General features: G+C 42.9%; 5 protein-coding genes and 1 long non-coding RNA gene across 10 annotated transcripts in view; 4 read left to right on the top strand and 2 right to left on the bottom strand.

Annotated features, from left to right (window-relative positions):
* The window catches only part of LOC311060801 (protein NLRC3-like), a 31,356-nt gene extending 13,784 nt beyond the window's left edge, over positions 1 to 17,572 (top strand). For 2 of the 3 annotated variants that reach the window (XM_084079135.1, XM_084079134.1), the window contains exons 5-12: positions 2,481 to 2,594; positions 3,711 to 3,824; positions 5,261 to 5,374; positions 6,499 to 6,612; positions 7,737 to 7,850; positions 11,008 to 11,121; positions 13,968 to 14,017; positions 15,319 to 17,572. In XM_084079135.1, the coding sequence (XP_083935261.1) occupies positions 2,481 to 2,594; positions 3,711 to 3,824; positions 5,261 to 5,374; positions 6,499 to 6,612; positions 7,737 to 7,850; positions 11,008 to 11,121; positions 13,968 to 14,017; positions 15,319 to 16,913 (2,329 nt within the window). In that variant the 3' untranslated portion in view covers positions 16,914 to 17,572. The remainder of the gene's footprint in view (positions 1 to 2,480; positions 2,595 to 3,710; positions 3,825 to 5,260; positions 5,375 to 6,498; positions 6,613 to 7,736; positions 7,851 to 11,007; positions 11,122 to 13,967; positions 14,018 to 15,318) is intronic. The other variant, XM_084079136.1, reaches the window with a different exon arrangement.
* A 58,532-nt stretch (positions 17,573 to 76,104) lies between these two features.
* Positions 76,105 to 80,097, bottom strand: coa3a (cytochrome C oxidase assembly factor 3a). Its single transcript, XM_084079175.1, has 2 exons — positions 79,855 to 80,097; positions 76,105 to 77,871 (listed from the first exon to the last, which is right to left on the bottom strand). The coding sequence occupies exons 1-2, from the start codon at positions 80,093 to 80,095 to the stop codon at positions 77,768 to 77,770; spliced, it is 345 nt and encodes a 114-aa protein (XP_083935301.1). The 5' UTR covers positions 80,096 to 80,097; the 3' UTR covers positions 76,105 to 77,767.
* A 4,739-nt stretch (positions 80,098 to 84,836) lies between these two features.
* LOC311060831 lies at positions 84,837 to 86,797 on the top strand. The gene is made up of 3 exons (XR_014602327.1): positions 84,837 to 84,926; positions 86,351 to 86,410; positions 86,711 to 86,797. It is a non-coding gene; the product is annotated as an uncharacterized lncRNA (long non-coding RNA).
* Positions 86,798 to 118,651: 31,854 nt separating this feature from the next.
* LOC311060796 (uncharacterized protein) lies at positions 118,652 to 247,494 on the top strand. 2 transcript variants are annotated; one of them, XM_084079121.1, is made up of 20 exons: positions 118,652 to 118,726; positions 126,267 to 126,974; positions 129,063 to 129,746; positions 139,514 to 139,632; positions 141,791 to 142,321; positions 143,051 to 143,129; positions 144,181 to 144,222; positions 231,678 to 231,796; positions 232,425 to 232,955; positions 233,709 to 233,787; positions 235,034 to 235,075; positions 236,390 to 236,442; positions 237,484 to 237,530; positions 237,755 to 237,966; positions 238,129 to 238,388; positions 239,190 to 239,306; positions 240,741 to 240,894; positions 243,042 to 243,116; positions 245,293 to 245,616; positions 246,661 to 247,494. In XM_084079121.1, the coding sequence occupies exons 1-20, from the start codon at positions 118,675 to 118,677 to the stop codon at positions 246,705 to 246,707; spliced, it is 4,275 nt and encodes a 1,424-aa protein (XP_083935247.1). In that variant the 5' UTR covers positions 118,652 to 118,674; the 3' UTR covers positions 246,708 to 247,494. The 2 variants fall into 2 exon arrangements, with proteins under 2 accessions (XP_083935247.1, XP_083935248.1); XM_084079122.1 differs by lacking the exons at positions 118,652 to 118,726; positions 126,267 to 126,974; positions 129,063 to 129,746; ... (2 more) ...; positions 143,051 to 143,129; positions 144,181 to 144,222 and adding exons at positions 210,487 to 210,626; positions 215,398 to 215,542; positions 224,315 to 224,392; ... (1 more) ...; positions 226,808 to 227,512; positions 229,602 to 230,285 and having other exon boundaries at positions 235,007 to 235,075.
* Positions 247,495 to 249,643: 2,149 nt separating this feature from the next.
* Positions 249,644 to 270,739, bottom strand: LOC311060279 (uncharacterized protein; the record flags this gene model as incomplete). Its single annotated transcript, XM_084078415.1, has 4 exons — positions 270,411 to 270,739; positions 261,699 to 261,824; positions 257,924 to 258,060; positions 249,644 to 249,757 (listed from the first exon to the last, which is right to left on the bottom strand). Exons 1-4 carry the CDS (start codon positions 270,673 to 270,675, stop codon positions 249,644 to 249,646), a joined length of 642 nt encoding a protein of 213 aa, XP_083934541.1. The 5' UTR covers positions 270,676 to 270,739.
* A 3,983-nt stretch (positions 270,740 to 274,722) lies between these two features.
* The window catches only part of arhgap27 (Rho GTPase activating protein 27), a 77,092-nt gene continuing 63,456 nt past the window's right edge, over positions 274,723 to 288,358 (top strand). Inside the window, exons 1-3 of one of the 2 annotated variants that reach the window (XM_084079123.1) lie at positions 274,723 to 274,822; positions 275,454 to 275,590; positions 276,915 to 277,791. In XM_084079123.1, coding sequence (XP_083935249.1) covers positions 276,976 to 277,791 — 816 coding nt within the window. In that variant the 5' untranslated portion in view covers positions 274,723 to 274,822; positions 275,454 to 275,590; positions 276,915 to 276,975. The remainder of the gene's footprint in view (positions 274,823 to 275,453; positions 275,591 to 276,914; positions 277,792 to 288,358) is intronic. The other variant, XM_084079124.1, reaches the window with a different exon arrangement.

Genomic DNA, 288,358 nt, shown 5'->3' with positions numbered 1-288,358 from the left:
GTGTTTTGTGCGTCAGGTGCGCACGTTCTCAGGTCAGCCCCGAGGCTGGCGTACCAGGGCTGAAATGTGCATATGTCTTTAGAATGCTTTATTCTTCATGTCAAAATCAATTACAACAGTGGCAAACCTCAAATAAAATATGTATGTGCCCAACATTTGTCAACACATATATATATAAAAAAATAAAAAAAAAGTCAAACGATGTATTGCTTAGACATGATGTAGATTCCACCGCTTTTTATTTATTTTCTAGGCTATGAGTCGCATTTAGAGCTGAAAAGGTCCCTCAGTGTGTTTGCCAGCGGGCCATTCTCAGCCAAAGTGTCACGTAATAATGAAAATAGGCTATCATGCCTTAATGAGACTGCGGAGGGAATGACGCACCTCAGTGTCCGTGGCGCGGTATTAATTTGTAGGCTAATAGTCTACTGTAGGCTACTCTACTGTATATTGATCACATGAACGCCACACACAACAGCCTAATAAATATTACCATCTGATGAGGAAACTAATTGTGGATGAAAGCTGTGTCCAGAACATCTATTCCCCATTCCGACGTAGGACAGTGATATATTAATCAAAAAATAACTAATTTAATCAGTAAGTAATCAATAAGCTCTGGTCCATAATCGGATAGCAGCGTTCCACTTGGATGCTGGATTTCATAATCTTTTTACCTTGGTAAAGGTGCGCAATGTTCATTAGAAAAGGCTTATAAATATCCTTTCCACGTTTTATTAGCCTTTTATTTGGTAATGGGGTTAAACCTTGTAAACTTCTTTATTCTCATTACACATGAGAGTATTTATTACGTGATCCGCTTCCAGACAGAACAGTAAGTTAAGGCGATGCGACACCGCATCTGTTATCTTTATTCTTTAGACGGCGGAGTTGAACTTCAGCGTTGCCAGATGTTGTGAGAGAAATAAGCAACCAGGTCTATGAAAATAAGCCCAAAAGAAGCAACTGACAGCCCATTATAAGCACTTTAATTAAACCGTAGTGAGCTTGTAGATCTGCTATATATATTTTTTTAAATCTTGTAATAAAATGTGGAATATTTGTAAGATTTTTTAAACATTTTAACAACACAAATCTGCCTCCAGCGGGCACAAAACATGTTCAGATGGGGCTTATAGGGATAAATTAGCCTACATATTAACTTGGGGGTCCATGACATAAAAATATTTGACAACCACCGGTTAAAATAATTGAACAATTGTTAAGCAAGCCCAAATAATGAACTACACTTTAAAAACAAGCCCAAAAAAACGCACCCCACAGCTACCAATATTTACAAGCAACTTTACAGAAAAATAAGCTCAGATTCGCTTATAATAAGCGGACATGGCAACACTGTTCAGTAAAGTGACAGATTTGATCAGAGCGAAACTGCTGAGTCACGGTTCACGCCTTTTATGGTGCAAAATGGGGCGTGGAGCAATGTAAATGAACCTCTCGGGATCATCACGCCCAGCTGGCTGTCATTATAATATAGAACTGGTCATACGCACGTCTCTGTCATATACGACACCCCTTTTGAATCGCGCGTCCGTTAGTGAGTACCAAAAATACGACCTCCTTTACGAACTTCATTTACACCATATTTACGACCCTCATTATGAATCAGGGCCATTTTGTCACCATTTCAGTCAATTCTGAAGGTCTCTAAAGAAAACAAAAGAGTAACATCTGTGGTGTTATGGGGCAAATATGACCCAGCAGATAATATTGGCTGTGGCATCCATCATTTAAAAAGTGTGGGTTGCTCTGTGGATCAAAGGGAGAGGATTCACACGCACGCACGCACGCACACATACACACACGCGCACACAATAATGTGAACATGCACAATTTGAACCTGAGCTGAACCTGCTAGTAGGCCAAGGAACATCCTCAGTCCCAGATGTTTCAAATCAGCCTCATGGTTGGCGCTAATACATGCTGTTTCACATTTTGGCCTATAAGTAGGTCATACGATACAATGTTGTACCACGCCCACACCTAAATAGCTTATCCACCTAACTTTGTGCTACTACTCCTACATATTTTCCCCAAAACTCACAAACAAATGTTCTCTGGAATCATGTGATAAACATGTATCTGTCATATACCATTCCAAAGTGTGTGGAAGGGCCCTGTTGTACTAAAATGGCATAAACAGTTAATTTCCATATATTTTTTGTAAAGCTACAGGGAGCCACTAGGGAGGGGCTAAAAAGCCGCATGTGGCTCCAGAGCTGCGGGTTGCTGCGGGTAATGTTTCAGATTAATTTCACTTCATACTGCACATATAGTTTCCATTTTAAATAAGTTGTGTTGTCAGTATGAAGTAGAAGAGTTGCTGTTAATTGTCCTCTCCTGGATGAGAAATAGCTGTGGTCAATGTTTACAGCTGAATATGTTCTATGTTAACTTTATAAGCCTGATATGATTCACTAAACATAAAGTGAAAAATATTCATCCTCTCTTTCTACCAGGGTTCATCAGCAGAGAGCAGGGTCTCCTGTACCCAGCTGTGTCTCCATGAAGAGTGACACCTCTATGGGTACACCTATGAACTTCAAAGATGAAGACCACTCTACTGATCAGAGGTTTGAATTAACCAGACAGATGATTGAAACAGTAACATTTGCTGATATGCAGTTCTCTAGAATCATGTGATAAACATGTATCTGTCATACTTTTCATATACCATTCCAATTGGCTATGATAATTGGCATCCAAAGTTTGTGGAAGGGCCCTGTTGTACTAAAATGGCAACATTTTAATCACATATTGTGGGGCACAAGTTTGTTGCAGAACATAATACATTAATAAAAAAAGAGGAGAATGAATGGTTTTCTGCTGAGGAAAACAGCTATAAAACCGTCCATTTATATTAGGGCCAGCGATTAATTTCACTGACGTGTACATGACATTTCTGAAAACGTTTCTTTGAATTGTCGAAAATGTTAATTCATAATTTATTTATTAAAATGAACACCCATAAAATAGCCACAACTGAACTAATTTTGATATATAAGGCCAAATATAATTTGAAATAAATATTAAGAGTATATGAAAGCCATTTAAAATGTTTATACTATTGGAATCTTACACAGGTCCCAAATAATGAATTACATCATGCCAGTGCCCTGCGCAAAAGTAGGTCAAAGCAATTATGCTGTCACTCCAGGAGCTGGTCTGACTCTGAAGCACATTACTGACAGACCAGCTCCCCATAAAGTTTAAACCATAACGTGACATGTAGTGGATCTTCAGCCTAACAGTTATGATTAGGCCTACTCTGAATTCTCCATGTTCTCAAACACTGGATTAATTATTCAAATCGACCGGATCACACAGTCAGCGGGCAGTACGAGGCAACAAGTGATTCACATCAGGTTTTTATATTGGATGTGATTTCTCCATCGCGACACTTTCCCATCAAAGTACTCACACAAACCAACCAGTGTCTGTAGCAACTTAATGGCAGGCTTGATTCTCTCACTGCACTGGGAAGGGAACGATGCCAGGCAGAGGCAGCAGCTAGAAATCAAATATGCCGACACTTTGCTTGCAAATCTTGTATCTGAACGGGGCTTTAGTTTGGTATAGCCAGATAACATAGTTATTGCCAGGAGGCGGGAATAGCCGAAGGCAGTGGATTATATAATTCACAAAAAAATGAACTACTGTAAATAATATTCATCCTCTCTTTCTACCAGGGTTCATCAGCAGAGAGCAGAGTCTCCTGTACCCAGCTGTGTCTCCATGAAGAGTGACAGGTCTAGGGATCTCGGTATGAACTTCAAAGATGGACACCACTCTACTGATCAGAGGTTTGAATTAACCAGACAGACAGATGATTGAGTGAAACAGTAACATTTGCTGATTTGCAGTTCTCTAGAATCATGTGATAAACATGTATCTGTCATACTTTTTATATACCATTCCAATTGGCTATGATAATTGGCATCCAAAGTTTGTGGAAGGGCCCTGTTGTACTAAAATGGCAACATTTTAATCACATATTGTGGGGGCATAAGTTTGTTGCAGAACACAATACATTAATAAAAAAAGAGGAGAATGAATGGTTTTCTGCTGAGGGAAACAGCTATGAAACCGTCCATTTATATTAGGGCCAGCGATTAATTTCACTGACGTGTACATGACATTTCTGAAAACGTTTCTTTGAATTGTCGAAAATGTTAATTCATAATTTATTTATTAAAATGAACACCCATAAAATAGCCACAACTGAACTAATTTTGATATATAAGGCCAAATATCATTTGAAATAAATATTAAGAGTATATGAAAGCCATTTAAAATGTTTATACTATTGGAATCTTACACAGGTCCCAAATAATGAATTACATCATGCCAGTGCCCTGCGCAAAAGTAGGTCAAAGCAATTATGCTGTCACTCCAGGAGCTGGTCTGACTCTGAAGCACATTACTGACAGACCAGCTCCCCATAAAGTTTAAACCATAACATGACATGTAGTGGATCTTCAGCCTAACAGTTATGATTAGGCCTACTCTGAATTCTCCATGTTCTCAAACACTGGATTAATTATTCAAATCGACCGGATCACACAGTCAGCGGGCAGTACGAGGCAACAAGTGATTCACATCAGGTTTTTATATTGGATGTGATTTCTCCATCGCGACACTTTCCCATCAAAGTACTCACACAAACCAACCAGTGTCTGTAGCAACTTAAAGGAGGAGTTCACCCAAAAAATGACTTATTTTCTATCAATTGCACACCCCATGAAGCCTTGAATCCATGGATTTATTTTTGTTTTTGTGGCATTCCTGAGCCAATAATTTGATTCCCGTCTCCTACCGGCTAATGTATCCGGTAGGAGACACAAAGTAGATTATTTGTGTCTCCTACCGGATACACAACCGGTCATCAAATTATTGGCTTAGGAATGCCACAAAAACAAAAATAAATCCATGAATTCAAGGCTTCATGGGGTGTGCAATTGATAGAAAATATGTCATTTTTTGGGTGAACTCCTCCTTTAATGGCAGGCTTGATTCTCTCACTGCACTGGGAAGGGAACGATGCCAGGCAGAGGCAGCAGCTAGAAATCAAATATGCCGACACTTTGCTTGCAAATCTTGTATCTGAACGGGGCTTTAGTTTGGTATAGCCAGATAACATAGTTATTGCCAGGAGGCGGGAATAGCCGAAGGCAGTGGATTATATAATTCACAAAAAAATGAACTACTGTAAATAATATTCATCCTCTCTTTCTACCAGGGTTCATCAGCAGAGAGCAGAGTCTCCTGTACCCAGCTGTGTCTCCATGAAGAGTGACAGGTCTAGGGATCTCGGTATGAACTTCAAAGATGGACACCACTCTACTGATCAGAGGTTTGAATTAACCAGACAGACAGATGATTGAGTGAAACAGTAACATTTGCTGATTTGCAGTTCTCTAGAATCATGTGATAAAATTGTATCTGTCATACTTTTTATATACCATTCCAATTGGCTATGATAATTGGCATCCAAAGTTTGTGGAAGGGCCCTGTTGTACTAAAATGGCAACATTTTAATCACATATTGTGGGGGCACAAGTTTGTTGCAGAACATAATACATTAATAAAAAAGAGGAGAATGAATGGTTTTCTGCTGAGGGAAACAGCTATGAAACCGTCCATTTGTATTAGGGCCAGCGATTAATTTCACTGACGTGTACATGACATTTCTGAAAACGTTTCTTTGAATTGTCGAAAATGTTAATTCATAATTTATTTATTAAAATGAACACCCATAAAATAGCCACAACTGAACTAATTTTGATATATAAGGCCAAATATCATTTGAAATAAATATTAAGAGTATATGAAAGCCATTTAAAATGTTTATACTATTGGAATCTTACACAGGTCCCAAATAATGAATTACATCATGCCAGTGCCCTGCGCAAAAGTAGGTCAAAGCAATTATGCTGTCACTCCAGGAGCTGGTCTGACTCTGAAGCACATTACTGACAGACCAGCTCCCCATAAAGTTTAAACCATAACATGACATGTAGTGGATCTTCAGCCTAACAGTTATGATTAGGCCTACTCTGAATTCTCCATGTTCTCAAACACTGGATTAATTATTCAAATCGACCGGATCACACAGTCAGCGGGCAGTACGAGGCAACAAGTGATTCACATCAGGTTTTTATATTGGATGTGATTTCTCCATCGCGACACTTTCCCATCAAAGTACTCACACAAACCAACCAGTGTCTGTAGCAACTTAATGGCAGGCTTGATTCTCTCACTGCACTGGGAAGGGAACGATGCCAGGCAGAGGCAGCAGCTAGAAATCAAATATGCCGACACTTTGCTTGCAAATCTTGTATCTGAACGGGGCTTTAGTTTGGTATAGCCAGATAACATAGTTATTGCCAGGAGGCGGGAATGGCCGAAGGCAGTGGATTATATAATTCAGAAAAAAATGAACTACTGTAAATAATATTCATCCTCTCTTTCTACCAGGGTTCATCAGCAGAGAGCAGAGTCTCCTGTACCCAGCTGTGTGTCCATGAAGAGTGACAGGTCTAGGGATCTCGGTATGAACTTCAAAGATGGACACCACTCTACTGATCAGAGGTTTGAATTAACCAGACAGACAGATGATTGAGTGAAACAGTAACATTTGCTGATTTGCAGTTCTCTAGAATCATGTGATAAACATGTATCTGTCATACTTTTTATATACCATTCCAATTGGCTATGATAATTGGCATCCAAAGTTTGTGGAAGGGCCCTGTTGTACTAAAATGGCAACATTTTAATCACATATTGTGGGGGCATAAGTTTGTTGCAGAACATAATACATTAATAAAAAAGAGGAGAATGAATGGTTTTCTGCTGAGGGAAACAGCTATGAAACCGTCCATTTACAGTAGGACCAGCAATTAATTTCACTGACGTGTACATGACATTTCTGAAAACGTTTCTTTGAATTGTCGAAAATGTTAATTCATAATTTATTTATTAAAATGAACACCCATAAAATAGCCACAACTGAACTAATTTTGATATATAAGGCCAAATATCATTTGAAATAAATATTAAGAGTATATGAAAGCCATTTAAAATGTTTATACTATTGGAATCTTACACAGATCCCAAATAATGAATTACATCATGCCAGTGCCCTGCGCAAAAGTAGGTCAAAGCAATTATGCTGTCACTCCAGGAGCTGGTCTGACTCTGAAGCACATTACTGACAGACCAGCTCCCCATAAAGTTTAAACCATAACATGACATGTAGTGGATCTTCAGCCTAACAGTTATGATTAGGCCTACTCTGAATTCTCCATGTTCTCAAACACTGGATTAATTATTCAAATCGACCGGATCACACAGTCAGCGGGCAGTACGAGGCAACAAGTGATTCACATCAGGTTTTTATATTGGATGTGATTTCTCCATCGCGACACTTTCCCATCAAAGTACTCACACAAACCAACCAGTGTCTGTAGCAACTTAATGGCAGGCTTGATTCTCTCACTGCACTGGGAAGGGAACGATGCCAGGCAGAGGCAGCAGCTAGAAATCAAATATGCCGACACTTTGCTTGCAAATCTTGTATCTGAACGGGGCTTTAGTTTGGTATAGCCAGATAACATAGTTATTGCCAGGAGGCGGGAATGGCCGAAGGCAGTGGATTATATAATTCAGAAAAAAATGAACTACTGTAAATAATATTCATCCTCTCTTTCTACCAGGGTTCATCAGCAGAGAGCAGAGTCTCCTGTACCCAGCTGTGTGTCCATGAAGAGTGACAGGTCTAGGGATCTCGGTATGAACTTCAAAGATGGACACCACTCTACTGATCAGAGGTTTGAATTAACCAGACAGATGATTGAAACAGTAACATTTGCTGAACATCCATTGAAAATGACTTTAACCCTTCCATTGTGTTAGACTCAAATTTGACCCGTTTTCCTGTTTAGATATGTACAAAGTACCATTTACTTTATCTTGTTGGAACAAGACTTCATGATGTCCTCAGAAACAGTTATTTTAACACAACAAAGGATATTGTCACCATTTTAGTAAATTCTGAAGCAGACCCAGCAGATATTATTGGCTGTTGCATCCATTATTTAAAAATGTGGGTTGCTCTCATGCTCTGTGTATCAAAGGGGGAGGACATGGACACGGACACGGACGCACGCACGCACCGCTACCAGAAGCTTTCCATGCCTTTACTTTAATACATTTTGACCTACTTTCTAAAGCGGGGACAATTTGGTTTCAGCTCAACCCAGCTGATCGCTGCCCACAAGGGGCGCTGAGCAGTTAAGTTGGGTGTCTTGCTCAAGGACACTTCGACCAGTCATATTTGACACATTGCTGGCCAGGCCTGGGACAACTGGGGACTGCGGTCCCAGGCAGGCTCTCTCACCATTCAGCTATGCCGCCCCAAGCTCACAGCATAAAGCTACCTTAAAGGGCAATAGTACTTTGGTAGAGGTTTGGGTTGTGTAGTTACCTTGCCATGATGTAACTCCAAAGGTGGACAAGAAATAAAAAATAACTGCTCCATTGATTAGAAATTGATAATTCTAAATTTGCTCCTCATTGACTTACATTGTACGGTAAAACAGCTCTCAAAGTTACTCTTTAAGCACGTAAACAGTGCCGGTGCTAGGTAATTTGGCGCCCTAGGCAATATTTTTCCTGGCGCCCCCCCCCCCCGCCCGCCCCCCCGCACCGCCACCCCGCACCGCCACCGTTTTCTGCCACAGCGCCACCTAGATTCTGGAAAAAAAAAAGAAAAAAAAAAAGTTTTTTTTTTTTTTTTTTTTTTTGCGCCCCCCCCCCCTAGTGGCGCCCTAGGCAACTGCCTACTCTGCCTAATAGGGCGCGCCGGCTCTGCACGTAAACGAACACGAACAAAGCTGATTCAGACAATATAGAACATCACCAAACCCAGTACTGTTTTGTTTTTTTATAAAAATATTAATTTCCTGCTGATTTTACTATTTGAAGATCCGGATCCGGATCCGCGAATCCATTCCAGGGTTTCTTCTTAATAAAATAGCAAAATCAACAGGAAGTTAACATTTTTATTAAAAAAAAAAAACAGTACTGGGTTTGGTGATGTTCTATATTGTCTGAATCAACTTTGTTTGTGTTCATTTATGTGCTAAAAGAGTGACTTTGAGAGCTGTTTTACCGTACAATGTAAGTAAATGAGGAGCATATTTTGAATTATCAATTTCTAATCAATGGAGCAATTATTTTTTATTTCTTGTCCACCTTTGGAGTTACATCATGGCAAGGTAACTACACAGCCCAAACTTCTACCAAAGTGGTCTTGCCCTTTAAGCTCACAGCATAAAGCTACCTTAAGCACACATTATTCTATCAATTACTAGCGGGCCGGCCGCCGCTAGCCGCGCACGGGGTACCAAAATCTTGGGATGTAAATTTCCAAAAGAAAAGTAAAAAAAAGATATATATATATTTATTTATTTTTTGGGGGGGGGGACCCCCTGGGAGTGTTGGTACCTCCGCGGACCCCCGTGGAACATGGCGGACCCCTTCGCCTGTTTTTTTTTTCATGAAGGTGGTTGCTTGTTTCTGGCGCAAATGTGGCAACACTGATATTTTCTTGTGTTTTGTGCTTGTCTTCGGGCAACGTGGCAACGCAGATAGCCAGTGTGTGCTGATTGTGTAGTTGTTGTGGGGACATGAGAAAGTCGGCTGTGTGTTTTGTTTTGTGTTTGGGATGTACATGGCACATGAATGACGGACATATTGTGACACAGACATGACTGAAGTGAAAGCAACGGCCTCGGTCATCAAAAAGGTAAGTTAGAGAGGGGGGGGGGGGGGGGTTGAAGCGAAGGACGCGCTTGTGTTGTTGTGCTGGCGATGCAGAGATGCGGAGTTTCAATGGCGGCCGCTTCGTGTTGTTTCGGCTAAACCCGTCGGCGTTCGGTGTCGGTGGTGCGCACGGTAAACGGTACGAAACTGTTTCCCCTTCCGTTTTATCCGTAATGTGGTGAGTGGAATTAATTATGTTGCGACGTGGAAAATGTGTAGTGATCAATGTGACGTTGCCTAATGCACACGTAAATTCAGCGCGCACGTTGTCGCTACTGTGTTGGCGAGACGTGGTGTGTAGTTGTTGTGTTTAGTCGAAATCAGTGCTGTGGGTATGGCTTCAGCGGCGAGGCGGAAGTCAATCCTCGTTTAAGTAGATACAGTATAAATATAATGGCACACAGTCTACAGACAGGTATGGCAAAGAGGGTTCAGCACATAGGATGAAAGTTTAAACCATTACATGACATGTAGTATTGGATCTTCAGCCTAACAGTTACTGTATGATGATTAGGCCTACTCTGCATTCTCCATGTTCTAAAACGCTGGATTAATTCTTCAAATTGACCGGATCACAGAGGCAGCGGGCAGTATGAGGTAACGAGTGATTCACATCAGGTGTTTATTGTGTCCGTCCGGCGAAAGGCATGGCCGAGACTATGTTTAGCACCCTATCCGTCCGTCCGTCCGTCCGTGTGGGTTTCCATCTGTCTGTGAGCAGCTAATCTCCGGCGCTGTTGGCCCGGTCGCTGTGCACACTCCCTGGACCCCAAAGCCAAACCTTTGCCCCAAACTTTTCAGATTGGCCTGTTATAGCGCCCTAGAATTGGATGTGATTTCTCCATCGCGACGCTTTCCCATCAAAGTACTCACACAAACTTTGCTCTTTTGTTCAAACCAGTGTCTGTAGCAACTTAAGAGTAGGCTAGATTCTCTCATTGCACTGGGAAGGGAACGATACCAGGCAGAGGCAGCAGCTAGAAATCAAATATGCCGACACTTTGCCTGCAAGTCTTGTATATCTGAACGGGGCTTTAGTTTGGTATAGCCAGATGACTTAATTATCCTTGCCAGGAGGTGGGAACGGCCGAAGGCTGTGGATTATTTCATTAAAAAAAGAATACACTACTGTAAATAATATTCATTCTCTCTTTCTACCAGGGTTCATCAGCAGAGAGCAGAGTCTCCTGTACCCAGCTGTGTGTCCATGAAGAGTGACACCTCTATGGGTACACCTATGAACTTCAAAGATGGACACCACTCTACTGATCAGAGGTTTGAATTAACCAGACAGATGATTGAAACAGTAACATTTGCTGAACATCCATTGAAAAGGACTTTAACCCTTCCATTGTGTTAGACTCAAATTTGACCCGTTTTCCTGTTTAGATATGTACAAGTACCATATACTTTATCTTGTTGGAACAAGACTTCATGATGTCCTCAGAAACAGTTATTTTACGGACACGGACACACGCACGCACGCACCGCTACCAGAAGCTTCCCATGCCTTTACTTTAATACATTTTGACCTACTTTCTAAAGCGGGGACAATTTGGTTTCAGCTCAACCCAGCTGATCGCTGCCCACAAGGGGCGCTGAGCAGTTAAGTTGGGTGTCTTGCCTTTACTTTAATACATTTTGACCTACTTTCTAAAGCGGGGACAATTTGGTTTCAGCTCAACCCAGCTGATCGCTGCCCACAAGGGGCGCTGAGCAGTTAAGTTGGGTGTCTTGCTCAAGGACACTTCGACCAGTCATATTTGACACATTGCTGGCCAGGCCTGGGACAACTGGGGACTGCGGTCCCAGGCAGGCTCTCTCACCATTCAGCTATGCCGCCCCAAGCTCACAGCATAAAGCTACCTTAAAGGGCAATAGTAGTTTCCCAGGGGGACTCTCTTCCCATTCAGCTATGACCACCCTAGACAAAAGGAGGGTCAACTTTTACAAGCTTATGGAAAGCAGACTTTTTGCAAACACCAAAAATCTGAGAAGTTATCAATTGCACACCCCATGAAGCTTTGAATACATGGATATATTTTGTTTTTTGTCGCAATAATTTGATGCCAGGGTTTATTTCCGGTAGGAGACACAAAGATTCTACTTTGTGTCTCCTACCGGATACATTAGCCGGTAGGTAGTGATAACTGCCATTAAGCTACAAGATTGGAAGGGTTATCATACCAAAATATAAACTAGAGACATGTAGGAAGACAAAAATACAAAAACTTTACGGTCACTTTAGGTGGTACCAAAATATGGCTTGGCCCCTGGACTACGGTACCCTTCCTGCCACCTTCTGCCTCCATTGATGCTAGTGACTGCCCAAGATATATCTTGATCACTCGTTCTCATGTTTTTTGTGACTTAGGCTTTTGACTACAATGTTAAGAATGTAATTTCGATAGCTTGTTATTTAAACAGATGCTACAGGTTCATTCTTTTTTTATCTTTTTTTAAATTTAAATTTAGAGTAGCCAATTATTTTTTACCCCCTTTTTCTCCCCAATTGCTGTAGTATCCTACTGACTCACCTGCCATTATTTTGATAGTATATTGTTTAGACACACACACACGCACGCACGCACGCACGCACACACACACACACACACACACACACACACACACACACACACACACACACACACACACACACACACACACACACACACACACACACACACACACACACACACACACACACACGATCTACAATGTGAGTAAAAATTATTAAAAGTAAATAAAGTGAGTACCAATATTTAAAAGTAAATACCTTGAGTAAAAATACTTCAGAGTACTTAAATAGAGTAAAAATACTTAAAAGTACTCAAAATTAGTAAAAAATAATTACAAGTTGAAAAAAAGAGTAAAAATACTTAAAAGTTGTCAAAAATAGTAAGAAATACTTTAAAGTTAATAAAGTGATTAAAAATACCTTCAAGTAAATACATTGAGTAACAATACTTAAGAGTACTTAAATTGAGTAAAAATACTCAGTAGTACTTCAAATGAGTAAAAATACTTAAACATGGTTTAAATGAGTAAAAATTCTTAAAAGTTGATTTAAAAAAGTACAAATACTCTTTTAGTACCGCCTCAATACCAGTCTGAATGACAGCGCCCACACATCAAATAGATTTGTACCAACTGAATGACAGCACACACACTCATCAAACAGAGTAGGCACCGCTTACTCACACTGGGTGTGATTTTTCCTGTGATCCCAGTTTCCTCAGGCACTACACTATCATTTTGCATTCTATGTATGTGATTACTGTAAGTCACTCTGGATAAGAGCATCTGGTAAATTCCGAAATTGTAAATGGTAGTACCACTACAGTGCTGCTTCTGCTGCTGCTACTACTACTACAGTTACTGATCATAATAATGACACTACAATTACTACTCAAAAACAAACCCCAAAACCCTTTTTAAACAAAAACATTAGAGAACTACAAAAGTGCTTTGGAGAGCAGATCCCCGCCAGGTCAGGTTGCCTACCCAGGGCCCGAAAAATGTGAAAGGCAGTCATAGCCAACTGGAATGGAATCTACAAAATGTGACTGATACATCTTGATCAGATGACTACAGAGATAAAGTGTACTGATTTGGACAACATTTGTGGAAGTAGTAGCAAAAAGTTTGTTTTGAAAAATACATAAAATGGCAGAAACATTTGTCGCGGACATGAGTTGCGACCTGGCATGCAATGCTCATTTGGTATGTTCTTGCACTCTATTTCAATGACGTGATGCGCACGTCGCTTAACACCTACACTGCAAGTCACACGGACAATTGATATGCATCTAAAGCTTATTTCTATGTTAATTTGCTAGGTGTGAGTCGGGAGCCTTTGAAAACTTTGTTGAGGTGTGCGTGCTCCTGGTCAAATAGGTTTGTGCATTTAATGACAAAAATTCGATCTCTTCACCGGATCAAACTCGAGATAAAGGGAGATTTAGGAATGTCTTTCTATGACACCATAATTATATGCCAGCATCATGCAGTAGGAAAACAGCGTGTATTATGGAAATACATGCATTCATGAATATTAATAATAGTATATAAGTCATTTAAGCATATTGTATAGTCATAATAAATTGCTTTCATCCCCACAGAGAGAAGACACCGGGACTGAAGACACCCAGCCGAACTAGAAGTGGACAAAGTAAGACTGGACAAATTAACATATCATGTTATAACTGAAATGTCAGGCGCTTGGGTGGTGTAGGGGTAAAGTAGACCTACCTGTCTGCCACCATAGTCTAGGGGTTTGAATCCACCGCGGTGCGTCCAGTTTGCCGAGCGTCTGTACGAACACAAATGTTCGGGGGAGGGTAGCCAGTCAGGGAGAGTGATATCTGTCGCTGCTTGTACTCTTACCGGCTGGGGAAGAGCCTAACAGCGTCGAATGTTGAACGGGAGAAGTAGGACTGAGTCACTAAGTCCTCCCGGCCGGGGCCACTCACTGGCAGGTGAGCCAGTATGGGTACAACAGCAGTGACTAGCTGTGGGAGGAGTTAATTGGCAACTAAATTGGGGAGAAAAAGGGGTGTCTCCAAATTGTTTTAAAAGTATCCATGTCCAAATTGAAACTTATCTATCTGGACAAAAACAAATTACTGTAATTTCCAGACTATAAGCCGCTACTTCTTTCCCATGCTTTGAACCCTGCGGCCTATACAAAGGTGCGCCTAATCTATGGATTTTTACAGCTAACGGCCACTAGGACACCTTCTAAACCTATGGATTTTACACCTGTGGTTTATAGTCCAGTGCGGCTTGTATATGTACACATTTGTTTTTTTCCCTAAATTTGCCTGGCGTATATAGGTGCGCTTTATAGTCCGGAAATTATGGTACCCAATTGTATTTATTTTGGCTGTTTTTAGGCATTAATAATGTGCATATAAAGCTGAACGTTTAAAAACCCTGTAAAGCAGTAATAATATTTATTCTCAGTTTGTCACGCCACAGAATAATGTGTTATAAACCACACTGCCAAATTTGAATGGTTTGAAAAAGACAAAAATAATAATTACCAAGTACATACAATTTGGTTTAAAAAAAAGCAGTATTTTTTCCTCTACTCACTCTGCTCTGAATGCTGGGTCCGTGTCACTGAAACCACACCACTTTTTGTAGAATTCTACAAAGTCAGAATGTTTCAATTGCACAATACATACTGAAGGTTCTATGCTATACATTATCAGTCTTAAAAAAAATAAAAACATCTTTGAGTATCTGTCTGTCAACTGTGTGTACACAATTAGTCGTGATTAAGTCCCGGTTTAAATTGTATAACTTCACAATTCATTACTACATAGCTCACAGACATTTTACGTGCTTTTAGTCATTGTTCTTTTATAGTTATTTTGTTTGTTTTCTTTTTATTATATTATGTGTTTAAAATGAATCATTACATTTCCTTTACAGGTCTTTAAATATATATTCCTTCTCTCCTCACAGCATATGTGGATTTAAAAGATTATAAGAGCAGTTTGAACAGTCTTGATCGTGTGACAGGCGTCACTGAAGAGCCTGGAACCTCCCTCACCAGCATCTACACAGAGCTCAATATCACAGTGGGAAAGAGTGAAGGGGTTAATAACCAACATGAGATGTGCCAGCTAGAGACAGCTTCCAAGAAGAAGACCCCCAGTGACATACCAATCAACTGCAGTGACATCTTTAAACCCCCCCAACTGGGCAGAAAGACACCCATCAGAAGAGTTCTGACCAAAGGCATCGCTGGCATTGGAAAAACATTCTCTGTGCGGAAGTTCACTCTGGACTGGGCAAAGGGTTTGAAAAATAAAGATATAAATCTCCTGGTTCCCTTTTCATTCCGGGAGCTGAACTTGGTCAGACATGAGCAGTACAGTCTTCTCACACTGATCCATGTTTTCCACCCAACATTAAAGAAGGTCACAGCAGAGGAGCTCGCTGTCTTGAAAGTTGCGTTAATCTTTGATGGCCTAGATGAAAGCAGGTTTTCACTGAACTTCCACAACAAAGACATTGTTTCTGATGTCACAGTGAAATCATCAGTGGACGTGTTGTTGACAAGCCTGATCAAGGGGAATCTACTCCCCTCAGCTCTCCTCTGGATAACTACCAGACCTGGAGCAGCTAATCAGATCCCTCCTGCATGTGTTGACATGGTGACAGAAGTACAAGGGTTCACAGACCCCCAGAAGGAGGAGTATTTCAGGAAGAGATTCAGTGGTGAGAGTCAGACCAGCCTCTCACCACCACTGAATTTCTTCCCGAAGTCAAGCCTCTCACCACTAAAAATGTTTTCAAACATTCCAAAATTCATAAAGAAGACAGTCAGTGAAAACAGAATCACCTCACATGTGAAGAAATCAAGGAGCCTCCACATCATGTCTCACATCCCTCTCTTCTGTTTAATCACTGGTATTGTTCTGCATGACATGGTGAGGACACACAAGGGAGGACCTCTACCCGACACCCCGACTGAGATATACTGCCACTTCCTAGTTATTCAGACAAAGAGAAAGAAGCAGAAATATGGTGAGACACATGAGGTGAATCAACAGGAGCTCATGGAGACTGACTGGGAGTTTCTTCTGAAGCTGAGCAGGCTGGCGTTTGAACATTTGAAGAAAGGTAACACCATGTTCTACCAAAAAGACCTGGAAAAGTGTGGTCTTAATGTCAAAGAGGCCTCACTGTACTCAGGAGTGTGCACAGAGATCTTAAAAAGAGAGAGTGTAGTCTTCCAGAAAACGGTCTACTGTTTTGTTCATCTGAGCATCCAGGAGTTTTTGGCTGCAGTCTACCTGTTCCACTGTTTCACAAATAAGAACATGAAGGTACTGAAGACATTCCTGGGAGGTGGCAATTACAACAGCGACTGTTCCCTGTCTGACTTCCTGAAGGCTGCTGATAAAAAAGCTCGGAGGAGTAATAATGGCCACCTGGACCTCTTCGTTAGTTTCCTTCATGGTCTCTCAGTGGAGTCCAACCAGAGTATCTTAGGAGGCATGCTGGGTAGACAAATAAAAAGAACATCCAGAGAGCTGCTACCCTCGCCCTAGCAAGGAAAGCCCGTAGACATGACTGGCATATCCTGCACAACACCACCACAACGGGTTGCCACCCATACAACAATGCGGTACAAAAGCTGCTCATATGCAGGTCCATCCCTGAGGACCTGTCGACAGAGGCATGGCTGGCGGCAGCCTGGAAGCAGGAGTGGGAGTCGGCCAAAACAACAAAAATGATATGGTTGAATGACAGCGGGATTTGGCAGAGGGAGATTGAAGTTAAGAGTTAGGACATATCCATGTCATTCAACACAACACACCTGGCTTACGATAGTCACTCTTAATAACTCTCTCCCCCACACTGTCTGACCCATTAACACGCAACACTGCAACAAACTTTGCATGGAATGTTGCCTTTCAATAGGCTTTTCAGAGATAAAGGAAATGGCGGAGCAGTCCCGAAAATGTTACAGTTTTTGACCCACATGAAGTGAACAGAGCACATCATACTTTGAGTGCGCACAGACAGACTAGTTACTAGTCTGTATAACAGATGTAATATAAACCTTTCTTCTATTGAATCTTGTTTGATATTCATGATGAGCTAAATGTGTGGATAATATTTTATATAATATAATATCTTTGGAGACTATGCAAATATTACATTTCTGATAAAGTTATATAAAAAATTAAAAAAGAGGACCTCTGACTTTGCCTGATTGTCCACTCAGAGAGTGGGCAGGGTCTATGGTCTGGAGCCAGGCTACCTCTGACTAACAGTTAATCACCTGTCTTGTGTTTTTCTTTTCTTTTTTGTGTTTGTTGTCCTAAGTGTGTGTCTATGTAATGTGCACGCAATTTTGTCAAAAATCTATACAAATATTGAAAGTCTGTCATGCATGTCTTTTACATGCTTTATTTGGAACAACTTCTGTGACAGAACTAAAGCATTTAAGACCTGTCTAATGACATCTGATAGCATACCCTTAGACATTCTTCTTGTAACTGAAACAGCCCTTACTATTTTACTCACAATTATCATCAATATGATGGGACCATGATAATCAATGGTCAATAGGAATATATGTTTTATATTTAAGTTAAGTTTTGGTTCAGATATCATCTGATACTTTGATTCAATAGACTTTGTCTTACCAACATTAAGTACGTTATTACTCTTCACCCATTCTACTACTTAAATTCATTACCTAAAATATTATTAATTGTCTCCGTCAGGCTGAAAGGCATGGCCGAGACTATGTTTTGCACCCTGTCTGTCTGTCCGTCCGTCCGTCCGTGTGTGTGTGTCCGTCCGTCCGTGTATGTGTGTGTCCGTCCGTCCGTCCGTCCGTCCGTCCGTGTGTGTGTGTGTGTGTGTGTGTGTGTGTGTGTGTGTGTGTGTGTGTGTCCGTCCGTCCGTCCGTCCGTCCGTCCGTCCGCGCGTGTGTGTGTGAACAGCTAATCTCCGGCACCATTGGCTTGAGCGCAGTGAAACTGTGCACACACACTCCCTGGATGCCAGAGCAGAACCTCGGTCCCAAATTTTGGGCCTGTTATAGCGCCACCAGGAGGCCGATTTTAGCTAAACATTTTTTTTGACAATACTCCTACAGATTTTGTCCAAACATTACACAAATCGGTACAAAGTATGTCTACAGCCATTAGCTCATTGACTGCCAGAGTTAAACATCATCTATGGCTACCCTTGCCAGCGATACTCGTCAGTCAAGAGTTAAACCAAACTGTTCTTTCAGATTTTTCATATTCCATCCTGATTGGCCAAGATTGGCTTCCAAAGTTTGCAGGAGTACTCCGTTTTGAATAAAATGCCTAAAATCATGAACACAGCGTGCGATTTCCATGACATTTTGCACGCACATTCTTTTTTTTTTTTAAGATTTTTTTTTGGGGCTTTTTATAGCTTTATTTGGAGAGGGACAGTGAAAGTAGGCTGACAGGAAACGGGGAGAGAGATGGGGGAAGACACGCAGCAAAGGTCGTCGGGAACGGGACGCGAACCCGCGACACGCTGTCAGTTAAGGGATTTCAACCGAGGGTGCCTGGACCGCGACGCCACGGCCCAGGCCTTGCACGCACATTCTGACTCGGCCGAAGAAGAAATGCCACTTGAACATTTTCAAATCAGCCTCATGGTGGCGCTATAACAGGCCGATTTGTGTTTTTACCTATAACTGCACCGATCTGTGTAAAACTGTATGCATACTCCCCTAGAGGCCAAGGAAAAACTTTTGCCCTGCTTTTTTCACATCTGCCTTTTATAGCGGCCCTTATGTAAAACCATTTTTTAAATACAGGGTCCCCACGGTCATGAAATTCCTGGAAATATTTTGAAATAAAAAATAAAAAAATCCAGTACTGGAAAAGGTTTGAAATTGATCAAACATCATCAAAGGTCCTGGAATTTATCAAGGGTCCTGGAAAAATATTTGGCTATGCAATTGTTTTTGGCTATTGATTTTGTTAAAACAAAACATTTTCATAAACATGAATAATATTACACGAAAAATGTAACATAAGTAGTTTTTCGCCGAATGACGGCAGCCTAATGTATGTCTCAAACTTTATTTTTGCTACACTGCCTATCTTTGGGCATTCTACATAGGAGTAAGAGACACATTATTGCGCCGAATGATTGTTATATAGGCCTGGAAATTGGGCTAAATATTCTGGAAAAGTTTTGGAAAAGTTTTGGAAATTCATTGCTAAAAATGTGTGGGGACCCTGTAAATATTATTACTCCTAAAAGATTTGTCCAAACTTCACGCATATCAGTACACATTATCTATATAGTTAGGTGATCCAATTTTTCATATTCCATATTCTATTGCCAAATTCCGAACATTGCTGGCTCACAATAACCTACCTGACCTGGCGGAGACCTGTGCTCCGAGGAGCACTTTTTCTAGTTTCATCTGTAGTTGACCCTACTACATATCATCATCCGCATACAGTACATTGAAATTTGAGCTTTATCTAAAACTAAAGGAAGATCATTTTTTAAAATGTAAAACAATAGGGATCCTGAGCAACTTCTCTGAGGAACTCCACAATTAGCATGACTGACCTTTGACTTTAATCATTAAAAAGAACCGTCAGCTTTTTGTTACTGAATTAACTCCATCCAATTCAATTCAATGCAGTGACAGTGAAACCATATTGTTTCAGCTTATCTATTAAAAAAAAATCTATCAAATCAAACGCTGCACTAAAATCAAGCAAAACAGCCCCCACCAATCTTCCACTATCAATCTCACATTGACAATCTTCTGTCATCTGTGTCAATGCCGTGCATGTAGAATGACCAGGTCTAGGCATGCTGATATTCTGTATTTACATCAAAATAAAGTTGTATTTGTTGAAAAATAATTATCTCCATTACCTTTCCTAAAGCTGGTAACAAGCTTATAGGGCGACTGTTTGTACCAGAAAATGGTGCAGCTGTATTTTTTGTAAGTGGAATGATTTTAGCTATCTTCCAAGCCTGAGGACAAAAATATAGGAAATAAAAGCCTTGTACTGTATTGGCCAAATTATTTGGGCATTAACCTATATTTTAATAAAAGGTTGATTGGCCTTGCAGCACTGGGCACTGGCCCCATTGGCCTGGTCCATAATCTGCCCACGGACCCAAACCAAGAGTTCACCCAATCAGTCAAATGGGGAACTGCATGACGTCCTGCTTACCAAGAGCATGGTGGTAAAGTTATGCCTTGTGGCCTACTGTTGTCGCTGCGGAAGAAGCAGTGCTTTCTGCAGGGATGCTGTGGGCTGTAGTGATTTAACCTTTACAGGGTCTTAAGTGTGTTTCTGATAAGCTGCATTGTTGCCCTGTTAACTTTCTTTTCTCCGAAACAGGATTGTTTATTGTTGATTGCAGATGAGACCGATATCAACGACTGTAAATTCTATGTTCTCTACTTACTTATGCCTACGGCCGCAGTGGCTCAGGGGTTGAGTGGCCGGTAGAGCGGCTGGATGGCAACTACGAGGTTCCCAGTTCGATCCCGGGCTCCCCCAGAGTTAGTGTGGAAGTGTCCTTGAGCAACACACTGAACCCCTAATTGCTCCTGATGAGCAGGTTGGTGCCTTGCATGGTTTCCTCCGCCGTCGGTGTATGAATGTGTGTGTGTGAATGGGTGAATGTATTGCACAATCTACTGTATGTAAAGCGCTTTGGATAAAAGCGCTATATAAATGCACCATTTACCTACTAGCACTACTGGGGCTCTCCAGGCATCTGTGACTTGGGCTGTTCTCTCCAGCTGGCACCAGGTCATCCTCATGGTCTTGATGTCTACCTCCAGGTCTCTACACCTGGTGTTTCTTGGACAAACTCTTTTCCGCTTGCCCTGTGGATTCATCCTAGGGCTTGTCTGGTGATGTTGCTTCACTTGCTTGCGGGCTTTCGCAGAGTGGGTCGTATCCAACCCCATCGACGTTTAATTTCTTCTAATGCAGGCAGCTGGTTTGTCCTCTGCCAGAGTTCACTGTTGCTGATGCCGTCTGGCCATCGGATGCAAAGGATCTTGCGCAGGCAGCTATTGATGAAGACCTGCACTTTCTTGGTGGTGTTAAATGTAGTTTTCGATGTCTCTGCTCCGTATAGAAGTTGTGTATAGTGTTTAAAATGATCTCCATTCAAAGGGCCACAGGGAAACTGTTCTTTGTTGTGTTCCCGAGTGCATATTTTGTGATTTTATGTATGTGATTTAAATTTTATGTATGTGAAACAGAGTGAATGAAAGTTAAATATAAATGATCCAGAATGCTGCAGCATGCTTGGTCTTCAACCAGACAAAACATCTCCTTCTCAGCTCCCTCCATTGGCTCCCAGTTACTGCCCGCACAAAGTACAAAACACTGATGTTGGCCTACAAAGGTATGGCACCCCCGTATCTTCAAAGCCTGATCCAACCCTACAACTCGTCCTGCTCTCTCAGATCAGCTAACACAGGGAAGCTCTCAGAACCTTCCCTAAAACATCCGGGTCAACGCTCCACACGTGCCAGACTCCTCTACCTTCTGGCTCCCAAACTTTGGAATGAACTCCCCATTGCAATTAGAACTGCAGACTCACTACCAATCTTCTGCCGTAATCTTCAGACTCACCTCTTCAGACTCCATCTCAGCCCGTAGCACTTGCCCTAGCCTTGACGACTTTGCAGGATTATGCAATGGCTAAAATGTAACTTAGATAGCGTGTTATGTAGACATCCGTGTTTATAGTTTCAATGTACAGGCTGACGATAGGTTATTGGTTTACTTATGTATAACTTTATTTTCAGATTACTATTTCTATGCAGTTGATGTATTATCTTGTGTTGTCCTTGCTTACTGTAAATCTCTCTGGATTAAGAGCGTCTGCTAAATGCCTAAATTGTAAATAACTAACCCTCTAACTATATGCTAATTGAGTGTAAGATAAATGCTTACAGTATTTATCTCATCTTATCTTATTCAAGAGTGGGGATTGTTTTCTTTTGTATTCTGTATGCCCTTATGACCTTTCTGAAAGGAAGAAGCCGTACTTCTGATGGAGATCTCCGGAAAATGGACAGTAGGAGTAAGTGATATACACACAACATCCCACCAAACCAGCTGTGGATATATTAGAGGTATTAGCATATTGTTTATTTAGGATGCACGTTAGCTGCAGGCATTGATTGATTGTATCATTTATTCACATAATTGTTAACAGTACCGGTAGTAAAGAAAAAAAAGCGGGGGGTTGAGCACCCACCGGCAAAAATCGGCGCCCCTACCCCTTTCTGTTCTCACTCATCCTGTGTACCTTTACCTCCTTGATTTTCCTAGGGCACTGCACTGAGCCTGCATATTGCTCTCCTGAACAATGCATACACTTTGCTTGTTCTTTACCTTCACAGTCTTTTTTTGTAGTTATCTTTACCACACCTCCCACATCTTTTGTTTCCCCTACACACAGCCGATACGTGCCCGTACTCTTGAAAATAGCATCGTAGTGGTGCTCTCTTATAAGGCCTGTCACGATGACTCATATACTCTACATATACTCGTTCTGGTACCATATCCCCTTCATGTTAAACAAACTGACTTACTGTCCTCCCGTTTCCCCTCCCTAAACCGTGTCAGCCTCCTAGCTCCACAGACTCCTTCAGACTCCTTAGATATTCACTAAGCACATAATAATCAAGGCTTTATCCGCTTTTTCTCTTTTCTTACATTCTATAATCACTCCCGGTCATCCTTACTGACTTTATTCTGCCAATTATTTTCTCCACAAACTTTCCTACCACTTGAGGATCGCTAAAGATGCTGTCGGTGTGTGTCTCCACTCAACCCGATCACACAACTCTCAATTTCTTCATCACTTTGACCCATGTATTCTTTTCATTTCCATATGCTCCTCTCATATCTTCCTCAATATCATGTCTTTCCTGGTCAAATTCCTCACTTCGAACAACCCGCCCCCATTAGGTTAGTTAGGGTTAGGCCCCTGGCTTCCACTGTTTGGCTAACAAAGTGACAATACATGGGTAAGTTACCTCAGCTTATCTAACTCTAAACTAAAGAAACACATGAGCAAACTAAACAGAAAGGCCACCCACCCCTACACTACCATGGCTGTAACCCATGTTAACACTGGCGCAGCTAAAACACATTGTTAAAAACACAGAGGTCTGGTGTTGTCACCTACCTATACTATATGTGACTGCGTCACAGTGCAACTTAATAAAAGTGTCCACTCAACATGACTAAATAGAAATGTCCACTCAAAGTAATCCCATTCATTCCCAATTCGCAAATTGTCCGCTTTGTTATAGGCCTCGAATTCCTCTCTTAACACATTGTTCAGGTCCGCTCCACTGACATCCTCAACCTTCAGAAATCTCTTTGCAGCATCCTCATCTTTATTCTTTCCGATTTCCCTTTTATCTCCACTGCACAGTTAATAACCATAGCAATGAACATAACATTTTTTTTCCTGTCTATACAGATACCTCACTCAGCTGCATTTCTCGTTTCCTCCTGTTGTTCTGCCACACCTGCCTCGCTCCTTTCTTCACTCCCCTCCAGGGCCGGGCCTAGGATTTTCGTGGCCCTAAGCAAGATTTTTTTGGGTGGCCCCCCCCAAACACCCCCATTATTAAATCACTATGTCATGAGATCATATTTTTATTGAATATTCCTCACTACACCTCCCACACCTTCTTTTTCCCCTACACACTGCAGCGACGTGTCCATACTGTTTGTTGACAGCAGAAGCACCTGAGAGGTGCTCTTTCGAATAGTCTAACCCTGTAACTCATGTACCTAGAGTAAACCCGCTCTGGTAACATATCCCCCTCAAAAGTCAAACACACAGATTTGCTTTCTTCCTTAAGTTTCCTATGAAGAAGAGGGGGAAACAAAACATATGCCACATATGAGCCTCTTTATAAACCAGCCTTTGACCAATTTAATATTTTCTCTCTTGCGACCAGGCTGTGTAAAAAGCCAAAAGCCTGTCAATCTTTGTGCTTTCTTTTTTTTTTTTTTTTTTACAATCTTTCTATTACTTACTACAAAATTCAAAGACAGAGGTACTGTAACTGAGAAGTGCTACACTTTATACTGAGAAGACGTCAAATCAGGTAAACATAATTCAATATGAACAAAATACTGTCATAGTAGCAAATTACACCCCCTGCTGGGGAAATGTAAACATGGCACAAGTTAGTTTTGCCTGGCATCACATAGTAAACTATTACAATTGTTTGTATTGTAGTGTAACATAGCTTTTAGACACGTTTAATTTCAAGAACCCATGTTAACAGCCAGGTTATTTACAGAGTGAACAACCAGTAGCAAATGAATATGGGTAGCACTTTACAATAATGACCCGTTATAAAGCATTTATAAACGTTTATAAGCAGTTTGTAGACTATTAACAAATCATTAACAACCTGTTTGTTGACATTCGTAAATGATTACTAAAACCTTTATAACTACAGTTACAAATCATTTATAAAGTATTAGTAAGTAGTGAACTATTCATGAATAAGCCATATACATACATCTGTAAATGATTATTAAATCATTTGTAATGACCCATCCTAAAGCATTTATAAACGTTTATAAGCAGTTTGTAGACTATTAACAAATCGTTAACAACCTGTTTATTGACATTCATAAATGATTACTAAAACCTTCATAACTACAGTTACAAATCATCTATAAAGGTATTAGTAAGTATTAAAACTATTCATGAATAAGCCATGTATAATACATCTGTAAATGATTATTAAATCATTTGTAACTGATGTTACATAATATATACAAGCTATTGGTAGCTTGTTCATGTTTAACATATGCTTTGTTAAACATTCCTAAAGTATCTATAAATCCTTAGTACATGTTATTATGTGCCCTATAGTAAAGTGAAGACAGTTCATCATTTACAACTGTCTGTTAATGTGTTTGTTCATGTTTAGCATATGCTTTGTAAAGCATTCCTAAAGTATCTATAAATCCTTAGTACATGTTATTATGTGCCCTATAGTAAAGTGAAGACAGTTCATCATTTACAACTGTCTGTTAATGTTTAACATATGCTTTGTAAAACATTCCTAAAGTATCTATAAATCCTTAGTACATGTTATTATGTGCCCTATAGTAAAGTGAAGACAGTTCATCATTTACAACTGTCTGTTAATGTGTTTGTTCATGTTTAACATATGCTTTGTAAAACATTCCTAAAATATCTATAAATCCTTAGTACATGTTATTATGTGCCCTATAGTAAAGTGAAGACAGTTCATCATTTACAACTGTCTGTTAATGTGACTTTCTCCTTACCTGTTGCAAACTACCTGGCTTTCATGAATGCAGACACCAAACAATTACTAGAATTATCTTTCATGTTTAATATATGATTCGTAAGACATTCGTAAAGAGTATGTTGACCATTTGCAAACGTTATCATGGGCCTTGTTGTAAAGTGAAGACTATGCATTATTATTTCATGTTTAACAATGATTAGTAAAACATGTGACATCAAAAAGTGGCAGAAGCAACGTTATAGAGTATAAAAGTATAAAACAATGTATTAAGATATAAAATGTAGCAACTCTTGGCCACAGCACACACACTGACATTTAAACAAAGAAATTTATCACAACAGAATCACAGAGTAGCAGCTTGGAGCCCCTGCAGTCACCACCTCCCAGTGCAAGTTAGCTTTAGCTGCTAAGCTAAACTGCTAAGCATGGAGGACATTACTAGCCTTCACATCAAAACAAACATTGTGGATACAAACAGCCACCATCAAAATACCCCCTGGTCATAATGCTACTTCATGTGTGTAAGATTAGCCATTTTATGTTACCTCGATCACCTGCAACAAGACAGTTAAAACACATAAAACATGAATTAGACATATTTCTGTCCAGTCTGCAACTGCATCACTGTTCACTTCCTCCTCCTAGTAGGCTACTGCAGGTGTAATGCAGGCAATCAGTGTGTTGCCAGATTTTGCAAAAGAAACAAGCGGACATGTCTATGAAAACAAGCCCAAAAGAAGCAACTAGGCTCAGGCCCATGATAATGTCTGCAAATGCGGTTTACATACTCTTTACGAATGTCTTACGCATCATTTGCTTAACATGAAAGATAATTCTAGTAATTGTTTGGTGTCTGCATTCATGAAAGCCAGGTAGTTTGCAACAGGTAAGGAGAAAGTCCACATTAACAGACAGTCATAAATGATGAACTGTCTTCACTTTACTGTAGGGCACATAATAACATGTACTAAGGATTTATAGATACTTTAGGAATGTTTTACAAAGCATATGTTAAACATGAACAAACACATTAACAGACAGTTGTAAATGATGAACTGTCTTCACTTTACTATAGGGCACATAATAACATGTACTAAGGATGTATAGATACTTTAGGAATGATTAACAAAGCATATGTTAAACATGAACAAGCTACCAATAGCTTGTATATATTATGTAACATCAGTTACAAATGATTTAATAATCATTTACAGATGTATTATACATGCCTTATTCATGAATAGTTTTACTACTTACTAATACCTTTATAGATGATTTGTAACCGTAGTTATAAAGGTTTTAGTAATCATTTACGAATGTCAATAAACAGGTTGTTAATGATTTGTTAATAGTCTACAAACTGCTTATAAACGTTTATAAATGCTTTAGAATGGGTCGTTACAAATGATTTAATAATCATTTACAGATGTATATAAATGGCTTATTCATGAATAGTTCACTACTTCCTAATACTTTATAAATGATTTGTAACTGTAGTTATAAAGGTTTTAGTAATCATTTACGAATGTCAACAAACAGGTTGTTAATGATTTGTTAATAGTCTACAAACTGCTTATAAACGTTTATAAATGCTTTATAACGGGTCATTATTGTAAAGTGCTACCTGAATATGTTCAGAAACTGGAATAAAGCAGTTTCATGTTCATTTGAAATGGCACTGGCTGTCTTTACTATGGGGTTTAATAATGCTGCTAACATGACAGCCATCAATGCTGCCCACAACCCTGTAGAATACTGCATTTCCAGCGCATACATACAGTATACTTTAATGGCAATTTTAAAAGCAACAGTGTCAGCCTTCAAATGTGGCAATGTGGATTAAACCAGTGGTTCTCATTTTCATGTCAACCCCCATGTTATATCCATTTGTCCATCGACCCTCCATCTACAAACATTTTGTGCCAGGGACCCCCCACAAAGTGTTTGACTGTGCTTGTGCTGTTTTACATTTCTGTCTAATAACATATCTAATCAATCATCTATGGACTGAGCTGAAAGCTGCATAAAGCTATGCTACCTCACAGGTCCATTTCGTTCCATGTGTGCACTCTCAGAGTTAGGATTTTATAGTAGCCTATAGATTGCAGTCCAAGAGATAGAAAAGGTTATCAAATGGGGGTCTGTGGTCTAATGCATATCAAACTGGGGGTCCTTGAAACTAAAAGGGTTGAGAACCACTGTGATAGGGGATACTGTGTGTTCATATTTGAGACAGTTATTTATGCAAATATTCCAAAACTTTCACTTTATATATTTTCTTAAATAGACGATCTACAAGCTTGTATATTGGCTATTTTCAAATAGCTGATGTATAAGGTTTATAGTAGCTTGGCGGCGTAGCACGAAAATCGTTCAATTTTGTGATTAAAGCGCCAAATTTGGCAGAAGTGTTGATTGATATATTGGAAACAAAACTGGATATTGGGACATCAGAAATTCTCACCCTTGTGGGCGTGGCAGGCATTTTTCAAAATGGCCACCAAACCTTCCTAAATCACCCTCTAGCAGCTACAGATTTTGCCTTAGGAAGCTGAAATGTTGCATGAAGGTCAAGTATATGTTTGTGAAGCTGTGTGTGCGTGTTCGTGTCAATTGGTTAAAAGGGGGTGTGGCAATGGGAGTGGCCGATCAAACAAATTGCATAACTTTGATATAGATGTACAGATTTTCACAAAATGTTGTGGAAAGGTTGGTCATGAACAGCTGAGTAACTGTTCATACCATCTTCCCAAAAGGGGGTGTGGCAGTGGGAGTGGCCTATGGGGCACCAAAACAATCGTTCATTTTATGATGAATGCACCACATTTGGCGGCTCTGTTGATAGATATATGTTGAACAAAACTGGATATTGGGACATCACAAATTCTCACCCTGGTGGGCGTGGCAGCCATTTTTCAAAATGGCCACCAGCGGTTGATCAAATCCTCCTAATTTTTGTCCTAGTAAGCTAACATGTTGCGTGATGTATGTGAGTATGAAGGTGTGTGGGTGTGTTCATGCTAATTACCTAAAAGGGGGCGTTGCAATGGGAGTGGCCTAGTTAGCAGCAATATTTTGGGAGAATTGTTCAAATAGTGATACAAGTTGGAAATTTGGTACAAATCATCTTTGGAGATCACGCTTCGATTTAGAAAACCGGGCCACTCCTAAATCAAAGATGGCAGCCATTTTTTTTCAAGATGGCCGCCAACACTGTTTTTGCATTTCTGCATATCTTTTAATTATTTGAGGTCAATCACCAAATAGCACTCCCATAGTATGTTTTTGAACATTTTAAAACAGGAGTTACCATTTCTAACCATCTAAATTAAAACATTTCAAAAACACGCCATACAACTGTGCTCACAGTCAAACTCAACGACAAAATCTCATGACTTCTGAACATGTATAAATGTTTTCCCATCTAGTTCTGTGTCTTCCTCTGTGACTCCAGCCACCCGCATGTCGTCTCTCACCGCATCCTTAAACCACCGCTTTGGCATTTGGCCTTTCGTCAGTGCCACCGTTTCCAAGCCGTACAGCCTCATGGCTGGTCCCCCTACCGTCCTATACATCTTCCCTCTCACTGGTATCCTTCTGTTACAAATAACTCCTGCATACAGAAAAACATCACATGGATGCACCTGGGACATATCAGTGTTGTAGCCTGGGGTTGATCGGTGTTTCGGGTCTCAACATGGGTGGTGGGTACGCAACATACACCCTCGCCGAGGTGACCCGGGCTGGGGTTTGTCAAGCGCCCGACTTACATCCCAGTAGCTACCCACGGTCAGTCCTCTTAGGGCAAGACAGGGCCTCTCAGGCCGCTTATCCGGGGCTACTCTGCCAGGACTGGGGGGGAGCGGAGGATATGGCATGTGGAGGGACTAGGCTCTGTGGAAGGCCTCCTGGCCGGGCTCCTCCTTCGTCTCACCAGGTCCAGGACCTGAGCGTTGCACCAGGCTCCCCTGTTCTAAACATTTAATTCTGGCGTGATGGTTTCTTGGGCCGTGGTGGTACTACAGGCTCCACTTGCAGCTTGCTTGAATAGCCGTCCTTAAAGGCCTCACCGTGGATTTGTTGGGCTTCCTCCTCACGGAAGACACAGGCTAGGGCGCCCGGATGCTGTCTACATTCCGGCTGTCAACCGTCTCTCCAGTGGTCACCAAACTATTCCTGGTTGTCACATAGTCTATTCCTATGAGCCACTATGCATAGAATAACACCGACACTGTCCTCCATCCGTTCCCTCAAAGTACTCCTTCCATTTTCTCAACACACTGGCCCTCATTTATCAACGCGGTGCAGCCCAAATAATGGGCGTACGGCGTTTTCACCGCAATTTTCGGCATTTATCAATATATCCTGACGTGGGCTTTATCCTACGGTACGCTGAGATCTCACGTCTGGTCGAGACCAGTTGTTGACGTTGGCTGCACCCGTTTATTTCATCCTAGACCTGCGGAGCAGCATTGTCTGACGGTCTGACAGGCATCTGGACACATATATCCACTCCAAAATGTATATCTACACTAATAAATAATCCCTGTGAAAATATAACATTATAAATTAATTTAAACAAACTGCTTTAGCAGTCATTCAGATAAGATTGTAGATCTGGCTGCATTGAAAATAGCAAATCTACAAGCTCACAAGCCAGCATCGCATCGTGACGCGTTGTGAGCTTGTAGATCTGCTATTTTCAAAACAACGAGCGCTTTTGCGTCGGGAGTCGCGCGGTCGGGACAGTGAGGTCTACTAACTTAGGGCAGGTACACACTACAAGACATTAGGTCCGATATTGCTGTCGCCGACATTTTTTGGCGCTCGCCGACAAAACCTCCCGACCTGACGCAGATCGGCCTTTGATCGGCGAGACAATGCTCTGTGTGTGTGAAAGGCTCTGCGACCCGATGTGGCCGCGATTCTCCGCTCTGCGACGGCTTTTCAGATATCTAAATTGTTAGATATTCATCTCTGTCTGGGACAGGACAAGAGACAATATCATACAGTGTGAAAGGAGCCGAGACCATTCTGCGAGCAAATCCACGCTGCAGCCAATGAGAGCACATTACAGCAACCGTGGCTAGGGGAGCGTCGCTGGATCTGACCACAACAAACAGTCCCTACCACAATATTACCTTCCAGTCCTGTATTAAGTTAACATTATAAAACTAAATGAGAAAGTGAGCGAGCCTGGTGGGCTGTTTATTTTAGAGGAATTGTACAGAGAGACAGAGACAGAGCGAGAGCTCTCTCTCTCTCTCTGTGTGTGTGTGTGTGTGTGTGTGTGTGTGTGTGTGTGTGTGTGTGTGTGTGTGTGTGTGTGTGTGTGTGTGTGTGTGTGTCTGTGAGTGCAGCATGCTTGTGACACACGCTGTGTCTGAACAGCGTTGCCAGATGTTGCGAGAGAAATAAGCAACCAGGTCTATGAAAACAAGCCCAAGAAAAGGCCACTTGAGCACTTTAAACCTATTTACAAATACATTGGATATTTGAAAATAGCCAATCTACAAGCTCACGTTGTAGATAGGCTATTTTTAATAAGACATTTGGGGGGGGGGTTGTGGAGTATTTTCCAAATCCACACAGATCTTGTATGGGGGTCTATGGCACAACATATTTTCAGAAGTGGGAGGTCTGCGCATCTGCGGACAAATATTAATTTGGGGGTCCTTGCCATGAAAATGTTTGAGAACAACTGGTTCAAACAACATTAGGAAACAAGGCCAAAAAAGCAACTACACTTTCAAGCAACTTTACAGAAAAATAATCCCAAAGTCGCTTATAATAAGCGGACATGGCAACTGTCACAGCGGAATTAGCGCACTTGCCGTGCGAGAGAGAGAGAGAGAGAGAGAGAGAGAGAGAGAGAGAGAGAGAGAGAGAGAGAGAGAGAGAGAGAGAGAGAGAGAGAGAGAGAGAGAGAGAGAGAGAGAGAGAGAGAGAGAGAGAGAGAGAGAGAGAGAGAGAGAGAGAGAGAGGGAGGGGGGGGAGAGGCATATCACGGGATACCTCGATTAAAATGAATTGGAATAAACAAAAATGTATGTATTGGGTCTGACTCTGGAGATAGCATCCTAGTGAACTATCCTACAGTGTGTCAGCCCTTGTCGGGGATCAATCGTGTTGTGAAAACCACAACGATATTATGACAGCCGATTTCAAGGAATAAACTCCTGCAGTGTGTTATGCTTAACGATCAGATGACCCCCCGACAACTTTAAGGTCCTGCAGTGTGTACTTACAGTAGCTTGTCCTATGGTATGGAGTTATGTCATAGGGAGTTATAGGCTACAACCTGGCTGGGTTAAGGATATAAACCTGACGCTCCAATCTCTTATAACGTGGGCGGCGCGGGATCACTGCAGTCTGCAGACCGCCCGAGTCTCATGGGGAATATAGCCTACTACATGACTGCTTTAGTGTAACTTGGAACGCGCACTGCTCGGTATGGGGTAAATAAATAAATATACAAACGTATTCCATTCATGGCGATGTAATTGGTTTCATAATATGTCATTCATGTAGGCTACAAGCCTACGTGACAATTAGATTGTACCGCTACGGTACGGAGTGTGTGTGTGTGTGTGTGTGTGTGTGTGAGAGAGAGAGAGAGAGGGGCGTGTGCGTGTGCGGCGAGATGAAGCGAAGCGATCGGGGGAAAGTATTTCTTATTGGCTTTTCATGTCTTTGGTCGTATTCTGGTTCGTCTTCATGTCGTAAAATCGGGGCGTTTTGAGAATATTTAAGGGCGTGTTATTTAAATGACGCTCGGTATCAGCCGTGACATTTATCAACGCTGGGACCAAATGTACGCTCGGATCAGCTGTGTAGGATCCTTTGATAAATGTGACTTCGACGTTGGTGTACGGCCGAATATATGGAAAAAATATATGGCGGTTTATACGCTGCGTTGATAAATGAGGGCCACTGTCTTTGGTTAATAGAACATTTCCAGCCATCCTTCATCACCTTAACCTCTTGCTCATCCTTCCCATCTCAGTACCTGTCTAAACAATCGGTGCAGGTCCTTTTCTCCCTCCTTGGTGTCCAACCTTTCATACAACTTCTCATACTCTTTTCCTTAACCCTCACCACTGTTCTCTCCGCCTTACCCCTTATCTCTTTGTACTCCTCCCTACTTTCTTCATCTCTCTGGCTGCCTTTCTTATCTCCTCCCTGAGCTCCACAGAGCATTGTTCTTTCTTCATCTTCACACCTAACATCAGCTCCCAGTACCTACCACAGGACTCAAGCCATGCTACTCGATATGCTGAGTTGGCACCTTCACCGTAAATGGTAACTCCTATTTGAAAATGTTCAAAACATACTATGGGAGTGCTTTTTGGTGATTTGGTAATTTACCTCAAAGAATTATAGTCAGAATTATGCAGAAATGCAAAAACAGTCACATTTTGGCAGCCATCTTGAAAAAAATGGCTGCCATCTTTGATTTATGACTGGCCCGGTGTCCTAAATCGAAGTGTGATCTCCGAAGATGATTTGTACCAAATGTCTCGCTTGTATCACCATTTGAACAATTCTCCCAAAATATTGCTGTTAACTAGGCCACTCCCATTGAAACGCCCCCTTTTAGGCAATTAGCATGAGCACACCCACACACCTTCATATTCACATACTTGAGCAACATTTCAGCCTACTAGGACAAAAACTAGGAAGATTTGATCAACTGCTGGTGGCCATTTTGAAAAATGGCTGCCACGCCCACCAGGGTGAGAATTTGTGATGTCCCAATATCCAGTTTTGTTCCCAATATATCAATCAACACTTCTGCCAAATTTGGCGCTTTAATCGTAAAATTGAACGATTAGGCGGATTTCTTGTGCCACGCCGCCCCACTATAGTGGCTTGCTGATGTTCATGCAATATTAACAGATTTTTCTGGAGACCCCCTGGAACCCCCTTAAGGATCTGTGGGGGTACCCTGACCCCAATCTGAGAATCGCTGTGCTATTTTCTATTGTGATTACAGGTCAATCATATCAGTACATTTGAGGCATTTTGTTCAAAACGGAGCACTCCTGAAATTGTGCACACACATTGCCACTAGGCCAAGGAAGAAATGCCACTTTTAACTTTTCAAATCACCCATGGTGGCGCTATAACAGGCCGATTTGTGTTTTTACACCGGCTATTCAGCCCTTTTTTAATATTTTCTGTATTCACATGCAAGTAAGACGTGGTGGTGTCACAAAGCAAACAAGCACTGGTAGTTAGTACTTCTAGTGTCTGCTGGATCCAGGGTGCAACTCCCTGCAGTGCTGTATACCCTGTCTCACCTTTGTCCTACTGTATGTCAGAATCAGAATCAGGTTTATTGTCACACCACAGGTTTACAAGGTAAAAAAGTGGGTGAAATTAGTTTTCGTACATCGTTTCCATCACAACATTTCCATAGAAAGAAGAGGGAGGAGGAAGAAGAGGGTGGGGGGGAGCAAGTGGGAAGGAGATCAAACAAGAGAACAACAAAAGGCCAGACAAGTTATTTACATATTTAGTACCTGAGATAAAATAAATGACTAAGGTGCCTGAGCATATCAGCAATGTATGTATACTGTGCATGATATACTCATATTTGAACTGGGGACCCCCCAAAATAATCATATTTTAACTTGGGACCCCCCACCCTGACAAGCACTTGGAATTGTAGGAGCTGAGGCATTACATTTAGTTTGACTCGATTCCACGGATAAACATTGTGAAAATAGCAGATCTACAAACTCACAACGCCTCGCAGTACGAGCCGTTGGGATTCATGGAAAGATTTCATCAGGTGCATTGTTTAATGGACACAGACATCAAACTATCAATGTATGCTTTTCATCATGTCTTCTTCAAATTGTATACAAACCCACAACGATAGTGTCTCCTATATTGAACTAGAAAAAGTGCTCCTCGGAGCACAAGTCTCCGCCAGGTCAGGTAGGTTATTATGGCCTCCTGGTGGCGCTATAATAGGCCAATGTGAAAAGGGTGCCATTTCTTCTTAGGCCTTGCACGGCAATCGGACACTGCATTCATGATTTGAGGCATTTTGTTCCGAAACATTGGTTTGCTAAATTAGAACAGCTGGTGGCGCTATAACAGGCCAATGTGAAAAGGGTGGCATTTCTTCCTCGGCCTAGTGGGAACGTGTGTGCAAAATTTCACGGAAATCGCACACTGCGTTCATGATTTGAGGAATTTTGTTCAAAACGGTTCTATCCTGCAAACTTTAGAAGCCAATGTTAGCCAAGTAGGATAGAATAGAATATGAAATATCGGACACATCCATCTTGATCACATGACTATAGAGATACTGTGTACCGATTTGCGTGATTTTTGAACAGAATCTGAAGGAGTAAGAGCAAAAAAAATGTTTTACAATAAAAGGCATATGTGAAAAATGCAGGGCAAAGGTTTTTCCTTGGCCTCGAAGGAGTGTGCATGCAAAGTTGCACGCAGATCGGTGCAGTTATAGCTAAAAACGTGAATCGGCCTGTTATAGCGCCACCATGAGGCTGATTTGAAAGTTTTCAAGTGACATTTCTTCCTGGGCCAAGTGGGAATGTATGTGAAAAATTGCACGGAAAGTGCATGCTGCGTTCATGATTTGAGGCATTTTCTTCAAAATGAACCAATCCGGCAAACTTTCGAAGCCAATCTTAGCCAATCAGGATGGAATATGGAACATCGGACAGATCCGTGTTGATCACATGACTATAGAGATACTGTGTACCGATTTGCGTGTTTTTTGGAGAAAATCTGTAGGAGTAATAATAAAAATAAAAAAATGTGTTTTGCAAAAGTCGGCCTCATGGTGGCACTATGACAGGCTGATCTGAAAAATGTGGGGCAGAGGTTCTGCTGTGGCATCCAGGGAGTGTGTGTGCGCAGTTGCACAGCGACCGGGCCAACGGTGGCGGAGATTAGCTGGTAACAGACAGAAGGACGGACGGACGGACACACGGAAGGACGGACGGACGGACAGGGGGCAAAACATACTCTCTCGCCATGCCTTTCGGCCTGGCGGAGACAATAAATGATAACTGGAAAGCTGGCCTCTAAACACGCTTTTTTTCGCGGACCACTCGCTCCCAGTGGTTCTTGTATTCTTGTATTAGTTTTACTGAGGTGAAGGTTAGGAATAAGTTTAAATTTAGGCATAGTTTTATTGAGGTTAAGTTTAGGAATTAGGTTAGGTTTAGGCATAGTTTTACTGAGGTTAAGTTTAGGAATTAGGTTAGGTTTAGGCATAGTTTCAATGAGGTTAAGTTTAGGAATAAGGTTAAGTTTAGGCATAGTTTTACTGAGGTTAAGTTAGGTTTAGGCATAGTTTTACTGAGGTTAAGTTAGGTTTAGGCATAGTTACTGAGGTTATGTTTAGGAATAACTGGTGGCGACCGCTCTGAGGTCGCCGGATTTGACCCGGGGCGAGCCTGTTTTGGGGCGAGCGTTCTTGTATTCGAATGTACAGTCAGTGTAGATACAACATACGACTTTTACAAAAAAAAAGGAAACTTGACCCTCTCCTTCATCTTTTCCCAGACTTTGACGGTCAGGTTTTCCAGGTGTTTGGCCACGTCTATATCAGTGCTCCTGAGTCCGCTGTGGATCTAACAGTGTACATTGGACTCTGGTGCCTGTCTAAGTGCGTTTATAACTGCTGAGAAATTACACAGTGTCCTTCTGCAGGTCGTCTTCTACAGCAGAGATGCTCTTTGAGAGAGAGATCTGCTCCTGAATGATCTTCATCTCTCTGATGACAATCTTCCCCTTATCCTCCTTCCCTTCCTCCCTCAGAGCTGCCAGTATACTGTATATATATTCGAAGATTTGCATACATCTTCCACGATTTTTCCCAAAAAAATTGCAGATCTACAAGCTCATTGCAACAACCTAGGCTCAGGCTGAGAATGGATGCCCCCTAGTGGCCACCTAGTGTGTGTACTTGCTATACTTGTGAGGGCCTTAATGGCCCCACAAGTATAGTAGAATTAGAGAAACTAGACCATACCCGGTCGACACATCCGTGGGGGGATATGCGCACATGATCTGGCAACCCGGGAGGCAGTTCGTCCCATAGCTGGGCAGCCCCGTAACCATGGCGACAGTGTTTTACACATAAACGCTAATAAGAAGCTGAGATTTGATGAAATTGAAAAACGGGCTTCACAGTTAAGTTCAGATGGTAATGGTCAATGGCTGTGTGCAAAATCAGAGCAATTGGTCCAGCCACTGAGGAGAACCGGGTATAGAATTATAGTAGGATAGACATTGTTGTGAGGACCATTTTCCTTGTCCTCACAATAGAAAAAAAAACATATTTGGGAGAGTTTTTATATTTGTACTCAAGATTTGGTGGCTAGATCAGGCTCCATGAAATCATATTTTGAGAAAATGAAAAGCGATTTAAATTACAATTTCTGTTTTTGCAACAATACAATTAAATGAAATCCAGACTGATGCGTCAGGAATGAGTACGGAGGACCCAAAGTAGTAAAACGGATGAACTTAAAGTGTTTGTTAAACTAAAGTAAGGTACTTCCAAATAAGGGCAACAGACAGATAGGACATTCAGATACATACAGACTCGACATGGGATTGGTCAGTACTGAGCCCCCGACGCAGGATGGTCTAGGTGCCCCTACCCACCCCCCACCAAGCCGCTAGCAACTAATTTAACTATGTTTAAAACAACGGTTTTGTAACCGACCAAACACTACAAAATGAAGGAAAAACACAGTAACAGTCATGAAAGTCATTATATCGGTCATTAGAAATGCTTAATATAATATTAAAATAACAAAATCTTATTTTAAATGCTGTACAAAAACGTTCAAAAACGTCATTATGCTTGCATAGCCTAACACATGGTTGCAAATAAGTTTTTGTTATTTGAATATTGTATTTAGCAAGGTTTGGCATTATAGATCAGATTCTGGATCTTGTCTGTGTTTCTATGTAGCCAAATAAGAAAAGAAACAATAAGAAAACAGCCAAAAAAGATATATATACTATATCGGTGGCCACGGTGGGCAAAGAAAACTATGTTCAACCATTCCTCCCATACATTCAACAACTAAACACTGCGCTTCTCAAAGCGTGCTTTTTGACAACAAGAATGAGCAGTTTCGCACAGATATGATAAAGTCCTTCATGTCAAGTACAAAGTCCCAAATAACACAATAATGTCCATAACACAAGCTTCATTCCAACACCCGCCCTCTTCAGCACCCTGGACAGAGTCACTGGGTTGAGAGGAGAATAAAAGGAGAAGAAAAAGAAATGAAGATACAATAACAAAATCCGGTGACGGCGCACCACAACAACAGAATAAAGTTTTGATTATTGAAATAAATGAAAGAGGCTCTGCCTCTCCTTCATTTATAAGGTCCTTCAGATCCAGCTGGCGTGCACGGGTATTCTCCATGGACATAGTACTCCTCAGATAACTTGTTTTGATCAGCTTTAATTTAGAGAAGGAACGTTCGGCTGATGCCACTGTGACTGGTATGGTTAGGAAAAGCAGCAATACAATGCAGACTTTGCCGAAACTTGCACTAATGCTGTTGTTCTCCACAATTAGACGTTTTGTAAGCTCTTGGATGGTCTTAACCTATGCAATGCTGTCTCGTAATACAACTGGGGTATCTGGTTGTAACTCGCTCAGGCGGCATGTCCTCCTCCTCCATCATCTCCATCACCGTGCTGGTGCTAGCAGTCACGACAGTGGCAATCGGCTCCTCAGCTTCAGCCAACTCCACTGGGTCTGAGCTGCTAGTCGAGACAGGTGCCTCTGCTGTCTCTTCTTGTCCCCCCTCGACCAGACCAGCTCGTAACTACTGTCCTCTTTCTTTTTTGAGAAACCATGTTTTTTTGGAAGTTTAGCTATGTTTTTATCTACTTCTTCTTTTAATTTACGCTTCTGAAAACCGCTTTTGTGTTTCTGCTTCTCCACGTTGTTGTTGTGGTGTCTCTCGCGCCATTTACACCTGTAACCTGTGACCTGACTCTTCCAGTATCTTTGTCCCCGCTCTTTTTTAATGTATTTTTATATATTTTTTGCCTGGGTGGGGCGGGGGCCCTCAACATCATGGACCCCAACGCAACTGCGTTGTCTGCGTCACGGTAGTGACGCCCCTGGATTCATGAACCAACAAGGACATTATGCAAACACAGGGCTTAAATAGAGACAGGGATAACAAGACACAGGTGAACTCAAACAGACAATCAACACTGAGATAGGCTAACTGGCAAACGAGCAAACAGAGGCAGGCAGGAAGGCACAGAACATTACTACAAAATAAGACGTACAAAACCAGGGCAACAACAGAGTAACAGAAAACCAAAACCAACAGAACAGGAATACAAGACAAATACAGAACATACTGAACAGGCCTAAACAGGCCTAAAGAACAGGCCTAAAGAAGGAGCGGACCGTGGAGCGGACCGTGACACTGATGTAGCCTATATACTATTATTTTGTGGGCATGCCCATATATGGGCATATCAGTTGGATCATCAGTTCAGGTCTATAGTCCCATAATGTAATGACCTGAATGTAATAAAAGCTCATAAGTAATAATAAGCTCATAATAATAAAATCATGAGCACGTAGGTGTGAGGGCCGCGTAGCGGTCACACCTCTACATGTGATCCAACCTCTACATCAGATGTTCTCAAACTTTGTCATGGACCCCCAAAATGATATGTATTTGGCCGCGGACCCCCATCTAAAAATAATGTGTTCCAGGGACCCCCAGGAGCACATATATTGAGTTACCAATGTTCGCTTTATATCAAAGATTTGCACAAATGTTCACGATTTTTCAAAAACAGCAGATCTACAAGCTCATAGCGCGGCACCGAGTGCTGCGCTATGAGCTTGTAGATCTGCTATTTTTGAATGGCCAAAGTATAAAAGGTTAAAGTGGTTAAAATGACTGTGACACCATATTAACACATTTTGCTGGGGACCCCCTGGAACCCCCCCCAAGGACCCCTGGGGGTCCCCGGACCCCACCTTGAGAACCAATGCTCTAGTGTGTAGAAAATGTTGTTGCCGTCTGGCAGAAACCTTGTATCTCCATATTCCAACTTGTTAATTTTGATTAAATCAATTCCCTATACTTCATCGTAAAAGAGTGAAGACTGTCACACACAAGTACTGAAAATAGCCGATCTGTAGATCGGCTATTTTCACTGTTTTTAAAATAATGAAAGAAAGGAAGTGTTTTGGACATACAAGGTTTCCACCTGACAGCAACGACATGCAGTAATAATACCTGCTATCAGAGATACTTGGCGGCCAGTCTATGACCAGTGGTGGAAAAAGTAAAAGTATCAATACTGCAATGTAGAAGAAGTACTCTGTTAAAGTAAAAGTCTGGTGTACTCTGTTACAAGTAAAAGTCAGATATACAAGCTCATAGCGCAGGGAAACAGTGGTTTTCAACCCTTTTCTTATCCAGGTCCATTATTTATTCGGCATTTGAGCCACGGAACCACCGTTTGATGAGATTTAGACTCTCAGACCCAAAACTTGTCGTTGGATAAGATTTTGTCCACAATTCCATCCATGCTGTATTGATGTTGGTACCAATAGGAGAGATAACAGGCAAAAATAACTATTCTTTAATTAAGTAATGCAGATGTTTAACAATAATGTATCTCTTGAGAGCGTTAAATGAAAGCCAATGGACCCGTAAGGGTCCATTGGCTTTCATTTTACGCTCTCAAGAGTTAATGATCTATAAGGGTCCATTTGGTTACCAACTCTCCATCATTTAGCTGGGGACCACCTCGAAAAACCCTCAAGGACCACTAGTTGAAAACCACTGATATAAAACAAGGTTCCTACTTTGAGCCGTCTTCTATACTCGACTCCATCAGTTGTGTGAGTGATGTCCAGGGTCAAACTGTGGAACCCATGGAGGATTATAGAGAGATAGAGCCTCTCTCTCTCTCTCTCTCTAGTTCATCCTCAGATGAGTCATCCAGCGATGTCTCCACTCATCTGCATCCTCCATACATCATGGCTAGCTCGCCGGTACTTTCCTCCTCTGCTGGGAGCTCCCGGTGTCAATGGCAGTGACCGTCCAGCCTCATTCTCATTCAATCTGGGGTCACCTTATGGCTCTGCTACCTGTGTACATGGCTCCCATGGTCTGGACAGTGGTGTAAAGTAACTAAGTAAGTACATGTACTCAAGTACTGTACTTAAGTAAAATTTTGAGGTATTTGTACTTTACTTGAGCATTTCCAATTTCCAATACTTTTACTTCTACTCCACTACATCTCAGAGGCAAATGCTTTTACTCCACTGCTATTATTTGACCACTTTAGTTACTTGTTACTTTGGAGATTTAGCTTACAAAACATACACGCACACTTTAGCCCTTAAACTTTGGCTATTTGAAAATAGCCGATCTACAAGCTCTCAACGCGACACGACACGTTGTGAGCTTGTAGACCTGCTATTTTCAAACGATTTTTGTACATTTTATTATATACTCTTTTGTCTTTTGGTATTTTAAGTACATTTCGATGCCAATACTTTTACTTGTAACAGATTATTTCTATATTGCAGTATTGATACTTTTACTTAAGTAAAAAAAATATGAATACTTTTTCCACCACTGGGTCTGGAGTAGGTTGGGAGGGACACCAGAAGACTTGAGTATCTGAAAGAAAGAAAGAAAGAAAAATGTTGAAGTGACCAAGAGTCACATATCGTACACCAGTTGTTTCCAAACATTTCATTTCAAGGACCCCCATAATGCGAGAGTGTATTATGGAACCAAATGGACCCGTAAGGGTTACAGATCTGTAATGGTCCATTTGGTTCCTAAACTATCAATATCGTCATTTAGCTGGGGACCCCCTGGAACGCCCTCAAGGACCCAGGGGTCCCCGGACTCCACTTTGAGAACCACTGTTGCTACACAACGATACCATACCAAAAGCAGACACTAGATCGCACACGCACACGCGCACACACACACACACACACACACACACACACACACACACACACACACACACACACACACACACACACACACACACACACACACACACACACACACACACACACACACACACACACACACACACACACACACACACACACACACACACACTTAGCTTGGAGCAAGAGAGACGCAGTGTTAAAAGTAACTTTAGTGTTTATTAATGGTCAAAACACAAATCATACAAACTAGAAATAAACAGATGAGGTGTGGAAACAGCAGTCAGTAATGTAATGGGTTTATGGATGAGTGGATGGTGTAGTGTGGCGTGTGGGTGCGAGTGTTGTATGCATTGACATACATGTTGGAAGGAGTGCAGGTCAGGGAGGTGCAGAAAAAAGGGATCTGCCAATGGACCGGGGAGCAGGCTTTTTATAGGGGCGTGGGCACCGCACCCGGGCCCAGGTGCACGCCAATCAGCCTGATGACCTGCATCACTCTGCTCCCCAAGTCCTACTAGGAACCAAATAGAAACAACAATAGGCTCTATGCACAGCAGCCATTTTGGAGAAAAAATGGGCCTCTTCTTACTTCCTTCACAGGTGTTAACAATGATACTAATGAAGGCTCTGTTCCATTCTGGTCAAACAGAGTCAGGGTGCTGATATTGTGCATGTTGGCTCACTGGAAACACTAGTGGGTCTCAAAGTGTGGTTCAGGGACCCTCATGGTTCCTTGAGAGGGTGTAACTCTGAGAGTTATGGGGGTTCTTGAAATTAAAAAGTTTGAGAACCACTGTGCTACACTGGCCCAATTCCAAACCACCCCCTCACTGACTCATTGACTTGGGTGCGCGTTCATGTGAGCTCCGTAAGGGCTTGAGGGTTGTTCCAAATGAAATCGGAAAGTCAGCCTGAAGTTAGCGAGGGCTCGGGAACGCCCCTTTCTGCACCCTTTCCGTAAGTCAGTACCTTTGGAGACTTTGGCAAAGAAATTGCCCACAATACATTGCGTAGTGGGAGTTACCAGAGGACGCCGACGCCCACGGTGCCCGGATTTAAAAGGGAAAGAGGCCTTTCTTCTGCGACGTCGCTGGCCGAGAAATAAATGCAGAATTAATATGTCTTTTTACCACCGGTTTCAGTAGCGGGGGGGGGGGGGGGGGGTTAGGACGGAGGGGAATTCATGTCATGGCATCAGGCCAGGGTTCATTAGTGAGGAAAATGGAATAAAAAAATAAAAAGAAGTTCAATTGAACGTTTGAGAACCTTCAAAAAGCAGGTTTTTGAGGGATTATTTTTATTTATTATTTATTTCATTTGTAAAGGATAAAAATAGATTTTTTTTTATCAAATAAATTGATTAAACACTAATCAACCCTATTTTATACTTCGTTGTACAAAGTTGTTGTGCAAAATAACAACGTGTCCCAGAAATATAAAGTTACTCCTAAGGCTATCATATAATGATTTACTTATATTGACTGTATCGATAGCTGTTTCACTCATGATACAATGTCTCTTTTTTATAATATTTTATAATATAAAAGTTTATAATATTTAGAGAAATTCTAAGTTTGTAGCCTTCTTAGGCTGTCGTGAAAGTTTAATATTTAGAGAAATTCTAAGTTTCAAACGCAAAAGTAGTGGCAACTGGATATTTATTATAGTTAGACTGCATGTTTCCTTTAAAGTTTAATGCACGTCTCCCATAGAGTTGAAGGGGGGGGGGGGGGGGGGGGGGGGGGGGGGGCGGTCGCGGCCCAGGGAGGCAAGTGTCAGTCGCACCTTTGGTTGTCACGGCAACGTTGTCATCTGTCGTCAAGGTAACGTGGGACGTCACAAAGGGCTATTCCATTGCTTTTCTACCCTTTTGGAACCCTTAAACCCTCCCACACTCAGGCACTTTCCAGCTGACTTACCTTAAGCTAATGATGGTGCAGGGCTTGAGGGCTTAGGGCGGAGTTTGGAATTGGGCCACTAAATGGAACAGAGCCTTCATTAGTATCATTGGTAACACCTGTGAAGGAAGCAAGGAAGAGGCCCAATTTCTGTCCAATATGGCTGCTGTGCATAGAGCCTATTAGAAAGGGAAAGCAAACAGAACTCATAACCACATAACCTAAGTGAAACATATGAAGGTGAAATACGTATAGCAACTACTCAACATATTTACCTAATATAGGGAACCGTCACACCAGTAACTTGTGTTGTCTTTCAGAGATGGGACATTTTATATAATCAGTCAATAATAGTATATACCCAGGGGGCAAAACCCCCTTTTTTTTGGAAAGCTGCATTTGCTCTGCTATAAAAGGTTGGCCACCAGAAATAATATCTATGACCCCGTAGGATCACAACCTATATGGACAACCCGGTCAATTTTTTGCTGGAAATCCAATATGGCCGCCTCAATATTGGCCACTATCAGTACCCAGGGGCAAAGGGGGGTATGCTGCATTTGCCCTGCCATAAAAGGTTGGCCACCAGAAATAATATCTATGACCCAGTAGGATCACAACCTATATGGACAACCCGGTCAACTTGCTGCTGGAAATCCAATATGGCCGCCTCAATATTGGCCCCTATCAGAAAATAGCTTTGGCAATAACTTTTGAACCAGATGGGCTAGAAATAAAAACTTGGTGTCTATTTCATGGTTTCAGAGCATGAGAAACTCAATGGAATACTTATCTTTATGATTGGGTGTGTCTGGACCTTTAATTTGCATATTTCCAAGATGGACGCCACGCGAAAATGAGTTTTACTATGACTTTTACAGTGACAGCTGACTGTTATGGCAACAGAGATGGCAGTCCAGAGATGGCAGTCAATTTCAATTCAATTCAATTCAAAGGGCTTTATTGGCATGAGAAAACATACGTTTACATTGCCAAAGCAAAAAGACAGCAATACAATCAAAACAAAAAATGTACATTTGAAAGTCAGAATCTTCAATAGATCAATTTCTATGTACCAAGATCACTGGGTGCAGGTATAGTGTAGGAATATACACAATGATTAGTCTTTAGGGTGGTTGTGTTCCGTTCGATATCCTTCTCCTATCACAACAACTCACGAATCTTGCTGCTGTTTTTGCACATTGTTGTACTTCGCCCAGCAGATATGGGAGTTTTTTGTCGTTGGTCATGTTTTCAAAGTCTCTGTGTGTGGTTGTAATCTGTGGGAAGTATGTGTCTCTGATGTCTTGGTACAATGGACAGACGGTTAGGAAGTGTAGCTCGGTTTCCACTTCCTTTTGTGTGCAGTGGGTGCATAGTCTGTCTTCTCTCGGGATACAGGTCTGCCTGTGACGACCTTTCTCGATCGCAAGACTGTGCTCACTGAGTCTGTATCTAGTTAAGATTTTTCTTTGTTTTGGGTCGGTCACGGTGCTCAGGTATTCTGCCACTGTGTATTCTCTGTTTAGGGCCAGATAGCATTCTAGTTTACTCTGCTTTTGTGTTGCTTCTTTCCAATGTGTCAGGTAGTTTTCCTTTTGCTGTTTTATAATTTTGTTTGGTCCGATGGGTTTTCTATCTCGTGGCTCTGTTTGTGTTTGTGCCCGGAGTTCCATGGCCAGCTGGCTGAGGGGGCATCTCTCTAGAGTTTCGCTGTGTGTGAGTGCTTTGTTATGGAGTGCATTTAGGTCGCTTTCTTTTAGGTGGTTGTAGAACTTAAGTGCTCTCTTTTTTATTTTGATTATGAGTGGGTATCGTCCTAGTTCTGCCCTGCATGCATTATTTGGTGTTTTTCGCTGGGTACGGAGAATGGATTTGCAGAATTCTGTGTGTAGGGTCTCGGTTTGGTGTTTATCCCATTTTTCAAGGTCATGGTTTGCTAATGGTCCCCAGATCTCACAACCATAGAGGGAAATTGGTTCTATCACAGAGTCCAGTATTTTAAGCCAGGTTTTAATTGGGATGTCTATTTTGATGTTTCTTTTGATAGCATAGAATGCCCTTCTTGCCTTGTCTCTCAGGTCCTTTACAGCTTGGTTGTAGTTCCCTGTGCTGCTGATGTTTAGGCCAAGGTAGGTATAGTTTTTTGTTTGTTCTAGTGGGATCGTATTTAGGAAAAATTGATGGTTTTGGCGGCTGGATCTTTTTTGAAATATCATGATTTTAGTCTTAGTTAGGTTCACTGTCAGGGCCCATGTCTGCGAGAATTTGTGTAGGAGATCAAGTTGCTGCTGTAGTCCTTCCTTGGTTGGAGACAGCAGCAGCAGGTCATCTGCGAAAAGTAAGCATTTGATTTCTGTGTTTGCCAAGGGGATGCCTGGAGCTGTAGACTGTTCTAACGTTTTTGCTAACTCGTTGATATATATGTTGAAGAGTGTTGGACTCAGGCTGCATCCCTGTCTAACTCCTCGGCTTTGGGGGAAAAAGTCTGTGTGCTTTTCGCCTATTTTAACTGCGCATTTGTTGTTTGTGTACATTGATTTTATGATGTCATAGGTTTTCCCCCCTATGCCACTTTCCAATAGTTTGTACATCAGACCCTCATGCCAAATTGAATCGAATGCTTTTTTGAAGTCGACAAAGCAGGAGAATAATTTGCTTTTGTTTTTGTTTCTTTGGTTGTCAATTAGGGTGTTTAGAGTGTAAATGTGGTCTGTTGTGCGATATTTTGGTAGAAAGCCAATTTGTGATTTGCTCAGGACATTGCTTTCTGTGAGGAAGTTTAGGATTCTGTGGTTGAGGATCATGCAGAGGATCTTTCCGAGGTTGCTGTTTACACAGATCCCACGGTAGTTATTTGGGTCATATTTGTCTCCACTTTTGTGGAGTGGCGTTATCAGCCCTTGATTCCATGTGCTAGGGAAGATCCCAGAGCTGAGCACTATATTTAGGAGTTTTAGTATGGCCATTTGGAATTTGAGGTCGGTGAATTTTATCATTTCATTTAGAATACCGTCTGCCCCACAGGCCTTCTTGGTTTTAAGTGTTTTTATTTTGTCTTGTAGTTCTTTTAGGTTGATTTGGGAATCTAGTGGATTCTGGTAGTCTTTTACGGCTGACTCTAGGTTTTGTAGTTTATCTTTTATTTGTTTTTGTTCTTTGTTCTTCTCGATTGGGCCAAAGAGGCTAGAAAAATGATTCACCCATATATCTCCATTTTGGATGGGTAGTTCATCCTGTTTTAGCTTATTAAGTCTGTTCCAGTTTTCCCAGAAGCTGTTTGTCTGTATGGAATCTTCGATATCTTGCAGTTGGTTTCTAACATGTTGATTTCTTTTTTCTCTTACTGTATTTTTGTATTGTTTCAGTGTTTCCCCATATTGGAGACGTATGTTGTGGTTGTCTGGGTCTCTGTGTTTTTGGTTTGATAGTTTCCTTAATTTTTTCCTGAGATTATTGCAGTCATTATCGTACCATTTGTCATTCTCAACGTTTTTTCTGGCTTTCCTGTTTGATACTTTTAAGTTTGCTAGTGAGGCTGTTAGTTCAAATATATGATTGAGGCCTTCTACTGCCCTGTTTACACTTTCACTGTTTTCTTCAAAGGTTTTTTCTAGGAAATGATCCAGTTGTGATTGGACTTGTTTTTGCCTAATAGCATTTTGGAAAGCTTCTGCGCTATGTTCATTCCATTTGTAACGTTTTCTTATAGTATGTAGTTTGTTTGGCGTTTGTTCTTTGTGTCTGTGTGTTGATCTGTTTAGATAGGCTGTGATTCTGTTGTGGTCTGACAGGGGTGTTTGCGGGCTGACTGTGAAGGCTCTGAGCGATGCTAGGTTTATGTCCGTGATAAAGTAATCTACCGAGCTGTTTCCCTGGGATGAGCTGTATGTATATCTACCGAAGGAGTCCCCTCGGAGTCTACCGTTAACAATGTACAGACCCAGTGAGCGACAGAGCTGTAGCAGTTGTGACCCATGTTTGTTCGTTGTTTTGTCGTGATTGTATCTCGGGGGACATGTTGGGGAGCTGATGTTTCCCCCTCCTGGTAGGTGTTTGTTTCCCTGTGTGTTGAGGGTGTCAGGCCCTTGTCCTGTTCTGGCATTTAGGTCTCCACAAATTACAATGTGACCGTGTGCCTGGAAACGGCTGATATCCTCTTCTAGTGTGGGGAAAAAGTCCTCTGTATAGTAAGGGGATTCAATTGGGGGGATGTAGGTGGCACACAGGTAGACATTTTTTTCGGTTGTGGTAAGTTCCTTGTTTATTTCTAGCCAGATGGAAGATGTTCCAGTTTTGACTAGCTTAATGGCGTGGACTAGTTCTGATTTGTACCATATTAGCATACCTCCAGAGTCCCTTCCCTGGGTGACTCCTGCTAGCTTTGTAGATGGTACCACAAGTTCTCTGTAGCCAGTAGGACAGCCAGTGGGGCTGTCCCCTCTGTGCCATGTTTCTTGTAGAACAATGATGTCTATGTTTGCAATCTCTTTGGCAAAGTCTGGGGTTCTGCTTTTGATGCCAAGGGCAGTTGACCTCAAACCTTGTATATTCCAGGATGATATAGTGAGTGCTTTGTACTCCATTGTTCACATTGTTGTTACATTCCAGGGGTTCTGCCCTGGGCCCATGCTGTGTAGAAATCCCTGAACATCTGCTCTATGCTGTGTGTGCTGGGGATGGCTCTGGTCACCGCCTGTGCATATGTGTATGGTTGGAGAGGGAGGGGGAGAGTGGGCGGTGGTGAGGCTGATGTAGGAGTGTATGGAATGGACATCAGTGGTGTGGGTGCGCTGTGTGTGGGATGAGGTCTGGGTGGAGCAGTGAAGATAGGCATCAGGGGTGTGGGTGGGCCGCTTTGTTGTGTGGCATGGGGTCTGGATGGAGCGGAGGGGTGTCTAAGAGAGGGTCTGCTAGGTTGATAGGGGTGGTGACGCCTAGTAGAGTGTCCTCTGTGTGCAGTGCGGTGTCCTCTGGGTGTAGGATGTTGTCCACGCTGGTTGCGTTTGTAGGGTGTTGTGTCTGTAGGATGGTTGCGGTCGAGTGCAATGTCCTTCAGGCTCTTTGCAAAAGTTGGAATGTCAGCCTTGCGGATGTGTACCTGGTCGTGTAGGCTTCCCTTGTCCAGGGTTGGGTGTTCTGCAAAGTGGACCTTATTCTTCCTTGCACAGATTCTGGAAGTCTGTGTGTTGATTGCGTTGATGTAGTCGTATTCGACGTCGCCTCTGTGTAGCAGTGCCGAGATGACTACTTCTGCGTTGGGAAATGTTGAGGTGGCTTTTTCTATCATTCCCTTGGTGGACGTAACCATCTCGTGGTCTTCCTGAAACCATATGTCGTTTGTGCCGGTGTGGATTATTATGTGGCTGGGGGAGCCCAGCCGGTCCCTTGTCAATAGCTCCATTGCACGTGCTGTGTTTCGACATCTGATGTGTTCAACTCTGTGCTTTGGGAAGAGTTTTTTTGCATCAATGTACTTCCCATTTGAGTCAGTCAGGAGTACAATTTCTGGGTTTTGTGGCTGGCTGTTTCCTGGAGGTGTGGCAGTGGGGGAGGGTTGGGGTGAGTCCTCTTGAGTTGGGGTGAGAACGATCTCTTGGGAGAGTGCTTGGCTTTGACGTCCCGCTGATTGGTCAAGGTTATCTGCTATTTCTCCCTGCTGATAGCTGGTTGGAGTTGCTTCCCTTTCAAGCCTTTCTATCTCTCTCCTGAGTGCCCCTATTTCCTTTTCCTGTCTTTCTCTTAGCATTTCTAGCTCCTTTCCCATGTCTTCCTTTAGCTGTCTTATCTCCTTTCCCATATGTTCTTGTAGCTGTACCAACTCCTGTTTGAGTTCCAACTCACTGTCTTGGAACCTTTTCACCTTTGCTTTAAGCTCACTCTCTTCCTGTTCCTTTCTGTTACTGGCCCTGGGAGCTGTCTGTTCTTGCCTGTACTCTGATAACTGTTGTTCCATCTGTACCTGTCTATATTCTAAGCTGTGGAATTGTTCGGCCAACTTGTTAAGCAGGTTTGGCTCTATGGTGTGACCTTTTGTGGTACTGGTTTGTGGGGGTGGGGGTGGGCTCTCTACTGTGGCTGGATGTGTGGGTGTGGCTATGTGTGTACTGTTTGGAGTGCCATTTTTTTGTGCCATCTCTCTGATTTTGGTGAAGTCATTTTCTATGGGTGTTCTATTCCCCTGGATTGTTACTTTTCCAGAGTTGAAAAAGTTTACAGTGGTGGTTCCGTCCTCTGAGTGCATTTTAAGGCTACATCCCTCAGCCAAATGTGCCTTTTTTATCTCTGTGTAGTGCTCTTGTGTGGCTTCAATCCATGCCTGAGGTCTATGTGTGAAAAAGATTAGGTTTGCTATAACCTTCTTTGCGGTACAGTCTGCGTAAAGTGTCTCTCTGTTATTTTTCAGGAATTCAGTCTTGTAAATATCCTTTTCTTTAATGGATTTTGCTTGGGTTGGGTATTCAATTACAATTGGTGTTGTGTGTGTGTGTGCTGTAGCTAGTGTCTCAGTTACCATGGTTGCCATTGTTCAGGTTCACACCTTGCTCACCTAGCTTCACGCCTATCTACCTGGCCCCTGTCTAACACCCCTCCCCCGATACCTTCCTTTGTTATGCTACTACTGCACTGCGACTACTATTGCTACTGCTACTAGTATATGTGTTTAAATGTTTAAATGTTTAAACTGTTCCCATGCAGTTTACTATGATTTCTACAGTATTCTATTTTACTACAATCTTACTACAGTCTTTCTACACTTCAGTGTCTCTAGACTAGAGTTCTGCAATGTATCTCCAAACTGCAGGCGTACTTACTCAAGTTCTTTGTGTCTTTTCTGGTAAAGAGCGAGTTTTAACTCCAAATGTTTTGTTGAGTGGTAAAAACGTTGTTTTATTCCTTATTGTCTTGTCCTTGTTGTCCTTGGTAGATCCTTTTTGGTCTTTGTGAAAAGTGTTAAAAGTATTTCACAAAAGTCTTTGAGAGCAGCTGCTGCTTTTTCAGGAATCATTGAATGGGCAACCAACTGCAGTCCTCTGGGAAACCTTCCTGGAGATGTCAGATATTCTCCAAAGGTTTATCTAGTACGATCGGGAAGGTGACTGGACAGGACATCTCTGTGAATCAGCAAGAATGCTACCCTACCTCACTGCAGCAGGCCACTACAAGTACGGGCAGCAATCTTTACCTCTGTATTTGGCTGAGATGAAGAAACTACCAGAAACAGCTTCAGAGGTACATGAAGCACTGATGGCAGGTGTATTTGTTGGCAGACGAGCAGATGGCAGCCACAACAGTGTTTCTCTTGACATGCTACTGGAGCAGACCTATAATGCCGATGCCAAGGAAGCAAGCAGTCTGGATGGCATTACACTCAGCCCTGCTGCCAGGACAAAATGGGTCTACACAAAACCACTCACTGCAGCTGTCTCTGCAGAGCTCAAGTCTATGCTCCACCTCCACTCCTCCAACCCACACCATGAGTCTGGTCAGAGTCGTGTAATCCGGGATGCAGAGATGGTAGTCAAGGTCATGGCAGCAGTGGAGACTAACCCATTTACAGTGAGCACATCATCCACGATCAACATATCTACAGGACAGTGTGCTGATTCCACAGTCAAGGACCACTTGATGAGTGTGAAAGAACTGGGTCTGAAGGCACTGTGTGAGTCATTGTCCAGTGAACAGAAGAAGACAAGCATAATGAAGCTTAACACTTCCCACACTCAAAACACAAAATCTAAAAAGTCTAAGGGGAAAACCTCAGCACCTGGCAAGAGCAATGAAATTACTGCCCTCCTGCGCATGACCCAAATCATAGCCAGTGGTGGAGAACTCAACCTTGTTGACTTTATAGGCAACCACGAGTGCAGTGGCTTCCCCCCTTCCCTCTTCCAGGAAGATGGCAGGATGAGAACAGGTACCAAGGCAAGCCTTGTGAAGGTCCTGAAAGAGGAGACCAAAGTTGCATGCATCCCTGACCTGCCTACAGAAGACAGAAAAACAGCAGTAGTTATTGATGCCATGTATGCCATACGCCATTGGTCGTTCCTGAAAGGTGAAGCATTTGGAACAATCGCTGAACGATACCAACGTCTGCTGTTGAATGATGTGCCTGCTGGCACAGAGATCATTCACTTCTGTTGTGACCGGTACAGTGGACCTAGTCTTAAGACAGCTGAGCAAGAACACAGATATGCTCGACCAAAACCTACCAAAGAATATGAAGTCAGTATGCGTTACACAGCTCCAGATCCTCAGGAGTTTTTTGCTGTGTCAGCTAACAAGGCAAACCTATTGAGTTTCCTCTGTGACGAATGGTGTGAAAATGAGAAACTTAAGTCGGCCCTTGGTCCAACACATCTTTACCTGGGTGGGTGGTTTAAAGAAGAGACAAGGAGTGTGGTGATCAAGGAGGGGTCTATTGAAGATGTCCCTGCACTAGAATCCACACAACAGGAAGCTGATACAAGAATAATACTCCACACCCTGTACAGTGTCCAGAATGACAAAGTTGACAGAGTTGTCATCCATGCCAATGACACAGACATCATCATCATGTGCCTTTACTATGCAGCAACCCATGTCAGATGCCTTCCAGAGCTGTGGGTGAGAACACAATTCATACCTTCCTATCCATCAAATGGTATCAGCACTGGGGCTTGCACAGTGTCGTGCCCTGCCCTTTATCCATAGTTTAAGTGGCAGAGATACCACCAGCTATCCCTTTTTCACTGGGAAGAAGGGATGGTTCAAGGCCAGCATGCGTCTGGATCTCCCTGCACTTGAGGAGTTTGGTGAAAACTCTTCTGATTCCCTCTCATATGACGTCATCAATCAGGCACGAGACCTCACAATTGCTGTATATACATCCAAAGCGGACCACCCGGAGGATTTTGACCTGAGTAAGCTTAGAGTGTACAAGTTCCTCAGTAATAGATCAACCCTCTTAAAGCTGCTGCCCCCGACAGAGAATGCCTTTGACCTGCACCTGAGAAGAGCTGCTCTAGCAACCATAATAGATAAATGTGCACATATCGCCAAGCCGGATATTCCTTCTTTCACAGAGTATGGATGGTCTCTCAGTGCTAGCAATGCAGTCCCTCTTGCATCTACCGAGCCAGCCTTGCCTTTGTCAATGAACAAGGCAATATCATGCCTCTGTTCCTGTGCAAAGAAGGCAATTCCATGCTACTTAGGATGCCGTTGCCAGGTACTGGAGACACGATGCAGCAGGATCAGTGCAACACATGACAACAGTGACAGTGAATAGCATTGTACCATAGTATCATTGGCTTTAGAAGCAGGCAAGACAGCACCATAGAGGTCAAAATGAACCTTTTGTAGGCAACCTCAACTCCGCCTTTACTCTATTTGTCACTAAGTAGTCTATATTTTGTTATGTTACTTGAATGCATACCACTATGTTAATTTGTATAGCCCTAAAGTTGAAGTTTTTGGCAAGTCTTGGAGTGTGCATGTGTATGTTTATATTGTATTTAGTTTATTAAAATGATACATAAGATACATTGTGGGCTTTTTCTCCGATTTTTCTCTGCAATCATCCCCACAACTATAGATCTATAAATCAATAAATCTGGGGGAAAATGTAATACCATACATTATTTATGACTGCAGCCATATTGACAAAATAGAAATGAAAGCTCAAACTGACCAAATGTGTTCATATTGCTTAAAAAGCAGACTTTTTGCCATAACAGTAAGCTGTCACTGTAAAAGTCATAGTAAAACTCATTTTCGCGTGGCATCCATCTTGGAAATATGCAAATTAAAGGGCCAGACACACCCAATCATAAAGATAAGTATTCCATTGAGTTTCTCATGCTCTGAAACCATGAAATAGACACCAAGTTTTTATTTCTAGCCCATCTGGTTCAAAAGTTATTGCCAAAGCTATTTTTTGATAGGGGCCAATATTGAGGCGGCCATATTGGATTTCCAGCAGCAAGTTGACCGGGTTGTCCATATAGGTTGTGATCCTACTGGGTCATAGATATTATTTCTGGTGGCCAACCTTTTATGGCAGGGCAAATGCAGCATACCCCCCTTTGCCCCTGGGTACTGATAGGGGCCAATATTGAGGCGGCCATATTGGATTTCCAGCAAAAAATTGACCGGGTTGTCCATATAGGTTGTGATCCTACGGGGTCATAGATATTATTTCTGGTGGCCAACCTTTTATAGCAGAGCAAATGCAGCATACCCCCCTTTGCCCCCTGGGTAATACAGTCTATCTACTGTTTATACAGTATATAACTATCACAACGGTGAATGTAATGAGTAAATAATAATATACACAGTCTATTTACTGTTTATACAGTATATAGGTATCACAACTGTTAATATAATGAGTAAATAATGATAATATACAGTCTAGCTACTATACCAGTGTTGCTCCCTAACTATAGTATAAACTAACTAACTAACTATGAACTAACTAACTAACTATGAACTAACTAACTAACTAACTAACTAACTAACTAACTAACTAACTAACTAACTAACTAACTAACTATAAACTAACTAACTGACTGTAATCACTATGCAAACGTCTGACTCCGTTCATCTGTCTATATTAAAGGGTCTTTGTCGCCCTCATGTGGACAAAATGAGTAAATACAGGTCGTCAGTCACTCTGTTTATAAAACATTAAAAACGACATGAAAGCAGCACGACACCAGATTCTACACGAATAAATCTACAAGCTCACAATGAGACGCATTGTGAGCTTGTAGATCGGCTATTTTCGGTAGAGTATTTAAGAATTAAAACGGTTGTATTTTGAAAAAAGACCAGAAGTGCTCACGTGGCGTTCTGTGTGAAGCATGACACTTGGTCTCTGGGAAATGTAGTTCTTTACCATGTAGTTCTTCTAGCTACCCGTGGTGTAGTGTAGTACGGGAAATGTAGTTCTTTACAATGTAGTTCTTCTAGCTACCTGTGGTGTAGTGTAGTATGGGAAATGTAGTGGTAGTCGATTGTAGTTCTTCTAACCACCCATGGTGAATTGAAAATGTAGTTCCTCAAAATGTAGTCCTCATAGCTACACGCGTTACGTTACGTTCGACGTTTGACATGACAGCGTTGCTGACGTCACGTGTGACGTATGCCTGTTTATGTAGCTATAGCGGCTAGCTGGCAGCTAGCAGCTGCTTTATGAAGCAACAAACTAACAAACCAATGAGTGGAGGAGGAATTAGCAATACAAATCATCATCTGATGATGACGATGCTCTTTCTAAAATGATTAAATGGACTAAATAGCCATAAATAGTGTTTGTTGAGTCACTGCGTCATAGTTATAAATAATATAGTAGACGAGAGTAGAGTTTGTCCACTAGAGGGCGACACAGGTAGAATAAAATTAAAGGCATAAAAACCTGGTTTTTGTTCTATTCCATACATTGGCAACTGGCGGCTCGGGGGCCACATGCGGCCCCAGCCCCCCACCTTCACAATTGCGGCCCACAGGTTAATATCAGAATTCTGATATATTATTGATTTCAGCTACAATTCCAACATGACCCACTTTAATGACTTCAGTCTATATTAGTAGCTTAATGACTAGTAGCCTATTACAATTCTGTTGTCTTTTTTATGTCCAATGTATTTGTACAAGCTCAAAACTGCGACGCTTTTTGAGCTTGTAGATCTGCTATTTTTGTTACTTTAGTATGACATAGAATGGGCCAATAGCATATGCAATGTGTCCCTCTGGAGTGAGTGTGGAAATATAGTGGCCCTCTCTATCATCAAAGTTGCCCACTGCTGTTCTATTCTATGGTATTTTTTCTTTTCTTTTTTTATTCTATTCTATGGTCAAAATGGCCTCTTTTTTCAGGATGACGTTTTTCATGATGACAAAATATTGTTGCATAAAATGTAAACTATTCAATTGTAATATTGTTGCATAAAATAAATATTATCTGCCAAACCATGTATGTTTTTCTACCGACAGCATTGATGGACAAGTTAAAGCTGTCATAAGATAAATGCGAAAGAAATTGTTTATTTTATACCCAACTGTAAACAGTGTAGATTACATCAGTCATATTAAACAAGCATATTAGACAAACCATACCCAGTGAGCCATAGTCGAATATTAGACGTCCATTTTTTTTTAGACCTAAATTAGCTGGTCTAGAATCGGTCTATAATGTAGACCGAATTTAGCCGACTGAATTTAAAGCATTATTCCATAAATATCGATTAAAAAACAACTGTAAGTTGCATAACTGATCTCCAATTATTGGACAAAAACAATTTGAATAGCCATTGATCATTATACAGTATAGTTTAAATGTAGCCAAGATTTAGACGTTTAAATCAAAACCATATATAAACGTCTACATTTAGACCAGTTTTAAACCATGACATTTATTTTATTTTTAGACATGTTTTTGAAAAAGGGTTTTATTAGGACGCTAACAGTAACGTGACTGCACACTGCATACAATTAAACGTTATTTTAAAAACACTGATTTGTGTATCAATGGTGATTGTGCAGAATTAACAGTCAACCTGTGAATACTGTGTGAGACAGTCTGTGAATAATAGATGCATTCCATTTTATTTTATTTTAGGCAGCTATCTCCTCTGTGCACCCTTCTACCATAATGGTATTAATTTAATTATTATACCATATGAATCTGTCAATCATATTTATTAATGTAATTCACATTTTCACCCTTTATTCTCAGTAAAATATTTTATATGTCAAAAATATGTAGGTATTTTTTTTACTTTACTGGAGTATTTGCAATTTTCAGTACTTTTACTTCTACTCCATTACATCTCGGAGGCAAATATCATAATTTTACTCCACCACAATTATTTGAAAACTTTATTGTAGTTAGGCCTACTTTGTAGATTTTGATTATTATCACTAAAGATACATTAACCACTTCAGCCCTATAAAAAATTCTGCCATTTGAAAATAGCAGATCTACAAGCTCACAATGCGTTGCCACGCGACTCATTGTGAGCTTGTAGATCTGCTCAGTGTCCACTCTTCGTTACGTCACCGCCCACGCCCGTCGCAGGCGGCTTTGCGGGTGAGATCAAAGGGAGAGCGCGAGCAGAGTTCAGCCCCGCCTCCCCCCCCCCACACACACACAGAGCGGCAAATATGAACGAGCGTTTGTGACGCAGCTCTGTTTAAATGTTTGGGAAGTAAAAAAGAGTGTTAAAAAGTTAACTAAACCACTCATAATGTAACATTATTCCACATGGACGTCGAGTAGAGTTAACCAGGGAGGTGGAACAAGCTGTTAAAACGCTAAAACAAGACAATTATCTCCAAGCAGGTGAGGTTTTTTTTATGGAATTACGAGTCATTTCACAATTGCAACTAGTAGGATGTGTGAAGTGAATATATGATATATGTGTTTTATTGAGCTGTGTTTTATTAGGCAAAACAATGTAAAACGTCACAATTACATTTATAATACTTTGTCTAAAAGGCCTTGTTTCCATTGAGGTCCTTGGTATTCATTTCATGACAGGCCTAGGTCAGTGCTGGAAAGTAACAGAGTACATGTACTCAAGTACTGTAGGCTACTTTGAGTACAATTTTGAGATTTTTTTTTTTTTTTAACTTTACTCGAGTATTTCCAATTTGCAGTACGTTTACTTCTACTCCACTACATCTCAGAAAGACATATTGTACTTTTACTCCACTACAATTGTTTGAAAACTTTAGTTACTAGTTACTTTGTAGATTTTGATTATTATTACAAAACTTACAGTAACCACTTAAGCCCTATATATATATTTCGGCCATTTGAAAATAGCAGATCTACAAGCTCACAATGCGTCGCGGTGCGAGGCATTGTGAGCTTGTAGATCTGCTCATACAGTAGCAGCCCGCTTTGCGGTCAGATCAAAGGGATAGCAGGTGTTTGCCGCCTCGCGCGCTCTCTCTCTCTCTCTCTCTCTCTCTCTCTCTCTCTCACACAAACACGACGTTTAATTGTTTGGCAGTAAAAAATACAGTTTAAAAGTGAACTTTAACAACTCCTAAAGTAACATTAGTCCACATGGACATGGTTATGGGTAAAGATATCAGTGTTTATTATGCTGGTGAAGAGCAGCCTGTTTAAAACACAAGTGAATGAATTCTCCATCCAGACAAACAGGTGAGCAGTGATTCTCAACCATTTTAATTTCAAGGACCCCCAGTTTGACATGCATTAGGCTACGGACCCCCATTTAATGGCATTTCTATCTCTGGGACCCCACAACTGTAAAATCTATGTTAATGTAACTCTGAGAGTGTACAAGTGGAACCAAATGGACCCGTCATGGTTCCATTTGTACACTCTCAGAGTTACAGACCCATAAGGGTCCATTTGGTTACATTTGTACACTCAGTTACAGACCCATAAGGGTCCATTTGGTTACATTTGTACACTCTCAGAGTTACAGACCCATAAGGGTCCATTTGGTTACATTTGTACACTCAGTTACAGACCCATAAGGGTCCATTTGGTTCCATTTGTACACTCTCAGAGTTACAGACCCATAAGGGTCCATTTGGTTCCATTTGTACACTCTCAGAGTTACAGACCCATAAGGGTCCATTTGGTTCCATTTGTACACTCTCAGAGTTACAGACCCATAAAGGTCCATTTGTTCCTAATCTATCATTTAGCTGGGGACCCCCTGGAACTCCCTCAAGGACCCCTGGGGGTCCCCGGACCCCACTTTGAGAACCAATACACTAGGCTGTGTATGTTGTGACTGGCTCTCGCTCACTTGAATTCATTCTTTCTGTCTTTCTGTCTTTCTTTCTCTCTTTCTCTGTTTCTCAGAGTGGAGACACAGACTGTGCATAGATGGTTCTTGTGCCCTAAATTCCCAGAAGACTGAGGTTCTCACAGTATAACATCCTACCAGAACATCCAGCTCTAATGACTACGCAGAGGTTATCTGGTGAAGCTACCTGAGAAATCTCTGTGAGTTTTTCTTTTTTTCTTTACTTATACATATATATAATATTTCCAATTTGCAGTACTTTTACTTTACTCCACTACATCTAAGAGACAACTATTGTGCTTTTACTCCACTACTATTTGCAAACTTAAGTTACTAGTTACTTTGTAGATTTTGATTATTACTAAACATATATTAAACACTTCAGCCATTTCGGCCATTTGAAAATGGCAGATCTACAAGCTCACAATGCGTCGTGATGCGACACATTGTGAGCTTGTAGATCTGCTATTTTCAAAAGATTTGTATCCATTTGAAAACGTGTGAAACAGGACATTCTGCATAATGAGTACATTCTACTTTTGGGACCCATTAAGACCTGAAGCCGATTCTACATGTCTCCTAAATCCCTACTCTATAATATTCTGAAAAATGTATGTTTCTATATCAGTGGTGCTCAATCTGTTTCATGTCAAGGACACCCAAAATGATATGTATTTGGCCACGGACCCCCATCTCAAAATATTTTGTTCCAGGGGGTCCCAGAAGCAAAGATTTGAGTTAAAAATGTTCGCTTTAAAAAAATACATATTCAAAGATTTTCACACATTTTCACGATTTTTCAAAAATAGCAGATCTACAAGCTCATAGCGCGGCACTCAGTGCCGGGCTATGAGCTTGTATATCTGCTATTTTTGAATAGCCAAAGTATAAAATAAAGCTTTTTAGCTCAAATCTAAAATGGTACAGATGCGTTCCAGGTCTTAAAGGGTTTTAAAGTGCATTTTGATGCCAACACCTTGTGGTGTGTGACACACACACACACGGGAGGCATGCGTTAATCCGACAGACCTTTTCTCCGACTATGTGGCATCCGCGTGCGGTTAGGGTTAGGGTGCGGGTTTGGTTCGGGTTTAGTATTGGAAACGTCGGAGCGCTGCGCTGTCGGAGGAATGCGCTGTCGGACTAACATACTGCACCCACACACACACACACACACACACACACACACACACACACACACACACACACACACACACACACACAGACATACACAGCTGAGTCAAATGACTGATTGACATCACCAGCTGGTTTGGAAGTGACAGATCAATTGTGTTGCAATGTTTCCTCTGTGTGCATAATGACATTTTTGCCAGACCCAGGGGGTCCAGACCCAGGGGGTCCCAGGCCTACATGAGGCTTTGTCGGTCGGTCGGTCGGTCTGTCCCTCTTTTCCTCTGCACACACACGTCATTCGAAGCCATCCAGATCTCAACCACTAGGGGTCTGGTAGTACCAGGTCTCCTGGTTCCCTTGTTAAAGCAACACACAAGGACTAAAAGGGTTTTAAATGTGTTTATTGAGGCTGTTGACCCTGTGAGGAAGTTAAATGATGTGTGGGTCACGTGTCTCTCCTCTGCAGAGCTGGTAGGGTAATCCTGTTGATTGGGAAAGGGCTGTAGAGCGTTGGTTCTCAGAGTGGGGTCCGGGGACCCCCAGGGGTCCTTGGGGGGGTTCCAGGGGGTCCCCAGCAAAATGTGTTAATATAGAATCACAATAATTTTATTTGTAACCACTTTAACCTTTTATACTTTGGCTATTTTAGAAAAATCGTGAATATTTGTGCAAATCTTTGAATATAATATTTTTTAAAGAAAACATTTGTAACTCAAATCTTTGCTTCTGGGGGTCCCTGGAACAAAATATTTTGAGATGGGGGTCCGCGGCCAAATACATATCATTTTGGGGGTCCTTGACATGAAAAAGTTTGAGAACCACTGCTGTAGAGGAGGAGGAGGGATGTTCATATTTGTATCATGTTTTGTCTTTTTATAATGTGTGAATGAACTGGGCCTGTGTGTGACATATAGTGGGATCTGTTTGGAAATTCCTTTATGATTAAGAGTCATTGTGTAGATAACATAATAGTTGAGTTAACCCATTCAATCCGGGAACACATCTGTGCCATTTTGAGATTTCTTTGGCCATTCAAAAACAGCAGATCTACAAGCTCATAGCGCGGCACAGAGTGCCGCGGTTAAAATGATCAAAATTACAAGTTCTGTCTGGCCCTGAGGGTGGACTAGATCTTATAAAGTGGTATCAGGCAGCTGCACAATAGGCTCTATGCACAGCAGCCATATTGGGAATGAATTCGGCCCTTTCCTTACTTCATTCACAGGTGTTGCCAATAATACTAATTAAGGCTCTGTTCCATTTAGTGTGGCACAGTGGTTGTCTTATTTTCAAGGACCCCCATAACTCTGAGAGTGTACAAATGGAACCAAATGGACCCTTACGGGTCCATTTGGTTACATTTTTACACTCTCAGAGTTACACACAAGGGGCCATTTGGGAACCAAAATGGAACCAAAATGGAGTGTTTCTAGTGAGCCAACATGCACAATATCAGCACCCTGACCAGAATGGAACAGAGCCTTCATTAGTATCATTGGTAACACCTGTGAAGGAAGTACGGAAGGGGCCCAATTCATTCCCAATATGGCTGCTGTGCATAGAGCCTATTGCGGTTTGTAGCGGCCTGGTTAAAGGGTGACCAGCCTTCAATTTGGCTAGATATTGAAACTGCACAGTGTGATTGTCCTCTCCGGCATCTCTTGTTTCTTACAGACCCTAAAACAGTGAAGAAACTTTGTAAAACCCCAATTGTTTCCAACACGCTTAGGGCGTGGAGGGTGACGAGGCTCCTGGAGGGCCGAGCCAAAATAACATCACCTCTCACCTCAATTCAGGGGAACCCAGACTTCCCTCCTGGCCTTAATGACCCTGGGTTTAATTATTGTAAAGATGGTGGTATAACAACATTAGGAAATGTGTCTGAGGGTCCTATACTCATGTCGTTTGATCAAATACTAGAAAAATATGGTCAATTTTTTCATATTTTTTACAGGTGAGGGATTTCATTCTCAGGCGCACACAACACTATCAACTAACATAGGTACCTCTCCAATTGAAAGAGCACTGACAATGGATTTTACAAGGGGTTTTATTAGCATTCTCTATGGCCCGTTAAGATCCAATGTGACTGTTAACACCCTGGATACTAAGAGGAACTCAGAGTTACAGACCCATAAGGGTCCATTTGGTTCCATTTGTACACTTACAGAGTTACAGACCCATAAGGGTCCATTTGGTTACATTTGTACATGCACTGTCAGAGTTAGACCCATAAGGGTCTGTATTTGGCCGGTATATGTATTTGGCCACGGACCCCCATCTCAAAATATTTTGTTCTAGGGGGTCCCAGAAGCAAAGATTTGAGTTAAAAATGTTCGCTTTTAAAAAATATATATTCAAAGATTTGCACATGTTCACGATTTTTCAAAAATAGCAGATCTACAAGCTCATAGCGCGGCACTCAGTGCCGTGCTATGAGCTTGTAGATCTGCTATTTTTGAATAGCCAAAGTGTAAAATAAAGCTTTTTAGCTCAAATCTAAAAATGGTACAGATGCGTTCCAGGTCTTAAAGGGTTTTAAAGTACATTTTGATACCCACACACACACACACACACACACACACACACACACACACACACACACACACACACACACACACACACACACACACACACACACACACACACACACACACACACACACACACACACACACACACAGACATACACAGCTGAGTCAAATGACTAATTGACATCACCAGCTGGTTTGGAAGTGACAGATCAATTGTGTTGCAATGTTTCCTCTGTGTGCATAATGACATTTTTAGAGTAACACACAAGGACTAAAAGGGTTTTAAATATGTTTATTGAGGCTGTTGACCCTGTGAGGAAGTTAAATGATGTGTGGGTCACGTGTCTCTCCTCTGCAGAGCTGGTAGGGTAATCCTGTTGTTTGGGAAAGGGCTCTAGAGCGTTGGTTCTCAAAGTGCGGGGGGTTCCAGGGGGTCCCCAGCAAAATATGTTAATACAGAATCACAATCATTTTATTTGCAACCACTTTAACCTTTTATACTTTGGCTATTCAAAAATAGCAGATATACAAGCTCATAGCGTGGCACCGAGTGCCGCGCTATGAGCTTGTAGATCTGCTATTTTAGAAAAATCATGAATATTTGTGCAAATCTTTGAATATAATATTTTTTAAAGCAAACTTCTTTCTTTCTTTCTTTCTCTCTCTCTCAGAGTGGAGACACAGACTGTGCTGAGATTGTTCTTGTGCCCTAAATGCCCAGAAGACTGAGGTTCTCACAGAGATGGCGGAAGACGCCGCCGGAAGGCTCAACCCGAGGATGCCCTTAGAGATGGAGATCTCCCTATCCATGGATTCGTCTGCCTGGGGGGGGGATTCCTCCGTGCGGTTGACCCTGGTCTTTGGTGGACCTCCACTGTGGCTCGATTACTGAGCGATCAGATTTCTGTCGCCGTACGGTGGTCTCCACTGGTGGTCTCCGCCAAAGACATCGGCCCGGCGGGGGTTTCCTCTGAAGACACCTCATAGTAGGACCTAATTTTAGGAACTAATGTTTCCTTTTCCTTTGCTGGATGCTGCAGTTGCTTCATGCTGCAGTCTGTTGGATGGTGCTTGTGGCGTATGCATGTTGGATGCGTCGGATGAGTCGTATGTGTGCTGATGTGGTTAAAGCTCTGCTGCTAATTTTTTCCACGTTGTGGAATCGACAATTGTATATATGTATTTATTGTTTTCAGGTTGAATCTAGAAGGTAGTTTTTTTCAGGGTGTAGAACGACTATGTTGGTAGTGTAACCCTAACCCTAACACGTTTCTTTCAGGTTGTAGTACGACTATGTTGGTAGTGTTGTGGCTGTTATTTTGTGTGTGTGTGTGTGTGTGTGTGAGAGAGAGAATTTGCATTCAATATATTTTTAGACATAAGCCTCTGTAAATCCAGGCCTGGACCTGGTCATTTCGTTCCATTCACACTAATCACATGACGCTGCTACATTTTAATCAAGACAATCTACGTTTTTCATTTAAAAGTTTAATTTCTTGCCCGAAGAAGAACAAGATCAAGATCACCTTGTTGATGTATTTCATCAACATGGTGATCTTGATCAACAACGAGATGCACATTTTGAATGAAACATTTTTAACCAATGGAGCAACTATTTTTGATTGCTCGCCCACATTTGGAGTTACATCATGGCAAGGTAACTATACAATTCAAAATCAGAATGTGGTACTTATGATCATATTATTTTATGAACAATCTAATGAGCATTTTTCTTTCTTTCTTGACCCAGATTGGACCAGGTGCTGAAGACGATGAGAGATTATCGCCTCGACATACTAGGCCAGGGGCATTCAACTAGATTAGACAGGGGCCCAAAATTGTTAAATGAATTGAGGTCGGGGGCCACAGGCCTACGAAAACAAAAGAAAATAACCAAATGTTCATGGTTAACCGTTTAACCGGTAACTGTTAAGACATTTGTAACCAGATAATACCAACGGTTAAATGGTTCATATTTATTTTTCATTTAATTGTTAGTGCAAATTCGCCCCCCCCCCCTCCCCGACATAAAGTGGTGCCTGGAGGCAGATGCACAGCAACCACATAAGACTGCAATTCTGCCTTAAGTTAAACACAGGGAAATAAAGTACCATGCGCACTTCAAGAAGCTGACAAGCTGACATAGACCTGAAGGCTGTGGGATGTCCTTTTCAAAACATTTCACAGAATAACACCATGTTTTGCAGTAAAGCTATGATCTGAATTCAAATGTTTTCTTCAATCAAAAATCTTGCAGTTTGATAACTGAGGTAATTATGTACTATGCATGATAATGCAGCATGGCAGATCTACAGCAGTAGGAATACATTTCCTGACACAGAGTGGAGGGTCGTCCCCAAATATTCTGGAATACAACTGCTTCCAATAATGAATTAGTCAAATCAATTAAGCATGTGTCACTCCTCCAGCGCAGTCGGGACTGGGAAATTAATTAATAGTTGATAACAACACAATATACTATTGTAATTTCCCCCAAATTATCATCAACATTGACCATCATCTTCAGTTTAAAAGTATATAAACAAGTGGAGTAAGTTCTCACTATAAACCACATTGTTTCAGAGGACATAAGACACTAATAACAAATACAATATAAATACTGACCCATAAACATGAATGCCACTAATGCCATAGTCATAATCTTATCATCTGTACCAACCAAGTGTAGCCAGTGTTGGGAAAGTTCACTTTCTACATGAACTAGTTATAATTACACATTTTGAACTAAAGTTCATGGTTCCAAAAATGACCTATTTACTGTAGTTAATATATTGTTCTTTTTTTTTCAATACGTTGCTGCGAGCTATTTGTAACAAATATTGCCACAGCCATATTAAACCACAGACAGCAATTATTTTTCCTGTTTTAACACCTACTAGTACTAATAGTAATACTAGACACACACACCTCCCCTCTGCAGTGCTCTAAAGCGAATGCAGTCTGTCTCATTCCTCTCCAAAAGCCCTTGATGGAATATGAATAAGGATTACTGTGATTATGGTAAACTCACATTTCCTATCGCACACACCATACCTGTAACTTTAACTAACCCCCCCAAAAAAACATGTTTGAATTTTTTATGTTTTTTTGGAAAAAACATCCTGTCTATATAAGTGTCCTATCCGTCCTGTCTATGTAAGTGTGCTATCCATCCGTCTTGTCTGTAAGTGTCCTATCCGTCCTGTCTATATAAGTGTCCTATCCGTCCTGTCTATGTAAGTGTCCTATCCATCTGTCCTGTCTGTGTAAGTGTCCTATCCATCTGTCCTGTCTGTGTTAGTGTCCTATCCATCTGTCCTGTCTATGTAAGTGTCCTATCCGTCCTGTCTGTGTAAGTGTCCTATCCGTCCTGTCTGTGTAAGTGTCCTATCCGTCCTGTCTGTGTAAGTGTCCTATCCGTCCTGTCTGTATAAGTGTCCTATCCGTCCTGTCTGTATAAGTGTCCTATCCGTCCTGTCTGTATAAGTGTCCTATCCGTCCTGTCTGTATAAGTGTCCTATCCGTCCTGTCTGTGTAAGTGTCCTGTCCGTCCTGTCTGTGTAAGTGTCCTATCCGTCCTGTCTGTGTAAGTGTCCTGTCCGTCCTGTCTGTGTAAGTGTCCTGTCCGTCCTGTCTGTGTAAGTGTCCTGTCCGTCCTGTCTGTGTAAGTGTCCTGTCCGTCCTGTCTGTGTAAGTGTCCTGTCCGTCCTGTCTGTGTAAGTGTCCTGTCCGTCCTGTCTGTGTAAGTGTCCTGTCCGTCCTGTCTGTGTAAGTGTCCTGTCCGTCCTGTCTGTGTAAGCGTCCTGTCCGTCCTGTCTGTGTAAGCGTCCTGTCCGTCCTGTCTGTGTAAGCGTCCTGTCCGTCCTGTCTGTGTAAGTGTCCTGTCCGTCCTGTCTGTGTAAGTGTCCTGTCCGTCCTGTCTGTGTAAGTGTCCTGTCCGTCCTGTCTGTGTAAGTGTCCTGTCCGTCCTGTCTGTGTAAGTGTCCTGTCCGTCCTGTCTGTGTAAGTGTCCTGTCCGTCCTGTCTGTGTAAGTGTCCTGTCCGTCCTGTCTGTGTAAGTGTCCTGTCCGTCCTGTCTGTGTAAGCGTCCTGTCCGTCCTGTCTGTGTAAGCGTCCTGTCCGTCCTGTCTGTGTAAGCGTCCTGTCCGTCCTGTCTGTGTAAGCGTCCTGTCCGTCCTGTCTGTGTAAGCGTCCTGTCCGTCCTGTCTGTGTAAGCGTCCTGTCCGTCCTGTCTGTGTAAGCGTCCTGTCCGTCCTGTCTGTGTAAGCGTCCTGTCCGTCCTGTCTGTGTAAGCGTCCTGTCCGTCCTGTCTGTGTAAGCGTCCTGTCCGTCCTGTCTGTGTAAGCGTCCTGTCCGTCCTGTCTGTGTAAGCGTCCTGTCCGTCCTGTCTGTGTAAGCGTCCTGTCCGTCCTGTCTGTATAAGCGTCCTGTCCGTCCTGTCTGTGTAAGCGTCCTGTCCGTCCTGTCTGTATAAGTGTCCTGTCCGTCCTGTCTGGTAAACTCACATTTCCTATCGCACACACCATACCTGTAACTTTAACTAACCCCCCCAAAAAAACATGTTTGAATGTTTTGTTTTTTTGGAAAAAACATCCCGTCTATATAAGTGTCCTATCCGTCCTGTCTATGTAAGTGTCCTATCCATCCGTCTTGTCTGTAAGTGTCCTATCCGTCCTGTCTATATAAGTGTCCTATCCGTCCTGTCTATGTAAGTGTCCTATCCATCTGTCCTGTCTGTGTAAGTGTCCTATCCATCTGTCCTGTCTGTGTTAGTGTCCTATCCGTCCTGTCTGTGTAAGTGTCCTATCCGTCCTGTCTGTGTAAGTGTCCTATCCGTCCTGTCTGTGTAAGTGTCCTATCCGTCCTGTCTGTGTAAGTGTCCTATCCGTCCTGTCTATATAAGTGTCCTATCCGTCCTGTCTATGTAAGTGTCCTATCCATCCGTCTTGTCTGTAAGTGTCCTATTCGTCCTGTCTATATAAGTGTCCTATCCATCTGTCCTGTCTGTCTAAGTGTCCTATCCATCTGTCCTGTCTGTGTAAGTGTCCTATCCGTCCTGTCTGTGTAAGTGTCCTATCCGTCCTGTCTGTGTAAGTGTCCTATCCGTCCTGTCTGTGTAAGTGTCCTATCCGTCCTGTCTGTGTAAGTGTCCTATCCGTCCTGTCTGTGTAGGTTATCCAGAGCCTGGATGACTGATTGGTCTCTGCAACGTCCTCTGCATCCCAGTATCCAGAACCCTGTATCCATAACTTTGTATCCAGAGCCTGCAGCCCCGTATCCAGAACCCTGTATCCATAACTTTGTATCCAGAGCCTGCAGCCCCGTATCCAGAACCTTGTATCCATAACTTTGTATCCAGAGCCTGCAGCCCCGTATCCATAACTTTGTATCCAGAGCCTGCAGCCTTGTATCCAGAACCCTGTACCCATAACTTTGTATCCAGTGCCTGCAGCCTTGTATCCAGAACCCTGTACCCATAACTTTGTATCCAGTGCCTGCAGCCCTGTATCCAGAACCCTGTACCCATAACTTTGTATCCAGTGCCTGCAGCCCTGTATCCAGAACCCTGTACCCATAACTTTGTATCCAGTGCCTGCAGCCCTGTATCCAGAACCCTACCGATCTGCCGATCACATAATCACCTCTGTGTCCTGTACAGACCACCATCGTAGGCCGGCCGCTTTGATGTGGGACCCGAGATGAGGGCGTGGCTGCACGACATTGAGCTGGACATCTAATGATGATACACGAAAGTAGAAGAAGCCTGAGTCTCACTTATGTTTGTATTGTAATAAGTGTAATAAATATTTATTTTTGTTTGTTATATATTGTAATATATGTAATATCTGTTTACGTCTGTTTGTAATATATGTGACGTCCGTGTAAGTCTGAAATGTATCCAGAGCCTGCAGCCCTGTATCCAGAACCCTACCGATCTGCCGATCACATAATCACCTCTGTGTCCTGTACAGACCACCATCGTAGGCCGGCCGCTTTGATGTGGGACCCGAGATGAGGGCGTGGCTGCACGTTATTGAGCTGGACATCTAATGATGATAAACGAAAGAAGAAGAAGCCTGAGTCTCACTTATGTTTGTATTATATTGTAATATATGTAATATGTATTTACTTCTGTTTGTAATATATGTAATACGTCTGGGTGGGGTGTCCCCACTCTCGGCCTGCACCTTGTCGTGGTGAGTGGGCTTTAAACCAAGACAGGCCATTTAACCCATTAAAACCGGGAAAGCATCTGTGTCATTTTGATTTTAGATTTTGAAAAAAACATTTTCGGAGGGGGGGGGGGGGGGGGGGGTCAGTGGCCATATATATATATATATATATATTTGTATCAATTTGGGGATCCTTGGCACGAAAAAGTCCCAGAACCACTGATTTAAACTCTGCTTCCAAAAGCTGACTGCCGTACATCGGAAAAACGTTGTACAAATGACCTTTAGTATATTGTGATATCATTTATATGGACGTCGCGATGCGACGCATTGTGAGCTTGTAGATCTGTTATTTTCAAAAAGATTTTTATGCATTCGAAAACTTTGTGAAATGGGACATTCTGCAAAATGAGTACTTTCTACTTTTGGTACTTTAGTACATTTCTGTAAATGAGTCAAAGAGGTAAAAGACACTGGTATGGCACTCCTGGTTCACTAGGACGGGGTTCAAGTCCCTGCGGTGTCCTGATGGTTACATTTAGGTTAAAAGTGTATTTGTAAGTGTAGTCATTTACAGGTACCCCCCCAAAATAATCACATCTGAACTGGGGACCCCCCACCCTGACCAGCACTTGGACTTGGAGATGTAGGCATTACATTTAGTTTGACTCGGTTCCATGGATAAACATTGTGAAAATAGCCGATCTACAAGCTCACAACGCCTCTCAGTGTGAGGCGTTGTGAGCTTGTAGATCGACTATTTTCACAATGTTTGCCTCTTTCTTAAGTAATATTTGACAAGTTGGTTTTAAAAAGGTCTTAAAAGTCATTAAATTGTAACATTATAAATGTGCAGATACCCTGTATACGCTTATACTGTATGTTGATTTGTTTACTGAGTGAGTAAACAATGTTGCCCATTAAGCTAATCATCTGGGGACCCCCTGGGGGTCCCAAACCAGTAGTGTGTTCTACCGTTACACGCTGTATATGCCGTATACAGTCCAGTATACAGTTTTTTTGGGGGAAAAGCGCATGCAGTCTAATAACCATTTCATTGAAAACGTGCGAGTGTATACCCACGACCACGCGCATCGTATCGTATACCCTCCGAAAAAACTTAGAACACACCACTGTCCCAAACCCCAGTTTTGGAAACACTGCTTTAGAGCATTGGTTCTCAAAGTGGGGTCCGGGGACCCCCAGGGGTCCTTGGGGGGTACCAGGGGGTCCCCAGAAAAATGTGTTAATATAGCGTCACAATCATTTTAACCACTTTAACCAGATTTTATTCTTTGGCTATTCAAAAATAGCAGATATACAAGCTCATAGCACGGCACGTGCCGTGCTATTTTTGAAATGGGGGGGGGGGGGGGGTCCGCAACCAAATACATATCATTTTGGGGGTCCTTGACATGAAAAAGTTTGAGAAACACTGCTTTAGAGGTACTAATGTTGTTCCCAAAACTAACTAACTAACTAACTGACAAACTAACATATTGACTAACTAACTAATTTACTAACTAACAAACAGACTTACTAACTAACTAATAAACATACTGACTAACTCACTAACTAACTAACTAACTAACTCACTAACTAACAAACATACTGACTAACTCACTAATTCACTAACCAACTAACTTACTAACTAACTAACAGACTCACTCACTTAGCCTGGCGTGGACAGACTAATATCACTGCGTAGATCATTTATTTTTGCAATGGCAGATTCGTCTGAAACCAGGCAACGCTGACTGACTGACTGACTGACTGACTGACTGACTGACTGACTGACTGACTGACAGCATGGGTTAGAACAGTGGTTTTCAACCTTTTTTGCGTCAAGGACCCCCAAATTGACACATATTAGCCCAGGGACCCCCATTTGAAAAGATATGCCAGGGACTCAACCATTTTGATTACTTGGGGGTCCCAATCTACACAGTAGTATCATCATCAGTGTTCATTTAACTCTGAGAGTGTACAAATCGGGTCCATTTGGTTCCATTTGTACACTCTCAGAGTTACAGACATATAAGGGTCAATTTGGTTCCTAATTATTAATTTGGCTGGGGACCCCCTGGTACCCCCTCAAGGACCACTGGTGGTCCCCGGACCACTGGTTGAAAACCACTGGGTTAGAAACACAACATTGATCTAAATCCATTGAACTAATACAGTGTATTTTATCTTTGTCGCCCTCGTGTGGACAAAATGAATAGAGCAAGTGGAAGTGGTCAATAAATCCAGTGTTCACTCAGTTATCAACATATTAAAAAAGAGATGACGCAATAGGGCACTGGTTTATACAATGTAAGCTGTTAAGATCTACAAGCTCACAATGAGACGCTTTGTGGGCTTGTAGATCTGCTTTTTTTCAGCCCGCGACACCATCGTAGAACAGAGCATAAAGTAAGCATTAAACCGATTTTAAGAAAAAAAAAAAGAGTAAGTCAAATGTTGGAAATATTTTCATTTTGATATGGTGTAATGATTGAATGTAATGTTGGTATGGCACACTGACTGTCAAGAACATAGAAACAGGCCTATGTGTGTTTTAAAGCGAACATATTTAACCGATCCGTGCTTCTGGGGGTCCCTGGAACAACATATTTTGAGATGGCGGGTCCGCGGCCAAATGCATATCATTTTGGGGGTCCTTGACATGGAAAAGTTGGAGCACCAATGATATAGCAACACACTGTTAGGCTTTAGAAAACATTTTTAGATATGTATTTGGCCGTGGACCGTGGATCTCAAAATGTTTTGTTCTTGGCAACTTGGAAACACTTGGCAAGTTACTGTATCTAGTCTTCATTAGGGGGCCAAGCACTTAATGCTACCAGCTGCGGAACCAAGGTGAAGGCGACGCAAGAGATGTCGGTATCGTGATTGAGGGCATCACCGTCCTCAAAGATCTCGGGGATGTGAGCAGAGCCTGCTGCTATCTTCTGGGACTGACTTATGCTTTTGACCTGAGGTACCCCAAGAAACTCAAGTATAGTTTTGAGGTGTTTCAGAAGCTGTTCCTTCAGCTGGACTCTGGACGGCTTACAGCAAAGGTTCAGAGACTGAAAGAATGTCTGCGTATGTAGTTTCTGATTGTTGATCAGAAACATGCTCTGAACATGCTGTCTGAATGTGGGTATACCCACTGGAGGTTGATTTATTTTGATGTTGAAACAGTGGCAAGTCAACATACATTTTCTGTCATGGGAATAGCTCTCTCTCAACTCTTGTGATTGGTTAGGTCATTGTATTTTGATATTTGATTTATACCTGCCAAAAAGTACATTTATTGTCTTAATAAGGGAAGGGAGCTATTATTCTAATGTTTACATTAAATATTGCAGTGCAGTTAAAAGGGGTTAATGTTAACATAAAAGTTCAGATTTTAAAAGTGTTAATGTTTACACACAAGTTAAGAACACTTTTGGAAAAGTATTTCAAACAGCCTCTATTGATTGGTTCTATTAAATGTGTGTATGTGTGGTAATGTTTAAAGAGCTCATTATTATTCTTTATAAATGTTCAATTCAAGGTGTTGAGTGTATACGTCATACTGCAGTGGTTCTCAAACAGTGGACCGGGGACCACCAGTCCTTCAGGGGGTGGTCCCAAGCAAAATTATGAAGAGCTGGTAACCAAATGGATCCTTATGGATCTTTAACACTTTACATAAGAGTGCAGTTAAAAAGTGTTTATGTTTACATAAAAGTTTAGAATTTAAAATGTGTTATTGTCAACAGCCTTTATTGATTAGCACTATAAAATGTGTGTATGGTAATGATTTTCATTTTAAGAGCTCATAATTGTTCTTTGTAAATGTTTGTTAGACTGCTGCTTACCCATATGCAGAGTTCAATCGAAGGTGTCATAGTGCAGTGGTTTTCAACCAGTGGTACCGGGTGGTCCCAAGCAAAATGATGGAGAGCTGGTAACCAAATGGATCGACAGATCTTTAACACTTAACACTAAGAGTTAATTATTGTTGAAGTGGACCTTGATATGAAAGGGGTTGAAAACCACTGTTCAGTAACGGGGGTCTCCCTGTCTCTCCAGCTATTTAACAAACTCATTTCTTTTCACTCCAGACAGGGAGACCCCTGTTACTGAACATTGGCTTGAAGCTTTGTTTTTACAGACATTTTTAAATGTCATTTTGCACACTGTTATTGTTTAATGTGTTGCACTGTTCCATTTGGACAATAAAAACATATATTGTCTGTACAATCGTTGTTCTCATTTGACATACAAAGGTAGACATGTTTAAAATGTAAGTAAATAATTTAAATGTTTTAATTTATAGAAATTATAGACTAGAGTAAATGAATAGGGTAAATAGTACTATATGAATTAAATCGAGTAAATTAATAGAGTAAATGTAAGATATTTGTTTTGTTAAATCATACTCTAATATTCGATTATATTTACTTGTAGTTTTTAGTGGTATTGACTTAAGAATTTAATTATATCTACTCAATTTCTATAGGTCATTGTACTCAATAATATCTATTAAATCATACTCTAATATTCGATTATATTTACTTGTATTTTTTAGTGGTATTGACTTAAGAATTTAATTATATCTACTCAATTTCTATAGGTCATTGTACTCAATTGTAGTTGTTAATATCTACCTAACTATTTTGCTTACTTTTACTCAATTAATTAAGTAGCATTTACATGATTTCATACCAGTAGAATTTACTCAATATTTTTGAGTGTAAAAATGTTTCACCAATAAAATTGAGTAGAGCCTAGTTATAGTTTTGTGAGTGTATGGTACTGTATCTAGTCTTCATTAGGGGGCCAAGCACTTAATGCTATGGTACTGTATCTAGTCTTCATTAGGGGGCCAAGCACTTAGTGCTATGGTACTGTATCTAGTCTTCATTAGGGGGGCAAGCACTTAGTGCTATGGTACTGTATCTAGTCTTCATTAGGGGGCCAAGCACTTAGTGCTATGGTACTGTATCTAGTCTTCATTAGGGGGCCAAGCACTTAGTGCTATGGTACTGTATCTAGTCTTCATTAGGGGGCCAAGCACTTAGTGCTATGGTACTGTATCTAGTCTTCATTAGGGGGCCAAGGTCCCCTCTTGTTTCTCTGTCTACTCTTCCACCGTTTTTCCATATGCCAACAATGCAGTCAGTTTTTACAAAACTCTGCAATATGGTAGAGGATATATGTGAAATGGCGAAGACACGAAGCGCACAACCATTGCCCAAAGGGTGGTGCTATAGCAATCAATTGAAAAAATACAAATTTGACGTAACATTTATATTATTTAATACATTATGCATTTCATCCTCTGTATATTTATTGTCCAGCAAAAGAGGCAACGAAGGAGTATGGAAATGTTTACGTTTGTCTGTGGATGTGAAATTTAACCAAACCAAAGTACATACGCCAAAAACTGATGAAATCTCATTAGAATCTCATTTCAAACCACTTAGGAATGTGATCCAAATCTGATTCATATCAATTGGGGAAAAAATGCCAGAAAAAAACTAAAACTAAGCTAATCTACAAGCTCACAGCACGTCTAAATGCGGCATGTTGTGAGCTTGTAGATGAGCTATTGTCACTATATCTAGATCTACTATGTTCATTATATTTGAAATGGGGCTTAAGTGGAATTTGTAATGTATTGTTTTCCCCCTTCCTATAAATGTGTTTAAAACTTTGAAAAGTATTAAGAAATTGTAAGATTCTTCAAAATGTAGATCAGCTATTTGTAGGATTTGAACCCAGGACCTTTGGATCATGCAGTGTTTCTCTACACCAGGGGTCTTCAACAGGGCGTCCGGGGACCCCTAGGGGGTCCTCAGAGCTACTATAGGGGGTCCGCCAAATCTTTGTGTGATAGGATTTAGTTGTTTTTACATTAACCACTTGAACCCTAGAATTCCTTTTCTGAGGGCAACATTAGATAAATATTAGCCTATTTTTGGCAAAGAGGCTATAGGTGTCGAGGGAAAAAAGAGCAGACTTAAGTAAAAAATCTCAAACACAATTTTATACAATATAGAGTTAGGGGTCCCTGCTTCATCTCTATCTCAGCTAGGGGGTCCTTGGCCTGAAAACGTTGAAGACCCCTGCTCTACACAGTGAGCTGTTGAACTGACTGACTGACTGACTGGGTTTGAAACATAACATTGATCTAAATCCATTGAACTAATGCAGTGTATTTTATTCAACTGTCCTTGTCGCCCTCGTGTGGACAAAATGAATAGAGCAAGTGGAAGTGGTCAATGAGTCCAGTGTTAACTCAGTTATCCACATCATTAAAAAAGAGATGTTTGAGCTAAAAAGCATTACTTTACACTTTGGGCTATTCAAAAATAGCAGATATACAAGCTCATAGCGCGGCACCGAGTGCCGCGCTATGAGCTTGTAGATCTGCTACTTTTGAAAATCCGTGAAAATGTGTGCAAATCTTTGAATATATATATTTTTAAAGCGAACATTTTTAACTAAGATCTTTGCTTCTGGGGGGTCCCTGGAACAAAATATTTTGATGGGGGTCCGCGGCCAAATACATAACATTTTGGGGGTCCTTGACATGAAGAAGTTTGATTACCACTGGACAAAACAGTGACTATTCCCCATCCCTCCGTATACCATAAAGGTGGAAGAGCGTGCATCACTGCATGACCCCCGCTTACATCTCACAGCGGATGTCTGAGACGCACACAAGACTGAGCTTCTCTTCTTCCCTGTGAAGTCCTTCCCGCTGTCGGATCTTTACGCTGACATCCATGCATAGACAGATGCTAGGTTCAACCAATTAAAACCCAATACTTAAAGGTAGGGTAAGTGATTTTTTTGGGGTATTTTTTTGTTAAAAAGGTTAAAGTACTATATTCTGATAGTAGTCATTGCTACAGAGCGTTTGTTCAGTCACAGGGGTCTCTCCAGCTCTTTAGTAAACAGAATATAAATCAGGTGGGTGACAACATTTAAGCTTATCAGGAGAGAGCACTGAAAATGCATTTTCTGTTTAATAAAGAGCTGGAGAGACACATGGGAGACTCCTTTTACTGAACAAACACTATAGAGCAGCGAAGTCTGACGTCATTTACACATCCTAGGTTTGTCTACCTGGTTCGCGGGTTTCCACCCCCATTCTGAATCCCCATAGACATATTGTTTTTTTAAAGATATTTTTTGGGGCTTTTTGCCTTTTATTGGTAGATGACAGACTGACAGGAAATGGGGAGAGAGATAGGGGGGGTGACACGCAGCAAAGGTCGTCGGGATCGGGAGTCGAACCCACGACACGCTGTCAGGCTGGCATTGCAGCCTAGGGTGCCTGGACCGCCACGCTGCGGCCCAGGCCCCCATAGACATATTTAATATCGCGTCAAATAACAAATGACCCTGGCGGTTTTACTCTTATGGATATGAAGCATCATAATGAAAACCATAATGTTACTTCAACCGAATTAGTTACATTTTCACCAGAAACAGACTGTATCAAATATGAGTGACTGACTATCATAAACGATACAGAACCTCCTCCCTAACAATATCGCCGAGACAGTTTGTTTATTTTTTTGAACACAATTCTTATATGAGACGATTCTAAGATGACCCAATGTTATTCTCCATAGAGACATTACTTTACGAACCTGGGGACGAACGAGTGACGTCAGGACTTCAATACTCTAGTCTATAGCAATGAGTAATATCACAATATAGAGCTATTTAACACTTTTTTATACAAAAGCAAATCACTTACCCAACCTTTAACTGACCGGATTCCCAAGGGCTCTCTACACTAAATATCTTTAATGAAAATAGCCGAATCTACAAGCTCAAAACGGAGCTTGTAGATCGGCTATTTTCAGCTACTGTAATGATTGCCCTTCCTTGAATTGTATTCTATTTCTGATGACACTGGTGTGATTGTTGCAACCATACATTTGGGTATCATTTATTACTCTGTAACAAAACAAATACATTATACAGGTTTCCTTTTCTTTCTTTTTTTTTTTACAAATTAATATTTAATATCAACATAAATAGCTCTCATGAGGATGAGATATGAGTGATTTCAGCAGTACAGTAACCTGCATTCCCAAGTGTTTACAAGGCCACGACATAAGTGTAAATGACTGTTTCACATTATTGAGCTATATGCACACAGATGATCACAATGTACCGTTGTTATGATGATGATGATTAATTCTACGGTGCGGCCTTTGAACTATAATGTGACAATGACAAGGTGTCTCTCCAGGAGAGTAATGTTGAAAAGTTGGAAAAGAATAAAATCTGCACACCAAAAATATGCTGATGTATTTGTCTGGCAACCCTTCGAGTCACCAGGCTCTTCCTCAGAGGAAGAGTCCAAGTACGCTGGCAAACAAATAAATAAAAAATCAAAGTGTGAGCATCATTTTGGCGTGCAGAATGCAGATTGTATTATTTTTCCACATGTTGAACTTTTGATCCAGCACCCATAGCCTCATAGGTTATTTTGGGATGTAAAGCGTGTCTTTTTTGCCTTTTACTCGTCTTAATGTTGAAAGTGGAGCCATCCTTTTTTAATCCACTGACAGGCATGTTTTAACCAGTTAAAACCGGGAACGCATCTGTGCAACCACTTTAACCATTATTTTATACTTTGGGTATTCAAAAAATGGCAGATCTACAAGCTCATAGCACGGCACCAAGTGCCACTGTATGATCGTGTAGATCTGCAATTTTTTGAAAAATCTTGAATATTTGTGCAAATCTTTGACGACATATTTTAAAGCGAAAATGTTTTACTAAAATGTTTGCTTCTGGGGTCCCTGGAACAACATATTTTAAGATGGGGGTCCACGGCCAAATACATATCATTTTGGGGGTCCTTGACATGAAAAAGTTTGAGAACCATTCATATTATAACAACGTAAGTTTTTTCAAAAACCTGTTAGGATTTAAACATTTGTAGAATCTCCCAGAAGCAAAGATTTGAGTTACAAATGTTTGCTTTAAAAACATCAAAGATTTTTTATAGCCCAAAGTATAAGATAATGGTTTAAGTGGTTAAAATCTAAAATGACAGATGCTTTCCCGTCTTAATGGTTTAATACACAAGATAGACACATATAGTTTCAAATCAGCAAACACACAAAATCATACAAAACGCTGTACAATCCAGACCAGACGATGTCCATCAGCAACTCAATAAGTGACAGGCTTTGGACCAGGTTTGGAATTATGTCCTCATCAGTGCCTTCTCTGTTGTTTAAGTGCTGGAGATGTAAGGGCACTGTTTGTTTTTACAAACCGGTCCGGGGACCACTTACTTACTTACGAGTCCCGTAACTCCCAGAGTGTACCAACGGAACCAAATGGACCCTCACCTAAACACAGGTCCATTTGGTTCCATTTGTACACTCTCAGAGTTAAATAAAAGACTGATGATTTTAGAGTGTAAGATCCCAGAGATTTAAAAAACACTAAAGAAAAACAAAACTGGGGGTCCGTGGCTATAAGTGCATATCGAACTGAGGGGTCCTTCAAATGAGTTGAGAACGTCTGACCCACACAGCACACAGTCCATGAGGAGGCGGGGGGCATCGACCTCGGTTCAGTTGGCGCCCGTCTTCGGCACGCTCGTCCTCGCCAGCTTGGCCTCCTCGTCCATCTCGTCCATGATGCGTTCCTGGGAGACGGAGTAGAAGGTGTAGCCGTCTGGGGGAGGAACACGGTTAAGGACAATAGTGTAGGCCTGTGAAAAGCCAAGTATGACAGCATTGCTTCTAGCAGTGGAGGGGATAGAATTCCGATTTTAGTACTTGGGAGCAATGACAAGCAAGGCTTTTGCACACCTAGTGGTGTAAAGTAACTAACTCATGTAAAAGTATAATCTGGTCATAATCCCAATAAGCAGAATTTGGCAAAAACAGCAAGTTCACAGCAAGCCCTAGGAAGGCTGTGATATTACATACATTTCATGTATTCCAAATACACAGCCATAAGATCACTCCTATGCCCGCCCGGGTAACAGACTGACCATAGCGGCATTTAACGTTATGGCGCTGTGTGTGTACTCGCCCAATAATTAATTGATGCGAATTGGAGTCAGATATTGTTCTCTAGTTTATATCCATTTGAAAGTTCTGGCAGAAAACGTGTGTCTAGTACAATATCTCCCCTTTTCCACAAGCTTCACACGGACAACATTCTCTGTCGGCAACGGGGCCGAAATGCATGATTGCTGGACTGAACATAATGAATTATGAAAACTTATTTTGGGGTGCACATGTGTGGGACACACAATTGACAGATCTATGGCTGTGAATTTGTAATACATGAAATGTATGTAAGATCACAGACAGAGTATGGAAGCGCTCGTTTTCTATAACGCAACGTCCTCCCGCCTCCTGCATTATGTGCCATTTTGAAACAGGTGGTACGCAGGACCGTTGAGTTATTTCCCACGAGCGCTTCCAAACTCCCAAAACTTAGAAAAATAATCACCGGAATGTATTGACAGAAAGTATCTCATAACATGTCTACGGTGGATTCTTATGAAACAAACCCTTTACAGATAAAAAGAGAATAATTCAAGCAAGCTTTTCGTACAGCTGCAATGTTGGTGAGTTTAACGTTGTTTAATACAGTCAGATCTGACTTTTCTGTTTGGATGTATGGACTGTCAATTGGTTGGTGTTGCAACTCTAGATTCAATAAATTCAAAATAGAATTCAGAGATGCTTGCGGCTAACACAGGACCACAATGGAAACGAGCAAGCCCCTCAGGCTTTTTGTGTTATCCTTTTAGCATCATGGTATAATCGTACTATTTGTACTACTTTGCAAACTGTAAATTAATAAAGTATTCAATCAATCTACCACTAGGCAGGCCTGCCACAATTATTACATAACCGTCTAATCACAATTATTTTAGATAAAGGCAATTATTTTTGCATAATCGTCATCATCGTTTCCATGTTGAAACATTTTCACACATTTTCAAATATTAAAATAGCAGAAATAGCAGATCAGCTATTTCTGCTATTTCTACATGAATATTCATGTCAATAATGTCTTTGTATTATATTTGTGTAATCGTGACAGCCCTAGCTTTACCACTCAAATAATTAGTGAGTCAGACTAGAAAGGTACAATATTTGCCTCTGACATGTGGTTAAAGAGAGAGGAGTTATAATAGTACAATAAAGGTTCCTCCAAATTGTACTGAAGTACTATAGTACTGTACTTTACAGTTACTTTACACCGTTGTGTACGTTACAATTACTTCACACGACGTAACCTTACACAACCTTTTAAAGGTGTGTTAAAAACACGAGTAAAACTCCTTTATATCAAAGTGTCAGAAAGCCTCTAACAAAACTAACTTATCACTAAGGTCTAACCTCCAGTAGTTAAAGTTTAAAACACACCAGAACCCAAAAGTAACGCGTCTGTAACGTTTACTATGTTTTTACGCAACACAGCCCATAGACAACACACTGGTATGTAATTCAAACAGTTCACCTTGCGTGTCTTTGCGACGACGCGTGCCGTAAACCGCAAAGAGCAGATCTATAAGCTGACAACGCGTCGCCTCGCGACGCGTTGTTAGCTTGTGAGATCTGCTCTTTGCGGCACGCGCGACCGTCGTAAAACGTAGGCGGTGTACTTTTGTAGTTCTCTTCGCCTCAAGGATACATATGCCCATGACTATGGCTCCTATGGCCAGGCCGGTCAGGACGTTCCTCCCCCGCAGAGCCTGGCTCTTCTTCTTCCACTGAGCCAGCTCTATCTGGCGGATGAAGCGGACCTGCTCCAGGGTCAGGCCGTCCTGGTTGGAGGTCGACGTGTCCACGATCCTCCTGGCGAAGGGAGCTTCTGGAACTTCTACTGCAGGAGCAGGAGCAGGAGGAGGAGGCTGCTGCCTGTTGTCGGCCATTGCTGCTGTCAGTGTGTGGGGATAGTAGTGCGTAGGGTACTTATTTTTGCCTTGTGCTGTGTTGAGTGTAGGCACCATAGATATATATAAAGGCAGGCACGCTTTAAGGCACAGGGTACTCCTTGTACCTTATGTTATAGACACTTAAACTATTGGATACTAATTTTGCCTTATGCTGTAGTCTGTAGACACACTTTAAACTATAGGATACTCCTTTTGCCTTATGCTGTAGTCTGTAGACACACTTTAAGGCATAGGGTACTCATGTTGCCTTATGTTGTAGACATTTGTGATGATATTGAATGTTTTGGTGCTATTTTACATGTTGATGAAAGTAGGATTCATATGGAAACAAGACCGCAAGGACGTTTTTGTTGTTATCCATTTAGACAAAGTGTTTGACTGTACTCTGTCTTTACATTTCTGTCTAATAAAATATTCAATCAATCAAAAAACATACTTTAAGCCTTAGGGTACTTTTTGGCTTTATGTTTAGCCATATACTTCGGCTATTTCAAATTAGCCAATCTGCAAGCTCACGTGTCGCATCGCCATGCATTGTGAGCTTGTAGATCTGCTATTTTCGACTGAGAGTTTGACCAATTTTGAAAAATAAAATAAAAAAACAGTTAAATGGGACATTGTGTATAATGAATACTTTTACTTTTGCTGCTGTACTTGAAGTAGCATATATTTGAATGCTGATACTTGTGTACAAAAGAAACATTTTGAATACAGACCTTTTACTGAAATCTACATTGTAAAATTGCTACTTTTACTTAATAGGTCTATGGAAAATATGAGTTCTTCCACCACTGGATAGAGGTCGGCTAAACATGGGACTCGTCGGGGTAACAGGAAAGTTGGGCACTAGGGAAAACTGGGCACCTAGGAAGAGTGGGCACTTGGGAAATGGGGGCACCCGGAAGAGTGGGCACTTTGGGGGGAAAAGATTGGGCACTAGGGGACATCCGGGCACCAAAACGGGAATACTTTGAAGTCTCAGGGTTTGTGTCCACATAACGTGTTTTATAGTGCCCAGTCCTCCCAAAGAAATGGTGCCCAGATTGCCTTACACCTTTCCTGTATTCCTGATCGGAGATAGGCCCCAGCCAGGCACAGCTTCAGATATATATATTTTTTAGCATTTATAACCACATAACAGTGTCATCCCACTCCAGCTTCCATTTACGCTTCCATTTACAAATGTGTGACTAGAGAAACACATTTCCATAGCGTTTCAACTATGTTTTTAAAACACAAATTCAACAGGAATCACAGCGTTGTAAATGCATTTTCTAATAAATATTCATATTCAAGGCTACCAATCTATGCTTTATTCCAACTTTAAAATTGCAATATAAATTAAGTGTGGGGTCGCCAAACAATTTCCCCCATAAAATGTTGCCCTGGTATAAGAAAAGTTTGATAATACCTACTGTAGGATGTAGACTGTAAATCCTGTATGATTAAAAACAAATCTACAGGTGATCTCTTAACCCACACATACAACTCGAGTACTGTGTTTGCGTGCCAACCCGACTGCCTGTTCTGGGTACATACAGACGATATATTATAACTCTATGGGTACAGAAAATCCCGTACAACAGCACAAAGGTTTAATCATTCAGATGAAAGTAATATAATCTTATTGATGGATAACTTCCAATCTGCAAAACAAGTCAATAAAAGCATAATTGGGTAATGATTGACTCAGAACTCAACTATACATCTTATCAGGTCACTTCCCCAGCAGTGCAGTAGCAGTGTTGCAGGGGTCTGCAACCTCAAAAGAGCCATTTTGTACCAAAAAATAAAAATCTGTCTCGAGCCGCAAAACCTATTTTAGCCCACTAATGCCGGTGCCACGCCAATACATGTGTTGCAGGCTTTGACGCAAATTTGACAGAAATGTTGAAACTTATTATTTATTCTACACATCTTTACAGTGAGCACGTAAGAATCTATGTCTCATATTACAACAACAATATTATATATATATTTATTGTTGCTGTATATTACAGCAACAATAAATACAATTTTAATTTCCCCTCCTGGAACAGGGAGCCACAAGGGAAGGGCTAAAGAGCCACATGTAGACCTGCAGACCCCTGCAGTGGTGGAAAAAGTACTCACATTCTTTACTTATGTAAAAGTATCAATACCACAATATAAAAAATACTCTGCTACAAGTAAAAGGCCTGTGTTCAAAATGTTACTTGAGTAAAAGTACAAAAGTATTGGCATCAAAATGTACTTAAGTACCAACAAGTAAAAGTACTAAAATGTTTGCCTCTGAAATGTAGTGGAGTAGAAGTAGAAGTCTCGAAAATAAATGTACTTAGTTACTTTACACCACTTGGTGTAGACAACTCAAATTAGCGACACCTCAACATCAGCTGATAAAACACCTGTTTGGGGCGGACCATGGCTCTGGGCAGGACTATCTCTAAACCTCCCTGCCCTCATTACATGCTCTGATGCTCATTCCTTACTCTGCTATCTTGCTGCTGTACTACTACCGCTGCTGCTGCCTGCTGCTGTTGTGCCTGTGCTCGCCTTGTGACGTTTTGCCACCCCACCACCCTCCCCAGCATTCACCTGTGGTCATATCTGTTGATGGTACGTACTGTATAACATTATGGAAACCTAGCCAAACTACAAACATAGTTTCCTCTTCTGATAGTGAAATTAACACCAATGTTTGGAATTTAATTCGCTTATAAAAACCTGAACTGTAAAACAAGATCGTCATTGGATATCGGTAACACGTTATCAGCAAGGTCAGTTTATCCTCTGGCGTCTGGCATTTTGTTTTATAATGCAATGTTGGGTCATGGGTGGGATGGCCGACTTGGAAGTATTCTGAAGCAATACAATTTAAATGTACTATGTTCAAAGATTACTATGTAGATACGGGAATAATTGAAATTCATGTGTTTTTATGTTGGGAATGTATGGTGGTACGCTTGGATTTTGAATCAAAAGTTAGGGTTGGCTAAAGGGTATCGTCCTTTACATACATTTATATAATCAGGACATCATGGAATAATTTCAACAACTTAAAGATGAATTTAACATTCCAAATAAGGATTTCTTCAAGGATCTCCAAATTCAACATTTCTTAGAGAGTCAGAGAACAGTTGGAAAGCTGTTTATTATTTCTCATGATGCTAGGAGGGGTGAGATTTAATGCGGAGGAGTGGATCTCCATTTGTAATAAATATATCCTAAATAAATATTCAGGAGCTCAATTTCAAATTATTCCATAGAACATTATACCACATACTTTTGTTTCTGTCAATGTTCTTACTGTAGGCCTAGTTGCTGTTTTTCTCTTTCCCTTTTTTTTAAAAATAACTTTTTATTTAAATCTGATATTCTTTATTGTCCATCCTTTTAAGATGTCTTGTACTATATAAAATCAAAATTAAAACAAGTAAACATATAATTACAACAACAACAACAAGTTTGGATTGGGTTAAGGTCAGAGATCCAGAATTCTAATCAAGCTTAACGACTGACTAGATTCTTATTGTAATGAGATAAAGGAAACAAGATTAAACTGATCAGGCATCGGGTTATTGATTATATTTATTACAAATATTTATTATTTTGTGTCCGGGTAGCTCAGTCGGTAGAGCTCTCACCTTCAGACCAAAAAAGGTCATGGGTTCGAATCCCGGGCACCGCCAACTCAGCGCATGAGTAGCACGGCTTGGGTGCGGCAAGTCGTGCGGTAAGTACTGGGAGCTGAGGATAGGTGTGGCGCTCCACCTCAGCAATCCATCTCCCAGGGGTCTAGCGCATTGTAACAGGGACAGACTCCTGCGTGTTACTCGGCTGATACCGACAATAAGCCACCTCCCGACCTACCTACTTATTATTACAAAATACTTTTTTATTGCAGCTTTGATACTGACGAAATGTTTTCATCACACAAAGCATATTTCACCCCCAGAATAGGGATGCTAGGGTTCTAAAGGTTACCCTATTCATTTAAAGCTTCTGGGAAACGGTATTCTTTTATGGATCATATCTCATCTTTCTCTCTCATATAACGTATGTTTATGATCAGCCAGGTTTAAGGTTCAAGGTTTAGTTGTTTTATTGTCACATCACATGTACTTTGCTGTTGCAATATTTCAGGCTGTTCTTTACAGTCTCACAACAAAACATGTTCTCATAAAATCATAACTGACTCCCACATGTAGTCATATAATTGTGAAGCACATTAATAACGCTTAAATAGTTAAAAAAAAAGTTTGACAAATTGCGAAAATAGCAGATCTACAAGCTCAAGAAACACACCCGTGTTTCCATGTGTGCGTGCGTGCGTGCGTGCGTGCATGCGTGTGTGTGTGTGTGTGTGTGTGTGTGTGTGTGTGTGTGTGTGTGTGTGTGTGTGTGTGTGTGTGTGTGTGTGTGTGTGTGTGTGTGTGTGTGTGTGTGTGTGTGTGTGTGTGTGTGTGTTTGTGTGTGTGTGTGTGCATGCACATGGCTCACCTTTGTCATATGTAAGAAGGGGAATGTAAGAAGATAAGGAAACACTGTGCTACGTGTACGTGTTGCAAACTAAATGGCAAACATGCATGGCGGTGAATTGCAATATTGCTACTGGGTTTGTAATATGGAGGCATACATTTATATCATAAATCTCTTATGATCACATAGTGATGTTTACATTCTTACAGTTTATAGTTTGTATTGTTAAAAGTAAAATATTTTGTTTTGTCATCAAAAGCCAGGAAAGTTGTAACTCTGCTGAGGACATGGCTGATAGTGATCCGTCCAAGGATGCACCTCTGACTTTTAAAGAAGACCCTCTAAGGTAAGACATACTGTACATTTGGGTGATTTTGTTGAACATTATCATTATTCATACCCGATGCCTGCCACATGTCCCACATGTAGTCACATAATTGTCAGTGGTGTAAAGTAACTAAGTACATTTACTTGAGTACTGTACTTGAGTACAATTTTGAGGTATTTGTACTTTACCTGAGTATTTCCAATACTTTTACTCCACTACATCTCAGAGGCAAATATTGTATTTTTACTCCAGTACAATTATTTGAAAACTTTAGTTACTAGTTACTTTTCAGATATGAATTATTATATTATGAAACATGCATTAACCACTTTAGCCCTATTTTATACATAGGCTATTTGAAAATAGCCGATCTACAAGCTCACAACGCGTCGCATCGCGACGCGTTGTGAGCTTGTAGATCTACTATTTTCAAATATTTTAGTACTTTTACTTTTGGTACTTTAAGTACATTTTGATGCCAATACTTTTGTACTTTAACTCAAGTACATTTTGAATTATGGACTTTTACTTGTAACAGAGTACTTCCATATTGCAGTACTGCTACTTCTACTAAAGAATTTGAGTACTTTTTCCACCACTGATAATTGTGAAGCACATTAATAACACAGTTTGAAAAATAGCGTAAATAGCAGATCTACAAGCTCACTATTTTTGCTATTTTTGCTATTATTTGCATGTGTACGTGCGTGGGTGCACGTGTGTCCTTTGGTGTGTGTACATGCACAAGGACCACCTTTGTCATACAGTATGTAAGAAGGGGAATGTAAGAAGATATGGAAACACTGTGCTACGTGACGCAAACGTGACAATATGCACACTGTTTGGAAGCAGGAGAGATTTCTACTCACAGGGCATCCCATAATTATTAATCATCTCCCACAACTTCTAAAGTCTCATCTAGTGCCTCACACATCAGTAGTAATACCATGTTTGGATGCTAGTGTCACAAGACACTAATAACACAGCATTGCTTTGTGTTACTTATTATTTTACTGCTCTGGGATGCCCCGTCTCTGAGTCCCACAGAGGCATGCCTATCTAAAAGTAATAAAGGTTTTGATATGGTGATGTAGAAGAATGATGGTAGACAGTGCCTTATATTATTGTGTTGTTCACCTTTGGACCTTGGGAACAAGCTGTATCCAAAACAATAAATATAGGCCTATTCTCTGGCTTCTTATCCCTGTGATATCCGGACAGTCAGAACATATCAGAGAGTGAGGTGAAAGACATAACAATTTTAAGGTGCAATTCTGCCATCATTTTTCCACAGTGATTCAATTTTGTCTAACTTAAGCGATTATGGGTTACTCATCTTTATGCAGCCACAACAGCAAAACACGTTAACGGCCAACTTTGATCCAATGCTAACCTTGCCCCCCTCCCCTCTCAATGCATTCTGTCATATTGTCCAACTCCAGTGGTTTTTCAGCGGACAGCAACAAGGACTCTGCTTTCTCCTGCCACCAGTCAAGTCAGAGGTCTGTTCTGATGATCTTTTCACACTAACATTTTTCAAAAATATCATTACATGCTGAATGTTATGAAACTAAATGGCAAACATAGTATGGAGGCATACGTTTTTAACATAAAATGTAGGACAATGTCATCTCTTAAAATGTTATGGACAAAGTGATGACGGTAACTGTGACAACAAAGCCCATACCCCGTGGAAAAATGAATGCAAACTAGAAAAAGTGCATCTTGACTCTGTGATGTATCATCCATACAGTTTATAGTTTGTATTGTTCAAAGTATTGATTTTGTTTTGTCATCAAAAGCAAGGAGAGTTGTAACTCTGCTGAGGACATGGCTGAAAGTGATCGGTCCAAGGAGGCACCTCTGACTTTTAAAGGTATCCCTCTAAGGTAAGGTACAGACATTTGGGTGATTTTGTTGAACATTATCATTACTCATAACACTCAGTATTGTACATTTCACCATGTAACTGTATGCACTCAAAGATGTACAAAATTCTATTTCAACATATTTTCAAACAGACAGAACTTACAATTTTCATCTGACAGTGATATAGAGAGGTGCCAGTCCAGCACTCATTCTTATCAAAGGTGCAGTATGGTCTCATTACTACATTAAATAACTATGTTATAGTAACTATGTTCCCTCAGCCCTCTCTTTAGCCTATTCATAATTTTTGGGGTTGGGATTGGCATTGGAGTATGGGTTGGGGATGGGGTTTTGATTGATTGATTGAATACTTTATTTAGAAAGACATGGTAACAGTACATGGAAGTACAATTCACAATACAAGGTCCTCTAAACTGAATCGCTCATAAATAAGCTTGGCTTATTTAAAATGAGATCCCCACGCACTCAAATCATGATGACATTTAAGAAGACATACAAATATACACTATGCAGAACGTCATACAATCAGCTTACAGGTTACTGGTATGAAAAACAGGAAATATGTACAATAGACAGTTTTAGGAGGAGGGGAGGGGGGGGGCAATTTGGAATTGCAGCCTCCTGAACGTGATTCTTTTAGGGCAGTTTTGAAAGTGAGTACGGTTTTACACTCCTTTACTCCTTTGGGTAGGGCATTCAACATTTTGGTTGAATAGTATTCCCTTGTTTGTGCCAAATCTGTGTTGGACATGATCAGTGGAGCTGCTGGTGTTATGATTGTGGACTTCATTTACGTTTTGGAAGTATTTTGACATATACAGGGGGATCCCAATGTTGTGTTGAATCTTGTAGACCAGGCTCATAGCACCCTGAGCCATCCAACCCTAGCAAAGTGAGCAGGGGTTAGATGGGTTGTATGATTGAGGCCAAGAAGTAGCCTTACCAGTTTGTTTTGGGATGTCTGAAGCCTTTGGTGGGCACTCCTGCAATCCAAAGATTGCAGCAGTGCTCCATATTGAAGAAACTACCCCAAATAATGAATGCAGCATGCAAATTCCGTGAAGTTTTGCACACACATTCCCACTAGGCTGAGGAACAATTGCCACCCTTTTGACATTGCCCTGTTATAGCCCCACCAGGAGGCCGATTTTTGCACAAAAAAAAAGTTTTTGCAAAACAGATTTTGTCCAAACATCACACAAATCAGCACACATTATCTCTATAGTTCAGTCAGACAACTCTTGGATTACATTTTAGAATATAGTTTTATTGAGCATAATTGAGCATAGATATATGAAGCATAGGTTGGCGTCAGGGCTCTGTATCTATTCATTCCCTGTAAGTATGAACATTTTAATAAATGTTACATGCCAAATAGCATTTACAGGGAATGAATTAAGACCCCCATGGGAATCTAGAAACAGAGCCTACAGGTGGATGCCAGGGAGGCGTTGGGATTGAGAATCTTCATGGGCAGCAGCAGACAGCGAGGTAAGCGACAGACAGCAGATGATACGGCAGGAGGCAGCGATGATAGCAGAGGAGCAACAGCAGCAGCAGCACAACAGCACAGCCAGAGAGAGAATCCAGAATGAACAGGCAGAGAAGTTTAAATAACCACCCAGATCAGGGGAAGAGTGCATGTGACTGGTCAGGCAAAATTGAGCAAAAAGGTGTTAAAGGCGTTAAAACCATTGCTTCACAAAATAAGGTATCCCATATGCGACGACAACTGATGCGAAAGTGGATGAGACAGAGACACTACTGTTTGTTTTGGTAAAGTAAGTCATATACAGACATATTTGTCCAGAGGGGCACGGGTGGACATCTAGAAATAAGAAAGAGCCACCTTATTTATTGTATAGTGGCTATAGTCTTTACAACTATGTTTGCGTGTGTTCGTGTGCTAAAATGAGTACTTGAAGCTTACTTAAAAATAATTAACATGCCCACATGGTTAACTGCAGGGCTTACAAGCATTGATAGGATACTGTACATTCACTTCATGAATTAAAATAATTTGAGAAATCATAGCAAAACATACAGATGCACATCAGACAGCCAGACACACACAGCTGTATACATTGCTAATCACTAAAGCTATTTTGGCTTGCATATGTATTCGATATTTAATGTTAATGATTAGTTAAACCGATAACAGTGCATGCTTCAGCCTGCCTGCTGCTGCTACTATAGCTGCCTGCAGTACAGGCTCATGTCATGCAATCACAACACCACTGCAGTGTGCTTCTGCACGCACATAACAGTAACCATGACAGCCATGACCAATATCCTTCTTTATCAATATCTAAGCTATAATGATTATAACATTGGCACAGCAGCCTGTTAATTCTGTAAATGAAGAGTAGGCTGCTCACCATGTCAGTCGATGTTCCTCCAAACAACTCCATTATTATCACCATTTCCAGTTGATAACATGGTCAATCGACAGTATGCTGTTTATCCATTGTCCTGAGTTTTTAATTAGTTGTAATTTGGAAATTGAAAGATCTGTCTGGGCTTGCGTTGGTGATGGGAACTCATAGCTTGCTGTACTGCAAGCCTAAAGCCATGCAAACTTTACTAAATGACAAAATGTTTATTGGACAGTCTGTTTAAATATTCCCAATTCAACATGCTTTTTGTCTTTCCGTGTTTGAACTCCACTGTTGAGTTTATTATATCCCGTTCATGTTCGCTGAATTTAAACTGATGCAACAGCAGCAACACTGCCAACAAGTTGCTGATGATAAGCCATTAATTATGGCAACTGTTTTCCAAATAAGATCTTAAATATGAATCAGTCAGGGGAACAAATGTGCTCTCAACTTCTATGTGTTCTTCTACAGAAAAAAAGAAAGAAATAAGAAAAAAGATGAGAAAACAACAGAGGTATGGTTCCATAACTCTGCTTCCCTTTGTGGCTTCTTATTAAGCAGACTTGCAACGTCACCAAGTAGATTTTTAGAAATGGAGATTTTTTCTTCTTGGGCAGAAAAAAACTGTAACACTCAAGTGTCTTAATAAAGAAAGTAAATGAAATTGCCCCACCGATTATAGTACCTTGCAAAATATTCAGACTCCTTGAAAGTCGTATGGATGTTGGTCGGTCTGTCCAACACTTTGGTCCCAAACAACATCTCGAAAACGTCTGACTGAATTTTGACTGATATCTCCTTTGGGAGTAAAATGAAGTGAAAATGGTGGCCTAATGGTGGCCCTACATTAAAGACCACATCTGGGATTCATGAAGGCACACAGAAATTCAATGGATATCCAGCCAGTAGTTTCTGGGATTTTTAGTTTGGGTTCAAAATAGTGAACAGATAGTCTGACCTACAGTACCAACCGAAAACAATCCTTAGGAAGAAGGGTCAAGGGTATGAATAATTCAGCAAGGCACTGCTGTATATTTATACCACAATTGTCATAATATTTATCTATGGTACACACACTTATACAATAATTATGAATGGAGATTACAGGGGATCAAAGGTTATACATATGTCCTAATTCCAAATCAATACAATTCCCTAGTTAGTTGATGATAATTACTGGATGATGTATTTCATTAGCAGAGTATACACGTTGTTTGGGTCAATGTTCACTTTAACAGGTTTGGCCTGCTAATTACAGTATTTTAAAATTATGTTTGCTCCTCATTATTAACAAATACATTTTCATCATCTCAGACTTCATCTACAGCTGGAAAAGGGGTGACTGCTGTACTGAAGTATATCTTCATCAGTGCAGTAGTGGTTCTGGTGGTAATGACATCATGTCGTTATCTCTTTGTAAAAGGTAGGCTTTTTTATTGCATTTATTGTAATTATTGTAGGTGTTTATAGTTTGCTATTTAAAAAAACTCCTGCACACCGTCTTCAAATGTAATTAAAAAGTTTTAATGGGAATAACAACATTTCGGTCTGTTAGACCTTCATCAGGTTATCTTTAGGCAAAGAATATAACCTGCTGAAGGTCTAACAGACCAAAACGTTGTTATTCCCATTAACGCTTTTTAATTGCATTTGAAGACAGTGTGCAGGAGTTTTTTCTTTCAGTGCGTTGGGGCCCTCGTTTGGTCTTCTCCTACGCACCTGTTGCCTTTGTAGGTGTGCAAAAGACTTGCTTTTTATAGTTTGCCATTAAAAATATACTGTACAAATTTATGTTAATGAGAAGGGATTTTGTTTTCCAGAGCTGGTGGTAAATCACAATCTGCAAATTGTAATGCTGGGCAAAGTGGGAGCAGGAAAAAGTGCAACAGGAAACACTATTCTTGGGAGAGAGGCCTTCAAAGTGGATGCTTCTCCTGTATCTGTGACAACAAAATGTGAAACACAAAGTGGTGTTTATGGTCACACAAATATCACAGTGATTGACACACCAGGAGTCCTTGACGAAATGAAAGTGAAAGTGGCAGAATGTGTTGATTACCTAGAGCCACAGGCTCTGCTTTTGGTGATACGACTGGGGAGGTTCACAGAAGAAGAGAAAAATGCAGTCCAGTGGATCAGGAACAGCTTTGGTGAGCATGCTCCAAGGTTCACCATCGTACTGTTCACTCATGTAGATCAACTGAAGGGGAAACCGGTGGATGATTTTCTGAACAGCAGCCCAGATCTTAAGGCCCTCGTCTCCAGTTTTGGTGGTGGATATCATGCGATTGACAATGAGCTCAGAAACAATGAAGGAGTGGAAAACAACGAACAAGTGGAACAGCTGCTCAAGAAAATTCTAGCTTTGTGCTACAAGACCTGGGGCCACACTAACACAAGAAAGGTTCAAGAAAAGACGCAAGCTGTGGAAGAAAGGAAGAGAGAAGAAATCGAGAGACAGATGAAAATTGAACAGGAGAAAAGGAATCGTGCAGAAAAGCAAGCAAAGGATGAACAGGAGAAAAGGAATCGTGCAGAAAAGCAAGCAAAGGATGAACAGGAGAAAAGGAATCGTGCAGAAAAGCAGGCAAAGGATGAACAGGAGAAAAGGAATCGTGCAGAAAAGCAGGCAAAGGATGAACAGGAGAAAAGGAATCGTGCAGAAAAGCAAGCAAAGGATGAACAGGAGAAAAGGAATCGTGCAGAAAAGCAAGCAAAGGATGAACAGGAGAAAAGGAATCGTGCAGAAAAGCAAGCAAAGGATGAACAGGAGAAAAGGAATCGTGCAGAAAAGCAAGCAAAGGATGAACAGGAGAAAAGGAATCGTGCAGAAAAGCAAGCAAAGGATGAACAGGAGAAAAGGAATCGTGCAGAAAAGCAGGCAAAGGATGAACAGGAGAAAAGGAATCGTGCAGAAAAGCAAGCAAAGGATGAACAGGAGAAAAGGAATCGTGCAGAAAAGCAAGCAAAGGATGAACAGGAGAAAAGGAATCGTGCAGAAAAGCAAGCAGCGAATGATCGGTTCAGTATGAACTTTTGGGCTTTTATAACGTTTCTAATGGCCGTGGGCATCATTATGAAGTGGAAAGAAGTGTTTTAATTGAGAGATTAAAGTGACAACTAGTCACTTGGCTGACATTGTCAATTGAGTCAATCGTGGGATGGAATAGAATATGGAAAATCTGACATACATCGATACATCTTGATCACATAACTAAAAATCTGTAGGATTAATAGCAAAAGTGTGTTTTGAATGAAACGCAAAATGTAATCTCCAGTTTAGAGGAGATCATTATTTTTATTTGATGATAACAAATTACAGTTTTACATGACTAAATAATGTGCCACATAAGAAATGGTGGTGTAAATTAAGTAACATTATTTGTCTGTTTTCAATAGAATAGAATAATTATTTTGTCACGATATATATATGTATGCACATAATGTGAAATTCGTCTTCTGCTTTTTACCTATTCTATAACAACTAGGAGCAGCACAAGGGCTTAAACACCTTAAATATTTGAATCATCTTTCACTCAATAGGGGCAATGCCTGTCGCAAGTTGATGATGTCATTTATCCATGTGTGGTTCAGCCCTGTGGAATGTATGGAATGCATGTGCAAAAAAAACATAAACATAAAAATATTGGTTTGATGCTCATATTAATCTTAGGAAATATTACGTTTTTTCTTCTTCAAATATTTAAGGTGTTTTTAATTTTGCATTTTAGTTGTAGAGGACAATTATACTGTATTAAGTCATATTTGGCTTATTAGCCAGGGATCCTTTTAAGTGTATTTTTATCTGTGTATGTTTTCTCTGTTTTTAAATATTTTACTTTTATAATATGGTGTTACATTGGATGTTTGCTGGGCTCATTTAAAACCTTTCATTTGACCAAAAAAGGAGGTAGTACCATTTTCCCGTTAGACAGACGAACCCCCCCCCCCTTTTTTTTGCCTTGACTCTCACTCTCAACCTCAACTTTTATGTACAATATTTTGTTTTGCCATAACATAAAATATGTACACCAATTGGAATTCATTTATTTGTTCATAAATAATTAATTCCTTTATTTATCATTTATTAGGGCAGTCATTCAGGACTTATTAAGGATACAAAATCAGCTGAGTTTGGGTTTTGTTACAGCTAGTGTGAGGTTGACCCCCATTTTTGCATAAAATGCCTGCTGGATTATTCCTCCTGAAAGACAGTATTAACCTTTTCATCTGCAGAAGCTTTTCAGTCCATGTATGTTAATATACTGCAATGGAGGGTTCTATGTTCCCTGGGTTCTATGTTCCCCACTTACAACCTTAGACCTTGGTAAGCGAGGAACATTGAACCCAGGGAACATTGTACCAGGGGAACATGACCCCCTGCATTGGAGACCATATCGTTGCTGTCGGGCAGAAACCTTCATGTTTGACATTTTATGTTTTTTTTCCCTATCATTCTAGAGTGTCGCACAAAAGTAGTGAAAATAGCAGATCTACAAGCTCACAATGCATTGCGATGCAACGCGTTGTGAGCTTGAAGATTGGCTATTTTCACTATTTTAAAATGTTTTTAAATAATACTTAGAAAAGGAACAGTTTTGGACATCAGTAATGATATAATACCATGTAAACTGTGGTAGACTCTCAGCGTGACATATATTATTACTAAATGAGTGTAATTCATCGAAAGAAAATTTCTACCAATAAAACAAACAAACAAATAGGACAATATCTCCTATGAACAGTCCAGAGAACAGAAGGAACATCTGCAGTGAAGAGTTTCACTCAAGCATTGAGGTATGGATGATTATCCGTGCAGGAATGAATGCAGTCCACTAGGAGGCACTATCACACAGTGTGTAGAGCAGAGATGAGCTCTAACCCTGCGTTTTAACAGCGGGCAACTCTCGGGCGATGCCGGGCAACATCGCCCAAAATATAATGAAAGTCTATGAGAGCCGGCGATCGGGCGAAGTGGGCCGGGGGGGGACGATGAAAGATGGATTTTCTTTATCTTTTTGGACGATATCGCCCGGCATCGCCCAGTATCGCCCGCTGTTAAAACGCACCATGAACGATCAGCTGTGAGAATGTAATGAATGAATGAAGAGAAGAGACAAACGGAGAATAATTTTGTTTACAGGCAGATGTTGGTACCTGCAGGGCATCTCTGTCTGACGCACCTCCGACGGTGCCTATGCACCAGCTGTAGGGTCTTCAGCTGGGAGCCATCCTGGCCTGGTGTTTTTCCCCTTGCTCACCAGGGAGTGCCGCTGGACTCTGCATGGCAGGGGCGTCCTCCTCCCTGAGCCAGGCTTGCACCTGGCCGCATACCTGATGGTTGAATATTTTAGGTTGATGTTGGAACCTCTCGGGATCCTTTAGGACCTTCTTGACCTTTGCTGCCGTGAAACCAATGTCCCTCAGGAAGCGGTTGGTTGAGAGGCCAACATAGCCGCGGCATCCAACTTCCACTGGATAGGTTGTTGCTCTCCAGCCTTTCTCTTGGCATTCTGCCACTAGCTCGGCATACCGTGCCTTTTTCCTCTCGTACGCTTCCTGAATGTTCTGCTCCCATGGGACCGTCAACTCGACTAACAGGACTTGCTTCTCGGTTGTCGACCACAGGACCATGTCGGGTCTCAGTGTGGTGATGGTGATGTCAATGGGGAAGCGTAACTGTTTGTCAAGGTCTGCTCTCATTGACCAGTCTTTGCCTGGAGCCAGGACCGATGTTTTGTCCGCTCTTGGGCAGTTTTTCCTGGCTTTTCCTGCTGTTACGAACTGAACCAGCTGCCTCTGTTGGAATCCTGACTTCTCATTGGCCAGGACTCTCATGCTTTCTGTGTGTTCTGCTAGCTTCCTTAGTACCTGGTCATGCCGCCACCTATAACGACCCTGGGCCAAGGCCGTCCGGCAGCCACACAGGATGTGGCGGAGATTTCCCTTGGCTGTTTCGCAAAGGCCACAGATGTCCTCGGAGCCATACCATCGTGCCAGGTTTGTTGGACTTGGAAGGGTGTCATAAGTAGCTCTAATAAGAAAACTTAGCCTTGCCTGAGGCATCTTCCACAGGTCACTCCATTTTACTGACCTTGGTAGGAGGCCCTCCCACTTTGCCCACTGGCCTTGCTGGCATTGGCCAATAGACTTGGCAAAGAACCTGTCTTCCTCCATCCTTGTCACTTCTGTGACCACCAGATTCTTCCTTTCTTTCAAGGATGCTTTTGACCACAGCTTCTGTGGCTCTCCCCAGCCCAAGCCACGCCTTCCTTGCTGTGTTCTTCCGACAAGCTCTTGGTGCTTTAATCTGGAGATGGCGTCATCCACACAGTCCTCTGCCTTCCATGCTCTGCCTGTCCGGATCTTGGCACCTGCATTCCTGACCAAATGGTCACTTGACTGTCTGATTTCCAGCACCAGCCTGGACTTTTCCAGCCTGTACCCAGTTGAGATATTCTTCAGTGGTAGCTGCAGTGCGTTTCTTCCAAACAGGGCGGCATCAGAGAGGCATCTTGGAAGTCCAAGCCACTTACGGATGTAGTTGTTTGCCTTTGCATCCAGTTTTGTGACTGTTGTTAATGTTATTTCACACATCTTTAGTGGCCACATCACACGCTGGTACAGTGTGAATTGATAGCACCAGATTTTGTATTTGCCAGGAAGGTAGCTCTGGTCAATCCTCTTTAATCCCTCTTTCAGTTGGTCTGTGACTGCAGCTGCCATGTGCCTGTCTGTGAGATCAGCTGTATATTCTCTGCCCAGGCTTCTCAGTGGTTGTTCTGCAAGCACTGGAATTCGCTCTCCTGCCACTCGAAAAGAGACTGAGTCAATATGTCTATTGATTGATTGATTGAAATTTTTATTAGGCAAAAAGAATGTAAAACAACACAGTTACATTTATAATGCTTTTGTCTAAAATGTCCGGCCAAAAAAGTCCTTGCAGGCTTGTTTCCATTGGGGTCCTTGAATTAATTTCATAGACATATATAGTAGCAACCAAACAGTTCAAAAATCAACATAAGAATACAGAGGGAAAAATAAATAAATATATATACCATTATGTACAAAAAAGGTCATGGGAAAATAATGAAATATATACAAAACAAAACATGATCAAAATAAAAATAAAAAGTGTGTACAAAAAAGGGGGAGGGAGGGGGGGTCGTCTGTCTACAGGGAAACTGGTACTAGCTCCTCTTTAGGCCTCCAGAAAGATGAGTTTTTAGGGCTGTTTTGAATGAGCCCAGCGAACTGCATTTTTTGAGGGATGGGGTTAGACTATTCCATTCCTTGGTGGCAGTGCTATAGAAGGAGAATTTGCCCATGTTTGTTTTATGGGTGGGTGTTACCAGATTGTTGTTTACGCTCCCTCTAGTTTTGTGACTGTGGGTGTCACTAACTTTTTCGAGGTACTTATACAGATATGCAGGTATAGGGGGCATTTCGGGCAAATCTGCATTTACAATTTTGAAGACCAGTCCCATTTTTAATTGTATAACCCTGTCTTCCACCCTGAGCCAGCCTAGGCTGGCAAAGTGAGTGGGAGAGAGGTGGGTCATGGGCCCCAGTCCGAGAAGTAGTCGAATCAGTTTGTTTTGGGAGGTTTGAAGCTTAGTCTTCATTGACACTGAGGTGTTGGAGTACCAAGAGGAGCTAGCATAGTCAAAAAGGGGCTGAATCAGGGCCCCAGAGAGGGTCCTGAGTGCCTGAGGGTTGACAAAAGAGGAAACCCTGCCCATAAATCTGGTTCTCTGGTTTACTCCTTTGAACACCTTTGTTGCCATGCTTTCACCTGTCAGGTGTTTGTCAAGAATACATCCCAAGTAGGTAATCTCTTCTTTGCTAGTGATGATTGTGTCATCGACTTTGACCTTGAAGTCATTTACCTTCACTTTACTGAGGGAATGTTTGGTCCCAAATAGGATGGATTCGGTTTTCCCAAGGTGTAGTGACAGTTTGTTATCGGTAAGCCAGGTACGGATTTTTGAGAGTTCAGAGCTGAGAGCTTCCTCGACTTGCAACTTGTCCTCACCCGAAATCAGGAGTGCCGAGTCATCAGCGAACAGGAACAGTTTGCAGTTACAGGCAGCATTCATGTCGTTAATGTATAGAAGAAACAGTAACAGCCCTAGAATGCTGCCTTGAGGAACCCCGCAGCTCACCGGGAGGGATGAGGACATGGTTCCGTTGATGTCAACCACTTGTTCTCTACCCTCCAAGTAAGATCTCATCCAATTTAGTGATGTGCAATCAAAACCAATCGCCCTCAGCTTATCAAGTAGAATTTCGTGGTTTACAGTGTCAAATGCCTTTTGGAGGTCCAGCATGACCATGCCGCAGTATTTGCCCGAGTCTACCTCACGTTTGATGTGATCGGTCAAGTACAGTAGGCATGTGTCAGTGGAGTGGGATGTTCTGAAGCCCGATTGGAATTCAAACAACAGCTTACGCTCGCTGAGGTAGCTGTTGATTTGTTCTTGGATTGATCGCTCTATAACCTTTGAGATTGAACAAAGGATGGAAACAGGCCTATAGTTGCCAGGATCTAGTTTGCTTCCTTTTTTAAATAGAGGGATTACTCTTGCCAACTTGAATTCTTGTGGGACATGACACTGACTTATGGATTGATAGGCTGCGAGACTTGGCGGATGTTATCCTCATCCTGGCCCAGGACAGCAACTCTTCAAACCTCTTGAGGAGCCGTGCTGTACATGCAGCTGTCTGCAGTAGGCTTGTGACATCATCCATGAAGCAGCGAAGAGGTGGCAATCGTAGGCCTGCACTATTGCGCACTCCTCTGACCATTGTCCGCGCTCCAATCAGGATGACCTCAAAGGAGGCTGTGAAGAGGATGGGTGAGATGGCACATCCCATAGCTATTCCCCTGCCAAGTTGCTGCCAGTCAGTTGTATAATTCTGCAGGGAATGGCAAATCCTCACATCCGCATAGTAGCTCTGTATGATGTTCTTGACCCATACCGGCACATGGAAGAAGTCCAGGGCAAAGCTTATCAGCTGATGTGGGACAGACCCATATGCGTTCTCCAAGTCCAACCATACAACATGGAGGTCCTTCTTTTCTCTCTTGGCAAACTGGATTTGGTCCCAGATTATCGTTGCGTGTTCCGAACACCCCGAGAACCCTGGGACTCCAGCTTTCTGACAGCTTGTGTCAATGTAGTTGTTTTGTAGCAAGAACTTGGTCATTCTTTTGGCTATGACAGAGAAGAAAATCTTTCCTTCTACGTTAAGGAGAGCAATGCTTCAAAATTGTCCGATGGTAGATGACTCCTGTTCTTTTGGAATCAGTATGGCCACCGCTCTGCGCCACTCGACGGGAACACTCTGTTGTTTCCAGATCAACCTCATCAGTTTCCATAGCTCTTCCAGGACTTGAGGGCATCTTTTGTAGAGCTTGTATGGAATACCATTCGGCCCGGGGGCGGAGCTTGACCGTGCTCTTCTTACTACATCATTCACTTCGCTCAGCTTGGGTGGTACTAATTCAAACTCTGTGGTTGGAGCAGCTGGTTGGGGAACATGGCCAGGGGACCCAAGGGGGATATCCTTTCCTGCATCTGACATCTGCCTCCTTAGGTGCTCCTCGAGGTCTTCCTTTGCCATGACCAAGGTGCCACTCTTTTTCTCCTCCAGCAGGCTTCTGGCCATTTTGAAGGGGTCCTTTAGGAATCTTGAACGTTCACTCTTTTTCCTCTTCCTCCTCTTCCTAATACGTTCAGCCCTCCTGAGAGATGTTAGGCGGCTCTTCACTTCATCCCATAAAGCTTGCAGGGCTTTCCTCTCATGTGCCTCCGCCTTTTTCCAAGCCTTGCGAAGGGCTCTTCGTTCTTTCACGAGCTGAAGGATTTCCTTTTCTCTTCTACTCTTGGCTTTGGGCATGTGTTCCTTCATCTTCCCTTTTTGACCAAACCTGCAAAGGCATTCATCGTAGATTATCTCACTAAAGATGTTCACTTTGTTTTCCACTTTGCCTTTAAGGGAGTTCTTAAGAGTGAGTGCCAGGGCATTGTCCAACTTACTCCAGATCTCAGAGTCATTTGCCTTTGGCCACATGATGTTCTTTTTCCTGCCAGGCTCTTTCTCCTTTCTTCTGTTCTCGGTTATTGGGGTCCTTTCTTCCGCTTGAGGGTTTACCAGGGAGTTGGTGTCAGGGGGTTCTGGTGTATTTTGACCATCTGCAACAGTGGGCTCAATAGCGCTGTGGTGCTCAACCTGGCTTTGTTCCCTTCTTGTCTCATCTGCCTGGGCAGTGCAAGGTTGCATTTGGTCATCCCTGGGACACTTGTTGATCCCTTGGTGTATTCTCAAACCTCTGAAGGTTGTTTCCCTTGTCCATCCACAAGTGCATGTCCTGAGAATCTTTTCCTTTGTCTTGTCCGTTCCGTTTGTTTCCGTTGTGTCCGTCCTTATTGGTCCTTCTTGCATCCCACCTCTCGGAGGACCTTTGGGTTGTCTTTTCTTTCCTTTTCTTGTAGTTTGCTTGGGTTGGCCTTACTTGGCCTGTGGGGAAGGGTAACTAGCCCGCCCACCCAAGGTGCAGTTTAGGTTGATGTTGGAACCTCTCGGGGCACTTCTGTCAGACCCACTTCAGCCAATATCTAAATACCAGCTGCAGGGTCTTCAGCTGGGAGCCATCCTTCACTGATGTTTCGCCCCTTTATCGCCAGAACATCTCAGGATGGTGGGGCAGCGGTCAGGGACGTCTCCCTGCCGCTCCCTGCAGCTGGATTTCGATTATCAGGTTGTTTCACTAGGTGGCATCTCGTTTCCCCCAACCCCTGTCTTTTCTTCGCAGCCAGAGCCAGAAACTTCCTTTTTCCGCTTCTTCCGAGAGATCCTTTAGGACCTTCTTGACCTTTGCTGCCGTGAAACCAATGTCCCTCAGGAAGCGGTTGGTTGAGAGGCCAACATAGCCGCGGCATCCAACTTCCACTGGATAGGTTGTTGCTCTCCAGCCTTTCTCTTGGCATTCTGCCACTAGCTCTGCATACCGTGCCTTTTTCCTCTCGTACGCTTCCTGAATGTTCTGCTCCCATGGGACCGTCAACTCGACTAACAGGACTTGCTTCTCGGTTGTCGACCACAGGACCATGTCGGGTCTCAGTGTGGTGATGGTGATGTCAATGGGGAAGCGTAACTGTTTGTCAAGGTCTGCTCTCATTGACCAGTCTTTGCCTGGAGCCAGGACCGATGTTTTGTCCGCTCTTGGGCAGTTTTTCCTGGCTTTTCCTGCTGTTACGAACTGAACCAGCTGCCTCTGTTGGAATCCTGACTTCTCATTGGCCAGGACTCTCATGCTTTCTGTGTGTTCTGCTAGCTTCCTTAGTACCTGGTCATGCCGCCACCTATAACGAATAAAGGAGAGGAGATGAGTGGGTGGGGAAGCTGTTATAAAACTGTTTTAATGTTTGTGATGCAGCGTCATGGTTTGTTTACCTTCAATACTTTTAACAAACAAACACAGACAGGTAAAGTTCCCCACACTTCTGCGACTATAAGTTTGTTTTGATAGTCTGCTGACTCGCCTACAACACTAGCTGTAGAATAATAATAATAATAATAATAATGGATTTTATTTATAACGCACTTTACATTTACAGGAAATCTCAAAGTGCTTACAGAAGGCAGTAGCATAAGAACAGAAAACATCACACCAATTTAAAAGAAAACAACTAAAAACAATTAAAACATGGGGCATAAAGCCTAGAGGTAAAACCAGCTAAAAAAATGCTTTGCTAAAAAGGTATATACAACTCTCGTAGCTCCAATCGGAACCTCACCCTCAGCTACATAGCGGAGGGAGAGGTAAATGGGGCTACAACTCTCGTAGTTATGCTTCTGACGTTTTCAATCTACGAGAGTTGTAGGGTTCACCCCCCATGGACACAGGGACTTTCTGCACTATGGTCCCGTAGACACTCCAAACATGTACAAATTGAAAATAAAGGTGCTTACCCACACACGCCAAATGTTAACTCTCGCTACGGGGTAGTAGTTTAATGTAATAATCCATATCTTTCAATAAAGAAGTGTTTTAATGCCGTCTGTGGCCGAACGCCATTTTTTCCACACTCGTTTACCTCCTGTTTACATTGAGTGTAATTCCGGGTTTCACCAGATGGGCGCGTCACTACAGCCCATTGGGAACTTCCGACAGAATAGGCCACAGTCGGCATTAAAACACTTCTTTATTGAAAGATATGGATTATTACATTAAACTACTACCCCGTAGCGAGAGTTAACATTTCGGGCATGGGGGTAAGCACCGTTATTTTCCAATTTGTACATGTTTGGAGTGTCTCTACGGGGTATAGTGCAGAAAGTCCCTGTGTCCATGGGGGGGTGAACCCTACAACTCTCGTCTCTCGTAGATTGAAAACGTCAGAATCATAAATACGTCTACGAGAGTTGTATTCTACAGCTACGCCTACACATGTACACATGTAAACACAGTCAGACACGTGGTAGGCCTACAGTATCATATCCTACACATGTAAACACAGTCAGACACATGGTAGGTCTACAATATCATATCCTACACATGTAAACACAGTCAGACACATGGTAGGTCTACAGTATCATATCCTACACATGTATTGTTAACAAACAGGTAAAAGAGTTATACTATATTGTGTAGAATGTCGGACATTTTCATAATATAAAAGAAAGTGTCCAGAATATTATCTTCGTCTAATATCTGTGGTTATTTATAACAAAATAATTACTAATAGTCAAAAACAATATCAGTGTCCTGTTCTTCCAGAAATAAGGTAAATGTTTACTAGACCAATTAATTGTTTACTAACATTGAGACTGGATGCACAGGTGATTGTTTCACGCAATCAATTTCCAACCTGTTGTTTCGGGGTGCGCTAGTTTCAGCACATCCCAACCCCCTCTTGTGTGTTGGCTATGAGGCGCGTCCTGGCGAGACCTGATAGAATGGGTTTCATTTAGCGCATACTGGTTGCACGCATACTGGTTCTTATCAGTGTGACGTCGTCTGTTAAGGGGTCTATACTCCAATGCAATGCTGCTGGTGTTATATACCAGTACCTTCTTGGCTGAGGTGATGTTGTGTTTGTGTCTTGATGTGTTGTACGATAGATTGTAAATCAGAGGTTCCCCAACAGTGGGTCGTGGACCCATTTTTATTGAACATAATAAAAATCCCTTTTGTAGTTTCCTACATTATTATTAAGATTTTCAAAAACATCACAATGTTTCATAAATTAAAAACAAATTAAAACATTTTTCAAAAGAATTTCATAAATAAGTAAGTAATCTAAGAAATTCCATATATTTTAAATCAACTTTAAAGAAGTAGTGAAAATGGCAGATCTACAAGCTCACAGCTCATCATATTGCGACCGTCGTGAGCTTGTAGATCGGCTATTTATACTAGTTTGGGTCTCGGAGAGACATCACACTTCTCTTTTCATGTTTTTATAGTTTTATACACAATCGGGGCGAGAGGGTAAGTAACAACAACAACTTTATTAAGGGGAAAAAATAGATAGGCAAGTACGAAAGAGATAAAAGCAATAAAACACTAAAAACAAGAGTTGATACAAAGTGTCTGATGTGTTTGGGGAGTGCATTCCAGAGGGAGGGGGCAGCCCTGTCGTCCCAGGTTCGACCCCTGGTCTTGGGGACCTCCAGGAGCCTGGTCTTGGGGACCTCCAGTGGTCTTGGGGACCTCCCAGTAGGCTGGTCTTGGGGACCTCCAGGAGGCTGGCATCACTGGACCTGAGGGAGCGGAGCAGAACGGGACATGTGGCTCGAGGAGGTCAGAGAGGTAGGGGGAGCCAGTAGTGCCTTATATGTGGTGAGGAGCATTTTGAAGTGAATTCTTTGTTTGACAGGCAACCAGTGGAGGTCATGGGGGACTGGTGTGATGTGTTCTCAACTGCTCGTTGCAGGATTTTAGAGAGGAAGGGGAGATTGGAGATGGGCCGGTAGTTATCGGGGGTGTTGTTTTTATTATTACTTTTTTTTTGTACATATTATAATTATGTTATGTATCCGCCATTCCAAAACGGGTGTTATTATTTTAATAAGGAATAAAACGAAAATATTTCATAACAATGATTTTATAATAAGCCACATGCAGTTGAATGTAGTCCACCTGTGGCCCTTCCCCCTCCCTCCTTCAGCAACATCCCTCCATCCCAATCTCCTGTTTATTAGGCCTGTAGTTATATTAGCTTGTTAGCTAACCTGAGTAGGATTATGAGCATAATGTTTACCTTCTTAAAACTAGCTTTTTGTGTTAACCTACATACCAATGTTTTCTGACAACATTAAAGTCATGTTTTGATTTGATCACAAAGTGAATCTGAACCACAAAACTCTTTTTAACTGACAAGCTGGTTATATAGTAACGAATGTAATATTGATTGATTTATTTGTGTTATGATATTTGAATACATAACAATGTCCAAATTGGCCAAATACATTTAGGCTAACCCTTTGCTTTCTAGCTATGATAAATTGTATTTTGTAGATTCTAATATAATATTATTTTTGAAATATTTGTATACAATGGCATCTATTGTGTGGTTAATAATTAGGCCTGTAAGATACATTTGTTCAGGGTTATTACTGAAATATTTTGGAGCAACCTCTGCACCTGGATCATCCATGTTTGGTGGTGGTCTGAGGACTGCTATAGTATTCTATTACAGTATCCTATAGCTTGAGTTTGCTGTTAGATAGTTTTTTTGTTAATTCACGTGTGTGTGTGTGTGTGTGTGTGTGTGTGTGTGTGTGTGTGTGTGTGTGTGTGTGTGTGTGTGTGTGTGTGTGTGTGTGTGTGTGTGTGTGTGTGTGTGTGTGTGTGTGTTCAATTTAGTGGTTGCGCCGGGATTGTTTTTTTGGGGGGGGGGGGTGGGCACGTTGTTTTTGTGCTTAGGGCCACCAGAATCCTAGGGCCGGCCCTGGGGGGCAAGCGGATATGACTAGGGTGGATGTGATTGGATGGAGGATGCAGGTGGAGGCTTTCATGCCTGAAGTTATGGAGGATAGGTCAGATGTGGTGATTTCAGTGAAGACGGTGGTTGGAGAGTAGAGGGGGGCAGGGGGCATGGGGGGTGGTAGGAGAGGAGGTGGCCAATTCAGAGTGGATGGTGTACATTTTTGATTGATAAAATGATAAAAAATGATTTGCATCTGCTGGTGGTGAATGAGGTGGTGGTGGTGTCCATGCATGGGTTTCAGAAGTTTGCTGATGGTGGATCAGAGTGTCTTGGGATTGTTGCTGCCGGTTTGTATGATGGAGGAGTAGTGGGAGGAGTGTGCGTTGTTGAGGTCGTCTCTGTATTGCTGTTGGTATGATTTGTAGATATCTGAGTGAATAGTGAGACCGGTTTTCTTTGCAAGCCGAAGCCGTTCAAGCTGCGGGCCCTTGGCTTTGAATTGACGGAGGTGTCAAAGCGGTGAGACTGATGTACAGTTTCAGTACTCCATGGGAGCACCGGTTTATTTAGAACACTTGAACAGCATGGTAGTAGAATTAATGATCACAACAACACATGCGATGAGGGTCTACCAAGCTTGACTAGCTAGAATGCCGGCTCTTGTTAGTGACGTCGCATCTGGTTGAAGGAGCCTTCCTATTGGTTACCACGTCTGTCATTCAACCAGTATAATCCAATACCACGACAGGAGGTGTTCAGTGTATCACCAGGGGGTGGAGTGGGTGTAGGAGACGGATTTAGTTTTAATGGGGGCGAGCTGATTGAGACAGGAGGAGAGTGCACTGTTGTAACTGCAACACACACACACACACACACACACACACACACACACACACACACACACACACACACACACACACACACACACACACACACACACACACACACACACACACACACACACACACACACACGGGAAGTAGCTACTTTTGGTCCTTCTATGTCAAACAGGAAGTCATGAGTGGTTGTGGCGTAGCGCTTATGGTTCGTCTCGGTTGTGTTTTGACAACTGAACTCTAATGACATCATTGAAATGGGAGTCATTCAGCGATCCAATCATGTATGTTGTCAAGCCAAGGTTACATGAGTTCTTTCCCCCGATGCACACCAGCAGAGAGGGAGTCACAAAGTGCTAATCAACTTCTGCTCAACTTCTTTAAATTAAAGTCTAAGAATCTACGTACATTTATCCATCAAGAATCAGTTTGATCTCAATCCTAGGTGAGTTAATAATGAGATTTTTTTAGATAATGTTTCAAAAACAGCAAAATAACAGATCTAAAATCAAGCAATTTGTTGCAACATTATTTATATTTTAGCCGTTTGTCATACAAGGAAGTATATAGGGCGTAAGTGGTTAAACGTGTATATTTGCTGACGGGTGGAACAGCTGTATGTAAACGGGCTACTTTTCAGGAAGTTACAAAATTGTGTTTGTAAAATAATAACACTGCACAGTGTTACCAATATTTTACCTGAATGAAGTGCAAGTGGAGTTACAAGGTTTTTGACCAGAGAATGTCTATAGGCCTATACTTGGTTCTTCCAGTGAGGATGAGGTTGTATCCATGAGGATGAGGTTGTATGCATGAGGATGAGGTTGTATCCATGAGGATGAGGTTGTATCCATGAGGATTAGGTTGTATCCAGGGGACGTGCTGGGATCCTAATTCAGCCTGGGAATCTCAGATAGAGGCCCGTAAGTTGCGCGGCCAAGGACTGCACGCCGGATTTCTTTGCTATTTTATCTATAATAATTATAGCTATGTAATATGTAATATTTTTATTTATAATAAAATATACAATGAAAAATGTACAATAATGATAAAATACTGGAGGTAATGAGGGTCGGTGCTACTCAAGGATTGGCCATTTCAGATGAGAGACAAGCCAGTGGGTCAATTACATGCGTTATATTTACTTTTTGGGCTGCCCAGACCCAGAGAGTGGATGAAAAAAAATATATATATTTTTTTTTAACAGCCGGCCTGGTTCGGCCTGGAATGGAGCGGCCGTTCATGAATTGTCCCAAATTTCCCAGTGGCAAGCACGTCCCTGGTTTTATCCATGAGGATGAGTTGTATCCAGTAAGGATGAGTTGTATCCAGTAAGGATGAGTTGTATCCAGTAAGGATGAGATTGTATCCTGTAAGGATGAGTTGTATCCAGTAAGGATGAGATTGTATCCAGTAAGGATGAGTTGTATCCAGTAAGGATGAGATTGTATCCTGTAAAGATGAGTTGTATCCAGTAAAGATGAGTTGTATCCAGTAAAGATGAGTTGTATCCAGTAAGGATGAGTTGTATCCAGTAAGGATGAGATTGTATCCAGTAAAGATGAGTTGTATCCTGTAAGGATGAGTTGTATCCAGTAAGGATGAGATTGTATCCAGTAAAGATGAGTTGTATCCAGTAAAGATGAGTTGCATCCAGTAAAGATGAGTTGTATCCAGTAAAGATGAGTTGTATCCAGTAAGGATGAGATTGTATCCAGTAAGGATGAGTTGTATCCAGTAAGGATGAGTTGTATCCAGTAAGGATGAGATTGTATCCAGTAAGGATGAGTTGTATCCAGTAAGGATGAGATTGTATCCTGTAAAGATGAGTTGTATCCAGTAAGGATGAGATTGTATCCTGTAAGGATGAGTTGTATCCTGTAAGGATGAGTTGTATCCAGTAGGGGTGTGCCGATACACTAATTTCACCAAACGATACGATATTTGGCTCACAACTTCGATACGATACGCACTTTTTTTATTATGAAAATATATGGGGGAGGAAAAAAGTAAATGCAAACAAATAATTCTGTTTTTGCATTATTCAGACATGCAAACTTGTAGCTTTTCAGCTACAATAGCCGTTTTCAATCCAAATAGGGCAATAGTGTGACACCTGACCCGAAAAAAAACAAACATGTTGTCACCCTTTTCACCTCGGGGCTGTTTGCATGCCTGATTATAATGATTGTAAAAAAAAAAAAAAAAAAAAAAATCAAAACTAAACACACATCTGAATGAATAATGCAATAGTATTTACATTTCATCTTGCTTTATCATTTTCGGATTCGAAAATGATAACATGTAAATGCCATTGAATTATACATTCATTTGTGTCTCCAAAAATGCATTTATTAACTGAAGATTAAAAAGTATTAGCCTTATTTAATTTACATTTTCAAAATAGCCTTTATTTGATTATCCATTGTCCATTATTTAGCAGGGCATTTTTTGGTCAAATGACCTTTTATGTATTCATTTAATTCTGTCATAGAATGAGCACACCTGAAGATTAAATGTAAATTCTATTGCATTATATATAAATTTGTCTCAAAAAATGTGTTGATTATCTGAAGATTAAAAAGCATTTCTCTTATTTCATTTAAATTTTCAAAACTGCATTTTCATTTTAATTTGACCACTATTTAGCAGGGACATTTTTGAAAATTGAAAATCAAATGATCTTATATTTATCGTTTTCATTCCGTCATAGAATGAGCACGCCTGTAGATTAAATGTAAACGTTATTGCATTTTACATTTATTTTTGTCTAAAAAAAATGTGTTAATTTCCTGAAGATTAAAATGAATTTATCTTATTTCAGTAGAATTTTCGAATTTGCCATTTCATTTGAATTATGACATCTATGTGTTCTGTTCTGTCTCAAATACTTTTTCCTTTCTTTTCTAAAATTAAGGAAACACAGAGAACCGACAATTCTGTCTTTAAAAGGCCAAATCTCCCTAAATGTATGTAGGCTAATGTTCCAATAACTGCTTAATTTGTGACCATGTGTTATGCAAGCACAATGAATAGGTCTAGCTATCTGTATTTAATGATTATCTTAAGTGTTTCTTATGGATAGGTTTTGTCTATGGCGTTTCCATAATTGTTGATAGTCTGATCTTTGGAATTAATTAGTCACCATCAGCGGCGGCTGCACGCGTCAGGGCCTGTTGGCTCGTTACACCACTGTGTCTGACACTGCAATAATGATTGCGCAACTACAGGGGTGTTTGTGTGTGTGTGTGTGTGTGTGTGTGTGTGTGTGTGTGTGTGTGTGTGTGTGTGTGTGTGTGTGTGTGTGTGTGTGTGTGTGTGTGTGTGTGTGTGTGTGTAATGGATATACAGTACATAAAGAGATTAAGCACTATGTAGTTTGTTTACATTGAGCTTTTTCAAAACAACATGTTTGTCATATTTCATTGGGTCAGGGTCAGGGAGAGACAGAGGCAATCCCAGCAATATGGATGATTCTCACTATAACATGAAATAATGAAATAACATTTATGTAGACCAGCTTACTGTTCATTACATAAACATTCTCTACAGTTGAACCAACATGAGCAGAACATGACCTTATTCACTCATGCACCCAGTGGTGGAAAAAGTACTCACATGTCTTACTTAAGTAAAAGTATCATTACTGCAATGTGGAAATACTTACAAGTAAACGTCCGGAATCAAAAATGTACTTGAGTAAAAGTATAAAAGTATTGTTATCAAAATGTTCTTGCATGCATGCACCCTCTTTAAGTCAAACAGGAAGTGATGAGTGGTTGTGGTGTAGGCTAGAGCGTCCGGTTTGTCTCGGTTGTGTTTCTCTGCTGCTGAACTGACACTTTTTTATAGGAAACCATCTTGAGAAAATGACACCAAAACAATTTCCTCATTCTTTAAAAACATGTCCATTTTAAGTTGACATCTTTCTTATCTGCAGTGGTATAAAGTAACTATGTACATTACTAAAGTACATGCATTTTATTGTTATCCTTATCCTTACTGCAGGCCTACTTAAGTACAATTTTGAGGTATCTTTACTTTACTGGGGTATTGCCAATATTCAGTACTTTTACTCCACTACATCTCAGAGGTAAATATTGTAAGTTACTGTTAGTTACTTTGTAGATTTGGAATATTATTGTGGCACCGCTAAAAACACTCAGATACTTAAATAATGTACTTATCAATTAAACAATAAAATACAAGTGAAAAGTTTGTAAAAGTGCAGCGTGCTTAAAGCTAAAATTAACGACTACGCCACCTTTTGATAGGTCTGGTCCTCAGTTAAAACTTTAAAAAGGCAACACAGTCTGACAACTTTGAGATTTAAAAGGCAAAACTGAGGCAAAATTGCAAATGTGAACAATCGACTTTTATTGAAATTATACCCTAATTACAGTGGCATCTAAAACAGCCAATACAACAATAAAATGCCTATCTAAAAACAAACTAAAAAAGGGCCCACTAACTAAAATAGAATAAAACAAAAACAAACGGTGAAGAATAAAATGATGGGTAGAGCACGCCAGATAGGAGCCTTGACACAACTCCACGGCCCCTGTGGAGGACAGAAAGACTGGGGCAGATCACTGGTATAATGGCTGTTGAAGCTTGTTGTAGTGGCATAGCCACACTACGTAGGCCAGGTGCTGTGTAGTCAGAGACCAGGCAGAGTCATAGACCCTGCCGCTGCGGTCGTTGCGTGTACAGCACTGACGTCTCCCCGCGGCACGGTGTCTGTCTGTCTGTCTGTCTGTCTGTCTGTCTGCTTCCCACTCCACTGTACTCTGTCTCCTCTGCGTTCACTCCCTCTGCTTCTCTTCGCCGTCGCACCTGCGACCTAGCCATCCTCGGGCAGCCTCCCACGGACGAGGTTCTCCCGCAGGCAGGCAGGGCACACACCGCCGGCCGCATAGCAGTTTAGGGGGTCGTGGCTCCCACTGGCCCCCCACCGACTGGGGTGTCCCTGCCCACCTAGTCTCGCGTGGCCAGACTGTTGCCTCCCACAATTTACAAATGTTTCCGACATACAGTCTGGGACTCGGAAGCTCTGATCATGTGTAAGTGGAAAGCGGATGCCCCTCCCCTACCCACGTCCGTTTCAGCATTGTGCAGAGTCCGACTGGAATCAACGAATCTCATAAACATCGTTTATGTCTACTAGTGTCTTCTTTCACAGTTTTTTCGGCGTTAATTCCATGATACCTTTCTCAGTTTTCTGTGATAAACAATCCTCGCACAAATAACATGAATCTACCGCTCCTATGACTATGCTTCCGCCTCGGTTCTGTTTCCACTAGGACTACAGGTCCGCGGGCACCGCGTCGTGATTGGTCGAATGTCTTTCCGGTCTGAACAACTTCCGTTACACAGCTTTCGGGAAGTGGAGTCCCAGACTCTATTTTAGCATTCAGAGATTGTGGAATAGTTGTCTGGTGACGCGAGACTACTGCCCACCCGAACCCCAGTCCGTGGTAGCCGCCCTTGCTCAGGCCAGGCCGCAGCGCTTGGCCTTCTTCATATCTCACAGCAACCTCTCCCTCTCTCAGCTGCTCACTTCTGTCCCAAACTTTTCCTCTGTCTCTTATTCACCTGTTTCCCTCCTAGGCTGTGTGTTTTCCACTTTCTGTCGTATTTCATTGGATATCATTAGTCATCTGACCGGTTTCATTGGATTTCATTGGATCAAAAGACAGGAAGTGGAACACAGTGAAAAGCCTAGGAAACAGGTGGATATAGGGCTCTTAATCACACAGGTGCAGGTCATCACTCAGCCTAGGGTTGTGTAGGTCAGTGGAAAGAAATATAAAAACATGCAACTGAACACACTCATAAATAAATCACAGCAAAAGTAAATATAACAAAACTCACTTCAAAACATGCAAAATATTAACCATGAAAAATACAACACAAAAATATCTTAACCAAAAACACAAAAGCATAATCACATTTTCCACCGGCTCACATCATCACAAAACGTAAATTAACCACTTCAACCCTGTATACATTTTGGCCATTTAAAATTATCCGATTTACAAGATACAGCTTGTAGATCTGCTATTTTCAAAAGATTTATATACATTTTATACATTTGAAAACTTGTGAAATGGGACATTTTGCATAATGAGTACTTTCTACTTTTGGTAGCCTACTTTAAGTACATTCTGATACCAATACTTTTGTACTTTTACTCAAGTACATTTTTTATTCCGGACTTTTTACTTGTAACAGAGTAACAGAGCCTTCCCTCCGAGTGGTTCCTCCAGCTCTACCTCCCCTCCAGCTGGTGCCACCACCCGGGCCTCCCCTCCAGTTGGTGCCACCACCCGGGCCTCCCCTCCAGCTGGTACCACCACCCGGGCCTCCCCTCCAGCTGGTACCACCACCCGGGCCTCCCCTCCAGCTGGTGCCACCATCCGGGCCTCCCCTCCAGCTGGTATGTATATACATTTTATTATTTTATAATTATAGCTATGTAATATTTTTATTTATAAAAAAAAAACTCAAAATGTTATTATTTATAATAAAAATATACAATGAAAAGTTTACAATAATGATAAAATACTGGAGGTAATGTGGGCCAGTGGATGAGGTTCTATCCATGAGGATGAGATTGTATCCACAAGGATGGGGTTGTATCCAGTAAGGATGAGGTTGTATCCATGAGGATGAGATTGTATCCACAAGGGTGAGGTTGTATCCAGTAAGGATGAGTTGTATCCAGTAAGGATGAGTTGTATCCAGTAAGGATGAGTTGTATCCAGTAAGGATGAGGTTGTATCCAGTAAGGATGAGGTTGTATCCAGTAAGGATGAGTTGTATCCAGTAAGGATGAGGTTGTATCCAGTAAGGATGAGGTTGTATCCAGTAAGGATGAGGTTGTATCCAGTAAGGATGAGGTTGTATCCAGTGAGGATGAGGTTGTATCCAGTGAGGATGAGGTTGTATCCAGTGAGGATGAGGTTGTATCCAGTGAGGATGAGGTTTTATCCATGAGGATGAGGTTGTATCCAGTGAGGATGAGGTTGTATCCATGAGGATGAGGTTGTATCCAGTGAGGATGAGGTTGTATCCAGTGAGGATGAGGTTGTATCCATGAGGATGAGGTTGTATCCAGTGAGGATGAGTTATATCCAGTAAGGATGAGGTTGTATCCAGTGAGGATGAGTTGTATCCAGTAAGGATGAGGTTGTATCCAGTGAGGATGAGGTTGTATCCAGTGAGGATGAGAGCGTGCTGAAAACGAGTGCTCCTTTTTCAATCCGACTGGTTTTCCAATCGTACTGTAACATATAGATGAATCCACTGAGCGCTGCCCCGTTGGTGGCAAGATTCCTGTTGCAGTTTGGAAACTGCTTGCTTTACCTGCTATTTCACCAATTAAATGCTCTGCCAGATACAAAGTGTCACTGACGTGGATCAAGTTATATCACTTGATCACATTGGAAAGAGTCTATTATGTTTGGCTGCACCACAATTATTAATACATTTCAACCACATCATACAGACGATGGACGACTCTTATAAGAATTATGTAGACTAGTCTATTAAACACCAGCTGATCTACTATGAACACACACACACACACACACACACACACACACACACACACACACACACACACACACACACACACACACACACACACACACACACACACACACACACACACACACACACACTTACATGCTGGGGGGACTCCTTCATTCTTTTGATCTGCCTGTTGACCTGTTGCAATCTGTATTGTGTTCTTACAGTGACGACATGTAATTAATGTTAGTTGTACCCAGGTGACGTTAATAATGATCACAGTGTTGTATCATTTGATGGCAGCGTGTGTGTGTGTGTGTGTGTGTGTGTGTGTGTGTGTGTGTGTGTGTGTGTGTGTGTGTGTGTGTGTGTGTGTGTGTGTGTGTGTGTGTGGTCCCTTATCGTTTAAGTCTGCCGTCGTCGGTATGATGCGGTTGGAATTATTCAATAATAATTGCGGTGCAGCTGAATATCATTATTATCACTATTTGACACTTCCAATGAGAACAAGTGATATAACTTGATGCAAGTCAGTGACACTTTGTATCTGCCAGAGCATTTAATTAGTAAAATAGCAGACAAAGTGAGCAGAATGCACACAGCAGCATGGGTCTGACCTGGGGAGTAACTATCGTGATGCAGACGACACAGTTGCGTTGGGGCCCAGAGTCATTTGGGGCCCAGAGTCATTTGGGGCCCAGAGTCATTTGGGGCCCAGAGTCATTTGGGGCCCACCCGTGCCATCGGTAAAATAATAAATACATAGAGAGATGCAATGACAGTTGAGTTGACCAAAGTTTGGCGGAGCCCGTGGCTGCTGCTGCCACCTGCGGCCCCCCCCCCCCCCCCCCAACAGCTCTAGTGAGGGTAGGATAATAACATGGAGGAAGTCAGAAGAGGCGAGGATACCGTGGGCTCCCCCGACTGCACTGAGCTGCAGTGTTGCCATGTCCGCTTATTATAAGCCACTTTGGGCTTCTCTTTCTGTAAAGTTGTTGTAAATATTGATGGTTGCGGGTTGTGTTTTTTTGGGCTTGTTTCTAAAGTGTAGTTGATTATTTGGCCTTGTTTCCTAATGTTTAAATCAGTGGTTCCCAAACATTTTCATGGCATGGACCCCATGTATGTATTTGTCCACAGACCCCCATCTGAAAATAATTTATGCCAGGGACCCCCCCATATAAGATTGTCATGGGGGGGGGGGGGGGGGGGGGGGGGGGTTCTGGACAACATTTTAACAAGTGTTGTTAAAGTTCAAAAATTACCTCTTTTTTCCTTGATACTTCCTTTCTCTTTTTGAAAATAGCATATCTACAAGCTCACAATGCGATGTGAGCTTGTAGATTGGCTATTATCAAATAGCCATAGCCTAGTCGCTTCTTTTGGGCTTGTTTTCATAGACCTGGTTGCTCATTTCTCTCGCAGAATCTGGCAACACTGCTGAGCTGCTGAGCTGCTGCTGCTCTGTTCACAATCGTGGCAAATGCGTAGTTTGGGCTGTTTTCTATGGAAGCGAATAGATGACATAATTCAAATGAAATGGATTTTTTATTTTTATTTAAATAACTGTTTAATCTTCAGGAAATTAACACATTTTTTGAGACAAAAATAAATGCAAAATGCAATAACATTTACCTTCAGATGTGCTCATTCTGTGACAGAATGTAATGAATACATAATAGGTCATTTGATTTAACATTTTCCAAAAATGCCCATCAGCGGCGGCTGTGCGCTTCAGGGCCCACTGTTGGCTCGTTATGCCACTGTGTCTGACGCCAATAATGATTGCGCAACTACAGGGCAGCGCTCTGTGAATTTGTCTATACTAGACCATACCCGGTGAAGGGCGAAAGTAGTTGCAAAGTTGGGGTTAATGCACGTCCTGTCGCGCGGTTTCTCCCCCGCGCGCGCCCCGTCGTGGCGCCCCCCTATTTTGGGGTACCAAAAGCGTGGGACAAAAAATTCCAAAAGTGAAAAAGAAAAAAGAAAAAGATTCAACATTTCTATTTTATTTTCCTGGGTGTCCCCGGACCCCCTGGGGGCCCGCGCACCCCTGTGGAACATGGCGGACCCCTTCGGCTGTTTGTTTTAATATTATAGGAGGGTGTTGTGATGTATTTCATATAAATGTAATTTCAGTAATGCATTGAAGCTGGTATTGAGGCGGTACTAAAAGAGGCGGTACTAAAAGAGTATTTGTAGTAGTAGTTAAGTAAGTATTGTTACTCAATGTATTTACTTGAAAGTGTTTTTAATGACTTTATTAGCTTTAAAGTTTGTTTTTTTTTTACAGATTTTTAAGTATTTTTACTGTTTTTATCAACTTTTAGGTATTTGTAGTGTTTTTATCAACTTTTAGGTATTTGTAGTGTTTTCATCAATCTTTAAGTATTTTTACTCTTTTTTTCAACTTTTCAGTACTTTTAAGTATTTTTACTCATGTTGAGTACTCTGAAGTATTTTTGCTCAAGGTATTTGAGTATTCTCTCCGTCCCTCTCTCTCTCTCTCTCCCCATCTCCCTATTTTCACAACGCATCGCGACGCATTGAGAGCTTGTAGATGGGCTATTTTCAATTGATTGCAACCTTTATTGTGAAGGAACGACCGGAAGTGCTAAGCTATTCAATTGCGTGTGACATAACACTGTGAGTTCCTACATCGTGACATTGTGTCACAGAAACCCACCGAAGTCCCCAAAATAACACTGTTCAACGGGCTAATTAGTTAGCATTGATGACATTGACCACACTAACGTTCATACAGGTTGTTGATAAGATGTTTAACGTAGCCGTTTGAGTGACGACAGCTGCGTTGTGTAACATTAACGTTAGCCGCATGCTAACGCTACCCGTGGCTTAGCTCCACACTGACGGCCCATTATAGGCAGCTGTTGGCTTAAACCCAACTAACGGCAACACAGTATTGGACAACAGTATTAGCAACAACCGGTAGTTTGTTTACATGGCGCGGGACGTCGCGGGTGGCAGCGCGCCGACATCCGTCGGGCGGCGCGGCGATGTTGGGGTAAAGGCCCCCCCCCCCCCACACACACACACACACACACACACACACACACACACACACACACACCACGGTACATCCATGCGGCCCGTGGCCTGTCGCGAACACACACGGGCGATCATCTCCCCCCCCAGCCACACACACACACCACGGAGGCACGATGCTACTCCCCCCCCGTGCCCCCCGTCGTCGCAAACACACACACACACACACACACACACGAAACACAGCAGAGTTTTTGACGCACACACGCTCACTTTTGATCCAGTCCTATTTTAAAAGTCTGCGTATGGGGGATGCACGTATCCGCGCGCCTCGTGTAGCCGGTGTCTCCCGGTTTGGCTCCAATGGGAAACATGGCCACAGGCTGACTAAATAAGCGATTTAAACGGGTACTTTCGCTGGCGACCTAAAATATTATGCAGCCGACCAAACCTTAAACATCCGTGCGGTTTAGAATCTACCATTAGTTTTGGGATACGATGTATACAAAAGGGTAAACAGCGGAGCCTTGGCGGACGTTCGCCCGATCCTGGAAGAGAACGACATAGAACTGTTCTTTATGGAGCTAATGTGCATCGTGTGTGGGGAAACACATCTGGAGTGTTTACTTTCCACAGCAGAGAGTGGGCGGGGTCTATGGTGTAGCGTCGGCGTCGGTGTTGCCATGTCCGCCGATTGTAAGCGCTTTAGGGCCAATGTTGGTGTTATAGGGTTCGTTTGGTTTGGCCTCGTTTTCATAGACCTCGTTGCTTGTTTCTCTCGCGAAACCTGGCAAACGACGCATGCGCAGTTTGATCGGAGTCCCAAGACCCCATCCACCGTCAGGTTACTAGAATTATAGTAGGATGCAGTGCGTGCGTGCGTGTGTGTGTGTGTGTGTGTGTGTGTGTGTGTGTGTGTGTGTGTGTGTGTGTGTGTGTGTGTGTGTGTGTCATTTGGCACGCAAGCACGCATGTGCACACGCCCACACACGCATGCATGCACACTCTTTAAGTCAGACAGGAAGTCATGAGTGGTTGTGGCGTAGACTAGCGCGTCCGGTTCGTCTCGGTTGTGTGTCTCAACAACCTGCAGCTCTTTTGCTCAACTGACACTTTTTATAGGAAACCATGTTGACAAAATGACACCAAAACAACGTCCTCCATGTTGTGTAAAGTAACTAAGTACATTTACTCAGTCAAGTACTGTACTTACGTACAATTTTGAGGTATTTTTTACTTTACTGGAGTATTTCCAATATTCAGTACTTTTACTTCTACTCCACTACATCTCAGAGGAAAATATTGTACTTTTACTCCACTACGATTATATATATTTGTAGTACTTTTACTCAAGTACATTTTTAATTCGGGACTTTTTACTTGTAACGGAGTATAACTGATACTGACTCACACCAGAGCGGCCCCCTCTCCTCCCCTCTCCTCTCTCCTCTCTCCTCTCCTCTCTGTGTCTATGCTGGTTTCTGCTCTATTTTAGCCGGTGCCTTAGCCATTGTCCCTAAACTTCCTTGCCATGTTTTACTATAAGCCAATCTAAAGCTCACAACGTGTCGATGTAGATCGGCTGGTTGAATACAATTTTAAATGAAAATCTTTTTAAAAATATATATATTTTTAAAATGGCAAAGAAGTTTAGAAACCGGCTAAAATAGGGCCCATAGTGCACTTTACTTCTCAGTTTACACGTTTATTTCACAGCTTAGCTGGAGGCAAAAACAATGATTTATTAACCCTGTATGGGGACTTCAAAGTATTTCTATGGGGGGCTATGGCCAATCACAGCCACAGGGAGGGTTCTAGCAGCAGCATGAGGCTCTGTGATTGGTTGGGAGGCTGGTGTATGCTTGGGGACTTGTTGTGAAACTTAGAGAGGAAGTACATGTGTGTTTGTTTATGTTATGCTGCCTGGTAACTTGTAGTGAGATGTTTTTTATGGGCATGTTATGAAGTGTCAGTTGGAAAATAAAGCTCTGCCTCTGGTTCATGGAAACGTTTTAATATTGCATTTGAAGAGGCTATGCAGGTGATCATTAAAAATGATTGGGTTTGTGTCCCCACCTTGGAAGTCACAGGCCCAGTGGCGTAGCGGAGGGGTAGCAAGCGATGCGGTGCGGGGGGGGCCACCCGCAGGGGGGCCCGCTTGCGCTGATACAACTATTTAGAGCAAAAAAAGCGCAAGCGGGGCCACCAGCAGGGGTCCCGCTTGCGCTGATACAAATATTTACAGCAAAAAAAAGAAAAAAGTTGATTTATATTGGTCAAATAGAACCGAATTAGACCCGAATTAGACCCGAATTAGACCCGAATTAGACCAGATTTTTTCTCACGTGCGTGCGCGAGGTTGTGCACGCACGTGCGCGTGTGCATGTGCGTGGGCCTCACGTGAAACCCCCGCGGGGAGGCCCCGCGATTCTGCTCTACGCCACTGCACAGGCCCATGAAATTATTATGTCTGAAATAAAGACAGACCCACATGCTGTAACAATGTAAAACCATTATTGTGCGTCATGTTGTGCAGTTAAATTTACCAAATAATTTAAGGTAGCCAAAAGCCTATGTGGTTGTTGTTGTTGACAGTAGCCTAATCATCCTGCTGCTCTTAATTGTATTGTAGTCAGGCTGTGTGTGTGTGTGTGTGTGTGTGTGTGTGTGTGTGTGTTTGTGTGTGTGTGTGTGTGTGCGTGTGTTTGTATGTGTTGCTTCTTTGCCGTGCTCATCCCGTGCTGATACGGACGGACGGACGGACGGACGGACATACGGACAAAGTCAAGTGTAGAGCGGTTGGCACCGCTAAAAAAGAATGGATGGATTTCTATAAAACCTATTGAACACATTCCTGTTCTCTGGATGATGAATACTAACCCATCACCTTGTCTCTGGTGCCACCTTCAGGCCAAAGTGTCAACTTCATTCACAAGATATCTGATAATCTAATACATCTGCCTGGAATGAGTGTTTAAAGTATTTTCTTGTCATTATTGATTCATGCTTTCTTTACAATTATTGTTATTTATTGGTGACTATTTGTAGAGTGTTGTGTTTTTACTGTATTGTTACCTCGGCTGCCCATCGTTGTACTCTGAGTTTAAATATAGGTAATGATGATATTGTAGGTGGTTTACATTAATATCATGTTCATTTAGGGTGTTTCCAGTTGAGTACAATGAATTCCAAACAACAGCAGAGTGGGATTCAGACCAGCAGCTCATCAGCAGGTAAAACATTATGATAGAATTATGAAGCATGTGATTCATTTAATGTCAAGTAGGAGTGTGTGTGTGTGTGTGTGTGTGTGTGTGTGTGTGTGTGTGTGTGTGTGTGTGTGTGTGTGTGTGTGTGTGTGTGTGTGTGTGTGTGTGTGTGTGTGTGTGTGTGTGTGTGTGTGTGTTGCGCGCGCGCGCAGCTTAGAGTTCCCCTAGGGGTTACCAAAGATCCCAGGGGGGGGGTGGGGGGGGGGGGGCGTGAGGTCCAAAATGTTGCACATGAATGTTACTCTTCCAGTTGAGTGCCAATCCGTTTTAAGCCATTTAAAATATCCAATCAGAGCTCTAGTAGCACCAGGGTTTCCACATTGGACACAGGTCAGGTCCATAAAGGTCCTACACACTAAACGTTGTTATCCAGAGCAGAGCAGACTACTACAGACTATAAGAGGAATGGTGTCAGGAGATCAGTCTGTTAAAAGGTGTGTAAAAGTTGCTGTTACAACTCTCTCCACACACATCAACAGTAGGCTACTAGTATGATGTTAAACATATGGCTTGATGTTCACTTTTCAACAACAAACACATGAACATGTCACACAATACACACATGCTTCAATCATTAGAGAAATCAGTAGGGGGCTTACAGGAGGAGGGTCTTTGACAAAGTGAATGTGCGCAAAGCAGCAGGGCCAGATGGGATATCATCCCGAGCCATAAAAATGTGCTCTCGTGAGCTGGCTCCTGTTTTCTGTGAAGTGTTCAACCTGTCCCTTAAGTCCTCCATTGTCCCTCAGTGCTTTAAGAAATCAATCATTGTTCCTGTCCCAAAGAAACCTAAAATGGACTGTCTGAACGATTACCGCCCAGTGGCTTTAACGTCTGTTTTAATGAAATGCCTAGAGAGGCTGGTATTAAAGCACATTCAATCTGTGATTCCTCACTCTCTTGATCCTTATCAGTTTGCATATCGCTCGAATAGGTCTGTTGAAGATGCTATTTCCATTGCTCTGCACACTGTGTTAGAACATGTCGACTTACTCAATGTATACTGCAGAATGCTTTTTATTGATTTTAGCTCTGCATTCAATACAATTGTGCCAAGCAAACTTCTTGTCAAACTGAGAGAACTGGGCCTACCCTCCTCAATCTGTGATTGGATCCTGGACTTCTTGGTGGGGAGGGAACAGGTTGTGAGGATAGGAAGTTTTACCTCCTCCACAATCACAACAAATGTTGGTGCCCCCCAAGGCTGCGTTCTTAGTTCCTATCTTTATCTTCTGTACACCCATGACTTTGTAGCAAAGAGTGGAACCAACCTCTTTATCAAATTTGCGGATGACACCTGTGTGATTGGGAAAATTAAGAATAATGATGAATCTGCCTACCGTCAAGAAGTGGTAGACCTAACAGTATGGTGCAGAAACAACAATCTTGAGCTAAATGTGTCCAAGACTAAAGAAGTAATAGTTGACTTCAGACTAAACAGAGAAGCACCCACTCCTATCATCATAAATGGTGCTGAAGTAGAAATTGTTGACAGTTTCAAATACGTAGGAGTGCACATCTCCAAGGACCTTAAATGGCACCTGAACTGCCCATCTATTGTAAAAAAGGCACAACAACGTCTCTACTTTTTGAGATGCCTAAAAAAGGCTGGTGTATCCACCAAGACCCAGATCAACTTCTATAGATCTACTGTGGAGAGTCTCCTCACCGCAAATATAGCGACCTGGTACGGAAGCTGTTCTGATGTGGATCGCACACTAATTAACAGGGTAGTTCGAACTGCCAAGATGATCATCGGTGTTGACCTGCCCTCAGTGGCAGACATATACAGGCAAAGGTGTTGTGACAGGGCCCTGAAAGTAATCAGAGACCCCAGCCATCCTGGCAACGGTCTGATAACCCTGCTACCTTCTGGCAGACGCTACCGCTGGGAGCGTTGCCCTGATAAGAAATCAAAACACAGGGTTCGTACAAGTAGGTTAGTGAACAGCTTTTATCCAGAGGCAGTTCGTTTCCTAAATGAGAAGAAGTAACTTACTCATCCCTTGCCTAAAGCAGGCTACGCTGCTATTCTCGCACTTTATTTTGGTCTTTTTACTTTGTACTTCCTTTTATCCTGTTCCTTGACAACTGTTGCACTGAGCCGACATGCTGATGTCTAAACCTGTAATGTCTTATTTGTTTTTCTACTATTTATTACTACGTGCAGCTTGTGAACAAAACATTCCAATGTATTTTAATGTAAATTTTAATACAAATGGCGAAATAAACTTGAAACTTGAAACTTGAGGACATACTGTAGGCACAAGGTCAGTGGTGGAAAGTACTAAGTACATTTACTCAAGTACTGTACTTAGTAAAAGTTTGAGATATTTCTACTTTTCTGGAGTATTTGAATTATTATTATGAATTTCGGACGTTTACTTTTAGCAGAGTATTTCTACGTTGCAGCATTGATACTTTTACTTAAGTAAAACATTTTGAGTACTTTCCCCACCACTGCACAAGGTTATACCTGATCTAAACATTCAGACTATGTTGGTCAGATAATGTTAAAAGGATATCATTATCTGACCAGCCATCATGTGATTCTGCTTCCAATGAGCAATATATTCCCTATAGTGATAATGATCCAATAGGCTACTCACCACATTGTCCTTCTGTGAAGTAATACCACTTTATGATCATCATTTTCAACTGATATCATAGTCAATCTATCCTGGAGGTTGTCCCATGGTTTAGTTGGACTTCTCCTTAGACAAAAAATAATTTCAGATAAAATAGGACAGCTAACAGCTGGTGTTTGAATGAGACGAGACACACGTCTGTCTGTCTGTCTGTCCGTCTGTCCGTCCGTCCGTCCGTCAGTTGACCTTCTAGGCAATTTTAATATAGGATGCTCCATAATGTGTTATGGTTATTGTTATAAATCTTTATGAATATTTATGAGTACTTATATAACTACAATTATACATTGTTATAAGCAGATTATAATGCATTATAAATATGTTTATAAAGCATTATAGACATGGGATGCATAGCAAGTGTTACCGCAATTTTTACTCCACTACAACTATTTGAAAACTTATAGCTACTATTTATTTAACAGATTTCGACTTGCCACTATTACAGAAAACGGTTTCGTACTTAAAGTGATCCATCCGCATCCCCCTTATTTTAATTTATTTCTACCTATCTGTATTTTTACCATCCTTAAGACATCTAAAATACATATTTAGATCATGTAAAAATCCTGGTACATTTGGCCCCTGATGACCAAAAAATAAATTGCCCCCATGTATAACTCACCCCCAGAATTAGTTAGAGCCACAGAACTGGTACTGATAACTTAACACAAACTACTTTCAACACAACTATATAGAGTGGGATGGGGATGGCTATAGGTACACTTAGATGGCCAACAGGGACTAGCTGAAATGTATTAAGCCCCGCCCCTCTGTGTTCCTATTGGCTGGGCTTTAAACAGCCATAACTCCAATTCCCAGCATCGAAAACCTATGAAACTTCCTAGATGCACTTAGACGGCCAACAGGGAAAGGCTGAAATTTAAGCTATGTAGCCTAACTTTTCAGTTGATTGCCATACAGGCTTGTGTCCCCCCCCACCCCTGATGGGCCCTGCCTAGTACAGCCTAGTCCAGCCTATTACTGCCTAGTCCTAGGACTAGGCTAGACCTGGGTGTACTAGGCTTTACTGTACTAGACTCTGCTGGGCTCTAATAGTCTGTTTTCAGCTCTAGCAGGCTTTGCTAGGCTGTACTTAGCTTTATTAGGCTATAGAAGGCAGTACTTTACTTTGGCCTACAAATGTTCATGCAAAACTATTGGTGTTGCACACACAAACTATTGCCCGTGTACACAGTGGGTAATCCCAATGGTCTGAGTACCTACAGGGCTGACAAGGGACTAGCACAGCCTAGTACAACCTAATAGAGCCTAGTACAACCTAGTCTTAACTAGTCCAGTCTGTTCCATGCTAGTATAGCCTATATCGCCGTCCCCTAGTCTGTTCCATCAAAAGGCTGGACTAGGCTAGACCTGGGTGTACTAGGCTTTACTGTTGTAGACTCTACTGGTCTCTAATAGACTGTTTTAAATTCCAGTAGGCTGTGCTGGTCTGTACAAGGCTATATTAGGCTGTACAAGGCAGATCTGTACTATGGTCTACAAAGGTTCATGCAAAACTATTGCTTGTGTACACAGTGGTTAGTCCCAATGGTCTGAGTATCTACAGGGCTGACAAGAGCCTAGCACAGCCTAATAGAGCCTATTATAGTCTAGTACAGCCTAGTACAGCCTAATCTATCCTAGTCCAGCCTTATCAGTCCTAGCATAGCCTTGTACCCCCTCCCCTATTCTGTTCTCCCAAAAGGCTGGACTAGTCATGGGTGTACTAGGTTGTACTATACTAGACTCTACTGGTCTATAATAGGCTGTTTTAAGCTCTAGTAGGCTGTGCTAGGCTGTACTAGGCTCTATTAGGCTGTGCAAGGCAGATCTGTACTATGGTCTACAAAGGTTCATGCAAAACTATTGCTCGTGCACACACAAGCTATTGCCCGTGTACACAGTGGTTAGTCCCTATGGGTTGAGGATCTACAGGGCTGACAAGAGCATAGTACAGCCTAATATAGCCTATTAGAGTCTAGTACAGCCTAGTACAGCCTCATCTATCCTAGTCCAGCCTTATCAGTCCTAGCATAGCCTGGTACCCCCTCCCCTATTATGTTCTCCCACCAGGCTGGACTAGGCTAGATCTGGGTGTACTAGGTTTTACTGTACTAGTCTCTGCTGGGCTCTAATAGTCTGCTTTCAGCTCTAGCAGCCTTTGCTAGGCTTTACTGGGCTCTATTAGGCTATAGAAGGCAGTACTTTACTTTGGCCTACAAATGTTCATGCAAAACTATTTCTCGTGCACACACAAGCTATTGCCCGTGTACACAGTGGTTAGTCCCTATGGGTTGAGGATCTACAGGGCGGACAAGAGCCTAGTACAGCCTAATAGAGCCTATTAGAGTCTAGTACAGCCTAGTACAACCTAGTCTAGCCTAGTCCAGCCTGTTCCATGCTAGTATAGCCTATACCACCCTCCCCTAGTCTGTTCTCCCAAAAGGCTGGACTAGTCTTGGATGTACTAGGCTGTACTGTACTAGACTCTACTGGTCTCTAATAGGCTTTTTAGCGGCGCTAGCCGCTCTATACCTGACTTTGTCCGTGTGCGTCAACGTTCTGATTGGTCAGGTGCGTCAACAAAGTGATAGGTCAAGCTTCACGTGACACATGGCTATAAACACATTATAAACACATATCGATGACAAAATGTATCAAAGGCGCCGCTACCTTCACACAGGGTGTGATTTTTTAATCTCTAGTAGGCTTTGCTAGGCTGTACTAGGCTATATTAGGCTGTACAAGGCAGATCTGTACTATGGTCTACAAAGGTTCATGCAAAACTATTGCTCGTGCACACACAAGCTATGGCCTGTGTACACAGTGGTTAGTCCCCATGGTCTGAGTATCTACAGGGCTGACAAGGGACTAGTAAAGCCTAATAGAGAGTATTAGAGTCTGGTACAACCTAGTACAACCTACTATAGTCTAGTCCAACCTGTTCCATGCTAGTATAGCCTATAGAAATGATTTCATGTGCATGCCATAAGCAATGCACAACACGTCGTTGCAAATGCCGGAAATCTGGGTTACGATGCACAGCCATGTGTGCATGTCAGCAACGGAGTGATGATCAACCTCCTTGTATGAATGTGGTCTAGTGTCTAGACTTTTGTTCAACAATGGCCAATACAGTATCTTTAGAGTACTAAACCGTTATCTGTTATGGGGGCCGCTATTTTGCATATTTCGGAGTAGGCTGATTATTATATTATATTATATTATCATATTATATTACTTGTTACAAATTATTTACTCACATTGTAGAAACTGTATATAGACACTTCATTTGTCAATTTTGCTTGCCTGGCCACAGAGTTATTGAAGATAAAGGTGCGAATTTGCCAATTTGGCAGCCATTCAGATATGCAGATTAGAAGGTCAAAAACTAAACATTTAGCATGGGGAAAAAGTATGTATTTTAGATGTCCTAAGGATGGCAAAAATACAGATAATTAGAAACAAAATAAGGGGGATGCACCTTTTGCACCGTTTGAGTACTACGGTACATCATTTTATGTAATGGTGGCCTCTAATTTGCATATTTATTTACATTATTTACATTTATTTACATTTATTACATTACAAATATCTTCCACACATTGTATGACCCTCAGAACATAAATATATACACTTTATTTGTCAGATTTGCTTGCTTTGTTATAGAGTTGTTTAAGAAATACTTCAAAATCGGCAGCCATTTTGATATGCAAATTAGGAGGTTAAGCACTAAGAATTTTGCTTGGGAACAGTGTTTTTCTGATTCAGCTCCCTTGAATTATGTAAAATGGCCTTGTTCCCAACTTTTACCCCCAAATGCCTCTAACAATCACATATTTCAGAAATCCCACCGGTCTAAGTGGTCTTCAACTTTTTTCAAACCAAGGAGAGATGAAGCAGGCACCCTCACTACATATTATATAAAATGATGCATCTTAAACTTTTTCATTGACTTCATAGACTTGTTTGACAACACTATCATTGTACAGCGTTGTGTTGGATTCATGTTAATGTGTATTTTAAGACACTTAAACCCTCAATACTGTAAGGTAAGAAAACAAAAGGTCCTATCACAGGGGGAGGGGTCTTCAACAGGGGGTCCAGGACCCCTAGGGGGTCCTCAGGGTTACTACAGGGGGGCCTAATCTTTGTCTGATAGGAACTATTTGTTTTACATTAACCTCTTCTAGCAGATCTACAAGCTCGTTTTGAGCTTGTAGATCGGCTATTTTCTACACAGAGGTTTGGTGTAGAGGGAAGAAAGGAGCAGATCTAATACAAGTTTTCCAAGTATTGAGGGTTTAAGTAGTAAACTGTCTGAACATATATATTAACATGAATCCAACACAACGCTACACAATGATAGTGTTGTTAACTGTATATGAAGCTATCTATGAAATCTATGAGAGAGTTTAATCTGTATAACACAATGTTATATAATATGTAGTGGGGGGTCCCTGCTCTGTCTCTCTCTCTCAGCTAAGGGGAAAAACATTGAAGACCCCTGATCTAGATCAGGGGTCAACAAGATCTAAGGGTTCAACAGGGTCACCTTTCAGACCTTTACAAGAGCCCCTCCCTAAAAGAAAATGGTATAGTTTAGCATTTTTTAACACAAATCTTCTCTTCCGGGGGTCCGTTGCACAAAACATTCTCAGATGGGGGTCTGTGGCCAAACATACATTTGGAGATCCTTAGCACCAAAAAGTTTGAGAACCACTGCTTTACTCTGTGTGTGTGTGTGTGTGTGTGTGTGTGTGTGTGTGTGTGTGTGTGTGTGTGTGTGTGTGTGTGTGTGTGTGTGTGTGTGTGTGTGGCAATAATAATAGTATTGTTTGACTCTTTCCATCCAGGGAAGAACGGTGACCCCTCAGACCTGAGAATTGTTCTGATCGGGGGAACACATGGAGGTGAACCCAGTGGAAAGAGTTCAGTAGGAAACATCATCCTGGGCAGAGATGTTTTTAAAGCAAACAGAATAACACCTAAGAGTGTCATGAGCCAAGAGGAAGTGTCAGGCAGACAGGTCACTGTGGTAGACACTCCAGGATGGATGTCTGCTCATCCCCTAGATCTGACCCCAAAACTGACTCAGTTAGAAATCCAACAGAGTGTGAATCTGTGTCCTCCAGGACCCGATGCCTTTGTCCTAGTGATCAGATTGGACAGTCCATATGTAGGAACAGGGATGTCAGCAGAGGAGCATGTGAGATTTCTCCTCAGTGACAGAGTGTGGAAACACACTATTATAGTGTTCACTGTAGCTGATAGAAACAACATGGACACTGATCTCATTAGATCTAACCCTGAGATAAGATCTATTATTGAGAAATGTGGAGGTCGCTTCCATGTTCTTTACATTAGTGACAGAGGAGATGGAAGTCTGGTCAGAAAGCTGCTGGAGAAGATAGATCAGATGGTGACTAGTAATGGTTGTCACTATGAGACAGAAAAACACGTCTCAGAGGAACTGAAGGAGAAGGAGAGAACCATCAGAAGAAGAGCAGAACAAATGAGGACAGACGCTCAGAAACAAACAACTGGACTTCCAAAACACATTGGTATGTTTTGCTTTGTTTAGGTGACAATTAACACATTTTGTAACCTATATTTCATTTTTCTGATGTGAGGAGATTGTATTGACAAAGAAACAAATTGTATTCTGTTTTAATCTTATTGCTGGTGAAATGTTATTGTTTAAGCCAGTGGTTCTCAACCAGTGGTCCAGTGGGGGGGGGGGGGGGGGGGGGTTACCAGGGGGGTCCCCAGCAAAATTAGTTAACATAGCGTCACAATCATTTTAACCACTTAGCTTTGGCTATTCAAAAAAAGCAGATCTACATGCTTATTATGAGCATGGAGATCTGCTAAAACCTTGAAAATGTGTGCATGTCTTTGAATATGTAAATGTTTTTGAAGCGAACATTTTTAACTCAAATCTTTGCCTCTGGGGGTCCTTGGCACAAAACATTTTCAGATGCGGGTCCGCGGCCAAGTGTATATCAAAGGGTTTGTGCCGCACTGCAAGCTTTTACATCTGCTATTTTTCAACATTTTTTGAAAAATCTTGAACGTGTTTGACACATTCTTTAACACAAATCTTCTCTCCTGGGGGTCCATGGCACGAAAAAAAAATCAGATGGGGGTCAAATACATATCATTAGGGGTCCTTGACATGAAAAGGTTTGAGAACTGCTGGTTTAGAAGGCATTTGTAGAATCGGCCTCAGGTCTTAATGAGTTAAACATGCTAACCCGGGTGTCCCTATAAAAAAAGGATTATAATCCCCAAAATAGTGAAAATAGCTGATCTATAAGCTATAGATCTGCTATTTTCGCTATTTGTCTTATGATGATGAAGTATATAGGGCTTAACCACATGAAGCCTAGCATCCCTATTCTGGGGAAATAGCCGATCTGCAAGCTCACAACGTGTCACGTTGCACCGTGTTGTGAGGTTGTAGATCTGCTATTTTGTGCTAATATATTTAGTATAGAGTGAAAACAGGTGGAGGCCTAGTACAGTCCCCTGGGGGACTCCACTCAACTAAGTAGTGTTGAAGTGGTTTAGTGGTTGAGGAACAAAGATACAATGTTTGAAACATATCGTTGTTGTACGTCCAAAACTCTTCCTTTTTTATTATTATTTTTAAAACATTTAAATAGAGTGAAAATAGCAGATCTACAACCTCACAACACGGTGCAACGCGACACGTTGCGAGCTTGTAGATCAGCTATTTCCACAGGATAGGGATGCTAGGTTTCATGTGATTAAGCCCTATGCTTCATCTTATGCCAAATAGTGAAAATAGCAGATCTACAAGCTGACAACGCGTTGTGTTAAGACGCGTTGTGAGCTTGTAGATCTGCTATTTTCACTATAATGGGGAACTTTTTAAACTTTTTTTAACTCATTGTCTGCCATGGACGAATTAATTCATCAAATTCTGCTATGGCCCAGCCTGCCAAGGACGAGTTTGGACGAGTTTTGAGAAAGAAAAAAAAAACACACTGAACCACAGATAACTCCATCCAAAGATGTGCTGCTCCATTCACTCCCTGGTTAACTTATTGCTTCAAAATGCTCTATCTCGGCTCCTGTGTACTTTTTTTTTTACACTCTATATTTTTGGCAAAACATGATATTTTCAACTTACCACAACTATGGAACGGATTACCGTTATCTGATATCCCCCCCCCCCCCATTCTACGAGACCCCTGTGTGTGTAATGAGGGGATCACCGTGCGGATAGCATTCACAGAAAATATTCCATGATTTTTCAAAGGTTGATAAAAATTGCTTGTTTTCGCTGGCAGTAGCGTAACACTATTACACTATTACTCTGGCAGTTAAAGAGTAGGGACACTCGGGTTAGCATGTTTAAACAATAACATTTCACCTGCAAATAAAATTGTAGATCTGCTATTTTCACTGTTGTGTGACACTCTTGTATGGTGAAGTAGGGCGTTAATTTACAGTAACAATATATTGTGTTATATGACAAATAGGGAAAACAGCAGATCTACAAGCTCACAATGTGTCACGTTGGAAACCAATATGAGCTTGTGGATCGGCTATTTTCGCTATTTAAAACAAACCTTGACAATGTTGTTAAACAAAGTGAAAGTAAACATTGTTTTCTCTGACAGGACTGACTGACCTCAGGATTGTGTTGTTGGGAGAGCAGGACTCTGGGAAGAGTTCAGCAGGAAACACCATTCTGACAGGAAGTGGTTTTCAAACTAAACTGAGGACAGTGCAGTGTGAGGTGAGACAGGGTAAAGTAGCAGGGAGACAGGTGACAGTGGTGGACTCACCAGGCTGGTTCTACAACAGTCCACTACAGGACACCTCAGAGATGGACAAACTGGAGATCCAGAACAGTGTGTGTCTCTGTCGTCCTGGACCACATGCTGCTCTTCTGACGGTTGCTCTTAATAGGGCATTCACCAAAGCACAGAGAGTAGCAGTAGAGGAACACATGACACTTCTGGCACAGAGTTTCTGGAGTCACTCTATGGTACTGTTCACCTGTGGAGACTGTCTGGGAGACAGAAGCATTGAGCAGCACATTGAGGCTGAAGGAGAAGACCTCCGCTGGCTTGTTGACAAATGTGGGAACAGATACCATGTCTTCAACAACCAGAGGAGAGATGACACTCAGGTCACACAGCTGCTGCAGAAGATAGATGAGATGATGTCAGGAAACAGAGGTGGACACTGTGAAGCTGATGGAGATGTTTGTGAGAAGATGTCAGAGAGGAAGAGGAACATAGAGGAACATGTCCAGACACTGACCAGGAAACTGACCACTCTGAAAGCTAGCTCTAAAGGTGATCTGTCTGTCTGTCTGTCTGTCTGTCTGTCTGTCTGTCTGTCTGTCTGTCTGTCTGTCTCTTTCCAATCTGGCTGGTAAATTATTATTAACAATAATATGAATAATACATCACATGTGATGATGTTGATGATGATGATGAAGGACATGCTTTTTATAGCCCTGTAATATTGTTGTTGTCGGGCAGAAACCTTGTATCTCCATGTTTCACATTGTTATGTTTTTTTTTTTGTAAATTAATGCCCTATACTTCATCATACATCAGTTTTGCACAAAAGTATCTACAAGTTCACAACGCGTCACGATGCAACACATTGTGAGCTTTTAGATCGGCTATTTTCACTATATTAAAATGTTTTAACATTATCTTTTTAAAGTTAATTTAAAAAGTACAGTAAAGTTATTTTAGTTATTTTAAAAAGTACAGTAAAGCAAAAAGGGGCAATAAATAAAAAACTAAAATTCAAACTTAAAGGGTAAGACCACTTTGGTAGAGGTTTGGGTTGTGTAGTTACCTTGCCATGATGTAACTCCAAAGGTGGGCAAGAAATAAAAAAAAATTGCTCCATTGATTAGAAATTGATAATTCAAAATATGCTCCTCATTGACTTACATTGTACGGTAAAACAGCTCTCAAAGTCACTCTTTTAGCACATAAATCAGGGGTGGGCAACTTTGTAGATGGTGAGGGCCACAAAATTTCCTCAATCACTCTGGGGGGCCGCATTGTTTATCGGCAGGGACCCCCCTCCCCCCCCCATTGGCAAAACGGTCCGGGGGCGGTGCGCCGGTTCGGGCCAAAATGCAAAAAAAAAAAAAAGCTGTTTCTTTTTGGGCCAAAATACATTTTATTTCAAAGGGCCAAGTCTACACAGTTTGTTTTGTGTCTCCAGCAGAGTTTCTGTGTCTCTATCTCTCTCTGAAAGAGGTTGCACATGAACTCTGCAGCCGCACTGAGGCGCTCCAACACAAACAATACCAATACAAAGACGAGGAATAAGAAGAATAAAGTAGAAGTTACGTGTGGTTGCAGGTGTAGACTTGGCCAAAAAACAATTTAAAACATTTTTGGCCCTCACTCAATGCGGCCTGGGGCCGCATTGAGTGAGGGTGCGGGCCGCATGCGGCCCGCGGGCCGCCAGTTGCCCATCCCTGACATAAATGAACCCAAACATAGCTGATTCAGACAATATAGAGCAGGGGTGTCAAACTCATTTTGGTGTCCGGGCAAGATTGGTCAAATGGTGACTTGAGGTGGGCAGGAACCAGTTGCGGACGCACATGTGCGCTCACACGCATTCAGTTATACAGCATTGTTTTTCAATCTGTTGTCTTGTCTCAGAAAACAAACAATGCAATTTGTAACAATAATAATAATAATTATTAGTATTATTATAATTATTATTATAAACCATTTTAAGTAGAATAATTCAATTTGAAATTAAACAATACCTGGTAATGTGTGTGGGTGGTTAAATAATTACATTTATAGAACCGTGGTGTAAAGTAACTAATTACATTTACTCAAGTACTGTACCTAAGTAAAGATTTGACGTAGTTTTACTTTACTAGAGTATTTCCAATTTCCAGAACTTCTACTCCACTACATCTCAGTCACTGCTATAACTACAGTATATCACTTTAAAAAATGTTTTATGAAGATTAGCTACTTTAATTATTTACATTTACAAAAATAGCAGATCTACAAGCTCATAGTGCGGCCGCACTATGAGCTTGTATATCTACTATTTTTGAATAGCCAAATAAATCTTAAAATGACACAGATGCTTTCCCAGATTGAATGTTAAATACACTCTGAGTTCAATTCAATTACTACGTGTGTGTGTGTGTGTGTGTGTGTGTGTGTGTGTGTGTGTGTGTGTGTGTGTGTGTGTGTGTGTGTGTGTGTGTGTGTGTGTGTGTGTGTGTGTGTGTGTGTGTGTGTGTGTGTGTGTGTGTGCGACAGACAGACAGACAGACAGACAGACAGACAGACAGACAGACAGACAGACAGACAGACAGACAGGTCCGTGCTGGGCTGACTCGTGTGTGAGGATCAAAGAGTATAGCCATTACTACTCAACTAGTAGTTGCTAACGAACCAATCAGCCAGAACATTCCACAGCTGGGGAGACAATAGCGGGCCATCAGAGGTACTCAGCCAAGTAGCAGCGAGTGGGGGAGGGGCGAGCTGCAAGTCAATGCAAACTGCGTCTCTATGTCTGTTAGATGTAGTATCAATTTACTATTTTTAAAAGTATTTCGCGGGCCGCCATGGACCTTTCCGCGGGCCGCAAAACGCCCGCGGGCCGCGAGTTTGACAAGTCTGATATAGAGCATCACCAAACCCAGTACTGTTTGTTTTTTTAATAAAAATGTCAACTTCCTGTTGATTTTACTATTTGAAGATCTGGATCCGGATCCGCCGATCCAGTCCGGGTTTTCTACTTATTAAAAATGGCAAAATCAACAGGAAGTTGACATTTTTATTTAAAAAAAAAACAGTACTGGGTTCGGTGATGTTCTATATTGTCTGAATCAACTTTGTTTGCGTTCGTTTTTGTGCTATAAGAGTGACTTTGAGAGCAGTTTTACCGTACAATGTTAGTGAATGAGGAGCATATTTTGAATTAACAATTACTAATCAATGGAGCAATTATTTTTTATTTCTTGCCCACCTTTGGAGTTACATCATGGCAAGGTAACTACACAACCCAAACCTCTACCAAAGTGGTCTTGCCCTTTAATGTAGATTAGAGGAACTGAGAGAAGAAGCATCATAACTGAACACCAGTAAAGGTGTAAACTTGTGTAAACTTTTTGTCAATTATATAGACTAGAAGTTCGGGCCGCTGCGCGGCCCTCACATCTAGCGTCCACGCGACGTCGCACTGTGTAGGTGTGTACATGTAGTGTGCAAGGAAGTAGTAGTGTTGAGTAATGTGATTGAGGCAAGAGAAGTATTGGGTATGAATGTAGGCGGGTTGTTGTTGATTGAAATGAGATTGCATTGTTTGTTAGATAGCATGGTTTATTGGCATGGTGTGATGTCGGACAGTGTTGGTGGCAACATGTAAATGTGAGAAAGGCAAAATAGCAGTGAAATGAAATGACATCCAGAATAACATTAACAGTGAAGCATTAATCAGGAGCAGGTGTACAGTATGTTGCATTGGGGGGAGAATACAAACAAAGGCAATGGCAATTATGTTGAAGAATGAAGGTCATTTGTCACTATGCAATCAGGGAGTAGCAGCACATGCAAAGTGTTTGAATGAGCATGTTTGGATTAATAAAAGAGTTCGGGATAAACAACGTTGTCAGTAATTCCCTCATCATTGTTCACAATGAAAACTTTGACGGTGCTGGCTCTCTTTCCCCTGGAGAAGGCTGTGTAGAGTTGGCCATGAGCGAACACAGGTTGAGGCAAGTAGATGCCAACTCGTTCGTTCTCTTGCCCCTGCCCCTTATTGATGGTAACAGAGAAAGCTAAGCGGATAGGGAACTGTCGTCTGATGAAGGTGAAGGGAAGCTCCTCATCTCTGTCATAGTGAGGTATCCTTGGGAGGAAGATTTTTTCACCCCTGTTTGTGCCAGCTGCAATCTCACACTCAATGATTTTGTCCATCATCTGCAGTACCACCATTCTGGTGCCATTCTTGAGAGTGCGGTCGGGACCTGCTTGCAGGTTTCTCAGCAGCATGACTGGGGCTCCTACTTTCAACTTGAGGTTATGATCAGGCATTCCAGAGGGTGTCAGTGAATTGAGGAATTCCACAGGCATGGAGTCCTTGTGGTCGTCCTCCAGAATTGTGTCGGCTGAAAAGTAGACTCTCTGTTCTGTAGGGAAGTCTGCCAGGCATATGTTGTTGATTTCTCTAATGTCATTATTCAGAGGAGTGTATACAGTGCCATTGAGAAGGTTGTCTTTGTTGACACATCCAGTTTGCAAGTCAGGAAAGGTGAATGAAATGAGAGTTTGGAGATCGTGAACCAAGTGGTGGGGTTGAATGCGGACCTGCCATTCTGTGTCCTCCTCGTGTGGGAGTGTTCCTTCCCCTAATGCAAGGAGATAGTGGGAGAAGTCCTTCTCTGCTGCGTGTGTTCTCATGTTGAGGTTTAGCTTATGGTGTTTCATGTGAGGATAGAGTGTTGACATCTGGATGCATGCTGAAACTATCTGGGGCCTGCCTGCTCTTTTGATAACGGGGAGGGTTTGCCTTGGGTCTCCACCCAGGAGGACAGTTTTGCCACCCCAAGGCTGCTGTGAGTGCATGAGATCCCTCAGTGTTCTTTCCACACACTCGACGTTAAAGCGGTCAACACTGAAAATCTCGTCCCAGATGATTAAGTTGCTGTCTTTAATGAGCTTGGCCAGATTGGACTCTGCGTTGATGGCACAGACAGAGTCTTGGAAAATGGGGATTGGGATCTTAAATCGTGAATGAGCGGTCCTACCACCCTCCAGGTTCTGTGCTGCCAAGCCTGTGCTGCCCACACACAGCACAATGCCATGCTCTGCGCGTATCGTAGCAGCAATGACCTTAAAGGTAAAGGTTTTGCCATATCCTGCAGGGGAGTTGAGAATGAACTGGCGTGTGATGGTTTCTTCTTGTGGGGCATGCACTGCCTGATAGACGGATTCGCAGAGTGCCATTTGTTCCGCAGTGAGCTTAGGAGCAAGCGACTGTACAATTTGTTGTTGCTGTGTTATGTTGAATTTTTCAGATCTGAAGATTTGTGTCAGCCTTTCCTGCGCAGTTAGTGGTCTTGGCTGTGGCATGTCATTGTAGTTGGATAGACCGCTGCCCATTTGTGAGAGTTCATCATCAATTGCAAGCAGTAGCTGATTTTGTATGAATGTTGTGTCTACTGCGTCTGTGGGGCACCTTTGTGCAGTGGCCTCCGCATGGAGAAAGTCTTCACTGAGCTCTGCAAAGAATCTGTCATACAGATATTTGGGCTCTGATGGGTGACAGTAGTGGAGGATGATGGCAAAGGTTTCGCGGACTTTCCTTGGAGATGCGTAGCGTGACACCTCATGCATGGCGGTAATCCATTCTAGATCGTCCTGAAGCAAGCCCATGGCTAGAGCTGTGTCTTTGAAAGTGTCATAGTGGTTGCCATCATGTACCTTAAGGTCCTCATAGGTCTGTGGTCCTCTGATATGTGCTAGGAGCAGTTTCAAGTAGAATCTTTCTCCTTGGAGCACGGATACATTGGACATTCTTCCTATTGTACGTGGAATTTCCCTGTCCTTGGGTGCGTGGACTCTTTTATTCCACATGTGGGCCTTCCATGTGTAGTGTTCGGGAATCTGCATGTATAGATATTGCCTTGCTTCAGGGTCCTGGCTGTTTAGTTCGAAGAAGGCAAGCAATGTAGTGGGTTTGGCTGCTGCTATGGCCTCCTGTGCATGGCCTTCTCTGAAGACTATGCTCTGCTGGCCGTCTGTGTGGATGGCGAGATTGGTGACAGCAGGGAGTCTGTCCTGGATCTTGTACTCCATAGTCCTCCAGTGTGCATCATGAGCATCAATGGTTCTGGCATTGATGAATTTGGAGATCTCATCCCTGTCTTCAATGTCGAGGGTGCCAACATCAGCTCCCTTATGTACGTATTTGTAAAGGTACTTGATGGTCTGGAAGGAGCCTACAAATTCAACGTTGATGTGGCATTTGTATTTGAGAAGGACCCAGGGGTTGTAAGGAACGACCCACCTGCTGTCAAACAGAAAGCCTTTCTTGTTGAAGGTGTGACCGTCAATGGGCCGCCTGTACTCCGGGTAGCCATGACCATGATGAGGCAGTCGAGTGGTGGCACAGAAGTTTTTGGGGAATTTCTTAGAACAGAGGCCATTGACCATGCAGGGGCTGTTGGGGTAGCCTGGACCACAGGGTCCATGGAGCATGGATTGACACACCAGCTGATGCAACTCTGGCTCCTTGTCCAGGTCAGGTATGTCTGCTCTAATGATGTGATCAATGTCATCTACAGTCAAAATCTCGTGTAGGAGTAGCAGTATGTGGGCATGTTTCAGTCCTCTCATCTGTCCCTCAACAGTGTGTATTCTAGCCTTCATTTTGCCCAAAACTCCCAGCTTCATGTCGCGGAGGAGCTCATCCAGACTCCGTTTGAAGACTTTATTGACAATGTCTGGTCTGTCAGTGGGCTGCTGGTGTTCAAAAATGTTATTGAGGACACCTTCACTCCGTGAGTTTGCCGTAATGGTAATGAAGAGGTCAAACTTTTTGTATCTGGCTGCTATGGCAAGGGCATCTAGATAGTGCTTGTAGAGGTATCTGGGGCTACCAGTGTGTGAGCCTGGAAGAATTATCTGTTGACCAATGTTGGTGGCCTCAGTCTGTCCTGGCTGTGTTTGCTGAGTAGCCAGGGAATCAATCAGACCAGAATACTGGTGGGCCCTGTACTTGTCCTGTAGTTCCCTACTCCTGTAGTAGTTCATCCGGCAATTTTCTATTTTGGAGTATTGATCACAGAAGTATTCTTGAGCAAGTCGGGCCGACTTCAGAAGGGTGTTGAAGGAGTGGGTTCTCTGTTGTAGATGGAATCTGAAGAACTCCTGAAGAGTGACTTTGGCTGTGGGTGACTGTGCATGAACCTTTGTGATGGGGTTGTCGATGCTGAAGCCAGCATCCCCATGTGGCAAGATCAAGGGATAAGCGGCTGGGTCATACATAGGGTGTAGTGAATTGATGTGTGTAGTCTGGCTGTGATTAGGTACATCAACTGGAGTTCTGTACAGAACAATGTCTCTGGGCTCTGTCTGGCATCCTGGTGCAAAAACAACAACGTCAGGGACAGCAGGGTTGAGGTGACTTTTGTTTGCCCCCTGTGAGCTTTTTGACTTGAACACCATTTTCAGTGCCTGAGTTGGGTTGGCATTGAGTAATTCTGTGCCGGTTTTAAAGATTTTTACTAAAGGGTTAACTGTCTTTAACTCATTTTGAATGAGGGTTAAAGTGGGCTCCTTAATAAGGTCCTCTCCCTTAGCCTGATGAAGGCGGTTCTTAATTTCATTGTCCTGATCAAATACAAAGATTTGTGAGAATTTGGGTCGGTTATTGGTGTCAGGAAAGAATGCAGAGGGAGTGAGGTGGTACATTTGGCCACTCATCTTGAACGGTCGTGGCCCTAGTCCTTTGAATGCAATGATTTTACCGGTGACATTCTTAGAAGCCATAGACACTAAGCCATTGTACTGTCGGATGTTGGCCATGAATTGTTGGGATTCTGGAGAGGTCCTGTCAAACAGAGCTTGAAGTTCCGTTCTGTGTACTGCGTAGTAAAGTTTCCTGTTGTCTCTGTGTCGTTCTGTGTGCTCTGCGGGGGTAGGGGCTACGTGCAGTAGAGGGGGTAGGGGCTACGTGCAGTAGAGTTGCAAGGCAACAACACGTGGACGTGTGTGGCATTGGTAGCGTCGCTGAGGACACTGGCATTGGCCAGGGCATCCAGGTCCTTTATAGTGATGGCTGTGCCCCTGTCATTATGGTGATGTCAGATAGTGTCAGACATCTCCATATATGGAGCTGCCTATATCAGTTATGCCCAAATATGGGACTGTGATGGCTGTGCCCCTGTCATTATGGTGATGTCAGATAGTGTCAGACATCTCCATATATGGAGCTGCCTATATCAGTTATGCCCAAATATGTGGGTTCTCTGATGTCAGACCAAAATAAGCACCCGGAAGTGAATTTCGCGCTGGGGAAGAGATTTGCATAGTATTGGGGCATAATGCGTTTCATATTTATTGTACATCATGGAAGTAGAGTAACGGTATGGGAAGCAGCCGGTTCAGAGGCAGAATATTGAGGAATTTTGGGGTAAAATGTGGAGTTAGTTGGGCCATGTGTGTGCGTGGAGACCGCGCACACACACATGTGTAGCCCCATGAGTTTGGCCGTCAATTATAGGTGCAAGACTAGAAGCTCGGCCGCCCGGGTCTAGCCCTTCGGGTGGCCGAGGGCCTAGTCGGGGACCGGCCTACACAGGAACGATGTAAATAGGGAATGAATGCTCCACCCTTTAAATCAAACCCCATTATACCTGTTGTCATAGGACCCGTTTTGGCCATCTGTTTGCCTGTGTCCATTTATGCCCATCTGTGTGTGCATTTATGCCCATATATGGAGCTATCTGTGTCTGTGATATATGGACATCTCTGTATGTGTCTGGGTGTGTCCCTTTTATGCCCGTATATGGAGATCTCTGTGTCTGTCTGTGTCCATTTATGCCCATTATCCTAAAGGAGTTCGCTATAAACAATGTTGTCAGTAATGCCTTCACCGGGGTTTAGCTTTGGTAGCTTTTCTGGAGTACTCATTTTTTTGAGAGCTGCTTATAGACTATATGCAGAGGTCTGTCAAGAGTGCTGGACTTAGCTTAGAAGCCGGCTTATATACTTTCATCTGTCACCTCGGAGTGAGAGGAAGAAAGACTATAGTTTATGCCACACTCAGAGATTTTTTGTTGACTCATCTAGTGTATGTGATGCCTTTTATGAAGTGATGTCACAATGAGTCAGCGCTTGCTCCGGAACAGCCCGATGTCAGTCATCTCCGCATACGGAGATTCCAAACCTTTCGTGCCGGATCCGAAAAACTGTGTATCGGGTCGGGTCGAGGCCTAGCTAAGATCGTAGGCAAAGGTCTGAGATATCTGTGTGCGAAATTTGGAGTCTGTAGCACCAACCATGTGCTTTCAGGGCTCATCCATGCGATTCGGGCCAATTTGGATTCGGCGTCCATTGAAGGTTGGCTTCAATTAGTATTCAGGACTCCGCATATGGAGATTCCGAACCTTTCGCGTTGGTTCCGGAAAACCGCATATCGGGTCGGGTCGAGGCCTAGCTAAGATCGTAGGCAAAGGTCTGAGCTATCTGTGTGCGAAATTTGGAGTCTGTAGCACCAACCATGTGCTGTCAGGGCTCATCCATGCGATTTGGCCCAATTCGGCCTCGGCTTCAATTAGTAGTCACGATTACAGTTTGTATTCTCAATGTTAATTAATTAATGTTATTAATAATTCATATAACTCAATCTCTGAATCCAATCCTTAATATTTACATCAGTGTTAAGCAGAACAACGTGTCGCAACACAACGCATTGTGAGCTTGTAGATCATCTATTTTTGAACAAAGTAACTAGTAACTAAAGCTGTAAAATAATTGTAGTGGAGTAAAAGTACAGTATTTGCCTCTGAGATGTAGTGGAGTAGAAGTATGAAGTATCAAAAATGGAAATACTCAGGTAAAGTAAAAGTAACTCAAAAGTGTACTTACTGTAAGTACAGCACTTGAGTAAATGTACTTAGTTACTTTACACCAGTGGTTCTCAAAGTGGGGTCTGGGTCCTTGAGGGTTTCAGGGGGTCCCATTGCAAAATGTTCCAGATTTTATACGTTGGTTAGTCAAAGATAGCAGATATACGAGCTTGCAGTGCGTCACGTCCTGTTGCAAACTTGTACATCTGCTATTTTTTAACGTTTTTTAAAAGATTTGAATAATTTAGCATTTTTTTTAACACAAATATTCTCTTCTGGGGTCCCTGGCACAAAACATTCTCAGATGGGGGTCTGTGGCCAAATATATACATGTGGGGATCCTTGGCACCAAAGAGTTTGAGAACCACTGCTTTACACTGTGTGTGTGTGTGTGTGTGTGTGTGTGTGTGTGTGTGTGTGTGTGTGTGTGTGTGTGTGTGTGTGTGTGTGTGTGTGTGTGTGTGTGTGTGTGTGTGTCAGGAGAACATCAGAGTCTATCAGATGTTAGATTGATGCTGGTTGGTGGAGAGCAGGATGACAGGCACAGAGCTGGAAATCTCATTCTGCAGGACAATGTGTTTACAGTAACTCTATACAAGGTGAGTAATATGATATGAATGTTATAATGAAAGAAGTAAACAGTGAAGAGATCAAATATAAATGTTTTCTGATGTTAATGTGAAAGTATCTGCTGTCATGAATGTTTAACCACTTCCACCCTGGTGTCTTAAACCTTTAAGACTAGGAAAGCATCATCTATGTTACTTTAGATTTCTTTGGCCATTAAAAAATAGCAGATCTACAAGCTCGTAGCACGGCACCGAGTGCCGCGCTACGAGCTTGTAGATCTGCTATTTTTGAAAAATCGAACATTTTAGCAAATCTTTGAATATATATTGTTTTAAAGCAACATTTTTAACTCAAATCTTTGCTTCTGGGGGGTCCCTGGAACAACATATTTTGAGATGGGGGGTCCGCGGCCAAATACATATAATTTTGGGGGTCCTTGACATGAAAAGGTTTGAACACCACACTGATTATAACAACATACGTTTTTTCAAAAAACTGTTAGGATTTAGAAGACATAGAATCCCCCAGAAACAAAGATTGGAGTTACAAATGTTAGCTTTAAAAATATATAGCAGATCTACAAGCTCATAGCGTGGCACCGAGTGCCGCGCTATGAGCTTGTATATAAAAATGACACAGGTGCGTTCCCGGTCTTAATGGGTTAATCATTTTTCATACCCCCCCCCCCATTTATTCTTGCATTTTTTGAAAATAGCAGATCTACAAGCTCACAACCTGTCTCATAGCAACATGTTTTGAGCTTTAGCCAAAGTATAGAATAGGGCTTAAAGGGATAGTTCACCCCCAAAAGTACTTTCTTTCTGTAGATTAGTCACACCATGGAGACTTGAATTCATGGATATTGTTTTGTTTTTGTCTCATTCCTGAGACAATAATTTGATGACCGGCAGTGGTTCCGGTAGGAGACACAAAGAGTCTCATTTGTGTCTCCTACCGGTACCGCTGCCTACCGGTCCGCTGGTCATCAAATTATTGTTTTAGGAATGAGACAAAAACTACAAAATATCCATGAATTCAAGTCTCCATGGGGTGACTAATCTACAGAAAGAAAGTACTTTTTTTGGGTGAACTATCCCTTTAAGACCAAGAAAAGTATTGTCATAATAATATAGTCACTGTACCAAACTAAAATAAAAGTACTCATTATGCACAATGGTCCATTTACAATCATATTATTGGATTATCATTAGTAATATATTCATGTATTCATCACTTTAATGTTATAATTAGTCATATTAATGTATTCATCACTTTAATGTTATAATTAGTAATGTATTGATTTATTCATCACTTTAATGTAGTAATTGGTAATATATTAATATATTCATCACTTTAATGTTATAATTAGTCATATTAATGTATTCATCACTTTAATGTTATAATTAGTAATATAATAATGTATTCATCACTTTAATGGTATAATTAATAATGTATTCATAACTTTAATGTTATAATTAGTAATACATTCATCACTTTAATGTTATAATTAGTATATATTAATGTATTCATCACTTTAATGTTATAATTAGTAATGTATTCATCACTTTAATGTTATAATTAGTATATATTAATGTATTCATCATTTTAATGTTATCATTAGTAATACATTAATGTATTCATCACTTTAATGTTATAATCAGTATATATTAATGTATTCATCACTTTAATTTTATAATTAATAATGTATTAATGTATTCATCACTTTAATTTTATAATTAATAATGTATTAATATATTCATCACTTTAATTTTATAATTAATAATGTATTAATGTATTCATAAATGCAATGCTACAGCTGGTAGGTGGGGCTGATTTTAATTTCTTGCTGGATAGCAATCGTGCTGCTGGATAGATTAACCTATACAATTATATCATAATTGATAAGTTAATGTATTTTTGTTATTAATCACCTAAACTTACAGTAACTGGAGTAAGAAGTGCAATATTTGCCCTGAGATGTCATGGAGTAGAAATAAAAAAGTATTGAAAAACTATACATTTCTACAGTTTCTAGTGCTCCTGTGACACTGATAGACAAAGTGAAGGAGAATAATACATTCAGTGAATTAATCTCTGACAAAGATGAGAGGGAAGTCTTCATTGAGGACAGAATAGGATGAAGGTTTTGCATTGTATGACTAACATACAGTAAACCTCATATTCCAGGAGTTTAAAACCCAGACTAAACTGACACAATGTGTCAGACAACAGAAGAAGAAGAAAGGAAGAAATGTGAGTGTGGTGATGTGTCCAGACTGGTCGACTACACCTTCAACACAGAAGACCAAAGACGTCCTTCTACACGGTGTGACTCTGTGTTCTCCTGGACCCCACGCTGTCCTGGTGACTGTTGATGTCAGGTCCAGTTTCTCTGAAGCTGACAGGAGATCAGTGGAGGAACACATGGAGCTGCTGGGGGACAGAGTCTGGAGACACACTCTGGTTCTGTTCATGAGGGGATGGTGGCTGGAAGGGAGACGTGTTGAGGAGTACATAGAGTCTGAAGGAGAACCTCTGAGGTGGATCCTGGAAAAATGTGCCTACAAGTACCATGTTCTACATGGTTTCAAGTGGGACATTTCAGAAGTGACAAAGCTGATGGAGAAAACAGAAGACATGGTGACGAGGAACAGAGGACACTTTGAGCCTTCAGTCTCCAGAGAAGACAACCCTGTCAGAGACACAGGACACTTCAAGGTGGGACATGAGACAAGACACATGACACTGTTTGAAAGACTGAAAAGAAAGAAAACATTTACTGCTGAAGAATGATAATGATAATGTATTAATCCCTGCATGTGGGGGAATTCAGATGTTACGTGTAAAATACGATAAGATAAGATAGGTACAGATAAGAGTAGAGAAATCGGAAAAGATAAAATAACAAAATGATATAAATTGATTCAGAATGGAACAGACAATAAGAAGAATGAAAGAAGGGAGAGGAGATGAGAGAGGAAGTTGTAGTTTGTACTAGTGACACAGACACTCAATAATAATGACCTGTCTGAGGGTTTGTCTCACTCATCTATCTCTGATATACAGTAGGACTTTCTAAGGAAGTTATTATGCTCACATAATGACATTTATTCATTGGGTCAAGCTTCATAGGGAGCTGTTCATTAAGAATTTACAGTCCTTTGGGACAAAAGCTACACCTTTGATAGCCAAAGAGACTGACTTTACACACTTCTTCTTTACATTAACCTTTATAATAACGGACAACTCGTACAATCAATGTATATTTCCAACACATCTGTTTCAGGACAGCCTATTGATCATTCCCTCTAAATGTATTTATTGTTGATTTTATCATGAACAAAGCTTCCATAATCCAGACATAATGCTTATTGATTTTACAATGATAGTTAACAACATTTATAGTGTGATTGTAAAATGTTAATGTCTTCTTTGTTCTACATACAGAGTGATGTGTCCAGTGTAACAGCATCACTAGCAAGCCTCCCTGGTGGATTCAGTAATGAAGGTGTAATGCAGGTTGCAGGTTAGTTTCCTGTTTCTAATATCATTCACACTATCATTACAGCATTTATTTTAACATACTTACTGTACTGGAGGAATAGAGTTTAACATTTAAATGAAAACAGTGTTACTTAAAGGACGACTTCACCCATTTCATCCACCCTATATCTTCATATTAAGGTCCTCACTAATAGTTTTTATAATATGGTGCCATATCTGTCTGCTCACTCTGTGTCTCAGAGGAGGACTTTGGACAGTTCAGAAACCTGCCTACCAGTGACATCATCGATGGGGATTCCAAGCTAATAGAAACTGCAGGCTTGGCCCGGATCGCGGGCCTAGCGGTTTGGGCACCTAGGCTCAATGTAGCCTGACAGCGTGTAGCGGGTTCGAGTCCCGTTCCCGACGACCTTTGCTGCGTGTCTCTCTCCCTCTCCCCAAGGCAGAAAAAGACTAAAACAAATCTTTAAAAAAAAGAAACTGCAGCCCTTCTATTCCTGGAAAGTTAGCATGCTATAATGGAAGCTATTGTTGTCGTTAATAAAATTAAATAAAAAAAGCTTGTTTAAATGCCTGCCTAACGATGATGTCACTGGTAGGCAGGTTTCTGAACTGTCCACAGCCCTCCTCTGAGACACAGACTGAGTAGAAAAATCATATTATAATGAGCATTAGTGAGGACCAATTATATGAAGATATGTTGAAATGAGTGGTCCTTTAACCATTTAAACCCCAGCATTCGTATAGTGAGGAAACACTATAGTTGGTAGATTAGTTTACTGTTCATGGTTCTGAAAGCATTCCAGTTGACCTTTCTACTTTACAAATCAATACCTCTAGAGTGTGTGTGTGTGTGTGTGTGTGTGTGTGTGTGTGTGTGTGTGTGTGTGTGTGTGTGTGTGTGTGTGTGTGTGTGTGTGTGTGTGTGTGTGTGTGTGTGTGTGTGTGTGTGTGTGTGTGTGTGTGTTTTGTGTATGATGCATATGTGGCTTTAGAGAATGTTTGTTGTCTTCACACCATGAACATAAAAGTCATTTATGTAACAATATCAACTGATTGTTGTTTTCTCTCAGGTGCATCAGGTGTGAAAGAACCTCAGATTAGCCAGACAACAGGTAAGATCTTTACTTGTCTCTGACCTGTATATTCAAACCTTAAATCAAACCAAAATCAAATGGACAATGAGATAATGTTTGATGTATTTTTTCTCTCAACCATCAGTGCCTTTAATCTTTAGCAAGAGCTTTGAATTTCCGAGGATAGAAGACAAATATCATACAGTAATAGTCTGACTTATTTGTTGTTGACAGACATGAAAATTAACTTTGTGAAGAAGAACTGGAGTGCCCTGATTCAGCGTATCACAGAGGTTCTGTGTATAGCAGATGACCTGTTTGAAAAAGGCATTATTGGACATGAGACGTATAACAAAATCAGGGAAGCCAAACCCAGTCAAGAGCAAATGAGAATACTGCTTGACGTTATAAGTCGAAAAGGAAAAAAAGCAACGTCAGCATTCTATGATTCTCTGCAAAAGCAGGAGCAGTTTCTTCTTGATGATCTGGGTAAGAACCAACAACTTCAAATCCTTATTTTAGTCCCTTATTTGAGTTGTGTGTGACGTGCTTTTTCTTTTTTTTATTTTCAAATTCCACAAGAAGATCAGGGCAGATAATCATGCTGTATTATCTCACAATGGGACCTCTAACCTCCTGGACAGATCCATACAACCTGACCTCTAACCTCCTGGACGTACAACCTGATGGCTTCTCTCTGCAATGACTAGAACACTTGTCTGAAACAACCAGCAAGGTAACATGTGGGGGAGTGAGTTTCCTGATGAACTGAACTCATGATGCACTGATGTGGAAGTAAACTCATGTCCTGTTCACTGGTGGTGGAACACCTTCTATTAACTGTGTCCATAGCTGAATGGTTAGTGAGTCCGCCTAGGACTCCAGAGGTCCCAGGTTTGATCCCAGTTCTCAACAATGTGTCAAAGTGTCCCTGAGCAAGACCCTGCCTTAACCCCTAACTGCCCCCTCAGTGCCCAGCACTCAGCTGGGTGAAGCTGACAAACTGATGTTTCCCCTCGGGATGCGATAGGGTATAAAAAAGAAAAGAAAAAAAGAAAGACAACAACAGGATAAACTACAACATCGTCACAACAGCAGGGATTCCAGGTTCATGTGGCAGTGACTACAAGTGATAACTGACTACAAACCCAAAGCAGGTGGTTTTATGAACATCACCACAGCTTCACTGCCAGATGACTGAACAGGTTCTATCTCTGCTCTGAGTGTGATTCAGAACCAGCAGAACATGATGCACAGAACCTTGTAGAGCTGTCACTCAACAAGCCAACACATCAAGAGACACAGACTGATGTGTTTAAATGTGTCAAAGCCCACAGACGTGGGCTGTCAAATGTTTCTACACACATTTTAACCTGTCATTGTCTCTCTGTGTGGGTCCAAGTGCTTTAAGAAAACCTATTGTGGCTTTACAAAAGAAAATGTTTATCCTGTCTCAGACTACAGAGCTGTTGCTTTAACATTAGTATTAATTAAATACTTTGGAAAAAACTAGTTAAAACTCAACATAAATTGTAACATTCCAGTTTATCACATCCACAGTTTATGGATGTGTTAAGCATTCTGCATCAGTGGCTCTGCATACTGTGTTTGTTAACCACTTTCAACCTATTATTTTGGGCATGCCATTATATTAGACATCTTCTAAAGTTTATGGCATTATATTAGACAAGCTGACAAAGTGTCAGCTTGTAAATCTGCTATTTTATTACATTGTGGGATTGTATATATGTTTATATGTTAAGTTTTTATATAGAAGGACTGAAAAAGCCAGGGCACATACTGTACAGTACATTTTATTACATTTGAAGGTGCATACATGGTACTTTTACAGTAAGAGTGTGACTCTGTGTTACTTTTAGGCTACATGTTTGTGTTGATTAAAAATGATGATATTGTAGGTCTGTTTATGTGTTGTTTATTGTTCATATTACAGTTTACCTTGAATAATGATCAACACAGAGATAACTAGAAAAAGTGCTCCTCGGAGCACAGGTCTCCGCCAGTACTGTTCCTGATTAATCCTGTCTTACCTCACTTCAAAAGATATAAATTATCTTTTGAAGTGACACACCTATTTATAGGTCTCTATTTCATCATGCGTCTCGCTAGCCAATCAATTATGACATCCAGTAATAAGTTGTTAGCCCAAGCCTGTGCAGGGAGTTTCCCCATTTTAATGGAGCGGTGACATGTGTGACAGATCCAAGTGTTGTTTTGCTTGATTGCATTTGGGTCTTTGTCCACGAGACTTACAGTATCTATTGTTGCTGTGTACTTTGCAGGTTTGAACTTTCCCACTGTTTCTCTGTAGCAGAGCATGTGAGCGGAGCGGAGCGCGAGCGGAGCGACGCAATTTTGACGTGAGCGCGGAGCTGGTTATAAAAAGGTTGGAGCGCTACTCAGAGCGAGGACCGCCTCCCGCTCCAGGGCGCCCTCGCGGGGGCCGCGCACCGAATGTTTGAGCATGCCCGGTCGCACGGACTCAGAGACACACAGACATCCGCAGTGCACAGCGCACCGAGATGTCATTAGAATTTCTACTTTATTTTTCTTTTCTTTTTTTTTACTGTTGAGCGACCCGGTTTGAGCGGAGCGTGGAGCGAGATTTGCGCAAATCAACGTGAGCGAGGAGCGACGGGGAGTGGAGCGCGGGGGGAGTTGACGTGAGCGAATAGCGAGCGTGAAACCGGCCCCCTGGAGCGCCGAGCGGCATTTCCACCCGCTCCGCTCCGCTCACGTGCTCTGCTCTGTAGAGTATTCGTTCACAGGAGACACAGACGTAATTGGGTCCACTTTCTGACATCTTCTTTAAGAATGCGGCACCAGCTTCATCAACTTGAACGTCTTCTAGTTCTTTAGGTGATCTGTAGCATCTCTTCTTACTGGTGTAATCGGCTCGTTGATGTTGTCTTTCATCTATTGAATACTGTGACCAGTGCCTTCTTTTCCTTCCGATGTTCTTTATAGACTCTTGTACTCTTTCTTCCAGAGAATGTAGCAGTCTTTGTTTTCGTCTTTGTCTCTGTTTCTTAGCTTTGGCTTTCTGCCGTCGGCATTGCGTCTGGCAAGTTTCTTCATGAGATTTCAGACGATAATTTCCTTCTTCTTCAGTTTGCGTAATGAGAGTTATTTGCATTGTGTGATCTCAGCTGTGATCTCAGTTTGTACTAGAAAGTATTGTTCCTGATTGATCCTGTCTAAGCTATTTATATTACAACAGAATATGTAATATAGACCTGCCAGCCACTGGCAGGTCTTGACCAATCTTAGGTGTTCTCAGACAGACACACACGTACGGTCTGGTAATTTGTACTGGAAAGTACTGTTCTTGATTGATCCTCTCTTAACTATTTATATAACATATTGTGATGTCACATGCAGCTTGACCAATGTTGGATGTTCTCATCTGACGTAGTGTGTACGTCAGATGGCACATTGACGGCATTACCGTGGATTGCCTTTTGTCTGCCTCTTCGCAAGCCAACGAGTTTCATGAAGGCAATACGTTGACTTACCAACCTTTCCTCTAACGGGTGCAAATCCTGCAGTTCTCGGGGTATGGCATCAGTAATAAGTTGTTAGCCCAAGCCTGTCCCCATTTTAATGGAGCGGTGACATGTGTGACAGATCCAAGTGTTGTTTTGCTTGATTGCATTTGGGTCTTTGTCCACGAGACTTGCAGTATCTATTGTTGCTGTGTACTTTGCAGGTTTTAACTTTACCATTGTTTCTCTGTAGAGCATTCGTTCACAGGAGAAACAGACATAATTGGGTCCACTTTCTGACATCTTCTTTAAGAATGCGGCACCAGCTTCATCAACTTGAGCGTCTTCTACTTCTTTAAGTGATCTGTAGCATCTCTTCTTACTGGTGTAATCTGCTCGTTGATGTTGTCTTTCATTTATTGAATGCCGTGAGCACTGCCTTCTTTTCCTTTCTATGTTCTTTACAGACTCTTGTACTCTTTCTTCCAGAGAATGTAGCAATCTTTGCTGTGTCATGTTGTCAGCATTTGTGGCTCGTCTTTGTTTTTTGTCATTTGGGGATTCAAGTGGTCTTTGTCTCTGTTTCTTAGCTTTGGCCTTCTGCTGTCGGCATTGCGCCTTTGCTTCTTCATGAGGTAAGGAATTTATTCCAAGATTGTAACATTTTCTGCTAATATCTCCTGACTAAATGGGTAACCGCCTTCCATTCCGACATCTCGCCACTCTGACTAGTGGCTTCCGCGTGCGGTTAGGGTTAGGGTTAGGTATAGGGTTCGTTAACGTCAGAAAGGCGACATGTCGGAAAGACGACATGTAACCACTAAATGTTAGCTTGGCTGATGGCACTGATGTCACTTCGGAACGCGCACCGCAGCGCTCCGAAGTGATTCACCTATTTATAGGTATGTATTTCGTCATGCGTCTCGCTAGCCAATCAAAGCACATTTTTTCAACATATTGTCACGTGTCACGTGAAGCTTGACCAATGTTAGCTTGGCTAGGGGGGGGGACACATCGAAAACACGACGAAAACATACTTCGGCCCGGCGGAGACAATTATGTGTTCTTCTGTTGGAGTGAGACAGCAGGCAGGCAGGCAGGCAGGCAGGCAGGCAGACAGACAGAATCTACTGTAGATATGAAACAGCAGGCAGACAGACAGTATCTACTGTAGATGTGAAACAGCAGGCAGACAGACAGACAGACAGACAGACAGACAGACATACATGGTGACTGTCTGTCTACTGTAGCTTTGAGACAGCATTTTTTTTTTTTTTTTTTTTTATTGGAGGATAAACCCCTTGAGATGCACACAAACATTGATACAAAACAATCACATGACATTCAACAACAACAACAACAACAACAAAACATACACATAAGGGCTCTCACACCATCCCAGAGCAGTCTACATCTGTTATGCCATAATAAAAATAATAATAATAAAAAATGAAAATAAAATAAAAATAAAACAATCAATTATGAAAAATATAAATCAAAAGCAAGAACAGTTAAACTTTAGGGAATCAAGCAGAGATATTTTGAAAACAGAAAATGAAATAATTGATCTAAGTAAAGTGGATAAATTGTAAAGTGGACAGCATGCAGGCAGGCAGGCAGGCAGGCAGGCAGGCAGGCAGATTGGTAAAGACCATTGGGGTCATTTTAATGACCATTATAAGGGATGCTGATCACAGACGGGGGGGGGGGGGGGGGGGGGACAATATGATTCAGTGACAACATCATTATTTCTGTTTGTATTTATCGATTGGCACATGTCACATGACACTTTGTCACCGAAGCATGAATGAGGTTTAAGTCACTTTATATATAGACTGAAAGAACGAGCCCAATCGATGGTCTTGAAGGGCGGAGCCAAACCCAGGCGCTTGATTCCAGCGCCTGGGTTTGGAGCACTCTGATCGGTTAGGAGATAACAAGGTCCTAAGACCAGCGTTCCTGCAAGGTTCTCCCAGGCTTTTTTTTTTTTGAAACAAAAAAAAAGGCATGGGTTTCCGAGGCTACTTTATATACGACTGTGTTCTGAGTCACACATGACTGTGTTTACAGAGCAGTTGATAACAGAGTCTGTTTATTGGTCAATATGTTCACATTCTTCAATGTATTCAGATATAATTACAGATGTTCATGAATGGTTACAACTAGATTTCTTATGTCAATACCAAACCCTTAATGCCAAAGATAGTTTGTAAACACTATGATTAGTCTTTGTGTGAAATGTGTGGTAAAAATACATTTGCTTTGTGTTGTTTATTTTATTATTATTTACCCCTATTCACTTTGGCGTGCACATAAGGCATCGACTATTGGAAGTGTACACGGCCAAATTTCCAGGCCCCAATGTGCAGCCTGTGGGGGCGTGAAAATTCAGGGGGCGGGCTCGACATGTCCTCGGGGCCCCCCTTTGCCCGTGGACACCACTTGTTCGCCCATCAGTCTTACGGATTACCCACACAGATTTTTTTCACTTTTGTTTACGTTTTAGGGTCCTATCTTGCAGTTCAAGCATAATTCCACAGGGTGGCAGGGTGTCAGGGTGGCAGGCTATGAGCCAAAACTATTAGAAATGAACCGTGTACACCTCCCACACTATACTATGGGAAACAACGTTTCCGATAGTATAGTGTGGGAGGTGTACACGGCGTGTACACCTCCCACACTATACTATGAGAAACGGCGTTTCTGATGATGTGACCTCCCGGGACGCTGTTTCTGGGCGGGGTGTCGCCAGATTTGTGCCACACCCCCCCACCCCCCCCCCCGATGGACCTTCTCGAGGCTAGGCTAGCCTGGTCCAGCTTAGTCCAGCGTAGTCCAGCCTATTACAGAGCGAACTATTAGAAATGTGCTCTGTGTACACGGCGTGTATACCTCCCACACTATGCTATGGGCAAAGCCGTTTCTGATCTTGTGACCTCCCGGGACGTTGTTCCTGGGCGGGGTCTCGCCAAGTTCGTGCCAAGCCCCCCCCACCCCCCCCGATGGACCCTCTCGACGATAGGCTAGCCTCCATCAATCAATCAATCAATCAATCAAGGCCAACTATTAGAAATGTGCTCTGTGTACACGGCGTGTACACCTCCCACACTATGCTATGGGAAACGGCGTTTCTGATCATGTGACCTCCCGGGACGCTGTTTCTGGGCGGGGTCTCGCCTAAATTTGTGCCACACCCCCCCCCCCCCGATGGACCTTCTCGAGGCTAGGCTAGCCTTGTCCAGCCTAGTCCAGCCTATTACAGAGCGAACTATTAGAAATGTGCTCCGTGTACACGGCGTGTACACCTCCCACACTATGCTATGGGAAAAGCCGTTTCTGATCATGTGACCTCCCGGGACGCTGTTTCTGGGCGGGTTCTCACCAAATTTTCGCCAGACCCCCCCCGATAGACCTTCTCGAGGTTAGGCTAGCCTTGTCCAGCCTAGTCCAGCCTAGTCCAGCCTAGTCCAGCCTATTACAGAGCGAACTATTAGAAATGTTCTCCGTTTACACGCCGGGTACACCTCCCACACTATGCTATGGGAAACGTCATTTCTGATCATGTGTCCTCCCGGGACGTTATTCCTGGGCGGGGTCTCGCCAAGTTCGTGCCAAGCCCCTCCTCCCCCCCCCCCCCGATGGACCCTCTCCACGATAGGCTAGCCTCCATCAATCAATCAATCAATCAATCAATCAATCAATCAAGGCCAACTATTAGAAATGTGCTCTGTGTACACGGCGTGTACACCTCCCACACTATACTATGGGAAACGTCGTTTCTGATCATGTGACCTCCCGGGACGCTGTTTCTGGGCGGTTTCTCACCAAATTTGTGCCAGACCCCCCCCCGTTAGACCTTCTCGAGGCTAGGCTAGCCTTGTCCAGCCTAGTCCAGCCTAATCCAGCCTATTACAGAGCGAACTATTAGAAATGTGCTCCGTGTACACGGCGTGTACACCTCCCACACTATGCTATGGGAAAAGCCGTTTCTGATCATGTGACCTCCCGGGACGTTGTTCCTGGGCGGGGTCTCGCCAAGTTCGTGCCAAGCCCCCCCCCCCCCCCCCCCCCCCCCCGATGGACCGTCTCGACGATAGGCTAGCCTCCATCAATCAATCAATCAATCAATCAAGGCCAACTATTCGAAATGTGCTCTGTGTACACGGCGTGTACACCTCCCACACTATGCTATGGGAAAAGTAGTTTCTGATCATGTGACCTTCCGGGACGTTGTTCCTGGGCGGGGTCTCGCCAAATTCGTGCTAAGCCTAGCCCCCCCGATGGACCCTCTCGAGGATAGGCTAGCCTCAATCAATCAATCAATCAATCAATCAATCAAGGCCAAATATTAGAAATGTGCTCTGTGTACACGGCGTGTACACCTCCCACACTATACTATGGGAAATGGTGTTTCTGATCATGTGACCTCCTGGGACGTTGTTCCTGGGCGGGATCTCGCCAAATTCGTGCTAAGCCCCCCCCCCCCCCCCCCCCCGATGGACCCTCTCGAGGATAGGCTAGCTTCAATCAATCAATCAATCAATCAATCAAACAATCAAGGCCAACTATTAGAAATGGGCTCTGTGTACACGGCGTGTACACCTCCCAAACTATACTATGGGAAATTACGTTTCTGATCATGTGACCTCCCGGGACACTGTTTCTGGGCGGAGTCTCGCCAAATTCGTGCCGTCCCCCCCCCCCCCCCGATGGACCCTCTCGAGGCTAGGCTAGCCTGGTCCAGGTTAGTCCAGCCTAGTCCAGCCTATTACAAAGCGAACTATTAGAAATGTGCTCCGTGTACACGGCGTGTACACCTCCCACACTATGCTATGGGAAAAGCCGTTTCTGATCATGTGACCTCCCGGGACGTTGTTCCTGGGCGGGGTCTCGCCAAATTCGTGATGAGCCCCCCCCACCCCCCCCGATGGACCCTCTCGAGGATAAGCTAGCTTCAATCAATCAATCAATCAATCAATCAATCAAGGCCAACTATTAGAAATGGGCTCTGTGTACACGGCGTGTACACCTCCCAAACTATACTATGGGAAATTACGTTTCTGATCATGTGACCTCCCGGGACACTTTTTCTGGGCGGAGTCTCGCCAAATTCGTGCCGTCCCCCCCCCCCCCCCCGATGGACCCTCTCGAGGCTAGGCTAGCCTGGTCCAGGTTAGTCCAGCCTAGTCCAGCCTATTACAAAGCGAACTATTAGAAATGTGCTCCGTGTACACGGCGTGTACACCTCCCACACTATGCTATGGGAAAAGCCGTTTCTGATCATGTGACCTCCCGGGACGTTGTTCCTGGGCAGGGTCTCGCCAAATTCGTGCTAAGCCCCCCCCCCCCCCCCCCCCCGATGGACCTTCTCGAGGATAAGCTAGCTTCAATCAATCAATCAATCAATCAATCAATCAAGGCCAACTATTAGAAATGGGCTCTGTGTACACGGCGTGTACACCTCCCAAACTATACTATGGGAAATTACGTTTCTGATCATGTGACCTCCCGGGACGCTGTTTCTGGGCGGAGTCTCGCCAAATTCGTGCCGTCCCCCCCCCCCCGATGGACCCTCTCGAGGCTAGGCTAGCCTGGTCCAGGTTAGTCCAGCCTAGTCCAGCCTATTACAAAGCGAACTATTAGAAATGTGCTCCGTGTACACGGCGTGTACACCTCCCACACTATGCTATGGGAAAAGCCGTTTCTGATCATGTGACCTCCCGGGACGTTGTTCCTGGGCGGGGTCTCGCCAAATTCGTGCTGAGGCCCCCCCATCCCCCCCGATGGACCCTCTCGAGGATAGGCTAGCTTCAATTAATCAATCAATCAATCAATCAATCAAGGCCAACTATTAGAAATGGGCTCTGTGTACACGGCGTGTACACCTCCCACACTATACTATGGGAAATGGCGTTTCTGATCATGTGACCTCCCGGGACGCTGTTTCTGGGCGGAGTCTCGCCAAATTCGTGCCGTCCCCCCCCCGATGGACCCTCTCGAGGCTAGGCTAGCCTGGTCCAGGTTAGTCCAGCCTAGTCCAGCCTATTACAAAGCGAACTATTAGAAATGTGCTCCGTGTACACGGCGTGTACACCTCCCACACTATGCTATGGGAAAAGCCGTTTCTGATCATGTGACCTCCCGGGACGTTGTTCCTGGGCGGGGTCTCGCCAAATTCGTGATGAGCCCCCCCCACCCCCCCCGATGGACCCTCTCGAGGATAAGCTAGCTTCAATCAATCAATCAATCAATCAATCAATCAAGGCCAACTATTAGAAATGGGCTCTGTGTACACGGCATGTACACCTCCCAAACTATACTATGGGAAATTACGTTTCTGATCATGTGACCTCCCGGGACACTGTTTCTGGGCGGAGTCTCGCCAAATTCGTGCCGTCCCCCCCCCCCCCCCCCGATGGACCCTCTCGAGGCTAGGCTAGCCTGGTCCAGGTTAGTCCAGCCTAGTCCAGCCTATTACAAAGCGAACTATTAGAAATGTGCTCCGTGTACACGGCGTGTACACCTCCCACACTATGCTATGGGAAAAGCCGTTTCTGATCATGTGACCTCCCGGGACGTTGTTCCTGGGCGGGGTCTCGCCAAGTTCGTGCTAAGCCCCCCCCCCCCCCCCCCCCCCCGATGGCCCTCTCGAGGATAGGCTAGCCTTGCCCAGCCTAGTCCAGCCTAGTCCAGCCTAGTCCAGCCTCTTACAGAGCGAACTATTAGAAATGTGCTCCGTGTACACGGCGTGTACACCTCCCACACTATGCTATGGGAAAAGCCGTTTCTGATCATGTGACCTCCCGGGACGTTGTTCCTGGGCAGGGTCTCGCCAAATTCGTGCTACGCCCCCCCCCCCCCCCCCCCCCGATGGACCTTCTCGAGGATAAGCTAGCTTCAATCAATCAATCAATCAATCAATCAATCAAGGCCAACTATTAGAAATGGGCTCTGTGTACACGGCGTGTACACCTCCCAAACTATACTATGGGAAATTACGTTTCTGATCATGTGACCTCCCGGGACGCTGTTTCTGGGCGGAGTCTCGCCAAATTCGTGCCGTCCCCCCCCCCCGATGGACCCTCTCGAGGCTAGGCTAGCCTGGTCCAGGTTAGTCCAGCCTAGTCCAGCCTATTACAAAGCGAACTATTAGAAATGTGCTCCGTGTACACGGCGTGTACACCTCCCACACTATGCTATGGGAAAAGCCGTTTCTGATCATGTGACCTCCCGGGACGTTGTTCCTGGGCGGGGTCTCGCCAAATTCGTGCTGAGGCCCCCCCACCCCCCCCGATGGACCCTCTCGAGGATAGGCTAGCTTCAATTAATCAATCAATCAATCAATCAATCAAGGCCAACTATTAGAAATGGGCTCTGTGTACACGGCGTGTACACCTCCCACACTATTCTATGGGAAATGGCGTTTCTGATCATGTGACCTCCCGGGACGCTGTTTCTGGGCGGAGTCTCGCCAAATTCGTGCCGTCCCCCCCCCGATGGACCCTCTCGAGGCTAGGCTAGCCTGGTCCAGGTTAGTCCAGCCTAGTCCAGCCTATTACAAAGCGAACTATTAGAAATGTGCTCCGTGTACACGGCGTGTACACCTCCCACACTATGCTATGGGAAAAGCCGTTTCTGATCATGTGACCTCCCGGGACGTTGTTCCTGGGCGGGGTCTCGCCAAGTTCGTGCCAAGCCCCCCCCCCCCCCCCCGATGGACCCTCTCGAGGATAAGCTAGCTTCAATCAATCAATCAATCAATCAATCAATCAAGGCCAACTATTAGAAATGGGCTCTGTGTACACGGCATGTACACCTCCCAAACTATACTATGGGAAATTACGTTTCTGATCATGTGACCTCCCGGGACACTGTTTCTGGGCGGAGTCTCGCCAAATTCGTGCCGTCCCCCCCCCCCCCCCCCGATGGACCCTCTCGAGGCTAGGCTAGCCTGGTCCAGGTTAGTCCAGCCTAGTCCAGCCTATTACAAAGCGAACTATTAGAAATGTGCTCCGTGTACACGGCGTGTACACCTCCCACACTATGCTATGGGAAAAGCCGTTTCTGATCATGTGACCTCCCGGGACGTTGTTCCTGGGCGGGGTCTCGCCAAGTTCGTGCCAAGCCCCCCCCCCCCCCCCCCCCCCCCCCGATGGACCGTCTCGACGATAGGCTAGCCTCCATCAATCAATCAATCAATCAAGGCCAACTATTCGAAATGTGCTCTGTGTACACGGCGTGTACACCTCCCACACTATGCTATGGGAAAAGTAGTTTCTGATCATGTGACCTTCCGGGACGTTGTTCCTGGGCGGGGTCTCGCCAAATTCGTGCTAAGCCTAGCCCCCCCGATGGACCCTCTCGAGGATAGGCTAGCCTCAATCAATCAATCAATCAATCAATCAATCAAGGCCAAATATTAGAAATGTGCTCTGTGTACACGGCGTGTACACCTCCCACACTATACTATGGGAAATGGTGTTTCTGATCATGTGACCTCCTGGGACGTTGTTCCTGGGCGGGAGCTCGCCAAATTCGTGCTAAGCCCCCCCCCCCCCCCCCCCCGATGGACCCTCTCGAGGATAGGCTAGCTTCAATCAATCAATCAATCAATCAATCAATCAATCAATCAAGGCCAACTATTAGAAATGGGCTCTGTTTACACGGCGTGTACACCTCCCAAACTATACTATGGGAAATTACGTTTCTGATCATGTGACCTCCCGGGACGCTGTTTCTGGGCGGAGTCTCGCCAAATTCGTGCCGTTCCCCCCCCCCCGATGGACCCTCTCGAGGCTAGGCTAGCCTGGTCCAGGTTAGTCCAGCCTAGTCCAGCCTATTACAAAGCGAACTATTAGAAATGTGCTCCGTGTACACGGCGTGTACACCTCCCACACTATGCTATGGGAAAAGCCGTTTCTGATCATGTGACCTCCCGGGACGTTGTTCCTGGGCGGGGTCTCGCCAAATTCGTGCTGAGCCGCCCCCACCCCCCCCGATGGACCCTCTCGAGGATAGGCTAGCTTCAATCAATCAATCAATCAATCAATCAATCAAGGCCAACTATTAGAAATGGGCTCTGTGTACACGGCGTGTACACCTCCCACACTATACTATGGGAAATGGCGTTTCTGATCATGTGACCTCCCGGGACGCTGTTTCTGGGCGGAGTCTCGCCAAATTCGTGCCGTCCCCCCCCCGATGGACCCTCTCGAGGCTAGGCTAGCCTGGTCCAGGTTAATCCAGCTTAGTCCAGCCTATTACAAAGCGAACTATTAGAAATGTGCTCCGTGTACACGGCGTGTACACCTCCCACACTATGCTATGGGAAAAGCCGTTTCTGATCATGTGACCTCCCGGGACGTTTTTCCTGGGCGGGGTCTCGCCAAATTCGTGCTAAGCCCCCCCCCCCCCCACCCGATGGACCCTCTCGAGGATAAGCTAGCTTCAATCAATCAATCAATCAATCAATCAATCAAGGCCAACTATTAGAAATGGGCTCTGTGTACACGGCGTGTACACCTCCCAAACTATACTATGGGAAATTACGTTTCTGATCATGTGACCTCCCGGGACGCTGTTTCTGGGCGGAGTCTCGCCAAATTCGTGCCGTCCCCCCCCCCCGATGGACCCTCTCGAGGCTAGGCTAGCCTGGTCCAGGTTAGTCCAGCCTAGTCCAGCCTATTACAAAGCGAACTATTAGAAATGTGCTCCGTGTACACGGCGTGTACACCTCCCACACTATGCTATGGGAAAAGCCGTTTCTGATCATGTGACCTCCCGGGACGTTGTTCCTGGGCGGGGTCTCGCCAAATTCGTGCTGAGCCCCCCCCACCCCCCCCGATGGACCTTCTCGAGGATAGGCTAGCTTCAATTAATCAATCAATCAATCAATCAATCAAGGCCAACTATTAGAAATGGGCTCTGTGTACACGGCGTGTACACCTCCCACACTATACTATGGGAAATGGCGTTTCTGATCATGTGACCTCCCGGGACGCTGTTTCTGGGCGGAGTCTCGCCAAATTAGTGCCGTCCCCCCCCCGATGGACCCTCTCGAGGCTAGGCTAGCCTGGTCCAAGTTAGTCCAGCCTAGTCCAGCCTATTACAAAGCGAACTATTAGAAATGTGCTCCGTGTACACGGCGTGTACACCTCCCACACTATGCTATGGGAAAAGCCGTTTCTGATCATGTGACCTCCCGGGACGTTGTTCCTGGGCGGGGTCTCGCCAAATTCGTGCTAAGCCCCCCCCCCCCCGATGGCCTTCTTGAGGATAGGCTAGCCTTGTCCAGCCTAGTCCAGCCTAGTCCAGCCTACTACAGAGCGAACTATTAGAAATGTGCTCCGTGTACACGGCGTGTACACCTCCCACACTATGCTATGGGAAAAGCTGTTTCTGATCATGTGACCTCCCGGGACGTTGTTCATGGGCAGGGTCTCGCCAAATTAGTGCTAAACCCCCCCCCCCCCGATGGACCCTCTCGAGGATAGGCTAGCCTCAATCAACCAATCAACCAATCAATCAATCAATCAATCAATCAAGGCCAACTATTAGGAATGTGCTCTGTGTACACGGCGTGTACACCTCCCACACTATACTATGGGAAATGCCTTTTCTGATCATGTGACCTCCCGGGACGCTGTTTCTGGGCGGAGTCTCGCCAAATTCGTGCCGTCCCCCCCCCCGATGGACCCTCTCGAGGCTAGGCTAGCCTGGTCCAGGTTAGTCCAGCCTAGTCCAGCCTATTACAAAGCGAACTATTAGAAATGTGCTCCGTGTACACGGCGTGTACACCTCCCACACTATGCTATGGGAAAAGCCGTTTCTGATCATGGGACCTCCCGGGACGTTGTTCCTGGGCGGGGTCTCGCCAAATTCGTGCTAAGCCCCCCCCCCCCCCCCCGATGGCCTTCTTGAGGATAGGCTAGCCTTGTCCAGCCTAGTCCAGCCTAGTCCAGCCTATTACAGAGCGAACTATTAGAAATGTGCTCCGTGTACACGGCGTGTACACCTCCCACACTATGCTATGGGAAAAGCTGTTTCTGATCATGTGACCTCCCGGGACGTTGTTCATGGGCAGGGTCTCGCCAAATTAGTGCTAAACCCCCCCCCCCCGATGGACCCTCTCGAGGATAGGCTAGCCTCAATCAACCAATCAACCAATCAATCAATCAATCAATCAATCAAGGCCAACTATTAGGAATGTGCTCTGTGTACACGGCGTGTACACCTCCCACACTATACTATGGGAAATGCCTTTTCTGATCATGTGACCTCCCGGGACGCTGTTTCTGGGCGGAGTCTCGCCAAATTCGTGCCGTGCCCCACCCCCCACCCCCCCCCCCCCCCCCCCCCCCGATGGACCCTCTCGAGGATAGGCTAGCCTCAATCAATCAATCAATCAATCAATCAAGGCCAACTATTACAAATGTGCTCTGTGTACACGGCGTGTACACCTCCCACACTATACTATGGGAAATGGCGTTTCTGATCATGTGACCTCCCGGGACGCTGTTTCTGGAAGGAGTCTCGCCAAATTCGTGCCGTGCCCCCGCCAATGGATCCTCTCGAGGCTAGGCTAGCCTTATCCAGCCTAGTCAGGCTTAGTCCAGCCTATTACAAAGCGAACTATTAGAAATGTGCTCAGTGTACACGGCGTGTACACCTCCCACACTATGCTATGGGAAAAGCCGTTTCTGATCATGTGACCTCCCGGGACGCTGTTTCTGGGCGGGTTCTCACCAAATTTGTACCAGACCCCCCCCGTTAGACCTTCTCGAGGCTAGGCTAGCCTTGTCCAGCCTAGTCCAGCCTAGTCCAGCCTATTACAGAGCGAACTATTAGAAATGTGCTCCGTGTACACGGCGTGTATACCTCCCACACTATGCTATGGGAAAAGCAGTTTCTGATCATGTGACCTTCCGGGACGTTGTTCCTGGGCGTGGTCTCGCCAAATTCGTGATAAGCCCCCCCCCGATGGACCCTCTCGAGGATAGGCTAGCCTCAATCAATCAATCAATCAATCAATCAATCAAGGCAAACTATTAGAAATGTGCTCTGTGTACACCTCCCACACTATACTATGGGAAATGGCGTTTCTGATCATGTGACCTCCCGGGGCGCTGTTTCTGGAAGGAGTCTCGCCAAATTCGTGCCGTGCCCCCCCCGATGGACCCTCTCGAGGCTAGGCTATTCTTGTCACGGCGTGTGTACACCTCCCACAATATGCTATGGGAAAAGTCGTTTCTGATCATGTAACCTCCCGGGACGTTGTTCCTGGGCGGGGTCTCGCCAAGTTCGTGCCAAGCCCCCCCCCCCCCCGATGGACCCTCTCCACGATAGGCTAGCCTCCATCAATCAATCAATCAATCAAGGCCAATTACTAGAAATGTGCTCTGTTTACACGGCGTGTACACCTCCCACACTATTCTATGGGAAACGGCGTTTCTGATCATGTGACCTCCCGGGACGCTGTTTCTTGGCGGGGTCTCGCCAAATTTGTGCCACACCCCCCCCCCGATGGACCTTCTCGAGGCTAGGCTAGCCTTGTCCACCCTAGTCCAGCCTATTACAGAGCGAACTATTAGAAATGTGCTCTGTGTACACGGCGTGTACAACTCCAACACTATGCTATGGGAAAAGCCGTTTCTGATCATGTGACCTCCCGGGACACTGTTTCTGGGCGGGTTCTCACCAAATTTGTGCCAGACCCCTCCCCGTTAGACCTGTACACGGCATGTGCACCTCCCACACTATGCTATGGGAAAAGCCGTCTGTACTAAACTCTACTCGGCTCTAATAGAATGGAGTAGGCTCTAGTAGGCAATGCTAGGCTGTCCTAGGCTCTAGTAGGCTGTACGAGAGTATTGTACTATAAGCCTAGATACGTTAATGTAAAACTATTGGTCGTGCACACGGACTCATGTAAAAACTATTGCCCGTGTACACAGTGGTTATTTTCAAGTGTGTGAGGAGCCACAGGGCTGACAAGAGCCTAGTCCAGCCTAATAGAGCCTAGTAAAACCTAGCACAGTCTAGTACACATTGGTCTAGCCTATTCAAGCCCGATCCAGCTTAGTATAGCCTAGTACAGCCATCTAACTAGCCCCCCTCTCCTAGTCTATTCCCCCACTAGGCTGGACTAGGCTAGATTTGGCTGTACTAAACTCGACAGGGCTCTAATAGGCTGGGCTAGGCTCTATTAGGCTGGGCTAGGCTGTCCTAGGCTTTAGTAGGCTGTAAGAGACAGTATTGTACTATAAGCCTAGATACATTAATGTAAAACTATTGGTCGTGCACACAGACTCATGTAAAAACTATTGCCCGTGTACACAGTGGTTATTTTCAAGTTTGAGGATCCACAGGGCTGATAAGAGCCTAGTCCAGCATAATAGACCCTAGTACAGCCTAGCAAAGCCTTGTACACCCTGGTCTAGCCTATTCAAGGCCGATCCAGCTTAGTATAGCCTACTACAGCCCTCTAACTAGCCCCCTCTCCTAGTCTAATCCCCCACTAGAATGGACTAGGCTAGACTTGGCTGTGCTAAACTCTACTGGGCTCTAATAGGCTGGACTAGGCTACAGTAGGCTAGGCTAGGCTGTACTAGGCTCTATTAGGCTGTAAGAGACAGTATTGTACTATAAGCTCAGAAAGGCTAATGTAAAACTATTGGTCGTGCACACAGACTCATGTAAAAACTATTGCCCGTGTACACAGTGGTATGTTTCAAGTTTGAGGAGCCACTGGGCTGACAAGAGCCTAGTCCAGCCTAATGGAGCCTAGAACCGCCTAGCAAAGCCTAGTACACCCTGGTCTAGTCTATTCAAGCCCGATCCAGCTTAGTATAGCCTAGTACAGCCATCTAACTAGCCCCCCTCTCCTAGTCTATTCCCCCACTAGGCTGGACTAGGCTAGATTTGGCTGTACTAAACTCGACAGGGCTCTAATAGGCTGGACTAGGCTCTATTAGGCTGGGCTAGGCTGTCCTAGGCTTTAGTAGGCTCTACGAGACCGTATTGTACTATAAGCCTAGATACCTTTAATGTAAAACTATTGGTCGTGCACACAGACTCATGTAAAAACTATTGCCCGTGTACACAGTGATTAGTCTCAAGTGTGAGGAGCCACAGGGCTGACAATATTAGCTTAGTCCAGCCTAATAGAGCGTAGTACAGCCTAGTACACCCTGGTCTAGCCTATTCAAGCCCGATCCAGCTTAGTATAGCCTAGTACAGCCCTCTAACTAGCCCCCCTCTCCTAGTCTATTCCCCCACTAGGCTGGACTAGGCTAGACTTGGCTGTACTAAACTCTACTGGGCTCTAATAGGCTGGACTAGGCTCTAATAGGCTGGGCTAGGCTCTACTAGGCTCTAGTAAAATGCACGAGACAGTACTGTACTATAAGCCTAGAAACGTTAATGTAAAACTATTGGTCGTGCACACAGACTCATGTAAAAACTATTGCCCGTGTACACAGTGGTTAGTTTAAAGTGTGAGGAGCCACAAGGCTGACAAGAGCCTAGTCCAGCCTAATAGAACCTAGTACAGCCTAGCAAAGCCTAGTACACCCTCGTCTGGCCTATTCAAGCCCGATCCAGCTTAGTATAGCCTAGTACAGCCCTCTAACTAGCCCCCCTCTCCTAGTCTAATCCCCCACTAGGCTAGACTAGGCTAGACGTGGCTGTGCTAAACTCTACTGGGCTCTAATAGGCTGGACTAGGCTCTAGTAGGCTAGGCTAGGCTGTACTAGGCTCTATTAGGCTGTAAGAGACAGTATTGTACTATAAGCTCAGAAAGGCTAATGTAAAACTATTGGTTGTGCACACAGACTCATGTAAAAACTATTGCCCGTGTACACAGTGGTAAGTTTCAAGTTTGAGGAGCCACTGAGCTGACAAGAGCCTAGTCCAGCCTAATAGAGCCAAGTACAGCCTAGCACAGCCTAGTACACCCTGGTCTAGCCTATTCAAGCCCTATCCAGATAAGTATAGCCTACTACAGCTCTCTAACTAGCCCCCTCTCCTAGTTTATTCCCCCACTAGGCTAGACTAGGCTAGACTTGGCTGTACTAAACTCGACAGGGCTCTAATAGGCTGGGCTAGGCTCTATTAGACTGGGCTAGGCTGTCCTAGGCTTTAGTAGGCTATAAGAGACAGTATTGTACTATAAGCCTAGATACGTTAATGTAAAACTATTGGTCGTGCACACAGACTCATGTAAAAACTATTGCCCGTGTACACAGTGGTTAGTTTCAAGTGTGTGAGGAGCCACAGGGCTGACAAGAGCCTAGTCCAGCCTAATAGAGCCTAGTAAAGCCTAGCACAGTCTAGTATACATTGGTCTAGCCTATTCAAGCCCGATCCAGCTTAGTATAGCCTAGTACAGCCATCTAACTAGCCCCCCTCTCCTAGTCTAATCCCCCACTAGAATGGACTAGGCTAGACTTGGCTGTGCTAAACTCTACTGGGCTCTAATAGGCTGGACTACGCTCTAGTAGGCTAGGCTAGGCTGTACTAGGCTCTATTAGGCTGTAAGAGACAGTATTGTACTATAAGCTCAGAAAGGCTAATGTAAAACTATTGGTTGTGCACACAGACTCATGTAAAAACTATTGCCCGTGTACACAGTGGTAAGTTTCAAGTTTGAGGAGCCACTGGGCTGACAAGAGCCTAGTCCAGCCTAATAGAGCCAAGTACAGCCTAGCACAGCCTAGTACACCCTGGTCTAGCCTATTCAAGCCCGATCCAGATAAGTATAGCCTACTACAGCTCTCTAACTAGCCCCCTCTCCTAGTTTATTCCCCCACTAGGCTGGACTAGGCTAGACTTGGCTGTACTAAACTCGACAGGGCTCTAATAGGCTGGGCTAGGCTCTATTAGATTGGGCTAGGCTGTCCTAGGCTTTAGTAGGCTGTAAGAGACAGTATTGTACTATAAGCCTAGATACGTTAATGTAAAACTATTGGTCGTGCACACAGAAACATTGTAAAAACTATTGCCCGTGTACACAGTGGTTAGTTTCAAGTGTGTGAGGAGCCACAGGGCTGACAAGAGCCTAGTCCAGCCTAATAGAGCCTAGTAAAGCCTAGCACAGTCTAGTACACATTGGTCTAGCCTATTCAAGCCCGATCCAGCTTAGTATAGCCTAGTACAGCCATCTAACTAGCCCCCATCTCCTAGTCTATTCCCCCACTAGGCTGGACTAGGCTAGATTTGGCTGTACTAAACTCGACAGGGCTCTAATAGGCTGGGCTAGGCTCTATTAGGCTGGGCTAGGCTGTCCTAGGCTTTAGTAGGCTGTAAGAGACAGTATTGTACTATAAGCCTAGATACGTTAATGTAAAACTATTGGTCGTGCACACAGACTCATGTAAAAACTATTAACCGTGTACACAGTGGTTATTTTCAAGTGTGAGGATCCATAGAGCTGATAAGAGCCTAGTCCAGCATAATAGACCCTAGTACAGCCTAGCAAAGCCTTGTACACCCTGGTAAAGCCTATTCAAGCCCGATCCAGCTTAGTATAGCCTACTACAGCCCTCTAACTAGCCCCCCTCTCCTAGTCTAATCCCCCACTAGGCTAGACTAGGCTAGACGTGGCTGTGCTAAACTCTACTGGGCTCTAATAGGCTCCAGTAGGCTCTAGTAGGCTAGGCTAGGCTGTACTAGGCTCTATTAGGCTGTAAGAGACAGTATTGTACTATAAGCTCAGAAAGGCTAATGTAAAACTATTGGTCGTGCACACAGACTCATGTAAAAACTATTGCCCGTGTACACAGTGGTAAGTTTCAAGTTTGAGGAGCCACTGGGCTGACAAGAGCCTAGTCCAGCCTAATGGAGCCAAGTAAAGCCTAGCACAGCCTAGTACATCCTGGTCTAGCCTATTCAAGCCCGCTCCAGATAAGTATAGCCTACTACAGCTCTCTAACTAGCCCCCCTCTCCTAGTCTATTCCCCCACTAGGCTGGACTAGGCTAGATTTGTCTGTACTAAACTCGACAGGGCTCTATTAGGCTGGGCTAGGCTCTCCTAGGCTTTAGTAGGCTGTAAGAGACAGTATTGTACTATAAGCCTAGATACGTTAATGTAAAACTATTGGTCGTGCACACAGACTCATGTAAAAACTATTGCCCGTGTACACAGTGGTTATTTTCAAGTTTGAGGATCCATAGGGCTGATAAGAGCCTAGTCCAGCATAATAGACCCTAGTACAGCCTAGCAAAGCCTTGTACACCCTGGTCTAGCCTATTCAAGCCCGCTCCAGATAAGTATAGCCTACTACAGCTCTATAACTAGCCCCCCTCTCCTAGTTTATTCCCCCACTAGGCTGGACTAGGCTAGACTTGGCTGTACTAAACTCGACAGGGCTCTAATAGGCTGGCCTGGGCTCTATTAGGCTGGGCTAGGCTGTCCTAGGCTTTAGTAGGCTGTAAGAGACAGTATTGTACTATAAGCCTAGATAAGTTAATGTAAAACTATTGGTCGTGCACACAGACTCATGTAAAAACTATTGCCCGTGTACACAGTGGTTAGTTTCAAGTGTGTGAGGAGCCACAGGGCTGACAAGAGCCTAGTCCAGCCTAATAGAGCCTAGTAAAGCCTAGCACAGTCTAGTACACATTGGTCTAGCCTATTCAAGCCCGATCCAGCTTAGTATAGCCTAGTACAGCCATCTAACTAGCCCCCCTCTCCTAGTTTATTCCCCCACTAAGCTGGACTAGGCTAGACTTGGCTGTACTAAACTCGACAGGGCTCTAATAGGCTGGGCTAGGCTGTCCTAGGCTTTAGTAGGCTGTAAGAGACAGTATTGTACTATAAGCCTAGATACGTTAATGTAAAACTATTGGTCGTGCACACAGACTCATGTAAAAACTATTGCCCGTGTACACAGTGGTTATTTTCAAGTGTGAGGATCCATAGGGCTGATAAGAGCCTAGTCCAGCATAATAGACCCTAGTACAGCCTAGCAAAGCCTTGTGAACCCTGGTCTAGCCTATTCAAGCCCGATCCAGCTTAGTATAGCCTACTACAGCCCTCTAACTAGCCCCCCTCTCCTAGTCTAATCCCCCACTAGGCTAGACGTGGCTGTGCTAAACTCTACTGGGCTCTAATAGGCTGGACTAGGCTCTAGTAGGCTAGGCTAGGCTGTACTAGGCTCTATTAGGCTGTAAGAGACAGCATTGTACTATAAGCTCAGAAAGGCTAATGTAAAACTATTGGTCGTGCACACAGACTCATGTAAAAACTATTGCCCGTGTACACAGTGGTAAGTTTCAAGTTTGAGGAGCCACTGGGCTGACAAGAGCCTAGTCCAGCCTAATGGAGCCAAGTACAGCCTAGCACAGCCTAGTACACCCTGGTCTAGCCTATTCAAGCCCGCTCCAGATAAGTAAAGCCTACTACAGCTCTCTAACTAGCCCCCCTCTCCTAGTCTATTCCCCCACTAGGCTGGACTAGGCTAGATTTGTCTGTACTAAACTCGACAGGGCTCTATTAGGCTGGGCTAGGCTGTCCTAGGCTTTAGTAGGCTGTAAGAGACAGTATTGTACTATAAGCCTAGATACGTTAATGTAAAACTATTGGTCGTGCACACAGACTCATGTAAAAACTATTGCCCGTGTACACAGTGGTTATTTTCAAGTTTGAGGATCCATAGGGCTGATAAGAGCCTAGTCCAGCATAATAGACCCTAGTACAGCCTAGCAAAGCCTTGTACACCCTGGTCTAGCCTATTCAAGCCCGATCCAGCTTAGTATAGCCTACTACAGCCCTCTAACTAGCCCCCCTCTCCTAGTCTAATCCCCCACTAGGCTAGACTAGGCTAGACGTGGCTGTGCTAAACTCTACTGGGCTCTAATAGGCTGGACTAGGCTCTAGTAGGCTAGGATAGGCTGTACTAGGCTCTATTAGGCTGTAAGAGACAGTATTGTACTATAAGCTCAGAAAGGCTAATGTAAAACTATTGGTCGTGCACACAGACTCATGTAAAAACTATTGCCCGTGTACACAGTGGTAAGTTTCAAGTTTGAGGAGCCACTGGGCTGACAAGAGCCTAGTCCAGCCTAATGGCGCCAAGTACAGCCTAGCATAGCCTAGTACACCCTGGTCTAGCCTATTCAAGCCCGCTCCAGATAAGTATAGCCTACTACAGCTCTATAACTAGCCCCCCTCTCCTAGTTTATTCCCCCACTAGGCTGGACTAGGCTAGACTTGGCTGTACTAAACTCGACAGGGCTCTAATAGGCTGGGCTAGGCTCTATTAGGCTGGGCTAGGCTGTCCTAGGCTTTAGTAGGCTGTAAGAGACAGTATTGTACTATAAGCCTAGATACGTTAATGTAAAACTATTGGTCGTGCACACAGACTCATGTAAAAACTATTGCCCGTGTACACAGTGGTTATTTTCAAGTTTGAGGATCCACAGGGCTGATAAGATTCTAGTCCAGCATAATGGACCCTAGTACAGCCTAGCAAAGCCTTGTACACCCTGGTCTAGCCTATTCAAGCCCGATCCAGCTTAGTATAGCCTACTACAGCCCTCTAACTAGCCCCCTCTCCTAGTCTAATCCCCCACTAGAATGGACTAGGCTAGACTTGGCTGTGCTAAACTCTACTGGGCTCTAATAGGCTGGACTAGGCTCTAGTAGGCTAGGCTAGGCTGTACTAGGCTCTATTAGGCTGTAAGAGACAGTATTGTACTATAAGCTCAGAAAGGCTAATGTAAAACTATTGGTCGTGCACACAGACTCATGTAAAAACTATTGCCCGTGTACACAGTGGTTATTTTCAAGTGTGAGGATCCATAGGGCTGATAAGAGCCTAGTCCAGCATAATAGACCCTAGTACAGCCTAGCAAAGCCTTGTGAACCCTGGTCTAGCCTATTCAAGCCCGATCCAGCTTAGTATAGCCTACTACAGCCCTCTAACTAGCCCCCCTCTCCTAGTCTAATCCCCCACTAGGCTAGACTAGGCTAGACGTGGCTGTGCTAAACTCTACTGGGCTCTAATAGGCTGGACTAGGCTCTAGTAGGCTAGGCTAGGCTGTACTAGGCTCTATTAGGCTGTAAGAGACAGTATCGTACTATAAGCTCAGAAAGGCTAATGTAAAACTATTGGTCGTGCACACAGACTCATGTAAAAACTATTGCCCGTGTACACAGTGGTAAGTTTCAAGTTTGAGGAGCCACTGGGCTGACAAGAGCCTAGTCCAGCCTAATGGAGCCAAGTACAGCCTAGCACAGCCTAGTACACCCTGGTCTAGCCTATTCAAGCCCGCTCCAGATAAGTATAGCCTACTACAGCTCTCTAACTAGCCCCCCTCTCCTAGTCTATTCCCCCACTAGGCTGGACTAAGCTAAATTTGTCTGTACTAAACTCGACAGGGCTCTATTAGGCTGGGCTAGGCTGTCCTAGGCTTTAGTAGGCTGTAAGAGACAGTATTGTACTATAAGCCTAGATACGTTAATGTAAAACTATTGGTCGTGCACACAGACTCATGTAAAAACTATTGCCCGTGTACACAGTGGTTATTTTCAAGTGTGAGGATCCATAGGGCTGATAAGAGCCTAGTCCAGCATAATAGACCCTTGTACAGCCTAGCAAAGCCTTGTACACCCTGGTCTAGCCTATTCAAGCCCGATCCAGCTTAGTATAGCCTACTACAGCCCTCTAACTAGCCCCCCTCTCCTAGTCTAATCCCCCACTAGGCTAGACTAGGCTAGACGTGGCTGTGCTAAACTCTACTGGGCTCTAATAGGCTGGACTAGGCTCTAGTAGGCTAGGCTAGGCTGTACTAGGCTCTATTAGGCTGTAAGAGACAGTATTGTACTATAAGCTCAGAAAGGCTAATGTAAAACTATTGGTCGTGCACACAGACTCATGTAAAAACTATTGCCCGTGTACACAGTGGTAAGTTTCAAGTTTGAGGAGCCACTGGGCTGACAAGAGCCTAGTCCAGCCTAATGGCGCCAAGTACAGCCTAGCACAGTCTAGTACACATTGGTCTAGCCTATTCAAGCCCGATCCAGCTTAGTATAGCCTAGTACAGCCATCTAACTAGCCCCCCTCTCCTAGTCTATTCCCCCACTAGGCTGGACTAGGCTAGATTTGGCTCTACTAAACTCGACAGGGCTCTAATAGGCTGGGCTAGGCTCTATTAGGCTGGGCTAGGCTGTCCTAGGCTTTAGTAGGCTGTAAGAGACAGTATTGTACTATAAGCCTAGATACGTTAATGTAAAACTATTGGTCGTGCACACAGACTCATGTAAAAACTATTGCCCGTGTACACAGTGGTTATTTTCAAGTTTGAGGATCCAAAGGGCTGATAAGAGCCTAGTCCAGCATAATAGACCCTAGTACAGCAAAGCCTTGTACACCCTGGTCTAGCCTATTCAAGCCCGATCCAGCTTAGTATAGCCTACTACAGCCCTCTAACTAGCCCCCTCTCCTAGTCTAATCCCCCACTAGAATGGACTAGGCTAGACTTGGCTGTGCTAAACTCTACTGGGCTCTAATAGGCTGGACTAGGCTCTAGTAGGCTAGGCTAGGCTGTACTAGGCTCTATTAGGCTGTAAGAGACAGTATTGTACTATAAGCTCAGAAAGGCTAATGTAAAACTATTGGTCGTGCACACAGACTCATGTAAAAACTATTGCCCGTGTACACAGTGGTTATTTTCAAGTGTGAGGATCCATAGGGCTGATAAGAGCCTAGTCCAGCATAATAGACCCTAGTACAGCCTAGCAAAGCCTTGTGAACCCTGGTCTAGCCTATTCAAGCCCGATCCAGCTTAGTATAGCCTACTACAGCCCTCTAACTAGCCCCCCTCTCCTAGTCTAATCCCCCACTAGGCTAGACTAGGCTAGACGTGGCTGTGCTAAACTCTACTGGGCTCTAATAGGCTGGACTAGGCTCTAGTAGGCTAGGCTAGGCTGTACTAGGCTCTATTAGGCTGTAAGAGACAGTATTGTACTATAAGCTCAGAAAGGCTAATGTAAAACTATTGGTCGTGCACACAGACTCATGTAAAAACTATTGCCCGTGTACACAGTGGTTATTTTCAAGTGTGAGGATCCATAGGGCTGATAAGAGCCTAGTCCAGCATAATAGACCCTAGTACAGCCTAGCAAAGCCTTGTGAACCCTGGTCTAGCCTATTCAAGCCCGATCCAGCTTAGTATAGCCTACTACAGCCCTCTAACTAGCCCCCCTCTCCTAGTCTAATCCCCCACTAGGCTAGACTAGGCTAGACGTGGCTGTGCTAAACTCTACTGGGCTCTAATAGGCTGGACTAGGCTCTAGTAGGCTAGGCTAGGCTGTACTAGGCTCTATTAGGCTGTAAGAGACAGTATTGTACTATAAGCTCAGAAAGGCTAATGTAAAACTATTGGTCGTGCACACAGACTCATGTAAAAACTATTGCCCGTGTACACAGTGGTAAGTTTCAAGTTTGAGGAGCCACTGGGCTGACAAGAGCCTAGTCCAGCCTAATGGAGCCAAGTACAGCCTAGCACAGCCTAGTCACCCTGGTCTAGCCTATTCAAGCCCGCTCCAGATAAGTATAGCCTACTACAGCTCTCTAACTAGCCCCCCTCTCCTAGTCTATTCCCCCACTAGGCTGGACTAGGCTAGAATTGTCTGTACTAAACTCGACAGGGCTCTATTAGGCTGGGCTAGGCTGTCCTAGGCTTTAGTAGGCTGTAAGAGACAGTATTGTACTATAAGCCTAGATACGTTAATGTAAAACTATTGGTTGTGCACACAGACTCATGTAAAAACTATTGCCCGTGTACACAGTGGTTATTTTCAAGTGTGAGGATCCATAGGGCTGATAAGAGCCTAGTCCAGCATAATAGACCCTAGTACAGCCTAGCAAAGCCTTGTACACCCTGGTCTAGCCTATTCAAGCCCGATCCAGCTTAGTATAGCCTACTACAGCCCTCTAACTAGCACCCCTCTCCTAGTCTAATCCCCCACTAGGCTAGACTAGGCTAGACGTGGCTGTGCTAAACTCTACTGGGCTCTAATAGGCTGGACTAGGCTCTAGTAGACCTAGGCTAGGCTGTACTAGGCTCTATTAGGCTGTAAGAGACAGTATTGTACTATAAGCTCAGAAAGGCTAATGTAAAACTATTGGTCGTGCACACAGACTCATGTAAAAACTATTGCCCGTGTACACAGTGGTAAGTTTCAAGTTTGAGGAGCCACTGGGCTGACAAGAGCCTAGTCCAGCCTAATGGCGCCAAGTACAGCCTAGCACAGCCTAGTACACCCTGGTCTAGCCTATTCAAGCCCGCTCCAGATAAGTATAGCCTACTACAGCTTTATAACTAGCCCCCCTCTCCTAGTTTATTCCCCCACTAGGCTGGACTAGGCTAGACTTGGCTGTACTAAACTCGACAGGGCTCTAATAGGCTGGGCTAGGCTCTATTAGGCTGGGCTAGGCTGTCCTAGGCTTTAGTAGGCTGTAAGAGACAGTATTGTACTATAAGCCTAGATACGTTAATGTAAAACTATTGGTCGTGCACACAGACTCATGTAAAAACTATTGCCCGTGTACACAGTGGTATGTTTCAAGTTTGAGGAGCCACTGGGCTGACAAGAGCCTAGTCCAGCCTAATGGAGCCTAGTACCGTCTAGCAAAGCCTAGTACACCCTGGTCTAGTCTATTCAAGCCCGATCCAGCTTAGTATAGCCTAGTACAGCCATCTAACTAGCCCCCCTCTCCTAGTCTATTCCCCCACTAGGCTGGACTAGGCTAGATTTGGCTGTACTAAACTCGACAGGGCTCTAATAGGCTGGACTAGGCTCTATTAGGCTGGGCTAGGCTGTCCTAGGCTTTAGTAAGCTGTACGAGACAGTATTGTACTATAAGCCTAGATACCTTTAATGTAAAACTATTGGTCGTGCACACAGACTCATGTAAAAACTATTGCCCGTGTACACAGTGATTAGTCTCAAGTGTGAGGAGCCACAGGGCTGACAATATTAGCTTAGTCCAGCCTAATAGAGCCTAGTACAGCCTAGTACACCCTGGTCTAGCCTATTCAAGCCCGATCCAGCTTAGTATAGCCTAGTACAGCCCTCTAACTAGCCCCCCTCTCCTAGTCTATTCCCCCACTAGGCTGGACTAGGCTAGACTTGGCTGTACTAAACTCTACTGGGCTCTAATAGGCTGGACTAGGCTCTAATAGGCTGGGCTAGGCTGTACTAGGCTCTAGTAAAATGCACGAGACAGTACTGTACTATAAGCCTAGAAACGTTAATGTAAAACTATTGGTCGTGCACACAAACTCATGTAAAAACTATTGCCTGTGTACACAGTGGTTAGTTTAAAGTGTGAGGAGCCATAAGGCTGACAAGAGCCTAGTCCAGCCTAATAGAACCTAGTACAGCCTAGCAAAGCCTAGTACACCCTCGTCTGGCCTATTCAAGCCCGATCCAGCTTAGTATAGCCTTACTACAGCCCTCTAACTAGCCCCCCTCTCCTAGTCTAATCCCCCACTAGGCTAGACTAGGCTAGACGTGGCTGTGCTAAACTCTACTGGGCTCTAATAGGCTGGACTAGGCTCTAGTAGGCTAGGCTAGGCTGTACTAGGCTCTATTAGGCTGTAAGAGACAGTATTGTACTATAAGCTCAGAAAGGCTAATGTAAAACTATTGGTCGTGCACACAGACTCATGTAAAAACTATTGCCCGTGTACACAGTGGTAAGTTTCAAGTTTGAGGAGCCACTGGGCTGACAAGAGCCTAGTCCAGCCTAATAGAGCCAAGTACAGCCTAGCACAGCCTAGTACACCCTGGTCTAGCCTATTCAAGCCCGATCCAGATAAATATAGCCTACAACAGCTCTCTAACTAGCCCCCCTCCTAGTTTATTCCCCCACTAGGCTGGACTAGGCTAGACTTGGCTGTACTAAACTCGACAGGGCTCTAATAGGCTGGGCTAGGCTCTATTAGATTGGGCTAGGCTGTCCTAGGCTTTAGTAGGCTGTAAGAGACAGTATTGTACTATAAGCCTAGATACGTTAATGTAAAACTATTGGTCGTGCACACAGACTCATGTAAAAACTATTGCCCGTGTACACAGTGGTTAGTTTCAAGTGTGTGAGGAGCCAAAGGTCTGACAAGAGCCTAGTCCAGCCTAATGGAGCCAAGTACAGCCTAGCACAGTCTAGTACACATTGGTCTAGCCTATTCAAGCCCGATCCAGCTTAGTATAGCCTAGTACAGCCATCTAACTAGCCCCCATCTCCTAGTCTATTCCCCCACTAGGCTGGACTAGGCTAGATTTGGCTGTAATAAACTCGACAGGGCTCTAATAGGCTGGGCTAGGCTCTATTAGGCTGGGCTAGGCTGTCCTAGGCTTTAGTAGGCTGTAAGAGACAGTATTGTACTATAAGCCTAGATACGTTAATGTAAAACTATTGGTCGTGCACACAGACTCATGTAAAAACTATTGCCCGTGTACACAGTGGTTAGTTTCAAGTGTGTGAGGAGCCACAGGGCTGACAAGAGCCTAGTCCAGCCTAATAGAGCCTAGTAAAGCCTAGCAAAGTCTAGTACACATTGGTCTAGCCTATTCAAGCCCGTTCCAGCTTAGTATAGCCTAGTACAGCCATCTAACTAGCCCCCCTCTCCTAGTCTATTCCCCCACTAGGCTGGACTAGGCTAGATTTGGCTGTACTAAACTCTACTGGGCTCTAATAGGCTGGACTAGGCTCTAGTAGGCTAGGCTAGGCTGTACTAGGCTCTATTAGGCTGTAAGAGACAGTATTGTACTATAAGCTCAGAAAGGCTAATGTAAAACTATTGGTCGTGCACACAGACTCATGTAAAAACTATTGCCCGTGTACACAGTGGTAAGTTTCAAGTTTGAGGAGCCACTGGTCTGACAAGAGCCTAGTCCAGCCTAATGGAGCCAAGTACAGCCTAGCACAGCCTAGTACACCCTGGTCTAGCCTATTCAAGCCCGCTCCAGATAAGTATAGCCTACTACAGCTCTCTAACTAGCCCCCCTCTCCTAGTTTATTCCCCCACTAGGCTGGACTAGGCTAGACTTGGCTGTACTAAACTCGACAGGGCTCCTAATAGGCTGGGCTAGGCTCTATTAGGCTGGCCTAGGCTGTCCTAGGCTTTAGTAGGCTGTAAGAGACAGTATTGTACTATAAGCCTAGATACGTTAATGTAAAACTATTGGTCGTGCACACAGACTCATGTAAAAACTATTGCCCGTGTACACAGTGGTTAGTTTCAAGTGTGTGAGGAGCCACAGGGCTGACAAGAGCCTAGTCCAGCCTAATAGAGCCTAGTAAAGCCTAGCACAGTCTAGTACACATTGGTCTAGCCTATTCAAGCCCGATCCAGCTTAGTATAGCCTAGTACAGCCATCTAACTAGCCCCCCTCTCCTAGTCTATACCCCCACTAGGTTGGACTAGGCTAGATTTGGCTGTACTAAACTCGACAGGGCTCTAATAGGCTGGGCTAGGCTCTATTAGGCTGGGCTAGGCTGTCCTAGGCTTTAGTAGGCTGTAAGAGACAGTATTGTACTATAAGCCTAGATACGTTAATGTAAAACTATTGGTCGTGCACACAGACTCATGTAAAAACTATTGCCCGTGTACACAGTGGTTATTTTCAAGTGTGAGGATCCATAGGGCTGATAAGAGCCTAGTCCAGCATAATAGACCCTAGTACAGCCTAGCAAAGCCTTGTACACCCTGGTCTAGCCTATTCAAGCCCGATCCAGCTTAGTATAGCCTACTACAGCCCTCTAACTAGCCCCCCTCTCCTAGTCTAATCCCCCACTAGGCTAGACGTGGCTGTGCTAAACTCTACTGGGCTCTAATAGGCTGGACTAGGCTCTAGTAGGCTTGGCTAGGCTGTACTAGGCTCTATTATGCTGTAAAGGACAGTATTGTACTATAAGCTCAGAAAGGCTAATGTAAAACTATTGGTCGTGCACACAGACTCATGTAAAAACTATTGCCCGTGTACACAGTGGTAAGTTTCAAGTTTGAGGAGCCACTGGGCTGACAAGAGCCTAGTCCAGCCTAATGGAGCCAAGTACAGCCTAGCACAGCCTAGTACACCCTGGTCTAGCCTATTCAAGCCCGCTCCAGATAAGTATAGCCTACTACAGCTCTCTAACTAGCCCCCCTCTCCTAGTTTATTCCCCCACTAGGCTGGACTAGGCTAGACTTGGCTGTACTAAACTCGACAGGGCTCCTAATAGGCTGGGCTAGGCTCTATTAGGCTGGGCTAGGCTGTCCTAGGCTTTAGTAGGCTGTAAGAGACAGTATTGTACTATAAGCCTAGATACGTTAATGTAAAACTATTGGTCGTGCACACAGACTCATGTAAAAACTATTGCCCGTGTACACAGTGGTTAGTTTCAAGTGTGTGAGGAGCCACAGGGCTGACAAGAGCCTAGTCCAGCCTAATAGAGCCTAGTAAAGCCTAGCACAGTCTAGTACACATTGGTCTAGCCTATTCAAGCCCGATCCAGCTTAGTATAGCCTAGTACAGCCATCTAACTAGCCCCCCTCTCCTAGTCTATTCCCCCACTAGGTTGGACTAGGCTAGATTTGGCTGTACTAAACTCGACAGGGCTCTAATAGGCTGGGCTAGGCTCTATTAGGCTGGGCTAGGCTGTCCTAGGCTTTAGTAGGCTGTAAGAGACAGTATTGTACTATAAGCCTAGATACGTTAATGTAAAACTATTGGTCGTGCACACAGACTCATGTAAAAACTATTGCCCGTGTACACAGTGGTTATTTTCAAGTGTGAGGATCCATAGGGCTGATAAGAGCCTAGTCCAGCATAATAGACCCTAGTACAGCCTAGCAAAGCCTTGTACACCCTGGTCTAGCCTATTCAAGCCCGATCCAGCTTAGTATAGCCTACTACAGCCCTCTAACTAGCCCCCCTCTCCTAGTCTAATCCCCCACTAGGCTAGACGTGGCTGTGCTAAACTCTACTGGGCTCTAATAGGCTGGACTAGGCTCTAGTAGGCTTGGCTAGGCTGTACTAGGCTCTATTATGCTGTAAAGGACAGTATTGTACTATAAGCTCAGAAAGGCTAATGTAAAACTATTGGTCGGGCACACAGACTCATGTAAAAACTATTGCCCGTGTACACAGTGGTAAGTTTCAAGTTTGAGGAGCCACTGGGCTGACAAGAGCCTAGTCCAGCCTAATGGAGCCAAGTACAGCCTAGCACAGCCTAGTACACCCTGGTCTAGCCTATTCAAGCCCGCTCCAGATAAGTATAGCCTACTACAGCTCTCTAACTAGCCCCCCTCTCCTAGTTTATTCCCCCACTAGGCTGGACTAGGCTAGACTTGGCTGTACTAAACTCGACAGGGCTCTAATAGGCTGGGATAGGCGCTATTAGGCTGGGCTAGGCTGTCCTAGGCTTTAGTAGGCTGTAAGAGACAGTATTGTACTATAAGCCTAGATACGTTAATGTAAAACTATTGGTCGTGCACACAGACTCATGTAAAAACTATTGCCCGTGTACACAGTGGTTAGTTTCAAGTGTGTGAGGAGCCACAGGGCTGACAAGAGCCTAGTCCAGCCTAATAGAGCCTAGTAAAGCCTAGCACAGTCTAGTACACATTGGTCTAGCCTATTCAAGCCCGATCCAGCTTAGTATAGCCTAGTACAGCCATCTAACTAGCCCCCCTCTCCTAGTCTATTCCCCCACTAGGCTGGACTAGGCTAGATTTGGCTGTACTAAACTCGACAGGGCTCTAATAGGCTGGGCTAGGCTCTATTAGGCTGGGCTAGGCTGTCCTAGGCTTTAGTAGGCTGTAAGAGACAGTATTGTACTATAAGCCTAGATACGTTAATGTAAAACTATTGGTCGTGCACACAGACTCATGTAAAAACTATTGCCCGTGTACACAGTGGTTATTTTCAAGTGTGAGGATCCACAGGGCTGATAAGAGCCTAGTCCAGCATAATAGACCCTAGTACAGCCTAGCAAAGCCTTGTACACCCTGGTCTAGCCTATGCAAGCCCGATCCAGCTTAGTATAGCCTACTACAGCCCTCTAACTAGCCCCCTCTTCTAGTCTAATCCCCCACTAGAATGGACTAGGCTAGACTTGGCTGTGCTAAACTCTACTGGGCTCTAATAGGCTGGACTAGGCTCTAGTAGGCTAGGCTAGGCTGTACTAGGCTCTATTAGGCTGTAAGAGACAGTATTGTACTATAAGCTCAGAAAGGCTAATGTAAAACTATTGGTCGTGCACACAGACTCATGTAAAAACTATTGCCCGTGTACACAGTGGTAAGTTTCAAGTTTAAGGAGCCACTGGGCTGACAAGAGCCTAGTCCAGCCTAATAGAGCCAAGTACAGCCTAGCACATCCTAGTACACCCTGGTCTAGCCTATTCAAGCCCGATCCAGATAAGTATAGCCTACTACAGCTCTCTAACTAGCCCCCTCTCCTAGTTTATTCCCCCACTAGGCTGGACTAGGCTAGACTTGGCTGTACTAAACTCGACAGGGCTCCAATAGGCTGGGCTAGGCTCTAAACTCGACAGGGCTCTAATAGGCTGGGTTAGGCTCTATTAGATTGGGCTAGGCTGTCCTAGGCTTTAGTAGGCTGTAAGAGACAGTATTGTACTATAAGCCTAGATACGTTAATGTAAAACTATTGGTCGTGCACACAGACTCATGTAAAAACTATTGCCCGTGTACACAGTGGTTAGTTTCAAGTGTGTGAGGAGCCACTGGGCTGACAAGATTCTAGTCCAGCCTAATAGAGCCTAGTAAAGCCTAGCACAGTCTAGTACACATTGGTCTAGCCTATTCAAGCCCGATCCAGTTTAGTATAGCCTAGTACAGCCATCTAACTAGCCCCCCTCTCCTAGTCTATTCCCCCACTAGGCTGGACTAAGCTAGATTTGGCTGTACTAAACTCGACAGGGCTCTAATAGGCTGGGCTAGGCTCTATTAGGCTGGGCTAGGCTGTCCTAGGCTTTAGTAGGCTGTAAGAGACAGTATTGTACTATAAGCCTAGATACGTTAATGTAAAACTATTGGTCGTGCACACAGACTCATGTAAAAACTATTGCCCGTGTACACAGTGGTTATTTTCAAGTGTGAGGATCCATAGGGCTGATAAGAGCCTAGTCCAGCATAATAGACCCTAGTACAGCCTAACAAAGCCTTGTACACCCTGGTCTAGCCTATTCAAGCCCGATCCAGCTTAGTATAGCCTACTACAGCCCTCTAACTAGCCCCCCTCTCCTAGTCTAATCCCCCACTAGGCTGGACTAGGCTAGACGTGGCTGTGCTAAACTCTACTGGGCTCTAATAGGCTGGACTAGGCTCTAGTAGGCTAGGCTAGGCTGTAGTAGGCTCTATTAGGCTGTAAGAGACAGTATTGTACTATAAAGCTCAGAAAGGCTAATGTAAAACTATTGGTCGTGCACACAGACTCATGTAAAAACTATTGCCCGTGTACACAGTGGTAAGTTTCAAGTTTGAGGAGCCACTGGGCTGACAAGAGCCTAGTCCAGCCTAATGGAGCCAAGTACAGCCTAGCACAGCCTAGTACACCCTGGTCTAGCCTATTCAAGCCCGCTCCAGATAAGTATATCCTACTACAGCTCTCTAACTAGCCCCCCTCTCCTAGTTTATTCCCCCACTAGGCTGGACTAGGCTAGACTTGGCTGTACTAAACTCGACAGGGCTCTAATAGGCTGGGCTACGCTCTATTAGGCTGGGCTAGGCTGTCCTAGGCTTTAGTAGGCTGTAAGAGACAGTATTGTACTATAAGCCTAGATACGTTAATGTAAAACTATTGGTCGTGCACACAGACTCATGTAAAAACTATTGCCCGTGTACACAGTGGTTATTTTCAAGTGTGAGGATCCACATGGCTGATAAGAGCCTAGTCCAGCCTAATAGACCCTAGTACAGCATAGCAAAGCCTTGTACACCCTGGTCTAGCCTATTCAAGCCCGATCCAGCTTAGTATAGCCTACTACAGCCCTCTAACTAGCCCCCTCTCCTAGTCTATTCCCCAACTAGGCTGGACTAGGCTAGACTTGGCTCTACTAAACTGTACTGGGCTCTAATAGACTGTACTAGGCTCTAGTAGGCTGTGCTAGGCTATACTAGAATCTAGTAGGCTGTGCTAGGCTGTCCTAGGCTCTAGTAGGCTGTAAGAGACAGTATTGTACTATAAGCCTATAAACTTTAATGTAAAACTATAGGTCGTGCACACAGACTCATGTAAAAACTATTGCCCGTGTACACAGTGGTTATTTTCAAGTGTGAGGATCCACAGGGCTGATAAGAGCCTAGTCCAGCCTAATAGACCTTAGTACAGCCTAGCAAAGCCTTGTACACCCTGGTCTAGCCTATTCAAGCCTGATCCAGCTTAGTATAGCCTACTACAGCCCTCTAACTAGCCCCCTCTCCTAGTCTATTCCCCAACTAAGCTGGACTAGGCTAGACTTGGCTCTACTAAACTGTACTGTACTAGACTCTAATGGTCTCTAATACTGTAATTCTAGTAGGCTTTGCTGGTCTGTACTAGGCTACGGATAATAAATTCCTCCCTCCTCACTGGTTGTGTCCCTGCTGCCCTGAAACATGCTGTTGTTCACCCAATCATAAAAAAGAAAAACCTCGATACCTCAACCCTATCTAATTTCAGGCCAATCTCTAACCTTCCATTTCTCTCCAAAGTTTTGGAGAAAGTTATTTACATCCAGCTTCAGTCATTCCTAATCACTAACGGCCTACACGAAAAGTTTCAGTCTGGATTCAAACCTGGCCACAGTACTGAATCTGCTCTCCTGAGAGTTTTTAACGATTTGCTTTTAACTGCTGATTCTGGTAGCTCCTCAGTCCTGGTCCTCCTGGACCTTTCATCTGCTTTTGATACTGTAGATTACGCCATTTTATTATCTCGATTAGAACACCACGTAGGTATATCTGGCACTGCCCTGACCTGGTTTAAGTCCTACCTTGCGGATAGAAGTTTCTCTGTCCAACTAGGTGACTTTTCATCTCCCGCGGCCGCCCTCACGTCTGGAGTCCCCCAAGGCTCTATCCTTGGCCCCATTCTGTTTCTGTCATATATGCTGCCATTAGGGTCAATTTTCACTAAACACAACATTCCTTTCCATTGCTACGCTGATGATGTCCAAATATATCTACCCCTCACCACCAATGCCCAAAACTCACTAGAACGCTTACAGGACTGTATGGACGACATTAAATCATGGATGGACGCAAACTTCTTAAACCTCAATGAAAATAAAACAGAAGTCATATTCTTTGGCCATAACACTGCTCCATCCACCAACAACACCCTGGGTTCCCTCAGCACAAACATCCGTTCCTCCGTCAAAAACCTTGGTGTCACCTTTGATAGTACCTTCACATTTCATAAACATATTAGCTCTGTTGTTAAAAGCAGTTTTTTCCAACTACGCCTGCTAGCAAAAGTCAAACCCTATCTTCCACCTAAACAGCTGGAGATGGCAATCCATGCTTTTATATCTTCTAGATTAGATTATTGTCTCCGCCAGGCCGTAAGGCATGGCGAGAGAGTATATTTTACCTTCCGTCCGTGTGTCCGTCCGTGTGTCCGTCCGTGTGTCCGTCCGTGTGTTACCACCAAATCTCCGGCACCGTTGGCCCGGTCGCTGCGAAACTGTGCACACACACTCCCTGGATGCCAATTCAGAACCTCTGCCTCAAATTTTTCACATGGGCCTGTTATAGCGCCACCAGGAGGCCGATTTGTGCAAAACCCATTTTTTCACATTATTCCTACAGTTTTTAACCAAACGTCATGCAAATCGGTACACAGTATCTCTATAGTCATGTGATCAACCCTGATCTGTCCGATTTCCCATATTCCATCCTTATTGGTTAAGGTTGCCATCCAAAGTTTGCAGGATTGGTCCGTTTTGAACAAACTGCCTCAAACCATGAACGCAGCGTGCGATTTCCGTGAAATTTCACACGCACATTCCCACTAGGCCGAGGAAGAAATGCCACCCTTTTCACATCGGCCTGTTATAGCGCCACCAGCAGGTCTAATTTAGCAAAACACATTTTTGGAACAAAATGCTTCAAATCATGAATGCAGTGTCCGATTGCCGTGAACGACCTAAGAATGAATGGCACCCTTTTCACATTGGCCTATTATAGCGCCACCAGGAGGCCACAATAACGTATCTGACCTGGCGGAGACCTGTGCTCCGAGGAGCACTTTATCTAGTTGCAACTCCCTTTTCTCCGGTATTGATCAGTCCTATCTCAGGCGCCTGCAGCTGGTGCAAAACGCGGCTGCTCGCCTCCTTACTGGCACAAAAAAGCGAGAGCACATAACCCCAGTTTTAGCTGCCCTGCACTGGCTCCCTGTAAATTTTAGAATAGATTCTAAACTTCTTTTATTCACCTAGAAATCTCTGCACGGCCTGGCCCCTTTATACCTGTCTGAACTTCTCGACCCCTACATTCCAGAAAGAGCACTAAGGTCAGCCAACCAGTTGCTCCTAGAGGTTCCCATAACCGGGCTGAGGAGTAGGGGTGACCGCGCCTTTGCTGCTGCTGCTCCTAGGCTCTGGAACAGCCTGCCCTTCTATATTAAAAGTGCCAATTCTATTGAGGCTTTTAAATCCCTTCTTAAAACACACTTTTACTCCTTAGCCTTCCATCATATATAAGTTCATGTCTTTATCTCTTGTTGTATGTGATCTGTGACTTTGTTGTTGTTACACTTGCATACTATCTTGTTTTGATGTTTCTTTGTCTCACCATGTACAGCACTTTGGTTCAGTTTCGATTGTTGTAAATGTGCTTTATAAATAAAGTTTGATTTGATTTGATTTGATTTAGGCTATATTAAACTGTACAAGGCAGATCTGTACTATGGTCTACAATTTTCATGCAAAACTATTGCTCGTGCACATACAAGCTATTGCCCGTGTACACACGTGGTTAGTCCCTATGGGTTGAGGATCGACGTTAAAAATAGTAAATTGATGCAAAATCTAACAAAGATAGAGTCGCAGTTTGCATTGCCTCGCTGTGCGTCCAGGCTGCTGTGAGGACGCTCTCCCTACCCTTCTGCAGGTAGCCTTAATGCAAATAGTGGTCTCAGCTGGGAGAACAAAAAGACCTTGATTGAATGGAATGTTAACGAGTCAACTTGCCCTGGTCTTGGAAGGCACGTGTTCCTCACACAGGAATAACATGGAGAGGCAACGATTTTAGCAACTCAAAAGTTAGATTATTTTCCCTTACCAAGCTTTTTCCCCCTTCTAATAAGAGCATGGTAAAAAGTGTAATCCACTCAGTTGTTCACATAGAGACAACACTTAATTCACAGTGCAATCTCTCTCCTGGCCTGTCTCTCTCACCCCCCCCCCCCCTGTACTAGGCTGTACTAGTCCCTTGTCAGTCCTGTAGATACTCAGATCATTTGGATTAACCACTGTGTACACAGGCAATAGTTTTTACATGAGTCTGTGTGCACGACCAATAGTTTTACATTAACATTTCTAGGCTTATAGTACAGTATTGTCTCGTGCAGCCTACTAGAGCCTAGTACAGCCTAGCAAAGCCTATTAGAGCCTAGTACAGCCTATAAGAGCCCAGTAGAGTTTAGTACACCCAAGTCTAGCCTAGTCCAGCCTAGTGGGGGAATAGACTAGGAGAAGGGCTAGTTAGAGGGCTGTACTAGGCTATACTAAGCTGTATCAGGCTTGAATAGGCTAGACCAGGGTGTACTAGACTGTGCTAGGCTGTACTAGGGTCTATTAGAATGGAGTAGGCTCTTGTCAGCCCTGTGGCTCCTCACAATTGAGATTAATCACTGTGTACACGGGCAATAGTTTTTACATGAGTCTGTGTGCACGACCAATAGTTTGACATTAACGTTTCTAGGCTTATAGTACAGTACTGTCTCGTACAGCCTACTAGAGCCTAGACAGCCTAGCCCAACCTACTAGAGCTTAGTCCATCCTATTAGAGCCCAGTAGAGTTTAGTACAGCCAAGTCTACCCTAGTCCAGCCTAGTGGGGAAATAGACTAGGAGAGGGGGGCTAGTTAGAGGGCTGTACTAGGCTATACTAAGCCGGATCGGGCTTGAATAGGCTACACCAGGGTGTACTAGGCTGTGCTAGGCTGTACTAGGCTCTATTAGACTGGACTAGGCTCTTGTCAGCCTTGTGGCTCCTCACACTTAAGATTAACCACTGTGTACACGGGCAATAGTTTTTACATGAGTCTGTGTGCACGAGCAATAGTTTTACATTAACGTTTCTAGGCTTATAGTACAGTACTGTCTCGTGCAGCCTACTAGAGCCTAGTCCAGCCTATTAGAGCCCAGTAGAGTTTAGTACAGCCAAGTCTAGCCTAGTCCAGCCTAGTGGGGGAATAGACTAGGAGAGGGGGCTAGTTAGAGGGCTGAAGTAGGCTATACTAAGCTGGATCGGGCTTGAATAGGCTAGACCAGGGTTTACTAGGCTGTGCTAGGCTCTTTTCAACCCTGTGGCTCCTCATACTTGAGACTAACCACTGTGTACACGGGCAATAGTTTTTACATGAGTCTGTGTGCACGACCAATAGTTTTACATTAAATTTTCTAGGCTTATAGTACAACACTGTCTCGTACAGCCTACTAGAGCCTAGGAGAGCCTATAGCAGCCTACTAAATTCAAATTCAGCCTATTAGAGCACAGTAGGGTTTAGTACAGCCAAGTCTAGCCTAGTCCAGCCTAGTGGGGGAATAGACTAGGAGAGGGGGGCTAGTTAGATGGCTGTACTAGGCTATACTAAGCTGGATTGGGCTTGAATAGGCTAGACCAGGGTGTACTAGGCTGTGCTAGGCTGTACTAGGCTCTATTAGACTGGACTAAGCTCTTGTCAGCCCTGTGGCTCCTCAAACTTGAGACTATCCACTGTGTACACGGGCAATAGTTTTTACATGAGTCTGTGTGCACGAGCAATAGTTTTACATTAACGTTTCTAGGCTTATAGTACAGTACTGTCTCGTGCAGCCTACTAAAGCCTAGTAAAGCCTAGCCCAGCCTACTAGAACCTAGTCCAGCCTATTAGAGCCCAGTAGAGTTTAGTACAGCCAAGTCTAGCCTAGTCCAGCCTAGTGGGGGAATAGACAAGGAGAGGGGGGCTAGTTAGATGGCTGTACTGGGCTTTACTAAGCTGGATCGGGCTTGAAGAGGCTAGACCAGGGTGTACTAGGCTTTGCTAGGCTGTACTAGGCTCTATTAGACAAGACTAGGCTCTTGTCAGCCCTGTGGCACCTCACACTTGAGACTAACGACTGTGTACACGGGCAATAGTTTTTACATGACTCTGTGTGCACGACCAATAGTTTTACATTAACATTTCTAGGCTTATAGTACAATACTGTCTCGTACAGCATACTAGAGCCTAGGAGAGCCTAAAACAGCCTACTAAATTCTAATCCAGCCTATTAGAGCACAGTAGAGTTTAGTACAGCCAAGTCTAGCCTAGTCCATTCTAGTGGGGGAATAGACTAGGACAGGGGGGCTAGTTAGATGGCTGTACTAGGCTATACTAAGCTGGACCGGGCTTGCATAGGCTAGACCAGGGTGTACTAGGCTGTGCTAGGCTGTACTAGCCTCTATTCCCTTAGCATAGCTTTTCCCATAGCATAGTGTGGGAGGTGTACACACCGTGTACACGGAGCACATTTCTAATAGTTCGCTTTGTAATAGGCTGGACTAGGCTGGAATAAGCTGGACAAGGCTAGCCTAGCCTCGAGAGGGTCCATCGGGGTGGGGTACGGCACGAATTTGGCGAGACTCCTTCCAGAAACAGCGTCCCGGGAGGTCACATGATCAGAAACACCATTTCCCATAGTATAGTGTGGGAGGTGTACACGCCGTGTACACAGAGCACATTTCTAATAGTTGGCCTTGATTGATTGATTGATTGATTGATTGAGGCTAGCCTATCCTCGAGAGGGTCCATCGGGGGGGGGCTTATCACGAATTTGGCGAGACCCCGCCCAGGAACAACGTCCCGGGAGGTCACATGATCAGAAACGGCTTTTCCCATAGCATAGTGTGGGAGGTGTACACGCCGTGTACACGGAGCACATTTCTAATAGTTCGCTTTTTAATAGGCTGGACTAGGCTGGACTAGGCTGGACTAAGCTGGACAAGGCTATCCTAGCCTCGAGAGGGTCCATCTGGGGGGGCACGGCACGAATTTGGCGAGACTCCACCCAGAAACAGCGTCCCGGGAGGTCACATGATCAGAAACGCCATTTCCCATAGTATAGTGTGGGAGGTGTACACGCCGTGTACACAGAGCACATTTCTAATAGTTGGCCTTGATTGATTGATTGACTGATTGATTGATTGAGGCTAGCCTTTCCTCGAGAGGGTCCATCGGGGGGGGGGGGGGCTATCACGAATTTGGTGAGAACCCGCCCAGAAACAACGACCTGGGAGGTCACATGATCAGAAACGGCTTTTCCCATAGCATAGTGTGGGAGGTGTACACGCCGTGTACACGGAGCACATTTCTAATAGTTCGCTTTGTAATAGGCTGGACTAGGCTGGACTAAGCTGGACAAGGCTAGCCTAGCCTCGAGAGGGTCCATCTGGGGGGGCACGGCACGAAATTTGGCGAGACTCCGCCCAGAAACAGCGTCCCGGGAGGTCACATGATCAGAAACGCCATTTCCCATAGCATAGTGTGGGAGGTGTACACGCCGTGTACACAGAGCACTTTTCTAATATTTGGCCTTGATTGATTGATTGATTGATTGATTGAGGCTAGCCTATCCTCGAGAGGGTCCATCGGGGGGGGGGGCTTAGCACGAATTTGGCGAGACCCCGTCCAGGAACAACGTCCCGGAAGGTCACATGATCAGAAACTGCTTTTCCCATAGCATAGTGTGGGAGGTGTACACGCCGTGTACACGGAGCACATTTCTAATAGTCCGCTCTGTAATAGGCTGGACTAGGCTGGACTAGGCTGGACTAGGCTGGACTAGGCTGGACAAGGCTAGCCTAGCCTCGAGAAGGTCTAACGGGGGAGGGGTCTGGTACAAATTTGGTGAGAACTCGCCCAGAAACAGCGTCCCGGGAGGTCACATGATCAGAAACGGCTTTTCCCATAGCATAGTGTGGGAGGTGTACACGCCGTGTACACGGAGAACATTTCTAATAGTTCACTCTGTAATAGGCTGGACTAGGCTGGACTAGGCTGGACTAGGCTGGACTAGGCTGGACAAGGCTAGCCTAGCCTCGAGAGGATCCATCGGAGGGGGCACGGCACGAATTTGGCGAGACTCCGCCCAGAAACAGCGTCCCGGGAGGTCACATGATCAGAAACGCCATTTCCCATAGTACAGTGTGGGAGGTGTACACGCCGTGTACACAGAGCACATTTCTAATAGTTGGCCTTGATTGATTGATTGATTGATTGAGGCTAGCCTATCCTCGAGAGGGTCCATCGGGGAGGGGGCTTAGCACGAATTTGGCGAGACCCCGCCCAGGAACAACGTCCCGGGAGGTCACATGATCAGAAACGGCTTTTCCCATAGCATAGTGTGGGAGGTGTACACGCCGTGTACACGGAGCACATTTCTAATAGTTCGCTCTGTAATAGGCTGGACTAGGCTGGACTAGGCTGGACTAAGCTGGACAAGGCTAGCCTAGCCTCGAGAGGGTCCATCGGGGGGGGCACGGCACGAATTTGGCGAGACCCCGTCCAGGAACAACGTCCCGGAAGGTCACGTGATCAGAAACTGCTTTTCCCATAGCATAGTGTGGGAGGTGTACACGCCGTGTACACGGAGCACATTTCTAATAGTCCGCTCTGTAATAGGCTGGACTAGGCTGGACTAGGCTGGACTAGGCTGGACAAGGCTAGCCTAGCCTCGAGAAGGTCTAACGGGGGAGGGGTCTGGTACAAATTTGGTGAGAACTCGCCCAGAAACAGCGTCCCGGGAGGTCACATGATCAGAAACGGCTTTTCCCATAGCATAGTGTGGGAGGTGTACACGCCGTGTACACGGAGCACATTTCAAATAGTTCGCTCTGTAATAGGCTGGACTAGGCTGGACTAAGCTGGACAAGGCTAGCCTAGCCTCGAGAGGGTCCATCGGGGGGGGCACGGCAAGAATTTGGCGAGACTCCGCCCAGAAACAGCGTCCCGGGAGGTCACATGATCAGAAACGCCATTTCCCATAGTATAGTGTGGGAGGTGTACACGCCGTGTACACAGAGCACATTTCTAATAGTTTGCCTTGATTGATTGATTGACTGATTGATTGATTGAGGCTAGCCTTTCCTCGAGAGGGTCCATCGTGGGGGGGGGCCTAGCACGAATTTGGTGAGAACCCGCCCAGAAACAACGACCTGGGAGGTCACATGATCAGAAACGGCTTTTCCCATAGCATAGTGTGGGAGGTGTACACGCCGTGTACACGGAGCACATTTCTAATAGTTCGCTCTGTAATAGGCTGGACTAGGCTGGACAAGGCTGGACTAAGCTGGACAAGGCTAGCCTAGCCTCGAGAGGGTCCATCTGGGGGGGCACGGCACGAAATTTGGCGAGACCCCGCCCAGAAACAGCGTCCCGGGAGGTCACATGATCAGAAACGCCATTTCCCATAGCATAGTGTGGGAGGTGTACACGCCGTGTACACAGAGCACTTTTCTAATATTTGGCCTTGATTGATTGATTGATTGATTGATTGAGGCTAGCCTATCCTCTAGAGGGTCCATGGGGGGGGGGGGGGGGCTTAGCACGAATTTGGCGAGACCCCGCCCAGGAACAACGTCCCGGAAGGTCACATGATCAGAAACTGCTTTTCCCATAGCATAGTTTGGGAGGTGTACACGCCGTGTACACGGAGCACATTTCTAATAGTTCGCTCTGTAATAGGCTGGACTAGGCTGGACTAGGCTGGACTAGGCGTGACAAGGCTAGCCTAGCCTCGAGAGGATCCATCGGGGGGGGGGCACGGCACGAATTTGGCGAGACTCCTTCCAGAAACAGCGTCCCGGGAGGTCACATGATCAGAAACGGCTTTTCCCATAGTACAGTGTGGGAGGTGTACACGCCGTGTACACAGAGCACATTTCTAATAGTTGGCCTTGATTGATTGATTGATTGATTGAGGCTAGCCTATCCTCGAGAGGGTCCATCGGGTGGGGGGGCTTAGCACGAATTTGGCGAGACCCCGCCCAGGAACAACGTCCCGGGAGGTCACATGATCAGAAACGGCTTTTCCCATAGCATAGTGTGGGAGGTGTACACGCCGTGTACACGGAGCACATTTCTAATAGTTCGCTCTGTAATAGGCTGGACTAGGCTGGACTAGGCTGGACTAAGCTGGACAAGGCTAGCCTAGCCTCGAGAGGGTCCATCGGGGGGGGCACGGCACGAATTTGGCGAGACTCCGCCCAGAAACAGCATCCCGGGAGGTCACATGATCAGAAACGCCATTTCCCATAGTATAGTGTGGGAGGTGTACACGCCGTGTACACAGAGCACATTTCTAATAGTTGGCCTTGATTGATTGATTGACTGATTGATTGATTGAGGCTAGCCTCTCCTCGAGAGGGTCCATCGGGGGGGGGGGGGGGCTAGCACGAATTTGGTGAGAACCCGCCCAGAAACAACGACCTGGGAGGTCACATGATCAGAAACGGCTTTTCCCATAGCATAGTGTGGGAGGTGTACACGCCGTGTACACGGAGCACATTTCTAATAGTTCGCTTTGTAATAGGCTGGACTAGGCTGGACTAGGCTGGACTAAGCTGGACAGGCTAGCCTAGCCTCGAGAGGGTCCATCTGGGGGGGCACGGCACGAAATTTGGCGAGACTCCGCCCAGAAACAGCGTCCCGGGAGGTCACATGATCAGAAACGCCATTTCCCATAGCATAGTTTGGGAGGTGTACACGCCGTGTACACAGAGCACTTTTCTAATATTTGGCCTTGATTGATTGATTGATTGATTGAGGCTAGCCTATCCTCGAGAGGGTCCATCGGGGGGGGGGGGGGGGGCTTAGCACGAATTTGGCGAGACCCTGTCCAGGAACAACGTCCCGGAAGGTCACATGATCAGAAACTGCTTTTCCCATAGCATAGTGTGGGAGGTGTACACGCCGTGTACACGGAGCACATTTCTAATAGTCCGCTCTGTAATAGGCTGGACTAGGCTGGACTAGGCTGGACTAGGCTGGACAAGGCTAGCCTAGCCTCGAGAAGGTCTAACGGGGGAGGGGTCTGGTACAAATTTGGTGAGAACTCGCCCAGAAACAGCGTCCCGGGAGGTCACATGATCAGAAACGGCTTTTCCCATAGCATAGTGTGGGAGGTGTACACGCCGTGTACACGGAGAACATTTTTAATAGTTCACTCTGTAATAGGCTGGACTAGGCTGGACTAGGCTGGACTAGGCTGGACAAGGCTAGCCTAGCCTCGAGAGGATCCATCGGAGGGGGCACGGCACGAATTTGGCGAGACTCCGCCCAGAAACAGCGTCCCGGGAGGTCACATGATCAGAAACGTCATTTCCCATAGTACAGTGTGGGAGGTGTACACGCCGTGTACACAGAGCACATTTCTAATAGTTGGCCTTAATTGATTGATTGATTGATTGAGGCTAGCCTATCCTCGAGAGGGTCCATCGGGGAGGGGGCTTAGCACGAATTTGGCGAGACCCCGCCCAGGAACAACGTCCCGGGAGGTCACATGATCAGAAACGGCTTTTCCCATAGCATAGTGTGGGAGGTGTACACGTCGTGTACACGGAGCACATTTCTAATAGTTCGCTCTGTAATAGGCTGGACTAAGCTGGACAAGGCTAGCCTAGCCTCGAGAGGGTCCATCGGGGGGGGCACGGCACGAATTTGGCGAGACTCCGCCCAGAAACAGCGTCCCGGGAGGTCACATGATCAGAAACGCCATTTCCCATAGTATAGTGTGGGAGGTGTACACGCCGTGTACACAGAGCACATTTCTAATAGTTTGCCTTGATTGATTGATTGACTGATTGATTGATTGAGGCTAGCCTTTCCTCGAGAGGGTCCATCGTGGGGGGGGGCCTAGCACGAATTTGGTGAGAACCCGCCCAGAAACAACGACCTGGGAGGTCACATGATCAGAAACGGCTTTTCCCATAGCATAGTGTGGGAGGTGTACACGCCGTGTACACGGAGCACATTTCTAATAGTTCGCTCTGTAATAGGCTGGACTAGGCTGGACAAGGCTGGACTAAGCTGGACAAGGCTAGCCTAGCCTCGAGAGGGTCCATCTGGGGGGGCACGGCACGAAATTTGGCGAGACCCCGCCCAGAAACAACGTCCCGGAAGGTCACATGATCAGAAACTGCTTTTCCCATAGCATAGTGTGGGAGGTGTACACGCCGTGTACACGGAGCACATTTCTAATAGTTCGCTCTGTAATAGGCTGGACTAGGCTGGACTAGGCTGGACTAGGCTGGACAAGGCTAGCCTAGCCTCGAGAAGGTCTAACGGGGGGGGGGGTCTGGTACAAATTTGGTTAGAACCCGCCCAGAAACAGCGTCCCGGGAGGTCACATGATCAGAAACGGCTTTTCCCATAGCATAGTGTGGGAGGTGTACACGCCGTGTACACGGAGCACATTTCTAATAGTTCGCTCTGTAATAGGCTGGACTAGGCTGGACAAGGCTAGCCTATCCTCGAGAGGATCCATCGGGGGGGGGGCACGGCACGAATTTGGCGAGACTCCTTCCAGAAACAGCGTCCCGGGAGGTCACATGATCAGAAACGCCATTTCCCATAGTACAGTGTGGGAGGTGTACACGCCGTGTACACAGAGCACATTTCTAATAGTTGGCCTTGATTGATTGATTGATTGATTGAGGCTAGCCTATCCTCGAGAGGGTCCATCGGGGGGGGGGGCTTAGCACGAATTTGGCGAGACCCCGCCCAGGAACAACGTCCCGGGAGGTCACATGATCAGAAACGGCTTTTCCCATAGCATAGTGTGGGAGGTGTACACGCCGTGTACACGGAGCACATTTCTAATAGTTCGCTCTGTAATAGGCTGGACTAGGCTGGACTAAGCTGGACAAGGCTAGCCTAGCCTCGAGAGGGTCCATCGGGGGGGGCACGGCACGAATTTGGCGAGACTCCGCCCAGAAACAGCATCCCGGGAGGTCACATGATCAGAAACGCCATTTCCCATAGTATAGTGTGGGAGGTGTACACGCCGTGTACACAGAGCACATTTCTAATAGTTGGCCTTGATTGATTGATTGACTGATTGATTGATTGAGGCTAGCCTCTCCTCGAGAGGGTCCATCGGGGGGGGGGGGGGGGCTAGCACGAATTTGGTGAGAACCCGCCCAGAAACAACGACCTGGGAGGTCACATGATCAGAAACGGCTTTTCCCATAGCATAGTGTGGGAGGTGTACACGCCGTGTACACGGAGCACATTTCTAATAGTTCGCTTTGTAATAGGCTGGACTAGGCTGGACTAGGCTGGACTAAGCTGGACAGGCTAGCCTAGCCTCGAGAGGGTCCATCTGGGGGGGCACGGCACGAAATTTGGCGAGACTCCGCCCAGAAACAGCGTCCCGGGAGGTCACATGATCAGAAACGCCATTTCCCATAGCATAGTTTGGGAGGTGTACACGCCGTGTACACAGAGCACTTTTCTAATATTTGGCCTTGATTGATTGATTGATTGATTGATTGAGGCTAGCCTATCCTCGAGAGGGTCCATCGGGGGGGGGGGGGGGGGCTTAGCACGAATTTGGCGAGACCCCGTCCAGGAACAACGTCCCGGAAGGTCACATGATCAGAAACTGCTTTTCCCATAGCATAGTGTGGGAGGTGTACACGCCGTGTACACGGAGCACATTTCTAATAGTCCGCTCTGTAATAGGCTGGACTAGGCTGGACTAGGCTGGACTAGGCTGGACAAGGCTAGCCTAGCCTCGAGAAGGTCTAACGGGGGAGGGGTCTGGTACAAATTTGGTGAGAACTCGCCCAGAAACAGCGTCCCGGGAGGTCACATGATCAGAAACGGCTTTTCCCATAGCATAGTGTGGGAGGTGTACACGCCGTGTACACGGAGAACATTTTTAATAGTTCACTCTGTAATAGGCTGGACTAGGCTGGACTAGGCTGGACTAGGCTGGACAAGGCTAGCCTAGCCTCGAGAGGATCCATCGGAGGGGGCACGGCACGAATTTGGCGAGACTCCGCCCAGAAACAGCGTCCCGGGAGGTCACATGATCAGAAACGTCATTTCCCATAGTACAGTGTGGGAGGTGTACACGCCGTGTACACAGAGCACATTTCTAATAGTTGGCCTTAATTGATTGATTGATTGATTGAGGCTAGCCTATCCTCGAGAGGGTCCATCGGGGAGGGGGCTTAGCACGAATTTGGCGAGACCCCGCCCAGGAACAACGTCCCGGGAGGTCACATGATCAGAAACGGCTTTTCCCATAGCATAGTGTGGGAGGTGTACACGTCGTGTACACGGAGCACATTTCTAATAGTTCGCTCTGTAATAGGCTGGACTAAGCTGGACAAGGCTAGCCTAGCCTCGAGAGGGTCCATCGGGGGGGGCACGGCACGAATTTGGCGAGACTCCGCCCAGAAACAGCGTCCCGGGAGGTCACATGATCAGAAACGCCATTTCCCATAGTATAGTGTGGGAGGTGTACACGCCGTGTACACAGAGCACAATTCTAATAGTTTGCCTTGATTGATTGATTGACTGATTGATTGATTGAGGCTAGCCTTTCCTCGAGAGGGTCCATCGTGGGGGGGGGCCTAGCACGAATTTGGTGAGAACCCGCCCAGAAACAACGACCTGGGAGGTCACATGATCAGAAACGGCTTTTCCCATAGCATAGTGTGGGAGGTGTACACGCCGTGTACACGGAGCACATTTCTAATAGTTCGCTCTGTAATAGGCTGGACTAGGCTGGACAAGGCTGGACTAAGCTGGACAAGGCTAGCCTAGCCTCGAGAGGGTCCATCTGGGGGGGCACGGCACGAAATTTGGCGAGACCCCGCCCAGAAACAACGTCCCGGAAGGTCACATGATCAGAAACTGCTTTTCCCATAGCATAGTGTGGGAGGTGTACACGCCGTGTACACGGAGCACATTTCTAATAGTTCGCTCTGTAATAGGCTGGACTAGGCTGGACTAGGCTGGACTAGGCTGGACAAGGCTAGCCTAGCCTCGAGAAGGTCTAACGGGGGGGGGGGTCTGGTACAAATTTGGTTAGAACCCGCCCAGAAACAGCGTCCCGGGAGGTCACATGATCAGAAACGGCTTTTCCCATAGCATAGTGTGGGAGGTGTACACGCCGTGTACACGGAGCACATTTCTAATAGTTCGCTCTGTAATAGGCTGGACTAGGCTGGACAAGGCTAGCCTATCCTCGAGAGGATCCATCGGGGGGGGGGCACGGCACGAATTTGGCGAGACTCCTTCCAGAAACAGCGTCCCGGGAGGTCACATGATCAGAAACGCCATTTCCCATAGTACAGTGTGGGAGGTGTACACGCCGTGTACACAGAGCACATTTCTAATAGTTGGCCTTGATTGATTGATTGATTGATTGAGGCTAGCCTATCCTCGAGAGGGTCCATCGGGGGGGGGGGCTTAGCACGAATTTGGCGAGACCCCGCCCAGGAACAACGTCCCGGGAGGTCACATGATCAGAAACGGCTTTTCCCATAGCATAGTGTGGGAGGTGTACACGCCGTGTACACGGAGCACATTTCTAATAGTTCGCTCTGTAATAGGCTGGACTAAGCTGGACTAGGCTGGACTAAGCTGGACAAGGCTAGCCTAGCCTCGAGAGGGTCCATCGGGGGGGGCACGGCACGAATTTGGCGAGACTCCGCCCAGAAACAGCGTCCCGGGAGGTCACATGATCAGAAACGCCATTTCCCATAGTATAGTGTGGGAGGTGTACACGCCGTGTACACAGAGCCTGGCAATTAGGCAAGACAAGCCTGTATGGAAATCTACATAATTTCTGACTGAAGCCCAGCCAATAGGAACACAGAGGGGGCGCGGCTTAAAACATTTCAGCCTGTCCCAGCTGGCCGTCTAAGTGTACCCAGGAAGTTTCATAGGTTTTCAATGCTGGGAATTGGAGTTATGGCTGTTTAAAGCCCAGCCAATAGGAACACAGAGGGGGCGGGGCTTAATACATTTCAGCCTGTCCCTTTTGGCCGTCTAAGAGTACCTAAGGAGTTTCGTACGTTTCTGATGCAGGGAACTGGAGTTATGACTGTTTAACGAATTTGGCGAGAATTTGGCGAGACTCCGCCCATAAACAGAAATGTTCATGTAAAACTATTGGTCGTACACACAAACTATGGTCCATGTACATAGTGGATCTCTGCTGCCCCCCATTGATAAAACATAGTCGTCATAGCCGTGTACACGAAAGGCAGTTGGGTATGTTCACGCGTCATAGTAACTGTGCGATATGAACACGTTCGTGTACACAGCGGTGTATGTTCACGAAAGTGTACACGTGCCATAGTCATTAACATTGAAACTGCCTGGGGTGTACGCCAAAATCAATTGTTTTTATTATTATTATTGACCACGTCATGTTAGACACAGTAATACATTGAAACACTTAATTAATAATTGGCATTATGCTGCTCAAATACAAATAACTGTAGATTTAATGTGATGTGATGTTTTTTCTTCTGATGCCATACATGTCACTTCTCCAGTGACACATTGTACACTCTATAAATATAAAGGTCTTATTGACAGTGGATGGTTAAGAGCAGAACATCATTTTCACATATAGAACACACACCATGCTATGGTTTATGATAACAAAAACAGACTACATTCTGATCCATGATGGATCTTCATCAGGTCAGTTTATTGGCAGATCTCCTCTCTTTGTGGAAACGACATCATGTCAACGTTCCCAGACGGAGCAAACTGTCCTTCCTGGTGGTTCCTGTGCAACGTCTGCAACCAGCTCAGCCTCACAAAGAGTCTTCAGGACAGCCTTCCTGTCTGGAACCAGTAATGACGGACACGCTGGGTGTTTGAAGACTTGTTGTTAATTAATGAATTAACAGTAGGCTCTGCTACTACTGTCTGTAGCTATAGTCTGTTTACTGTTTAGACTGATCATAGGTTCTTGGTTAACCCATTGAGACCTGGAACTGTGTCATTTTTAGATTTGAGCTAAAAGCATTATTTTACACCTTGGGCTATTCAAAAATAGCAGATCTACAAGCTCATAGCGCGGCACCGAGTGCCGCGCTACGAGCTTGTAGATCTGCTATTTTTGAAAAATCGTGAAAATGTGTGCAAATCTTTGAATGTATATATTTTTAAAGCGAACATTTTTAACTCAAATCATTGCTTCTGGAGGGTCCCTGGAACAAAATATTTTGATGGGGGTCCGCGGCCCAATACATATCATTTTGGGGGTCCTTGACATGAAAAAGATTGAGCACCACTGATATAGAAACATACGTTTTTCAGAATACTGTTGAGATTTAGGAGACATGTAGAATCGGCTTCAGGTCTCAATGGCAGTAGGCTCTGCTACTACTGTCTGTAGCTATAGTCTGTTTACTGTTTAGACTGATCATAGGTTCTTGGTTTAACTATGATCCTAGATGACTATTTACCTACATAGGTACTGTAAATCGCTCTGGATTATGAGTGTCTGCTAAATGCCTACATTGTAAACTGTAGTCCATCAGTATGTTCTCCTACCACTGAATAGACAGCACAGTTCCACTCAGGTTGTATTGATCTCAGTGGACAGTTTCAGTGATACTAGGACGACATTCTGCAGGAAAATAATGTTATTTATATGCGATTGTTTTATAGTTTAGTCTGTTGTTAAAGTAAGGTTTTGAGTTGGGCCTTCAAAGGACTCTCTGTCTGTTTCACCTTTAATATTAAAGTTAAATCAATCAGTATAGTTGTTATTATACTGGGCCAGGTGTTAATAATCAGACAGTAGAACAGTTTAACATGTGGAGACTCCAGGATACAGATTGAACAACATGTTACAGTATGCTATAGTGATGCTATGGTGATGCTATTAGTGTTCCTATAGTGATGATATATGCATGTAAATCATAGTTATAATATTTAGGTACAGACTCTGTGATTAACTGGACAAACATAAAGCATAACAATTGCATATTACCGCCACAAGGTGGCAACCAAAGACCACTCTATTACAGTAGCAGAGTGAAGATGGGTTGAAGGGAGCAGTAACTTAACAGTTAACAGTGTGTTTGTCAGCCCAGCAGCTCATGTTGGTTTATTAGCTGTTAAAATGTAAATGAGAGTGAATGTTAATGTGGTTCTTTTCTCTTTATGTCACATGGTGTGTCATGTGATGAGGATGTGATTGGTCCAAACCAACATACAGTATAAGTGTATACAGGGTATCTGTACGTTTATAAAGTGACAATTTAAGGACCAAATTTGCCAAATTATCAAACATTTTATAAGAAAGAGGCACACATTGTGAAAATAGCTGATCTGCAAGCTCACAACGCCTCGCACTGCGAGGCGTTGTGAGCTTGTAGATCATCTATTTTCATGATGTTTATCTGCGGAACCGAGTCAAACCTACATTTCCAAGTGCTCGTCAGGGTGGGGGGGTCCCCACTCCCCAGTTAAAATACGATTATTTTGGGGGGTCCCCAGTTAAAATATGGTAATTTTGGGGGGTCCCCAGTTAAAATATGATAATCTTGCGGGGTCCCCAGTTAAAATAGGATTATTTCGGGGGTCGCGGCCTGAAAAGTTTGTGAATCCTTGTCATCCACTGTCTGTGGCTGATGTCAGGGACACTGTGACTAGACTGGACCCCCCTTCACTCTCCCTTTGACCCCTTCCTGACACCTTCTGCCATCTCATATTTTATGATTCATTGTTGCCCCCTACTGGTGGCCTTGGGAGGATGGCACCATAGTTTACATTCATCAAGCTACAGGTGTGTGTGTGTGTGTGTGTGTGTGTGTGTGTGTGTGTGTGTGTGTGTGTGTGTGTGTGTGTGTGTGTGTGTGTGTGTGTGTGTGTGTGGCAGAACCCAGAAGAGAAACACATTTTCAAACACACACACAAAAAACAACAACTAAAAAAGGCGTTTGTTTGGAGTTATTTTGTTTGACTTTTGTTGTTTTTATGTATTCTTCATTTTGTTTGCAACTTTGATTCTCCACACACACACAAACTCCTAAATCAACCTGGATTCTATCAAGACAATCATCAATCAACATCATCAAACAGTGAGTAAAAAAGACATCTGACATTGAGGCATTAAACATGTGTGTAGCCTACTGCAAGAAGCAGCACAGGTGTTTTTAATATTGACTCTTTGTTGTGATAAATGTCACAATAAGAGGCGTTGGAGCTAATCATGTCCAGTTAGTTTTAGGTTTTTTAAAAAGACTTGTTAGTTTTGGGGGTATTCGTATGCTATGCCAGTAGAGGGCAGTGATGAGTCACATCACACAGTCAGCAAAGGGAAAGGTGTCATAAAACACCATGCTTTGAGTGACAAGCAATAATAAGTCAATGTGAGAAGTACAGGTTTAGGACTACCCTCTGGTCTTTGTTCCACCCTGTCACATAGAATAACAGCAGCAGATCTATAGATCCACCCTGTCACATAGAATAACAGCAGATCTATAGATCCACCCTGTCACATAGAATAACAGCAGATCTATAGATCCACCCTGTCACATAGAATAACAGCAGCAGATCTATAGATCCACCCTGTCACATAGAATAACAGCAGCAGATCTATAGATCCACCCTGTCACATAGAATAACAGCAGCAGATCTATCCAGTACCATATATGTCCATGAGTCTCCTCTTCTCTTCCTCTCTCTCTGTGTTTTATTCTTTCACATTATGCCAGTATGGATTAGATCTAAATTGGGAATTTAACTCAGGAACAATTAATTCAACAAATTATAAAATACAGTCATTCATGAAGGGTTTTTGGTACCCTAAATAAAGAGGGTCCCCAGCTAAATGAGTTAATAGAGCAACATTTAAACCTATTTAACAATATACTTAAAAAGAAATAGCTGATCTGCAAGCTCATAGTTTGTATTTTCTTAACATTTTTGAAACATCTGTAATAATCTTGAGGGGTCCCTGGCACAAAATGTTTTGAGAAGGGGGTCCACGGCTAAATACATATAACTGTGGGGGTCCCTGCTGTGTCTCTTGGTGGGCACAGTGACCACCCTAACTTGGACATTAAGGCCAGGTTTCACCAACAAGGATTAAGCTTTAACGTGGTTTAAATCAAGGTTTATCTATTAACTCCAGCTGCACAAAAGTTTAAACCTAGTTTTCACTAATCAGGTTTAGTTTTAAAACATCCTTTTTATGTTTTAGTTTTCACAGTAAACCTGGATTAATTGCCCCACTACTTGAAACTATTACAATTTCAGACAGACAGACGCAGACAGACAGCATAATGCCTTCGGTTATGGCTGTATGCCGACTTTTTATAGGGACACTCTTCTCCTTGTAACACCAACATGTAATGTGTCTCCACTCATTGCACAGTACATAATGAATGGAACAGTGTAGAGGAGGATTTACACTTTAGGAAACGTAGGCAGGGGCGGATTGTTCGGGGCTCCAAGCAAAGCTCAAGTCCCCCCCCCCCCCCCCCCCCCAAATCTTATCAATAAAATGAATATAATTCCACATTCCAATGAATTTGCCAGGAGATATGGGCGATTTTCCCGAAAAATGGTTATCTACAAGCTCAGCATCTATGGTCATCATATTTTAATGCCTTCATGACAAAATATTTAGCCTGCATTTACAAACATTTCAGTGCTGAGTACAGTAGACCACCTTACATTTCTGCAACAATAGAAGAGCCAATGCCTTATTTTATGTCATTTTAACATGTATGACGGTAGACAGTTTAATTGAGACAACGCGTCTCAACAACACATCACTGTGTGCAGTGCAGAATGTATACTGTACAGTAACAGTTCCTTCTGTAGGCAACTTTAGCCAGCATTCAGTGGTGGAAAAACATGTTTTACATTTGCCCCAAAGCCTTGTGTTCATATTCCATTATGTCTGTGTTGTTTTTATGCACGGAAGAACGCAGGCTTGATGAATGTCGTCAAGGGGCCTCCATGGAAATCTGTTTCCTTTCAAAACGGTGCAAAGAGTTATTTTTTCATCTATACTTGTAATGTGATAAATCAACCCATGTTTTATTTTGAAATCGTATTACTGGAAATAGAAGTAGCCAGGTAGCCTAGTTGAAACTACTTCATGCTATTGGGATGAAATCAACTGCTTAAGGAACGGGCACTAAATCGTTGATTTTTAGGGGGCAATCCAGGGCCCCCCTGCCCCCTGAACATATAGGGCCAATCAGGGGCCTCATGTATACAGTTCCCCAAATTATTAGTTTTTAGTACAAATATTTTTTTTCATTGCAATGTTGAGGAGCCGAAACCCAATAATTTTACTCTCATTCTGTCTTCTATAAATGGATGTAACAATACATAATTGTGATCGTTTTGTAAACATACATTACTGGCTTTTTATAAATCAATAACAGATAGTATGCCATGAACAAAGAAATGTTGTGAATCTTGTCCCACTACTTTAAACTCAGATTTAAATTTCAGGCAGACAGACAGACAGGCAGTCAGACAGACAGACAGACAGACAGACAGACAGACAGACAGACAGACAGACAGACAGACAGACAGACAGACAGACAGACAGACAGACAGACAGACAGACAGGCAGACAACCTGAAAGCATAATGCCTCCACTCTCCGGTCATGGCATAAAGATGTAATGAGTCCAGCCAATCGCTCACTGCTGAGAATACAATGGAGTCATGACAACTTTTGATAGGGACACTTTTTTACTTGTAACACCAACATGTAATGTGTCACTGTCTCCGCCCACTCACTACAGAATGGAGTCATGACGAGTTTTGATAGGGACACTCTTTTACCTGCAACATGTAATGTGTCTCCACCATAGAGTTATAATATATCTAGAGGGCGGGTTACCCCGCCCCCACCTATTCATTTCAATGAAAGTTGCTCAGTGGCGTTTGAAGCACCCGGAAGTCTGTCGGAAGTTTAAAATTGGGTCCATTGGGTCTAATAGAATCTGTCTGAGAGAAGTACCAATATTGGGTGTAAAAGGCGTGTCCATAGAGTTATGAGCAGGCACCACACAAACGGTAGAAGCATTGTAGTGTTGCATTCTCAGATTGACCACCAGGCGACGGCCGCTTCACTGTTCTACCGCAGCTCTGGGGGCTTGGTCTCCACCCACTCACTACTGAATACAGAATGGAGTCATGACGACTTTTGATAGGGACACTCTTTTACTTGTAACACCGACATGTAATGTGTCTCCACCCACTCACTATTGAATACAGAATGGAGTCATGACGACTTTTGATAGGGACACTCTTTTACTTGTAACACCAACATGTAATGTGTCTCCACTCACTGCACAGTGCAGAATGAATAGAACAGTGTAGAGGAGGATTTATCCATTAGGAAACGTAGGGCCCCAACAATCAGGGGCCTCATTACAGTTCCCCAAATTATTCGTTTTTAATATAAATAAAATGTTTTCATTACTATGTTGAGGAGCCGAAACCCAATCATTTTACTCTCATTCTGTCTTCTATCAATGGATGTAACAATAAATAATTGTGATTGTTTTGTAAACACACTTTAATGGCTTTTGATAAATCAATAACAGATATTATGCCATGAACAAAAACATATTGTGAATCTTTAGAAGAAAAACAAAGTGCATGAAAAAGCCACTACAGGAAGTACTCGCAAATGTAATTAGTTACTTTCCACCACTGAGAATATGTATTGAATGGTAGACAACTTGAATAATGATAGAATAATAATTATTCATATATCATGGCTATAGTTTGAATGTAAAAACCTAACTAAAACAGTGTCCTATCAGTCCCACGCTGGCATGCATCAGCAGTGAGTGGGTGGACACATTACATTTTGATGCAGACAGCATAATGCCTCTGCTGGCAGACAGCCATGACCAGAGGCATTATGCTGGCTGGCTGGCTGGCCGTCCGTCCGTAAAAAAAGTAGTGGGCCAACAGGGTTAAAATGTATCTAGGTTTAATGTGAAAACTAAAACCAACATTAAAAGGATGGTTTAACTCATTTAGATCTGAGATCGATTTTAAAACCACCTTATAAATCCTAAACTAAGTTTTCATAAAATGTTCTATTTTTTATTCAAAACATTTAAATAAATACATTCCTGTTGCTACATATCAACATCTAAAATGACACAGATGCTTTCCTGGTTTTAAAAGGTATGACATACCTTTCCCAGTCTTAACCCATTGAGGTTCCGATTCTGCAAAATGTCTTCTAAATCCTAAACGGTTTTCAGAAAAACCTATGTTTCTATATCAGTGGTTTTCAAACTTTTTCATGTCAAGGACCCCCAAAATGATATGAATTTTATATGAAGTAAACATACTTTCCTGGCTTTTTATAAATCAATAAGAGATCATATGCCATGACATCTTTAGAAGGAAAAAAACGTGCATGTAAAAGCCAGTTAGTTACTTTCCACCACTGAGAATATGTTTGAATAGCAGACAACTTGAATAATTATTATTCATATATCATGGCTATAGTTTGAATGTAAAAACCTAACTAAAACAGTGTCCTATCAGTCCCACGCTGGCATGCTGTACACCACCACACCCATTACATACTTCTGTTGACCTGACCCACATACCAAACACAGTATTAAAGACACATAGGACACATTAAATGACCCTTGTGGCTACATTCATATTTATGTTTTTAATGTTTTGACCACCTATAGCGTACATAAGTTAATTCTCAGGTTTCCTGCTGCCTGTAACAAAAAGAACCCAAAAAATACATGAAATTAACCTTTAAAACCGGGAAAACGTGTCATTTTAGATGTTGATATGTAGCAACAGGAATGTATTTATTTAAATGTTTTGAATACAAAATAGAACATTTTATGAAAACTTAGTTTAGGATTTAGAAGGTGTTTTTTAAGATCAGCCTCAGGTCTAAATGAGTTAAACCATCCTTTTAATGTTGGTTTTAGTTTTCACACTAAACCTAGATTAATTATAACCCTGTTGGCCACTACTTTAAACTAAGATTTACATTTCAGGCAGGTGGGCGGGCGGGCAGACAGACAGACAGACAGACAGACAGACAGACAGACAGACAGACAGACAGACATGTAGTCAGGCAGTCAGGTAGGCAGGCAGGCAGGCAGGCAGGCAGACAGACAGACAGACAGACAGACAGACAGACAGACAGACAGACAGACAGACAGGCAGGCAGGCAGACATGTAGTCAGGCAGTCAGGCAGGCAGGCAGACAGACAGACAGACAGACAGACAGACAGACAGACAGACAGACAGACAGACAGACAGACAGACAGACAGACAGACAGGCAGGCAGGCAGGCAGGCAGGCAGGCAGGCAGGCAGGCAGGCAGGCAGCATAATGCCTCTGGTCATGGCTGTCTGCCAGCAGAGGCATCAAAATGTGTCCACTCACTCACTGCTGAGAATACAATGGAGTCATGACGACTTTTGATAGGGACACTCTTTTACTTGTAACACCAATATGCAATGTGTCTCCACCCACTCCCTGCTGACTGCTGAGTACAGAATGGAGTCATGACGACTTTTGATAGGGACACTATTTTACTAAGTTCATGACTTAGTTTAGCCTACATAATTATGTACATAAAGCAGATGTAAAGCCCACTCTAGCATACATGTTAAAAAGGTGTTAGAGTGCTTATTATATATTATATGATATTATATACTGTACAGATGGCTGCCTTTACAGAGGACAGGGTTACTTTGAGGACAAGAGGAGATCAAGTTGTACCAACTAAACTAGTTTTATGTTTGTCAAGCGGTATCTTTAATAGTTGTGTTTTCCATTCAGGTTAACAGGTATTCTATGATGATGAGGAAGTCTTAGAACATTGTTGTGATTCCATGAGTAGGTATGTTGTGAGGTGTGGAGATGGAACAATAGAGACATCAACTTGACTGTCAAACAGATGAGTAGCTGATGAGAGATTAGATAATGAAGGTCAGGACAGCATTTAAAGGAATATAGTCACTGTCACCACTGTATCCTGACAGCCAGCAGCCATTCCAGAGAGAAAGGGAGGGAGGGTGGAGAGAGAGAGGGGGGGCTATTATAGCATTATGTCTCATAGTAGATTGTCTTTTTCATGTCATTGTTTCTATTGACCTGTATTATTCACTTTCTCCCTTTCAGAACACAAGACAGCTCAGAAACACCATTTAGTTCAGTCTAGAGAGAGGGAGGGAGGGAGGGAGGGGAGGGTGGAGAGAGACAGAATAGGTTACGGCCTGGCGAGAGAATATGTTTTACCCTCCGTCCGTCCGTGTGTGTGTCCGTGTGTCCGTGTGTGTGTGTCCTGTCTGTGTGTTAGCAGCTAATCTCTGGCACCGTTGGCCCGGTCGCTGCAAAACTGTGCACACACACTCCCTGGATGCCAATTCAGAACCTCTGCCTCAAATTTTTGACATGGGCCTGTTATAGCGCCACCTGGAGGCTGATTTGTGCAAAACCCTTTTTTTCCCCATTACTCCTACATATTTTATCCAAACGTCATGCAAATCGGTACACAGTATCTCTATAGTCATGTGATCAACACGGATCGGTCCGATTTCCCATATTCCATCCTCATTGGCTAAGGTTCGCTTCCAAAATTTGCAGGATTGGTCCGTTTTGAACAAAATGCCTCAAATCCTGAACGCAGCTTGCGATTTCCGTGAAATTTCACAAACACATTCCCACTAGGCCAAGGAAGAAATGCCACCCTTTTTCACATTGGCCTGTTATAGCGCCATCAGCAGGTCTAATTTAGCAAAACATATTTTTGGAACAAAATGCCTCAAATCATGAATGCAGTGTCCGATTGAAGAATAAATGGCACCCTTTTCACATTGGCCTATTATAGCGCCACCAGGAGGCCACAATATCATACCTGACCTGGCGGAGACCTGTGCTCCGAGGAGCACTTTCTCTAGTTATGTTTATTATGTTTCATAGTAAATTACATTCTTTGTGTTTCCATTGTTGACGTGTCTCATTCTTTTCTCCCTTTTAGAATAGAAGAAGGCCAGAAACATCACTTAGAGCAGCAGTAATCATGTCCAGTCAGCACCTGCAGTCATGGAACCAAGTTAAACGTTTACATCCATGCAGGTAATGTCACATGCAGCCACATCATACTATATAAGGAGTCTCTTGCTAGGGTTCATCTACAATTTACAATTGTGGCATTTAGCAACGCTTTTAGTACAGAGCGACCCACAGTAAACAAGAAAAACACGAGGTAAAACATAGGTAAGCATACTTGTACTGTAGGACCCTCAAGTCACCACTGGAAGGGGAGTGCTCCCTGCACTCATCCCTGTCCTTTATGGCAGAGTTGCTCAAACATGTTCATGTCAAGGACCCCCACATTTATATGTAGCCTACTTGGCAGCCTAACCCCTTCTGAAAAGACACGCTTGACACCACCAGTCAATTATGAGGTGAGTACTATGACATCAGCTATCTCCATATATGGACATGGTATTAGACTACCATTGACTTCCATTACAGAATTAGAGTTAAATGTTTCAAAACCCAAAATGTGTTCTGTGCCCTGAGGCATACTGGGAAGGCGCTCTCTGAAATGAGTGCTCCTGCTTGACTGCTTAAAAATGACTTGTCATTTGAATTAAGACATGAAAGTTTTTGCTCTGAAACTGTACAGTACTAGTTAAACACAAAACAGTGAAAAATATGTCCATAAAATGTTTAACTTTCCAATCCAATCCAACTTCATTTATAGAGCACATTTTAAAACAACAGAGTTTGCCAAAGTGCTGCACATACCAACAATAAAACATAATGCAATACAAAAACAAACAATAGAAAACTAGACAATCATTGTGAGCTGGTGTGTGACATAGGCTACACTGGTTCTGATGTGTCGTATGACTGTCTCTTGCTACAAAACAGTGTTTTTTTGAAGAGCAACGTGGTCGTACTACGCTTCATAATGTAGGCGTAAGACACACGTGTCTCTCAAGGCCATGTGTAGGATGAACTTTGCATGCTGCTATGAGGGGACTTAAAATTAATTGCATACATATTTTTAGATTAAATAAATAAATAAAATATATTAAATATTTATGCCAGTGTGCCAGTGATTACCCTCCTCCATGCCAATGGTGGCACGCATGACTACGGTTACCTTCCCCTGATCTAGTTATTAGCATGCATAAGTAGCATATAGGCTCTTTATAAGTAATGCACTAATTAATGCCTTATTTTGCATGACCAGATTGTACAACTACAAGGTGTAAAGTGTTCCTGCTTACTACTTTTTGAATTGCTGCTTACTGATAGTAAGTACTAAGTTGTACATTAATTACAATCTTAATCATATTCTTTGCTCAGTATGGCTCTTTAATCTCCCTCAATAACAGTTAATAATTATAGTGTATTCTTATGTAAGTAAACATGCTGTATGAATTGTAAGCTCAGCTTTGTTGGTGAATAAAGGATCAATAATAATAATAATAATAATAATAATGCATCTGTTATCATATACAATTCAGTATAATGGTTAAACCAGGTAAGAAGAACGCATAGTTTGCTGTCCATTCCTCTTGAAATGTCCTGTTTTCACTGTCAGCTTTGCTCTTTAGACTTTTGGATATAGTCCCATCTTTCTCTTGCTATAGCCATAGCATTATCGTAACGGAGGCTACTATTACTTTTCAACCATAACTAATAAGATGATTTAAAAGGAAGGATTTAGCCATGTGGAGCCAACAGGAAATCTATTTGTCAGCAACTGGTGAAGAAAGGGAACTTGGAACTTTCTGACAAACCACAAATCCTTTGACAAGACTTCTCCAGCCGAGACAAAGAAAGAAGGAAGTGAAATCTCTGTCCTATATGTACAGTATATGTGTACCGTGCATGAAAGCAGATCAAGTGCTGTTTTCAGTAATTGTCTCCGCCAGGCCGAAAGGCATGGCCGAGACTATGTTTTGCACCCTGTCTGTCTGTCCATCCGTCCATCCGTCCGTCCGTGTCTCCGTGTGTCCGTGTGTCCGTCCGTCTGTCTGTGAGCAGCTAATCTCCGGCACCGTTGGCCCGGTCGCTGCGAAACTGTGCACACACACTCCCTTGATGCCAAAGCAGAACCTTTTTTTAGATTGGCCTGTTATAGTGCCACCAGGAGGCCGAGTTGTGTAAAACACATGTTTTAATATTACTCCTACAGATTTTGTCCAAACATCACACAAATCGGTACACAGTATCTCTATAGTCATGTGATCAACACGGATCTGTCCGATTTCCCATATTCCATCCTGATATGCTAAGATTGGCTTCCAAAGGATTGGTTCGTTTTGAACAAAATGTTCCCTCAAATCATGAAGGAAGCATGCAATTTCCGTGAAATTTTGCACGCACATTCCCACTAGGCAGAGGGAGAAATGTCATTTTTTAAATCAGCCTCATGGTGGCGCTATAACTGTCCGTTTTGCGTTTTTACCTATAACTGCACCAATCTGCATGAAACTTTGCATGCACACTCCGCCCTAAAAGGCCTAAGAAATGGCACCCTTTTCACATTGGCCTATTATAGCGCCACCAGGAGGCCACAATAATACCTGACCTGGTGGAGACCTGTGCTCCGAGGAGCACTTTTTCTAGTTTCAGAATGTATGTGTCTAAACAACAACTGTGTACAGGTAGAAATCTTTTTTGGGGGCTTATCCGCCTTTATTTTGATAGAACAATGGAGATTGACAGGAAACAGGGGACACAGTCAGGGAGGGACACGGAGCAAAGGTCCATCGGGCTCGGGAATCAAACCTGGGACTTGCTGTCAGGCTGCATCAGAGCCCATTATTTAGTACATGCCTTAATCACTCGGCCACCAGCGCCCCCTGTGGTGGGAATCTTTATAACTTAAATTCTTTCCATACAGGAGAGACTAGAATCTGTGAGGAAAAGTTATTATATTTGACTAGATTTTCAGGCTTTTCAAATCCAGCCCTAAATTACTTAAATAGATACATAATTTGCATTCTTGTTTGATGTAAATAACACTGTTTTCATCATTTAGTTGCCTTTATTATCCATATTTACTGAGTTTGCACTGTGAAATTCAGGGTTAGGCTCGGGATCAGTGGTTCTCAGTTGGCCCAATGTTCTAAATCTAATATTTGTCCTCAGGGCCCGACAGGCCGGTTCAGGGAACCAGCTCTGAACACACTGAAGAACAAAACAGAACCCTCATCATGTGATATTATAGTGTATGGTCACTCAACCACAAGTGTCCTCTTATCTTGTTGTGTTTTTGCGTATATGAACGCCCTAATTGATCATACTACAGCGTCACACAAAAGTATCAAAAGTAGCAGATCTACAAGCTCGAAAAGGGTTGTGGTTTTAAAGATACCACATATGGCGTTTAAGTCGGCAGTCGCGTTGGTTTGGTTATTTGGGGAGCGGGACGCCAATCTCCAGACATGCTGAGCCAGGCGTCGAAAGGACATGCGCGGACGGGGACGTCTGCCCTTTTGGCCTTGCGGTGGATGGAAGGATCATGCTATCTTCCTGCGACGTGGGGGGACCACTGCAAGGGTGCATTGTGGACATCGGCACGACATGACGACAACTTTTTGAGGATCTACGGGGAGAGGCCCTCATCATGACCAGATCTAGGACGGCTGTACGACTCATCTGGCTGCACAAATTATCTTCTGCGATCGCTAACGGAGCGCGCTGCGGTGCTGACGGCAGAGCGGGGAACCTGTGGATCGACGGGGTTCTCTCGTGGCGGGTAATGTTGTGAGGATGGACGGGAGACAGCGGGTGCCAGCAGAACGTAGAACCGGCGATGAGGGGTTCTTCGTGGGGAGTGTGTTAACATTTTCTACGATCGCAAGTAGAGCGTGCTGTTGTAAAAATGCAGCTATCTGTTGGACAATCTGGAGACTGTACTGGGCAGCGCGGCTGGGGCGAGAAAATGACATTGGGGGAGACTACAGAGAGACATTATCGAGCGGGACATTGTGCATACGGGACCTGAGGTTATATTTTTGTGATAATGGTGGGTTTAAACTGTGGAGCGAGGGCTGCCATGGCACAAGTGTTTGTGAGGATATTTTTTTACTTTCTGGTCTCTGGTATTTCATGTGAGCTTACTTTGTGTTTTGTTATTTCATTGGGGGTACACTGCCTTGTCTTTTCACTGTGTGCACTTCCGTTGGTAGCTGTCATTTGTACTTGATGGTACTGTGTAAGCTTAGGGATAAGTATTAGGCTATCTTTGGGTATGCTTGGTGGCTCGGCGGGGGGGACATTGACCTGGAGGGTGGTGTTATCGGTTGGTGAGTGGTAATTCAACTGTATGCTGTCAGCTTCCATTGCTTGTTAGCTGTGTAATGTTTTATCCTGGAGTTTAAAGGACTAACAGGAGGATCTTGCGCGCTAATTGGAATCAAGGAATGAGTTTTCTGTCTATTTGTAAATCACCTTGTCACTGTACTATGTAATCTTGGTTCTTGTATGTGCATTATTCTGTTTTGGATGTTGTTTGCTATTTAGTATTCCTGAATGTTTTATTTTTGTCCAGGTTGTGTTCCAGTACGTTTCATGGGGGGCGGTTCTTTGTGTTTCTTTTGGAAATATACGTTTTTGCGGAAGACGTTTGGGGTCTCCCGTGGGGGGTCTGCTGTATATTTCTCAACATAACATACACATTTAAGCCATCTGTTGGAAGTAAGCTGCAGACAGGTGGCAGCGGTGGCCTAGTGGTTAGAGGGGCGGCCTTGATACCGGAAGGTCCCTAGTTCGATTCCCCAATTCATCACATCAATCATGAATCACCGCTGAATAGCCCTTGAGCAAGGCTTCCATGCAGGGTCCGGCTGGAAACAAGTTTCGTACTTAGTCCGACACCCTGGGTAAACAACAAACTTTGCTTTGCTACAGAAGAGTGTATTGTAGGTGGCTGCGGGCCTGGCCGGGTGGGGGTACAATTAGCATTTGTGATCAAGGCTGACACCTCTCCTTTCCTGGCTCTTTACAGTTGCAAATGTGGAGAGCCAGGGGAGGTGGGGGTTCACCTTACAGGGCTGACACACCCAACATGTACCTCTCAATGTGACCACTGCTATAAGTATTGACCCAAATGTAAGCTAGTGTGTGTGTGCTAGTCCAAGGCCGAAGGGCCGAGGGGTGGACCTTAGGGTCCATGGGAAGCTGCTGTTTGTACTGCAATAAATCGGAAACTGGAAGCAACGAACCTCACTGACTGAGTGATGCCTCAATTAATTCTTCACCATTCATTCACATCTCTGGAACATCAAACTATCTTTACAATATGGCGTTGTTGGCAAACTTCAATAGTGCAGTAAAACCTGTAAGTCTGTGGTTTTAAAGATACCACAGGGTCACGAAGCGTTTTTGAGCTTGTAGATCTGCTACTTTTGTTGCTTTTGAATTTGAACCCTGAAAAGTAACAGTTTCTACCTGACAGACGATATACTGTATTTTTTTTTTTTACTAATTTTTTCATCCCACGATTTTGTAACCCTTATTTTTCACCCAGTGCCAATTTGCCAAGTGATCCTGGGCACTACACTCCCCTCCCCAGCCTAGGGAGGCCAGGGCCGAGCTCATGCCTCCTTTAATGCATGAGAGCCAACTGACCTTCTTGTCACCTGACAGGGGGGAGTTTCCCTGGTTGGACGTAGCACGTGGAAGGAACAAGTTATTCCAACCAGTTCCTTTCCCCTCCATCAGGCGCCCCGGCTGGCCAGGGGGAGGCAGTATAGTGACCAGGATTACTGCATGTTTTTGTGAGGGTATCAACTACCCTGAGAGACACGGGGAGAACATGCAAACTCCACACAGAGTGGGCCCTTTCGCCAACCCCACCTAGGGTATGAACGCTGATGACGCGGAGGAGGAGATACTGTATTTTGTAATGGAGACGCATACACATAAGTATTAAGTACTGAACTACAGTTTGAATCACACAGTATTATACTGTATTCACACACACACACACACACAGAAGCCCATGGATCTCTCTCTCTCTCTCTCTCTCTCTCTCAAACACACACACACACACACACACACACACACACACACACACACACACACACACACACACACACACACACACACACACACACACACACACACACACACACACACACACACACACACACACTCTCTCACACACACGGTTAGTTTTAACATACAGTACATGTCAGTAGTAAATAAAACTAGCAATTCAAATACACTGTGCGGTGTATGAAAATAAAATTGTTCTTGTTGTAAAACTGTGTTATGTACTCACAATAACACACAGAGAGACAGAGACAGTTGTAATGTAATACAGCATATAGACACTAAGTGTGAATATTTAACTAAAGGTATATCTATAGCTTAGTGAGACACTACAGGTAAAACAGTTCTAAAAGTGAAGGGCTCATATGGAGGAGGACTCTCATTTGGCTTGTTTTCATGAACGTTATTTTTCATTGACATTTCATGTGTAGACATGATCAGTTGTTGTTTATTTGAGTAGCAAACCAGTTTGACAACCTTTCTCTCTGTGTCTCTCCGCCCCTCTCACCACTTCATCTAACCAGGACATAGAAACCATTTTATTATCAGGTTTCAACTTGTATCTGACGCTGTGTTCCACTACAAGACGTTAACATAATCATAGTTCAGTTTTTACAGACCAGGACCATGGACACACAGGGTTAATGACAGGTAAGGATTCAACGGTGTTACAATAGAGCTATATGACATTACACTAGTATAACATGATGATTAAATATTGTAATAATGTTAACTACAAACCCTATAGTACCTATTCTGGGGTGAACGTTGTGGAAAAATAGGAAATCTAGCAGTTGTAGTTTATTGGAAGCAGTTTGTGAAGACAAATAATAATGTTTATCAGGGTTTGTTCAGGTTCAGAATGAGCCTTTGGGAGGTTTATGATACATGACAGTAAACATGATCCGTACGTATATTGTGACTTTGCAAAAGTTAAGACAATAACTATGTGTTACCTTACTTACATTTATGTATAAGTAAAATGTCTATTCTTGATTAAATGAAACAGTTTTGCATTTGTATTAATTGTTTACAATACTAAAAAGTAATTGTATTACAACATGGGGAGGGGGGGGTTGAGGGAGAGGACAGTGGAACACTATGATGATGTCACACACCATTTGAAAAGGCAGCTGATTGACTATCCTAGTGATTGATTGGTTGATATGCAAATAACAGCTCATCTTACTTTTATATTTTCATGCTGTTTTGTGTGTCAACGGCTTCACATTCATGCAGCTGCTGATATATTACTTACATACTCATTATTATTATGAGTTAATTGTAACTCATGGTATGAGTTGCATCATTACAGTTGTGACAATCTGAGTGTCTCCAGTTACACTTTGTAGTCTGTGTTTAAATGACAATATTTTATAGAATTATGTATAAAATATCTGAAGATGATTATTGGTTCAAATCAACCCTTTGTTATAGTGGATGTATAAATAAAAATCACACTCAGTGTGAGTAGGAGGTGCCTACTCTGTTTGATGAGTGTGTGCTGGTATTCAGGCAGTACTACTCTGTTTGATGAGTGTGTGCTGGTATTCAGGCAGTACTACTCTGTTTGATGAGTGTGTGCTGGTATTCAGGCAGTTCTGCTCTGTTTGATGAGTGTGTGCTGGTATTCAGGCAGTACTGCTCTGTTTGATGAGTGTGTGATGGTATTCAGGCAGTACTACTCTGTTTGATGAGTGTGTGCTGGTATTCAGGCAGTACTACTCTGTTTGATGAGTGTGTGTGCTGGTATTCAGGCAGTACTACTGTTTGATGAGTGTGTGCTGGTATTCAGTTAGTACTACTCTATTTGATGAGTGTGTGCTGGTATTCAGGCAGTACTACTCTGTTTGATGAGTGTGTGCTGGTATTCAGGCAGTACTACTATTTGATGAGTGTGTGCTGGTATTCAGTTAGTACTACTCTGTTTGATGAGTGTGTGCTGGTAATCAGGCAGTACTACTCTGTTTGATGAGTGTGTGCTGGTATTCAGGCAGTACTACTCTGTTTGATGAGTGTGTGCTGGTAATCAGGCAGTACTACTCTGTTTGATGAGTGTATGCTGGTATTCAGGCAGTACTACTCTGTTTGATGAGTGTATGCTGGTATTCAGGCAGTACTACTCTGTTTGATGACTGTGTGCTGGTATTCAGGCAGTACTACTCTGTTTTATGAGCGTGTGCTGGTATTCAGGCAGTACTACTCTGTTTGATGTGTGTGCTGGTATTCAGGCAGTACTACTCTGTTTGATGAGTGTATGCTGGTATTCAGGCAGTACTACTGTTTGATGAGTGCGTGCTGGTATTCAGGCAGTACTACTCTGTTTGATGACTGTGTGCTGGTATTCAGGCAGTACTACTGTTTGATGAGTGTGCTGGTATTCAGGCAGTACTACTCTGTTTTATGAGCGTGTGCTGGTATTCAGGCAGTACTACTCTGTTTGATGTGTGTGCTGGTATTCAGGCAGTACTACTCTGTTTGGTGAGTGTGTGCTGGTATTCAGGCAGTACTACTCTGTTTGATGAGTATGTGCTGGTATTCAGACAGTACTACTCTGTTTGGTGTGTGTGTGTGTGTGTGTGTGTGTGTGTGTGTGTGTGTGTGTGTGTGTGTGTGTGTGTGTGTGTGTGCGCGCGCGCGCGCTGGTATTCAGGCAGTACTACTCTGTTTGATGAGTGTGTGCTGGTATTCAGGCAGTACTACTCTAGTGTGCGTGTTTGTGTGTGTGTGTGTGTGTGTGTGTTTGTGCGTGTACTACTCTGTTTGATGAGTGTGTGCTGGTATTCAGGCGGTACTATACAAATCTAAGGAAAGGCCTTGGTATACAATACGTTTTCAGGAGTGATTTAAAAGATGACACTGACTTAGATCTAGCCTTAGATCCACAGGCAGGGCATTCCAGAGCCTGGGCGCCCGGGCCGTATAAACCAGATTGCCCATGGTGACGAGGCGGGTCAAATAGGGCCTTACCTGAGGATCTGGCTGGGTTCCAGCATGTCAGAGATATAGCTGGGAGCCAGGCCTGGCAGGGCTTTAAAAGTCATCAGTAAAATCTTAAAATCAACACGGCAGCCAGTGAAGGGCAGCTATAGGATCGGTGTAATATGATCATGTCTCCTAGAATTTGTCAGTAATCTAGCTGCAGAATGTTGCACCAGTTAAAGATGGAAGATAACCTTTTTGCTGAGCCCAGAGAATAACGAGTTGCAAATAGTAGGCGTGATGAGATAAAAGCATGGATGACTTTTTCAAGGTCTGCAAGTGATAAAAATGACTTAATTTTAGCAATGTTTTTTAGTTGAAAGAAACAAGATTGTACAACTTTATACTACAATTATACTACACAGCGTAACACGGTAGAACACACCTCTGGCTGGTTGGCTGGCTGCCTCCCTCCAGTCATGGCTGTCTGCCAGCAGAGGCATACAAATGTAATGCGTCCAACCAGAGTCATGACGGCTTTTGATAGGGACACTATTCTAATTGTAACACCAACATGAAATGTGTCTCCACTCTCCACCCACTCACAGCTGAGTACAGAATGGAGTCATGACGGCTTTTGATAGGGACACCATTTTACTTGTAACTTGTTCATTTTGATGATGTTTACTGTGTGTGTGTGTGTGTGTGTGTGTGTGTGTGTGTGTGTGTGTGTGTGTGTGTGTGTGTGTGTGTGTGTGTGTGTGTGTGTGTGTGTGTGTGTGTGTGTGTGTGTGTGTGTGTGTGTGTGTGTGTGTGTGTGTGTGTGTGTGTGGTGGGTGCACAGTGGTGTCATGGGGGCCACACAGAGTCAAGTAGGACGGCGTGTGGCCGGTAAACTTTTCACGCGTAAGGTACGGCACGCACGCTAGAACGAATCTTAAGAATGTACTTCTCATTCCCACTACATCTCAGAGGCAAATATGATACTTTTACTCTACTACAATTATTTGAAAACTTTAGTTACTTTGTAGATTTTGATTATTGTTTAAAAAAACATACATCAACCACTTCAGCCCTACACATTTCAGTCATTTGAAACTAGCCGATCACAATGTGTCGCATCGCGACGCATTGTGAGCTTGTAGATCTGCTATTTTCAAAAGATTTTTATACATTTGAAAACTTGAAATGGGACATTCTGCATAATGAGTACTTACTTTTAGTACTTTAAGTACATTTTGAGGCCTATACTATTGTACTTTTGCTCAAGTATACTTTTTTGAATTCAGGACTTCTACTTATAGTATTTCTATATTGCCCTATTGATACTTTTCTTAAGTAAAACATTTGAGTACTTTTTCCACCACTGCTGGTTGGGACCGGAGTACATCCCATGGCCTTTGGGACCGTAACAAAAACGTGTTCAGACAGACAGACAGACAGACAGACAGACAGAGATTACTAGAATGATAGGAGGATTGTGAATCTTGAGAAGAAGGAAAAAAAGTCCCACCCTGCCATACTGTACCCCATCCCACCCACTTACACACTGCTGTTGACCTGATCTGACCCATATACTAAACATAATATTTTTCATATTTAGGTTTTGAATGTTTTGACCAGCTACCGTACATCATTCGACATTCTACTTCTCAGATTTCCTGCTGCTTGTAAAAAAAACTAAAAAAAAAACTACATGAAATAAGCTCTCTATCCTCTCTTCAAACATGGAGTTCATGACTTAGCTTAGCCTACATAAGTATGTACATGTAGTAGATGGAAATCCCACTCTAGCATACAGTATAAAAAGGTGTTTCAGTGCTTATTATATTTCATATGATTATTATATACAGATGGCTGCATTTGTAGAGAAGAGTGTTACTTGAGGTCAGAAGGAGATCTACCAGCTTAATTAGTCTTATGTTTGTCAAGTGGTAGCTTTAATAGCCTAGTTGTGTTTTCCATTCATATAAACAGGTATTCTATGCTCCATGCAGTGTGTTGTAAGATGAGCCAAGATGAGTGTGTTGTAAGATGAGCCAAAATGAGTGCTCCTCAGTACTAATCATGTTTAGTCTCAAAGTGAATATTCTGCAAACAAAACATAGCAAAACATAAATATAAACAAAAGCACATTTGTCAGAGGGCTGAAAATCCCCAACATCTATGTTTTGCCATTATTCTCTGTGCCAGAACAGCAGCAGTGTGAATGCACAATCATTGAGCTGGTGTGTGACGTAAGGCTTCATAAGCTACAGGCTCTGAGGTGTATATAGATCTACACACATACAGCAGGCTGAATAAATAGGAGGAAAGATTACATGCAGAGAAAGGAATTTGCATGCAGATTTGAGGAGACTTAAAATGATTTGAATAAATGTTTTAATGTTTTGGAAAAATATATTATAAAAATAAATAGCAGTGTGCCAGTGATTATCCTCCTCCATGCCAATGGTGATTTCATTTCCGGTGATAATCTTAGACTTTTGACTTTTTACAGGCCAGTTACAGTTTGCATGGTGGTGGTTCAGGAGGTAGAGCGGACGCTTGGGAATCAGAAGGTTCCTGGTTCGATCCCCAGCTCCTTAGTGTCGAAGTGTCCTTGAGCAACACACTGAACTACAGTAACTTCTCCTGATGATCAGGTTGGTGTCTTATATGGTTTTCTCTGCTGTCATTGTGTGTGAATGGATGCACATTGTAAAGAGCTTTGGGAAAAGGAGCTTAATGCACTTTGACAATACTGCAATGATACTGATAACTGATCATTTGGGTCACAATAATCATGATATATTCAATACCATTTAATCTGTAATAGACACTAAGTGTGAGTATTTAGATAAATAATTATGTAGCTTAGGAAGACACTGCATGTAGCCTACTGTAAATGCGTGAAGTTTTATCATACACACACACACACACACACACACACACACACACACACACACACACACACACACACACACACACACACACACACACACACACACACACACACACACGACAGTGTTGCCATGTCTGCTTATTATATGCGACTTTGGGCTTGTTTTTCTATGAAGTCTTTCTATGAAGACGTGTTTATGAGCTTGTACTGTAGATCGGCTATTTTCAATATATTTATATATGTATATGGGTTATGTGGCTAGTTGCTTGTTTTGGGCTTGTTTTCATAGGCCTGGCTTTTTATTTCTCTCGCAATCTGGCAACACTGATGACAGGCAGTAGAGTAGAATGCACAATGGCCCGGCCCGACATTTCCTTGGAGTGAGAATTCACTGCAGTGGGCTAAAAAAGAAATGGGCTAAAAAACCACAGGAATGCTGCCAGAAGCTGGCTCCTGGCTATGCGTCACATTTGCAGCAGGTCATAAGGATGACCTACAAAGTATTACAGACACTTGTCATGAAGGGTTTGAATAATGATGACACTGCAATAGTCATTAAAATTGGCATGTTGAGTGGCAGTTTGAGAAACCACTCATAATAGTAGTTGTGTTGAGCTATTTAAATTGTTCTGTATGAAACAGTTTTGAATGCATTTTGCCAATACACCAGGGGCCTATTGCACCTCCTCACACTAAGTTCAAACTTAGCTTAGTTATTGCTTAAATGGCTTTTAAAAAGCCATTTAGACCGGGAAAGTATCTGTGTCATCTTTAGATGTCTTTGGCTATTCAAAAATAGCAGATCTAAAAGCTCATAGTGCGGCACCGAGTGCCGCGCTTTGAGCTTGTAGATCTGCTATTTCTTTTTTTAATTCGTGAAAATGTGTGCAGATCTTTTTAAAAATTCAAGCGAACATTTGTAAAATATTTTTGTTCCAGGGACCCCCAGAAGCAAAGATTTGAGTTACAAATGTTCACTTTAAAATATATATATTCAAAGATTTCCACGATTTAAAGATCTACAAGCTCATATCGTGGCACTCGGTGCCACGACATGATTTTGTATCTGCTTTTTTTGAATAGCCAAAGAAATCTAAAATGACAGAGACTGAATGGGTTAAGCTATAACTAGGCTAAGTTTGAACTTAGTGTGAGGTGGTGTGAGCAGCAGCGTGTACGAGCAGCAGCAGCGTGGAGCTCCCTGGGGAGTGCTAGCGTGAGCTAAGCTACACCGCTGAATGGAATACTAACAAACAAATAAATAATGGACTCCACATCAAGCCTTACATAGGAATGTTTGGCTTCGAGTAAGAACATCTTTAGTGCTGTTTAGAGGTAGAATACACCTCCAAAGTCTTACGATAGAGGCATGGTTGAAAGTTTGTAGAACAAAAGTCTCCTAGCCCGGTGTGGCTCGTCTTTAGCCAGGATCCGGGACTGATTAGGGGCTTCTACAAACCGCAAGAGCAGGGAACACTCCACCCAGAGCCCTGAACTCTCTACGGCAGCAGTCTCTAAATGTTTGGCCTCGTGTAAAAGCATCTTTAGTGCTGTTGTCGAGGAAGAATACACCTCCTCAGTCTTACACCAGACTGGACAAGGGGCTACTATAAAACACTAGAGCAGGGAACACTCCATCCAGAGCCCTGAACTCTCTACGGCACCAGTCTCCCGAATCATGGCGGCTGCAGTTGGGCGAGGGGCTGCTAGCTCCTCCGGCCGTACCAAGCCAGAAGTGTACAGAACAACCGACAACAAGGTGATTGTGGAAGATGAACTTTTGAATTTCCTTGTCATCAAAATGAAAACTCTGAATCATGATGATATTGTCTTGCTGGCCTCAAGTAACTTCACATCGGAGTGGATTGAAGCCTTGAAGAAAACACTGTTTGAGCTGTGTCCTCAAACGGGGCAGCGCTGTGTTGCTCACAAAGGAGCGCAAAAGGATGCTAACAACATAAAAACCTGCTTGAAGGTGCTTAATGAATGTGGGGAGAATATACCTAGGTTCGTATCCCACTACCTTGATGACCTCCCACCAGTCTCATATGACCACATCGATGTTTCAGCATTGCTGGGGCGGATGGAACAACTGAATAAAGAAATGAGCTGTGTAAGGAAAACGCTCGAGGCACAAACAGCTGCCTGTGAGGGGCTACGGGCATCGACCGTGGCTATTGATGACCGAGTGGCTGTAATCGAGAGGTCCAGTGGACTGAACAACGTGGACCCTGGGGCAGGGTACGAGAGACCACCCAAGCGACCGCGGCCTGCAGTGGAGAACACCGACCAGGAGGTAGCAGCGGCAGGAGGAGGCTCCAGCAGCACAGTGGGAGTCGTGTCCACACCACAGGCACCTAAGTCTCCTCTATGGTCCCGAGTCGTGAAGGCAGGACACCGACGCAACAAAGCGACACCTGAGCAGAAGCCAGAGGCGCGTCAACGTGGACCTCAAGCACCACGGGAGAGAAAGAAAACGCCGGGTATTGTTGGTACAGGCCCAGTGAGTTCTGACATTCTCGTTGTGAACACGAAGATGGTGAGTGTGTTTGCCACTAAGTTTGCCACACAACTAGAGGCTAACGTTCTTGCCGTCTATCTGAAAGAGAAACTTAACCGTGCTGTTACTTGTAGGAAGATTGAGTCGCATTATCAGAGTAGGTTCAGCTCATTTCACATCACTGCAGAATGTAATGAAGTGGCTGAAATGTACGACCCAGCCCTGTGGCCAGCAGGCATACATGTCAGACGATATTATGAGCCAAGAAGGCCAGCTACCAGTGGGTCGCTGGTAGGTGATAACACTGATACAAGTATTAAGATCACTCCTGTACAACATGGGGTTCAGTCATCTATGGATGTAAATGCTCGCAGTACATAAACATCAGGATGAGGGTTGTGTCTTATAACACACGGGGCCTACGTGTGGGGCACAGTGCAGGGGACAAAGCGAGGCGGCTGGTTGTTGATAAACTTTTTGAGGAATGTGACATTCTGTGCTTACAAGAGACGTGGTTACCTAAACAGGACCTGGAAAGGCTGAACTCACTTCATGCTAATTTTCATGGAGTAGGAGAGTCTACTACTGATCTCTCTGAAAGAATAGCACATGGTAGAATACCAGGGGGAGTGGCAATTCTCTGGAATAGTAAATATGATCCTCTGGTCACAGTAGTTAGACTAGATGTCAACTGGGCCATTGGCATAGAGATCAAGTATGAAAATAGGTCATTTATTATTGTGAATATATACACACCTTATGAATCATATCAAAATGAGGATGAATATTGTCATCAAAATGAAAACTCTGAATCATGATGATATTGTCTTGCTGGCCTCAAGTAACTTCACATCGGAGTGGATTGAAGCCTTGAAGAAAACACTGTTTGAGCTGTGTCCTCAAACGGGGCAGCGCTGTGTTGCTCACAAAGGAGCGCAAAAGGATGCTAACAACATAAAAACCTGCTTGAAGGTGCTTAATGAATGTGGGGAGAATATACCTAGGTTCGTATCCCACTACCTTGATGACCTCCCACCAGTCTCATATGACCACATCGATGTTTCAGCATTGCTGGGGCGGATGGAACAACTGAATAAAGAAATGAGCTGTGTAAGGAAAACGCTCGAGGCACAAACAGCTGCCTGTGAGGGGCTACGGGCATCGACCGTGGCTATTGATGACCGAGTGGCTGTAATCGAGAGGTCCAGTGGACCGAACAACGTGGACCCTGGGGCAGGGTACGAGAGACCACCCAAGCGACCGCGGCCTGCAGTGGAGAACACCGACCAGGAGGTAGCAGCGGCAGGAGGAGGCTCCAGCAGCACAGTGGGAGTCGTGTCCACACCACAGGCACCTAAGTCTCCTCTATGGTCCCGAGTCGTGAAGGCAGGACACCGACGCAACAAAGCGACACCTGAGCAGAAGCCAGAGGCGCGTCAACGTGGACCTCAAGCACCACGGGAGAGAAAGAAAACGCCGGGTATTGTTGGTACAGGCCCAGTGAGTTCTGACATTCTCGTTGTGAACACGAAGATGGTGAGTGTGTTTGCCACTAAGTTTGCCACACAACTAGAGGCTAACGTTCTTGCCGTCTATCTGAAAGAGAAACTTAACCGTGCTGTTACTTGTAGGAAGATTGAGTCGCATTATCAGAGTAGGTTCAGCTCATTTCACATCACTGCAGAATGTAATGAAGTGGCTGAAATGTACGACCCAGCCCTGTGGCCAGCAGGCATACATGTCAGACGATATTATGAGCCAAGAAGGCCAGCTACCAGTGGGTCGCTGGTAGGTGATAACACTGATACAAGTATTAAGATCACTCCTGTACAACATGGGGTTCAGTCATCTATGGATGTAAATGCTCGCAGTACATAAACATCAGGATGAGGGTTGTGTCTTATAACACACGGGGCCTACGTGTGGGGCACAGTGCAGGGGACAAAGCGAGGCGGCTGGTTGTTGATAAACTTTTTGAGGAATGTGACATTCTGTGCTTACAAGAGACGTGGTTACCTAAACAGGACCTGGAAAGGCTGAACTCACTTCATGCTAATTTTCATGGAGTAGGAGAGTCTACTACTGATCTCTCTGAAAGAATAGCACATGGTAGAATACCAGGGGGAGTGGCAATTCTCTGGAATAGTAAATATGATCCTCTGGTCACAGTAGTTAGACTAGATGTCAACTGGGCCATTGGCATAGAGATCAAGTATGAAAATAGGTCATTTATTATTGTGAATATATACACACCTTATGAATCATATCAAAATGAGGATGAATATCGCAATAGAATGGCATTTATTAATGCATTTATCAAGGACAATGCCACAACCTGTGTATATGTAGTTGGTGACTTGAATGCTGACATTTCAGATGACAAATCTCTGTTTGGAAAATGTTTAATGCAATTTTGTAATGATAATAATCTCATACTGTCTAGTAAATCTCTACTACCGGAGAAAAGCTATACATATATAAGTGATGCATGGCATACAGTGTCATGGCTTGATCACTGTATATGCACAGCAGATGCGCACACTTCACTGGACAACATGAAAATATGTTATGATCTGGCCACCACTGATCACATTCCGATAATAATGACCCTAAATGTTGATAACATTCCAGTTCTATCTGTGGATAACAGTAATTCATACACAGCGAGGCTGGATTGGTCTAAACTAAGTGAGCAGGATATTAACCACTATACCTCACTCACAGACAAAACATTAGATTGTGTTGTTCTTCCAAGGGAAGCCATGCAGTGCACTGACACTAACTGTAAAAATGTGCATCACTGTAGAGATTTATGTGCTACTTATGATCTTATTATAAATGCTTTAAATGACTCAAGTAAGGGTCTTTACAAGGGTAAGAAAAAAGTGTTTAGTATAAAACCTGGTTGGAATGAACATGTGACTGAGCTACACACTGCTGCTAGAGCTGCTTTTAAGGTTTGGGCAGAATCTGGCAGGCCAAGACAGGGGCCGGTGTTTGAACAGAAACAGGCCACCAATGCCAAATATAAGTATGCTGTCCGTTTCATTAAAAAGAATGAGGACACAATGAGGGCAGACTCACTTGCCAGAAAGCTGCAAAACAACAGTTGTTTTGACTTCTGGCAAGAGGTCAAAACCATAAACAGCAGTAAAACTCCATTACCTTCTTCCATTGAAGGAGTGTGTGGGTCAGGCAACATTGCTGAATTGTGGCGGCAACACTACTATGAGTTGTTCAACTGTGTTAAGAGTGACTCTTTTGTGGTGGATAAAGTTGACCCCACTGAAAATGTGACAGTTAGAGCAGATGAAGTTTACAACACTATAATGAAGCTAGAAAACAAAGCTTGTGGCCTGGATAACATTTCAGCTGAACACTTAAAACATGCCAGTCTGAAGCTTGCTCCTATACTTGCTCTATGTATTACTGGGTTCCTTAATCATGGTGTCTTACCAGATTCAATGTTATCTGTGCTGCTAGTTCCAGTTATCAAGGACAAAGTAGGGAAAATAAATAGTATTGATAATTATAGACCGATTGCTCTAGCTAGTATTCTCTCCAAAGTCCTGGAGAAAATCCTGCTGGACAGATTGGACGGGTTTATTACCACAGCAGACAACCAGTTTGGTTTTAAAAGGAAACATGGTACCGATATGTGTATATATGCTTTGAAAGACATCTTAGCAAATTATAGAAGTCATAATTCCACCATGTTTTTGTGTTTTATAGATGCTTCTCGAGCATTTGACAGATTGAATCACTTCAAATTATTTGATAAGTTGTGCCAAAGAGGGGTACCCATGTACATTATAAGGATACTTGCCTTTTGGTATGCTCATCAGACTATGCAGGTGAAGTGGGGTAATACTGTGTCTGAACATTTCTATGTAAATAATGGGGTGAAGCAAGGGGGGATTTTATCTCCTCTACTGTTTAATTTATACATGGACGATTTATCAAGGAATCTGAACCTGTGTAAAACTGGTTGTGTCATAGGGGACGCTGTTGTCAACCACCTTATGTATGCGGATGATTTAATTATCTTTTCTCCGTACAGTGCAGGCTTACAACAGCTTCTGAGGGTGTGTTCGCAGTATGGCATTGAATTCAATATTAAGTATAATGCCAAAAAAAGTAGCATCATGATTGTACGAAGTAAAGAGGATAGAAGGGCTGTATTCCCTAATTTTATTCTCAGTAGCAACATACTATCTGTGTGCAGGGAGATTAAGTACCTTGGTCACTATATCTCTGATGATCTTACAGATGACAAGGACATCAATAGACAAAGATCCAAATTATATGCTCAGGCAAATATACTAATGAGGAAATTTCACAAATGTTCTGTACATGTCAAGGTATCACTTTTTAAAGCTTTCTGTACACCTTTGTAGACGGCTCACCTATGGAGTAATTACAAGGTTAGCAGCATGCAAAAACTCAAAGTAGCATATAATGATGCTCTACGGTTGCTGGTGAGGGTACCAAGATGGCACAGTGCCAGTCAGCTGTTTGTTAACTTGGGGGTACCTACCTGTCAAGCCCTACTAAGAAACTTAATGTACAAATTCATATGTCGTCTTGAAGAGTCTGACAATCATGTTATCAAGATTTTAATTAATCCTATCATGAGCTCCACTAGGTTCTCGTCCATGATATGGAAACATTGGCGAAACAGCCTCTACAGACTGTGAGAAGCTGTAGAAGGACTGTCTTATTGTTTTATATGTTTTATGTTTTGTTTTGTTTTATATCGTTGCTTTTATCTGTGTTTTAGCAATGAGCAACTGTCTTATGTATTGTTTTATGGACTCTGAGTCTGAAATAAAGATTGAATTGAATAACTGGATCCAGGTTTGTAGGGTTTGAATCATTTGAAGCACAAATGTACACATGACAGCAACAATGTTATATACATAAAATAAGATATATGGAGGAATTATAATGACTATAGGGGAGAACGGGGTAAGATGAACCACTTTTTACTTATGTTGACCTCTAGGCAAGGAAAAATGAGATGGAAGTAAAATCTAAACATCTACTAAAACTTCAAGATGTTTTCTATCAATTGAAATCATGAGTGTGCATCTATGACAAATGGTTGTAAAAATATGGGTTCTAAAAAAAAAGTGGTAATGTGGTTCAACTTGCCCCAGGTAAGGGGTAAGTTGATCCTAGTCAAGCGGTAAATTTACCCATATGATATTTAGCATTTTGAAGTTTTGAACTTGAACAAATAATGTATTCACGTATCAACAATAATTTAATAACACATTTCCCTTTTGCAAATAGTCTTATTTATTGTCTTAATGGTATTTAAACAATATAAAACCAATTAAATAATGTTTGTTATTCAGAACCTTTTAATATTTGCAAGTGTTAATACAATATTGAAAACTTACTCTTAAATGAGTGTATTCCTCCAAATGAAAGGTCATACAGCATCATTTGAGAAGCAAAGACATAATAAAAAAATATGAATGGTGATTAACATTAGGTCAATTTACCCCAAGGCATTTGGTTCATCTTGCCCCATGGCCACCATTTTGACCTAACCTGGCTAAATTAATGCTTCAGGCTTTTCTTTAGCTAAATGATTCACATGGTTTTATACATTGGAATATCACCAACATGCATGATATATACTGTAAGTTTCAACCTGGGTACATTTGCTTTAAAATAAAAAACATTATACCAGAAAAGTAAAAAAATAACTTTGACCAGCAAAAAACACTTTTTTTGTGTAGAAATATGCTCATCACTTTGCCCATGTGTCTCTCAACTTCACAGCCAGGTGGAAATGATGGGTGTGTCCTGATTTTAAGGTCACATGACAACTCATGTGTATAGTTTTAAAGATACAGGGGGTGGTTCAACTTACCCAGAGGTTCATCTTACCCCGTTCTCCCCTACTGTAGTTGTACTGCAGCAACAATACGTTGTGATGTCATCAGTTGTACATGTGTGTACTAGAATGTGTACTTTGATCCACAGCACATGAATGATTGACACTTTCCTCTTGATTGACAGGAATCACTTGTCAGTGCATGTTGACACTGGAGGAGTGAAGTTTACAGTCTGGACTCATTTCTTCAACACTTTAATAAGGTAAACACTCTGAGTGACACAAAGCTTACTAATCTGTCAACATATCATTACTAATGTCATTAAATGAAGTTACACAAGTGTTTTTATAGGTAAACACATCAGATTATAGTAAATGATGGATGTACAGTTTACTGTACTGTACAGTCATCCAGTTATGAACTGTTCTCTCTGCTAGTGTGTCAAACTGTACCGGAGCATCAGACTCACCATCACTTTATGTCTCCTCAACATTAGACTAATGAAATAAAATAATATAATCTATAACAGCTCTCAATCCAGTGACTGACTGAGGAATGTTAATATTGCCAATTTGTACAGCTATAGTTTTTCTGGACCAAAAACATGGAAGGTCAAAATGTCCACTTATAGATCAGAATGGATGGATTCCTATAAAACCTACTGAACATATTCCTGTTCTCTGGATGATGAATACTAACCATCACCTTGTCTCTGATGCCACCTTCAGACCAAAGTGTCAACTTCACACACAAGATATCTAATAATCTAATCTGCCTGGAATGAGTGTTTAAAGTATTTTCTTGTCATTACTGATTCATGCTTTCTTTACAATTATTGTTATTTCTTGGTGACTCTATTAATGTAGAGTGTTGTGTTTTTACTATATTGTTACCTCAGCTGCCCAACATTGTTTAAATAAAGGTAATGATAATACTGTAGGTGGTTTACATTAATATCATGTTAATTTACGGTGTTTCCAGTTGGCTACAATGTTTTCCAAATGGAGGAAACGACAGCAGAGTGTGATTCAGACCAGCAGCTCATCAGCAGGTAAAACATTATGATAGAATTATGAAGCAAGTGATTAATTGTATGTCAAATAGGACTATTTTCATAGAAGCATTTTTGATTCAATGATGGAGATGTGTGTGTGTGTGTGTGTGTGTGTGTGTGTGTGTGTGTGTGTGTGTGTGTGTGTGTGTGTGTGTGTGTGTGTGTGTGTGTGTGTGTGTGTGTGTGTGTGTGTGTGTGTGTGTAACATTCATGCGCGCGCGCGCATGAATGTTACTCTTCCAGTTGAGTGCCAATCCATTGTAAAACATCCAATCAGAGCTCTAGTAGCACCAGGGTTGCTACATTGGACACAGGTCAGGTCCATAAAGGTCCTACACACTAAACGTTGTTATCCAGAGCAGAGCAGACTACTACAGACTATAAGAGGAATGGTGTCAGGAGATCAGTCTGTTAAAAGTTGTGAAAAAGTTGCTGTTACAACTCTCTCCACACACATCAACAGTAGGCTACTAGTATGATGTTAAACATATGGCTTGACGTTCACTTTTCAACAACAAACACATGAACATGTGACACAATACACACATGCTTCAATCATTAGAGAAATCAGCAGGAGGCTTACAGGACATACTGTAGGCACAAGGTCAGTGGTGGAAAGTAACTGAGTACATTTACTCAAGTACTGTACTTAAGTACAAGTTTGAGGTATTTCTACTTTTCTGGAGTATTTCCAATTTACTTCTACTCCACTACATCTCAGAGGCAAACATTGTACTTTTACTCCACTACAATTATTTGAAAACTTTAGTTACTAGTTACTTTGTAGATTTGAATTATTATTACAAAACCTGCATTAACCACTTCAACCCTATATACATTTCGGCCATTGGAAAATAGCAGATCTACAAGCGTCACGGTGCGACACATTTTGAGCTTGTAGATCTGTTATTTTCAAAAGATTTTTATACATTTGAAAACTTGAAATGGGACATTCTGCATAATGAGTACTTTCATCTTTTGGTACTTTAAGTACATTTTGATGCCAATACTTTGTACTTTTACTCAAGTAAATGTTGAATTTCTGACTTTTACTTGTAACAGAGTATTTCTATGTTGCAGTATTGATACTTTTACTTAAGTAAAAAATGTGAGTACTTTTCCCACCACTGCACAAGGTTCTATCTGAACTAAACTCCATTCACACTATTTGGGTCAGATTTAATGTTAAAAGGATAAACAGTGTGTGTCTGCAGCGTGGTACAACAGCCATCATGTGATTCTGCTTCCAATGAGCAATATATTCCCAATAGTGATAATGATCCAATAGGCTGCTCACCACATTGTCCCTCTGTGAAGTAATACCACTTTATGATCATCATTTTCAACTGATATCATATTCAATATATCCTACCTACCGACCCTAACGGTTCAACAGGGTCCCACAGCCCCTGTTGAAGATCCCTGATATAGGCCTTTTCGACTAGAGCCCCCACCCCCCCTGTGTGTGTGTGTGTGTGTGTGTGTGTGTGTGTGTGTGTGTGTGTGTGTGTGTGTGTGTGTGTGTGTGTGTGTGTGTGTGTGTGTGTGTGTGTGTGTGTGTGTGTGTGTGTGCGTGTGCGTGCGTTGCAATAATAATAGTATTATTTGACTGTTTCCATCCAGGGAAGAACGGTGAACCCTCCGACCTGAGAATTGTTCTGATCGGGGGAAGACATGGAGGTGAACCCAGTGGAAAGAGTTCAGTAGGAAACATCATCCTGGGCAGAGATGCTTTTAAAGCAAACAGAATAACATCTCAGAGTGTCATGAGACAAGAGGAAGTGTCAGGCAGACAGGTCACTGTGGTAGACACTCCAGGATGGAGGTCTACTCATCCCCTAGATCTGACCCCAAAACTGACTCAGTTAGAAATCCAACAGAGTGTGAATCTGTGTCCTCTAGGACCCCATGCCTTTGTCCTAGTGATCAGATTGGACGTCCCATATGTAGGAACAGGGATGTCAGCAGAGGAGCATGTGAGATTTCTCCTCAGTGACAGAGTGTGGAAACACACTATTATAGTGTTCACTGTAGCTGATAAAAACATGAGAACTGATCTCATTAGAGCTGACCCTGACTTAAGATATCTCACTGAGAAATGTGAAGGTCGCTTCCATGTTCTTAACATTAGTGACAGAGGAGATAGAAGTCAGGTCACAGAGCTGCTAGAGAAGATAGATCAGATGGTGACTAGTAATGGTTGTCACTATGAGACAGAAGAACACGTCTCAGAGGAACTGAAGGAGAAGGAGAGAACCATCAGAAGAAGAGCAGAACAAAGGAGGACAGACGCTCAGAAACAAACAACTAGACTTCCAAAACACATTGGTATGTTTGTTTACTTTGTTTAAGTGACAATTAGCACATTTTGTAACCTGTATTGCATTTTTCTGATGTGAGGAGATTGTATTGACAAAGAAACAAATTGTGTTCTGTTTTAATTTTATTTGCTGGTGAAATGTTATTGTTTAAGCCAGTGGTTCTCAACCAGTGGTCCAGTGGGGGGGGGGGGGGGGGGTTACCAGGGGGGTCCCCAGCAAAATTCACAATCATTTTAACCAACTTAGCTTTGGTTATTCAAAAATAGCAGATATACAAGCTCATAGCGCGGCACCGAGTGCCGCGCTAAGAGCTTGTAGATCTGCTATTTTTGAAAAATCGTGAAAATGTGTGCATGTCTTTGAATACGTAATTTTTTTTTAAGCGAACATTTCTAACTCAAATCTTTGCCTCTGGGGGTCCCTGGCACAAAACATTTTCAGATGGGGGTCCGCGGCCAAGTGTATATCAAAGGGTTTTTGCCGCGCAGCGAGCTTTTACATCTGCTATTTTTCAACATTTTTGAAAAATCTTGAACGTGTTTGACACATTCTTTAACACAAATCTTCTCTCCTGGGGGTGCCTGGCACAAAAAAAATCAGATGGGGTCCGCAGCCAAATACATATCATTAGGGGTTCTTGACATGAAAAGGTTTGAGAACTGCTGGTTTAGAAGGCATTTGTAGAATCAGCCTCAGGTCTTAATGAGTTAAACATGCTAACCCGGGTGTCCCTATTAACACATTCCCTGCCAGAGGTTTTTTTTTTACTTCCCCCACTGCCAGCATTACATTCAATGTTAAAAAAATCATTTTTTAAGTAGTCACAAAATATTTTCCGTGATCACCGTCCTCACGGTGGTCCCCTCATTACACACACACAGGAGTCTCCTAGAATCGTGGAAAAAAATAATCCGATTGCAGTAATCCGTTCCATAATTTCAGCCAATTGAAAATAGCATGTTTCACCCAAAATAACATGGTAAAAAAAGTACACAGCAGCCGAGATACAGGATTTTAAAGTAATAAGTAAACCAAGGAGTGAATGGAGCTAGAAATCTTTGGATCACGATATCTCTGGTTCTGTGTGGATAAATTGAAAAGTATATAACCGTTTTTAAAAAAAAACGGTTATACTCGTGGTTGGGCAGATAACGGGGTATTTTTCCAACAACGAGTATAACCGTTGTTGGTAGGTAATGTGTTAAAAAGGATTATAATCGCCAAAATAGTGAAAATAGCTGATCTATAAGCTATAGATCTGCTATTTTCTCTATTTGTCTTATGATGATGAAGTATATAGGGCTTAACCAAATGAAGCCTAGCATCCCTATTCTGGGGAAATAGCTGATCTACAAGCTCACAACTTGTCGCGTTGCACTGTGTTGTGAGGTTGTAGATCTGTTATTTTGTGCTAATATATTTAGTATAGAGTGAAAACAGGAGGAGGCCTAGTACAGTCCCCTGGGGGACTCCACTCAACTAAGTATAGTGTTGAAGTGGTTGAGGAACAAAGATACAATGTTTTAAACATATCGTTGCTGTATGTCCAAAACACTTCATTCTTTATTATTATTTGTTAAACATTTAAATATAGTGAAAATAGCAGATCTACAACACGGTGCAACGCGACACGTTGTGAGCTTGTAGATCAGCTATTTCCACAGAATAGGGCTGCTAGGTTTTATATGTTGAAGCATCATATGCCAAATAGTGAAAATTGTAGATCTACAAGCTCACGACGCGTCGCAATGCGACATGTTGTGAGCTTGTATAGATCTACTATTTTCACTTTTATGGGGAACTTTTTTTTATAAGGACACCAGGGTTCGCATTTTTAAACAATAACATTTCACCTATGAATAAAATTGTAGATCTGCTATTTTCACTACTTTTGTGCGACACTCTTGTATGGTGAAGTAGGGCGTTAATTTACAGCAACAATATATTTTGTTATATACCAAATAGCAAAAACAGCAGATTTACAAGCTCACGTTGAGAAGCATTATCAGCTTGTTGATCGGCTATTTTCGCTATTTAAAACAAACCATGACAATGTTGTTAAACAAAGTGAAAGTAAACATTGTTTTCTCTGACAGGACTGACTGACCTCAGGATTGTGTTGTTGGGAGAGCAGTTCTCTGGGAAGAGTTCAACAGGAAACACCATTCTGACAGGAAGTGGTTTTAAAGCTGGTCAGAGGTCAGTGCAGTGTGAGGTGAGACAGGGTAAAGTAGCAGGGAGACAGGTGACAGTGGTGGACTCACCAGGCTGGTACTACAACAGTCCACTACAGGACACCTCAGAGATGGACAAACTGGAGATCCAGAACAGTGTGTGTCTCTGTCCTCCTGGACCACATGCTGCTCTTCTGACGGTTCCTCTTGATAAAGCATTCATCAAAGCACAGAGAGTAGCAGTAGAGGAACACATGACACTTCTGTCACAGAGTCTCTGGAGTCACTCTATGGTACTGTTCACCCATGGAGACCGTCTGGGAGACAGAAGCATTGAGCAGCACATTGAGGCTGAAGGAGAAGACCTCCGCTGTCTTCTTGACAAATGTGGGAACAGATACCATGTCTTCAACAATATGGAGACAGATGACACTCAGGTCAAACAGCTGTTGCAGAAGATAGATGAGATGATGTCAGGAAACAGAGGTGGACACTGTGAAGCTGATGGAGATGTTTGTGAGAAGATGTCAGAGAGGAAGAGGAACATAGAGGAACATGTCCAGACACTGACCAGGAAACTGACCACTATGAAAGCTAGCTCTAAAGGTGATTGATCTGTCTGTCTGTCTGTCTGTCTGTCTGTCTGTCTGTCTGTCTGTCTGTCTGTCTGTCTGTCTGTCTCTTTCCAATCTGGCTGGTAAATTATTATTAACAATAATATGAATAATACATCACTTGTGGTGGTTGTGGTGATGATGATGATGATGATGATGATGAAGGACATGATTTCTATAGCCCTGTAATATTGTTGTTGTCGGGTAGAAACCTTGTATCTCCATGTTTCACATTTCTATGTTTTTCTTTTGTAAATGAATGCCCTATACTTCATCATACACTAGTTTCACACAAAAGTAGTGCAAATATCCGATCTACCAGCTCACAATGCGTCTCAATACGACGCATTGTGAGCTTGTAGATCGGCTATTTTCACTATTTTAAAATGTTTTAACAATAAAAAGTACAGTAAAGTTATTTTAGTTCTTTTAAAAGTACAGTAAAGTGCAAAAAGGGCAATAAATAAAAAACTAAAATTCAAACTTAATGTAGATTAGAGGAACTGAGAGAAGAAACATCATAACTGAACACCAGTAAAGCAGCTGCTCATTATTATTCATGTAAACCTTTTGTCAATTATATAGATTTTCAGTTTGTATTCTCAATGTTCATTAATTAATGTTATTAATAATTCATATAACTCAATCTCTGAATCCAATCCTAAATATTTACATCAGTGTTAAGCAGCACAACATGTCTCATCACAACGCATTGTGAGCTTGTAGATCAGCTATTTTTGAACAAAGTAACTAGTAACTAAAGCTGTAAAATAATTGTAATGTAGTAAAAGTACAATATTTACCTCTGAGATGTAGTGGAGTAGAAGTATGAAGTATCAAAAATGGAAATACTCAGTTAAAGTAAAAGTAATTCAAAATTGTACTTACTGTAAGTACAGCACTTGAGTAAATATACTTAGTTACTTTACACCAGTGGTTCTCAAAGAGGGGTCCGGGTCCTTGAGGGTTTCCAGGGGGTCCCATTGCGAAATGTTCCAGATTTTATATGTTGGTTAGTCAAAGATAGCAGATATACAAGCTCACAGCGCGCCACTTCCTGCTGTGAGCTTGTACATCTGCTATTTTTTAACATTTTTGAAAAGATTTGAATAATTTAGCATTTTTTTAACACAAATATCCTCTTCTGGGGGTCCCTGGCACAAAACATTCTCAGAATATATATACACTTAGCATCAAAACGTTTGAGAACCACTGTTTTAAACCACTGATTGTGTGTGTGTGTGTGTGTGTGTGTGTGTGTGTGTGTGTGTGTGTGTGTGTGTGTGTGTGTGTGTGTGTGTGTGTGTGTGTGTGTGTGTGTGTGTGTGTGTGTGTGTGTGTGTGTGTGTGTGTGTGTGTGTGTGTGTGTGTGTGTGTGTGTCAGGAGAACATCAGGGTCTATCAGATGTTAGATTGATGCTGGTTGGTGGAGAGCAGAGGGACAGGAACAGAGCTGGAAATCGCATTCTGCAGCACATTGTGTTTACAGAAACTTCATTCAAGGTGAGTAATATGATATGAATGTTATAATGAAAGAAGTAAACAGTGAAGGGATCAAATCTAAATGTTTTCTGATGTTAATGTGAAAGTATCTGCTGTCATGAATGTTTAACCACTTCCACCCTGGTGTCTTAACCCTTTAAGACCGGGAAAGCATCATCTACAGTACGTTACAACTACAACATCTACTGTATTACTTACTGTGTTACTTTAGATTTCTTTGGCCATTAAAAATTAGTAGATCTGCAAGCTCGTAGCACGGCACTCGGTGCCGCGCTACGAGCTTGTAGATCTTGTAGAGCTTGTAGAGCTTGTAGAGTTAATGTATGTTTGTTATTAATCACCTAAACTTGCAAAGTAACTAGTGATTAATACAGTCAAATAATTGTAGTGGAGTAAGAAGTGCAATATTTGTCCTGAGATGTAGTGGAGTAGAAATAAAAAAGTATTGAAAAACTATACATTTCTATAGTTTCTAGTGCTCTTGTGGCACTGATAGACAAAGTGAAGGAGAATAATACATTCAGTGAATTAATCTCTGACAAAGATGAGAGGGAAGTCTTCATTGAGGACAGAATAGAATGAAGGTTTTGCATTTTATGACTAACATACATTAAACCTCATATTCCAGGAGTTTAAAACCCAGACTAAACTGACACAATGTGTCAGACAACAGAGTCTAGTTGATGGCAGAAATGTAAGTGTGGTGATCTGTCCAGACTGGTCGACTACACCTCCATCACAGAAGATCAAAGACGTCCTTCTACACGGTGTGACTCTGTGTCCTCCTGGACCCCACGCTGTCCTGGTGACTGTTGATGTCAGGTCCAGTTTCTCTGGAGCTGACAGGAGATCAGTGGAGAAACACATGGAGCTGCTGGGGGACAGAGTCTGGAGAAACACTCTGGTTCTATTCATGAGGGGATACTGGCTGGGAGGGAGACGTGTTGAGGAGTACATAGAGTCTGAAGGAGAACCTCTGAGGTGGATCCTGGAGAGATGTGCCTACAGGTATCATGTTCTACATGGTCTCAAGTGGGACATTTCAGAAGTGAAAGAGCTGATGGAGAAAACAGAAGACATGGTGACGAGTAACAGAGGACACTTTGAACCTTCAGTCTCCAGAGAAGACAGCTCTGTCAGAGACAAAGGACACTTCAAGGTGGGACATGAGACAAGACACATGACACTGTTAGAAAGACTGAAAAGAAAGATACATTTACTGCTGAAGAGAATGATAATGATAATTTATTAATCCCCGTGGGGAAATTCAGATGTTGTAGCAGCAACAGCTGTAAGTGTAAAACAAAAGATAGGTACAGGTAAGAGTAGAGAGATAGTATAAAAACAATGTAAAATAAATTGACTTAGAATAGAACAGACAAGAAGAAAAATGAGAGGAGAGGAGAGAGGAAGTTGTACTTTGTAGTGACACAGACACTCGACCTATTGACCTGTGTGAGGGTTTGTCTCACTCATCTATCTCAGATATACAGTAGGACAAATGCATTATCTACTCAGAACTTTCTAAGGAAGTTATTATGCTCAAATAATATTGACATTTATTCATCAGGTCAAGCTTCATAGGGAATCTGTTCATTAAGAATTGACAGTCCTTTGGGACAAAAGTTACACCTTTGATAACCAAAGAGACTGACTTTACACACTCTTCTTCTTTCCAATAACATTTATAATAACAGACAACATGTAAAGTAAATTCAGATTTGCAACACATCTGGTTCAGGGCAGCCTACTGATCATTCCCTCTAAATGTATTTATTGTCGATTTTGTCGTGAATTAGCGTCCATAATCCAGACATAATGCTTATTGATTTTACAAATGATAGTTGATAAGTAATAATAACATTTATGGTGTGATTGTAAAATGTTAATGTCTTCTTTGTTCTACATACAGAGTGATGTGTCCAGTGTAACAGCATCACTAGCAAGCCTCCCTGGTGGATTCAGTAATGAAGGTGTAATGCAGGTTGCAGGTTAGTTTCCTGTTTCTAATATTATTCACACTATTATTACAGCATTTATTTTAACATACTTACTGTACTGGAGGAATAGAGTTTAACTTTTAAATGAAAACAGTGTTACTTAAAGGATGACTTCACCCATTTTAACCTATCTTCATATCCTCTCCAATACTCATCGTAATAGAGCACCGAAGGTTGACGTCACTGCCACTAGAGGGCGCTGTTTCACAGGTTTGTGGCTTTATTTTTGGTGTTGAAATCTCCATTTGGGAATGTTAGATCACGTCATATAAGAACTGTGTTCCAAACATAAACACACCACCCTGGTGTTTCTGTCAGGGGGGTGGCTCTGCATCGTTTATGATATTCATTCATATTTGATACAGCCTGTTTCTGGCGAAAATGGAATTAATTCTACCTTAAAAGTCTTAAGAACTACTACTTCCGGGTCTGATATCACTGTCCCTACAGCAGCCACATTCATGGGAAATGTAGTCTTTGGGTTGTTTGACTAGTTTCTAGTGTTTATATTGTGTTACTCTTTGGGTAAATGTGTACATTTACACCTTCAGTCGATGATATCCATATGAGTAAAAGTTTATTTTTGGAACACAGTTCTTATATGAAGCGATCTAAGATTCCCCAATGAGGATTTCAACTCAAAGAGTAAAGCCACGAACCTGCGGAAAAGCGCCCTCTACTGGCAGTGACGTCAGGACTTTGGTGCTGTATAAGTTACTATTTGTGTCTACTCTGGGACTGTGTCTGTGGACAGTTCAGAAACCTGCCTACCAGTGACATCATCGATGGGGAATCAAAGCCAATAGAAACTACAGGCTTTCTATTGCTGGAAAGTTAGCATGCTATAATGGAATCCATTGTTCTTGCATTAATATATTTTAAAAATGTTGTTTGAAAAAAGAAAACTGCCTAAAGATGATGTCACTGGTAGGCTGGTTTCTGAACAGTCCACATCCCTCCTCTGAGACACAAAGTGAGTAGAAACAAAGTGCCACCATTATAATGAGCATTACTGAGGACCAATTATATGAAGAGAGGTTGAAAATGGGTGAAGTCATCCTTTAAGTTATCAAATAAGACAAATGTATTGAAGTGATCAGATGTTCTGATTCTTCTCTGATGATGTAATATAGAGAATCAATTCATTGAATATTGTGTCTTGCTGCTTGTTTTCTTCACATCATGAACATGAAAGTAATTTCTGTTACAGTATCAACTGATTGTTGTTTTCTCTCAGGTGCATCAGGTGTGAAAGAACCTCAGATTAGCCAGACAACAGGTAAGTTCTTCACTCTCTGACCTTTATGTTTGACCATGGAATCAATCTAAGAACTAGATAGTCCCCCCAGGAAAACACGATTCCGAGATTGCAGAAATTACCTCAGATTTAAAGGCCGTCCGTGGATTTCAAAGCCGAGTAGAATCTTTGTAAAACACTGTGGTATGGAGAAGTATTCTCTCTGTCTCAGGGCAGAGCTGGCAGCTGAACTCCCCCTCCTCTCTCTCACACACACAGGCACACAGAGAGAGAGAGAGAGAGAGAGAGAGAGAGAGAGCACAGGAGAACTACAGCTCTGGCAAACTTCGGAGTAGGTTAACGATGGCTGGTTGACCCCGATTTGACCACTAGGCAATCAACAGCACTAATTAATGGCAGCTGTAACACTAACACAATGTAACTGTAACAGCTGTAACACAATAGGGACGAGCTGTAATAGCTTAAGCCCCGCCCCCTCTGTCCCACATTTTATCTTATATCACTTCACATTCATCACCACAGAATTCGAGAAGTCTTCACGTTATTTCCTTTCTTTGATGTAAACACAGTGTGAATACATAATGTGGTGACGCATCCAATCGCAATATCCATGGGCGGAGCGGAACATGGCAGAAATTCAGAGCTAAAGGCAACCCTCTCACGTGAACTAAGAAGCGACGTGATTGGTTAAAAACCTTAACCAAAAACACACACGGAATATAAGCGACGTGATTGGTTAAAAACGTTAACATGGATAGCGCAGACAAAAGGAGGATTGATTAGTCTCGCCCCAGACCTCCTGGTTCCTATAGGGGCGAGACAACAAACAGTACCTGTATTACTCATTGTAAACAACAAGAGCTATTGCCTCTTATGTCTTGCACCCCCCCCCACCCCCCCTGCCAAATTGGTGGGACGATTTCACAGAGGGGTTGCCAAATCATTTGGAGGGGTCGGCAGTCACAGAACAAAAACGACAACGTCTCGATGTAAGGTTACATCTTTGTCAGGTCATCAAGATGTAACCTTATTGAAATCGTCGTTTTTCTTCTGTGCTTTCCACCCTGTAACCTAAATAAAAAAACCTCAAATCATCTGAGTTGCTGCAGTGCCAATTCTTTTCAGCTTGAGGCACGTGGAATATCCCTTTGAACCCCATGGGACATTAGCTGACCCTGGCAACAAGAAGAAATCTTAACTAGACACCATAAGGGTCCTAAAAACAGGTTACAAAAAAATGCCACTCAGGTGCTGGGGACCCTCTCCCCTGCCCTACTAACACTGTTGTACGGTATATTCATTTGAACTAAAACCAAGCTATTCTTTTTCCTCCAGGTGCCGGACTGAGTCAGCCAAACGTGTCGCTGATGCCATCAGAGACGTTTCAGGTTGGTTGTGTGTGTGTGTGTGTGTGTGTGTGTGTGTGTGTGTGTTTCTGTTACCCGGTGTCTAGGTTAATAATCAAATAAATAAGAATTATCACACAAGCCAGTTGGAGTGCTTATGTGCTGGCAGACCCCGGATACACACCATGTCATGGCCATTTCAATAATAATAGTTAGAAGTTAGATTAAATTCAAAGTTACTTTTATGGGACAAAATGGAGTGAGTTTGTCTTGCCTGCAGGGGCGTAGCACCAAATTCTTTTTTTTTTTTGGGGGGGGGGGCCCTAGTAACTCAGTCCCACTTACACCCCCCCTGCGACGGCCCTGCTTGCCTGCTGTGTGCAGCCAGCGTTAGTCTCAGGCGTGCATGCACACACGTACACACAGCTTGTTTGCTGGCTCTCTTCCTCCGAAATATGTTGCATACCAAATTACGAATTAGGTATAGGTAATGGTATAATTGTGCTGCATATAACATACAAAAATAAGGTTTTCACAGCTGTTAGAGAAGGGCATGTAGCAACTCGTAATGTAATAATGGTTCATAATGTAATAAACTAAATGTAATAAAAGCTCAATAAGGTTCTTTATGTAATACATTATTACATTATGCAAAAATCTGTTATGTTACAGATCACTCATGATTTTAATACATTATGAGCCGATTATTACATTATGAGCTTATATTACATTTAGTTTATTAAATTATGAGCCGTTATTACATTATGAGCCGTTATTACATTATGAGCCGTTATTACATTATGGGCCGTTATTACATAATGAGCCGTTATTACATTGTGATTTTGCTACAGGGCACTTCAAAGTAGCTTACACTCAGTTAAAGGGGTAGTTCAGCCAAACAATTACTTATTTTCTATCAATTACACACCCCATGAAGGCTTTAACTCATGGAGATTATTTATTTTTGGTCGCATTCCAAGACAATAATTTGATGACCGGCGGAGTCTCAGGTAGGTGACTCAATTGAGTCTCATTGAGGAAAGTTACTGATTGTTTGTTTTGTGACTCCTTTCTGCATTTCAGACCTTTTCACCCAGCGTGAACACAGAACATAAAACCTATGAATACAGGTCAGTCATCCTAAACAGCTTCATTGGTAGCTTCCTCTATAAATGTATAAGTTGTGTCTTCAAACCCATCAGCTGATCACTCACCATCACAGCTGTTTCCACAAACATGTTGTTTCTATTCAACCAACCACTGGCATTGTAAATGAACTGGATGCAACATGTGGCAACATGACACCTAATGAAGTCAATAGATGATATCAATAAATGATTGTTTTGTGTCACAGCTCCAAGTTACCCGAGGCAGGGCTGTCCCATTGCAATGAGACAGGGTTGATGTTTGAAACGACAGGGGAAGCAGAAGTCCTCTACCAGGCTGATGAATGGGATGAAGAACAGCTCCAGTCAACAGAGACTCCTGCAGGGCCTCTGTATGACATCCAGTGTCCTCAGGGGTCTGTCAGCCAGCTACATCTGCCACACTGTGAGGTCACATCTGGTGAGGCGCTGCTTTTAGCATTGTCCAATGTGAAAATAAGACACAAGACTTTCAAATGCCCTCTGTGTCACGTTAAACTCGGTAGGCACACAGAACATATTGTGTTGTGTCTGATTTTCACGCATATTAAATAATCTGCAAAATGTAAACATATTTTCACAGTTGATGACCTTTCTGTGGCCCACATCTCTGATGACGGGAAGGTGACCTTCTTAAAACCACTGATAGTGACCAAGACTCACGTGGTTGTAGATGTAACCCATCTGTCGTTTTGGGGCAAGTTTGGGCTTGTGTTGAAGAGCATTTCCAAACTATTTAAACCTAGACTGACCTATTGTCAAGTTCTGCTGTTCCTTCGACCACCAAGCGACAAACTTGAGATGAAAGTATTTCTGCTGCCAGGCAACGTGTCTATTGAAGAGGTAAAGTATGTTTTGTTAAGTAACTAGCATCTCAAGAGGCTTTGAATCTATTTAAAGGTAGTTCACCCAAAAAAAGACTTATTTCTTATCAATTACACACCCAATGAGTTCATGGAGATTCTTTTGTTTTTGTCGCATTCCTAAGCCAATCATTTGATGACCGGCGGAGGAGACTCTTTAACACATTCCCTGCTATTGACATAGAAGATCTATGTCATTAGAAAAAAATACGCTAGAGGGCGCTCTTCCCCAACCTATGAATGATCCCTTGACTGCGTGAGAATCATAGAAGCAGAAATGACGTCGTCCCAAAAATAGTCACTCCATCCACTCCCATGTAATGAGATGTAGAAAAACACATCTAGCTCGGATTTCTTATTTTTTTATGAAAACAAGCCATATTCAACTGTCGATTACAACAGAATGGACGATAGACGAGACAATTCCCCTCCCCCAGACAGCCTTTGTTTACATCCGTGTTCACATCGTAGCTTCCATGGCTCTCTGTGGATCACGCTGGCGGTGGCGGATGAATTCATTAATTAATACCTGTCAGAGAATGTGTTAAGTCAGACTCTGCCGATAAAACATGAAATAGATTCACATTTAGAAAAGACAACCAGAGGATAGTCTGTAGTTGACAAAAATGAAAGACCAAAGTTTATAATGTAGTAGGAGGACAAAATGACCCTATTGATGGCAACAAAGCCTGCACATACTGTACAGTAGCCTGTAAAATCTGCCCATGTACCAGACATTATGAGTGAATCAGCTGGTCAAGTTGTCTTGGTGTTCTTGTAGGTGAGGTCAAAGTTCAACAACAAAGAAGATAAATACATCGACTATCCGGCAAACTGTCGTCTCGCCCCAAAGACAGTCTACTGTCTTCACTGTCCTCCACATGGCGTTCAACCTGAGGTAACACACACTAATATGATCAAAACAGGTTGTACAGCAGTTACAAAACTATTTACTCATCTTTCTTCTTTTATTTTTATTTTCTTCTCAATCTCAACCAATACATATTTTGCTATGATTCTCTGCTTTCTTATGAAATGAAAAAAACAACTAAATGTTAAATATTTTAAAGACTTAAGGTCATTACACATCAGAAGTGACATGAAACAATACGTTTCAGTGTTCAGTGTAATTTACTCATAACACAAACAGCTGTTTAAATTAATGCAAATGAATCACACAAAAATAAATGCTCACAATGTGTAGGGACCTTTAGCCTTTGCCAGATTGTGCCACATATAAAATTACAAATTGAGTTTAGCTTTTACGCTTTTATTTCATTCAAAACACACTTTTTAGTACAAGTCCTACCAATGTCGTAATCGGAACACATTTGTGGTCACTTGATGAAGATGTGTCAGTCAGATTTATCACATTGCATTCCGTCTAGGCATGTAACGATATATCGTAAATCGATTTAAATCGATTCAAACGGGTGACAATTTAAATCGATTTAATAAAAAAATCGCAATGTTTTGGCCTATAACCTTTGAACCGCTGGTTGTAGAATTCCTTGGATGATAACGCAACTCCCCATATGGGCCCATGCTCATTTCTGTCTGACTAGATTTCCAAAACACACAGATTTTGTCCAAATTTCACAAACATTGCCACACATGATCTCTGGACTCATGTGATAAAGACGCATCATACAGGTCTTTGATAGTCCATACCGTTTTGGCCGTAATTGGTTTCCAAATTTAGTGGGTCTATTTTACAAAAAGCTGTAAAAATCATGAACGAAACGTGCAAACAACCCAACATTTTAATCACATGTTGAGGGTTGTGTAGTCAACGCTGCACCAAAAGCAATTCCCCTTTGACTCATAGGGGCGCCACTAATGTGAAAAATGTAACCATTTGCTGCAGAAGCAAGATTTATTTTCAACCAATCCCAACCAAATGAGTTACATCATTCTCAGGAGACATGTGATAATGTAATTGGCTTGCAAAATTAGTTGGAGGGGCCTATAAAAGAAAAGAAAAAACCTATCACGAACAGGCAATCAAAACCAAATTTACTGGCCTCCCAGCAGGATTTGCATCGGGGCAACCACAATTCTCAAAATTGCAACTATTGTTATTATTCTTAATAATCTTCTTTTTTTGGCTAATTCCCATGTGGGTCGCCATTGGAGATCATCTGTTTCCATCTGGTTCAATTTAATTATAATAATAATAAAGGTAATAATAATAATAATATTAATAATAAGGGTAATAATAATAATAATAATAATAAATACTTCAACTACTACTGTACAACTTCTACCACTGCTGCTAGCACACTACAGTAATACATCAATGCAATAGTAAAACAGTGTCATGTGCCTTCAGGCTTCGGAGCTATGTAACTACGGACCAAATTACCATCCAACATTTGAGGTGATGATGGATCTCAATACAACAGTCGTCTCATTGGAGATATGGGACCCTAAGGACCCTGAGAAGAAGCAAGTGTGGACACACTCACTTAACCTGAGTAATAAAGGTACAGTTGTTTATTTTCTCCGCCAGGCCGAAAGGCATGGCGAGAGAGTATGTTTTTCACCCTGTCTGTCTGTTCGTCAGTGTGTCCATCCGTGTGTCCTGTCTGTCCGTGCCCAGCTAATCTCCGGCACCGTTGGCCCGGTCGCTGCGAAACTGTCCACACACACTCCCTGGATGCCAATGCAGAACCTCTGCCCCAAATTTTTCACATGGCTTCCATCTCGATGGTCATAGAGAGGTTAATATGTGACCATTTTTGACAGACAGTGAGTCCTCCTAATCCAGGCTCTTAGACATATTTTCATTCAAATCAGTCTAAAAGCACCACATTTGGCCAGGGCGCCCGAGCCATAGCGGCCAATCCAATATGGCCACCTGAAAACGGTTTTGGCTGTAACTTTTGACCCAGATGAGCTACAAATGCAAATGTGGTGTCTATGTCATGTTGTTTGACCATTATAAACATGTTGGAATGCTTATATATATGATTGGTTGTGTCTGGATCGCAATTTGCATATATTTTCCCAAGCTAAAATTAGTTCACATTGCTGCCATGAGTAATTATTATAGTTGTATTTGTATTATTGTATGTTTTTGAGCATTAGAAACACATTGGAATGTTCATATTTATAGTTAAATCTATCTAGAGCACTCTAATTTGCTTATTACCAATATGGCCACTATCCACCACTCACCCATATTGAGACAATTGTGATTGATTGACAATGTAATCACAAACAAAGACGAGGTTACTAGTTTGGGCTGCTCGATAAAAAACTAAGTTAAATTAATGGATTTCTGGGCAGGATATCCTAATTCATCAAGGGTAGTACACTGAGGACCCTAGCTAGAACCATCATTCTGACTATGTTTGCACTTGGTTCACTAGGGATGTTAACCACTTTTCTACGTTTCTTCTTTCTTCTTTTTTTTTTGTGCGGTTGAGAGGAGAGAACAAAGCAGGCTCTACTTTATGCACCACAACTGCAGCCATCGTGTTAATTTGCATCAAAGCCCTAATGACCGTCCTGTTTTCAGTAAAAATGAGTGTGTGTGTGTGTTTACTAACACAGAACACTTATTTAATCCGTAGGCTACAGCAGCCAATAACTACGTTTGACGAATTAGGAAGAATGATGTCAAATTCAGCTCTCCTTCTCGATGCCAAATAATAATAGTAACAACACAACAAATTCAACAATATGTAGCTACAGTATATGGCCTGGATATAAAAATGTATAACATCTTACGGAGTGAGGTGTCTGTTTCACCTCCTGTGTTGCCGTGTTGGCAAAAAGACTGGTAGCTTGAAAAAGCAGACCCTGTCTTGAGGGAAGCCATAGTTCAATGGTAAGAGAGGCTCCCTGGAAAACAGAAGGTCCCAGGTTCAATTCCCAGCCCGGGCTACGTGTCAAGGTGTCCATGAAGCAAGATACTTAAAACCTTAACTGCTCCCTTCTGAGCACTCATTACAACCATCTGAGGGTTTGGGGTGGAATCTTCAGGATAAGCGATTCGTCCCTCTTAATGCATGTCTAATGAATGCTGCTGGAGGCAGTCTCTTGAAGCTCATTCTTTGTAACTGCTGCACTATGTGTAAGACAATCCGCCGCTATTGTAGAATCATAAGAATAATACTAATTGTAAACTTTATTTATGAAGCACTTTTCAAAACAAAGTTACAAAGTGCTTTCCAATGGCATAAAATACAGGTAAAACAACACCAGTTAATAAAACAAAAAGAGGTAAAAAAAATAATACATAAATGAAGCCAAGAGCCTAAAAGAATGCCTCTGTATAATGGTTAGTTTTCAGCTGTGACTTAAAAGAAGACACAGAGCTAGCTAGTCTTAGAGCCTCTGGCAAGGTATTCCAGAGCCTAGGTGCCCGGGCCAAGAAAGGCCGATCGTTTCAATGTGTTGGAGCTCTTTACCCGATTGTAGAGTCTTCTTTCACTTTCGCCCTGTCGTTTGGTGCCCCCTGACGTTGGTGCTCAGTGCTGCATTCTCACTGTACTGTAGCTACTACTTTGATGAGTAAAATAATGTTGTATAAATAGAGGACATTTATTCAGAATAAAATTTAAATATATTATTAATCATGTATGTAAATACTGCGGTAACAGCTTTCACTTCATGTCATCCACAGGACTAATTGAACCAACGAAAATAAGGAACACCAGGCTTTCTCATCCAGATATAATACCATTCTCTTCACAGTACGGTATGTTGTTGTTGCTTACCATTTATTACAGTATGTTATCCTTTGCATAAAGACAAACAGGAGGAGAGGGCAGGGGGCAGGATTAAGGGACTATGACGTCAAAGTCAAGGGGCCAATCCCAGCACTTTTTTAAGCCTAATTATTCAGAAAACCCCAGACCACAGAACATCTAGCCTGGTAAACCCCCCCTCTGGAAAACTCATTTCCATTTGTTATCAGGAGTGAGTCTGGCACAGGGATGAGCTGCAGGTGGGGCTCACGGGGGCGGCGCCCCCTTAGCTCTGGAGCTGCACACACGCGCGCCCCACATAACGCACGCTCGCTCCACAGGCACGCGCCGTCAGCGACGAGCCGTCCTCAACACTAAAACAATAACCTCTACTTGGCTGCTTTGCATGACATTAGGCTACTCTAGAAAAGCCATGGACTTGAATTAAATGTTACATTCCTCTCACAATGAGAGACAAAAGTTACTGGTTAAACGGGTATCAGCCTTGATGTTCATCAAGTTACATGGGCCACCTATGACTGGGACCCCGCAGATTATGTGATAAAGAGTTGTCTGATTATTTTAAGTAGCCTACTTATGTGTGGGTGAGTCTATGTCAAGGGATTTTATATAAAACTCAAAGGAAACAAATAATAATAATAAAAAAATAATATCAATGCAACTAAATAGTAAGAAATGTAATTATATTAAAGAAAACTGGTTTTCCATCTCATATGTTGAATACCCTATTTCATCTAGCACTGAGCTGAGCGGCTATGTGAACATGCGTGCACATGCATGTGCATGTGCACGTGCGTCATCATAAAATACAGCCCCCCTAGCTCAAAGATACACAGCTCATCACTGGCTGGCATGAACTCCTATTTGGCTATTTCACTGTGGGCGGGAGCTGGGCGGGTTGACTGACAACCCCTTCAGCAGTTCGTTCCACCACCACAGAGCAACGTGACGCAAGGGGACATTTGAAAGGGCCATGCGGAAAATATGTTGCTTTATTCGGATACACAGTGTGTCACTGCCCGCCCCTGCCGGTTCTCTGCTGCTGCTACACATCAAATAGAGTAGTACCGCCTGAATACCAGCACCCGCACATGAAATAGAGTAATAACGCCTGTATACCAGTGTCTACACATCAAATAGAGTAGTACAACCTGAATACCAGCACCCACACATCAAATGCTGTCCCTGTCTCTATCCCTAACAAATAAAATGATTAAACAATCAAATCAGCAATCAATATTTCGTTCACAAATCCCTCCCAACCCAAACAATTCCAAATATTCTTTGTAACCCCTTAAATCACAGATTCAAACGTAAACAATTACACAACTAGGTACATCAGTTTGTTTCGCAGACAGATGCTTTGAATAACAATAAACAGTCCATGCATTAGTGTCCTAACGGCCTCTTCTTTCCGTGCTCCCGAGAAAGTCTATTAGTTCCTTAGTTCCAAACGAAATGAAAACGATCTTCCGCAATAATGGTACAAAGAATAACTAAAGTTCGGGGTACCCCTTAAATTTACCGGAACAGAAAACATGGACTTCGCTGGGCTCGACAGCTCTTAACTTTCGGCTGCAGTGTAATCTTTAGTTTAAACTTAACACTAAAATCGTAATACTGGCGCCTAGGAGATCTCCTCTCTCTTCACCTGTCATTTCTGGTACACAGGTTTGTTTGTTCCCCCTCCCCCCTGTACCACACCCCTATTAGTAAGTCAGGTGGCATCAATGAATCAATCACGCACAGTAATCAGACCTATTACCTCTTTCGTGAACTGGAAATGTTCCAACATGTTACATATATGCATCAAATACAACAACATGCATAGGTCAAGCAGGATAAAATAATGTACCTTTGTCACAAGCTGATTTATCCTTCTTCGTGTGATGGTGTCCCGTGGCAAACACAGCTAATCTACAAGCACACAACACATTGCATCATTGACGCATTGTGGACTTGTAGATCGGCTCGCGTTCGTGCGGGACACCGTTCAATTATTTTTGATATTGAAAATGGAATATTCGTTGGCAGCCTTAGAGGCCACACAGTTTCACCAGGCACTGCACTTTTCCGGTTATTATTATTATTATTATTATTATTATTATTATTATTATTATTATTATACCATTATTAATTAAATAAATCCTCCATCTTGTCTTCAAGGTGTTTCCAAAGATCAACCAAGTCTGCCAGTGATAAAGATCCCAGAAGACAAAGCAGCAGAGAAGCTGAAGTCTGTGAGAACAGAGTTCATTCAAAGAGTCTCAGAGGCCACCTTGTATTCTCTACTGGACGAACTTCTGCAGAATGATGTGATCAATGATGGAGAAAGGGAGTCAGTCACAGGAGAAAACCTCAGGTCAGACAAAGCACGGCTACTCATCGACACGGTGAAGACCAAGGGAGACAAGGCGTGTTCAAAAATGATTGACACGATTCATCAACTGGACCCTTACCTGCTCAGTGAACTGCTGGAGTTAACCTCAGGTGATAATCTCTCTCTCTCTCTCTCTCTCTCTCTCTCTCTCTCTCTCTCTCTCTCTCTCGTGGGGAGCCGTTCCGACCACATTGTTCAAGTGAAGCAGTTTGTTTATTCATATTTATTGAAATGAGAGTGCATTATGTAATATTAATCAATATTGACTTATATAGAGCCGACCCGTATTAAAAACAGGCATTGAAATCGGGCATTAAAATTGTACTATTCATCGGCCTTTAGACATACGTCCATGGATATTGATATCCATGGATTCATACAATTCAAATCTGGCCGAAGAACCTATTTCCCTTCATAGTAGTGAAGTATGGAGTCCATAATAACAAAGACTTTGCAAGATTGGACAAATTGCAAACTGAGACTGCATGTGTAGCAAAGTGTCTCAGAGCCGCTGTCTGAATACCAAAAGCCTAATACAAGAGGCAATTCGTTTTTTAATAGAAAACTGTAGAATGAACTGCTATAAAAGCTTTTGGTCAGACATGTGTATAGCTAATTTTATTTATTATCACTAGACTATCAACACTGCTGACAAGCTTGTCTGATCGGGGAAGGGATTCCTCTTGATTCCTCTTGATAACTTGTTTAAAGTATTATCCTTAGATCGGGTCATTCATTTTTTGCTTTCAACAAGACTTTTTAGAATTTAGATTATTGAAATACAAGCACACGATTTCTTTGTGCCTTCAGTGAGTTTTGGATCCAAGCTTAGTTGCTTAGAAAGGGTAGTTTAGATCCTACAACCCGTGGGTTGCTGTGGGTTTTATTGGTTGATTGTCAAAGAGATATCACAACCAATCGATGGACTCGCTCTGGCCAGGTCCGCTGCACGAAGACTTTGTTGCAGTGATGACAAGTTATTGTGTCAATATAATATGAAAATAAACTGAATTAAATCCAAAACCAATATCCTATTTTTAGAAGTGAGGGAGCGTCACTCCCTTGCCCTCCCCCCTCCACTACACCCCCTGGGAGAGACCGAGCCTATTTCACCCAAGCAATACCCCAACCTTTTCCTTTGTATTGTGTTTCAGAGCTGAGATGTGTCAGAGGTGCTCCTGAGGTGGAATGGAGCTTGTAGGCGTGCAGCAGGAAACATTATCCTGGGCAAGGAGGTGTTTGGTGCTGTCACCAGCTCCTCAGAGGAGTAGGAGGAAAGTGGGGGAGGTCTGCGGGAGACATCTGGTCCTGGTGGACGCTCCTGACTTCTGTGGAAGCAGAGCCTTCTGTAGAAGAGGTGAGAGGGATGATGTAGAAGATGCAGGAGGTTTTTGGAGACCACTGCTGGCGCCACAATATTGTCATCTTCATCCATGAGGACAGTGAGAGAGAGCAGATTGGTCAGGGTTTTTTCAAAGCAGGGAGTCAGGAACATCAGCAGCTTGTAGAGAAATGTGGGAACAGACGTCACCTCCTCAACATTAAGGACAGCAGCCATGATGGTCAGGTTTCACAGCTGCTAGAGAAGATAGAGAGAATGGTGGCAGGAAACACAGAGATGTTCTACAGCACTAAGAAGTACCAGGATAGAGAGGTCCAGAGAAACCCAGCTCTTAGAGAAGAGTTACAGAGATGCACAATGTTGGAGGAGGAGAATAACAGAGAGTTGACATTGATTGATTGATGTACTTTATTTAGTAAGACATGAGAACAGTACATGGCAATACATAACAGTACATGGAAGTACAAATTCGCAATACAAGGTCTACTAAACTGGATAGCTCAGTTAAGCACGTAGCTTGTTTAAGATGAGATCCCCATGCACACAAATCATGTTGACATATAAGAGACAGACAGATATACACACTACTATACAGAATGTCATACAATCAGTTTACAGGTTACTGGTATGAAGTATGAAAGGTGAAAAATATGTACAAAAAAGAAAGAGAGGGGGGGGGGGGGGGTAGGTTAGGTTAGGACATGGGGTAGGTTAGGACTTGGACAGGGGCCATTTTTTAATTGCAGCCTCCTGAAGGTGTATCTTTAGGGAATTTTTGAAAGTAAGTAGGGTTTTACACTCCTTTACTCCTTTTGGTAGGGCATTCCACATTTTAGATGAATAGCATGAGAAAGAGTTCATTCCCTTTGTTGTGCCAAATCTGGGTTGAACATGGTTTGTGGAGCTGCCTCTGGTGTTATGATCATGGACTTGATTAACATTTTGGAAGTATTTTGACAAATACAGGGGGATCCCAATGTTGTGGTGTATCTTAAAGACCAGGCCCATAGCAAGTTGCTATACTCTGTCCTCAACCCTAAGCCACCCAAGCCTAGCAAAATGGGCATGGGTTAGATGGGTTTTGAAATTGAGGCCAAGAAGTAGCCTTACAAGTTTGTTTTGGGATGTTTGGAGCCTTGTTTTTAGGGCCTTGGAGGTGTTGTGATACCATGAAGTGCATGCATAATCATAATGACCTTGTATGAGGGCCCCTACAAGAATCTTCAGAGTATTCTTACTGACTTTACGAACAAGCCTCCACATCCTCCGTGTTATTTTGTGGACCTTAGAAGAGCATGAGAGAGGAGAAAGGAGGGGAGGGTCATGGTGGACGCTGCTAATTTCAGCGATACCTCTACTGGTCTATCTGGTATGGACCCTCCTACTCTACTTGATAACCTGAGTATCTGTAAAACATTTCTTATAAGCTTATGTATGTACTGTAGTACTACTGTATGTAACCAATGGGCACGCTTTTTATAGTGGTGTTAATCATCATCAGGGTAACTATCAATAGAAAAGCTCAACTGCTGTGTATTTTCATTTACTAAATCTCCAATGAAACACCAGGAATTGTGTCCATATTTAGATTAAACAATCTTTCTTTAAATGTCCATTATAAAGAGCTTCTGGAGTTTTTGTTAATTCATCTGATGATGATGATGATTTATTTGTTTTATAAAAAAAATAAAAACTTCTAAAATATACTATTTTTAACGATCATTTTTTGTATCTTTAAAAAATGGTCTTATTTCTGAGGAATTACAGGAAGAGGTCAGTAAAGACTAAAGAGTATCTGGTCATGTGACCATCTTACTGAAGTTCTTTAAAATAATGTTTTAATTATTGAATAAATAATGAATAAATGGTTTTAAAGAACTTCAGTAGAATGGTCACATGACCAGATACTCTTCACTGACCTCATACACACTGGTCTGAGATCAGTGTTGTTTATAACTGCTGTTATTCTTACTGTTCTGTAGGACTTTATAACTATTATCTGATGATCTTGTAAATCGGCTATTTTCAGCAAAGAGATTTGGTGTAGAGCAGGCCAAGGAAGACAAAAAGAGGGTACCAAGTACAAAAACAAAAGAGAGAACCAAGTACAGTGCAACTCAGGTCAGTTTTACTAAAGGGCATAGCATTGGTGGCCATTTTGTGGTTCCACAGATAGAAAGCCCATACATATTTGTGTTTGTTTGAACCAGTGGTTCTCGATGTGGGGTTCAGGGACCTCCAGGGGTCCTTGAGGGGGTTCCAGGGGGTCCACAGCTAAATGATTGATATTGTCTAAACTGAGAGTGTACAAATGGACCCTTACAGGTCTGTAACTCTGAGAGTGTAACAAATGGAACCAAATGCATCATGGGTCCATTTGGTTTCATCAGAGTTAAAGGGACATTACACTTTAAAACACTTCTGGGGTCATTTTAACATCTACTCACTCTGTGTTTCACCCCTGATAGTTTTTAAGTTGCTTGATTCAGTATTTAGATATTTTATATTCATTTTATCAGACACGCCCCCTTCCTATATAAACCCATTGTATGTACCCATTGGACGTGTGTTTTCAATGAATCTATCATGGTTAAAATGGAGTTTGAAGTTACAATGGGTTTATATAGGAAGGGGGCGTATCTGATAAAATGAATATCAAATGTATAAATACTGAATCAAGCAACTTAAAAAGTGTCTGGGGTGAAACACAAAAGCCTGAGAAGACGTTAAAATGACACCAAACTGTTTGAAAGTGAAATAGCCCTTTAAAGAAACACTGAGGATATCAGAGTGCTTCACCCAGCTGAGTGCTGACCCACTGAGGAGTAGTTAAGTGTCTTGCTCAGGGACACTATGACACGTTGTTGAGGGCTGGAATCGAACTTGGGACTTCCGGGACCTCCGGATTCCTGGGCGGGTTCACGAACCATTCAGTTATCACGTCATGTTAGATACAGTAATACATTAAAACACGTAATAATTAATAATTGGCATATAGGCAATAGGCTGCTCACATACAAATAACTGTGGATCTACTGGTGATGTGATGTTTTTTCTGATGCCATATACATGTCACTTCTCCAGTGACACATTGTACACTCTATAAATATAAAGGTCTTTATTGACAGTGGATGGTTAAGAGCAGAACATCATTGTCACATATAGAACACACACCATGCTATGGTTTATGCTAACAAAAACAGACAACCTTCTGATCCATGATGGATCTTCATCAGGTCAGTTTATTGGCAGATCTCCTCTCTTTTTGGAAACGACATCATGTCAACGTTCCCAGACGGAGCAAACTGTCCTGGTGGTTCCTGTGCAACGTCTGCAACCAGCTCAGCCTCACAAAGAGTCTTCAGGACAGCCTTCCTGTCTGGAACCAGTAATGATGGACATGCTGGGTGTTTGAAGACTTATTGTCACACAAGTAATTAATTATTCTTGGGCCTCTTTTTGAGTGGTGCCAACGACTCCTATTTCTGACTTTGTCTGTGTGTCCGGGTGTATGTCTGTATGTCCGTATGTCCAAAAAACAAACATTGATGACAACATCAATACGGGGCTCATCAAAGGCACCACTCTCTTCACACGGGGTGTGATTTTTTTCCTATGCCCTGATTTGACCTAGTTTATGTTGCTATACAACATACAGTATAAGTGTATACAGGCTATCTGCACATTTCTAAAGTTACAATTTAATGACTTTTAAGACCTTTCTAATACCAACTTGACCTAATTGTCAAATATTATGTAATAAAGAGCAAACATTGGGAAAATAGCCGATCTACAAACTCACAACGCCTCGCATTGAGAGGCGTTGTGAGCTTTTAGATCAGCTATTTTCACAATAATTATTTATGAACCGAGTCAAACTAAACGTAATGCATACAATTCCAAGTGCTTGTCAGAGTGGGGGGTCCCCTGTTCAAATATGATTATTTTGGGGGGAAAGTTTGGGAACCCTTGACTTAGACTACCACACAGTAGACTGTTTATAACCACTGACTGTTAATTAATATCATGCAGTTAGATTCATCTGATTTCATTTCATTACATTTAGTTTTTGTTCACATGCATCATTCAGGGCCATCACCACTGGTAGCATCTACATATGAGTTGTATGATGACATTCTGTAGTAATGTGTGGATATGGACCTCTGTTAGATTACCATCATATCAGAATAACTTTATGGTCACATCACAGGTTTACAAGAAGTGGGTGAAATGTGTGTGTGTGAGTGCCATCATTTTTATTGTTTTCCTGCAGCATATATGTGGTAGAATTCTATAATGTTATGTCTGTAAGGATAAGGATAATTCCTTTTAACAGGTCGTTCATGAAAGTCCTTGCGGTCTTGTTTCCAATGAGAACCTGTGAGCAATTTGGGGTTAAGAGTCTTGCTCAGGGACAAATTTCATTTCATCGACACATATGCTGGCCTGGCCGGGAATCGAACCTGCGGCAACCAGGGCCTCTGGCTCCTTAGGCGGACTCACTAACAACTCAGCTATGGCCGCCCCTTTTTACTGTATTGATGCAGGATCAATTTATGAATTCTATAATATCATTTATTTTGAGATTTTTCAATGAAACAATTAGACAAGACAACAACAGACGCAGACCTGCATACAAAACAATGTACAGAAACTCATACACATAATCAGACACATTTATAGTAATACAAAAAATAAAGAACAAAAGATAATAATCAAGATGCCAAAAAGATCCTGAACCAATCTGAATCAATTACGTCCAAAAAGGGGAACCATACCTCCAAACATACCTCTGCCTTAATATTTCATATTTTATCCTCTCCAGGGGTAACAGAGATTTGGGCCATCCACATATGTTCATTTGGAATATTGGACCACATCACGGACCCCCATCTGAAAATGTTTTGTGCCAAGGACCCCCCAGAAGAGGAACATATATTAAAAAAATAACTAATCAAAAATAGAAGATGTACATGCTCACAAGCTGTACGAGCTTGTTTATCTGCTATTTTTGAATACCACTGTTCAAAATCCTAAGAGTTCTCTGAAAAAAAACATGTTTTCATTGAGGCTGGACAGAGCGTCATTTCATTAAAAACTCAGTATTATCTTCTTGATAAATAATCGATTGGTCAGTAACAGTTACACACCTCCTCCACCAGGCGGCGCAAGGCAGCAGTGCCTGGGTCCTTTGCTGCACATGCTTGAAACACGTTGACCCGGAAGTACATACGTGCTGTTTATTCCAAGCCCCCAGAACCCAGTGCTTGCATTGAAGCGAAATGGACATGCTGGCCATTCGTAGGTACTGCAGCTTAAACGGAATGGGGCCACTGTGCGAAAACTGTTTCGACCAATGGGCTTGGCTCACGAGCTTGCGCACACGCTTGCGCACAGGGACGCGCACCTCTGTGACGTAAAACGCGTCACTTCTGTGACGCAGAACGGATCACAGTGGCCCCAAATAGGCTACGCCCATCACACTTTACAACCCGGAAGAAGGGGTGAATTCGCTTCACGCGCTGGGTGAGCAACTCAATGCAAGTGGACGGGAGGCGATATCCGGTGCCCTCTCTATTATTTTTAACTCTATGGTTTATTCACTAGGTACATTTCAGCTCCGTTCCGTCAGCAACGATAGGACATCCGGTTTTTGAGCTAGCAACAATAAGGTTTCCGGTTGCCTTCAAAATAAGATCGCGAATTTGTAATGTTTTTTAAAAGACACAAATCTATTTTAAAAATACATTTATGATGTATGTCTTTTAAATGGCGCATACTAGAACACTTCTAATTGCCTTTTTTTTTTAAAGACACATTTATTGAAAAAATATATTTATGATGTATGTCTTTTAAATGGCTTACACTAGAGCAGTGGTTCTCAAACTTTTTCATGTCAAGGACCCCCAAATTGATATATATTTGTATTATATTATTGTATCGTATTATTATTTGTATTATATTTGAAAATATTTTGTGCAGGGACCCCCAGAAGAGAAGATTTGTGTTGCAAATGAAAAAAGTTCAAAAGAATTTCAAGATTTTTCAAAAATGTAAAAAAAATAGCAGATATACAAGCTCGCAGCACGGCACGAAGTGACGCGCTGCGAGCTTGTAGATCTGCTATATTTAAAATAGCGAACTTATAAATGGATAAAGTGGTTAACTACTTTTGCTGGGGACCCCCTGGAACCATCCCAAAGACCCCTGGCGGTCCCCGGACCCCACTTTGAGAACCAATGTAGGCCTACTATAGCACTTCTAAGTGAGGTTGTTCCAGATTTAAATTGGCTATTGATCCCCATTAAATGTGCACAGTTTCTGATCCTGTTTTGCACTTGGATATTGTGTTCATTTGTGTGTGTTAGATATATGTATTTGCAGGAGCAAAAGAACAATGATAAAAGCAACAACAAAATATGCTACAAGTAATAATAGTAGATGCAGAGCAGGTAAGATAAATAAAAAAAAAGTATAGGGTTTATTAAGTTGATCTCACCTATTTAAAAAATAAAATACAATACAAATAAGAATGTAATCAGAAAAATACATTTAAAACGTATATTATTTAACGACATACATACAACATGGACACAGTATCAAAAGAAAAGATTAAAGGCATATTGGTAGATTTGTAGTATATGTGCTGTTCCATAACTGAGCGCCCCTGCACTTGATAGGAAAAAAAATGGTGGGCCGCCCAGTGCGGCCAGAGGTCAGAAAAGTGCCACTTTCAGACAATAGTGGACACTGGACAGGAGACCGCTCAGCGAGGCAGCACATTGGACATACGCACGCGTTCAGGGAGACCTCCTCTACAATACCACACTCTCCGCTAAGCCCGAGAGGTGTAAAAAAAAGTGTGGCGGACCGTCCAGTGAGGTCAGAAAAGTGGCAAAAAGTGCCGCTTTCAGACAATAGTGGGCGCTGCACAGGAGACGGCTCCGCGAGGCAACACTTTGAACATACGCACGTGTTCAGGGAGACCTCCTCTACAATACCACACTCTCGGATAAGCCCGAGAGGTGTAAAAAAAAGTGTGGCGGACCGTCCAGTGAGGTCCGCCGTCTCCTGTCCAGTGTCCAATTTGTATAGGCTATGCATTCCTTTGAACAGCATTTATCCATTTATATAAATTATTAATGTTTTAAATCCCTTTTTGTTACACAGAAACATAATGTGTTGTATAGAAACATAATATGTCGTTTAAATGCTTAATTTATAGTTTTAATGTGCAAATTAACCGTTTTTCAATGGCTCCTTTTTGCTCTAGAGGGTACTCTTGTTCTGAAGAGATCGTCCACCGGAAGTCTTATTGTTGCCACCTTATCGTTGCTGACGGAACACAGCTGTACATTTCAGCCATTTGAAAATAGCCGATGGCTATGTGATGCATTGTGTGTGAGCTTGTAGATCTGCTATTTTCAAAATAATTGTGTACATTAAAAAATGGGACATTCTGCATAGTGAGTATGCTACTTTCTACTTTTGGTACTTTCAATACATTTTGATACCAATACTTGAAAACAATAATTTTACTCTTGAGAGCATAAAAATGTTAAACTGTCAAGCAGGGTCCATTTGGTTACCAACCGTTACCAACTCTCCATTTAGCACCTGGAACCCCCTCAAGGACCACTGCTGGTTGAGAACCACTGCATAATGGCTCCAAATGGAATGGCGGATCATCTTTGACTAGGGTAAGTATATCACAGTTGAACAAACAGAAACTATACTGGCATTGTATTAAAGCTGCCAGACAACATTTAGCCACTAGATGTCGCACTCACTACACCTCCCCTTCACATCACAGACACAGCTGTCCGTTAGAATAAACTTCAAGTCATTGAAATGCTTTTATAGAACATTTTGCTGATAGACAGTGATTTGTCTCTCCAATAAAATATTTAGTAGAAGGTGAAATATTCATATGATCTTTATTTTCCCATGACCTTTTTTGTACATAATGGTATATATTTTTTTCCCCTCTGTATTCTTATGTTGTTTTTTGAACTGTTTGGTTGCTACTATATATGTCTATGAAATTAATTCAAGGACCCCAATGTTTTACATTCTTTTTGCCTAATAAAAATTTCAATCAATCAAATCTGAATAGCAGCAAGAGTTTATGAACTATAAGTTTTAAAGCTAAGATTCACTTTGGCAGTAAATGAAACCTACAAAAAAAATCTTCCAACACTTAAATAAATAAACAAACAAATAAATAAATACAAATATCACATAACATTTTGAAAACTTGTGAAATGGGACATTCTGCTCAATGAGTAGCCTACTTTTACTTGTGGTACTTTTAGGTGTATTTTGATGCCAGTACTTTTGTACTTTAATTCACTCAAGTGAAATGTTGAACGCAGTCCTTCTACTTATTACAGAGTATTTCTACATTGTTGTATTGGTACTTTTACTTAAGTAAGAAATGTGAGTAGGCTACTTCTTTGCCACCCCTGATTATGTGTATGGGAACCAGAGTTGCCAGATTTTGCGAGAGACACACAAGCAAACAGGATGAGCTTGTGAGCTTGAAGATCTTCTTGTGAGCTTGAGCTATTTTCAAAAAATGATTGAAGAAAATTTTAATTGGAATATGCTTTTTTACATTTTAACAACGGAAATCTTGTATGATTTGCACAAAATATTTTCAGATGGGGATCTGTAGACAAATACATATCAATGTGGGGGTCCTTGAAATCAAAATGTTTGAGAACCACTGGTTCAAGCAACATTACACAGCAAGCCCAAAATAAGCAAATACACTTTAGAAACAAGCCTAAAAAAAACACAACCCGCAGCTACCATTATTTAGAAACAACTTTACAGAAAAACAAGCCCAAAGTCGCTTATAATAAGCAGCCATGGCAACGCTGATAGGAAAGTGGTGTTTCACCTGGGCATAGACGGGGAATCAGGGAGCAGCCTGTTTGGGGGAGTCACGGGAGCGGCAGGGAATTGGGGACGCCAAGGGAAGCCATAGGCCCAGTGGCGTGCACAGACATTTTGAGGGGCAGGTGCTCAAGTAAATTATACTTTTTTTTTGTTTACTTGGTCTGCTCTTTTTTCCCTCTACACCTAGACCTCTTTGCCAAAAATAGCAGATCTACAAGCCCACAACGCCTCGCGCTGCGAGGCGTTGTGGGCTTGTAGATCTGCTATTTTTGGCTAAAGTTCTTCTCAGAAAAGGGATGCTAGGTTTCGAGTGGTTATGGTAAAAAGAAAAATCATATCACATAAAGATTTGGCGGACCCCCTGTAGTAACTCTGAGGACCCCCTAGGGGTCCCGGACCCCCTGTTGAAGACCCCTGCTGTAAACTGGCACCCAAAAGGGCACTTCTGGTCAAGAGGGCAAAGGGCAGGTGCTCTAGCACCACCTAGAGTCTATCTGTGCACGTCCCTGCATAGGCCTACAGTTCTTCAACCGTATTGTTCATTTTGAGTTTTTTTCCCAGTTTATTTTCTCGTTTACAAGTTTGTTTTTTATATTATCAATTCAATGGGCAGCTTTTTTTATGCTGTCAGTCTGCATTAAAATAAACTCAAGAGAAGACCTCACTGTCAACACGCATTGTGGAATGCTTCAAACCTAATTCCCTCACTGGCAGATTATTGTTATTCGGTTGCAAGCACAAAACCCTTGACTCCCCGTGTTTGCTTCTGCATTTGGGTTCACCAGATTGTAAATCATGCAAGAACTCAGTATGAATTCTCACTTCAGTATACTAGTACAATTTTAATGCACCATTATGTTTCAGATGTAGAGGGATAGATACAATAGGTAGATTTTGTGTAATAAATGAACATTTCTGGCACAGGATTCCATCCTCCACGTCAGACTCAACACAAATGTAATACTTTAATACTTTAACTGTGATATCCCTATTCACAAAACACAAACGTACCCACCCACCCAAAATAATTAACTCAATTGGCATCCTTATCCACTGTATGTATATTCTTCACATGAGTTTTCAGATGATGAGATTGGTTAAAGCTTTTGCTACAAATTGAACTAGCAAATGGCTTTTTCCCCTCTGTGTGTCCTCATGTGTCTTTTCAGAGTTTGAGAATCAATAAAGCTTTTTTCACATACTGAACAAGCAAAGGGCTTCTCCCCTGTATGAGTCCTCATGTGTGTTTTCAGATCTCCAGCTCGGTAAAAGCTTTTTCCACATACTAAACAAGCACAGGGCTTTTCCCCAGTATGAGTCCTCATGTGATATTTCATATTACTGGCGTATCTAAACGTTTTGCTACAAACTGAACAAGCAACTGTCTTTTCCTCTGTGTGTGTCCTCATGTGAGCTTTCACAGCATGAGTTACACTAAAGCGTTTTTCACAAACTGAGCAAGCGTAGGGCTTCTCCCCTGTATGAATCCTCATGTGAGAGTTCAGAGATCCAGATTGGGTAAAGCTTCTTCCACAAATTGAACAAGTAAAGGGTTTGTCCCCTGTATGAAGCCTCATGTGAGCTTTCAAATTTCCAGATTTGCTAAAGCTTTTGCTACAAACCGAACAAACAAATGGTCTTTCCTTTGTATGAATCCTCATGTGTGTTTTCAGATCAGCCTTGAATCTACATACTTTTTCACACTCTGTACAACAAAATGTTTTCGTTTGATTCCTCATGGATTGTGGTTGTTTTGACGATTTCATATTCTGAGACAACGTGTTGCTCAAAGACAGCCTTGAGTTTACAACAGACTGATTATCACTGCGCTCCCACTCATCACTGTCTTCAGTAATGTCAGATTCAGAACTGTGTGAAGAGAGGAGCTGGTCATCACCAGTTGGTTGTGATGTTCCACAGTGCTCTACATCAGCTTGTGTTTTCATGTCTTCAGTTGAGGTGCTGGCTAGAGGCTCTGTCTCTCTGTTTTCGTCATCATCTTCGCTCTTCACTGCTAGTAATGTCAACGATGACCCTGCAGTCTCCTCTGGTCTTTGAAGTAACTCCTCCTCCTGTTCCTCTTGAATCTGTGGAGGTTCTAGTTTCACCTGGACCAGACTGATGCTCCTCTCCTGCTGTTCCTCTTGAATCTGTGGGGGTTCTAGTGTCACCTGGACCAGACTGATGCTCCTCTCCTGCTGTTCCTCTTGAATCTGTGGGGGTTCTAGTGTCACCTGGACCAGGCTGGGACTCATCTCCTGGTGTTCAGGGGAAACCTCCTCTTTACACATAGACAGGAATTGGAGATCTAGAACCAGGAGAGAGGAGGTAACGTCAGCAGAGAGCAATTCAATTCATGGATGCTCTGATCGATCAGTGATTTTAGCTTTAATGACTCAATCGGCCGTCGCCAAATTCACCGAATGGAAATACAATCTTTTATAAACATAATGGAACAGGCTGTTTCTGACAGAGACTCCTCAACATTCCAGATTAATTTGTATCTGGGCGAGCCACCAATCGCCCGAAGTGAATCCCCTTTGGTTTCTTGGCAGAGAGAGAGAGACATTTTCCAGCGCTTGCTAAAGCAGCCCGGGTGTACATTGGGGCGCCTTGCACCAGTGTTAATAGCGAGCGTCTGTTTAGCACAGCGGCAAATATTATTGACAAAAAAATAAATATATTGACCTCAAAGAATGCAAAAATGCTCATATTCACAAAGGTGAATTTGCCATCTATGCTTAGAAGCTAAAAGCTAAGCTCAAAGTTAAAGCCTTAAAGCCAAAGTTAGAGTAGGCTTATAGGCTACCGGTAGGATTGGGTCTGGCATTCATTTTCATATGTTTTGCTTTTGCATAAACTTGCACTTTATTATTTTTTATTTGAATGTCATTGATATTTAACTTAGATAAAAATGTCTTTAAATTTTCCTAACCGTAACCCTACTGACCAATCGATTATTTATCAAGAAGATAATACTGAGTTTTTATGAAATAACGGCTCTGTCTAGCCATGGTTCACATGACGCTTGTATACAAGAAAATTGTTCATCAGGTCTTAATCCACGTTGGTAAATGGACACTACAATGTGTTGTTTGTGTACATACAGTACATATACCTTTAATTAATCTGTCTCTTGATCCTTCTGTCTTGCTGTCGTTGTGGTTTTTGTAGGATGTAGTTTTCTTAGCAGTGTTAGCTAGCTTCTAAATATACAATTAGCACTGTATATTTCAGCTCACTGACAGGTTCCATTTGGCCATCATGAGTAGGCAACTGATTCTGTCACAAATAATTGTCACTTTTACACATATTTGATGATTTGATGTATTTAATTTGCACAAGAGGTTGAAGTGTATTATTTTGTGTACTCACTTTATGTATTCTTTATTGCTATATTCATATTTTCTATTATTATTATAATTATTTCAAATACAACTACAATGTGTGGCTAGTTTGTATGAGAAAACAAAACAAAACATAGGTGAGTTACTGCCGTGAATAAAGTTGGTCAAAGTGAGTTGCGAGCCTCCTTCTTTTTGCTATGATTCTGTCTTTTTGCAGTTAACATTACACAGCAAGCCCAAAATAAGCAAATACACTTTAGAAACAATCCCAAAAAAACACAGCTACCAATATTTAAAAGCAACTTTACAGAAAAACAAGCCCAAAGTCGCTTATAATAAGCAGCCATGGCAACGCTGATGGGAAGGTGGTGTTTCACCTAATTCCCTCACTGGCAGGTTATAGTTGTTCGGTTGCAAGCACAAAACCCTTGACTCCCTGTGTTTGCTTCTGCATTTGGGTTCACCAGGTTGTAAGTCATGCAAGTACTTAGTATAAATTCTCACTTCAGTATACTAATGCAACTGTAATGCACCATTATGTTTCAGAAGTAGAAAGATAGACACGTACAGTGTGTGTACGTCAGACTCAACACAAATATAATACTTTAATACTTTAATTGCATATTCACAAAACACAAACGTACCCTACAACCCACCCACCCCACAATACATCTGCACCCCACCCACATACAATCCTACATATACATACAATAGAAATACACACATTAATTCTTCATAATTACATTAAAATCCCTTGATTTACCAATCTATGACGTTGCAAGCCAGCCCTGTAATTGTATAAAAACATCATTTGTTGACCAGGATTGGTCTAATTTCTTCTTTGGGTGTGGTAAATGAGTTATGGGTTAACAGTAATGGGAGTATACTGCAATATCCTCTACAATGACCACAAAATAATTAACTCAATTGGCATCCTTATCCACTATGTATATTTATGTGTAGTAACACTCATAACTGAAAACAACAAGCAGAACGGTCATGGCTATGTAGTTTCCTCCCACAAACTCACAGATCTACTGTAGAAGTTATGAATCTTTGTTTGGATACTGTACCACTGCACATGCTCACAGGCCTAGAGAGATGTGTCCTACACCTAAACTATGGATAGGCCAAATAAATGATTGTGTGTGTGTGTGTGTGTGTGTGTGTGTGTGTGTGTGTGTGTGTGTGTGTGTGTGTGTTCAAGATTATCAACCGTACTTTAAATCTTACAATGTATGCATCTTTACGTGAGTTTTTCAGATGATGAGATCAGTTAAAGTTGTTGCTAAAAAACTGAACAAGCAAATGGCTTTTCCCCTGTATGTGTCCTCATTTGTCTTTTCAGATGATGAGATTGGTTATAGCTTTTCCTATAAACTGAACTAGCAAAGAGGTTTGTCCCTTGTATGGACCCTCATATGTCTTTCCAGAGTTTGAGGTACACCAAAGCCTTTTCCACAAACTGAGCAAGCAAAAGGTTTGACCCTTGAATGAGCCCTCAAGTGAACTTTCATATTTCGAGAATCACTAAAGCTTTTTCCACATACAGAACAAGCAAAGGGCTTCTCCCCTGTATGAGTCCTCATGTGTGTTTTCAGATCTCCATATATGTTAAACCTTTTTCCACATACTAAACAAGCACATGGCTTTTCCCCTGTATGAATCCTCATGTGAGATTTCATATTTGCAGAGGCTCTAAACGTTTTGCTACAAACTGAACAAGCAAATGGCTTTTCCTCTGTGTGTGTCTTCATGTGCTCTTTCAGAGCATAATTTACACTAAAGCGTTTTTCACAAACTGAGCAAGCATACGGCTTCTCCCCTGTATGAATCCTCATGTGATTTTTCAGAGATCCAGATTGGGTAAATCTTCTTCCACAAACTGAACAAGTAAAGGGTTTGTCCCCTGTATGAATCCTCATGTGAGTTTTCAAATGTTCAGATGTGATAAAGCTTTTGCTACAAACTGAACAAACAAATGGTCTTTCCTTTGTATGAATGTGTATTTTCAGATCAGCCTTGAATCTACATTTTTCTACTTTTTCACGCTCTGTACAACAAAAGTTTTTCTTTCCTGTTTTATTCCTCATGGATTGTGGTTGTTTTGACGATTTCATATTCTGAGACAACGTGTTGCTCAAAGACAGCCTTGAGTTTACAACAGACTGATTATCACTGGGCTCCCACTCATCACTGTCCTCAGTAATGTCAGATTCAGAACCGTGTGAAGAGAGGAGCTGGTCATCACCAGTTGGTTGTGATGTTACACAGTGCTCTACATCAGCTTGTGTTTTCATGTCTTCAGTTGAGGTGCTGGCTAGAGGCTCTGTCTCTCTGTTTCCGTCATCATCTTCGCTCTTCAATGCTAGTAATGTCAACGATGACCCTGCAGTCTCCTCTGGTCTTTGAAGTAGCTTCTCCTGCTGTTCCTCTTGAATCTGTGGAGGTTCTAGTTTCACCTGGACCAGACTGGGGCACCTCTCCTGCTGTTCCTCTTGAATCTGTGGAGGTTCTAGTTTCACCTGGACCAGACTGATGCTCCTCTCCTGCTGTTCCTCTTGAATCTGTGGAGGTTCTAGTGTCACCTGGACCAGACTGATGCTCCTCTCCTGCTGTTCCTCTTTAATCTGTGGAGGTTCTAGTTTCACCTGGACCAGGCTGGGACTCATCTCCTGGTGTTCAGGGGAAGCCTCCTCTTTACACATAGACAGGAATTGGAGATCTATAACGAGGAGAGAGGAGGTGGTAACGTCAGCAATTCATGGATGCTCTGATCGATCGGTTAGCTCTAATGACTCGATCGGCTGTCGCCAAATTCACCGATATGGAAAAACAATATTTTATAAAAAAGAAATTGCCGTTTACATCCAAACATGTTTTTTTCTGGCACTGAATGAGTTAATATGGAATTGCATTCTGGGAGGCACTCCAGCGCCTACCTACATTCCAAGCATTCCAACACGGAAAAAACAGCAGCCAGATACCGAGAGTGAGATCTCTGATGGGGATGAGCCGATGGCTCACCCAGCCACTCCACAGAGTTTACCAGCGCTTTCTGGAACCGAAACACGGCCTCGTCGCAGTGGGAGAGCTACGACCCGTCGTGAAGTTCTGGATAGTCCGTATAACTCTCAAAGGTCCCAGTCTGACCCGTCCTCGGACGAGGATCTGGCTGATCTGTGGCTCCCAAAGAGGGTGGAGACCGCACGCAGAAGTCGGAGATCTGGAATTATTTCGACTTCGAGTGGTATGTGCATTTGTTTTTATCGTGTTTGGAATGAAATGAATGTATTTATACTGCAAGTCACTCTGGATAATGGTGTATGCTAAATGCCTAAATTGTACATTTTTTTGTTGACTTTTTTCTTCACTTTACGCTCGTACATTTACTAGCCCTGCGTAAGGGCTAGTAATAAGTGTATGTGCGTAAAAGTGAAGAAAGAATTCAACCAAAAAAAAAATGGTGTTCGTGTTCCTGGTTTTTGAATAGTCTCTATTTACAACCCATACATCTACATAAACCTTCAGATTTTAAATATAAAGTCCTTACCCCACGGCCAAGGATGTAACAAGTTAAAACGTCTGGGTCTAAGTAACCGTATCTTCCTTATTGTTCAATAAAAAGCATTATAATCCGATCGGTAGCCATTTTCTCAGAATTGTCTCAATATGCTTTCAACTATGCGACCCTATCGGTTGAGAGGTGTATTGCGTTCTGATGCATTATAGCTCTATGAGAAAATGGGCGCCGATATGATTAGAATGCTTTTTATTGAACAATACGGAAAATACGCATACTTCTGAGGGCCCGTACATAATTGTAACATCCGTGGCCATGGGGTAAGCATTTTATTTTTGAAATCTGAACATTTATAGATGCATAGGTTGTAAATGGAGACCATTCAAAAAACAGGAACAAGTTGCTCCATTACGCTTGTGACGAGCGTCAAGGATATATATTTACCAAACTCTTTTATTGTCATTTTAGACTCTGAATCAGATGGCGAGATGGCAACATCTCACAAACTTGGCACATGATGTGCCGCATACTTTATGCCCAGGCCAATATGCTGCTTCGAAGATTCAGCATGTGTTCAGATCATGTAAAATGTGCTCTATTTAAAGCATTTTGCACTCCCATGTATACAGGCTTCTTGTGGTGCTCTTACAAGAAGAGTAGTATACGGAGGCTCAAGGTAGCATACAATGACGCCTTGAGGATTCTACTTAAGGTCCCCAGATGGCATAGTGCCAGTCACTTATTTGTGACACGGGGAATTCACACCTGTGAGGCTCTTTTAAGGCATTCCATGTATGGGTTTATGTCTCGCCTGGATGAGTCCAGGAATTGTATTATTGAGGACTTAGTCAATCCTGGAAAAAGCTGTCTCAGGTACTCATCCAGGCTACGGAAGCACTGGAGAAATAGTCTGTATGTGTAATTGTTTGTTTTAGTATGACCTTGTTTGTTTGATGTGTTTTTATCTATTTTTAATCTGTATGTAATTATGGACCCCCTGTGCGTCTGGAATAAAGTTTGAATTGAATTGAATTGAATTGATGGCAGTGGGGGTAAGCTTATTCTTTTTGTCTGTTTTTTCAATGCTTTTTATCGTGTCCAAGGTAAAATCTAACATTGAAGTTGGGAGCAGTGTTGCCAGATTCTGTGAGAGAAACAAGCAACCAGGTCTAGGAAAACAAGCCAAAAAAAAAGCGACCTGTTGTGAGCTTGTAGATCTGCTATTTTCAATAAAATCTTGGGGGAAATTTATAAATAACAAGCAGACCTGGCAACAGGGGGGGTGTAAAAATAAATGATTTGATTTTGTTTACCATAAGTATCATAAAGCTGGGTGTGTAAAATATGTTTACCATACTATCTTATAATAACTATTTGATATTTTCCTCTGATTTCAGATGCAGAGGCGAGTAAGGCTGTGGGCGAACCCTTATCTCATCCAACTGTTGGCACAACCAGTGGAGGTAAGAAAAGTGTATTTTTCTAATCACACTTACACACACATACAAAAAAATGTATGTATTGTATCGTAAACGCATGTATTAGAAATGTATATGTACTTTATGGTAAAATTATGTCTTCCTATAATTTACAGGACGTGGGCGTGGGCGCGGTGGAAAGGCTGTCCCTCTTGTGTGGCATTCCATGGAGGAGAAGGATTGGTGCCCCTTAGACTTTCCATTCACCGCAATTCCTGGTCCACTGAGCAGTGCTGCAGACCTTCAGTCAGATCAACCAGTGGAGTTCTTCCAGTTGTTCCTGACCGATGAACTGCTAACCCAGATCGTGCACCAAACAAACGTCTATGCGGAAAAGTGCATTGAGAAGATCAACCTGCCACACTCCAGAGTCAATTCATGGGAGCCTCTCACAGTGGAGGAGCTCAAAGTATTCTTGGGCCTCTTGTTCCTAACTGGGCTGATGCGCAAACCGGAGCTGGAACTCTACTGGGCTCAGGATGAGATGCAGGCTACGCCCTATTTCAGCAAGATAATGCCTCGAAATAGGTTTCAACTCATCCTCCGATTCCTCCACTTCAGTGATGCCACAGATACTGGTAAAGACAGACTGTTTAAAATCCGCCCAGTCTTAGACTACCTTGTGGACAAGTTCCAGGAGCTGTATCAGCCATCACAGAACATCTCCATCGATGAGGGCACGCTCCTGTGGAGAGGAAGATTGTCCTTCCGGGTCTACAATCCTCAGAAGCCGATCAGATATGGGATCAAGTCTTACATCCTGTGTGATTCGAACACAGGTTATTGCCACAACCTGAGGCCATACTGTGGAACACATGTCCCCCTTGCCGACACTATTACCTCACTCCTAGGTTCTCTATCAGGTAAAGGGTACCATGTTTTCATGGATAACTTTTACAACTCTGTGACCATGTGTGACAACCTCCTGAAAGTGAACGCTCATGTGTGCGGGACACTGAGCAGGAAGAGGGGGGCACCAAAGGAGATTGAGGAGGCCACCTGTTCCACCCAGAGTTGTTCGCCACACAGACAAGCCCAGAGTGATGGTGCTGGCGTTTCGGGACACGAACGTGGTCCGGATGGTCTCAACATTCCACCAGGACGAGATGGGAGAGGTTAGAGTGTGGCGAAGATGACCACACTGCCCGAGTGAGAAAAGAGAAGCCTGCCTGTGTCATTGAATACAACAATTCAATGAATGGAGTGGACAGGATGGACCAGTCCATTTCATACTATCCGTTCACCAGAAAGTCCAGCAAGTGGACAAACAAGTTCGTCATATATATATGTTTGAAATCTGTATGTCAAATGCATTTATTTTGTACAAACAGAAAAACCCAGAGGGCAGCTGCAAGAGCATGTTGGAATTCACGCAAAGCGTCTGCAGGGCATGGACCACCACCCAGGGACGGCCTCCACGGGATCCTATTGCACCGAGAAACATTGACCCTCCAAGCAGGCTCTTGGCAAACATCCCACCGCTGCCAACAGCACACGTGCCTGTTCGCCTGCTCCCCACCCCAAAGAAAAGAGCATCCAGCTCGGAAATGCAGGGTTTGTGGCTCCGGAGAAAACCGCAGAGAGACGACGTTCAGGTGTCCTGTCTGTAATGTTCCTCTGCACAAAGAGATCTGCTTCACACTCTTCCTTACACAGGAACAGTATGCTACTCAGAGACGCTGAACTGTTTTTCTTGGGGGCGCGCACACACACACACACACACACACACACACACACACACACACGCTTACTTGCTTACTATAGGCCTACCTTGTATATATTGTATTGTATTTGTCATGCCTTATCATTCATCTGCAGGGAAAGACGGGTGCAGTACGTTAGTCCGACAGCGCATTCCTCCGACAGCGCAGCGCTCCGACGTTTCCAATACTAAACCCGAACCAAACCCGCACGCGGATGCCACATAGTCGGAGAAAAGGTCTGTCGGATTAACGCATGCCTCCCGGGAAAGACAGTGGATTTTCTGAGCGTGTACAAATTATTTGGGCTTGTTTCTAAAGTGTAGTTGCTTATTTGGGCTTGTTTCTAAAGTGTAGTTGCTTATTTGGGCTTGTTTCTAAAGTGTAGTTGCTTATTTGGGCTTGTTTCTAAAGTGTAGTTGCTTATTTGGGCTTGTTTCTAAAGTGTAGTTGCTTATTTGGTCTTGTTTCTAAAGTGTAGTTGCTTATTTGGGCTGTTGTTTGGTTTGCAACTCTAGGTGTGTGTACAAATGGAATCCAAATGGACCCTCACTGGTCCATTTGGATTCATTTGTACACGCTCAGAAAATCCACAGTCTATCCTACACACACACACACACACACACACACACACACACACACACACACACACACACACACACACACACACACACACACACACACACACACACACATATATTTTTGTGGCAGAGGCAGAGAAAAAGAACCTTGCATTGTCCGCAATTTTGAACAGTTTGAAAAACACTTTAACCCAGGATTTTTCAGCCATTTGCGTGAAACTGTATCATATGTGTGATCTCTTTTTTCACAGATCTAGCCTGTTGGTCCAATGGCTTCTCCCTTAAGCGAGAGCCTCACAACCGCAAGGTTGGCGGTTCAAGCCTCACTTGAGATCATTTAAGTTGAATTGCAAAAAACATGACTATATCAATGAATACATGTGCAAATGCTAAAGATAACCTGAAATGCTTATTTGAGAGTACGTTTTTTCAATGTATGACGTACTTCATTGTAAAAGTAGCTGATCTACAATCTCACAACTTTTCATATACCAACGTTTTGTGAGCTTGTAGATCGGCCGCTTTCACTGGTTTCGGTTTCGAGGAGACACAGATACAATTTCTCTATTGGTAAATGGTTTGTGAACGAGTGATCTTAGTGTTAGTGAAACAGGGGCTTGGTTCATGACAGAAGGCAAGAGTTTATAATCTTCAACAGACAACATCAGCCTGGACAAAGCTATAGCACTATAGGTAGCGTTGCAGCCTGTCAGTCCGAAGGTTGAGAGTTCGAGTCCTATTAAGGGCAATAGGATTAGATGTTGAATCAATCCATTCTGTTTTCATCTCTCTCTCTCTTCAATCTATTCCGTTTCCATGTCTCTCTCTCTTCAATCTATCCGTTTCCATGTCTCTCTCTCTGTCTTCAATCTATCCCGTTTCCATGTCTCTCTCTTCAATCTATTCCGTTTCCATGTCTCTCTCTTCAATCTATTCCGTTTCCATGGCTCTCTTGCTCTCTCTCTCTTCAATCTATTCCGTCTCTCTCTCACTCTCACTCTCACTCTCACTCTCTCTCTCTCTCTCTCTCTCAGCATTGAGAAGCATTGAGAAAGTGCCCTGAGAGCAGCAAATTAATTTTGTTGTATGTATCATTTAAGCTGCCCTGAGAGCAGCATTGAGAAACTGCCCTGATAGCAGCAAATTAGCATTGTTGCATACATATACTTGTAAAAGGCTATAAGCTGCCCTGAGAGCAGCATTGAGAAACTGACCTGAGAGCAGCAAATGAATGTTGTTGTATGTATATCATTTAAGCTGCCCTGAGAGCAGCATTGAGAAAGTGCCCTGAGAGCAGCAAATTAATGTTGTTGTATGTATCATTTAAGCTGCCCTGAGAGCAGCATTGAAAAACTGCCCTCAGAGCAGCAAATGAACATTGTTGCATCTATAGGGGTCGGGCATAGCATTAGCAACGTAACAGGGTCGAGACGCCGTTAACTCGGTGGTCGGTGACCAGAATGACCCGCTTCCACATCACTCTGTACTAGTCCTATGTTGTCCAGCAAGCAGCAAGTATAGACTGTGTACATTATCTTCCATCTATCTGTCGCTCTAATTTAGCTTTATTCCCAAACACATATAGGCTCTCTACTTTTGCTCAAACAAGCATGACAGCACACAATAAAAATATAAAAATCTGTTGTGCTAATCAGACAGTCTCACAGTCTCATGTTGTGAGTCTCGCAGCCAGTCAGAGCATCAGCGTTGCCATGTCGGCTTATTATAAGCGACTTTGGGCTTCTTGTTCTGTAAAGTTGCTTGTAAAATTGGTAGTTGCGGGGTGCGTTTTTTTTTTTTTGTGGCTTATTTATAAAGTGTACTTGCTTATTTAGGCTTGCTCCCGAAAAAATTAAAATGCATTTAAACCAGTGGTTCTCAAATATTTTCATGAAAATGTTTTGTGCCAGGGAGCATTTGTGTTGTTAGAATGTTTTAAAAGATATTCCAAATATTACACATTTTATTGCATGAGTTTTTTTTTAAATAGCCTGTGTACAAGTTCACGCGAGCTTGTAGATCGGCTATTTTCGAGTAGCCGATTGACTAAGCCACTTCTTTTGGGCTTGTTTTCATAGACCTGGTTGCTTATTTCTCTCGCAATATCTGGCATCTGAGGTCCTGTTCAGTTCACTAGCTCAATGATTAATGAATGAACAATATAATAATAATAATAATAATAATAATACTTTGCTAATAATATTAATGATAATATATAATATATACTATTATTTATATAATATATAAATAATAGTAGTCAAGATGACTATATATTTTTTTCGGTTACACAATTAAGCAACAAAACTTTGTTCTTTTCAGGTAAACCAGCCTGAAATGAAGGATTGTGACTGACTGGGCACCGTCATTACATCTGGGGTAATGAAGGTTTTTTTCCGGGTACTGGCCTTTGCGTCCGCGTTCAGCTTCTCTCTGTATGGTATCTCTCCGTCACGCATTGCCCGATCCATCTTCTGTCCTTTACCAATACATTTGTTGTAGTTCAGGAAGTACTAAAATGTTTGAAAATAGTAGATCTCGCGTTGTGAGCTTGTAGATCGGCTATTTTCAAATAGCCTAGGTATAACATTGGGCTAAAGTGCTTAATGTGTGTTTCATAATATCATAATTTATATCTGAAAAGTAACTAAAGTTTTCAAATCATTGTAGTGGAGTAAAAGTACAATATTTGCCTCTGAGATGTAGTGGAGTAGAAGTAAAAGTATTGGAAATTAGATAGATAGACAGACAGACAGACAGACAGACAGATGGATTCCATGTAAACATTGCATGGCGCATATAATATAGCATTGTATTTTAGTAGGCTATAATTCCAATATTCACTTAAACTCCTCATGTTTAAGCCTACAACTGAATTATATATTTATGGACTTCAGGCACCGGCTTCGAATGCTATCAATGCATTGAATGGGAGATTATCACGTTTTATCAGACCATTGAATGGGCGAAGTAGGCGAGCTACCGTCTACCCCGCGATTTGTCAGACCATTCATTGGGCGTAATCAGGAGCTACTGACCTATCGACGGAGGCGGAGCAGTCCCCACAACAATATTTACGATTCTGTCCATATCGGTACATAACTCGAACGGCGCTGAGTAGGCACAGGCGAGCGTCGCACCGCTCCGGACGGCAACTCAGTCGCCTTAGCTCCTTCGGTGGCCCGTCGCGGGGCTCCAGCTCGCCTGAGACTGCGCGCCTCCGTCATGGTCCGAAACCGAAACAACCAAAACCAAAACCGAAACTGAAGTATTTAAGTCATCTCCGTCGGTAGGTCAGTAGCTCCTGATTACGCCCAATGAATGGTCTGATAAATCGCGGGGTAGACAGTAGGTCGCCTACTTCGCCCATTCAATGGTCTGATAGAACGTGATAATCTCCCATTCTATGCATTGATAGCATCCGAATCAGGTGCTTCAGGACTTGTATATAGATATATTTTTGAACGACTTTCTCCCTGGATCTATTTATTGCGGCCGTGTTTCCTTTCTTGTTTATTATACATTTTACTTCCTCATATGATTCCATGAGCTGCTGCTGTTCAGCCACAGAGAAGAACGCCGCTCAGGTTTTGGGCTACATGATTGGTCAAGTTCAAGGAATCTGCGATTGAGTTCATGGTCTTTTATAGGAATATGTGAAGGCGCATTCAGACTGGCTTTACCATCCTGGCTCGACACACTCTGGCTTGACAAAGTCGCTCATTTTCAGCCTGGCTTAGTGGCTTGGCGTTCGTGGAACAGAATAAACCAGGCTGTACGGAGCAGACTTTGTCAAACCTGGATTTGGCTTAAATCCAGGCTTATTTAATTCCGCTTATGTGAAACAGGTCCCTGCTCTGTGTAGTTTAATGTGTGGCTGTAGCATCATGAACCAACCTGCTCTGTGTAGTTTGATGTGTGGCTGTAGCATCATGAACCAACCTGCTCTGTGTAGTTTGATGTGTGGCTGTAGCATCATGAATCAACCTGCTGTGTGTAGTTTGATGTGTGGCTGTAGCATCATGAACCAACCTGCTCTGTGTAGTTTGATGTGTGGCTGTAGTATCAGGTCCAGCAGTTTGTTCTCTCTCTGGAAGAGGTTGCACATGAACTCTGCAGCCGCACTGAGGCGCTCCAACACAAACACTCTGACATTAAGCTTCACACTACAAACATCAACACCACGCTGCTGTTCCTCCAGAACACACAATATCTCCTCTCCCACCGACGTCATGTGTTCATTTATCTTCAGCCGTACAGACTCCATTTGACTCATTTTACCTCCTTTATGAGACATTTTCACCAGGCTCTCTGTTCCTACTGTAATATACTTATATAATGTGTAAAGGCACAAAGATCAACAATTACACCATTACGCTAAACGGCAACAGAAAATAAACAGCACGCATTTACTTCCGGGTCAACGTGTTTCAAGCATGCGCAGCAGAGGTTCCACGCACTGCTGCCTTCCGCCGCCTGGTCAAGGTACATAGAAAAGAAGGTACGGTCATCTACGTCATTTTCGCTATCATGCAATTCCAGGCGGCAGATTCGTCGCACCATGGCAGCCTGCAGCCTGGAGTCCGGTGGAATGCGTTGGAGTTAATGAGAGCCCGGTGGATCAGGCAGCTCACGAACAAAATATATTTCTGAATGACTGACTGAGACCTTTGTAAAGTAATTGCTTCTGGAAAATAAAAGAAGACATAATCACACATTAGCTTTCTCCTGTGTTCCTTTTCGATGTGTACACCGTATACGTTTATTGAGCGATCTAAAGAGCATAAAGTCTGCAATACTGCAGAGCCAGAAACCGCTTATTATAAGCCATGTCCGCTTATTATAAGCGACTTGATTTTAACCAGTGGTTCTCAATAGTTTTCATGTCATGGACCCCCAAATGAATATGTATTTGTCCCTAACCCCCCATCTGAAAATGTTTTGTGCCAGGGAGCCCCGTACCAGATTTGTGTTGTTAATAGTGTTTCAAAATTCTTCAAATATTTCACAATTTATTTCAGGATATTTTTGAAAATAGCAGATCTATAAGCTAAGAACGCGTCGCATCACGACGCGATGTGACCTTGTAGGTCGGCTATTTTCAATGTATACAGTATACGATACATGCCACTGTTTAGATGCTTCAATACAATTATACAGTGTGTTAAAAGAATCAAAACTAAAATAAATTGATTGGAGAAAAAAAAAACTGTGATATATCTTCTTTTATATTCCTGAACCGATTATCTGACCAAGGACACAATCGTTCAGAAATAGTGTTTGTTCACAAGCTGGTCCAGCCGGGTGTCATAGACTTTGGCTCCCATGCCATGTCCCACTGACAAATAAAGGGTAGGCAGGTTTCTGAACTGTCCATAGCCCTCCAATGAGACACAGCATTACTGAGTATAGAGGGTATGCACATGCTTAAAGTGAATGGCACATCGAGTGGCAAAGCGAGTGGCAAAGCAACATGCAAAGTGAGTTTAAAGGGTCTACACCATGAATTTTAACTTTTTCTTCATTTTTGTGTGTTTTTGGTCTCCCCCACCTCTCTTCTGTTCCAACAAATACCCGACTTCGAGCATGCAGGCTTTCATAGGCTATCTGTGTTTTTTATGTAAATTGGTCTGAAAACAGTCCGTCAGATTTGTTCCCCCACCCTACGTCACGTCTGGGAATAATTCCTCCCGTTTTTCAGTTCTAACCAAAAAAAAAAAATCAAATTTTTTTTTTTTTTTTTTTTTTTTCATTTTTTTAAAATGTTTTCTTATTTTTTTTTTTACTTTTTCCACACAGAACCAGGACATGACATGCATACAGACTGTCTCAATAGCGCCCCGTGCCAAACAGGACAATGTGGTATTGCAGGTGAAAGTGCTTTATAAGCCAGAGAGAAGTTAGTTGGAATGAGTATATCTGAGGCTTGATTTAGGCTCAAACCTTTTGAAAAACGTTTGAGGGACATAAACAATATGATATCAAATATTATTATTTTTTTTTAAATTCATGGTGTAGCTCCTTTAACATTGTTCAATGTTGTTTAATGCAATCAGATATGACTTTTCTGTTTGGATGCATGGGCTGTCAAGGCCAGCAAGTATTTTTTGACACTCAGTAGGCATTCCTCCTGCATAACTTCCGGGTTTGATGATGATGTCACACGCATACCCTCTATTGGTAACGATAGGCTATATGCACAGCAGCCACATTGGACAGAAATTGGGCCTCTTCCTTACTTCCTTCACAGGTGTTACCAATGACAACTAATGAAGGCTCTGTTCCATTCTGGTCAAACAGAGTCAGGGTGCTGATATTGTGCATGTTGGCTGGCTCACTGGAAACGCTCTGCTACACCAGTGGGTCTCAAAGTGTGGACCAGGGACCCTCATGGTTCCTTGAGGGGGTTCAAAATGTCCTCTTACGGGTGTGTAACTCTGAGAGTGTACAAATGAAACCAAATGGACCCTTACGGGTCCATTTGGTTCCATTTGTACACTCTCAGAGTTATGGTGGTCCTCCTTCAAATGAGAACCACTGTGCTACACTAAATGGAACAGAGCCTTCATTAGTATCATTGTTAACGCCTGTGAAGGAAGTAAGGAAGGGGCCCAATTTCTGGCCAAAAAGTATGAAGATAATGGTTGAAAGTGTAGTGCAACTTTAGAGTACAAGTAACAATGCCACAAGATAGAGATGCCCTTGTAGGACTTGTAAGGGTCCATTTGGTTCCTCCTAACTATCAATCATTGAGCTGGGGACCCCGTGGAACCCCCGCAAAGACCCCTGAGGGTCCTAACTAACAACCAATAAAACCACAGCAGAGCACTGGTCTGGGGGGGGGGGGGGGGTAATGATTATCATCAAAGGATGGCACAAGGGGTCTTTGTCCATTGGCTCTGTGGTTGTAGTGTCATAGGACATCAGTATGTGGTGACATTTTGGACATTAAACGAGTCCAAATATGTCCCAGTTGTTTCTGCAGGTTCATTAGGTTTGGGCGAGGGAGTGAAAGAAAGAATAAATGGAAGAATTAATGAACGAGTGTGTGTGTGTGTGTGTGTGTGTGTGTGTGTGTGTGTGTGTGTGTGTGTGTGTGTGTGTGTGTGTGTGTGTGTGTGTGTGTGTGTGTGTGTGTGTGTGCGTGCGTGCGTGCGTGCGTGCGTGCGTGCGTGCGTGCGTGCGTGCGTGCGCGTGTGTGTGCGTGTACATCTGATATTTTCAGAGTAAACTAAAGATAAAATATTGTACATTTTCAGGTAGGTGACCACATTTAAGCCAATCAGGAGAGGTTGGCTATATAGAGATTGCTATTTTCACAATGTTTATCTGCATGTGGAACTGAGTCAAACTAAATGTCATGCCTCAACTCCTACATCCTAAGTGCTTGTCAGGGTATGGGGGTCCCCAGTCCAATTATGATGATTTTGGGGGGTCCCCAGTTCAAATGTGATTATTTTGGGGGGGGTCATGGCCTGAAAAGGCTGAGAACCACTGGCCTATATGTCACTAAAGTTCTCATAAAATGAAATGCTTTATGGATATTGTCAGAATTGCGTTGCTAGGGAACAGTTCAGGTTTATTTCCTGCCAGCTACCCACTGATATTCACAGACCATGCAAACAGGAAATAAACTTTGACCCATTTACACTAAATGATATTTTGTCAACGTGTGAAAAAAAGTCGTCGATATGAAGAAACTGTAGGTCATGGTTAATGTGAGACTTCCTCTCTGTATGTCTTCCTGTGTGACACACACACACACACACACACACACACACACACACACACACACACACACACACACACACGGTGGTGAACAAAGTACTCACATTTTGTTTACTTAAGTAGAAGTATCGATACTGCAATGCAATGTTCATTATGCAGAATGATCTACAAGCTCACAATGGGTCGCGATGCGACGCATTGTGAACTTGTAGATCGGCTATTTTCAAATGGCCGAAATGTATATAGGGCAGAAGTGGTACTGTATGTTTTGTAATAATAATCAAAATCTACAAAGTAACTAGTAATTAAAAGTTTTCAAATAATTATGGCGGAGTAAAAGTACAATATTTGCCTCTGAGATGTTGAAGTAAAAGTACTGGAAATTGGAAATAATCCAGTAAAGTAAAAAAAAAACACCTCAAAATTGCACTTAAGCACAGTACTTGAGTAAATGTACTTAGTTTACTTGGTTACTTTCCACCACAGCGCGCACACACACACACACACACACACCAGGAACTGAGAGAGGCTTAGGCGAGTAGCGGCATGAAACCAAACCATGTGACATAACAACTCAATAAGTCAGGTTTTATTGGGCTGACAACATATAGTGTCATCATCATGGCTGAATGGAGGAGCCAACGGTGACACACAAACACCAGTCTGGATCTTTCCAAAGGAAATAGAGGATAACACTGAAGATTCACACACTAGAGGTATGTATGTATACATACTGTACAACTCCTGGCAGCACAACTTACACATAATTGAATAATTATTGTCATAACTCAGGTTATATCAGTGTGTTTATATAGCCTATAGCCAAGGGACAATGAACTCTGACTTATACTGTATATTCCAGTGACGGTTCTTTCATTGTTTTTATTGTCAAACAGCGTTGATTTAAATGATCAAAGTAAACCTTGAGTTCTGCTGTCATGTAATGGTGCAAGGTTTTGTTGTTGTGTTGTGTTGTGTTGTGTTGTGTTCAGTAGTGGAAAGTAACTATGTACATTTACTTAGGTACTGTTCTTAAGTACAATTTTAAGGTATTTGTACTTTACGTGAGCGTTTCCAATTTCCAATACTTTAACTTCTACTCCACTACATCTCAAAGGCAAACATTGTACTTTTACTCCACTCCATTATTTGAACACTTTAGTTACTAGTTACTTTGCAGATATACATGTTTACATTGTAAAACATACATGAACCACCTTACTCCCTATTTTGTACGTATAGGCTATTTTGAAAGTAGCAGATCTACAAGCTCACAACGCGAGGGGCTTGCTGTCAGTTGCCACACAAACCAACATGTGTACATTTTGTTTCTCTGCTGCGCTATAGGAATAAGAGAAGTGCATGTTTCTGTGGCTGATTCATGGGGCTGCCAAAGGGCCTTATATGGAGCTGTGATTCCAACGTGACTGCGTTGAGGTGATGTTCTGTCACAGCTTGCTGCAGCAGGCTTCCTGTTTTGCGGGGTGAGGGTTTTTGAGCGTCACTGCCTGCTCCGCGTGGGTCTCTGTGAAACTCACTCGGCTTATAGTTGTCTAGCAGAAAACCCTGCTTCCCGTGGTCTGTGAGAGTCAGGTCTATAAGTTGTCTAGCAGAAAACCCCAAGCCACCTCCCTGTGGGACTCGACAACAGCACATTACTGGGGACATGAGTTCATTTGTGTCTTTATAACCAGGGTTGCCAAGATCTGCTTATTATAATTTCCCCGCAAGATTTGATTTGAAAACAGCCGATCTACAAGCTCACAACGCGTCGCATCGCGCCGCGTTGTGAGCTTGTAGATCTGCTATTTTCAAATAGCTGATGTATATGTTGAAGTACTCATGTTGCCCATAGTCGCTTCTTTTGGGCTGGTTTTCCTAGACCTGGTTGCTTGTTTCTCTCACAGAATCTGGCAACACTGCTTATAACTAAAATCTTGAACCCATATATCACACATTCTAGTCAGTCTGCAATGCATTCTATTCTATTTTTAATGTCAGAACGTCAGCACCCCAGAAGTACGAGCATAAAAGTAGCATCTTATTTGATATGGGTGGAAGTGAGCTTTGGAGTAGTGTCAAAAACTCTGACTCCGAAAATAACAGTACCCTAGAGCTTACAATGTATGTGCCATGTGTTTATCAGTTGTAAATATCAGCAGACAGCTCTAAATGTAGCTGTCTGCTGATGTTTACAACTGATAAACACATGGTACACACATTGTAAGAAAGCAGATACTTCTCCGGTTGGGAACACAACTATTTTGTTTGTCTTCTATCAGCTGACGTAGATATCAGCCAGCCATTGTTAATCTCCTGTCTGGCTGGGTTGAACTTTCAAACCAAGTTGGGCCCGATTTTGTAGTTTTGCTTTCCAGTTCAGGTTAAAAAACTACAACAGGGTAAACGCATGGCATGACCTTATAGTACACCGTGATGTATCTAACACACCCATTATTCATTTGATTGAATTTAGCTGCGGCTCATTAGCCTGCCACGATTTTTATATGCTGTAGTGTAGACTGATCTGAAATGGAAAACAAACAAGCTTGTTGCATCGCGACACATTGCGAGCCTGTATTTCAAATAGTGTTGATTTAAATGATCAAAGTAAATCTTGAGTTCTGTTATCATGTAATGTAATGGTGCAAGGTTTTGTTGTGAGGGACATGCTGTAGTTGCTGCAAAAATCTAATGTACATTTTGTTTCGTGTGCGCTATAGGAATAAGAGACGTACGGTACATATTATGTTATGGTTCAACAGGTTATACGTGTTAATCACACCAATTTCCCCTCCTTCTTTCCAGCTCTGAGATGCCTTCCCTCTGCCTATGACTGTGTCAGGTGATCACAGCGGTGGCCTGGAGGATGGATCTGGTCTCAGTGGAGCATGAATATGAATACACAGCCAGGGACGGCAGTCTGGTATCCATCAAACCCAAGGACACTTTCATTCTCCTCTCCAAGAACAGCGACCACTGGTGGCGCGTCTGCACAGACTCGGACTCAAAGCCCTTCTACGTCCCAGCTCAGTACGTGAAGGAGGTCCCGTTGCCTACCCTGGACCCCCCGGACGATGACCCTAACGTCTGGCAACCCCCCGAGGGTCCGACCGCCGGCGAGCCGAAGGTTACGGCGCCGGTGGCGAGACGAGGCGACGGAGGGACAGCCGGTGCCTCCAGAAACTCTTGCCGGTTCTCCACGTTCGGTTTCCCCGAAAGCCTGCCGGACGTCAAACCCTGGGCACAGGCCCAGGCCCCGAGGGCAGGGCAGACCTCTGCTCTGTCTGCAGATGTACCAGCTCACGCTCCCACCCCAGAACCTCAGCATGCTGCCGATCATCAGCTTCTCCCCCCCGCACAACAACAACCCCTTCCTCCTCTGCAGGGGGCTAGGAGGAACGGTCTCCCGGACCCCCCACTGGATAATAAGAACCATGAAACAGATCTGCCAAGGAGGAACTTACAGAATCAAACGCACAGACCGGGAGGTGATGATAATCATGTCATCAAGTATACAGCGCGCCGTAGCTTCCACACCTACGAGACCATAGCGGACGTAAAATGCCAAGAAGAAGAAGACGTCCCGCCTCCGGTGGTGATGTCAGAGGCAGACTCGCGGCAGCAGAGTCTGAATCACAGCACCGACTCGGGCCTTTCTGAGGACTTCTGTCCTGAGAGCCAGGTGAGATGTTTACATCACACACGCACGCACACATGCACACGCGCACACATGCACACACACACACACACACACACACACACACACACACACACACACACACACACACACACACACACACACACACACACACACACACACACACACACACACACACACACACACACACACACACACACACACACACACACACACACACACTTTGACTACATTGAGGACTCTAGCAGGAGCACTCGTCCAATGTCACTATGACTATGCATGAAAACAAGGCTCCAGCCATCCCAAAACAAACTGGTCAGGCTACTGCTTGGCCTTACATCTACAACTCATCTAACCCCTGCTCATTTTGCTAGAGTTGGATCGGATGGCTCAGGGTAGAGGACAGAGTACAGCAACTTGCAATGGGCCTGGTCTACAAGATACACTACACCACAGAGACACCCATGTACCTGTCAAACTACTTCAAAAACGTTAAAGACGCACACAAGCACAGCACCAGAGGGAGCTCCACCAATCTCTTTAAACACAGATTTGGCTCAATCAAGGGGTTACATTTGTTTTACTGCTATGCCACCCAAAATGTGGAACGCCCTACCAACAGCCCTACCAAACATTTGTGACTCCCTACCCTCCTTCAAAACCGCTCTAAAAGAGCACCTACAGGTGTCTGCAATTTGTCAACTGGAAGAAGTCTAAGCTTATCACCGTAAATGGACCCCCCCCCCCCAACTGTTTACTGTACATATTTTCCTTTTTGATTACTACTTGTTTATATGATGTTTTTGCATATTATTGAATATTATTGTTTGTCTTTAAATGTTTAGATGAATTGAATACACATGGAAACAAGCAATAGGCTTTCTTGGGTTTATCCTTTTAGCATCCTTGTGTATGAATCTGTACCTCTTGCAAACCGTTCATAAGGTATTCAATCAAAGGACCTCCGTAACTGTTACAGACCTGTAAGGCCTCTTCCCCGCCCCGCCCTGCCCAAACCCCCTCCCCCCCAAAGGAACCCTGAGGGTCCCTGGAACCCCACTTTGAGAACCACTGCCAAAGAACAGGCACCCGGCACATGATAATCAAGCACTCGTCGTTACAAGCACACGCCACCAGGGGGTGCAGTGATGTAGAACATGACAACCTAGGCAGTCATTCTGATCTTGCTCTGCTCTTGCTCTATGATCTTGTTTGGTGTCAGTCATGACTCATAATTGATTATATGACCTCGAACCTTCATTTTAATTAACTAAGTAGTGAATTGATTGATTAATAAGCAATTTAGTATGCCGTGCTCGGGAGTAGAACATGGTTTTTGTTTTGTTTTTACTTAGCATCTTAAAACTGAACTGTCATTGAAAGTAGGCCTGCCCTGTCTGTCTGTCTGTCTGTCTGTCTAGGGCAGGGGTCTTCAACGTTTTCAGGCCAAGGACCCCCTAGCTGAGAGAGAGATGAAGCAGGGACCCCCTCTATATTGTATGAAATTGTGTTTCTGATTACTTTTTTTTGTTGTTTACTAGCTCTGCTCTTTTTTCCCTCTACACCAAACCTTTGCCAAAAAATAGCCGATCTACAAGCTCACAACAACGCGAGGCGTTGTGAGCTTGTAGATCTGCTATTTTTGGCTAAAGTTCTCCTCAGAAAAGGGATGCTAGGGTTCTAGTGGTTAAGGGGGAAAGAAATCATAGCACACAAAGATTTGGCGGACCCCCTGTAGTAACTCTGAGGACTCCCTAGGGGTCCCGGACCCCCTGTTGAAGACCCCTGGTCTATAGGGGTCGGGGTCAAGCCATCGGGCACTCGCTTTGAACGGCCACGCCCCGAGCATGCGGGCACACTGACAGGCTTACAGCAGCACTAATGTGTACAAGTAGCACGTTTATAAACCATGTTGTCATGAATAAGGTCCTCAGACAGAAGAACTAATATATAGAATTATCATAAACGTCTCAAATTGATTACAGATCAGACTGTGTTACTGTGTGTTTGGCCCTGCCGTAGGCCTACCGCCTCACAGTTTCCTATAATAACTCCCCTAAAGTGTGAACCTGTCAGGACGGATCATTTAGTGTGTGCCAAGCTCATCAACATATGAATGCCGGGGCCGTGCTAATGCATGCCAGGCCCAGTGGGCAGAGGGGGTGCATGTCCTCTCCTCTCCTCTCCTTTCCTCTCCTCTCTCCCTGTCTCTCCCCTCCTTTCCTCTCCCTGTCTCTCCTCTCCTCTGGTCAGCACTTTGATAACAACAGCTGATCCAACTTCTTTCATTTCTCTGCTTTGGAGACACTTTGAGGGTCCATTGAAAACGTTTAGGTGTGTATTTTATTCTCCACTGAATCCTCAACTGCCGTCCTGTGGTTTCTTCTCCTTATAATAATCACTATTAGGTTTTTAACACTTTGTTTTGATATATATATATATATATATATATATATATATATATATATATATATATATATATATATATATATAGAGAGAGAGAGAGAGAGAGAGAGAGAGAGAGAGAGAGAGAGAGAGAGAGAGAGAGAGAGAGAGAGAGACCTGACAAACCACTGAGCCAAAGAAAGTCCAAAACAGGTTCCAAACAGGTTGGATGGGATGGCTTGCTGGGGACTCCCTCTTTCCCATGTGTTTCGCCCTAGGTGGGCGTGGTTTTGAGGTTAGGTACATGGCAGTGGTTCCCAAACAGTGAGTTGCAGACCCATTTTTATGGGTCGCGACTCGCAAGTAAATATCGGAACTTCATCCTGTTTTACAACCAGTACATCTACATGAAAGTTCATATTTAAAATATAAAGTGCTGACCTCATGGCTACAGATGTTACAATTTGAATCGGGTGGGTCTAAGTACCTGTATCCTCCGAATTGTTCAATACAAATAATTTTAATCCGATCGGTGGACATTTTCTTCGTATTTTCTCCACGCTACCCTATCGGTTGAGAGGTGTATTGCACTCTGATACATTATAACTCTATGAGGACAATGGCCGCCGATCGGATTAAAATGCTTTTTATTGAACAACAATACGGAAGATACGGGTAGTTATACCCACCCGATTAAAATTGTAACATCCGTGGCCGTAGGAGTAAGCACTTTATATTTGAAATGTGAACGTTATGTAGATGTATGGGCTGTAAATGAAAAAAAAAACAAAAAAACAGATCGAAGCTAAGCCATGACTGTCAGTCTATCATGACATGACAGTCATGTTTCAGGGCTACTCAAATAGCAGATCTACAAGCTCGAGCTTGCAGATCGGCTATTTTCACTAGTTTGGGTACCCGGGAAGACATTACATTTCTCTTTTGGGTCACACGACCAAAAAAAGTTTGGGAACCACTGGGTTAAGGCATATTTATCTGTGAGGTTTAGGGTTAGGTTTATATAACCACGCCCACCTGGGCGAAACACCAAAGAAAGAGGGAAGTCCCATGCGGCTGCTGCGGGCTTTGCTGGGTTGTACGTTTGTGTGTTAGAGAGAGAGAGACACCGAGAGAGTGAGAGTGAGAGCGAGAGAGAGAGAGGAAGGAGTTAACCCAGCAACCTGCCATCCATTCAGCCACGCCCCTCCTTCAACACCCTGTTCGGTTCCCCTGGGAAAGACTTTATTATGATGATGAGGATGGCACCTCCGCCAGAAACACGACCAAACATGTAGAAACAAACATTTACAAGTCAGTTTCACAATTTATTTAGCCCGCTGGATATAGGAAAGTCGTCCAAACAAACCGGGATATCTTCTTGACTTGAAACGCATTGAGTTCCAGTTTGTACGTGTTGCCACGCTCGCGCTGCTGCACCTGTTGCCAGGTAGGATAATAATGTAATGTGTGACGCAACAGACTGAGTATCGTAGAAGAAGGACTGAGTTGTTTTTGACATTCTGTACAGTTTATTGGTCTTAATATGGACTCCATTTTCTCTGCTAGGCTGGGTTATTATTGCAGCTTTACAGTGGCCATAGTTTATAGTTTTAGTTATAAGCCTATATACCTGTTACCTACATATCTACAGTGTTTGTGAGTGTGTGTTGTTGTTTGGCTCCAAAACAAACAAGTTGTCTTGATGGAAGGAGTGGTGGAAAGTAACTAAGTACATTTACTCAAGTAGCCCAATGTACAATTTGTAGGTAATTTTACTACTTTCAACACTTTTACTTCTACTCCACTACATCTCAGAGGAAAATATTGTACTTTTATTCCACTACAATGATTTGAAAACTTAAGTCACTAGTCACTTTGTAGATTTTGATTATTTTGACAACACATACGTTTACCAATTCAGCCCAATTTAAACTTTACTATTTCAAAATAACAGATCTACAAGCTCTCAACGTGTCGCGATGCGTCACGTTGACAGCTTGTAGATCTGCTATTTTCAAAATATGTTTATACTTTTTTTTAGGCATATGCAATTTAAATTGCATATGCAGGAGTACTTTTACTTTTGGTACTTTAAGTATATTTTGATGCCAATACTTTTGTACTTTTACTCAAGTACATTTTGATACCGGACTTTTACTTGTAACAGAGTGTTTCTACATTGCAGTATTGATACTTTTACTTAAGTGAAACATGTGAGTGTCTTTTCCCACCAGTGTCCAAAAGTAGTTCTCTTGATGGGAGATCTGTAAGTAAGTTCTAGTGATGGTTGCATTTCAACAGTAACATGAACTCAAGGTTTGCAGACTCTGTTAGGCCTGGCCCCTGGGGTTCTCAAAGTGGGGCCCGGGGACCCCGAGGGGTCCTTGATGGGTCTCCAACTTCCAAGGGGGTCCCAAAGCTAAATGATTGATATTATGATATTATTATATATACAGTAGTGTGGTGGTGTTTACTTGAAAAACAGTTTGGTGAAGATAATCTGTAGTAGGCTATACCAGTGGTTCTCAAACTTCTTCATGTCAAGGACCCCCAAAATATGTATTTTTTGACCCCCCCACCCCCCACCTCAAAGTATTTTGTGCCAGGGATGTTTTAAAAAAAATAGCAGATCTACAAGCTCATAGAGCCTGTAGATGATTGTCACACTATATTAACTCATTTTGCTGGGGACCCTCCCTGGGAGTGGGACCCCTGGGGGCCCCACTTTGAGAACCAATGGTGCTGGACAGACCTCTGTGTGTTTCCTCAGCTTTTGCACACGGGGGGGGGGGGGGGACAGATAAAAAGACCCCCCCCCCTCCTCCTCACTGTCACTGAGCTGCTGCAAACGCAGGCAGCAACTCATGTGGACACTGTGCAGGGAGCAGGGACCCCTCGAGAGCTGCGATTCTTCCCCCCACAATGGAGGGCCGTATCGCCATGGTGATGGACCGAGGGAGAGGGGGGGCGGGGGCACCCCCCTCACCCACCCTCTCTCTGGCCCCCCTTACCCACCACAGTGAGCCGGGCTTCAGTGCATTGATGCCAACCCTGCTGTGTGTGTGTGTGTGTGTGTGTGTGTGTGTGTGTGTGTGTGTGTGTGTGTGTGTGTGTGTGTGTGTGTGTGTGTGTGTGTGTGTGTGTGTGTGTGTGTGTGTGTGTGTGTGTGTGTGTGTGTGTGTGTGTGTGTGTGTGTGTGTGTGTGTTACTATACTTGTGAGGACCAGTGGTCCTAAGAGTAACTAGATACATTTACTCAAGTACTGCACTTGAGTACAATTTTGAGGTATTTTTTTTTACTTTACTGGAGTATTTCCAATTTTCAATACTTTTTACTTCTACTCCACTACATCTCAGAGGCAGATATTGTACTTTTACTCCACTACAAACAATTATTTGAACATTTTAAGTTACTAGTTTCTTTGTAGATTTTGATTATTATTACAAAACATACATTAACCACTTCAGCCCTATATACATTTCGGGCCATTTGAAAATAGCAGATCTACAAGCTCACAATGCGTCGCTTGGCGACGCATTGTGAGCTTGTAGATCTGCTATTTTCAAAAGATTTCTTTATACATTTGAAAACTTGAAATGGGACATTCTGCACAATGAGTACGAAAAACAGACGATCTACAAGCTCACAATGGCTTGTAGATCGGCTATTTTGTGGCTTTAGGCTTACAGTTAAAAAAAAATAAGAATGGCATTCATACAATTGTCGTCCTAAAATGTTAATGTCCTCGCAAGTATGGCAATACAAACACGTGTGTGTGTGTGTGTGTGTGTGTGTGTGTGTGTGTGTGTGTGTGTGCGTGTGCGCATACCAAATACGCGCAAAAGGGCAGTCAGCCCATATGTAGGTCAGTTGAAGCAGGCTACTTTAGTTTAGTTTAGTACAGTAACAGTAACGTGATTAACGCGGACCGCCCGCTGCTCAAGTACACTGGTGGTACAACAAACAAAAGTACTCCACCGCAGCAGTACTCGAGTACTGATAAGTATAGATACTCCTGGTCAAATATTACTTCAATGCAATGGATAGTTGCTCTGGCCAAATTATACAAGAGTACTCTTCTTTTTTAATATCAATGCATTGCTTGTATTGAAATTTAGACATTTTCCAAAATAATTCATTAATAAAATCATAAGTCAATGAAAGTCACATCAAGTAAATTGATACTTGATGTGTGTGTGTGTGTGTGTGTGTGTGTGTGTGTGTGTGTGTGTGTGTGTGTGTGTGTGTGTGTGTGTGTGTGTGTGTGTGTGTGTGTGTGTGTGTGTGTGTGTGTGTGTGTGTGTGTGTGTGTGTGTGTGTGTGTGTGAGAGTGCGCGTGTGAGTGAGTGATACTATAGGAATCCCAAACCGGGCCTTTCCAGTTTAAACATTAAATAGTACATTCCGTGCTTTGGCTGGTTGTGCATGAATGAACGCATCTTCAGAGGTGTGTGTTGCACCATGTGTTGTTGCACCATGTCACTCACACACACACACACACACACACACACACACACACACACACACACACACACAGAGAGAGAGACATGATGTGGTTTATCTTGCAGTAGTTGTTGTCGTTGTGCACAACAATCATCAACAAAACGTTTGTGATGAGTTTAGAGCAGTGGTTTCCTGAACTAGCAAATTATTTTGTCCCCAGATGATTATCTTAATGGAGAGGGCCACTATATTTCCACACTCACTCCAGAGGGACACATTGCATATACCGTCTCTCCGTATTTTTACTTTTTTTCGCCATTCTATGTCACACAAAAGTAGCTAACATAGCCAATCTACAAGCTCAAAACACGTTGCAATGCGATGCGTTCTGAGCTTGTAGATCATACAGTGCATACAGGGTTATCTGCACATTTATAAAGTTACAATTAAATGACTTTTAAGACTGTTGTAATACCAAATTGGCCAAATTGTCAAATATTACGTAAGAAAGAGGCAAACATTGTGAAAATAGACAATCTACCAGATAACAACAAACAAACTACTGCGAGGCGTTGTGAGCTTGTGGATCGGCTATTTTCACAATGTTTATCTGTTTGTTTGTTTGTTTGTCTAAACCCTTGGGTTTAGAGTCTAGTCATCTTTAAGCTGCAGATAGATGTTGCACAGAGTCCTGTGGTGAACCATTGATGTGTTGCTAGAAAGAGTAACTCCTCCTCCTGACCTCCTGACCTTAGCTCTGTGCTGCTGTGTCTGACCTCTGGTGACCTCTGGTGTCTGTGGGGGGGGAGGGGGGGGTTAATTTTTACAAGTGAAACCCTGGTTAACATTCCTTACCTGCAGACAGTGCAGTTACAGCAGTGGTTTTCAACCTTTTGTTCATATCGAGGTCCGTTATTTATCGGTCATTTGAACCACGGAACCACCGTTTGATGAGATTTAGACCCCCAGACCCAAGAATATTGTGTTGTCGTTGGAAAACATTTTGTCCACAATTCCATCCATGCTGTATTGATGTTGGTACCAATAGGAGAGATAACAGGAAAACGTTGATCAAAATAACAATTATTCTACATTCTCTGATTGTGTTAAACTTCTTGTAAGTTAAGTAATGCAGATGTTTAACAATAATTTAACTCTTGAGAGCGTAAAATGAAACCAAATGGACCCGTACGGGTCCATTTGGTTTCATTTTACTCTCTCAAGAGTTAAAGATCCATAAGGGTCCATTTGGTTACCAACTCTCCATCATTTAGCTGGGGAGTGGGACCACCTGGAACCCCGTCAAGGACCACTGGTGGTCCCCGGACCACTGGTTGAGAAACAGTACAGTACAGTACAGTACAGTATAGTATAGCTTCCTGTAGCACAGGGGTGATGCAACTTTGATGATGTAGAGGCCAGGGCCACTATATTTCCACACTCACTCCAGAGGGACACATTACATAATACTGTCTCTCTGTATTTTAACTTTTTTTCCCCCAGTCTATGTCACACAGAAGTAGCAAACATAGCCAATCTACAAGCTCAAAACACGTCGCAATACGATGTGTTCTTCTGAGCTTGTATATCTGCTATTTTTGCTATATTTTTTAATTGGAATCCATAATTTCTCTGAAAAGTAACATTTATTTTTAATTATTTCAAATGCATTTAGCATTTAGTTATGTTAACTTTATGAACTTAAATACAAATACATTGGACATAAAAAAGTCAATAGAATGTTTTAATACTAGTCATTAAGCTACTAATATAGACTGAAGTAATTAAAGCGGGTCATGTTTGCATGTTTGGAATCATAAACAGCTGAAATCAATAATATATCAGTGTCCCGATATTAAGCTGCGGGCCCGCTTTAAGTGAAGGTGGGGGCTGCATGTGGCCCCCCCGGGGCCGCCACCGGTTGCCCATGTATGCTAGTAGCAGGCAGCAGGTGAAGTGAATCACATGCCAGTAAACCGCTCTAACAGGTAGCGTGGGAGAGTTTCTGTACAGGACAGGACAGCTCTCTGTTCCTCTGGGCTGTACCTGACACAACACAGCTGTGTCTGGGGGCCACGGGGGGGGGGGGGTGCTGACAGGTGAGCCCATTGTTGGCTACCCGGTGTCACCCACCCTCCTCCACCCCCCCCCCCCCCCCGTCCTGTTGCTTGTAAAGCCTGGGATCGAACTGGGAAGAACCTTCTGTTTTTCCCCAAATGGACTTCCTGAGCCATGTTTTTTTTTATATAGTCACTGAGCCGTTCTGATTATCCTGATAGCCTACAACAGTGGTTTTCAACTTGTTTTGCGTCAAGGACCCCCAAATTGACACATATTAGCCCAGGGACCCCCATTTGAAAAGATATGACAGGGACTCAACCATTTTGATTTCTTGGGGGTCCCAATCTACACTGTAGTTTCATCATCAGTGTTCATTTAACTCTGAGAGTGTACGAATGGAACCAAATGGACCCGTTAGGGTCCATTTGGTTCCATTCGTACACTCTCAGAGTCACAGACCTGTAAGGGTCCATTTGGTTCCATTTGAACACTCTCAGAGTTACAGACCTGTAAGGGTCCATTTGGTTCCGTTTGTACACTCTCAGAGTTACAGACCTGTAAGGGTCCATTTGGTTCCATTTGAACACTCTCAGAGTTACAGACCTGTAAGGGTCCATTTGGTTCCGTTTGTACACTCTCAGAGTCACAGACCTGTAAGGGTCCATTTGGTTCCTAACTATTAATTTGTCTGGGGGACCCCCTAGAACCCCCTCAAGGACCACTGGTGGTCCCCGGACCAGTGGTTGAGAACCACTGGCCTACAACGTTGAACAAGCGGAACCCAATCACACACTGTTGACAAATGATGTATGATGATGATGATAATGATGCTTTAAATGGGACCGCCGTCTGCTCGCTCCTCATGCCAAGAGGCACGGCTGGCAAAGTGTGGCCGAGTAAAGGTCTGTGTGGGGTGTCATCGTGATGTGACGGCTGGATGGGCCGCGCCCCTGAGTCCCGGGCCGCACCCCGACCCGCCCCCCCCCCCTGATGCTCGGCTCCACCCCTGGGTAGTACAGTACGGCTCATGTGGTTGAAATAGCCTGCTTTTTAACCCATTAAGACCGGGAACGCATCTGTGTCATTTTCAAAAAATCAAATCATCAAAAAATAGCAGATCTACAAGCTCATAGCGCAGCACCGACTGCTGCGCTATGAGCTTGTGTGTATATATATATATGAAAAAAAAAAAAAATTAAGCGAACATTTGTAAAATATGTTGTTCCAGGGACCCCCAGAAGCAAAGATTTGAGTTACAAATGTTCGCCTTAAAAATATATATATATTAAAAGATTTGCACACATTTTGCACACAAAATGTGTGTAGAATAGCCGTGTAGAATAGCAGATCTACAAGCTCATAGCGTAGCACCGAGTGCCGCGCTATGAGCTTGTAGATCTGCTATTTTTGAAAAGCCCAAAGTATAAAATCTTATGGTTTAAGTGGTTACACACAGATGCGTTCCCGGTTTAAATGTGTTAAAATAGCGTGGGTTTGTTTGTTTATGAATGGTTTCTGTTTGCCAGGCTGAGTCACACGTTGAGAATGTGCCAACGTAAGATTGATTTGCTCTTGATAACGACGACAAGCGAGGTTTTTAAAGGATTAAAAGGAAGTCCCGAGGCGTGGGTCCTTATTAGTATGTTTGAATGAAAAACAAATAGCACAGTCAGTCCTGGGTTGATAAAATCTACTATAGTG

Source organism: Gymnoscopelus microlampas (assembly GCF_963454915.1).
Source record: "Gymnoscopelus microlampas genome assembly, chromosome: 14".
In the NCBI taxonomy this organism is placed as follows: domain Eukaryota; kingdom Metazoa; phylum Chordata; class Actinopteri; order Myctophiformes; family Myctophidae; genus Gymnoscopelus; species Gymnoscopelus microlampas.
Note: the sequence above shows the minus strand (reverse complement) of the source record. Positions and strands in the feature narration are given on the sequence as shown.

Bases quoted from the DNA above. Each gene is read 5' to 3' on its own strand.
- coa3a (XM_084079175.1), bottom strand. From the start codon at position 80,095: ATGGCCGACAACAGGCAGCAGCCTCCTCCTCCTGCTCCTGCTCCTGCA. The intron at 77,872-79,854 runs GTATCCTTGAGG...TTCCTCCCCCAG, and splicing joins AGCCATAGTCATGGGCATAT to ACGGCTACACCTTCTACTCC.
- LOC311060796 (XM_084079121.1), top strand. From the start codon at position 118,675: ATGAATTCCAAACAACAGCAGAGTGGGATTCAGACCAGCAGCTCATCA. The intron at 237,531-237,754 runs GTCAGTCATCCT...TTTGTGTCACAG, and splicing joins CATAAAACCTATGAATACAG to CTCCAAGTTACCCGAGGCAG. The intron at 237,967-238,128 runs GTGAGGCGCTGC...ATATTTTCACAG, and splicing joins ACACTGTGAGGTCACATCTG to TTGATGACCTTTCTGTGGCC.